Below are 288,358 nucleotides of genomic sequence, written 5' to 3' on the forward strand. Positions count from 1 at the left end.
AGTGAGGCAGCGGCCAGGAGGCAAACTTGACCTGGGAGGCTGGGCGATCACAGACCGATGGAAGGAGGGCGGTGGGTGGCCTCGAGCGGCCTCTAGCGGCCGAGCGTCGCGGTGCACGCAGGACTCGCGGGGAGAAGAGGCCCTTCCATTTCCCCCACGCAGCCTCCACCGCAGCCTCCACCGCAGCCTCCACCGCAGCCTCCACCGCAGCCGTAGCGGTGAGAACAGAAAACAAAGAAATCCGGAAGAAGACAATGTCACTCCATCTCTAGTATTCTGTCAGAGAAAAACCTCAGACACTAAACAGTTGTTCTGAAATAAAAATCACTGATTCTTTTGAGGATGTATTTATTAAGTTCTAAAACCTTCAATGATTTTTCTTTTAAACATTCAAACTGAAAGAAAACCCAGGAAAACTAGAACTTCAACATCTTTCACAGAGGGCCGCAGGCGCCCTTACTGTTACTACTACTGATCTTCTTTAAATTCGTATTATTTGCCTAAGGAAAGGCGAGCTGGTATCTCTGGCAGTGTCGTCAGCCGGCGAACTTCATCTTGGCCTCCACTTGATGTCTTTTACTCCGTGGAAATGTCTCTTCAAAGCGGTGTTATCTGCCCACGGAGAATTTAAACAGGAGTCGTCGTCATTTTCTTCCAATCTCTGGAAATAAATATGTTGTGCTGGAAGGCACTTCTGGGAAGTGTTTTGCCACATCAAGAGACACAGAAAAAACCTGTGTCCAAACTCCCGCTCCCCGCCTCCCCGGAAGGATGCAGGTGGGACAGCGGGCAGGGTCCCTGTGGCCCAGGAGAGGCAGGAGCTGCAGCAAGGCCCCCTCCCTGCATCCAGCAGAGCTCGCCGCCCCCCAAACTGCCCGGGGCACTCGGGTGGGGTAAGGGGGTGAATGCGGAAAACCTTCTGTCCACCGGGTACCTTGAGCTCCTCTTGTCTTCTGTGATAATACAGCATCAGCTGTTTCTGCTCCTCGCTGCTGATCACTGGCTCCCGGGCTGGCGCTCCCTGTCCCCTCTGAAGAGACGCGGGCAGAGCAGAATGGATGACAGCCTTCTTCCACGGGCAGTCCAGGAGGTGACACTCAATGTCGCCAACTGCCTTTGCCCATAGCTACTCAGGTGACCCATTCTGACCATCACGGGAAGGCCTGGACTCCAGCAGCCCCTCGCCCGGGGCCCTCACGGGGGCCGGAGACCAGAGGCCGGGCAGTGCCGTCTGTCATGGCCGTTCCCCCGTCAGCCACTGCAGGGCCAGGGCGGAAGGGAAGGAGACCATCACGGAGGGCACTGTTTCCCCGAGATCACAGAGAAAGGACTGTGACAGAACCTGCGACCAGAGCACCTGGCGGAGAAACAGCTTTTCGCTACCTCTGTCCGTAAAGGCTTCTGATACATCGTCCTTGTTTAGAGTATCAGTACCTTGAAAACTTGAAATCAGTGCTCTGGGCTATAGTTTTCATTTCAAGAAACATTTTTAGTTACTTGTAGCCCATTCCTAAAGTTGAAATTAACATGGCATTTCTACCCCCCTCCCCATTAAAACAAACTCCAGACAGTGTCAATCAAGCCATACATTCGTCCAGTGTTTTCAGGTGCATAAAGAGGATGGCTTTATTTTAAGCCTGGACTACTGGGATTTAAGTATTTGCAACAAGAAGGGTATATCAGATTTATTCTCAATTTTTATCGGTTGGAAAATAATAACAAAAAATCGTGGCATGTTAAAGCAAAACTACTTACTTGCTGAATCTTGACGATAATTTTGGTTTTTTCATTTTTGCCCACATAGTCTGAAAGCTTCTTTGTCCTTCTCAGCTCCTTGGCTGCCCACCACAGTTGGGCCTCTGATTCTTCAATGACACTCAGTCCTGCCTGGGGCCGCGGTTAAGAACCGGCTCTAAGGTTTATCAGGACACTGTCCCCAGTGTGTGATCCCCCGCCCCCGCCCCGCGCACGGAGCCTGGCAGTGCCCATCCCCCCCACCCAGTGTGGGGTAGGCGTTGCTACCTCCACCACTCCATCTCCTCTTCCCCCCATGGGAAGAACCAACCCCTCCACCGAGTTAAAGACCTTGCTCATTTTTTTTTTTTTTAAGAGAGAGAGAGAGAATGAGGGAGAGACAAGCCCAAGCAGGCTCCGCACTGAGCGGAGCCTGACACGGGGCTTGATCTCATGACCCTGAGGATCATGACCTGAGCCAAAATCAAGAGTCAAACACTTAACCACCGGGGCCACCCAGGCGCTCCGCCCTTGCTCGCTTCAGTGCCTTTCCTATTGTTTTCAACTCATGCCCCGACTCAGTTAACTTGGTCTGGGAGGTGGGGAGTATCTGATCTCATCTGGACCCTTCTCTATAGGGTCCTTCTCAGGTGGAATTTCAGGATCCTACCAGGAAAGAACACTGGAGTCCTGCTGGGTTTTAAATACACGCATCGGGAGGCTCTTTGCTTCTGCATACCCCACCTATTTCAGATGGCTCAGAGCCACAGTACTGCCCAAGAGGATGAGGAATAAATGAGAAAAACAAGGGAAAATGGAACATAAAGGCAGGAAAATAACAGGAAGCAAAAGGTAAAGCTAGAACACAAAATTCCATGCAAAGCCACCAATACATTTTGGGTAGAAACAGGCACAAATTAGGTTCCTGGCCTCCCAGCGGCCAAAGAAAATGGGAATGTTTTCAGTTCCTCCTGATGGGCAGCCTCACAACCTTCCTGCCTGCCCTTCTGTGGGCCCTCACCCAGAAGCGCTACCGCAGGGTCCTCCCCTAAGCTGAGTATGGGGCAAAGCGCTCCAGCCAGAGGTGGAGGCTCAAATCCCACGAGACCCACCTTACAGAATGCCTGAGAGCCGCATACCTGAGTTCCTGACAAATCTTCTTTATTTTCAAATTCCATCCGGATGGGGTCATAGGGCGGCAGCCCCATGGGATACACAATCATCACTGCACCTCGGAGCTGGTCCAAGGCGTCTTTCACCATCTCCATGGTAACACAGACTCCGGCTTCTGCTTGTTTCTGAAAGGACAAGGCCTGGCATCACTATTTAAGGTAGGGCTAATCCATTCCATACATATTCATCAAGTTCTTGAACAGGCCGCTTGCCAGGTACTGCCAGCAAAACAAAAGGGACTCCAAGAGTGCTCGCTACCAAAGCCACTCCGTCTACACCACGGCCTAGACCACGAGGCAGACTATAAGTGGGGCTGGGAGGACAATGGGCAGCACAGACCGAGGGGATCAGGCCACATCTGGGGGAAAGGTGGCCTTGGGGGGTAAGGGACAGGGTGGAGGCAGGAACAGTGTGCTCCAGGACCAGCAGAAGCAAAGAGCAGTGGGTAAGCGCAGTGGGTCGCTTTGCTGGGGTAGATGGGGGAGCTGGGCTCACGCTGGAAGGGCCACAGAGGCCAGGGACAGCTCCCCTGGGGAGGAGGGGCAGTGCCAGGAGTCTAACCTTGTAGCAGGAGAGGAACACCCCCCCACCAGGGGGAAGAGCAGGAGGCAGGCTCAGAGGAGCACAGAGGAAGGAGTGACACAGTGAGGAATACATCTGCTTTTTGTCCTGGTACTGGCACAGAGCTTTGAAATCCCCAGGAATTTCCTGAGTGGTAGGACTGTCTGTTGTTATTCATAATGAGCCCCTTTGGATCGCATCAGAGTTTATGCTAACGAGGTGACCCACGTGGGACCTCGTGTCAAGGGAGAGGCTGGCCACTCCAGGGAGACCAAGCTGGAATTAGAGGGTTGGAACTTCCAGACCTAACCCCCATCATCGCCCCAGGGGGAGGCAGGGGGCTGGAGAGGGGTTAAATCATGTGGCCAATAAGCTCACTCCCGCCCACGTACTGAAAGCCCGATAAAAATGCTGGGTAGTGAAGCTCAGTGGAGCTTCCTGGTTGGACACGCTGACATTCGGAGGTGGGGGCCTGGAATCCCAGGAGGAGAGCACATGGCACTCTGTGAGCTGCCCCCCACCCCAGGCTCCACCTGGCGGTTTCTGGGTTGTATCCTTTGTAACAAAACTATAATAGTAAGCACAGCACTTGCACTGTGTTCTACGAGTTGTTCTAGGAAACTGATGAACCTGGAGGGGGGTCGTGGGAACCTCCAAATTTAGAGCCAGGACAGAAGAAGCGTGGGTGGCCTGGTGTTTGAAGTAAGGGGAGGAGGTCCTTGCCAGGGCCTTGTCCTTTCACTTGCAGGGTCTGCGCCAATCCCAAGTAGTTGGTGTCAAACTTGAACTCAGCCTACCCTGTTGAAGTCTGAAAGGCCTGACATAAAGCAGTGGCTGAGGCCATGGAAGGAGGAGTGGGGTTGGAGAGGCATCGTCGGACAGATGGTACAGGACCCAAGCTGAGGCTCGGGGGTGGCAGCAGGGAGGGCTGCAGCCTGTGTAATTGAGGCACCGGGGGCTCAGCTGACACAAAGTCTACAAGAAGTGCTTCTTCTTGGGTCCGGAGCACAGGGAGAGGAGCAAGGAATCCGTGAGCTCTCGGGTCCAGGAAAGCTGGGACTGAAGTCCCGGCTGGCAGGCTTTCGGGTAAACCATCTAGGAACCAGGCGGAAACTCAGGTGCAAAGGCAGGTGTCAGGCCAGGAGGCAGATCTGAGTTACCTGCAGAGGTAAGTGTGCATCTGGCAGCAGAGGGAAACCACGGGCGGAAGAGCAGAAGGGAGAAAGCACTCTGATAAACAGCAAATGGGAGAGCAAGAGCAAGGGTGCTCAGGGAGCTGGGAGGGAACGGGAAGGCAGAAGGAGCCCCCATGGGCTCCAAGGCCAGAGTCAGACAGGAAAAGCCTCAGATCAGTGGATGAGGGGGTCACCGGTGGCCCCAAGACGGTGGTCACTGTTCGGGGAATGAAACAGAGACGGGGTCCTGAGAAAGCCGGGCAGATCGGAGCCGTGCACACACAGAGCACCGCAGCTTCGGGAAGCTTACTGGGAGGGAAAGGCGGGCGGCAGGGTGCAGTGAGGGTGAAGCTGTGAAGCACTGATTTCCGGGGAAGGAGAGAGGCCTGAGTGCATTAACAGGGTAGATGCAGCCCATGGGAGGGGAGAGACTGGGCATTACCCCCGTCTTGGGTTTCCAGAAGGGGGGCCCAGACAAGCTGCAGTGGGAGCAGCAGCAGAAACGGGAGACAGCCGGTGGGGGGCTGAGACATGTGGGTCATTCCAAGTCTCCAGGGAGAGAACAGGGCTCCTGCCACACAGCCCTGACCTCTCTGCCAAGCAGCGAGTGAAGCTGCCCACAGGGAGGGAGAGGGGGCAGGACACAGGCCATTCGGAGCCTCAGAGCCCAGGGCCTGTTGCCCCCGGAGAGCTGGCTGGGGCCCAGCTGGGCAAGGAGGTGGGTTAGAGAAGTGGGGTTAGAGGGGCCCCGTGGCAGGGCAGGATGGAAGGTCCTGCGCTAAGGGGGGCACGTCAGGGCTCACATCTGAGCTGGGGCCGTTCTGGGTAACAGCGTTATAATGTGGCCGAGTGGTAGATGAGTAAGACGCAAAGAGAAAATCCTTGCTTCTGAGAAAATGCAGGCGTCCTGTGGCGTGGACACCCAGGTCCCAGAGAGGGGTGAGGACAGGCGGGATCTGTGGCCTGAGGGAGGAAGGCAGACCGTCTACTCGACGCCCAGAGTGAAACTCTCGAAAGCTAGGCTGTCATCTGTGAAGTGGAGGAGATATTCCTACCTCACCTACTCCGGGGGGCTCATGAGATTGTTTCCTGACGCAAATCCCCACAAAACATATCAGGTTTTCCCATGAGAGACGTATGCTGAAGGAACGGGGAGCTGAGCTCTCAGATGCGGGCTCACGTGAGGGAAGGCTTCTGCTGGGAGGGTGTCACCGCGCCACCAGTAGTAATTGGTGGGTGCCAGAGTCATTTTCTGTAAAAGCTCCTCCAAAGGCCAAGGGCAGTGAACCCTGGCCAGGGAACATGGCCGGATGACAGAGCAACTTTGGTGTGGCCTCGGGACAACAGACACCCCAATGATCTCTCGCTCTCAGCAGAGGGGTGTCCCAGGGAAAGGGGCTGCGGAGACACAGTCGTCTCATTCCCTAGGAGCCACCTCGTCCGGACGTTCCACCATCTTTCACTCTCCCTGTAAGCAACCTCCTACCACGGGACTCGAACCTTCTCCTGCTTGCCCCATAGTGTTCCGACCCACAATGCCAACTGCCCCCACAGGGCAGGGTCTGGTGACAGGACAGTGACCCGCACTGCATGTCTGGGGGCGGCGTGGAACGGGCCCTGGGCGGGAAGTCGGGCCTGCCGCTCGGGGGCTCTGCAGCTTGGGCCAATCATGGCAGGAGAGGACGGGGACCCCTGCGCAACCGCTCTGTAAACCAGGAGAGAGTTACATAAACATACCCACAGGCAAAGGGAAGAGGGGGACAAGCAAGCAGAACACAGTGTGGGGAGTGAAGGGTGCAGAGCCGTGCCCAGGCTACTGTTTTCCTAACTCATCCTGACTGCTGCTAGTCTGACTAGGTGTTAATAGTTAGTATTATTATTAGCAAAACTTAAAAAAAAATGCTCTGGGGTCAAATGCATTTTGCCAACACTGGACTAAACCAAAACCTTCCTTGTAGGACTTCACAGAGCCTTTGCTGTATTAACAGGCACGGAAGGGCAGTCTTTCCTGAAGGACTTAAAAAGGATTAGTTAAGAGCCTGCAGAATTTGGGACACAGTGGTTTAGAAGTAGCAGTTTTGCCCAGGGAATCGGGAGAAGCAGAACCAACCTCCCCAGCCCGCCCACCCCTGCACACAGAGCTATCAACTGTGAAGGCCTTGGGGGGGGGGGGGGTAACAACCACCAGTGGCAACACATCAATAAAGCAACTGACTGAAAACCCAACTCTTCAAACAGCCTTAAATCCGTTTTCTCCAGATTCACGGTAGCTGCCGGTGGTAGGACTTAGGCTTCTCTGTCTATGAAATAGTTTTTGTATTATCACGACGATCACAAAAAAGTAACTCGTATCAGCACATACTAGGTCAATCAAATACCCACGGAGCTAATCGAGGGCCACAATGTTTACGTGTCACTTTGCTAAGCTCCTCCAACATGGCCCAGGTGCCGGCTCCCAGTCGCACCACACACAGTGTGACCTGCGGTCCGGCGCGAGCGGCACTCACACAGGCCGGACACAGTCTCCGTCTGACCCGCGCAAACTGGGAGGACGCGGTCTCCCTTACGGAAAGGAAAAGCAAGGGGCCGCCCCAAGCATGCTGCTCTCCTTGACTCTGGAAAGCTAAACAAAAAAGAAAAGGCCGGGAAGCCAGACATGGAGTTTGTATTTCAAAGGGCAGGCTTTAGAGCATCGTTTCAAAAGCTAACCTTTGATATTATTGCCTTGGCCTCTTCTATAGTCTTCTTTAAAACTTGCTTCAGTTTTTCATTTGGAGCTATGAAAATAAAACAGGGAAGAGGGAGAGACACGCCACGTTTAAAACTCTTCTTCAACGTCCTAACCCCTCTCCTGGCTGAGTCGGCAGATGAGAGAAGGACCCGCGTGGAACTCAGGCGAGGGACATGGGAGAGCTGACTGTGAGAAGTCAGGTAAGACTCTCTCAAAGCTTAACTTCTTCCTGAAGAAAAGTATGGCTTAGACACTGAAAATGCTAGAAACATAAAGCTGTGTTAGAACAGCAGTGGCTAATTTAAGACAATACCAGTTTAAAGATGAATCACGAACCATTAACTGGTTCTTATGAGATACTATTATTTTTCTCATTGATGCAGTTCCTTCTAAAAAGCAAAGAACCTCTCCAAATTGACAATGAGTCTATGTATGAAAAGATGTGGAAGACAGCCAGCCATTTTCCAGGCTAAAACTCAATGGAAATACTACTAAAAATTCCTATTACCTTCAAAAATATTTTTTAAGTCTGTGAAGTCCTTGTAAGGATACTTTTATATTTCTTTTGCTCTTAACAGCGTTTTAGGGGTACAGAAGATACTTAGGTGTTTGTTCAGTGATCAATTAAGAGTCTTTTAAATGGAGCTTTTTCTGCAGGTTAAAAGGGATAAGCTATCAGAATGCGTTACCATCTTTTCTTCTTGAAATCCCACCCGATCAAGCATACACTAAAGGGGGAACACTCAGAATGCTCTGACATGTACTGGGGGCACAAAGAGGCATGCCCTCCATTCAAGTGGCGACCCGTGGGCCGACATTAATCTCCTTCTTTCTCACGGAATCTCAACATAAACCCCAGCACCTGCACACCGTAACAGAACAGAACCTTCAACGCATTTGCAAAGAAGACACGCTTCCTCTACCCACCCAGTTCATTCTGGATTTGCACTGCACCCCAGGGAGTTAGTAACACAGTGCGGTATCGCACTGGTTCGCACAGAAAACTGAGGGCACTGTTTTCACGCAAGGGGCCTCTTGCGTACGTGCTGCTGTACCCAGGCGTGCACACAGAAGACGCAGGCTGGATTACCTTGCCCGTTCCTTCGGCCAATGTCATCCTTTTTAAATACTGAGCCCCCACTGGGTACACACTTTTCACCCCATTCGTCCCTCAATTTCAGTTCTTCAATCTGGTCATCAGTCAGTCCTTGCATATTAGGAGGGAGAAATACGCCATGTTCTGCTAATTCTTCCATTTCTTAAAAATAAGAGAAAGTTAGACAATATGCATCATGACCATCATCGCAACACTTTCTACCTCACTGAAACGTAAGCTCCCTAGAGCTCAGGGGTCTTGCCCATCGGCTTCCTGTTTTATTTACCAAACACTTAGATGCCCTTGCTTTGTGCCGGGTCTGTCCTTGACCTTTGACAAATGGTCCCGGACATGTCCTACGTTAACAGCAGCACCGAGAATTTAGGAGCTCACCGGGGTCCCAGGCAGCAGTGCTGTGATCCTTGCTCTGATCCTGTGCTGTGGTGTACTTCCTGGCCCTCAGGAAGCACAAATTAAAATTCACTGACATTCTGAATACATATCCACAAAGGGCGTTACAATTTCCAAGCGTGTTCACGCAGATGATTTAGGTTCACCTTGTGAGGTAGGTGAGAGGATCAACATCCTCGTCTTCCCTAACTTACAGCTCTATCATCTGAGGCTTGCTCAGCCTTGCTACTTTGAATACCTACTTTATAAATAATTTGGATAAATCTGATCAGTGGGGAGGACTTAAGGTAGTTCACGCCCTTCCAAAGTGGCAGAGATGGGACAAGACTTTGGTTTTCTAGTATCCTGTTCACTATTCAAAAGCATGGCTTTGTATTTTTCCTGTCCCACATATATGTACTCCAAAACGAATCCACATTTTAAACATGCAAAATTGTTTGCTCTTCCTTCCTTCCTCTGGAAGAGCATACAGGTCTAGGTCTTCCCACAGCACTGTAGGAAGACACCAGGTGGCCCGCAATGATAAAATACTACAAAACAAATGGCGTAACTTCATGGGGTCTTTATTGTCTCTCCCCCCACCAGACTCTAAGTATGTGGGGGAAGGGGCTGGTCTCAGTCATCCCTGTCTCTGGCAGGCATAGCACCGGGGCCTGCCTGAATCACAGTTCAACCGGGGCTACAGAACACATGAATAGTCACTAACATGACTATTAACATTTGGCACCACGTTTTCAATGGATAATTTTATAGAAAAAGAAATTGGAGGCCCCTTTCTCCCAGTGCTTTAATTTAAAAAAAAAAAAAAAAAGTAATACTGACCCTGTTTTGGAATCAGTAAATTTTACTAAGAAGCTGTATGTCTGCCTCATAAAAGTAGAAACCATAACCCTTAAGGAGTTGTCCATGGCACAAAAATCACATATTATAGTTATAGAAACACTCAATAACATTCTAGACCACATCTGGAGTATCCTCATGTCAACTACTGTGCTGTCTAATGTGTTAGCTACTAGCCACACTTGACTCTTTATATTAAAATGAAATACAATTAGGGGCACCTCCGCGGGTCGGTTGGTTGGGCATCTGCCTTCAGCTCAGGTCATGATCCCAGAGGCATGGGATGGAGCCCTCCCCCCCCCATCAGGCTCTCTGCTCAGCTGGGAGTCTGCTCCTCCCTTTCTCTTCCCCTCTACCCCTCCCCCTGCTCATGCTTTCTCTCTCTCTCAAATAAATAAAATCTTTAAAAAATACAAGTAAAAACGCAGTTCCTGGGTAGTGTTCAACTAGTGGGTGCCTTACTGGACACACAAATAGGGAACACCTCCCTCCCTGCGGAAAGTCGATGGACAGCGCTGCTCTAGATCGTTGACATAAGTGACCAAATGCTGTAATACGAGAAAAAGGCTTGTATTTCCTGGAGAAGGGCAAGGAACAAGAAGACACTCTGCGGGTCCTCCCACCCTCGGGGCACCGTTCTAAGTCAGGTGCTCCCCCCTAGAAGTGAATTCACCTTTTTTTTCTTTAATCCACGCCTAGCATGGAGCCCAGTGCGTGGCTTGAACTCACAACCCTCATATCAAGACCTGGGCTGAGATCGAGTGGGACGATTAACCAACGCAGACACCCAGGCGCCCCTGAATTCACCTTCTGAAAAGGGCCAGGGGCCGTCCCACCTCTCCCACCTGCGCAATGCCACTACACCTGCTCTGCGGCCCAGTGTTGCGGCGCCCACGGATTATTCCCTCTCCTGGGCTGTTTCACACCCGGTCCCGCAGCGCTGCGGCCGGCCCTTGGCCTCGCCCACCCGCCAGGTGCCGGCGTCTCCACGCGCTCCGCTGGCTCTTCGGAGGAACCCCAGTGTCCCCTTCCAAGCCCGCCAGCCGCAAGTCTTTGCAAATCTTAGAAAACCTGACCTTCCTCCCCCCTCCTCCCCGCCCAGCCGGCCCGAGAAAGTCTTGCGGCTCCTGCCCCACTTCGCCATCCCGGATGACCCGTTCCCACTCCTCTCCAAGGCCCGCCCCGGCTCGGACTCCATGGTCCCAGCCGTAGACTCGCCGAGCCGCACCTGAGCAGACGCGCTGCACCTTGAGCCGCGCGTTGTAGACCCGAGCCACCTGCACCGTGAGCTCCTCCAGCTCCGTGCTCCCCGGCGCCTGCAGCAGGAACTGGCTCTCGTCGCCCCGTTTCACGTGCAGCAGAACCATGGCGGCCCCGGAGACTCCGCCAAGGCGGCGAGGAGGCCCGGGAGGCGCGGCCCGCCGTAAGCCGAGGGCGAGCGGTGACCACGGACTAACCGCTGCTTAGAGTCGGAACTCCGCGCTCCGGCGCAAGAGATGCAGGGACGGGGGAGGCGGGCAATCGGCCCGGAAGTGGCTGTTGCCAGGAGCAACAAAGAAACACAGAGGCCACCAGCTCCACTCAGATGCCTAAGGTGGTTAAGCCACAGAGCGGGAGGCTCGGCAATGCGCTCCCGGAAGCAGGCGCTGCCGGGCAACTATCCACACGGTCCAAGAGGGCCGCTGTCCACGCCGGCAGCCCGCTCCCGGAAGTGCCTGTTGTCTGGGCGACCGCCCAACACAGCCCAAGCCGCCGGAGGGGAGCGCGGGACGCCCCGTCGACTCGCCTGGGCCCGAGGTTTCCCCCAGAGAGATTGGGGGGGAAGGGGAGAAGGCTGTTAGGTCGGGATTGGGCGGCGCGGTGGGCACCTCCGGGTCCCGAGCCCCGCAGCAGGTCCCCCACCGCCTCTCCGAGTGTCAGTGGCGTTTTCGCCGCCAGCACTCACCAGTTCCGGAAGTGCTTCCCGCTGTTTCCGGTCTGGAGAAGTTCGGGGAGTGCGCGCGGGTTGCTGGGTATTGGCGCCGAGGGGCCAGAGAAAGTGCCAGCAGCGCTCTTTGCCCGCTGATTCGGAAGCGGGTGCTGCCAGAGCGACCGTTCCCAAACTATGCAGCCCCCCCCCATTGTATTTTTTTTTTTTTTTTTAGGTTTTTTAAAAAAATTTATTTGACAGAGAGAGACAGCCAGCGAGAGAGGGAACACAAGCAGGGGGAGTGGGAGAGGAAGAAGCAGGCTCCCAGCAGAGGAGCCCGATGTGGGGCTCGATCCCTGTATGCTGGGATCACGCCCTGAGCCGAAGGCAGAAGCTCAACTGCACCACCCAGGCGCCCCCCCCCCCCATTCTTATTGAACAGGCGCTGTTTCTTCCAGGCGGTGACACCGCGGCATGGCCAGGGTCACTGCTGTCATGGAGCTTATATTCCAGTGGAAGTGACAAAGAGAAAAAATACGGGGACAAGGCAAATTCAAATAGAAATCTAAAGAAAACCAAGTAGGGCGATTGGCTTTTTAGACTGGATGGCCAAGGAGTGCCTTTTGGGGAGGATGACATTTGCACCGAGCCCTTGATAACAAGGTGCCGCCACCCTGATTATCTCCTTCGGCCATTGCCGAATACAAATTGATTTGAACGTTGCAAGCACCCGCTGCTTTGTATTCCTGAAACTGGCTCTAGCGGTGGAAACTTCATCCCTGGTGTTGGGCGGCAGAGCGGATAGTGTGTAACTGCGGGCCAGAAAATGCCCAAAGCCAATCCAGGGCCTCATATGAAGATGGTTAGACTGATCCTGGACAGACGGTATGGAGCCCAGGGAGCAGATGTGTTTCGTCTCTAGTCTTGGGGCAGGAAGCACCCAGACCCTGGAACGTGCAGTACTGGTCAGAATGGCAAATGTCTCTCTCCCCAGAGGGGGATAGGGGCCTCCTGTGTTCTCTGAACTCCTTACTGCTGGCCATAAGGTCATCCCCCTGTTTATCCTGAATACGATTCTGTATTCATTGAGCCAACTACCGCTTAAAACTTCGTTGATGGTGTCTATTGCCTTTTAGGCAGTGAGAACCATTTATCCACAAACTCATGTATTACAAGGTCTCTGGTATAATTTTTAATATTAATGAAAAGTGTGGAAAACTCATGTACTGGCCATCCACTTTTGTTTAAATATGTAGTTTACTAATCATTTGGTAGAAAATCTGCCAAAGCTCCACAGATCAAGCCCTTGCAGTAGTATCTTTGTCGGCACTGATTTTTGCCTTTGTAGTGCTGCTAAGTTTATTCTTTTATTACAATCCTTTCAGTATTCTCTTATGGTCTTTTTCTTCTCATACAGGCCAGGTCTCACTAATTTGTGTGTAGCTTTTTCTCAGGGTGGTTTCAGTGGTCATAAATCATGCCAAAGCCTCATCTTGCCACCACACAAGTGGGTTCTGGATTTTCAGACAGAAGGTGAGATCTGTGTGCTCTTGTGCAGTTTGGCAACTTTTCTCTGAATATTTTAGGTACTGTTGCCTTTGGTGAAGGGCATCTTCGACCATTTTATCTAATGAAGCAATACATTAGTGATGAAGGCTCTGGTCTAGATAATTAATAAGTCACTCATGATGGCTGCTAGATGTTAGGCCGCCAGGGAGGAAAAGAACAAATTTTTAGTCTATTGAAAAAAAGAATTTTTTTAAAAGCCCTAACACATTAAAGATACAGTTAAAGTTCCCACATGTCCCTCTCTGATTCCGTTCTCTTCTTCCCCTTCTCTAAAGGTAACTACTATCCTGAGTTTCTCATTCCCATTGGCTGTTTTTCTACCAACACATGGTATGTCTCCCTAAAGAAGAGGATATTGTTTCGCATGTTTTAAATTTTAAATAAATGTCATACTGTATTATTTTTTAACTCGTTTTCACTGCTGTATAGTATTCCACTGCATGAATAGGTCACTCCATTCCCCTGCTGATGGTTATTGTATTTCTAGTTTTTACCATTACAAACAATGCATGTCCTGCTCCACGTGCACTATAATTTCTCTACAAGTCAAATTTCTTGTGACAGAGTGTATGAATTTTTTTAAAAGATTTTATTTATTTATTTGACAGAGAGAGATAGCCAGTGAGAGAGAGAACACAAGCAGGGGGAGTGGGAGAGAAAGAAGCAGTCTCCTGGTGGAGAAGCCTGACGTGGGGCTCGATCCCAGAATGCTGGGATCACGCCCTGAGCTGAAGGCAGATGCTTAACGACTGTGCCACCCAGGCACCCCCAGAGTGTATGAATTTTACTGGACGTTGTTAAATTGCTGTCTAGAATTGATGTGCCAATCTACCCTTCTCAACAACAGCGTATGAGTTCCCATTCTTCCACATGTTCACTAAATGTGGTCAGACTTATGTTTCTAAAACTAATAAACAGGAATTTTTGATTTATACATCAGCTTTTTGTGGGTTTGGTTATCCTGTGTCAAGCACCATTACTATAGTTAGTTTGTGGACTTGCAGAGCTCAGGCTAGTGTGAAGGGGATGAAAAGATAAATTACAGACTGGGAGAAATATCTGCAAGCCACATATGTAACAAAGGGCGAGTATACAGAATAAACAAAGAACACTCAAGAACAACAGTAAAAAAACCCAGTCCATTTAGAAAATAGGCAAAAGAATATTTCACTGAAGAAGATATCAGATGGCAAATAAACACATGAAAAGATGTTCCCCATGATCAGCTATTAAGGAAACAAAGCCACAACAATATATCCTCTACTAAAATGGCTAAAATCAAAAACAGCAAACGCACGCAAGGATGCAGAGAAATTGAATCACTAATACACTGCTGATGGGAATGTAAAATGGTCCATTCCAGGAAACTGGTTGGCAGTTTTTTAAAGATACAAGCATGCAACTACACTACGATTGAGCAATTGTACTCCTGGGCATTATCCCAGAGAAACGAAAACTTACGTTCACACAAAAATCTGTACAAGTATGTTCATAGCAGCTTTATAATAGCCCTAAACTGGGAACAACCCAGATGTCCTTCAAGGGGTGGGTGAGTGGTTAAACCAGCCGTGGTACATCCATTCTACGAAATACCACTCGGCAATAAAAAGGAATGGGTGGCTCAATCGGTTAAGTGTTCAACTCTTGATTTCAGCTCAGGTCGTGATCTCAGGGTCCTGGGATCAAGTCCCACGTTGGGCTCTGCGGCTCAGCATGGAGTCGGCTTGGGATTCTCTCCCTCCCTCTCCCTCTGCCTCTCCTTCTGCTCATGCTCTCTCTATATAAAATAAATGCTCTCTAAAATAAATAAAATCTTGTTTTAAAAAAAGGAATTAACTATTGACACATGCAATTTAGATGAATCTCCAATTATGCAGAGTAAAAAAAGTCAATCCCAAAAGGTCACATACCATTCTTGAAGTGGCAAAATTATAAAAATGGAGAATAGATTAGTGGTTGCCAGGAGTTAAGGACAAGCAAGGGAAGATGGGATGGGAAGGCAGCCAGGAAAAGGGCAACACAAAGGATCTTCCCAGTAATGGGAATGTTTTGCATCAATGTTAAGGTCCTGGTTGTAGTATTACACTATGGTTTTATAAAATGTTACCACTGGGTGGGGGGGACTGCGTAAAGGGTACGTGGGATCTCTATGTATTATTTCTTACAACTGCGTATACATATCTCAGTCATCTTAAAATCAAAAGTTTCTTTAAAAGCCTATTATTCTCTATAACTTCTTAGAGGTTAATGAACATAATCAATGATTTAAGAATCAAGGTTAGGGGTGCCTGGTTGGCTCACTTGGTTAAGCATCCAATCATCTCTTGGTTTCGGCTCAGGTCATGATCTCAGAGTCCTGAGATCAAGTCCCATGATGGGCTCTCCGCACTCAGGAATCTGCTTGAGGTTCTCTCTCTCCCTCTGCTCCTCCCCCTGTGCTCACGCTCTAAAATAAATAAAATCTTGAAAAAAAAAAAAGAATCAAGTTTACTGTTCTGAATAGCAATCATACAGGACTGAAAAAAGTCAATACTCAGAGCAACTACTAGCCTTGGCCTTGCACTTTGGGTCGTCTTAGGTCAGTCTCATGTCTGGCTGTCCTTGGGCCTATTTCCCTCCTACCCCCACTTGTTTCTTTTGACGTGGGTTAGAAAATCATCATTCCTCCTTCAGTGTTATTTTCAAGCCAACAAGACTTTGAATGAGGGCCTCTCTTACAGAATAAGTGCATGGACTTCTTAATGATGATGTTACTCTCAGAATGTCTTCTTACTTCTAGAGTGTTATAAGGAGACGTGAAATGGATGAAATAGGGTCTTGAATTAAAATACCTATTTGACAATATGAGTTAATCCCCAAATGTCATTAAACTTGGATATGAAAAGTTCAGGGAAAATGGCTGAGAAAAATTCTTCCCTCTTAAGCAAAGCAGTCAACATGGTAAAGACAGGTATATTTATTTCATATGACAGCACATTTCACAGGATATGTACAGAATGTTGGTATACCACTGACTTTAATACTGTACTTCTATAAAGTATATAGTTATAAATATTGTATGCCACATAAGCAATAAAATTCTTACATATAAACAGCAATCTACTATAGAGAACAAAGAATTCACAAAGAGATCCTTAGTGTCTAATTTCTGCTCTGCTTTTAACAGAACTGGTAAATATTTTAATAACACAGAATAATGGTTAGTTATTGGCAGCATACCTTTAACTTTCATAACTCTGTGCCCTTCAGCAACTTGCCAAATATAGTTTTCCTGATAAAGGCTGAGCTGCTGCACAATATGTGTATTTTAGACAGTAGTTTAATATTCAATAGGAAACTGAAATTGCTCACAGAACTGCAGTCTGCACTAGTGAAGTTGATAATGAATTCTTCCGCTAATGGAGAGCAAATACCATATACACTAATCACATAGATGTTAAAGCCACAGTTTCAACAAGTTAATTCACATTCTGAAGCACACTGCTTGTAGTAATACTGCTGTTTAAAATATACTACTGCTGAAATGATTAGAACCCCCAAAAAGCACAATGTAAAACTCACAAGAGTTATTTCTAACAGCAAATCCAGGCTGTTAACAGAGAGAGGATTACTTCTATAAATATAGTATTCTGATAACATTTGAGCATTTAGAAAAGTGCTTTTTTCCTACTAGATTTGCTTTACGTATTTAAGTGCAATGCAGTTTGCTGTGCTTTTCCATTTTACGTAATCTTAGCCATGAACTCTATTTTCTGATATTCTCCCAATGCACATCTCTAAAGGTTAAATGTGGACAATGGAATTTAGGTGGACAAATACAACTCTTTATATAAAAAGAACATTAATATAAGTCTTAACAGGTAGAGATGATTTTAACTTAAACTGACAACAAAACAGCCATTGCCCAAGGAGTTTTCTGTTTGGGATTACTGAATGATATCAAAATACTACATTGTGTAAAAATTCTGTGAACTTCATAAAATTAATAAAAGCAGGATCAGTTGCATATTGGCAGTGCAGGAGACAAAATCCACAGCTGATTTGAGGGGTGGCCTCTAAAAATGTAAGCAGCATCACGGATGTATTGGGGAGCCTCTCAAGGGAACAGAGCATACACGCTGAGTAGATCCCCAATTCCAAGCATTCTGAGGATGGCAGCCTTCCTGCTAAAGAAGTTCCAGAGCGAAAGCAGCAAAGACAAAGTGTGGGAGGGAAATGGGCAACATACATCTTAGTGCAGAGAGAGGGGAGTATGCTTAGCTCTAATATTTCTCCTTGAACTTGGAGGTATGTGCCTTCCTGACAGATAAGGCCACAGTGCTTTTTTGTAAGGGCTGGAGTGTCCATCCACAAAATTGGCTGCTTCCAGCTCCAGAACCTCCTCCCAGAGAAAAGCATATGGAGGTGCTGGAGTGCAAAGTAACAGACATGTGTGTTACGGGTGTGTTTGGGGGAGGGGGATGGAATGGTAGGAAAATCTGGTTCTGTAGTGAGATTCTAGTTTTGGAAAGAAAATTAATGAAATGTCCAAACTTCATTTATAGCCATCCTTTGGGTAATGAGATATTGAAAAGCTAACTCTGTTAGAACTTTCAGGTAAAATTTGGTCTGAGTTATATCCTAGAATTTAAGTTATGTGTTTTGCAATTATTAAGTGTATATATATATATATATATGTATGTATATGTGTGTAGTGTGTACACACACTTTTTTTTTTTAAAGCCACGCCTTTCAAAATTGTTTCAGCATAACTTTGATAGCTCTTTGGTAAACACTTGGAAACGCCAATTGTTACCAAGTATGAAAGAGCTGGCAGTAATGTCAGCTAAAAGTTGTTCCGGCTTTTTGAGATTCTTCAGAGAAGACTGACAAAGAATTTCTGAATAAGGACTATTTTCTAAAGTGGTTTTGAGCACTGTTTATGGCTACTACTCTCTCTTACTTATCCAAACAGAAATACACCAAACTCCAGTTAATAATGAGAAGGATTTTTTTCCTTATTTCCAATATACACATATTCCAACTTTGTACACATTAAATAGTGGTATTTCATGACAACATCAGTGCACTTAACAATTACTTATTGCACATAATGAATAACTAATGCCCAATTCATTTGGCTCTAACCTGCCCAAACAAACAAACAAACAAACAAACAAAAACAATTGTTTTCTATTGCATAACCTTATCTTTCCGTAAAGTCTAGTGTGGGTGATGCCTTAGATGCCAAGGTTGTGAAAGGAGCTACAGAAGGGGCGGTGCCAGGTGGGAGCAGAGTGACAGGAGGTGGAGGTGGTCTTCTTGATGGCAACACACAGAGAGGAACATTTGTACCTTTATTCCAGTCATCATCAAAGGCCATACTGGAGCCAGAAAGTGAACTCGGCTGATGATCCAGTAAGCCTGGACAAGCTGACTTTGACTTCCCTTTCACACCAAAGTCCTCTTCTTCCTCGAAGGTTACCCATCCTTTTGGGTTGCTGATTTTTGCCGTCGACTGGCCCTGCAGATCAAAACTGTCCTTAAAACCATCAAATGAAGATGCAGGCTTGCTACTGTTATGACCAAGAGGCTTCAGAGAGGGGAAAGGACTGTCAGCAACAGGCTCTTCTTTGGAGAGCCATGAAGTTGCCTCTGATTCTTGAGACTCGGCTCTAAATGGGTTTCCAGGAGCAGCAGTCCTGTCCGTAAAAGGATTTGTGCTGGTCAAGCTAGTAACAAATGGGTTTGGAGAACATCGCATATTTTCCTGGGATTTACTCCGGGCTGGAATTGGAGGCATGCAACTTACAGAACTCAAAGTATTCACGTTACTTTGTGTTGCAGAAGGCAACTGAATCAACCCCTTTGGGTTTGGAGTTAGAACAGACGATGTTTGAACAGATAACTGAGCCTTTGATACAGCAAGCAGATTAAATGACAAATCTTCAAATGGGTCACTCTTTAATGGCGATTCCAGTCTGACAGCAGAGACTCCATTTGTTTTTACCTGAAAAAAAGGTAATATATATATTTAATAACCCCCCTTTCCTTCCTGTCTCAATTATTCTTCATTTTGGGGGGGCAAGTATACAAGTTTCAAAGTAAAAACAGCTTTATATAGTTTGGTTCCAGTGATTTAAGTAAGATAAAACATCTAAAACCTTATTCTTTAAAAACCCCCTACTAAATAAACCCTTTTGTTAGATACATTTTTTTAAAATCCCAAAGAACTTAAAAAGAACCCATTTCATTCATGCAATTTCTAATATGGTAAGATGGAAAATTGTACAGAATTATTAGCAAATGACTTTTGTTCATGCCCTGTTCTATCAAATGTTAGCATAAACTTAAGAAACCCATATTCAGAACTTATGCTAAATCTATATATTAGACTTCCAACACCTGTCTATGATGATGATGTGGTTTCATTGTTCTTTTAAATATATTTTTATTTAAAGTTAATGTTACTATGGAAATTCAACTTTATGAGTGAAAATTGATTTTATTAGTATATTTGTATTCATAAGCTAAAGACAATGCATCTTTTCTATTTGGAAAAATGAATTTTCAAAGCATTCTTTGCCTTTTAAGTTCTCCTTGGTAGACCGAACTCTGTGAATAATGTGACAATATTCCTTAGTTGACCTTCTTCATCTTTTAACAAATGTTCCAAAACAGACATGCTTATTAATAATCATATACAATGATTGTTTAAAAGCAGGGGGGGGAATCCCATTTTCTATTTGGTGTATTCTAAAACCAAGATGAGTGGTACACAGCCCTTTCTATGTGACAGAATTGGCTGTGAACTGGTAGGAGGAGTCTTCCAAATTACTTCGTGGTCATAACAAGTGTGCACTTTGTGCCTATCTCACGAAGAAGCCAGAGGAAGTGGAGCGTGGCTATGGGCCTAAGCAAAGCCAACCTTCTTATGGGAAGGAGAACCCTGGCCTTATTAGCAAATTAGCTCATCAGATACTTCATTTTAATTTAAAAAAAAATAGCAACTGTACACAATTATTGAAACTAAATAGATGACTGGGATATTGATGCCAAATTTAAAGAAAAGACAAACTTTTGGTTGGAAAGGGCAGGGGAGGGAGAATTTTAGCTCAAGACCTGCAATGTAACAAAACGAAGCACTACGCAAAATGAATTCAGGTAATTGTGAAATCAAAATAACTAAATGTTCATGAATTATGTTGAAAAAAAGAACAGCAGTCCCCCCCCCCGCCGACAAAAAAACCCATAACTGCATATTATGAAAGAGTAACTTGCTACTTTAGCAACAGGAAGGCTGTTCATTTGTACAAGGATATGGTAGATAATTTCATTACGTGAGTAACTTTCAAGTATCTGATTGTTTTATTCATTTGTCCTAGAACATACTTTATAATTGAATAAACAAGTATATTTTTCTTCAACTTGATATGACAATAAATTTGTACAAAAGTAAACATTTAGCAGATTCAAAACTGTATTCTAAGTGTATTAAAGGTAGGCAGATTTATATCTGGAAATCTGCTCAATAAATTATAGACATAAAAAATTACAATTAACTCTACATTACTAATAATCTCTGGATTATTTATGATTAATACAACAAAATGGGAGTAACTGATTGGGTCTGGGACCCAATTCTCCCATGGCAGATGGAACAGTCCACAACACAGACATTATAGGAAAGGAGAATTTTATGCTCTGCACAGCTTAGAATAGCAGGCCCTTGGCAAATGAATGCTCTATGTTTAAGTATCTTTACTTTCATATAAAAAAATTTGTTTTCAAAATACCTCAAAGGCAATTTGATAGAAGCAAGATCATTTTACCCAATTAGACTTGAAAACCCAATTAGACTTGAAATTACAATGAGAGCCACACCACCATTCACTGTATTAGAATTAATTTATAATCTAAGCAGGATTTGTGATGAATTAACATTTTAAAAATGGTGATATCTTTACAGAGAAAGGTGTTGGAAGGACCTTTAAATAATCCTGTTATAATATTAACTTTTATCTTTCTAAATCATCAGTTCTTCCTTACCAAAAATAATCTTGTTACTAAAATTCTTTGAAAAAAAATTTCCAAAAGAAACCTAAGAAAAAAAGTTGAATTTTCTATTTATGTAATTATGTCATCATTAAAACCAAGACCCAGATTGGTCTTGCCAAACAGATTTTCCAATACCTAAAGCTTACCTTCTTGAAGTTACACTTTTTAGTTTTGTTAATTTTCATAAAAAACAAAGCAAAAAAATGGTAAAGCATTAACAAGAACAACTAAAATGGTTCCTAAAAACTCGAAATACTAAGGAAAAAAAAGCAGGTTTATGGTATGATAATATAATTTATTAATGTGGACAGGTGGTTTTAAAAATGGGTGAAACTTTAGATGTATGAAGTGAAAGATTCATACATCTAATGTGCTAAGACAGATGAAAAGCACAGATAAGATTGAGAAAGATTCCGATACCTGTTACCCTGATGGTTGCTCCTGCTTTGAGAAAGGGAACACAGACATCAAAGGAAAGAGTTAGGAGGACAATCTGAGACCAACCAGCAACCCTAACAACTCAGTCTTCAAAATGCTTTTACTTCTATATTATACGCAGAACCCAAGGGCGGCGGCATGTGCAGCTCACAGCACGCTTCAAGAGACGACTCCAATTTCTTTCGTAATTTTGAATAAAAAATGTAATGTTAACTTAAGGCTCAAACTTTGATTTTGTCAGAGGCTGATGACTAGCTACTTCAAAGTTTTGTCACTACAATATAGTATTCCACATAGGTTTTGGGAGCTCTAAGATATTTCAAGCAGTCTGTTATGGACTGAATGTTTGTGTCCCCACCTCTGCCAAATTCAGATGGTGAAGCCCGAACTCTCAATGTGATGGTATTTGGAGGTAGGGCCTCTGGGGGGCACTGGGGTTAGGTGAGGCCAGGAGGGTGGGGCCTCGTGAGGGATTTGTGCTCTCAGGAAAGCCCACGTCAGAGAGCTTGCTCTCTCCCTGACCAGAAGCCCAGAGGAAAGGTCACGTGAGCACACACTGAGAAGGAAGCCGTCTGCAAGCCAGGAAAAGAACCCTCCCCAGAACTCAAAACTGTTGGCATCCTCATCTCAGACTTCAAGCCTCCAGAACTGTGAGAACACACATTTCCGTTGTTTAAGCCACCTGGTTTATGGTATTTTGTTACGGCGGCCCAAGAAGAGTAGGACAACAGCCACAAGATAGCCTGTGGGGTTATCACCATTAGAGAAAATGGCACTACTTTGCAAAGTTACTACCTGCAAATACCTGAAAATCAGAATTTATTTTAACAAAATGATCAGGATCCAGGCATACTCCATATTATGCAAATTTTCAGAAGGATGACACTATCATTAATTCACTTCAGAATTTACTAGTTGTAAGGTACAACAAAATAAGAAACTGGACCCTATTTTTGTTGTTTAAAAATGAAATCTTTCCGGGGCGCCTGGGTGGCACAGTCGTTAAGCATCTGCCTTCGGCTCAGGGCATGATCCTGGCGTTCTGGGATTGAGCCCCACATCAGGCTCCTCCGTTATGAGCCTGCTTCTTCCTCTCCCACTCCCCCTGCTTGTGTTCCCTCTCTCGCTGGCTGTCTCTATCTCTGTCAAATAAATAAATAAAATCTTTAAAAAAAAAAAAAAAAAGAAATCTTTCCATAACACAGCAGTATTTTTTTTTAATACAGTAGTCTCAAAAACAGTCCCGAGCAACTCTTCTCCAATATCTAAAGCTTACCTTATTTTAAAATACCAAAACTCATTTTTACAATTGAGGAAGTCACCACTCTGAAGTATATTAAGCATGAACAGAGTTTCCTGCCTACGAAACACGAGACTCCTGAATTTAAACAAATACTTTCTCGATGATGTCGGGGTTCCATGACTCAGCTCTGGCAGTGATAGAAGGTAGAAGCTATTGAATAGATCCAGAATGCTGAGATTTTCTATGTGGTCTCTTCCCTTCCTGTCAGCTCTCATGACAATGGTACAGCAGTGAGGCTGTTTCTTTATCTCCTGTTGAATTTCCTAACTTTGGGTCCTTAGATGACAATCATATGACTAAGATGCCAGATGTCAGGCAGAGAAGGGAGGCATTTCAACATTTTGTACATGTTATATAATCATTTGAATAGGATGAATGTTTTCCATAGAGAATTATAGAGTCAAAGACCATTTAAATAATAATAAAAAGTAAAGCTGGGCCATATATGCTTTTATGTTTTAAATACCTTGTAGATTTCAGGCAGAATTAATAATAGAGACTTGTAAAAATTACTAAGTGTTCAATTAAAAGACTATTTCATATACACCAAAATATCAAATATATCATATTTCAAATTCTTATCCTTTTCAACCTATAGCTCTGGGATATTTTCAAATTTTAGATATTTATTATTTTTTGAATAGGAATTATTTTAATGGTTCAAAATTCAAGAGGTACGAGAAGGTAAAATGCCTCCCTTCCTTCCATACCCCCAGCACTCTCCTCTCCCTGGAGGAAAAGGTCAACCACTCTGTGATCCTTTCCAAAGAGAGTCTGCACACAAATGACATGCCCGCTCCCCCAAGAAAGAAAAGTGTGTGTGTGTGTATGTGTGTGTGTGTGTGTTTGTGTGTGTGATGTTTGGAGGAATCTGATATCAATAACTGAGGTAAAAAGAATATTTAGAATTTAAAACAAACATCTTCGGTAGTTTCAATTAAGTGGATAATACAGATTCGAGAAGAACATTCTTCACCAGGCCACACATGAAGCACATGTCTGCCACCAAATCACCACACCCATTCCAATGAAAAACAGAAACAAAACCACGGAAAATGACCTAAGAAAATGATAATGTGGTAGTCATGGGAATATTTGTCCTATGGGACTTTTGTGTTATTATTTTCTACTGAAAACTTCAATCTTAATGGACAGTTTGCTCTTTCTCAAGTTTTTCAGAGTACTGTATCTATGTTCATACTGGTCTAAGAATACTTCACCATTACAGACTTAGGAATTAAGGTTCACTTTTACTATGAAATAGATGCTCACTTTCTCTCTTAAAACAGTGGTAGAAAGCTCTAAGATGGCTAGTTTGAAAGTTTTTTGACCTCCAATTACATTTAAAAATATTTTATTCAACATTCCTTTGGCCATTCCAATAAAGTTAAAAAAAATTTTTTTTAAAGATTTATTTGAAAGAGAAAGAGAGAGGGTGTGCGTGTGTGTGCACACGGGGGAAGGAGAGGGAGAGAACTTCAAGCAGCCTGCCTCCCCAGTGAGCACAGAGCCTGACATCATGACCCGAGATCATGATCCAAGCCAAAATCAAGAGTCAGGTGCCCAACTGACTGAGTCACCCAGGCAACCCACCCTCCAATGATGTAAAAAAACCCAAACCAAACAAAAACAAAAACAACAGTACACATTACAAGAAAACAAGAAGAAAAATTCAGGACTCACTAAAAGTGGATTGGCAGAGAGAAAAGAATAGTGGACATTTATTGTTTGAAGGATTTCTACAATTTTTTATATATTGCCGACATCCTCAATTTTCTGAACTAAAAAATGTAGAATACTTTATGAGAGTGATCAGCTTAAGAGAACATTTTATTTCTCTCAGTTATATATATTTCTTCGGTTTTTACAAATGTGACCAACTGTCTGAGAAAATGCTAAGTGCTAACAATATTCATTTTAGACTCATATTTACTTTAATATCTGTTTTTCACCATATAGAAGCATAAGAAGCTATTAACTTCTGCCTACTAGCTGGACATTCAGGATATCTATAAAAATAGATATAAACTATTATTTGTAAATGTGCCTAAGGGGCATTGCCAATGTGTAATATTTGTGTATTTTAGATCTTTACAAAGTTTAAAAACAGACTTATAAAACCTTACATATTTCTTTGGCCTTGATGGCATTTTCAAGTTAAAATTTTAGGATAAAATAAACTGTAACGCTGGACAAAAAAAATGTCCTTACTAAACATGAATTTTATTTTAACAATTTTACTGGAATGTATATAACAAAATGAAGTAAAACCACATCCAAATAAAATAAAACAATTTAACTTGCATGATTATTCCTGTATAAAAATAACTCTGTATATACACACCAGAAGTCTCTCCAATGTGAGGCCACACTGGCATAGCAAAAGTCCTTGTGATCCTATGATTTTCACCCACTAAGGTAATGGCACTGCTTTCTGTGCAACACTAATGAGGTGACCTTATTCTTTTGATGGTTTCTACTTGGTCAATAAGCACACTGCTGTACAGCTGAAACATCTAAACTGGACCCACGACTGACACGGAAATACCTGAGGACCCCAGGACCAGCTCCACCATAGAAGAGAACTACTGCTCGCAGCTGGAGGAACAAAAGGATTATTCTCTGTTTACTGGAAATTAACCATACTGCAAATGGTAAGGCATCTCTCTCCACAAAGTAAAAGCCAAAACTAATACATTAGTTGTGAACAAGAAAAATACATGACTGTTCATCTTAATATATTAACTATCCTAAAGTAAAACGTGCATTTAAAAAAATGAAAAAGTCATAAATGCTTTAAATGTTAACAAGATAAAACCGGCTGGGAGCCACTTGGAAATTCCCTCAAGAATCCGATTTTAAGCTTGCCCTCTGAGAAGCCCTGATCTCAGCAAAGGGTTGATTAAGGTCTGTCTGTTCAAAGGCTACACCGAAGGCATTGGAGTGCCATCTTGTTCATCAGCGGGACTTACTTGCGGTTGCGATGCAGGCTCTGAAGGCAAGCTGTGGGACGATCTGCTCCGAGGGGGTGGCTGAGGCGGGGTTTCCAAGTTCGGTGGGGGGGCGGACTGAAGCAAAGGTGCTGCCACAGGGACCAGAGGCTCCTGCATCTTCTGAGCGGGCGGCGGCAGAGAAGGCTGCACAGGGAGGGCGGCCTGAGGCTTCAGTGGTTCAGGAAGAAGAACTGACCCTAAACGATGAATTTTCAGGTGTTAGGTATTTTCTAGAAAACCACATTCTGTTCCTCCTTCAGTGAGGTCTTGGGAGATTCTAGTCCGCCCCCTCCCTGCGCCCCCACCAAGCAGCCTCATTTCTTGTGGCAAGAAGGAAGGCTGGCCCTACTTGAGCACGTTGTGGAAGGTGAGAGGAGGGGGAAAAGTACACATGAAAAAATTCAGAACAAAACTGGTATTTCTAATACAGGGTATACCTTTCACTACTTCTGATGGTCTGCTTTGGCTTTCAGGGGTCAGTCTTCCAGCAGATGCCCGAGCATGGCTCTGTGGGGCACTGATCACTCCAGCACGGGGCGGAATAGTCTAAAAATGGGAAACATAACATTTGAGACATTTACTTATTTTTGATAGATAAGATTTTGCAAAAATATTTGCTTTTGTATCTCATTTAGTCTCTTCTCTGGCCTTAGCCCCCATCTTGTCATTTCAATTGCTCTCTATTTGTAGTCATATAATCTTAAGTTTTAAAAACCTTCCTTTTGGGGGAGAAGAAAAGATGGCGGAGGTGTAGGGGACCCCTTTTTCAGCTGGTCCCCTGAGTCAAGCTGGATATCTACCAGACCATCCTGAAAACCCATGGAATCAGCCTGAGACGCAGGAAGACACATCTGGATCTCTAAAAATGAACATCTCCAGCACTGAGTATTGAGGTACAAAGCGGGGAGCCATGAATCACCACACAGATATCGGAAGATAAACAGAAGGGGGAGGGAGTCCATGCACTGGGGCACCAGGAAGCAGTAGCCACCTACACTGGGGAGCCGCCTGGACTCGCAGACCGGCACCCGTGTGAAAGCAGACTGAGACAGTGAGCCTGAGAATGCGCTTGCGACCAGACTGAAAACCAGAGCTCTGGAGCGCTCACTGGAACTGGACTAAAACAGGGAACTCAGGAGCACGTGCGTCCAAACTAACAACCGGAGCTCCGGAGCACACACTCGAATTAGACTGAAACCGACAGCTCGGGAGCGCGTGTGTGACCTGACTGGAAACCGGCACTCTGGAGCGCTCACTGGGACTGGATTGATACCAGGAGCTTGGGAGCGCACACGCGCAACCAGACTTGAAAACAGGCGCTCCAGAGAGTGTGCGAACCACACTGAAACAGGGAGGTTGGGAGTGCGCATGGGTACCGGGGGCGGCTGGCGGTGTTAGAAGCACAAAGGACAGAGACGCGCCGGCCCTGGAAGCAAGGGCTGGGACACCGGCTGCAAGGTTTTTAGCAGCACCGACAGAAACAGAGTTAAAGAGGGCAAGAGAGCTCAGTGGAGAGCTGACTGCAATCTCTCTGTTCTGAGACAGAGGTTGGGATTTGGCCACTGCTGCTCTGACTCTCAGAAGAGCCACAGAAAACTGCCAGGGAAAGCCGCCAGAGAACAAAAGCCTGGAAATACCGGCTCACATTGTGCTCATCCCCATCCCCCCTCGCAGGGGACAGGGCGACTCTACCCAAACAGGGTTGCCTGAGTATCGGCGCGGCAGGCCCCTCCCCCAGAAGGCAGGCTGAAAAATCAAGAAGCCCACATCCCTAAGGTCCCTATAAAACAAGTGCACACTGCCTGGGTCCTGGTTAATAATTTGGGCTCTGGGCATCCCCGCAACCACTCCTCATCAGAATGATGAGGAGGAGAAATACCCCCAGCAAAGAAAAGATAATGAGTCTGTGGCCTCTGCCACAAAACTGATGGATATGGATATAACCAAATTGTCAGAAATGGAGTTCAGAGTAACAATGGTCAAGATGATGTGTAGACTTGAAAAAAATATTAACGAAAATATTAATGAGAATATAGAATCTCTAAGGGCGTAAATGAGAGTGAATCCGGCAGAAATTAAAAATGCTATGAATCAAATGCAGTCTAAACTAGACGCTCTGATGGCCAGGGTAAATGAGGCAGAAGAACGAATTAGTGAACTAGAGGATGGTATGGTAGAAAAGAAAGTTAAAACAGATGGGGCACCTGGGTGGCACAGCGGTTAAGCGTCTGCCTTCGGCTTAGGGCGTGATCCCGGCGTTCTGGGATCGAGCCCCATATCGGGCTCCTCTGCTATGAGCCTGCTTCTTCCTCTCCCACTCCCCCTGCTTGTGTTCCCTCTCTCGCTGGCTGTCTCTATCTCTGTCGAATAAATAAATAAAATCTTTAAAAAAAAAAAAACAAAAACAGAAACGTGGCTCAAAAAAATCCATTCTCAAGAATGTACATTACAGGAGAGTACTGACTCAATGAAACGTTCCAATGTCAGAATCATCAGCATCCCCAAGGGGGTGGAGAAAGAGAGAGGTCTAGGAGAGATATTTGAACAAACCGTAGCTGAAAACTTCCCTAATCTGGCAAAGGAAATAAGCATTCGTGTCCAAGAGGCAGAGAGGACCCCTCCCAAGGTCAATCACAGCAAACCTACACCATGTCACGTCATAGTGCAATTCGCAAATATCAGATCCAAAGATACAGTATTGAAAGCTGCCAGGGTGAAGAAATTCCTTACGTACACCGGTAAAAATATCGGAATAACGTCAGACCTGTCTACAGAGACCTGGCAAGATAGGAAGGGTTGGCAGCGTATTTTCAAAGCTCTATCCTAGAAGAACATGCAGCCAAGGATCCTTTATCCAGCAAGGCTGTCATTCAGAATTGATGGAGAGATAAGGACCTTCCAGGATCGGCAGAAACGGACCGAATTCGTGACCACCAAACCAGCCCTACAGGAGATATCAAGGGGGGTTCTATAAAAGTAAAAAGGCCCCAAGAGTGATACAGAACAGAAATTTACAATCTATAGAAACAAAGACTTTACAGGCAACATGACATCATTAAAATCATATCTCTCAATAATCACTCTCAATGTGAATGGCCTAAATGCTCCCATAAAACATCACAGGGTTGCAGATTGGATAATAAGACATGACCCATCCATTTGCTGTCTACAAGAGACTCATCTTGAACCTAAAGATACATCCAGACTGAAAGTGAAGGGATGGAAAACCATTTTTCATGCCAATGGACCTCAAAAGAAAGCCGGGGTAGGAATTCTCATAACAGATTAGATTTTAAACTAAACACTGTAGTTAGAGATACAGAAGGACACTATATTATTCTTAAAGGATGTATCCAACAAATGGATAGACAATTATAAATATCTATGCCCCCAACAGCGGAGCAGCTAGATACACAAACTAACTCTTAACCAGAATAAAAAGACATATAGATAATAATATGTTAATAGTAGGCGACCTCAACACTCCACTATCAGCAATAGACAGATCACCTAAGCAGAAAATCAACAAAGAAACAAGAGCTTTGAATGACATACTAGACCAGCTGGACCTCATAGATACATACAGAATACTACACCCCAGAACAACAGAATACTCATTCTTTTCGAATGCACATGGAACTTTCTCCAGAATAGATCATATACCGGTTCACAAAACAGGTCTCAACTGATACCAAAAGACTGAAATTATTCCCTGCATATTCTCAGACCACAATGCTTTGAAATTGGAACTCAATCACAAGGAAAAATTTGGAAGAAACTCAAACACTTGGAAACTAAGAACCATCCTGCTCAAGAATAACTGGGTAAACCAGGAAACTAAAAATCAATTTAAACAACTTATGGAGACCAACGAGAATGAAAACACATCAGTCCAAAACCTATGGGACATTGCAAAGGTGGTCCTAAGGGCAAAATACATAGCCATCCAAGCCTCACTCAAAAGAACAGAAAAATCTAAAAATGCAGTTTTTATATTCTCATCTCAAGAAGCTGGAGCTGGAACAGAAGAACAGGCCTAACCCATGCATGAGAAAGCAGTTGATCAAGATTAGAGCAATTAGAAACCAGGAGCACAGTACAGCAGATCAACAGAACTAGAAGCTGGTTCTTTGAAAGAATAAATACGATCGATAAGCCACTGGTCAGACTTATTCAAAAGAATAGAGAAAGGACCCAAATTAATAAAATTATGAATGAAAGGGGAGAGATCACAACCAACACCAATGAAATAGGAAGGATCATTAGAAACTTTTATCAACAGCTTTATGCCAATAAATTAAACAACCTGGAAGAAATGGATGCCTTCCTGGAAACCTATAAACTACCAAGACAAACAGGAAGAAATTGATTAAACAGACCAATTAATTATGAAGAGACTGAAGCAGTGATCAAAAACCTCCCCAAAAACAAGACTCCAGGGCCTGATGGATTCCCTGGGGAATTCTACCAGACATTCAAAGAAGAAATAATACCTATTCTCCTGAAGCTGTTTCAAAAAATAGAAACAGAAGGAAAACTACCGAACTCATTCTATGAGGCCAGTATTACCTTGATCCCCAAACCAGGCAAAGACCCCATCAAAAAGGAAAATTACAGACTGATATCCCTGATGAATATGGACGCCAAAATTCTCAACAAGATCCCAGCTAATAGGATCCAACAGTACATTAAAAGGATTATCCATCATGACCAAGCGGGATTCATCCCTGAGATGCAAGGGTGGTTCAACATTTGCAAATTGATCAGTGTGATAAATTATATCAACGAGAAAAGAGTCAAGAACCACATGATCCTCTCAATTGATGCAGAAAAAGCATTTGACAAAATACAGCATCCTTTCCTGATTAAAACCCTTCAGAGTGTAGGGCTAGAGGGTACATTTCTCAATTTCATAAAAACCATCTATGAAAAGACTACAGGGAATATCATTCTCAATGGGGATAAGCTGAAAGCCTTTCCCTTAAGATCAGGAACACAAGGATGTCCACTCTTGCCATTATTATTCAACATAGTATTAGAAGTCCTTGCAACAGCAGTCAGACAACAAAAACGGATAAAAGGTATCCAAATCGGCAAAGAAGAAGTCAAACTGTCTCTCTTTGCAGATGACATGGTACTCTATTTGGAAAACCCAAAAGACTCCACCCCCAAACTACTAGAACTTATAGAGCAATTCAGTAATGTGGCGGGATACAAAATCAATGCTCAGAAATCAGTTGCATTTCTATACACAAACAACAAGACTGAAGAAAGAGAAATTAGGGAATCCATTCCATTTACAATAGCACCAAAAATCATACGTTATCTCGGAATTAACTTAACCAGAGACATAAAGGATCTATATTCTAGAAACTACAAATCACTCTTGAAAGACATTGAAGAAGACACAAAAAGATGGAAAAATATTCCATGCTCATGGATCGGAAGAATAAACATAGTTAAAATGTCTATGCTACCCAGAGCAATCTACACTTTCAATGCCATCCCAATCAAAATACCAATGACATTTTTCAAAGAGCTGGAACAAACAGCCCTTAAATTTGTGTGGTACCAGAAAAGGTCCCGAATCTCCAAGGAATTGTTGAAAAGGAAAAACAAAGCTGGGGGCATCACAAATCATTGCCGGATTTCAAGCTATACTACAAAGCTGTGATCAAAAAGACAGCATGGTACTGGCACAAAAACAGACACATTGACCAATGGAACAGAACAGAGAATCCAGAAATGGACCCTTGGCTCTTTGGGCAACTAATCTTTGACAAAGCAGGAAAAAACATCCAGTGGAAAAAAGACAGTCTCTTCAAAAAATGGTGCTGGGAAAATTGGACAGCTACATGCAAAAGAATGAAACTTGACCACTCTCTCACACGATACACAAAGATAAACTCCAAATAGATGAAAGACCTCGATGTGAGACAGGAATCCATCAAAATCATAGAGGAGAACATAGGCTGCAACCTCTTTGACATCGGCCACAGCAACTTTTTTCATGACACATCTCCAAAGGCAAGAGAAACAAAAGAAAAAATGAACTTGTGGGACTTCATCAAGATAAAAAGCTTCTGCACAGCCAAGGAAACAGTCAAAAAAACTAAGAGGCAGCCCACGGAATGGGAGAAGATATTTGCAAATGACACTCCAGATAAAAGATTAGTATCCAAGATCTACAAAGAACTACCCGAACTCAATACATGGAAACAAATAATCCAATCAAAAAATGGGCAGAAGATATGAACAGACACTTTTCCAAAGAAGACATACAAATGGCTAACAGACACATGAAAAAATGTTCAAAATCATTAGCTATCAGGGAAATTCAAATCAAAACCACATTGAGATACCACCTTACACCAGTTAGAATGGCAAAAATTGACAAGACAGGAAACAACAAATGTTGGAGAGGATGTGGACAAAGGGGATCCCTCTTGCACTGTTGGTGGGAATGCAAGTTGGTACAGCCACTCTGGAAAACAGCGTGGAGGTCCCTTAAACAGTTAAAAATTGAGCTACCCTATGATCCAGACATTGCACTACTGGGTATTTACCCCAAAGATACAGATGTAGTGAAGAGAAGGGCCATATGTACCCCAATGTTCATAGCAGCATCGTCCACAATAGCTAAATCGTGGAAGGAGCCGAGATGCCCTTCAACAGATGACTGGATTAAGAAGATGTGGTCCATATATACAATGGAATATTACTCAGCCATCAAAAAGAACAATTTCACAACATTTGCAGCAACATGGACGGGACTGGAGGAGATAATGCTAAGTGAAATAAGTCAAGCAGAGAAAGACAATTATCATATGGTTTCACTCATTTATGGAACATAAGAAATAGGAAGATCAGTAGGAGAAGAAACGGAAGAATGAAGGGGGGATAAACAGAAGGGGAAATGAACCACGAGAGACTATGGACTCTGGGAAACAAACTGAGGGCTTCAGAGGGGAGGCGGGTGGGGGATTGGGATAGGCTGGTGATGGGTATTAAGGAGGGCACGTATTGCATGGTGCACTGGGTGTTATATGCAAGTAACGAATCATGGAACATTACATCAAAAACTAGGGATGTACTGTACGGTGACTAACATAATAAAAAATTATTAAAAAAATAAAAACCTTCCTTTTTATTTTTGACTGTTTACTATGTGGCAGGCACGATGTTAATTAAGCACTGTATACGCATTTCTATTTCACCTTTGAAATACCCCTCAGAGGGAGGTATTGTTTAGCATCTCTATTTTAAATTAAGACAAAAAAATGTACAAAATTTTCTCAAGGCCATAAAGCTAGAAAGGAAACCAGGACCTGAGCTCAGGTGTAACGAGCAGCCCCCCCCCCCCCCCCCCGCCGGGCAATGTGGCCTCAGTCGCAGCCGGGGATGGTGTGGAACCTCATGAGGAGATGGAGGTACACATACACGGAACAACTGAGACATTTAAGCAAATCCACACCCTAAGATTGCTTTTTTTTTCAAACACAGAGGTAAAAACTCTTGGATGACTAACTCAATGTGCTAAATTGGATACATTCGGAGAGACACTGGTGAGACATCTATTGTCTATTTTCCTAAGTTTGCAATGGAGGCTCTAAGCCCCTGTAGTTCTTACTTTCAGCACAAGTTATTATTGCAATCACAAAATCCTGACTTACTTTCCCTATTCTGATGGCATTAAACAATACATAAAGTGCTTGTGGGAAGTGTGCTGGCAAAGTCAGTGAAGAGCAACTTCCCCTTTAGGAAAAAAGAATGGGTAACCTCTAGGTGTGTCTGTATATCTGTATCCTACAGACATTTTATTTATTTATTTGAGAGAGAGAGAGAGAGAGAGAGAATGCAAATGAGCAGAGGGGGAGAGGGAGAAGGAGAGCAGGAATCTAAGCAGACTCCTTGCTCAGCGTGGAGCCATGACCCTGAGACCACAACCTGAGCCGAAATCAAGAGTTGGACACTCAACCAACAGAGCCGCCCAGGTACCCCATCACAGACCCTTTAATGTGGAGTGTGATGTTACATGGAGTAAAGGACTTTTAGGGAGGATATTAACTACACAGCCCCAACAGGAGAGACAAAAATTTCTGTCTGAGTAATGCTCTGACCATTTCTTACTAGGAATTAGAAGCAGTTTCATCAGAAGCAGTCCCTGCACGTCTCCCGACGGTACTGGCTCCCGGTTCCCACTCCTCAGCGAGGGGCCCCCCCAAAGTCCCAGGCACCACTGGACAAGCCACTGGTTCTGGTTTCCATCTTCTTTTATTACTTACTTGCTAGATCCCAGAGCAAATTTTCATTTGGGTAAATATTAGAATAATTACATGTATAAGAGAACACAGGCTAAACACAGAAAACCACAGATTGACAAGGAAGGGAAAAGCCCTGGGGCGCCATCTGTGCCTACTTTTCCTACCTTCAGAACCAGTTTTAGTATACAGACTCTTACCATAAATGTTCTCCCTGCAATCCAGTTTTAAAATCCTTCTTCTTAAAGGATGACTTTCTATCCTCACTAATTACTCAGATAATACCTTAAAAAGCTGCCCAACACACTGCCCTCTCATAAACTTTGAGATTCTAAGTTATTTAATGACCATGATTACTGAAGTACATCACTTTTGTTCAAATAATAAAATATATTTTGTCATTTTTTAAAAATATGTTATTTATTTATGTGACAGCCAGCGCGAGAGAGAACACAGCAGGGGAGTGGGAGGGGAAGAAGCAGGCTCCCAGCGGAGGAGCCCGATGTGGGACTCGATCCCGGAACGCCGGGGTCACGCCCTGAGCCGAAGGCAGATGGTTAACGACTGCGCTACCCAGGCGCCCCATATTTCGTCATTTTTGAAGAGTATGCTAAATGTTATCGTTGAAAGGTACCCTGGAGGTCATCAAGAGCCATTCCCTCATTTTAGAGTTGAGGAAATTAGGCCCTGACACGTGATCCTCCAAGAAAACACACCTGACTGAGAGCACACTGGGATCTAGAACCCAAGCCTGCTGGCCCCCCGCTAGGTGTTGCCTACCGGTCTGGCTGCACTGTATCCCGCAGGTCCTGGGCCTGTGAGTCCTGCCTGAGGTGAAGGTTGACTGCGTCCTGAAACAAAGACAACATACCATGTATTTAGGTTTTTTGGGAGTTTTTTGTTTTTTGTTTTTTTTTTTTTAAGAAAGAAATAAGAAACCATGTACTCATATCCCGAGTGTCTACATGGTCCAGTTTTAAGGTTAAGCAGCTAAATTCGAGTGTTTTTACCTATGTTATCCTTCCGTGTTGTTCCAGGGCTTTTGGGTGCTTTGAAGCAGGAAGGGGAAAAAAATGAGTCATAAGTAAACAATCAAGCAACACTGCATAACATCAGCTGGCTGTACTGTTTCATTACCAGCACAAATGGGGGCATGAGATGGGAACCAAGAGTACATTGCTTTGGATAATGATGAAGGCTATTATCTGTCCTGAAGGAAATGCCCCAAAAGAGAGAAAAATTAGAATACTCAGAGTGACATGTATGAGAGACAACTTAGGCCTCAGTCTGGTATCTCACTCACAGGGTGATTTCTAAGGTGACCTTCCCAACAGAGTTCTCTCCTGTGAACCATGAAGACATTAGGTCAGCTTGTGTGAATGGTCACAAGACGTTACCCTACTGCCTCTCAGAGCTTGGCAGACAAACTGCTCCCCAGCAAACAGAGCATTTTCCAAGTTACACCAGGGACTCCTAACAACCTGTATTAGAGCTTCATGCTGTAGATATCACCATGGATAAAGTGAATCTTACAATCTTACAGTGAGGTATTTTAGATTTCTACAACAAAATCCTGTGAATAAAGTAGAAGCCAGGCACATCTTACAACTAAGTATTTGCCTTATGGAAGATAGTGTTAATGTGCGGTTCAAATTCACTACAAAGGTAATGGACAAATGAAATGAAATAAATCACTTTGGGGGTCAAAAGGAGCAGGGGGGACTATTATGGGTGGTATTTCAAATTTATTCTTTTTTAAAGGAAATTCAAGTGCAATTGTCATATTAAATACATCAGCCCTTTGATAACTATAATCTTAACGAATGGCTTTTAGTCTTAATGGTCTTTTAAGCAAATTAGTTCAGTATCATTATACATAAAAAATTTATGTTATTTGAAATCACCCACAAAATAGTTACTCTTGGACTTGAATTAACAGAGTTTAATGATAATTATTAATTTTTAAAACTTCAGAGTTGTTATGGTACATTTCTAAACATTTGACTTATTCTGAAAAGAATTTTGAGAGGCATTCTTCTTAAAATAACATTGTATAGTAATTCCACATCCTAAGAAATACATATAAAACAGTGCAATACAACAGAAGAATCGCAGGGAAATTACATGGGTAACCCGTTAGAAACGACCCACAACATAGAATGAAAAGAGAAAAAGTACAAGGTTACACGGTGTACATAGGAGGGGTGGGGAAGTTTACAGGCAGACTAAGGACAGATTTAGTGTGCCTTTAACACACTGGGGGAGCTGACATTTAGAAGTGATATGAGAGGTCCGTTTCTATGATGTAGAAGTCTTGTTACCTTCCATCTCTCGCCTAGCTGCCCCAGGACTGGGAGGGGCTCCAACACCTTTTCAGAGAAAGAACAGAAGCCGTATATTGTTCAGGGCCCACAGGACAGAATGAAAGGCAGGCACACAAAACAATTTCTGTGTTCAACTGACTTTTGCAAAAAGGTGCTGTTACTGCTTTACATTTCTTCAAAGATACCAATACAAACCAAAGTGACTTTAGATGCCTAGCCCAAACCCCAGTCCTCCCTTTCCTCAAACAGGACAGAAAGGGGATGACAATTTTCTTTTTACATCAGATTACGAGCTGTAGGGAATTTTAAAATATCTCAAAGAAAGCCTTGGCTTTATGATCAACTCATTATATACCCAGTTAAATCACTAATAAAAGCTGTAATATTTGACGGTCAAAAAGGAAAAAGAAATCATAGTTTCAATTTCATTTTAAATTTCTATGAGACTATATTAGTTTCTTAGAAGTTGGTTTTTGATGCATTATTTTAAGAAAACTCTAAAGGTACTGTAATGACTTTCTCTAAGTTACTGCCTTAAAGGAGCTATTGGTTTATAGGGTTCAAAAAATAAGGTGCAAACACCACCTACAAAAGAATTATGAAAAGAAGCAGTTTTTAAAAATTAAGTCAGATTTCTAAGTTTGATAGAACTTTTCATAAATTCATTTAAAAATGCGTTTTCTGCAGGTTGTTTTCCTAATTAAAGGAAGAGGATACATAGACATTATATAAAAATATAAATAAAAGCAGGAGTTTGAGATGGGAAAAATTAATGGTTTTTGTAAGTCAATGGAAAAATTATCATCCAGCAGCATTCTGCAGAAGCTGTCAGGCTGAAATACTTGAGCTATACTTTTTATACAAAGTCCTTAAAATCTACAAGCAGAGACAACCTGTGATAACATGTGAATCGGTCAGCAATGGCATTAGGCAGCCGGAGCAGAAACAGAACAGACACATGTGTAGTGAGTGAGCCTTCACAGTATTAACAGTGGATTTGTAAAGGCTCTTCTATAGAACTATGGTAACCTGCCTCATCCTCTCCTGAGAATTAGGTTAAATGAACTTGTCAAATACATACCCCCAACTGACTTTTGTAAGAAATTTTCAGGTAAACCAAAGTGCACTTTTTAAAAAAGTGACCCATTTGTTAATAAAAATTTCCTTATTGAAAAAAATAAAATCATTCTCATGTTTAAAAAAAAGTGAAGCATGAGTTTAATGACAAATTATGATAAAGCCATGTAAAATGAAACATATATTTCAGATAATTATAGCTTTAAGCTGCATTCCTAGGAAATTTTACTAATTACTAGATTTGCTAAGTTTCTAGAAAAGGAAAGTACTACAGCATCTCTAACCAAATACTTGGAAAATGTTCTATATTTACTCTACCTGAATTCCATTTGAAATTAAGGTGATTTGGGGGAATTAAATCTGTGTAACCAAACTAACTGTATTTATTAAGAAAAAGTGTATCAGTCCTTGATGAGTAATTCAACTATGTCTACCTGGAGAACGGAAGCCTTTATCAGTTCTACTCACTAATACAACTAAACTCTAATCTTTTACTTAACAGGAATATAATGGAAGTTTGGAGCTATTTTTAACATGGAGTATAAATATTATTCACTTTGGCTTTTATCAAACAAGTCTAAAATGTCTTTTCATTGCAGGAATCAAACTCTAAAACATGAATGAACCAAGATGCATATATTATAACAAATAAAAATGGTTACCTCCGAATTCTTTTCTAGCAGGTGCAGGACTCCTAGCCCCTTATAGTTCACAAGAAAATATGCAGTGGAAAGGAAAGGACATTAAATAAAGAACTGAAATGTCAAAGACTTACTATAGTATTCATGACGTTAAATATCACGTAGGAACTACACACTACTATCTTGGTACTATAAAAACCTATTATTTAGTGCAAATATTTCTAACAATTTAATGACACTACACTTAGAATATTTAAGCAAATATATAAAACTTTCACAAGTAAGTATATGTATGTTCTTCAGTTCTAATTATATATCTTACAGAAATTAGTACAACTACTTCAAATTAGCAAAAACAAAACAAACATTTCATGCACACCTGTAAGAAGGCAGCTAGAAAAACCTATTACAGAAATCTAGTTGGGAAACACTCTTTTTACCTGTTTTGTTGCTCCTACCATGCTCCTCAGAGAAAGGCTCAGGCAGTAGCACCAATGATAGAAAAACAATAAGATCTAGAAGCTTGAGGTTTGAAGACATGCAAAGCATTTTAAAATACAATGGAGGAAGATTTTCCATTTAGCAGAAATGGAAATCAAATGGTTTCTTACCTGAAGGTGGAGGTGGTCTCTGGGGGGGAGCAGGGCGAGCAGGAGGAGCAACTGGGCGGGGAGGAGGAGGCCTCTTGGGCTCTAGGGGCTGAGAATCTCTTTGCTGCAGCTGTGTTGCTGGTAGAGCATCAATAGGAGAACCTAAAAAAGTACATTAGATAAGATCAGGTTCCACGTAGGTGTGAGCACAAAGGTATGGTACTGCCCAATACGTCTGACGATTTTGCTCATTTTCTCCATTTGTACTGTAGTGTCCTGACACGCATTTTTCTTATCAATAACATAAGCAGTTCTGCCACTAAATTCCCCTTTGGTACCATGGAAGCAATAGTGCTGGCTCCAGGCAGACGCCTTACCTAGGCCCCAGGTGCTGAGAGCTGATTTACTGAGTGGCCCGATCAAGAGGGCACAAAGCACTGGCTAAATAAGGTCATTTGCAGTCTGTGGCCCACACAGAAGAAAAAAGGAGTCTCTCCTTTTCTCTATACTTTAACTTATCTTGAATTTATCTAATGAAGCCAGTCCTCTAAGTGTAGTAGTATGAGAGAACTGGAGAAATTTATGAAATGGAAGACACTTTCTAGAGGTTGGTAAGCACAGAACAGCGATTTAGTCATGCAATAGAACAACTTCCAGAGACAAATCTTCCAAATTTGGAGGAGTAATGACTCTTAAATTTGAATTCAAAAGAATTTTTTTTGTCTCTTTTTGCTTCTATCATAATAGAGGTTCTGTATAGACAGTTAAGCCCAGATGGTTATGAGTTCTTACTGTACTGATAGAAAAACATCAATTTAAAGACATGGATAAACCTGACCTCATAGGAAAAAAGGTTTAAGAAAAATTCTCATCTAATGAAAATGATGATGAGTTAGTTTCCTTTATACTTAGGGCTTATCACTAACAGGTTTCCTCGTTTGTATGCACAGAAAACACACTACAGATCCAAAGGCATCAGAGATTGGACCATCTAAAATCAAACAGATCAGCTAGGGAAAGTCACCTAAAACTTGAAATAAAATACATACTTTGTGAAGTTGGGTGCCCAGGAGTTCTTGACGGTGCTCGACTTGGTCTTACGGGAAGGGAAGGTACAGGGCCCTCTGATATGGTCGGTGACTGGCAGGGACTGGTCCGAGGTGAAGAGCTCGGGGAAGTGCCAAGGCCAGAACCTGAAGATGGCTGGAGGTGCTGAGGAAGAATTTCCTCAACTTCGGCACTGTAGTCATCAACATCACCTAAGGAAACAAGTTATTAAAATTACCACCATTTTCACTTTCTCAGAGATTGTTTTTACCAATCCAGGTTTCAAGGGGTTCAATACACAAAATAAACACGTTAACATTATGACACTGCGAACCTGCAGAGGTTAAGCATGTAGACATATATACAAAATTTGTATGTACAGAAGTAGGATCAGTGCAAACACCCTTAGCAGAAAATGTAATTAAAGATAACGTATTACCTCAGAGCATCAGGATGCCAGTGGTGACTAACACCTGGAGCTGGGTTGACACAAGGCTTTCCATATTCCACCGAGCAGCTATCTCAGGGCCGGCTGACTCAAAAGTTTACTGCTCTCCTTTTCTTCCAAACCTTCCTACTTGCTCCACGGAACTGCTCCCTCCCCACTCAGGGGAGTCCTCAACTCAGCTCCAACCCTTGCAGTAGACAGGCTCTCAGACAGCCATGTACCCTTCCCCAAAAGTCTCCTCACCACTCCTTCCCCTGTGCTCTCCTGAGGCCTCCCCATCTCCCTCCTTTCCTCAGGGTTGGAAAGTAGAGTCAGGGGCTCCTTACAACCTAATTCCAATTTCAAAACATTAATCTTCCAATCCTGAACAAAAAGGTCTACTTCTTTGAGGCTGTACCTGCAGGAATTTCTGTTAATGCCCTCCACACCCCCTTGCTGACATATCTCCAACCTCTATCCTTCCAGGGACTTAAACCCAGTCTTTGAGGACCAAGCAGAGAGCAGGATGATAGTCAGGTCCTATCATCTTTCTGGTTGACATCAAAATCTGTGTAGACAACACATCAACCATCGAAATACCTTGGTCTTATCCTTACACTCTCTTCCACTCAGACACACACAGCCCTCCCAACTGCAATAGCTCTGAAATAATCCTCAAAACACTTCATTCTGACCACTAGCTCCCAGCCTTTCAGTTCTCTCCCTCAGTGACTCCTCTCTTGGGCCTTTATTAAAATCCAGGCCTCTGATTCCTCTCCTTTTAGCCACTCTGCCATTCTGCTTCTCTGAATCTGTCCCTGGATTCAATGGCACTTCATCTCGCCGCCCTCCCCCCCCCCCCCCCCCCCCCCCCCCGCCCCTTCTGTCCCACCCGTATCAGTTCCATCACTGCCCCGGGGCTGCTGGGTGCTGCTGCTGGAGAGAATCCCATGGTGCTGACGATTACAGTTGCATTAAATTTGCAATCTTCAGCCTCCTCTGGGATCCCCAAGCTGCCTGGCAATTTCATAACTGGCTCTCCCACCCCTCGCCCCGACTCCTTCTCAGGAGCTTTATTTTGAAACTTCTCAACTCTCCTGACACTGCGGGTTGCCCTACTCCTGCAGATAACCTTAGCTTTTAACACTTCTCAGAGGAAAGAGAAGTCTTAAGGTGGGACCCCCGTCCCCCCTTCAACAACCTGCTGCCAAGCCAGAGTCTAATCCCATGGCTGCACTCAGGTCTTTGTGATTCTGCCCACCCCCCGTTTTCTCAGTGACCTGCTCTATCACCCCTTCTGCCCTGCTGGTGCCCAACATCGTCAGCCCTTTCCATGGCACGAAGCACTCTTGAGCCTCTCTTATTTCAAACAGCACTCCCTGGATCCCCAATCTCCCTGGAGCAACTGCCCCTCACATTCCCCAGCCCCATCTTAGCTTCTTTAAAAAGCTGTCTATAGACACTCTCTCCACTTCTTCACCTTCTATCCACACCTCAATTTACCACCATCTGGCTTCATCGCTGCACTGAAAGTACTCTCATGAGTGTCACCAACAGCCTCCTTCACTGTTATTAAATCCAAAGGGCAACTTGTGGTCCCCATTTCTCCTCATCCCTCTGTGACATAGGACTCCACTGCCTATGTCTTCCTTGTTACCATTTCTTTCCTTGATTTTTAGGTCCATCTCTTGGCACTTTGACATTGTCAGTTGTTTCTTTTCATTTTCCTTTTGTGAGCAGCTGCCTTCTGCCTGTCTTTAAAATCTGGGTTTCTCTGTTCATTCCCAGGACCAGTTTTCTCCCATCTCTATACAGTCCTTCTGGCCAAGCTAATGAAAACCCGTGACTTGAGCTGCCATTAGAGCTGCCCTGTGAGCCCAGAGCTCTCTGCGGAGCACCCGCTCACATCCCCACAGCCTGGGTGTGGGCCCAGCGGGCTAAAAAGACACCTCAGCTCAACATGATCCAAACCAAATTCATCTTCCACCCCACACCGCTCCCCTGCTTGATTTCTTTTCTCTCCCTTTACTCCCTCATGAGCGTACCTACGGAGGAACTTTGAGCCTTTTCCCTCCTTTGGTCCCTGCACATTCCTTCTTCCTGGCTCACCCTCTCCACCTTCCCTCATCTAATTCTCACCCAGTCTTCAGACTCTCAGCTCAAATTTCAATTTATCTGGGAAACCTTTCCCTACTTCCCAAATCGGAGGTGGTCAGCTGTCCCATGAACTACCGCAGGGTTGTTCATGACTGTATCTCTGTCACCTGACTCTCCCTGCCTGCTCGCTCGTAACACTGATAAGCTGGGAGTTCTGGAAGGACAAGGATGACATCTGTTGAATTTCCAGCACCTGGTACACACCTGGCACATACAAGGTAGGACATAAATGTATGGACTAAGTCAACGAATGGATAGAGAAACGTGAAAGCTGGAGCTGTCTTGCATGGTGTGCAACTCTTAAATGTGTTAGTATCTGGCTGTACACGGCCTCACGGTATGATATATTGTCATTTTATAAATTAAGGGATGTACTGTCATGGGAAACATGCTAGAATAACACAGCATATAGCATGAGAAAGCATCTGCATTTATTTATTTATTTATTTATTTATTTATTTATTTATTAAAGATTTTATTTATTCATTTGACAGAGAGACAGCCAGTGAGAGAGGGAACACAGCAGGGGGAGTGTGAGAGGGAGAAGCAGGCTCCTAGTGGAGGAGCCTGATGTGGGGCTCTCGAGCCCAAGGCAGACGCTTAATGACTACGCCACCCAGGTGCCCCTGCACCTGCATTTCTCGATTACATTTAAGGAAATTATTATCCAGGTAACTGGGTACTAAATGCTAAATCTGAAATGGCCATATTTATATGGGTCTGCTCAAATGCATGTGTTCCTAGCCTCCTTGAGTATCTTTTAAAAATTGCTTTGAAATGTATCTTCTTTTGTAGTAACTACTTTGAACTCATTTCTGTTGTCAGAACACCCACTTTGAACTTCTACTTTTCTACCTTAACTGCAACTAGTGGGACCAAACCACACACCAGAAATGCCAATTCGTGCTCTCAGCACAGAAGGACATAAAACTCACACTTTTAAAGATCTTAACCTTTAAATGGAAAAATGGCAAATACATTTGCAGTTTGAAGCCTGGGTACAGGCAAAATAGACAAATACAAGGCAAAACAAAATCTAATTAATACTGCTCTGTGTGTTACAAGAAGATAGAGATGGATAAACTTGGAGACTAAGACCTCACTGATGGGAAATGACGCTTATCTAGAAGTGAACGTGTTCCATAAACAAACCTTCCATATCGAAATCTGCTGTGACCTCCGCATCTTCACCAAGCAGGGTGGAGCTTGTCGATGATGGCAATGCAATGCTAATTTTCTCTAAACTCATTTCTTCCTCCAAATTTTTGATCCAGTCTGGACTTTTTAAAGTAATAGTTATAGTCCGACCCAGTAACTAGTTGATTAAAAGAAATGGAAAATAAAAATTCATTAGCATTAAAATTATCTTGGAATAAAGCGACTGCTTTAGTACACTATGCAATAGTCTAGGCTAAATTCAGCTAGATTCAATTCAACATATACTGAATTTTTAAGTAGCTTAAACACTCCCGGTTTTCCCTTTAAAAGCCTGTGTTGCTAAATCTAAGGTCTTCTCTTCCAGGATGCACACAGACTGAGGTTTCTTTTGCTGTAGCCAGTATCTTTCCCTGGCCAGATGTAAACTCACCACAACTTTGCTATATAATTTTATACTTCCTTTGATTCTGATCCACAGATTAAGTAATTGTTCCTACATGAAATAATTACAGAAGAGATGGACTGGCATTCCGCCTTTCCTATAAATGTGAGTGGCTTTTAGACAAAAGTTTAACCTATAACAGCCAAACACATTATAATTAAGTCACATTGTCCTGTTGACGTATTTAAAAAATAGTTTCAAAAAACCTGCAAACAGTCACAAGACTTCTTGGTCAAACAGAGACTGTGCACTAGAAAGACATTCTCGTTTAAAATCCATACCATGTGACAAAATTGCTTTCTAAAATGTAAGCTCTCTCCTACACAGTTTCAACTTCCTTCCTTTAAAGAGCTTCTGGAGTATATAAAATAAGTGAACTTTTCTGGTATTTCCAAAGGAGCTGTGTAGCTGTGACCAACATGCTGTGAAGACAGCCGGCATCTTTGTGGGTACAGATCTTCCTTGGCTCAAAGTGCTATCGACATTAGAATTCCCTGAAGGCACAGGATGGAGACACTGAAAGCTGCTGGCCTGAATGGTACAGTCGTTTTTAATAGTAATTTAGTATCCACACTGAGCTTTGAAGTCAGTGTCCTAAGAAACTAATAATCCTTTACTTGCTCATCAGACCAAATCAATTCCATTTTAGAACTTGGCAACAGATTTCATAGGTCTTTAAAGAACACACTCGAGAAGGTCATCCTTTAGGTTTACCCCACTTAAGCTATCTACTTTTCCCAGCTCCTTCTCTGGAATGGGAGAGCTCTTAAGGATCTACATCCTACAAGATGTGAGGCAGAAATAATGTTATTAACAAAGGCAACAGAATAGAGGTTTGGAAATATCTAACTTTGAAAAGGACGAATTAAACATTATTATATACTTTCCATAAATGTAATTTTTACAGAATTTTCAAAATATTTTTAGGGAGCTAAGAGTGGGTATTTTCTAAGAGCGTAACACTGATAACTAGACTTGAGGGTGAGGGACAGGGCTGAAAAGGCAGGGAAAAAACTAAACAAGGAAAATTATCAGAGAAAGACAAAAGAAGTACGCAGCAAGGGAGTAAGCTAACGTCAAATTGAGCGTTGCTCTTAAATATTTATATCCTCATGGGATGAAGTCATGCTTTAGAAAAACTAAGCTAGAATTAAATTTAAAAATCAGTAATTTCCATACAGTTAAGACACAACAAAGTTACAAGACCGGCAGGAAGGAATATCTGCAGCACAAATGGAAAGGGACTGAACTTTACACGAAGGCCGCTTCAGAAGATGAATAAATACCCCAGGGAAAAATAGGCTAAGGACATACGTTGCTCATTAGAAAGTACCAAGGGCCAATAAATGAAATAACCCACAATTAAAATCTTAACAGAAATGACATACCACTTCTGGTTTTTCAGGTTGTCAAAGTTAGAAATTACCCAATATCGATTAGGATGTAGGTATTAGGTAATCTGAGGCATAATATAATTAGATCCATACTTTCTGAAGAGCAATTAGGCAACAAGTATCAAATGGTAATATGCCTATATTTTCTAACCCAGAGGTCAGGAATAACAGGATAAGCACACAAAATTACAGTGGACACAGCACTCTCCTGGAATGTTGGTTTTAATAATTAAAAGTTGGAAACAATCTGGCTATTAGTAAGAGTTTGTTAAATAAATTTATGTATTTATCCACATAACGAAATTAATGCAGACATTAAAAACATATTTGCTCATATAGAAAAATGCCCATGAGACATTTCTCAAGTGCAGAGGTAGTGAGAAAACAGCATTTACAACACCATCTTATTTGTGTTTGTGCGCATATGTACGTATATGTGTACACGTATATCCCGCTTGTGTTACTACGTACACAAATGTATACATAATCCCATTGGTTTTAATATACATGCATCTATGAAGGTTAAGAGAAATTATTTTGTGATGTTTGGATTAGTGTTCTTCATTATTTCTTTCTTTATACTTTTCTGTATTTCACGATTTACTTTTGCTTGAGTGTATTACTATTACATTCAGGAAAAACCAGCATATAAAACCTATTTCAAAAGCAATACATGTGTGGAAACTGTCCTTTTACTCCAAGGAAACTGAAGTAATGTGACAGAAGAGCAAGCTCAGGGAGGACTTTCTGAGTTGCCCACTGTTAGAGAAATTAGGTCTGGATTTTAGTCCATCCTTCTAGTGACCACATATTTAGAAATTAAGGATCTGTCCAAAAGCATTTAGAAAAAATAGACACAGCACTTTATAGAAGTAAAACTATTCCAGGCCATTGATGTAAATTGCTTCCATCAATAATATTTTAAGTCAGAGGTTAGGAATACCTCCACTAATTAAAAATTTCTACAATATTTCAGTGGATGGATTTGTTATCTATGGGAATTATTTTACCTACACCTGAAAAAGGTATCTGGATACCACGATCCAAGCCAATAAAAGCAGTTCCTAGGAATAAAGAGTACCTTCCTCTCTTGCTTTCTTGTAAATAAAGCACATTTTCTTCATTTGATAGAAATCTTTCCTACTATGAATGAGACAGAATATCTATCCCAATTAATAAAGTTTCCATATAATAAAAATCCAGTTAGGTGATAAACATGTTTTCTTCTTTTTAAGATTTTATTTATTCATTCAACAGAGAGAGAGACAGCCAGCGAAAGAGGGAACACAAGCAGAGGGAGTGGGAGAGGAAGAAGCAGGCTCCCAGCGGAAGAGCCTGATGTGGGGCTCGATCGCAGAACGCCAGGATCACGCCCTGAGCCGAAGGCAGACGCTTAACGACTAAGCCACCCAGACGCCCCATAAACATGTTTTCTTTTTAGTCTGTTAACAATGGTAGTATCTTTAGGGAGGACCAAAATAATTCCAAGCTGGTCAGAAACAGTCTAAACAATAAATCTTAAAGCACACCATAAGGTCTTCTATAGTCCTGCACTGGAAATACATTTAGATAATTTTGCTGCCTGTCTATAAAAACATAATCTTCAGATACCTTATTTCAAATGGTTTAGAATCAACAAATGCTACCTTACCTCTTTACCATTTAGGTTCAAAACACTCAAGGCAGAGCTTCCCTCCAAAAATGTAACCCACATTTTATCTTCTACAAACCTTCAAGAAAGAGAAAAATAAACCATAAAAAAATAACCAATACCTTATATATAACTAGCCCTAAGACTAGCTCAATGACTATTGATCAACAAGGACCTATAGAGGCCAGGAAGTAAATAACAGGGAGAGCAGTAGGGCCACTGGTGACCTGGAGAGGGCACCCTTCCTCTAAAAGCTTTCAAATTCAAATTTCTTTCAAATAGTATGCTAATAAAGCAGTGGGACCTGTGGATCTCCATTTGTGATCCCTGCTAATGTAATCCTTCATTTCACTGACAAGGAAAAAAAGGGCCAGAGGTTTTAAGTGGCTTGTTCAAAGTGATCCTATAACGATAATGAGTTACAGGGCTAGAATCCAAGTCTCCTGGCTCCATAGTCCACAACCATGTATTTTCATGGTCTCAGTGACTTCCCTGAAGCAAATTTCCTTTGACCAAGAAATAAGATAGGGAGTTGTCATTAGAATATATATCTGACTGGCCCCAAGGTACCTCAGTTTATTATGGTCTTTGTCTTTATTCACTGACAGCCATTTACTCTCTTGGGACTTCGATGGACTTTGCTATGATTCTAAATTTGTAATTTTGAAATAAGAAACCCCCAAAAGGAAAAAAAATAAAAAGGACATTAGAACAAGTTATGAATAAGATGATCACTGACATGTAATAATGTTACTGTTTAAAAAAGAGGAAAACAAAAACATTATTAGTCTTATTTACAGAACAATTTTATACGTAGAACTACTTCCAATTATAATCAAGATCAGAAATCCTTGCAGATTTTTCAAAGGGGCAAATATGTACACGTGTACACACACACACACACACACACACACACACACACACACTTAACCTAGGATTCAAAAGTATGGCTTATGGAAATCAAGAGGAACAGGCTGTATTTTCTTCCTGTTTTCACCCATTAGGGTAAAAGCATCTAGATTTTTCCCCCAATTAATAGAAGTATCTACATTTGTCCCATTTACATTTCCAGGGAATCTCATATTTACAAATAAAGGGGTTTACAGATGTTGGTCATTCCTTAACAGTTGTTTTATTCTAGACCAAAAGGTAATGGTCAGTTTAGCTTTGCCGGTGATAGTAGTCCTATCCTCATTTACTTCCATTGTCTGCTTTTTCTATTCTAACTTGGTTGTCTGCAGGTGTAACAACCAGAATATTCCATGTGTGGAGACAACACATAGTTTTATAATGTTAGGGTAATATCTTATTTTGTTACCAATACTTTTTCTTTTTTTTCTTTTTTAAAGATTTTATTTATTTGAGAGAAAGAGGGTGAGATAGAGAGCACAAGAGTGGGGGTGAGGGGCAGAGGGAGAAGCATACTCCCCGCTGAGCAGGGAGCCTGATGTGGGACTTGGGGACTCCGGGATCATGACCTGAGCCGAAGGCGGACGCCTAACCGACTGAGCCACCCAGGGGCCCACCAATACTTTTTCAAATGATAACAAGCACTTTGGGGAAAGCTTCTGGCTCCCATTTAATACCAAGTTCCTTCGAGACTGGGTTATAAAGACAGGTTGTTTTCCTGTATCAGAGTCTTTCATTCCTAATGTACACTTTGGATTCTCTCTAACCCAGTGCCGTATTCTACACGCGCTCATGAGGACACTTGTCTGCTACTATGCTGCCCACATTTGTGCTCCTGGTAATCTGGCTTTCTGTACTTGGCAAGGCTTACTGTCATCTGTAAACTTGGAGACTTCACTATGTACTTCCTAGTGCCTTAGGATTTTAGAAATGTTTTATTTTAAAGCTTTGGGGTGGAACTTTGTTAAAAGATTTGAGGGATATATAAATGCAATTTCTTCTCTATTTGCTCATTTACTTTCTGAAAGGACTCTAGGTTTCCTGGGCATGCTTCTCACTCTACAGAAAGCACACCATTTTCAGTCTGTGGAGTACTCTATTTAGGATCTAGGGAAGCCATTACACAATTCTGGTCTTCCCAACTAGATCACGAGTAGGAATCGAGACTCCAATTTCTCCTCTGCTCTCCCGCAGCACCTAGTACAGAGATCCATCCATCAAATAGCTACAAAACATACCTAAACGAGTAGATGAAAAGCACAGAAAGGAATCAAACCTCTTCCCTATGAAAATTCAAACACATACATGTCATTCAATCTCTCAAAACTGCTGTACGCTTGGAAGAGAACATTTTTTTAAACAAGGGAAGAAGCATCTGGTTCTGCAAAAGGCAGATGGCTAAGTCAATGACAGAAATGAAGATGGTAATGGATGACTCCTGACTGTTCATCTGGTGGTGCTGCTTCTCCATTACTTGGAAATTAAGTGTGCTTAAAATTACTTAAAACATCAAATTTCTTAAAACAAGGAAGGAAAAGTCACTCTGCTGTACTCCTAACTCTCCTTACGAAAATAAAACAGTGATTGAAGCTTCATTTTTGCCATGGGCTTTGTTATACATTAGATGGTATGGGAATCTAAAATAGCACATCTAAATGTGCACATATTTTTGTCATCAATTGTTCACATAAACTTTTATTACTCAACTTCAAACTTTCTTTTTTTTTTTTTTTTAAGATTTTATTTATTTAACAGAGACAGCCAGCGAGAGAGGGAACACAAGCAGGGGGAGTGGGAGAGGAAGAAGCAGGCTCACAGCGGAGAAGCCTGATGTGGGGCTCGATTCCATAACGCCGGGATCACGCCCTGAGCTGAAGGCAGACGCTTAACGGTTGCGCCCCCCAGGCGCCCCTCAACTTCAAACTTTCTAACCAGAATTCAGTTTCGAAACCTATTAAGTCTTTGAATAGCATTTCTATAGTATGATTTTCCTGCAGTTTGGAAATAAAAATACAGTTGACCCTTGAACAACACAGATTTGAACTGCAGATTTCAGCTTATGTGGATTTTCCCCAATACAGTTCAGTACTGCAAATGTTTGTTCTCTTCCTTATGATTTTAATAACATTTTCTTTCCTCTAGCTTACTTTATGATAAGTATATAAGACATATAACATAAAAAATATGTGTGAATTGACTGTTTACATTATTGGTAAGGCTTCCAGTCAACAGTAGGCTATTAGTAGTTTTGGGGGAGTCAAAACTTTCTAAGTAGATTTTCAACTGCATGGGAGGATCAGTGCCCCTAACTCCCACATTATTCAAGGGTCTACTGTATTCATATGCTATTCAAACAACAAAAAGGTAATTTCTAATATAGAAAATATTTAGGAGTCATAAGCTGCTTTTAGACACTAAATATTTTACTCACCTTATGAGTATGACTTCACCAAAATTTGTAAATTGCTGCAGAAGCTCATCGATCAAAGCATCATCGAAAAAATTATTTTCCGGGACAGAACTTTTGATTGAGACCAATACTGTACCATCTGGTGGACCCTGAACTGCAATTACTTCTTTATAAATGTTTTGCCTCTCTTCAGCTTCAACTTCAAATATATCTATATCAATCAGGGCAACGACAGGCCTTAAGGCATAAAGGAAGATGGATGTGTTAGAAATGTTTAAGAAAGGATGTATTTCAAATAAATTTCAAGCACCATTAGAAATATCAAGATGGTTTAAACCTATGGTCAGAGGTCTTCAGCTCAGCTCGTCCATAGTGCAGCAAAGTGCCAGGAGTCCACGTGTAGAGGATTTTGCTTCCATCTTGAAAACTAGCATTTAGAAGATCTAAATCTTCAGCTGCAGTCAAAATAAAACAAACAAAAACAAACACACACACAAGAGAAGCCACATGAGCATGACAGATCACAGGGAGCCAGGAGCTAGCTTCTTCACTTTACTGGCTTCAGTTGCCCGAGGCTGGGATGCCTGATATGCTTGTTAAGCACCAGGAAGTCTAGATACCTTTAGAAAGGTGTTCTGATGAAATTATCATTTTATGCTTTACTTAGTAAAAATTAAGGCTTTACTTCTGAGATCACTGAAAGACCTGTGACCACATAGTGTTTCGTAAGTAACTCAACAGACAAGTAGCAGTTCATAATATTTACAAACCAGATTTAGTTATTCAAATTAAAAACCTTATTAGCACTCCATTGAAATTCTCATAAAAATTTCATAAAAACCTTTCATTGCTTCTATTTATATGAAATTATGTCACTGGAAGAAAATAGACTGAAACATTAAATTATTACGAGCAAGTCAGAATATTTTTTAAATTGTTTTATATTTTATTTCTTCAATTCTAGAAAACCTTGATTGAAGAAAGCAGCCCTCCTCCCTTGATATTTACATCATTCCCTTCTTCCTCATAAAATTTGCATTAGCTCATTTAAATGAGGAAGTCCATGTCCCAACCTGATCTATCAAAAGGCCACTTCCTTCTTCTCCAGAGGACACGGTCTGTCCAGGCAGGGGTGCGGCACTTTTCACTGGTGTCATAGTCGTCAGAAAACAAGTCATATTTGTATGTCGGAGCAAAGGTCACTTTTCCTTCTAAAAATCCTCTAAAAATCTAAAACAAACATATATAAAGTAAGTTATTCGGGAAAAAAAAAGTTCTGTTTTCATTCAGGCAAGCCATTCATTAAATGTCTATTATGTGCTGGAGAGTCACACAAAATTTGTGTCCATCAGATGAACACTTGTAACTGAATGGAACAAAGGTTAAGAAAAAATAACTTAGGACTTGTTCACGCCACTTGTTTGACATTTGATTAAACAAAGTAAGAAACATGAATAAGAGAATTCTACCAGAACTTTGAGCTGTAAGAGACAAAACTATAACGGATTTTAGAAATACTACAGTCTGACATCTAATTCTCAAATGAGGAAGTAAGACCTAGAAAGTTAAGTGGGCCCAAAGTGTTAGAATATCTAAGTCAGATGATCATGAAGGCACCATAAAGAGGCCTCAATCACCTCTTACCTAAAAAAAAAAAAAAAAAAAAATTATTTTAACCTTCCAAAATTTTGTGGTTGTGAGTTTTAAAAAAATAAGTTTTAGAAAGGCAGATAATATAAGAAACAAAAGAATAAATAAAGCAGACTACCACAGGGTCTTAAAGCCAAAAAACAGTGGCTCTGAAGACTAAGATTCTAAATTCACTACTACTGAAAAAGAAAGAACCAAAAATGTATACTCTTCCACTTAAGGTGAATCTTACAGAGACTTTAATATATTTTTTCTCCTGGGAATTATTACGAGTCTTTTTTTTTTTAAATTTTTTAAAGAAAAGGTAATTTTGTATATGTTAAACTAGAGACATGTATTTAAAAGCATAAAGAGACTCTAAGTGGACCGCCTGGGTGGCTTGGTCGGCTAAGCATCTGACTCTTGATTTCGGCTCAGGTCATGATCTCAGGGTCGTGACATCAAGCCCTACCGTAGGGCTCCACACTGGGTATGGAGGCTACTTGGGATTGTCTCTCTCCCTTTCCCTCTGCCCTCCCACTTTTTCTCCCCCTCTTAAAAAAAAAAAAAAAAAGAGAGAGAGAGAGAGAGAGAGAGAGACTGCAAGAGATTAAAAAAAAAAAAAAAGAACACTGTGATTAAGGAAAGCATGTCTCATAACAAAAGATCCCCTTCTTCTCCATGCAAGTATCTTCTTAAATATGTATATACCTGTCCAGCATTTTTTTGATTGATAAGCTGATCTCCTGCTATAAGAGAATCCCAATTTTGCTGTCTTATCAGCTCTTTAACTTCTTCATTAGGGAGATCAATGCGATAGTTGAAATCACCACACCAAAATACATAGTCATGGGAGAACAGCATCCTTCCCTGAATGCAAGGAGAAGAGATTTTAGATTCTAAACAGTCAATATGAAAAACGTTTTACAACTATTTCTTTGCCTCAGATACGCTTGCCTCCCCTGGCCAGGCCCTATTTATTTGACCCGAGACAAATAACACATGAAACATCAATTTAGGTGAACACTGAACAACTATCTTCAATTTTCAAAAACTGATAGAGAATTTGGAGTACATTAAAGTACATTTCAAAGCTTCATCTTCAAGAACAAGCAGTAAGAGCTTACCATTGGAAAACTCAATTTCCGTGCTATTTCTACAAAATCTTCATTTCTTTCTTTGACTTGTGATTGCCCTGCAGCAAAGTGGCTACAGACGAAGCAGAGGCTTGTTGTATGGAATAGCATTCGGATTGCAACCGCTCCCTTATTTCCAGTGGCACCTCCCATTCCAGTCTTCACAGTATCCACTGCAACGTCCCTTTAAAACGGAAGATTCTATATCAAAGATCGGAACTTCCAATAGTTCTGTGCATGTCAGAAATCAGGAATGTCTATGGCATAAATATAAGACTACAGTTTGAGGACAAGACTGTGCCACTGTATGGGAAAACTGTTAGTGACTCTTGAGTCAAAAACACATTTAAAACCAAGATTCATGAGTGTTTTCTCTGAAGCGACAAACATGACAGTTCTTTTGCTTGTTACGTGATGGTAGGAAGGAGCCTCCAGAGAGGGTGTCTACTGACCTGATGAAAGGAGCATGTTGTGGTCTGATAAAAACAAACAGGCAGACGCCCACCAACTGCTCAGAGGCCAAAAGCACATACTTGTTGTCTCTGGAGATGGTCTTCTGCAGTTCCACAGCCCAGAGCTTCTGATTTGTTGTGCTGGCAGAAAACATTAAAAAGGAATCTTTTAAAAGACATTGACGATACAGCCTATTTTATAAGGCAATTGTCAGCTCTACCTTTATGTACCTGAATTTCATAAGACTGCCAAACAGGCATGAAATCCACACCAACAGTGAAATCTTTATGTAGGCTGTTTTTTCATTTCCTTTAAAAAGAAAAACCTAAAATTTTGCCAAAAGAATACCATACTTCAAAGTTTATTATGCCTTTACAAAGAAAATCTGAGCATACTTATTAAATGAGTGCTCACCATTTGAGTAATCTTCAGTTATACTTTTTCTTTAGTAATCATTAGGATAAAAGAAGTACATGCTTCCAGACACATTTCCCCTTCTTTTCTTATTTTTCTGTACTATAATTAATATATTTTAAAAACTTATCATGGAAAATTTTAAACATGCATAAAAAAGAGATAATCATAAGATAAAGCACCATAAACCTATTACCTAGCTTCAACAATTATCAATATTTTGCCAATCTTTTTTCTTCCATCTCCCCTCACTTGTGTGTATGTGTATGTGTGAGAGAATATTTTAAACCAAATCTAAGACAAATGCCATTTCACCCATATATACTTTAGTATGCATTATCTAATACAATGGACATTTTTATTTTTACATAATCACAATGCCATTATCACACAATTCCTTAATATCACCTAATACTCAGTTCATATTTAAATTTCCCTAATTATCTAAAAAATGTCTTCTCACAGTTGGCTTCTTTATTTTTTTTTTTTAAAGATTTTATTTTTATTTATTTGACAGAGATAGAGACAGACAGCGAGAGAGGGAACACAAGCAGGGGGAATGGGAGAGGAAGAAGCAGGCTCATAGCAGAAGAGCCTGATGTGGGGCTCGATCCCAGATCGCCGGGATCACGCCCTGAGCCGAAGGCAGACGCTTAACCGCTGTGCCACCCAGGCGCCCCAACAGTTGGCTTCTTTAAAACAGGGTCCAGGTGCCTGGGTGGCTCAGTCAGTTAAGCAGACAACTCTTGGTTTCATGATCTCAGGGTCATGAGATAGAGTCCTGCATCCGGCTCTGTGCTCAGCGTGGAGTCTGCTTGAGATTCTCTCCCTCTCTCTCCCTCTGCCCCTTCCCCCACTCACTCATTACCCCCCCAAATAAATAAAATCTTAAAAAAATAAATCAATAAAACAGGGTCCAAATAGGGCCCACACACTGCATTTGCTTGCTGTATCTCTTGAATCTTTAATAGTCTCTCAACCCTCCCCACTCTATCCCCTTTCTGATGCTATTTATTTTTTAAGAAGTTGGGCCATTTGTCTGTAAGATGTTTGACAGGGTCAGGGGGTGGGGTGCCTGGGTGGATCTGACTGATGTGTCTTCACAGTATTTTAACTTGTCCCTCTAACTCTCATATTTGCTTTAAACTGGTTAAGTAGAAGCTTAAGAAGCCCATCCAAATTAATTTATTTGTTTTGGCAAAAATAACCTCATGGTTTGTGCAGTCCCCCTTGCACCAGAGCAGGAAGTATATAATCTCTGTGCTGTTACGCCTGATCCACTGTGCAGACTTTGACAATCTAACCAACTCTTTATAATGAAAAGTTCCCCCATTGATCCTGCTACAGTTTCACATCTATTGATCATTGCCATTACTTCACTAGGGGCTGCACAACGTTGATTTCATAACTGCAGCATTCCATAGGCATTTGTAGTAAGTTAGAATTCTTCTCTAAAGAACTTTTCTCAACTATTCCATTAGTCTGAAACACAGTTCATACAAAGGAGGTAGCATAAATGCCCGGGTCTTTACAGATCTTCAGAGTAGTAAGTTTGAACCTCCAAAGAACCCCCAAAAACCTTTAAAGGAGAGCGCAAAAAGGTGTTCTCATAGTTCCAGGCCACACACGTGATAAGTGCTAAGCCAGAATACGACCTCACACCCATTTATCTAATCTAACACCGCCATACCACCTCCAGAATACAGATCCAGCACATGGATTCTCCTCTACCACCTACTGTAATCCTACCACTACAACCTGGATTCTGAGAAGAGAATGATGGCTTTCATCTCTTTATCTAGCTCACTTCTCAAGTCCAGTGAACCCTACCCGATCATTCTATTTAAACTGCACCCCATCCCCCAACTCCACGTGTTCCATCCCCTTTATCTCTGTTTATTTTCCATTCCACTTACCAACTTCTACCAGACTACATACAAGCACACCTTGTCTTACTGTGATTTGCTTTACTGTGCTTCCCAGATATTGTGTTTTTTACAAATTGAAGGTCTGTGGCAACCCTATGTCAAGCAGGCTCATCAGTGCCATTTGTCCAACAGTATTTGCTTACTTCCTGTCTCTGTGTCACATTTTGATAATTCTCACAATATTTCAAACTTTTTTCATTTTTATTATATTTGTTATGGCGATCTGTGGTCAATGATTATGACTAGTGGAAAGCTCAGAAGATGATTAGCATTTTTAGCAATGAAGTATTTTTTAATTAAGGTGTGTACGTTGTTGGTTACACATGCCATTGCACACTTAGTAGACTACAGTATAATGTAAACTTAACTTTTATATGCATCAGGAAGCCAAAAAATTCTTTTGACTAAGTTTATTGAGATACTTGCTTTAGTACAGTGGTCGAGAATTGAACCTGCAGTATCTCTGAGATATGCCTGTAATTTACTGACTATAGTTATTGTTTATTGTCTGTCTCTTCCACTAGAATAGAAGATTCATGCAGGTAGGGACTTTTGTCTGTTTTATTCATTAATGTATCCTTAGCACCTAGAGTAGGTGCTCAATAGATACTGGTTAAATAAATGAATAATCACCACTTTACTAAAGAATAATTTGATTACACTCTACTTAGACCATCAATTGAATGATCTGGTACTAGGAACTATAAGAGTACATCCTATTTTAAGACCGGAATATGTATTTCCAGGAAAGAGAGTCAAAACGGCAAAATGAATAAAACTGGATTTCCTATCTACCTCCCTGTATGAGTGTTACTCACTTCAGCTAAGAAAAAAATTGCAATCATTTGCAATATATACCCATATTTTTATTATCAGCCCATATTTTTATTCTGAAAATCTTAAAAAAGGTCAGAAAAGATGGGCAACTGCCCAACTTTAAAAGTATACTTTCTTAAAATAAAACACTGAAACTTTAAGTTCCACAAGTAATTTGCATTTGTAATGAGGCTTCAGAACAGCAGTTCTCAAAGTGTGGTCTGGGAACATCCCTGGGGTTCCCCCAAACTCATGAGGTCAAAACCATCTTCATAATACTACTAAGATTTTTTTGTCTTTTTCACCGTGTTGACCAACACTGCATGATGATGCGAAAGCAACAATGAGTAAAAGTACTGATGTCTTCACATGAATCCAAGCACCAAACTGTACTAGAATTCATTAGTCCTCACTGCCATGCACTTGCAGTTAAAAAAAATGCCATTTCACCTAAGAATATCCTTGTTGAAGCAATAAACATTCATTATTCATGTGATCAAAGCTCAATCTTGAGTCCTATCTTTTTCATATTCTGTGATGAATAGGAAATACACACAAAGCACTTCTGCTGCACAGTGAAGTGTGATGGATGGAAAGGCATTGGAGCCCCATGTCTGGCTCTGTGCTCAGTGCAGAGTCTGCCTAAGATTCTCTCTTCCTTTCCCTCTGCCCCTCTCTGCCCCTCAAATAAATAAATAAATCTTAAAAAAAAAAAAAAGAAAGCACCTTTACATATATTCTCCCCATCTATCTTTGTAACAACTACTTAGTTATCTGCCTTCCACGTCCCTCAACTAGACAATTACTTTGTTGGCTTACCTTGCATTCACAATGTTTCCAGCATTCAACTCAACCATTTCTTCAAAACCAATTGCAAATATATCAGTTGGCTTACTTCTTTTATCTATAATTAAGCATCCAAGAAAAACTTCTAAAATGTTGCCTTAGTCAAATGGCATCCCCCCACCAACCCAGCACAACTAAGATCAACACCAGACATCATAAAATTCCATTTTTGTGTTTTATGTTTAGCCAAATTCAAAGTATAGGCAAAAACAACGAATGGGACAAAATTACTTTAAATTTAGCTTCTATTCAGGCCTCCTAAGTTTGCTTCTTTCAGACTGTTATTCTTAAAGATCCTCAAGTTCTTTCAGAAATCATTTTGAAAGAATTCTTGCTAAACTCTGCACCATGACACCCAGAGAAACAAGCCACTTCTCAAAGGCTGAAGTGAATAAAAATTGGGGAAGTAAAAGGATTCTTCAGAAAACGCCCCAAGTGGCTAAGAAATCATCTCAAATTAGAGATAACAGGAGGGATTTTTCACGTTCAAATTTGAAAACCAGAGGCTTGACCTTTTTACTACTTTCTTGGTAGAAGAATCCAAGAAAATTAATAGAGATCCAGGGGTTAAGGTGTACCCCTCTGTGTGAGCCATTAGCTCTCTCCTAACAGACAAGGAAGAAGAAAGAACAGAAGCTACTGGAGATAAGCAGCCCAGGGGCACTTGGGTGGCCCAAGTATTCAGAAATGAAGATAAGTAGCTAGAAAGGGCCTATAAATAGTATGAACTGAGAAACAAAAGTATTTATTGACTGCTCTTATGTACAAGGATTATACATGCCTCATCTCATTTACCACACACTTCATAAGACAGATTATTTTTGTCCTTTAGTTGCAGACAAGATCCTGAGGCTTTGGAGAACCTAAGCAACTTTCCCCCAAATTTACACGTAACTGCAGTGTGGCACAATGACGCCAGAACCAAGCTGCCTGAGTTCAAATCCTGATTTTGCCATTACAGGTCGCTTTCCCTGCTGCATCTTGGTTTCCTCATCTGTGAAATTAGAATAATAATTGCATCTTTGCAGTAGGTCTGTTATGGGGATTAAATGACTAGACCTACAGTACTAACAGAATTGTGGTGTTAGCTGTTCTTTTATTATTACTACTACGACAACAACTACAATTTCAAATTAGGTTCAATGTAAGTGAAAAGGGGCATTTCAGTAAAAGTCTGTTCTCTCCTCTTGTCTGTTAGGAGAGAGCTAATGGCTGAAACAGAGGGTACACCTTAACCCCTGGATCTCTATTAATTTTCTTGGCTTCTTCTACAAAGGAAGTAGTAAAAAAAAAAAAAAGTGATTACAGATAACTAAAAAAAAAAGAAAATCTGTATTTCACACTCTTCCTATGCATCTCACCTTTATACATATTACTTGCTAGATATGTACCATTTGAAAAAGGAATTTGAAGTGACTTTTAAAAAAAGAAGGCAGCCTCAAATTAATGATTCTAATCAAAATCTTAAAAGCATCCTCAGCTCAGTGTTTGGTTGAGGCTATTAATGACAACCAAGTTTTTCCAAGGATAAATCAGTACTGTTAAGTTATAAAGTGCCAACAAATGTCACAACCAGTTTTGTAAGATTTTTCATAATCTACCCCAAATACTTCTGACCTTAGTAACGAAACAGAGAACTAGATTTGAAAAACGGAACATACTAGGCTTAAAAAATTATCAATTACAAAATCAGCTTGCTTTCTGTCACTTTAAAAGTATAAGAACAGAACCAGTTTTTCTTATATGCATGGTTACCTTTAAAGGTTTGGCCTTCATACTTATAAATCCAAGTTTCTTTTATAAATTAATGCATCTTGTGACGTGTTACATTTGTTTTATAGATTAATAAATCAGAGTCAGGATTTAGTAAGTGAATCCATATTATAAAAAGCAGACCTTGAAACTCGTGGATGCCAGCTAACTTGGGTGCATCAAGAAGCCAGTCGGTGAGTGTCTGATTCTTAAAAGCTATACTGCGAAACTGCTTCCCACCATTCACGTTCCAGGTTCCAACACATACTCGAATTTTCTTGGGTTTTGAATACTTGTAGAAATTCTCACACATGCTCTTGAGTACTTTGGAAGATGCTAATAAAAACCAAAACACAACAGGATCTTAGCTGCATTAAATCACTTTTAGAAATTGGTTTTTATACCTGAGAAATGACGTATGGGAAGTTCAATTATCATCATAAGCACAAACAAGCATAAGATACATGCACAGCCCAGCACGATGCAAGTAACCAACACAATTTTTAAAAAAATTTGACATTTAATAATCACAGTAAAACTGCTATTTCAAAATTATTGCAACAACTTAACACATGCAGAACAGTTCTGTTTCAATGAAGTAGTACATTGTTTTATAGTGTACAAAACTAGAGACTCTACATTTTTAGGAATATAGCTATTGATTTTCATATATCTCTCATTTAAAGGCTCGTAAAAATATAAATCTTTTTTCTTATTTCCAAACAAAAACATTTAAGAACATTTACATTTAAGATTCTAGCTACTGACAGGTGGCTTGATGAAAAATGGCTCCTTGACAAAAACACAAATTATGTACGCTAATGAGACTTTCAAAGATTGAAGTCGCTAGAAAATTCTTCCCATCTCACTGGGAGTAGTAGCCAAAGTCCCTAACACTGGTCTACAAGGCAATCTGCATTGCCATCCTGCCCTCATCTGCTACCTCTTCCCGTTGGCTCACTGCTCGAGCCACTGACTCCCTGCTGTTTCAGTAAGAGGCCAGCCTGCTCCTACCACAAGGCCTCTGCGCTGTTTCCACTGCCTGCAACATTCTTCCCACGCCTCCTTCGGGTATTTCAGTTCCAGTGAGGCTTTTCCTGATCATCTTATTAAAATTTGCATGCTGTCCCTAACCTTCCATATCCCTTCCTTGTTTTATTTTTCTCTATAGCATTTATCACCATTTACACACTGTTTTATTTATTTATACTGTAACTGTCTGTCTCCCCTCTCAAGAGTGGAAGTTCCACGAGGGCAGAAATGTTGGTCTGTTTTATTTACTGCAGCATCTCTAGTCACTAGAAGAGTGCCTGGCGCATAGTAAGTGCTCAGTAAATCACTGTTAAATGAATGCTCAGAACGTTTGGATCCTCAATCTCTGCCCTGTGTATTTTTTGATTACCATCTTCCTTCTAAATCACACTTCATTTTGATTAAATTAAATTCTTGGCACTTAAAGTAGCTAGAACCTTAACAGGACATCAATCTAAAAACAGAGAATGAACACTTAATTGGCAATTAACTGTTAAGAGGAGAAGGAAATCACAATGATTCTCACCTTCTACCACATGATTTTATTTTATTAATTATTTTATGATACTAAGATACAGCAGACTCGTGAGAAAATGAGAGTGAAAAAGGCAAATAACATCTTAGTATTATAATAAAAATAGTTTGACCTGTGAATCTCCTGAGGGAACTGCTGTATATACAAGCCCACCGCCACTGTTCCCAGGGACAGACATGCAGATAGCTAGCCCTCTTGCTATTTGATTTGATTACTTGTAGAAGATGCTGGGTGGTAATGGAAGCAGATGATTTGTTCCGGTCTGTTGGTGTGGTTAACTAAAAGCTGGCCATACCTAGAGAATCATTCTCTATGACATGCTCTTTATCACTATATCACTTATTGTTATTATTATGAAAACTGCCTCTGTGATCCATTCTATATCAAAACACAAGTTCTGTAATGATTTAACAGCTTAAAATACTCAGCAAGACAAATAATGAATTGTGTGAAAACATGTTGCCATGTTGTGTGAACTAATAAAGTCAAATCACTTTATAAATGGAATAAAATGGTTTTAAAATTTTCTGGTTTATTCTTAACTGGTTGGCACTTTAATGTGCAGAAAGAAATGAGTCTGTGTTCAAACAGATGTCCATTACTAAATGCCATATCATTTCAGAAAATGGATTTCATTACGTAACTCAAAAATATACTCAAGTGCTCTCTTCTTCCATCCTTCTCACAAAAATAACCAATAGTTTCTCAAAACATTCTGAACAGTAACTAAGCAAAACAAATTTTAAGTGATACCAAATTTTAAGTGAAGGGAAGAAAAGATGTCTTTTTCTGCTAAGTTTCTGACAAAGTTTTAGCCTTTTTTGTTCCTTTTGCCACAGATTCATGTTCAAGGACAAGTTCATAAACCTTGTCCAGAAAAGGCAGGCATGAGATTCATAGGAACAGGAAACGTGAGAAAAATAATGACCTTTAGGTCCTAATCACTTAACGCCTCTAACTTTGTTAGCAGCCTTGATGCTTTTTGAAAGAATTCAGATCACATTTTGGTGCAGGTCTTATGGCTACAGAAAATATTTCCTCCACAGTATGAGAAAATAAGTCAGTGCTTTTTCAAATATTGTATGTGAGAAACGTTGCAAAGTAGTCATCAATATCACAGACAGTACTCTGAAATTAATCCAAAATAGTCTTGTCTGGGTTTTTCCCATCAGCCTATTAAGAGTACAAGGCAGAACACTAATAATGTTTGTTCAATGAAATATAAAAGTGAAATTAAAACTAGATGAGCTCTATTTAATTAGAATTAAGCATTTGCTATAGGAAGACAGACAGCATTACATATTTCCTTCTAAACAAGGTACTTAGTTTTCTCGACCTTAAAATTTTTTTCTCAGATTAAAACAAGATATCAATTTACCCTGTTAGAATCTGAGGGCAAAATAAGAGAAAGTTTCCATTTATATGGCTTTATTTATTTACAGTATCAACTTTAGAAAAATAAAGAAAAATTTGCTTTTATTTACAGATTGGTTTTCTATACTGTACCTGACTGTAATGTCTGTTCAGAAACTATGGATGCATCAAGAAGAAAACAAAGAATCATTAGTAAAACAACAAGTTACAAATAAAATCTAGAGTGTTATGACAATACATTCTAAGATGGCCTCCCTTTCTCTTTTAAGTCGATTTGATGACTTTATTTTTTCTGATGGCTATAGGACACTGAAGATTAAAAATAAATGACGATATCTGATGCAAACCCTCAGCATCTAAGAAAAATCCTACAGTGACTCAGTGATGTCCAGATTTTCAGAATCAGGAGGTCCTTGGCCTGCTTTTCAGGCTGCTCATGTGTGTGTGTGCGTGTGTGTGTGTGTGTGTGTGTGTGTGTGTGTGTGTGAGCATGCATGTGTGCGTGTGTACCTGCATGTGAGGGAGAATACCTAAGGAGCTAGAGAATATTGAACACATGAAAGATACTACCCTAATATATACCTTTTAGTATTCTTTCTGGGACTCAGTTGGTAAGTACAACCAGTTCAGTTATAACAAAGCATACACATTCCAAAAAAAATCAGCATGCAGGGTAAAATTATACAAATTCCTATAGCCACAGAGCTTAGCGGGAAAAAAAAGGGCTTAGGGCACAACACTCAAAACCTTCAACAGTGACACGCCAATAAAGATGGGAACCTAATAAAAATAGTAGTACAGTTTTACAATGTTAAACAGCTTGAGAGGTATGAATACTCCTTAAATATGGCACTTCGTGTTGAAAAAGACCTGAAGTTTGCTTGTAGAAGTGGGTGTCAGGAGGGTTGCCGCTTGTGAGTAAGCTGACCCTTAAACACACGGGTATGAACTGCACCAGTCCACTCAATATGTGAATTTTTTTCGTTAAATACAGTACTGTAAATGTATTTTCTCTTCCTTTTGATTTTCTTAACATTTTCTTTTTTCCAGTTTACTTTGTTGTAAGAATATAGTATATAATACATATAACATTCAAAATATGTGTTAGTCAACTGTTTATGTTATCAGTAAGGCTTACAATACACAGTAGGTAATTAGTAGTTAAGTTTTTGAGGAATCAAAAGTCATACATGGATTGTCGACTAGGGGGTGGGCACTCCAAGCCCCGTGTTGTTCAAGGGTCAACTGTAATTGTGAAAGATGGAAGAAGGGTTCTCTGAAATTGGGATGGAAACTGGGTAACACCAGATGTGAATAGGTATGTCTCATAACACACCTGGGGAACTGAGATAGAGAGAGGTTTGAAGTGTACGCATAAGTGTATGTTTTGTGTATTTCTTTCTACCCATCCAAGTTCTGCTGGGTGAAACCATGCATAAACTAATGGAGAACGGACATTATACCCAAAATGTTCCCTCATAGAGCATTCATGTTGGAACAAATTCCCATTCTCAGAACAAGCATTATCGCAGAACTGACAGTACTTCTTTTCAGGCTTATTTGACACATAGGAAAATGTGCAGGGAAATAAAAAAAAATAATGATCAAGTCTGGGAATTCTTAGCTTCCTCACTTCTTTCCTTCAATTGGTTACTTTCAACAGTTGCTTAGCAATGCCTCCATATCAAAGTAGGCAAAGGTGGAAAGAAGTGATAAGATGCAAATCAGCCAAGTCTCCACTGCTGGGAGCCAGGAAGAAAGCCTGAAGTTAAAAGTAGTAGTTAAGATCAGACTTTGTTTTCTGGAGCTTTAATAGGGTCTTAGTCCCCCAGCCTAGTAATAGATCTCTGAGGGGCTAACCGTAATCAACTACCCCCAGTGCCAACCAGAATTCTGAAAGAATCCATCATGATCTAAGAGTGCATTATTTGACAAGGAACAATTTCTCTTACATGCACAGGGAAAACTGAAAGGTTTGGTGTGGGGATAACAGAAGAAGCAAAATGTTCAGAGTGTTAAAAAGTTAAGATGAAAAAACATGGAATTAAGGAAGTTAATTCATTAAGTTCTACAATGAATCTTGAGTTTTCCCATGATACTAAATACATACTCAATGACATGAGCTCGAATTCTTTTGATTTTAATAAAAGACTCAGTGAAAGATAAAAAGCCACCCTGAAAACCATATATTTGTCAAATATTAGTGTCCAATAATAAGCAATATTTTAAATTATTAATATGATTTAATGCCTGTTCAAACAAGACCAAGTTATAGAAATCTGGGGTTAGTAGTTAGCAAAATAACCAATATAGGTACTGTTTTTCCCAGTAAACCTTTTGTTTTCTATATTATATAATTAGGTTATTGAATGTTCTATTAAAAGTACTAGCTGAATATTCTATGAAATCCTGCCTTATATAAAGTTAGCAATACTTAAACCATTTACCCCCTCAATCATATCAATAAAAGAAAACATGCATGGGCCTCATTTCAGAGCTTAGTAATACCACTGATGATAAAAACATTTCAAAAGAGATCAACTTCCTTTGGAGAATGCAATTTTTAAAAATTACATTGATAGAAATTTCTCCCAAAACTATTTTAATCAACTCAATCTAAAAAATATTTATGTAAGTAAGTTTACATTTATTTCTTGGACTTTAAGAAGGGATATAAATAACATAAAGTAATCAAAATATAAAGTAAGTACGCATACCACGCAAACTTCCTGTAGTTAAAAGTGCTCGAGCTTTGTCAGCTAAATCACTATTTAGAGTATTTCCCAGCAGTAAAACATCTATGGCCTCTTGCTTGGAGCTGTCAAAGAAGTTATTCTGAATCGTTCTAGTAACAGAACGAGCACCATCTTTTAACTTTCCAGCCTGTTGGGAAAAAAACAGCATGGATTTTTGTTCCAAAGAGTGTTGTTTTTACTTAGTAGTAACATTTTGAAGTTTTAAACCAGTTTTATATGACTTTACTGCAATAAAAAGGACCTAATCATTCAATTTTGAATATCAAATCATCATATTAAAATGGCTCAAGATGTCATTGTTTCTTTCCCTTTTGGATAAAAGCTCTCCACAAAAAGATGGGAAAAGCTCAATACCATAACCTCATCCACTAATGATATCGAGAGCTGTAAATGTTTAAAACTGTTTACTATAAAGGAAATAAAGTGAAGTATACTTATTTAAAACAAGAAAGCTACTTCTTACACTGTGACTTTTAGAACTGGGGATGGGATGGGTGGGGGGGAGCAGAGGAGATCAAGGATACGGTGCACTCACATGCTCTTAGAAAAACTTCAAAGCACTTTAACAGTAGAAAAATAAAATTGGAATTGCTCCCAAATAACTTTAATATTAGTTAAAACAGACTGAATATAAGAATGAAGGACTAGTCTAAAAAGGAATTTATAATTACAGTTCATAAATAAATATTAAATGCAAACTACAGTTCATATATCTTAAGTCATTTTATTGCCTATGTAAATATAAATAATAAAAATGATAAACTTAGGCCAATTCCTATAGTGAGAGAGCTGATTATAACTTTGTTGAGTACAGCTGAGACACAATGTTACATTAGTTTCAGGTGTACAACACAGTGATTAGATAACTCTCTCTGTTACCCTATGCACACCACCAGTGTAGCTACCATCTGTCACCATGAAACGTTGTTACTATACGGTTGACTATATTCCCTATGCTGTGCCTTTTATTCCAGTGATGCATTCATTCCATAACCGGAAGCCTGTATTTCCTGATTATAACTTTTAATGAACACATATTTCACTCAGACACGTTAGTTACCATAAAGATTTCTTTTGATCTTAACGGATTTTGATGACTGTTAAAAAAAAATGACAAAAAACCCAACTCTTGCCTTTTAGAAAAATGCTTCAGTTTGCAATATGTAATTTTCATTCCTTATTGAAATAACAGTAATTTGAGAATTAACACGTTATTTCCTCCCACATAACACATACAAATGACATTATTTGAAAAGACACTCACCATTCATATTATCAGGCAATTAATCAAAAGGAACCCAGAGAAAGGAAAAGAAAGAGCAGTTCAGATGTTAGAGTTTAGTTCAATTCAGACTAGTATATTTAATATGTGAAATTTTGTTTCTATTATGTTAGAGACAAAAGACCACTGAAAATATATGTAACCTCTATTTATAGATTGTCTTAGTCACTGCAGAAACAAAAAGTCAGAAGAACATAAAAGAATATTTTAAGCAACAGTTGTAGAGAATCGAGTTTTAACAGTAAGACTGATATTCTCTATTTTAAAGGAATAATAAATGAAGTTTAACAATTCCAGGTTTTCAAAAATAGGGCCCATTTAAAAAGTAAATATTTGTAAATGTCAATAAAATCATTTCTGTGAATTGAACAAAAGACGCTTTGCAGGTAAGGCTAATACCTCTGAACAGAGAGAGGCATATAACATTTTATGAGACAAAGAAGAGGAAGAAGATTTAGAAATTAAAAGAAGACTTAGAGATGATGAAGGGTCTTCAAAGAATTTTAGGTGCTGTATGGAGGGGGCTGCAGAACTATTAAAATGATAAATGTCTTTATTTCTATACTCCATGTAGTCTGAAGAATTGTAGAAATTAAAAATGTTAATAAAATCCAACTGAAAACAGGAGGCTTAAAAGGCAATATTTAAGCATATAAAATAAGTCCTTTAATAAGTGCCAAATACTAGAGGAGAAAGGGTCCGTAAATAAGGCCAGCAATTAGAAACTAATGATGAGGCACAGAATTATAAGTAAGTCCATCTCTCACACTTTTGTACATTTTGATAGCCTCCTTTTCAAGGTAAGGTAAATAAAAGAATAGAAACTTAATAATCAAGCCCTAAAGGTGTTGGGCTCATAGGAAGTGTTGCGTAAACTGTCCACTGATTTGTTCATCCATCCACTATTTGTCACGATTCTATTAAACAGTAGGCACTACAGGTGCTGGGAACACAAAGCCAAATGTGATAGGTCCCTTTATCAGGATGACTATGGTTAAAAAAAAAAAAAATCCTATTCATAATCAAAATAAACAATATAAAAAGTAAAACAGATATGTAAGGGAAAATCATGAAAAAAAATGTAAGCAATACATACATAGGCCTACTGGATTATATCACTAAACAACTAAATACACCATACTAATACCCCCAAATCTGGGAAATAACTCTCTTCCATCCAACCACTAGTATCTGCTACAGAAGGAAGTGTTAAAGAGGACATAAAGGCATAATAAAACAGAATCCTGAAACAGCTACCTAAGAAACCCCAACATTCATTCATTCATTCATGCATTCATTCATAAATGAGAGCAAGGGAAGGGGAGGGAGGGGCAGAGGGAGAGAATCCCAAGCAGACTCCCCATTGAGCGTGGAGCCTGCAAGGGGGCGGGGGTTGCTGCTCAATCTCAGGACCCATGAGATTATGACCTGAGCCAAAACCAAGAGTTGGTCACTTAACCGACTGAGCCACCCAGGTGCCCCCCAACTATTAATTTAAAACGAGATGATTTAAAAGCTTATTAAAAGGAAAATGAGGATCTTTTGTAATGTTATGATAAATCTAGATCTACCTTAGCCTTTCCTTCAAGAGCTCCAGTCCCTGCGTATATCTTACTGATTGAATCACCATTCACGGACCACATGGACCTAAAAACTTCTTGAAAGCGAGTCACCAACTGAGGCTTTTCAGCTAAGCCGAGAGCTTCCAGCTGTTTCGCTAGCATCTAAAACAGCAAAAGAGAAACTTTTATAAATATATTAATACATTAAGATGTGAGTTTTTAAGAACTACAAGAATCAAATAAAAATTTACAGTTTATAGGACTATGTGACTGGATTCTGAAAACCTACCAGTTTACTAGGCTGTCTTCTGTCCCACCATTTTTAAAGTAAATACCACAACAGTGAAGCTGACAAATAGCTTAATATTCCCACGTAGCAATATTCCCACATCAGTGAAGCTTACAAGTACCTTAATATTCCCATGTAGCAATATTCTTTCTGGTTAAATGATAAAATTAACCTTATTAAAATGTCTCTATAAATCAGACTGGTTTACCTTGTTCACTAAAAGAACTAATTATTCAACAGCATGCAATAGAGCACAAAAAATATCTGCCTAGGTTATTCAAATATATATAGAAATAACTAATTTTCTTTAATTTTTGGATTGGGTTCTACACATTTGGGTGATTAAAATCAGGAGATTATGAGAAAAGTAGAGCTGCTCTTGAAGTACCACAAAAATATATAAATTAGCCCTATTTCTGAATAAAGTCATGACAGTTTGATTTAATGCGTAAAACCTGTATTAGTAATGTATATAAAGGGGAGCTGGGGGGAATACATCATGCAAGAATGCAAGGTCTTCAGGCCGCCACAATTCCTTCATCACAGATAACAACAAATGTGTTTAGAAGAGTCATTGGTTTTTGAATGAACTTTGGCCTTTAACTCTGGCAGTTGAAGCAATGCATAATCCTTACCCAGTCTATTTGGCTTATTTGGAATCCAGTCATGTTTTATGCCTTGCATTTTTACTTAACTCCTTTCCATTTATGTTTTCTCTTATCTACAAGTATCATGATTATCCATATTTATAGAGATCAAAAACTAAAATAATATAAAAAACACTAAACTAGGTTCATTTGATTACCTACGGACTTATACCAGAGCTGTTCTTCGTTAGCACGAAGAATAAACAAAATTAGCCTCCAGGACTACCTCTATCATTTATACCTCCCTCTCTTCCAGGAATATGGCAAAACTAGTCTTTGCTTCTAGTTTGGCTTCACCTTCTCACACCTCTACCAACAGTGGATAGTCAGCTAAGTCAGATTCTGAGAACTAACACTTGTTATACTTTTAATGAAGACTTGCAACTATTTTGATAAGTTTACTCTCAGATCTACATAAATGTACTCAGCCACTTAAAAACACAACTCAAAACAAACCCAAGCCATGTGATAAATGCCGTTCAAATGACCAAATCCCTGCTTTCACTTTTGTCTCTGTCATATTTTCTACATAAATTATAAGACTCAATGACAGATTGTTTAAAAAGGCAGAGCAGTAAAATTTATTTAGCTACATGAAGAATACATTTCTGTAGCAGAGAATTCTACACACTGTGCTTTCATTTTTGAGATAGAAAGAACCTCAGCTGCAAAGTAACTAATTAACCAATGTCCTGGCCAAATTTAAGATCATTAACTGGAAGAAAAAATAACAGATTATTTCCTATTCCTGTTTTTATAGTATTTGAGAACTATGCTAAGTTCCTATGTAAACTAAATGAAGACCCACCACAGCCTTATGATCCCTACTGTTGCATAACAGGAAAGACACAAAGTTCAGCATTGCTAGTGTGTCATATAGTTGAGACTATGTCTATATTAGACTGAATTTATGGATAGGTGGTAAAGAAAAAAGCTTTTAAACAAAGACTTTGTTACAGAAACTTAATCTCATTCATTCTCATTGTCACTAACAATGGCATTTTCACCGATCCTGTTTTTTGTAGCTACTGATTTGAAAATACCATATAAATTGTACTGGGTTACAGACTGTCAAAAATATAATCCTATAGATGTGAAAAAAGATCCTTCCCAATTCTGAAGAAACTATACAAAAAACAAAGGCCAATATATATACATTACGTGTGTGTGTGTGTGTATGTGGGTGTGTGTATATGTGTGTGTGTATATATTATATATAATTATATATTATATAATATTATATTATATATGTATATATATACACATTATATATATTATATATATATACATATGTATGTATATATATATAATTTTTTCTCTTCCAAAAGACAAAAGAAGTAACTGCTGGAATAGTATAAACAGCAGTTTTTAAAGGGAAAGTTAAGGAACAATACAGGGAAATATCAGCTATCTAAAGAGAGTATTTGGAACAGGTAAAGGGAACATTTAAAGAAAAGGAATTTTTGGGGAGGAAAAACCCATAAGAGAAGAAATGCCTTTAATGAAGCATAATTTCATTTTACAAAAAGTAACTAATGGGAAACATAAATCTTACAAAAACATTGGAAGAGACATTTGATATAAGTCACATATATACATTTCAACTTCTTTTTTTACCTCTAAGCCAAGGAACGCCTGCACACTATTTGTTCTATCAAGACAATCCAAGCAATTTGTTCGAACTGTACCACTCTGGCACCTGCAAGAAATTCAGTGAAGTTTAACAGCTAGCTTGAAACACAAATAACGAAGCTAAAACAAAATGAGAACAATTAAGGTAATTAAAATATAGTACCCACTTTTTACCCCCAGCTTTTTATTACTACAATTTTCAAGCACAAAAAAAGATGAAAGAATTTTACAGCAAACATCCACATAGCCACCATCGAGATTCTACAAGTGTTAACATTCTGTCATATACTCTTTATCACATATCTATTTATCTACACCCACTTATTTTTAATTAGGCCAGTAGTCAAGAGTGAAATATGCATTCAGATTTATGACCCCATAGCTCTTGGCACATAAAAGATAATCAAATATTTATGGGAGAAATTTAAAAAACCCACGATGTTATCTCTACTGACCTATACAAATTTCTATGGCATTGATACTAAATATTGCACAAATTGAAAAAACCAGAAGTTTGAGCTTTGTTCACTAAAGTTTACCTCATCCTATACTCTGGCCTTAATTTTTTCAAAACTTACTTTCCTTCTCTATTTCATAATCAAAAACAGAAGATTTACATTATACTAAAGCAGATAATAAGCAATGTCATTTACTTCTATTTACATTTAATAGTCCTTACTAAGGTCAAGTATATTAAAATATAAGTTTTAAGAGAGAAGTGAAATAGCTTCACAGATAACAGCATGAGGTCTGGAGCCAGATAAATCCTAGTTCTAACACTTTTTAGCTTTGTGATTTGGGGCAAATTATAGCCTATGCCTCAATCTCCTCAAATGTTAATGGAAATAATAATAGAATCTATCTCTTCAACTGTTGTTACAAGTACATGTAAAGACTACGTACACTGCTTGGCTCATAACATGTGCCCAATAATATAAGCTATTGTTACTATTACTTGTTCAATTCTAAAGAAAGAAAAACAAGCCTAAAATCAAGTATAATAGGGGCGCCTGGGTGGCTCAGTCATTAAGTGTCTGCCTTTGGCTCAGGGAGTGATCCCAGCTTTCTGGGATCGAGCCCCGCATCAGGCTCCTCCGCTGGCAGTCTGCTTCTTCCTCTCCCACTCCCCCTGCCTGTGCTCCCTCTCTTGCTGGCTGTCTCTCTCTCTGTCAAATAAATAAATAAAATTTAAAAAAATAAAATAAAATCAAGTATAATAAAGATATTTTATTTTATGATAAACTTTGGTGTAAGGAAAGGAAATTTGAAAGTTCAATGTTAAGAATAATTTTTACAATATAGCAAAGTTCCAACTCAAAGAAAAGAGAAACAGAGCAGACAAACCTTTGAACTTCACTTCCATTGAAATAAAAAAATCCATAATCTACAAACTTCTGGACTTGAGGTTTAAGAACACTATGTAGTTTTTCTGCCTTTCCTCCTTTAACCATTTGATGATAGTCAAAATTCACCATCTGGATATCAGCAGCATGTTCAGAAGCTTTCAAATGACTCTGAAAGTAAAAAGGCAAATACTCATCTAAATGTTAAGTAAATATGACCTTATCAAGTAATGTTAAAATGGAACCTTACATTTTAAATTTAAACCTCAGCATGGTCCCTTGAAATCTCACTGATCTCACACAAGGCTTGCACTGATGGTGGCAGTAAAATGGAAAATTACTTGCTGGTATCTAATAACATCTTTTTTGTAAAACCTCACATATGGTCCCCAAGAGATTAGGTGACATAATTAACATCAGAGAACTTAAATAATATTCTCATCTGATTCAGAAAATTAAAAATTATTTCTAAGCAGCAGCACTTCATTTTTTACAAATACCTGTATCTGTTATAGAATCTCAAAATAAAGTAACTGATTTAAGACAAAACCTACCAAAGACTGGAAAATTCACTTTTTAATACTTTCATTCAAATGTTTTAAAAGTCATTCTCTAAAGTATAATCTGTTTATTAACAATATTTATTTCACAAGCTTAAAAACAAAATAGTCAAGTAATTAAGTTACTTCCAGACTTCTTGAAATTAAACTTCAGAAAATGTTCTCTAACCATTTTTTATTTTGGTTTTAGCTTATAATCGTAAGGAACACCATCATTTATGTTAATTCATTATTTATTCAGTGAGCGTTTATGAAAAATACTTTTTCTTTAAAAGTTGGACATTCTTTGGGTTCTTTTTTACTTGAAATTCTCAAGTTTTCACTCATCAATACAAGAAGGTATAGCCTTGCATATATACCAATGCATCATTCACCATCTCCTAGGTTTAAAACAGTGACTGTGGTTTCTAGGAAATAGGCAAGGCAATGAACAGATGAAGGAGGAAACTGCCTGTTATCTTTTTACCAGTGACAGATGAACATTTTTCAGAGGGGAGGATATTCTTCTGCTTCTTCACAGTCTAAATTAAGTACATTTCAGAAAACAGCATCAATTGCTTTGAAAGCTTTCTATAATCCCAATTTCAGCAACATTATGTGAAACTGTTTCTTAGTAGCCCAAAGAGTTAATGGTTCCAACAAGTACCCAACCTTTTTCTAGGAAATAATTTCTTTAGCGTATTATATTATTTTTTTATATCATTCTACATGTCCATGGTCCAGAACAAAAGAAAAAATGATCATGCCTACCTGGAAAGCCTTACTAAGCATATGTTCACCTTCCTTAGATCCAAGCAAATTTACTATTATTTGTTTACCATATAAATTCTTAAGTGTTCTAAAATGCCTATTAAAGAAAAAAAAAAGAAACAAGCATATGTCAAGTGATAAGCTAAATTTTTTTTCCAACAAACAAATCCATTAAATAGAACCTACAAGACTGTTTTCTAAACTCCTAGAACTGGCAATACTGGATACAAATTCATTCCACTAATTCATTCCTCTCAAAACTCTGAATTTATGAAAATTCAGATAATACCCATTTCCTCTCTGACTCATCAATGCTGAGACTCTCACTTGTGCTGGAGCTGCTGGACCCATCCAGCCCCTCTCCCCTCTGTGTGGCTCGTGCCACATAAGCACCGAGAACACAAGCTATCCAGCTTGGGATGGCAGCTACGGCAGAGGGCTGCACCATATACGTGAGGACATCACATACCCCATGGGTATTCAGGACCTCCTTAACAGTTCTAGTCTTATGAAAAATAGGTCCCAAATAGGAGTATTTTTTTCTCCCCAGCTTCTAACTATTCCAGGGGCTATAGAGCAATGCCGTCCCAAGGAAATATAACATGAGACACAGACATAATTTTAAAATTTCTAGAAGGTACATTAAGAAAAGCAAAAATAAACAATGAAATTAATTTATATATATTATTTAACCCAATACAGCTAAAATATAATTTCAACATGTAATATAAAACAAACATTAATAAAATATTTTGCATTTTGTTTGCACTATGTCTTTTTTAAATTTTTTATTTAAATTCAATTTAGTTAACATATAGTGTATTATTAGTTTCAGGGGTAGAATTTAGTGATTCATCAGTTACTTACAACACCCAGTGCTCATTATATCAAGTGCCCTTTTTTTTTTTTTTTAAAGATTTTATTTATTTATTCGACAGAGACAGAGACAGCCAGCGAGAGAGGGAACACAGGCAGGGGGAGTGGGAGAGGAAGAAGCAGCCTCATAGCGGAGGAGCCTGACGTGGGGCTCGATCCTAGAACGCCGGGATCACGCCCTGAGCCGAAGGCAGACGCTTAACGACTGCGCCACCCAGGCGCCCCTCAAGTGCCCTTCTTAATGCACATCACCCAATACCCTATCTCCCCACTCACCTCCCCTCCAGGAACCCTCAGTTTATTTCCTAGAGTTAAGAATCTCTTATGGTTTGCCTCCCTCTCTGTTTTCATCTTATTTTTTCTTCCCTTCCCCTATGTTTATCAGTTTTATTCCTTAAATTCCACATATGACTGAAATCATATGGTATTTGTCTTTCTCTGACTGACTTATTTTGCTTAGCATAATACACTTCAGTTCTTTTTTTTTTTTTTTTTAAGATTTTATTTATTTATTTGACAGCGAGAGACAGCCAGCGAGAGAGGGAACACAAGCAGGGGGAGTGGGAGAGGAAGAAGCAGGCTCCCAGCAGAGGAGTCTGATGTGGGGCTCGATCCCAGAATGCTGGGATCATGCCCTGAGCCAAAGGCAGACGCTTAACAACTGAGCCACCCAGGCGCCCCTACACTTTAGTTCTACCCACGTCATTGCAAATGGCGAGGTTTCATTCTTTCTGATGGTTAATATCCCACTGTATATATACCACCTCTTTATCCATTCATCTTTCGATGGACTTCTGGGCTCTTTCCATAGTTTGGCTATTGTGGACAATGCTGCTATAAACATTGGGGTGCATGTGCCCCCTTCGAATCACTATGTTTGCATCCTTTGGATAAATACCTAGTAGTCAATTGCTGGTCATAGGGTAGTTCTATTTTTAACTTTTTGAGAAACTTCCATACTGTTTTCCAGAGTGGCTGCACCAGTTTGCATTCCCACCAACAATGTAAGAGGGTTCCCCTTTCTCTGCATCCTCACCAACACCTGCTGTTTCCTGAGTTGTTCATTTTAGCCATTCTGACTGGTGGGACGTGGTATCTCATTGTGGTTTTGTTTTTGTTTTTGTTTTTAAGTTTCCTTTTTTTTTTTTAAGATTTTATTTATTTATTTGAGAGAGAGAGACAGCCACCGAGAGAGGGAACACAAGCAGGCAGAGTGGGAGAGGAAGAAGCAGGCTCCCAGCGGAAGAGCCTGACGTGGGGCTCGATCCCAGAACTCCGGGATCACGCCCTGAGCCGAAGGCAGATGCTTAACGACTGAGCCACCCAGGCGCCCCTCACTGTGGTTTTGATTCGTATGTCCCTGATAATGAGTGATGTTGAGCATTTTTTCATGTGTCTGTTAGCCATTTATATGTCTTTTTTGGAGAAATGTCTGTTCGTGTCTTCTGCCCATTTCTTAACTGGATTTTTTGTTTTTCAGGTGTTGAGTTTGATAAGTTCTTTACAGATTTTGGATACTAGATCTTTATCTGATATATCATTTACAAATATCTTCTCCCATTCCATAGGTTGCCTTTTAGTTTTGTTGACTGTTTCCTTTGCTGTGCAAAAGCTTTTTATTCTGATGAAGTGCCAATAGAGTTCATTTTGCTTTTGCTTCCCTTGCTTTTGGAGACATGTCTAGCAAGAAGCTGCTGTGACCAAGTCAAGGTTGCTGTGCACTAAGTCTTTGAAATCCAGTGTGTATTTTACACTTACGGTACATTTCAATTTGGACTAGTCATATTTCAAGTACTCAGTAGCTACATGTGGCTAGTGGCTACCCTATTAGACGGCAAATTCAAAGATGTGGTTTTGAGGCCAAGAGATCAAGACCCACAACCTAGTGCTACTACCCCCAGAAGTCATAATACTGGGTATCACTTTCTTCTGGTTAAATTAGGAGTTAGCAGAAATCTTACTTAGAGCCAAAACAAGCTGAAATGAATCAGTAAAATATAATAACTAGTTTTGTTGCTTAACAATATCAAAATTTATAGCATTATATAAAAATAATCAGTCTCACCTGTCAAAAGCAGGGGCATTGGCTTCAAATCCCCTTGACATCCGAACACGATGAGATCCCACCTATAACAAGAGAAACACATTTAATCATACCAAAAGCCAACATGTAGACAAAAGAAATATCATTGTTTACAATATGTAGTAATTCATTTGTTGAACACACAATAGTACATCGAATAATTGATTTTCATTCATATTATTGTTTAAAAAAAAACAAGTTCAAGGGGTTTCCTTTCCCTTTATTTTTAAAAACATGACCTCATAAAAAAAACTAGACGTTATGAAACATTAGTAAACTAACAAGAATTTTTACTTATGAAAGATATTTTTAAGATAATTTTAAATTTCCTTCAAACATTACCTTGTTTTAGCTCAAACTACATGCCCTATGTAAGTTAACATATTGCTACCATCTGGTAATAAAAAAACTGAAATGCAGACAAGTGAAATAACTTGTCCTCTTAGGTCAACAGAACTAATTCCAAAAAAACGATTCACATGAGAATTTAGGTCTCCTGAACTAAATTCCTACTCTTCCAAGCTGCCTACAAGGGCAATGTCTACATATTTTTCTTTGTTATGCTAAATGCCCTATCCACTTCTTCATCCAAAGATCCAACAAATTAAAAACACCCTTCCTGGAAAAACAGGCTTTTCCAAGTCAGTCTCATAGTCACACACACAGAATCAGACAATATGGGTTAAGAGAATTAAACAAGATGGAAAATATCTGCCTTTCTGTTTTCTTTTCTCACATAGGAGAGGAGCAGAAAGATGACACAAAATTAAGAAAGCTATAAGAGATGCCAAGAAGAAATATAAAAGTGACACCAGATTATCTCCCTGAACTTCACTTTTAAACATTTCCCTCTAAGGCTCTGGGATCAAAGTTCCCCAGAATTCATTCTCCCCAATTTGAACAAAGTGACTTTAAAGAGGCATGGGAAGACGGCTACCAAATCAATCATGCAGTTTGATGAATTAAAAAAAAAAAAAAAGCAAAGCTCTAACATGCTCATCCAATTCAAAAATTGAATTAACGGTATTATCCATTCATCAAACATCCTTCTCTCCTGATAAGCGAGACAATCTAGTAACTCTCCTGATAATCAGTTATTTTCTCTTTAATGTTTTTTCTTTTCAATAAGAAATTGATTTGCCTAATGTCACACCTATATTCAATTTTATTTTATGGTGCTTAATAGTCTTTATAAAATTTTAAAATTTGAAAGAGGTGTACCCCAGGACATTAAGCATTTTAGACTGAAGAAAACTCACCAGAAGTTGATACTTTTTCTTTGGAGTACTCTCAGGTAATTGCCTATAACTCTATAAAAGTCCAAGACTTAGCATTTTTCTACCGATTAATATTTATTTTAAGTAGTACTGCCAACTGTCAAGAAGGTAAAAAAATACAAGTTCTGTTTTTCAAGCAATGGCTGTGGTTGTTCCCCATCACCTTGGTCTTCGACACACAACTAGCTATACAGCATAACTCTTATAGTTAACATATTGGTTAAACTACACTGTTTTTTTTACTCAATGAGGTTTTAGGACAACTGCCTAAAACAGAATTCTATAATAAAAGAGCTCTTATATTAAATTCAATCAATGTAGTACTCTAGAAAGTTTTAAGGCTTTAAATAACCATAAATTTATCCAATTTTTTAAAAAGTTGTACCAAAGATATCTTTTAACAATAATTTAATAGGGTGGTATGGAACATCATTTTCCATCAATACAATTGCTTCATGTTTACATATTTCTAAAACTTTAATGCGACCAAAAATTGAGTGTGCAGCATTATACTAGTCATAGATCTGATGATGCTTACCATCTTTTAAGGTTAATATAAGCTGTAACATAATGTCAGAGTAATAGTATAAATTGTAAATGTTAAAAAAATAATTTCTGAGAAAGGAAGTCATAAGTAAAATGAATGAGTTGCCACCACTTAAAGTATCATCCTTACCTGTGTAGCACCTTATGACAACTCCTAGTAAGTCCTTAAATTAATTCATATTGACATTTACCTTTTCTGTAAAAGGCCTGACTCCCCAAACAGATGGTAAGCGTTCTCTGAAGCATCACTATAGTCTGAATCTCGCATAGTATACAACGCTATACACCCAGTATAGAGTAATACACATTGGAGGAACTTCAGTATTTAATGAAGAGATCAGTGTGGAGGAGGGACTGAATCCATTCAAGGAGATCTGAGTGGGCTATACTGAAGGAGGGCAAACATTAATTTGGGGAGCAGAGGATACTTGTTAGAAGACAGCAAGGCATGAAGTTGGATAGGCAGAAGAAAGCAGATCGTGAAGAAAAGGGCGCCTCATAGATCTGATGAGCATAGTATTTCAAAAGCGGGAAGAACTGCCAGAGAGCTGGGAGGCGACTGGTTAGAAAACTGTGAGTCTTCCAGGCAAGAAGAAATGAGGAAGACCCTAACTGGGATAACAGGAGTGGGAAGTGAAAGCAAGGCAGAGTCCCAGCGCCTAGGAGAACACTGGGCTAAGTGTCACAGAGCTACCTTTGCTGGCTCAGGACTGGCTGTAGGAGCAGATGGGGTTGGAGATGCTTCGAGGTCAATAGAATAGCATCAGGTACACAGAAGTTCTCAAATGTGAATGGTAGGGGACTTGGTTAAAAATACAGATTTCTGGTCCCATTCCAAGAGATTCTATTTCAGCTGATGTGAAGTTGAGGCCATGAATCTGTCTTTTAAAATCCCCTCAGAGGATTCCTTCAAAATCTTACAATTAAAAAAACCTCAGAGAAATTAACTGTGGAGGATAAGAGGCAAGTGAAGGGACAACTAAGGATTCTCTGTCTGTGCCTTCTGAAGTGGGACATCTCGCTATGTAACACTAGCGTCAAGGAACTCTAAAATCAATTCCAGTCCTGAGAATACATAGGATACCTAACAATCAATTTCAACCACCCCCTGTCAAAAGCCCTTCTTTGTCTTCTAAGGGGAAATTAATTTACGGACTTGGTATTTTGTATTTTTAAAAATGAATATTTTTCAGTTTTTAAAAATTGATGAAATATTTTCATTCCTCTATTACCTATTCTAAGAATGATGGGGAAAATGTTTTCCTGTAAAAGATCCTTATGAAACTAATCCATTCCTGTTCAAAGAAAAGCGGACTTTAAAAACTACTAAGCTAAATAATTGAGAACCACTTAGTCAATCCTTAACCAATGACAACAATAGGCCAGCTCCATGAAAATTTAGCAGAATTATTGGACTGTCTCAATGTCTTTATTAAGAAATGCATGATTTTAAAATCCATAGTTTTCAGCCCTTAAACAATATGACATTGGCGAGACAGACTATGTGGGCCAGCCACAGAACACAGCAGGAGGGAGGAGGGTGGCCTCACCCAAGGAGGATCCCTCAAGGTTAATACTTACGATCTAACTATATTGAATAATCAAACACTGTAATTCTGAACTTCTAATAAAATATCATAGAGAGCAGCTAACAGAGGGCCCATAAATAGGTTATTACCATTTCTTACACTCCCCTGTTTCTAAAGCAAAAGCATTCACCTTGCATCAAAACAAGGCTTTAGGAATGTTCTTAGCAAACATTCCAAACACCCTTCTCTGGATCACAAAGAAGTGGACTAGGGTTGGGATTCTCTTCCAAAAGAGACTTGGGGAGAGATATATCTACTTGTTACCCCTGCGTGCTAAAGAGAAAACTTGCATAAGTCAAAATTCTTGATAAGAACTCAGGAATTGTAACTGCTTTTAATCCTTGTTAATTCTTGGCCTGTCTTACATAAATTGCAGAATTGCAAAGGTTCAAGTGGTCTGCAATCTTTCCTCACAACAGGCGTCCTAAACTAAGAGATGCAGCTGGGAACTAAAAGGAGGCAAGATTTTATTCTGTCCATATTCTCAGTATTATAGGTTAAGGCATGAAACTTACTAGACAATACATACAAGAAGTCTAAAATGAAAGTAACGTATACTTTAGGGACTAAAGATTTTTGAATAAAAATAAAATGCAAAATCACGCTATTACAGGCAATCTAATATTATGAACTTACATGAAAAAAATCTATTATTTTAAAGATTAGATGTTTATATCAACAAAGTTAAAAAAAATCAGAAAGCAAGCCAGAGAACATATTAAAGATAAACATAGTAAAATCACTACAAATTATAAAGTAAAATTCTAGCAGCAGATGTATTATTGATAACAACAAAAGCTAGCCTTTACACAGAGCTGCCCGTGGGTACCAGGCATTGGTCTTAGTACTTTTTATTTTATCTTTACAACCCTATGAACAGGAACTACTAATATTATTATTCTCCTTTTACAGATAAGCAATTGCCCAAGGTCACATAGCCAGTAGTGGCAGAGTAAGGATCCAAACTGAAAAGTCTGGTTTCAGGAGCCATCCCCTGCCTTTTTTTTTTTTAACTACTACATTCTTCCACCTAAAGACTTACGTAGAAGTCATATATTAAGATACTGTTATATATTAAGATACTGAGATAGTAAATATGAAACAATGAATATCAAGTGCTATGGAAATATCAAAATTTTAATATTAAATACGGTAGTTCAATTTCTATGGACATTTGAAAGAACATTAAATGAAAAATATCTAAGACAATTCCACGAACTCTTGTATTTAGACCATCATTTGTGAATCTAGCTAATATTACTAAACTGAGTAACAGCACTATCCAATGAACTAATGAACTATCCTCAAAGTTTAGAAAATGTGGAAAATATTCAAGAGAAAACACAAGACAAAACAATGTTACACAGATACCTGCAACCCTGGTTGCTCCCAGAACAATGGAACAGATCCCCGGATTTGTATGAAAGAAGAAACAGAGTCATCTAAGTACACAACCTACAGAGAAAAATCACATATAAAATATTTCCGCAAAGTTATTACCTCTACATGACAAAGACAAATTTGCTAGCATCTGTTGCCTGCTAGTTTTATCTTATGAACCAGTCTCTCACATATAATTGTCTTAACAAAATATCCAGAAGAGGCGACTAAATAAGTTTGACTTTCTTTTAATTAGTAACAGTTTTTCTGTATATTAATCAAAAAAATAGTAAAAACATAAGCATACGAATCACAACTTTTAAAAAGGAATGCCTTCTGAATCTCAATATTTTACACACATACCTTATATTTAATATTTTCTCTAGTTTTTAAAATGCTTTTCAAAAACTAATTTGAAGAACTGAACTGAGCTGGGAATATAGCCTGAATTTCAATTCTATAGCATCAGAGCCAAAATGTCATAAATTTTTTTTAATTCAAGTATAATTAACATACAGTGGTAATTAGTTCCAGTTGTACAATATAATGATTCAACAATTCTATACATTTCTCAGTGCTCATCAAGATAAGTGTACTCTTAATTCCCTTTATCTATTTCATCCCCTTTATCTATTTCCCCCATCCACCTCCCCTCTGGTAACCATCTGTTTGTTCTCTGCATTTAAAAGTCTCTTCTTTGTCTCGCCTTTTTCTTTGTTCATTTTGTTTCTTAAATTCCGCATATGCATGAAATCATATGGTATTTGTCTTTCTCTGACTGCAAATGCCATAAGTTAATTTTAGATGGCATATATATCTACCTTTAAGAGCTGGGTTTGATTTAATTTCAGAAAACAAAAACACTTTTATTAAGTTGTCTAGCTCTACAATTGAAAATTTTTAAATTCAATACCAAAATGTATAGCATTGACAACATCATGCTAATTAGTAAAAATCTTGTTATTCATTTGAAGAGCCATACCTAAGTTTGTTTATAAATAAGTTTGTTTCAGGAAAGCCTTCCTTAAGGCCAGTAAGTAGCCAAGAACAACCACAAAATGACATTACAGATGTGAAAAGGAGCTCTGAATCAAATTGAAATCTGTGGCTCTATTATTTTCTGGGTCTCTCATCTAATACATGAATTAAGCAATATAAAACACTATATACCTGTTCTGTTTCTACAAAATTAGCGACGTGACCGTCATCATTTGTTCCCCGGACATTAAACCTGGTCCCAGCTCGTTCACAGCTGAGTCTGGAAATGAGGCAAGCCTTTGCCTGCTTATGAGCAGCATAAATTGTTCTGATTTCTACTCCCCCACACATGAGGCGTAATAACCAGTCATCACAATTCACACCATAGTGCTTGAGATGCAAGTGCAAAGACTGATTCCTAACAGAAAAAAAATAACTCATTAGCTTACTGAGTACCAGATAACATAGCATAAGTTTTAAAACAGTGTTCCTGAAACATTAATTTAACGCTATTCAATTAAAAGGCCCTACAAATAAGTCAATTCATTTACATTTACTATGCTAGGAATCAGAAGAGAAGGCTATTAAATTCAATCCTTTGGCATATGACCTATGGTCTATAGAAAAGAAGCATATCTTTTATGTTTTTAGTATCTGTGCCCCATTCTGCCATCTTTTTATATAATGTATATACATAACCTTATCCCCAAAAAAAGGATTTCATACACATATCCCCACCCCACTTTATAAAGCTCTACTCTTAACGCTCCACTTTAATAAGGCTCTATTTTAATTGATTTTAACTTAAAAAGCCAATTGAACTAGTAGCTACCATATTAATACATGTCTAGAGTTTTCCATTATTCCAAATAGTTTAGCATTCTAGGTAACAGAGGGGACCTGGTTTCCAAACTTTTCTGGAGCAAAAAGTTTTACTCAAATAAACACACAGAAGCCCAATGATTAGGAAACACATCACAGCAGAGTCACTATGGCTAAAGCAAGGATAGGGGCTGGAGTCCTGCTGGGTTGGCCACCTTCTCATCCCGCTGACTGCCTCTTCTGGGCTCTTGACTGGAACCTTAGTACTCCAAAGAAAGCATGTGGGATCTCCCAACCAACTGATCACCAAGGAAAATACACTGTGCAGAAAAACTTTCTGGCTGGTCTTTTCAGATAACAAAGTGTTATAAAAGTGAATTTTCTATAATACTGAAGCTTGGTTCTTTGAGGTTTCAAACTCTTCTGTTTTAGGCAGAAATTTTTTCTTAAGTACTCTGCATTATCTTGCTGTCTTAGTCATTAATACACAGCACTACTGCTAGACCAGCAGCTGCCCAGCCCTTCTCCACAGGGTATAGGCTGCAGTAGAGATAAAACAGATGGTGGTGGCGAGCAGTTCTGATAAACCATCCAGCAAGAAAGCGTAATGCAAATGAATGGTGAGATTACTACTGGACTACCACTGAATCCTATGGCCATTATGTATTTTCAAAATACGACTTGAGCTTCCATACTCTACTATTACCTACGTTGATCAGCGGCAAAATTCAAACTGGCTGTGACCCTGTATGTCCAGACACCACAGTGAGTCCCATGTCATGGCAGAGGTATAAGCAACCTACTTGTCCCCATTTAGATACAAGTGGGATCCTATGCATTTGTTCAGATAGAGTTTCTCCCTCTGCCATCAGTTTTCATTTTTCTGTGCTGTCAATGTGTTGCTGTTTTAATTCTATTTAAATTTATAAACAACTCTCAACTGGCAGCAGCTTCAAATCCCCAATGGAATAAAATGACTTGGGTTTTTGTGATAGGTGTTTGTGACTGGCAACAAAACTTACTTGGCTGTATCCTGGAAAATATTTCTACTAAGCTACAAGAGTATGCATAGTAAATTCATAAAGCTTTCATTTTTCTATGCAAAAGTGAAGCTCAAGAAGGCCAATCCCTAGCAAAATTGTACAAAGTATAAAAATACCGAAACTCATTTTTGGTGTTTTAGTCTCCTTTTGTTCAACCTGTCTCCTATTAGATAAACTCCCTCAATGATACCTAAACTTGTTGCCACCTCCACCCTTAGTTGAAATAAATAAATAAATAAATCCTACTGGATAAACGTAGCAAATGTGTTTACTTGCTGATCATTGAGCCAATGCATCTGCACCTGCTTAAACTTCTAATTATGGCAGGAAAACGTTTATCCCTTAATCTAAGGAATTTGGGCTAAGAATGACCAGGATGGGGGAGAAAAGAAAGTAAGGTCAGCTGCCTGGTCCAGCTGTACCACCTCAAATTTTCAGGGATTTCGATGTCTCTTCCATCAGAAAAAGTGTGGGGCTGACATGAGCAGCCGGGACTCTATGCCCACTCATCTGCCCTGTTAACCCTTCCTTCCCCACCCCTCCATCGTCTCCTGCTTTGTGAGGCTCCAAGTCTCTGACTACAGTGCACTGGAGTCTTTTTTCATTCTGCCCTTGTTTCTCCTCCATGCTACTCTGCTGGGCCAAAAAACTTCTGTGTTAGCTACAAAGTTTCCTCTAAAATTAGTTTCTTATCCTAACTGTTGTTGATTTTGAGCCCTCTGACACCCAGGGCAGATGGGTCGGACCGAATGTGCTACTCAAGGACCATAGGTAGATGGTGCAAGGGGGAGGGAAAAATATATACAGGAGGAACACCTTGAATCTGACCTACTAAGGGATACCCAAGAGCAGGGAGTCCTGAACTTTGGCCTTATAACATGGAAACATAAAGAAATATAATTGCTACATGACGTGAAGGAAAAAAGTCAACAGCAATGCCGGCTGTGGACAAGAGAAGCACTATACTAGAAATCTGGTCAGCTCCAATAAAGCAGTACTATTTATAGTCACATACACTTACCCTTCGTGCATACTTACAGTATAGCACATTTATGCATGATCATGAAATATATTAGTTACCTACTTAAGTCTTACTTTATTATAGTACTAAACTTTACCCTAGTATGACACTTCTTCATAGTCTATTGCTCTTGAATCAGGATTATCCACCTATAACCTTTAAATTAAAAATAATAAGGCAATGTGGTCTTAGAAAAGCAGTGCTGCCAGAGACAAGATCTCAAAACTAAGAACAGTAAATACGAGTAACGCAATTTGATTACAACTAATTCATTCTTAATTTTATTTTACTTTTTTTTTTTTTTTTGGACTTTGGGAATCTAACAACAACTATTACATGTAATTTATGAATAGTCAAATCCTTTATATATTAATTCTTAATTTTAAAATAAGTATCTTATATTTCAGAAATGAAAGGTCAGTCTAGATCAAGGAGAGCAAATGGGTTTCGTGTCACATGAGCACTTCAATAAGCTGACCCTGGATGCCTACTATGCTCTGCTGAGGATTCTGGAGCAGGACAGTGGTGTGCTCTATCAGCAATGCCCATCCCTGTTCTCTCTGCAAATAACCGATGAACATGCTATGCCCCATATCAAACTATTGCACGGCAAGCACATGATTACAAAAGGAAAAAAACGTACACAAACTCACCAGAAAAATCTATTATCAGTTGTGTGTTCTTGCATGCTACGATGTGCATTAAGACTCAGATCTAAACTGATTCCAGATGCAGACCATGCAAAATAAAAGTTCCCTGAATTCAAAACTTTTCGCACTTCTGAAATGCGATCCTCATCTGAAGAATCAATTCGTAGTGATATAAATTCAGTAGAAGTAACTCGGAAAACTTCAGATTCTTGAATTTTTCCAACAGACATACATCCGGTGACCAGGACCAGATAATGTAACATGGTATCACCTGCAAAAACCAAAGAATTAATTGGATGAAAAGTCCCAATATTTTTCAAATTATTCAAAGTTTCTTCCAACTTTCTTGTCATGTCTCCAACTTTTTAAATCTGACAGCATGGTTATTTTAAACTGACATGGACATGTTTATATTTACAATTGGATTTTTGGCAAAAGTTGAAAAAAAAATCCTTGCTTAAGCACATTTAGTATAATGAAGCATTTAAGCATTACCAGAATATCTCATATTGATGAAATCATTCCTCTACTCAATCTGAGGATATCAAGTAAAAAAAAATATGTGTGTTATCTTCCCCAGCTTTCTTTTATGATTGTCAGGAAATTCAGATAAGACAATAAATGTGGGAGTTCTTTGTAAATAGCACAGTTGAAAAAAAAAGGAAAAATATAAACGTGAGCTGCCGCTGCTGACACATGAACAGAAAGCCCCTGCTAACAATTTACAAAGCAATTTGGTTTACAAAAACTTTCATAGAGATTTTTCACTAACTTTGACAAAAATCCTATGAAATTAGCATGAAGGCCAAATTCAGCGGTGGTGTACTTTGACAATGGGCTCCGAACAGGCAGACACGGCCCTGAATCTTGGCTCCACCACTCATTATGTAGACCAACTTCAGTGTGTTAACATAACCAACCTCAGATATGCTCCTTCATAAACCAGGATGAAAATAAACCTCACTGGCCTGTGAGGGTTCCCTGAGACAGTCCTGGTTAAGCACCTAGGCGCAGTGCTTTACATGTGATAGATTCATAACAAATGACAAATCTCCACTTTACACACCAGTCCTCCTCAAAGTATGGCCCGTGAACTGTCACAGTGAGAAAGGTGCTTGTTCCAGAATGGAAATCAATTACCTCACTAAATTCACTGTTTAGTTTAGCTGCCTTTTTTTTTCATAGTAAGACTTTATCAACGATGGCAGCCATGTGTTGGTCTGCATGATGGTGCGAGCTCATCATCTCATTACTGACCAGTAACAAAATGAATCACGGACTGGTACCAGGCCTTGGGCCACGCTGTTACAGACAAACTGGTAATCACAAAGGTTTCTCTGCAGCCCATAGTGACATTAAGTGGCAGAGACAGACTGAATCTGAGACCTTTTAAATACAAAGCAGATGTCCTTTCCACTATAAACCAGAGCAAGGAGTGTGGCTCTTTTCCTAAAGCACTGAAACAAACAAACAAATGGAACCAAAAAAAAAAAAAAAAAAAAAACAGGGCAATACCCTCATTTCCTCTTTTGACAACTGATACCAATCTTAAAATGTTTTAAATAGGACAATGACTCTGGAACTTAATATCACAAGAGCCTGAGTATGTAGCCTGGCTTTTCAACCAACACTTTCCCAAGATGAGCATAATTAGGGTTTAAAAGATGTTACCATGCTTTTAGCTCAAATATGGAGTATGAAATGATAGATACGCAGTCTCTCTCTCAAATCCTTAGAATTAAAAAAATCGAAATGAAAAGACTAATTATACGGAACAATGAACTTACCAAGATTTAATCGTAAAACACCTAAGAGTCCATATGCATCCAGTACTTTGGAGTATGTCCCCTTGATTGCCTCTTTTTCCGCAGATGCTACAAAAAAATTTTTTTCAGCATAAGAAAAACGGCCTTAAATATCAGATTTTATTTAGCTATAAAGCCAGAGTCTCAAACAAAAGCTCCTAAATCTAAATCTGATATTCTTTCTTCTTCTCCTTTTTTTTTTTTTTAAGTAGGCTCCACACCCAGTTTGGAACCTAACACAGGGCTTGAATTCACAACCGGAGATCAAGACCTGAGCTGAGATCAAGAGTAGGATGCTCAACCAACTGAGCCACCCAGACACCCCTAAATCTGACATTAACATAAATGTATCCCATAAAATATTTTCTCAACTAGTAACTTAATTGTCCTTCTCAAAGAGTCAACAAATTGCTCCAGCACCATTGATGAATTAATCCAGCCTTTCCCAATGATCTGAAGAACTGCCCTGAATAATACTCATAATAATGTTTGGAGGTTGTTTTTTTTTTTTTTTTAAGATTTTATTTATTTATTTGACAGAGATAGAGACAGCCAGTGAGAGAGGGAACACAAGCAGGGGGAGTGGGAGAGGAAGAAGCAGGCTCATAGCAGAGGAGCCTGATGTGGGGCTCGATCCCCTAACGCCAGGATCACGCCCTGAGCCGAAGGCAGACGCTTAACGGCTGCGCCACCCAGGCGTCCCTGGAGGTTGTTTTTGAATGTTCTTCTCTGTCCCACTTATCTGTTTGCCCACGTCTACTACCAGCACTACCCTGGGTTATCATACCCCTAGTGGACAACATCCAACTCCTTTACCAGCAATCTTTCAGAATCTGGACTCAACCTCCTCTTTCTGCTTCATTTTTCATTACTCCCTTCTCTCTCCCACCCTCTGCGTTCTATACTCTCATCACATTAAACTGCCCCTAACTGCCCAAACACGGTCTTTACACCCCTGCACCTTTGCACGACAATCTAGCCTTCTGCCTGCAAGGCTCCACCTAACCTTCACCTTATATAAACATCGCACAAGGTCACTTTCTAGAAACCTTTCTTTACCTCTCAGGCACAGTTCTTTCACAGAGCTCCCTCTTCATGTTGCCAACACATTTTATATAGACCCATCACTTGTCTTTCCCATTAACCAGCCTGATCCTTGAAGGCAGGAACATTGTCCTATGCATCTTTTTATCCCTGATATTTAGAATAGTGCTTGTAAGAGAGAAGATGACAAATGTTGAAATGATAAAAGCCAATGGCAACACTTGACAACAGAGTTTAGCGTAGGAAAGGAAATCTTCAGTTTGGCCTTTGTCTCAATTTCATTTCTTCCGCTATAAAGTTAATGTTATCTTGTTGATGAATATAACCCACAGAATCATATTCCTAGGTCAGGCTGTTGTGGTTGCTTTATTGAAAAACAAAAACAATCCTGAAACTTTAAAGGAAAACTCTTTTTAATTCTTAGCAAATACACTTGTTAAAAATTTGACCCAAAAAACTCCAAAGAAATATAAGCCACAGCTAGTATCTCAATGGACAATTCCAAATAATTCTAAAGTCTACAAATCCAGAAAGGTATGATGCTCTTTCTCATTCTGTCCTTTCTCTTCTGTTTCTTTTCTTCTCTACTGTTCTCCCTTTCCACTCTCCATCCCACACCCCCCAATTCACCTCCTAGCTGAGTAGTTCACTCCTTATTTACCCTAATCTCTTGCCCCCGTCCCCTTTCTCCTTTCCTCCTTCATCTACTATATAGAATTACAGTATATTTTGGCAATAGTATATGTTCCACATGAGAAAAGCATGTTATGGGATCCCTGGGTGGCTCAGTAGGCTAAGCGTCTGCCTTTGGCTCAGGTCAGGATCTCAGGGTCCTGGGATCAAGCCCTGCCCCACTGAGCTTCCTGATCAGTGGGGAGTCTGCTTTTCCCTCTCCCTCTGCCCCTCCCCCCCCAGCTTGTGCTCTCTAATAAATACAGAGAATCTTAGAAAAAAAAAAAAGCGTATTATTAGATCCTTACAGCCTTCCCACTTCCTGTCAGTCTTTATGGCCAAGAAAAGGGCTATCTTCTCAGCATACTGGTTTGCTTAATACTCTTTAGTACTTTGTATTAGAGAACTTTTCCTACCCCCACCCCCACCCGAGCTCTTCTCCAGGGTTCTACAGACCATCTCATCTTCCCTGCCTGCTTCACCTCTTTTCAGACCATCTACTCATAAGCCTTCTTCCTAGTTAACCCACTTCTGCTTTGGAATGCGTTGTGCTCCGCTAGCTGGCAGAACAGGCTAAAGCTTATTACTCAATTAATCACTCAATTAGCTCATGCCATTAAAATTATAGGGTTTTGTATTTTATTCTGCATTCTTAGAGTTCTTCTTCTTATTACACCATATGCTTAAATAACAGTTACTCCTAACATTAAATGACAAGCGACACAAATATAAAATGTCACAACATTAATTTTAATTATATTTTGTAAAGTAAATCAGGATTGCCTGTCCTGAAATACTGCCTCATTAAGAGTACCACGTGTACATTAAAGCAAACGTTAGAGACTTGTTATATCTCTGATGACGAAAGTCATGGCTTCCAGCGCAAATTATTAGAGTTTTAGAGGTTACATGTTTTATGTATTTAAATACAATTGCTAATATGGTAATATAGATATTACTAGATGTATCAGTTTCAGCAGCAATCATTATTTAGGTTCAAATACCAGCAGCCAGTAAGATTAAAAAGAAAATGTATTTTTAATATTAAGCCATCACCTTCCCTTAAAAACAAAAAAAAAGTCATTTTATAACTTAAATTACCATGCAACAAAATGGTCTCTCTTCTGATAATATATAATAATTGTCTTTTCATTAACTGTGTTCAAATATATGAATAAGTCCTATCTCTCAGGCCCATCTATGAAACACCCATCTATGAAACTGTCATCTGATTCAAACATGACAATAAAGGTCATGCTGCTTATTTACACTTATATATTATATTCTAAGACTCAGGAAACACACACACACACACACACACACATACACACGAGCAAACAATTTCAACTAAAGGGCCTATTCTTAGATAAAAGTATGCTAAAGGAAAGGAAAAATAATTTGAGGAGTAGATATCATTTTACTTCCAAGGAATTTTTTGCTTTCTCCTCAAACTATTGAATGAAATTTTAAAATAAGTTTTAGAGTGATGAATGATGTTTCAGCTGAGGTATCTATAGATTGTTTCTGTGATGATTATGACAGTAACTAACACACATTATTCAATTTTCACAACAATCCCATGGGCAAAATTACAACTATTTCCATCTGACATGAGGAAATAGGCTTAGAAAGGTTATCAATTTGTTACTAACTTGTCTAAGCTTCAACAGCCTGAGTCAGAGAATACAGCTTCAGGAGGGAAGGGATTTTGCCTAGTTCACTGTTCTATCCCCAGTGGCCTAGCTCAGTGCCTGGCGCTCAGGAGTTCAAAGATTTTATGTTCAATGAATTTGTGAATGAAATTTCATGGCCATATGCAATTTTAATTCGACACTTTCAATTTCCTAAGAGAAAACAGTGTTTTCTTCCTAAACATTTTTTATGTAACGGACTGTAGATGTTTTCCCATTCTTCCATATATGCTTTACAGGTTTGGGGTGGAATTGAGGGAGGTCTTTTGGAGGCTGTCAGACACCAGGCAGAGTGAAAACAATGGCCCTGTGCATGGATTTGAAGCCAGACGCAGGGAGAGAGGGCATCCACTTGGGGAAAGGGTCAGCCTGAGATAAGAGAAGTCTGAGTAGGATGAGGAGGGTGGTGTCCACCTAGGGATGTTGGGAGTGGCCTGGTATGATAGGTTGAAGCTTGGGCAGGGTAGGGAGGGCAGGGTGCACTGGAAGGAAGCCCAGGGCAAGGTGTTGGAGCCCCTGTGGGCAGAGGAGGGCACCCATACAATAGAGGAGGCTGCAGTGGCAACGAGAGAGTGGTTGATCATAGAGGGGTAGGATCAGAATAATGGGAACCAGATTCCTCACTGTCAGAGAATGAGAATGCAAATATGGAAAGAGAGAAAATTAGAATGGGGACTGCAGCGTTGATTGAAATTGGAGTTACCAATGTGAACTCACAGTTTTCTAGATAGACAGAATGGAAGACATGGATATAAGTGGGTGTGTATAACCATATATACATATTCACACATAATTAACATATTCTCCTTAGCTCTATCCACCAACAGGGCCTGAGATCAGCAGTACTCCAATAGCAATGGCCACACCTAGCACCCAGATCTTGCTTTCTAATACCCTTCTCCAATGTTAAGAACTCCTTGGAGAAATGGCTGATTCCAGGGCAAGAGCAGGGACAAGATGAGCCTGAAACATATTCTTGTGCCAGAAAGGGAGTACTCAAAGAAAAATGGAGCCACGTCACAAAAACACAGAAGCCAGCTTCAAGGGGCTTCTACTAGAGAAATCTGGAACAATCTGAGCATCAAAACAAATTATAATAGGAACAGATTACAGTCCACCGAAGAAGCCCATAACCGGAAGGGTGATGAGTAATGTGGATGCTTACATGTTCTCGAAGTACCTGCCCTCAAAACACTTCTTCTTATAGGAGAAAAAGGAGTCTGCCAGAGACCACCTTAACCAAATAATCAGAGTGAACACCAACAGTAATGGGACAAGTCAAAGTAGTGTGCCCCTTGACAGGATACAAGGGAGAGGACACAGCACCACTACTGTAATATTCCTGCCGAGGTATATAACCTCAACCTGTGCACGAGGAGCCATGAGACAAACCCACAGTGAGGTACACTCTCCGAAACAACTGGCCTTCATCTTCAGAAGTTGTGAAGTCATGAACATCAAAGACTGAAGAACTTTTCCAGTTTTAAAGGGAATAAAGAGGCATGACAACTAATAAAATGACAAATCTGAACTGAATCTTTCTGCTATTATGAGTCATTGGGACAACTGGTGAACTTGAATGGAGTCTAAGGATTAGACAGATGTACAATGTTAACTTTTTTATGGTTATATTGTAGTTATGAAGGAGCAAATCTTTGTAGGAAATAAGTAACAGTATTTGTGGGTGATGGGACATCAGGTCAGCAACTTATTCTCAAATAATTCAGAGAAAAGTTCTTTGTACTGAACTTCAGCCTTTCTGTAACTTTGACACTGTTTCCAAATTTTTTTAAAAACTAAATGTAACCATCAAAAATAAAATTTAAAAATACACATTCATATTCCTAAATTAAGAAGCTTTTATCTCTACATAGCACTAAGATAAACTCTTATAGTACGTTATCCCCCCATACATTTTTTAATGGAGAAACGATTCTCTTATTTTATGAAACTCCATGAAATAAAGAGAAATACATGACGTAAGAGGGAGAGACTTAATTAAATTATTGTCCTATTTCTCCGGTAATTTTTAATTCTAGAAAATCATCTAGGAATCTACTACTATATAGAGATTATTTAAAATTAAAAAAAACCATACTACTTTAAAAAAATGTGTATAACCTTTAGATAAAACACAGAACGTACAGATCGTTCACTCACTCATCCCCATCTTTCCTTTTCCCTAATACCTACCCCTTGCATCCTACAATGCAGTCAAAATGAACAAAAAATGAATAACGAGTGGCTCCTTCTGTGTGCTCCACGTTGTTTTCCCTCTCCCTTTGTTCACAGTGTTCTTTCCATCTGGAACACCGTTTATAGTCATCTTTGTGTTTCCAAATATTACCCATCCTTCAATACCTAACTAAAATGCCTCTTCCTTCCTGAAGTTTTCCCTGATTGTGCTGGAAGTAAATCTTTCTTCTCATTATTTTATACCTCATTCACTTGTATACGAATAGCAACAGAAATTTTCTCATTTCTTTTCCTTTTTAAAGATTTATTTATTTATTTGAGAGAGAGCGAGCACATACGTGCATGTGTGCACACAAGTGGGGGTGGGGAGGAGCAGAGGGAAAGGGAAAAGGAGAGACAGAATCTCAAGCAGACCCCCCACTGAGGGGGGAGCCCGATATAGGGCTCCATCTCACAACCCTGAGACCATGACCTGAGCCAAAATCAAGAGTTGGACACTTAACTGACTGACCCACCCAGGCGCCCCTCATTTCTTTTTATCTCAACACAATACCAACCTAACCAGAGATGCTGAACACCGAGACTATTAAGTATTTATCTAATAGACAAAAAACATTTGAGAGGTTGTAGCACAAAAGGGAAGGTTTTGTGAGTTTTAAAATAATATATTAAAAGATAAACACTTCATCTTACCACCAGTAGCATCTGAATGCTCTGAAGCTTAACAACTCCTCACAGTGATGTCTGGAAATTTTCAAATGTGATGCTATCTACGGTGGACACCTCTGGTGGTGTGAGGGTGGGAGTGGGAAGGTGGGGATGGGGAAGACAGGCCTTGTTAAATGATTTCTAACCAGGGCTTAAACTAATGGAGTTTACACAATAGTAGGATGTATGGAGAGCCCCGAGGAAAACAGAGTGAAAGAATGAGAGGACATGAGAGTTCAGGGGATATGGTGATACGGAAGTTCAGGTTACTCCTCGCCGGGGCTGTCTTTCAAGGTATCTACTGGGCTTTCAATGAGGGGAACAGCCTGCTCTGTATTTTTTTTTTCTCCTGTTCATGTTGATGTTGTTAAGTAAACAAGATGCTAGGATAAACGGACTTTTCTTTTTTTACCAGTTACTGATTTCTAACCACCACCCAGACCTTTAGCAGCTCAGTTCAGGTAAGGAGGCCTGCACCTCTTTGGCTCACCTGTTCAACATAAGTAAGGCAGAGCCCAGCTCCCAGAGTTACTGCTGTTAACACCTCAGGGATCAAGAGTACCTAACTTCCTCAAGGGCTTATTTTAAAAAGAAAACCTCTTCTCTTATCACACCCAATGCTACCATTCACTTGTGCCTTCAATTTTTTCTTAATTTTCCATCTAATGCAAACATGCAGTTCCTGAGTACATACAGCTATCTTAAGCATAAAGCTATAATTACATTTTTAAACATAGCACACACCCGTAGAACTGATAATCTGAAGGTCCTCTGATTCTAATCCTAATGAATATGTGAATATGAATAAGGTCACAGAACAGAATTTAAAGCAAAATAAAATATGTGCAATAAACATTTATTCTTATAAAAATATTTATGGATGAAATTACATGATATCTGGAATTTACTTTAAAATAAATGGGGAGGGGGAACTAGTGGATACGGATGTAGATAAACACAAGTATCCATGAGTTGATAATCATTGAGGCTGGGTGACAGATACATGGAGTCAATGACACTACTCTCTCTTCTTTGATGAACATTTGCTATTTCCCAAAATCAAATGATAAAAAAAATTTATTCTGACAACATTCTGTGGCATGCTGGGTAAGTTCAGAAAGAAGAGAAGACAAGATAACTCTGGACAGTGAAAGCAGAGGCTACTGGAATTCTAAGTAATCTGAGAGGTACTTTCCTTCAATTACCCTAGACCAGAGGTATACTAGTCAAAAGGTTAATGGACATCGGGACTTTCATAACTTGAAAGGAAGCAGTAAGTCCTATTGCCTTTAGAATGACCCCATAGAGTGCGCCGGGGTGGCGGTTAAGCATCCGACTCTTGATTTCAGCTCAGGTCATGATCTCAGGGTTGTGGGATCGAGCCCCGTGTAGGACTCTGTGCTCAGTGTGGAGTCTGCTTGAGATTTTCTCTCCTTCGCCCTCTGCCCCTCCCCCTACTTGCGTGCACATGCGTGAGCATGCACGCTCTCTCTCACTCTCCCAAATAAATAAAATCTTAAAAAAAAAAAAAGAAAAAGAATGACCCCATAGCTCACTCTAAGGCCATCATATAATCATCAAATGATAAATACATAATAAATTGGGAAGGAAGACTCTGCGATTCCAGAAAGGAAACCCCAGGGAAAGTAAATATTGCTGTACCCTGTCATAAATGTTTTCCTTACATTCATCCTAAATAACTTAGCTTTAGTGTCCTCCTCTGTTGAAAACAGCCTTGGAGAATAACAAACTGGCCCTGGCTCATCGCAGAAGAGGTTGAGAAATACTGAAAGCTACACTAAGCCATGAGGTAGTGACATCCAACACCTTAATTCAGATGACTTAACTCACTCAAGTATTTTAGCTCTGTGCTGCTTTCAAAGTTTTTTTAACTGAATAAATTCATCACTGAAAGTAGACCTAACCTACGTTTCCTACTGAAGCAAGAGGAAAGTAATGAAAATAGAAGCTGTAGAGATGATCTGTTTACAGACTACAGAAAACACTCAAGAGTATAAATATACCAATTGGTCTTTATCAAAATTTAATATACTAATTGTCTTCCAGCATGTTACTCAGCACCCTCCTTTGCTGAAGTGACTTGCTTTTATAGCACTATATCATATGATGTAACTGGCATTATTCAGCATTATTGGTATCACACTTTCTCTTCTCAAATTAGAATTTCAGGCAAATAATGAGGCATAAGATCATCTCTACAAAGTCATATGAAAACATAATCATATACCTACTTCTTGGTTTTCATGATTGTGATTCTAAAACAGAGGCTTATTAAACAGAATAACTGGTGATTAGACTTGCATTGCTAACTCTACCATCTGAACAGAAAGAAACAAAATTAACTTACTACCTAAGATCACCAGATAATTACAAAGTCATTTGTTTTAAACTTAAATGGTATTGAGGATTACGTTTAAATGTAAATTTCTCTAACTTCTGATAATTACAATAATTCAAACTAAACAGGTGCCCCTGGGTGGCTCAGTCAGTTAAGCAGCTGCCTTCAGCTCAGGTCACGATCCCAGGGTCCTGGGATCCGTCCCGCATCAGGCTCCCTGGGAGCCTGCTTCTACCTCTCCCTTGCTTGTACTTTCTCCCTCTCTCTCTGAAATAAATAAATAAAATCCTAATAATAAAAATAATAATAATTCAAACTAAACAATTAAGCTACCTAATGAAGGTCCTGCTACCCAATGTCAACATTCTGCTGTGGCTCAAACCTTCCAGATGGGCAGCAAACTGTCTTTCTTCAGCTGATACAGAAGACCAAACTAAAGAAAGTCATTAAGAATGTGAAAACATTCTTACAAATTAGTATGCTCTTCCTAGAATCACAATTTGCCTGTGGTTGCATGCACTGCAGTTTGTGGTCGGCTTATTTGCATACAGGTAGCACTTTGGTGTAGTATGAGAGAGCCTCTAGCCAGAGGATCCTAGAGATTGTGCAAAACAAGCTACTCATTTTCAAAAGAAAAAAACTAAGAGTTTAAGTGATTCATCCAAGATCACCTAACTACCTGGCAGTAAAGCCACTTTCCATTTTATCCTACATAAAAAGAAAAATTATTTTAAATGGAAAAGGTTCTCTTTGTATAATTAAACAATTAAAATTCCAGCTGAAAGACATTAAACTATCCAAATTAATGTTCTGTATAAACTGCAAGTCCCAATCTTGGCAACATTTCAAAATAATAATAACCTTTCACTCATTCATGTAACAAGTATTTACTGAATGCTTACTATGTACCAGGACCCTGGCAAAGTTCTATGAATAAAAAAAGTCAGTGCCCTAATACCTTCTACTAGGAAGACAGTCATTATATAACCATGCAAATGCAAAATCATAAATGATAGTAAAACTATGAGGGGAGAGCAATGGTTAGGATAGGCCTGCCTGCAAAGGTGACCTTTAAGTTGAAACCTGAAGAATAAACAGGAAGTTAGCTAAATGAAGAGTGGAGGTAAAAACATTCCAGGCAACATACAAATACTCTATGACCCAGCAATTCCATTCCTAAAAATATATCCAACAGAAATGTGTACATACATGCACCAAAAGACATGTATAAGAATGTTCCTAACTACTGTCATTTATAACAGAAAGAATTAGAAATGTCAACAGAATACTGGAATATTCATACAATGGAATACCACATAACAATGAGAACTACTGCCACCTGCTACAACATGGATGATCTCCCATATAGAACATTGAGAGAAAGAAGCTAGACCCAATAGAATATGATTTCATCTATGTTAAGTTAAAAACCAGATAAAACCAATCTATGATGTAAGAAGTCTGGCAGTGATTATCTCTGCACATCATAGTAGAATAATCAGGGAGGAATGTGAGGGAATCTTCTGGAGAGCTAGTAATAACGTTTATTTCTCAACCTGGCAGTGGTAACATGGATATGTTCAATTTAATAATTCACCGCATTCTACATTTATGATTTATGTATTTTTCTACATGCATGAATAAATTTTTTAAAATAAATATTGAGCAGAAGAAACAGCATATGTGAAGGCTTTGAGATCAGAAATAATTTGGTGCATTCAGAACTAGAAGGCCAAAGTGTTTGGAACACAGAAAATTAGGAGGCAAAATAGTCTTAAGACGGAAGAGGGAGGCAGGGACTCAATGATTTAATGTAGATCATTTTAAAGTGGTTGGATTTCAAGTTCAGTGGTCAACCATGATAGGGTCTTAATCAGGGAAATAGTATGATCTAAATTGTGTTTTTAAAAAGACTGGAGAGTGGGTAAGGGGAGTGGAAACAGGAAGAACAGTTAAGGAGGCTATAGTAATGGTCCATGAAAGGGACTACAGTGGCTAGACAGTGGTAGAACCAGCTAAAACAGTGAATTGCATGGATTCTCAATGAAATTAGAAGGTTTAGTACACTGGGCATGATAATAGAGTGTATATCTGAAGCTGGAGAGAAGGAGGTGTAGAGGATGAGTCTTAACTTCTGGTTTAAACAACAAGGTGGATGGACTGCAATTCACTAAGATAAGGAAGACCGAAGGAAGAGCAGGTTTGAGGGAATGCAGAGATCGATGTGATTATCAACCCAGTATCTATTCCAACCTTTCCATACTGTGTAGTCACCATACAGGTTGGGGTATCATGGAAACCCAGACAATGATAGTAATTTCTACCTTATTTTGCTAGTCATCGGCCCAATCCAAATTGCCTATGATATCTCTACAGCCACAGCAGTTGAATCAGGAAAGCACACAAAACTCAATTTGATCCAGCACAAGAGGACGTGCATGTTCCTTTTGTAGGTTCCAATCCATTCTCTCAGCTGGAAAAAGCTGGATTTCAATTGTGTCAGCCAAAACAAGTAATTATTCTACCCAGCTCTGCATCAGTCCCACACAACTTTGCAACATCTACAAATCTGGTAACTATACTTTCCATCCATTCTCCAACAGAATGATGAAATCATTCAACAAGATAAGCCAAAGACATAGATCCAATGTTGACCAAGGACAGACCACTAATGAGCACTAATGTACAGTTAGCTAGGAATTTACTTAATTATAAGATTCATTCTGTTTTTAAGATTTCTCTCCAAATCACTGGTTTTAAGCAATTTGATAATGCAGTTTGGTGTAGTTTGCTTCATGTTTCTTCTGCTTGGGGTTCATTTAGCTTCTTGGATCTGTGGATTTATAGTTTCCATCAAATTTGGAAAACTGTCAGCTGTTATTTCTTCAAATATTTTTTTGCTTCATCCCCTCCTTCTAGGATTCCAATTACACATATATATTTGGCCATATGAAGTTGTTTCCCAGCCCACTGATGGCTCTGTTTATTGATTTTAGTCTTCTGTGTTTCATTTTGAGTAGTTTCTATTATTATGTCTTCAAATTCACCAATCATTTATTATGCACTGTCTAATCTATTAATCCCTATTAGTGCATTTTTTTTTCATTTAAGTTATTTTTATTTCCATTTGATTTAGGTCTTTCACATTTTTCCTATCTCTTTAAGATTTTATTTAAGATTTATTGTATTTATTTATGTATTTATTTGTTTATTTATTATTAGAGAAAGAACACAGAGGAAGAGGGAGAGGGAAAACCAGACTCCCTGCTCAGCAGAGAGCCTGACACGGGGCTCGATCCCAGGACCCCGAGATCACCACCCGAGCAGAAGGTAGATGCCCAACCGAGTCACCCAGGGGCCCCCATGTCTCTCCTTAACATGTTTACTCTTTCCTCTACTTCTTGGACATATGGAGTATATTTACAACAGCTGTTATAATGTCCTTGTTTATTAATGTTTTTTTGAAAGAGAACGTGCATGTGAGCTGGTGGGAGGGGCAGAGGGAGAGGGAATGAGAATTTTAAACAGATTCCACATTCAGGGCAGAGCCCAATGTGGGGCTCAATCTCATGACCCCAAGATCATGACCTGAGCTGAAATCAAGAGTCGGACGCTTAACTGACTGAGCCACCCAAGACCACCTCCTTGACTATTAATTTTAACATCTGTTTCTACAGATTGACTTTTCTCCTCATTATGGGGTGTGTTTTCCTGATTCTTTGCATGTATGGCAATTTTTAATTGAATGCCAGACATTGTGAATTTGCTACAGAGTTGAATGCTGGATATATGGTTATATATTTTGTATTTCCTGTATTCTTAAACTTTGTTCTAGGATATAGTGAAGTCTTTCAGAAATTAGGTTATTTGGAAACAGTCTGATCCCTTTGGGTCTTGCTTTTAAGCTTTGTCAGATAGGACCACAGAAGCCTTTAATCTAGGGCTACTCTGCCCCACTGCTAAAGCAATACATCCTTTTGAGTATTCAACCCAATTCCCGGAGTACTATAATATTTCTCCATTCTGGCTGCTGACAACTTAACTATTCCCAGCCCTGGAGGGAGGTCCAGGAATTTTTCTTCCTGTTCCCTTTTGGTGGTTCTTTCCCTGCATTTGGTAGTTTCTTTGCACACCAGCAGTGATCAGTACTCGGCTGAAATCTCACAAGAAACTCTCAGCACATCTCTGAAACCCTCTGTGAAGCTGCCTCCTCTTTGGTACTAGTCCTGAGAATTCTCATTGCATTGGCTTCCACGGATTCCCTACTCTGTCTCCTCAACTCAGGGAGATTGCCAGGCTTTCTTTGGGGGCATCTCCCTGCAGCCCAGAAGCACTCGAGGTAATCAGCAGAGTGATCAGCTAGGGCAACCCTAAGGCTCACTCCTTTGTTTCCCTTCCCTCAAGGATCAGTGTCTCATGCCACCTATTGTTCAATGTCTGAAAATTGTTTCTTTATTTGACTTGTTTCCTTGTTGTTACGTGCAGTGAGAGGGTTCCTAATATACCATCATGGTCGGAAGCAAAAAATCCTGTTATAGCCTTGTACTAGTTATATTTTATAACACAAGTTACAACATCTGGTAGACCTGAAATTATATAATAAAGTCACATAATGGGGTTTTATTGTTCAATAAGAGATACACTGTGCTTCACCTTTTATTTTCTCATAGCAAAGTTAAGTGGTAGAGAAAGGAAAGCACTTAGGAACTACTAGTTTGGCCCTACATTAACAAGCTAATCCTGCTACCTGGCCCAGGAGTGAAAAGTTAGGTTAATTATTTTTTTTTAAGCATAGATATTTAAGTTGCTGTTTACTTTCTCTTCTATCAGACAGAAGATTCCAAAAATTACTTACAAAAAGAAAATGAATTTTTGCAACCCTAACACAAAGTAATATGTAACAAGTTTAAATTTCATCATTCTGTGCAGAAAAAGTCAACTATAAAAAGTCACTTCTTCCCTCAACTTGAATTTTTTTCTTAAAAAGAGACAGGATACTGCAACTTATCTAAAGGGCAATCATGCTGACTGCCACCATTTGGCAATTAAAAAACAAAAAACAAAAAAACTATACACACTGCTTGTCATCACCACCTACTACACTTGTTATCCAAAATTTTAGAACCTGACATTTAACTTGGCTCAGCAAAGCAACTTTATGTTTTTAATGACCTAACTCTTAATCAAATCATGTTCCCTCTCTAATATATTAATAGTTTGTAGCCAAAAACAATAAAGTTTAATACGTCCCTCATTAGAAAATGCTACCAGTTTCACTCTTAACTTTAAAGTCTTCTACTGGCATTCCCTTGTTTTTGCTCTTCATTCCCTGACCCCCAAAGTAATAACCACCACCCTCACAGCAACACAAATAATCATTAAAGTAAAAAATAAAATGGTAAGATTAAGTCATTAGAGCAATTACTTTATCTCTCCCAGCCTCAGTTTGCACATCTGAGAAATGAGATGAAAGCACAACCCACAGAATTAAATGAAATAAAGGAAGTCTATGTGGATGAAGTGTCCAGGACACTTCAACAAACTCCCAAAGAGCTGCAGGAGATTATTATTTCAAGAAACACAGAGATACTCAACAGATGTTGCAATGCCCAAACTATTAGCTTCAGGTAGTTCAGAGTTTTCACATCAGACTGCAGTACATTCCTTTGATGATATCATCTTTGTAAAGCTGGGTTTTTGGTACTTGCTGTGATAAAAAGCAAGTACCACTCCAAAATTAATGTGGAACAGGAAATGAGGGTGGAGCTGTCCAGTCTGATTCTAAGGTGTGAAAAGCTATTCAATGCTCAACAGGTTCATACATATCCCATTAGTAAATAACTTATGAAGGAAATAAATTATTTCCCATTTACTTCCTTATTTTTTCAAATAGCTGCTAGAGTTTTAAGACGGACATATTTAACGTTTACACCTAATTATTTAATAAATGGAACCGTGGCCTAGGGGTGCTATGAAAAACTTAATGAGACGCCATGAAACAATAAAGTTTAGGAACTTCTGGCTTAATGTTGTGACTAGTAGAGGAAGCTTCCAGGAAATGGCAGCTATTATTTCATTTTTATTACTCCTTTACAGTATGAAGTTTCATAGAAAGTCAGTGTAATCCACATTCTGTGACAAAGATCTCCAGAATGTCGTCCTATAGTTTTATGGCTCATATTTCCCTAAAGAAAAAATCGGGTAAATGAAGACACTCAGAGGGACAACCTGGGGTAAAACCAGGTCCAGAGTATAGTGATATGGCCTTGCTGTCTAGTAAGTAGATGATTTGAGTCCTGACTGAGTTGGAAACCCTGAAAATAATCTTACCACTAGACAGATGGAAGCAATTAATTCCATACTAGCAATTACAATTAATTCCTTACTTCCATACTAGCATATACTGAAAAGAGCAAAAGCTCTTAAGAGTTAGGAATTTGTATCAGCACCTTCCAACCTATCTTTTAAACAGGTGATCCGTAACTTCTGTTTTTAGAATCATCCTTCATTTCCCATGTGTTGACCTTCTCTTCCCTTCACTTTCTACTTAGGATACAATTATGAAGTAAATCATTTACCTCTGCTGAAGCATGAGATGGGTTGAAAAATAATGGGACAGCTTGTGAGTTTAATGCATGTATCGGTCAGACTGGCTACTGGTCCTTTCCTTGTCGTCGTCTTTGTGTGTAACTACAGAAAGACAACGAAAACCGAACCTGACACAAAACGGGTAGACATCTTTTTTAATTTCCTATTAGTTTCCAAGAAAAAACCTGTGGTGTTGTAACTTGCTGACCAGCACACTTGCTCCTTACACTGCAGACACAGTATACTAGTTACAGAGAATCCACTTGCTACACCGAACCACTGCTCCACAGACATCAAAGTTCAGTTTAATTAAACAGTTTTCTGGACTGATCATTTTTATCCCTTTTATATCGGCAATTCAGTCAAATAGCAATTCTTTAAAAGATAAAAAAATAAATTTTATAGAAAAAGGTACTGTACTTTGAAACACGGAATACTATATTTTGTCTACTTTGTAAGCTAGTTTAGGTTAATCCCCACCCATGGCACTAATTTAGCCATTTATTCCCTAAATGTGAGTAAAACACTGTACTAAGCACTAGAAATACAAAGATTACTAAGATATGGGTCTTTTCCTCAAAGAGTACAGCGCCCAGACACAGAAGTTCCACATTACCCGAAAGCACTATATCAAAAGTGCTACGGGATCATTAGCATTTGGTTCAGGCTGAAGGTTTCAAGAAACTAGTTATTAGCCCAATAATAGTCAATAATAGCATTAAAATTCTGGAAACATGGTTACTTTGGATAAAATTTGCAAGCTAAGAAAGTTATCCCATAACCTATCCTAGAAAGGCTGATATAAATTATGCACAGAATGATCATCCCAACCTGCTTACATCAGAATCTCTAGGGAGCCGGAGCCCAGGCAGCAATATTTATAAACCCCCACCCAGTGATTACGATGTGCATCCAACACTGAAAACCACTGGTTCACTAATTGATTAAGTCATTGTATCATGACTGATTTAAGTTTAGAAGCCTAGCAACATACACAGATTCCTGAGGCTAGATTAGTAGACACTCAGGCTCTACAAAGATCCATGATCTGAAATTGTTTTTACTGTGTTTTCACTTGTACCTTATTTTTTGATATGTGCTAATAACACAAAATATAAGGTTTCATGTTGGTATCTCATGGCACTTTCAGCATAAGCCAAGAAAATTAAGTGATTATCAATCCTTAATAATACGTACTGCCTAAGACGTCTGATTTTTTAAACCTTAAAGCCGGGACAACTGGGGCCTGTAGAGATTTCTCTCATCTATGGAACATAAGAACTAGGAAGATCGGTAGGGGAAGAAAGGGATAAAGAAAGGGGGGGGCGTAATCAGAAGGGGGAATGAAGCATGAGAGACTATGGACTCTGAGAAACAAACTGAGGGCTTCAGAGGGGAGGGGGGTGGGGGAATGGGATAGGCTGGTGATGGGTAGTAAGGAGGGCACGTATTGCATGGTGCACTGGGTGTTACACGCAACTAATGAATCATCGAACTTTACATCAGAAACCAGGGATGTACTGTATGGTGACGAACATAATGTAATAAAAAAACATTAAAAAATAAAGAAATCATAAACTTTCAGTGCATGACTGAGTCCTGCAAGGGTCATTTTTACCATCTACTGTCAAAAAGAACATATGCACATAACCATGTAGAGAACCAAAAACCAGCAAATAAAATGGGTTTATCCTGTGATACAGACTGCATTCCAGACAAATGAAGAAAAAGAAGAGACAAGAGTGAGATGGAGTTGGTGGGTGGGGCAGATTCTCAGAAAGGAAGAAGACTCGAGCGAGAATGACAGGCCTGGATTGGAGAGAGAAAAGCATTCTAGTAGTCATGAAAGAAGAGGGTATAACATCTTATGATGAAGGAGAGAAAAAGCATGGTACTTTGGGAAAGGACTGAGGAAACACAAGAGTCTCCTTAAAGGAGACCAATATCCACACTGGACAAACAGGGTGGGGCCAAGTTAGGGAAGACCTTGATGGACAGGTTGAGGACTTAAAAATTTAATCTGACTGAAAAATGGGGTCACACTTTGGTTTAATATCAAACATGATTTGAGAAGATTCTTCTTGCAGATTAATAAGCAGAATGTCTTAAGATTCAAGGAGCTGGGATTGTTGAAGAAAAAAAGAATACCTCAGTATCTTCCAAACACAGCTCCCTGAATACAACAGGCATTTAAGAAATGTGAGATTTTAAAAATGAACACTCTATAGCACAATATGCACGTTGGTATTGCTCCCAAATAAATGTCAAATTAATTTTATAAGTCAAGGATTTATAAAAAGTCTGTTAGCTCTTAGTATTAATATTTTAAGTTATTACTGTAAAGGTTTAGGAAAGCTAACAACATATCCAAAAAATTATATATATCCATTTGTGCTTTTAGATATTCAACTTTTTTTTCCTGAAAGAATTGCTTATGTGTCTAAATCTAATGAAAATAAATACAATCAATAAATGTTAAGACAGTATTTTTCATATTTTTTCTTTAAAATAAATGTTAATGCCAAAATGGATGGTTTAGGGAGTTTGCTTTTTTAACCATTATTTGGCATAAAAGAGAGCTGTTGGAGGTTTGGAAGTATGCTTATCCTTAGATTTCCTAACTGAGAGTAAAATACGGCAATGATTCTAATAACTATGGGTAATGCATACTATGTATGCATGTGATCCCCTATTATTACCAGTAACCACAACTGAAGAAACATTTAAAATTTAGACAAATTAGAAAATCGGGTAATATCACGAAAAAAAACGCAAGCAGCTAAAAACTATTTCACAACTAAACCAAACCATTTCCCCCCAGATATTTTTAATTGAGAATTCATCAGTATAAGAACTATATTTATAGTATGAAAAAACAGACTATGCAAATTAATATTATAGCAAGATATATTTCAGTTTATTTAAATATAAAAAACAGTTTGCATTAAGTCCATACTGACTAAGTATAACCCACCTTATTAATACTTGTTTCTTAGAACACAAATAGCTCTTCTGCTCAAACCATGTTACTATATGTACCAAACATATATACATTTCTTATACATTACACTTTGCTCAAGCCTTTTCATTATGTCATTACCCTTTTTCCCAATCAGGATAAAATTTTACTATTTTAAAATATTAAGATCAAGTTAACATTTTAACAGGTTACTATTCTGTATGCAAAAGTTAGGGTCTTACGTATGCTCTTCACTTACTGAATCTGAAGAAAGATTAACAGTTTAAAATATCTAGGGGCTTATATTTGTAAGTATGACTTTTTAAAAAAGGTTTATTCATTTGAGAGAGAGAGAGAGAAAACGAGCCCGCACACAAACGGGAGGGGCAGAGGGAGAGGGAGAGAGAATCTCAAGCCGACTCCCCAATGACCGCTGAGTCCAACACATGGCTTGATCTCACAACCCTAAGACCATAACCTGAGCCAAAATCAAGAGATGAATGCTTAACCAACTGCGCCACCCAGGCACCCCTATAAGTATGTCTTTCAAACACTATTTTTAATTTATAAAATATGACCAGTAGCCAAACTGACGCTAGCAAAGCAAAAACATGACAAAAAAACAAGTACTTGTCACTAAAAAGCCCTTAAAAACACAATCACATTTCAAATAACTCCAAGCTGGAGTTACCTGCCAAAATCTTAGATTAAGAAAATTAATATTCAAATTAATATTTTTATTTTTAACTTCATCCATCTGCCCAGAAAATAACCTAAACCATTCTAAATCTACTATTTTGCTTGTGGTGCAGTCCTTTTCTTTAGATTACCAAGATAATTTTTTAAATAATATGAAATCAATCATATATGTCACATGAAATTTTAGATGTTTACAATTCTCTTAATTAAAACTGTAAGGGCCTCACCATAAGATACTCCAAAAATATCAGATAAATAAGTACTCTTGTAGTTCATTACTATAACTGAGATATAAGAAATCCTGTTCATTATAGAAAAACGTCAAGCAAGACTTTATGGGTTTATGTGACGTGATATAAACTGTAACAATAATTCTTTGGAAAGAAAGATTTTCTTTTAGGAACAGCCAAAGAACCTAAGAAAGCAAAAATCTGTAACCAAACTGGATTTTCCCCCAGACCCCCAGAAGAAACCTGCAGCAGGGGGCAGAAAAGAAAATGAAAGTTTAAAATAAGGTTTGATGAAAATAAAAACATAATTTGCTTCAGGAAATACAGTGAAGGGGTTGTCGGGGTCTTCTCTAAAGAATGCTTGAATCTGAACTGTTTCAAAGCAAAACAGAGACGCGATCACTTGGGCTATGACAGATGACTTACAAAGCACAGCTACAGCCCCAGACTCGAACATGAGACATTCCTCCTTATGCCTAGTTTCCACTATGAGACTGAAAGGTGGGGGATCCAATTTGTGATAGATCCGAAATCCTTTGCTGAACGCCATTCTCCTTTCTTCAGAGGCAGCCCTGTGAAAACCAAGCAAAGCAAATGAAGCTAACGTTTCCTTCTGCAGTAAGGACTGCAAGGCATCCAGAAGTCCCTCCCTGCCAGGTTTTGATGGGGGTGGGGTGGAAAAAAGGGAGCTCAGGGAGAGAATGGTTTATTCCAAAAGATAAGCCGTCACTTAATTTTACCAAAAAGCCAGAGGAAGAGCTACCAGTTCTCACCGCAAGGCAACATCAGGTTTAATTACTCTAAGTCCACGAACGGTTTGGTTAAGATGAGTTTCCCGTTTACTTTATGTGTACCAAAAAGGAAAGATTTTGAGCGTATTTCGTTCGGAGTTGTTTATCAGCTTCCTGCTTCAGGATTTGTCACTACGATGAAAGGGAACAGATTCGGAAACTTCAAGCCGTTCCTTGGCCGGGGACGGAGAGGAGGTGGGAGGGAAGGTTAACGAGGCTGCTTCAAAGCTCCTTAGGGGGCAGGAGGAGGGAAAGGATTATCCGACACGAATGGCTCTCCCGGGGGCGGCAGCGAAGGGCAAGGGAAGCGGCACAGGTTACCGCCGCCTCCCGCCCAGCCGCAGGCCACCGCCGGCTGGGGGAACGGCAGGCGGGAGCCCGTAAATATGAATGGCCACCCGGGAAGACTCACGACACACACCCGACCGGGGCTCCTCGGGGGTCCCGGACGGCCGACCGCCCGAGAAAGCGACTCCTTTCCAGGGAGACGAAGCCGCCCAGCCACCCAATCCCTCCATTATGCGCCAGAGGCGATGACCCGGCGCCCAGACCGACTAGGTTCCTCTCCCGCGGACAAGCTGACAGCCGCTGTCACCACAGCCCCCGGCCCCACGCAGCGCCCCGCACGACCCATAGTCTCCTCACAATCCCGCCCGCCCTCCAGAGCCAGGGCTGCCCGCGGTTGCCCCTCACCTTTCCCGCCCAGGCTGCGGCGGGGAAGGCTGCCCAGGAAGCGTCCGCCCGCGCGCCCGGCTGCCGGTCGGTCTGGCCGCGGCCGTTCCCCGCCCCCCGCCGGCTTGCTCACCTCTTCCTCCGGCTCCTCCTCCTCCTTCTCCCGCAGCCGCCGCCGCCACAGCCGCCGGCAGCGTCACTTCCGATCCAGCAGGCCCATCTCTTCCGCACTGCGCCGCGGCCGGGGGCGGAAGGCCCGCCCCCCGGGGGGAAAGGCGGGGCGTCAGGAGGCAGGCCCCGCCCACCCGAGCCCGCCTGCGGGTCCGAAATGGTAGGCTGCCTGCTGCCTCCCAGGGCAGCGACCTTCGCCTCAGAGGGCCTGTCGGCAAGGCCGCAGCTACAGGTCCGACCGCTGGGGAGGCGGGGACGAGGAGGATCGGCCTCCCGGGCCCCCTAGCGTGGGCTTTTCAGAGCTTACCAACCCTCCCCGTGGGCGCCAGGGAGGGGCTCTGGGGAAAAGCTTTGGGGACCGGGGACCGTACGTGCCCAAGATGGGTGTCAGGACCACCCCCTGCCGCCCCCAGCGGCCTGACGAGCGCGGGGAGGGCTCGGGACAGCCCGCACTCCCCACCAAACGGGCGGCGCCCGAAGAGCTGTCCATGGTGTCTCCCCGCGAACTGCGCCCAGTTCCTGTTCTGAGCATCTGGGTAGGTAGCGGAAGAAAAACTAATGCCCGCTTTGGAGCAACTCTTTTGGCTGCCTTTTCTTCTGGAGTGTTCCAGAGCTCTCAGGAACACTACAGGAAAGAGTGCTCCACTTTACACACGGTGGACAATCGGAAGTCGCGAACCGGGGCCTCAAGACTGAGCTGAAACATAGCTGTTTTGAGGCAGCTGTGGTTGGCACTGAATGGCGAATAGCTTTTGTCAACAGTGGAATTTAATAACTAATGGCGTCTAACCCTCTCATTTCCTCATTTTTCAACAAATCATGCTACGTGGCTAATATTAGTGTGTCCCACGGACTTTTCATTCTCTTTCCACTTAAGGGACCTAAATATGGGAATGAAGTCAAAGCCAAGAGGGCCAAAAGGAATTGAAATCCTGAAGAAACCGTTTCTGCTTGCCTTCGTTTTTTCTTTACCTCTTCCTCTTCTTGCTTTTATTTTAGCAGCGAAAGCAGAATTTAAATTTGTTATATTGCACAAAATCATTTCCCCCTCTGGGCCCTGTCATGTGGCTTCTTCATCCATTTTAGAGAAGCTGGACCCACCCTGGTTTCCGGATACCAAAGTAGCTATCATTCATTAGTAGAAGAGAAGCCTTTTCTTTTCTAGAAGGAGATATGCAAAGACACAGTTCTGAGAAGTGGAGAGGATTTCTCATTTAGCACTGTTTACTTAGAAAAAGGTGTTTTGTTCTTAGTGGTTACTGACAGCAGCCTCAGAATTAAATTTATATTAAGATTCTCTGGACTGTGGTTGCTTCCCACCCCCACCCCCCACAAGAATCCATTTCGATTAGAGATTGCATTTGACAGAGGAAGTAAATGGGAGTGGGTGGGAATGGAAATTTTCTTATTTGCCTATTCAGTTATAATGCCTCTCTAGCCCTGAAGGAATGCCAGATGTATGCACCAGAAAAACATATGGAAGGATATTGCTCTGTGAGAGATGTTGATGTTATTGAATGCTTTGCTTGGGAGTTGCTTTTTATGTGAGCTGAAACCCAGAAAAGATAAGTTGTTAACAATTACTCCGTTTCAAGTGGAATTGGAACCTGAAACCAAACTTGCCCACTCCTAACCTAAGATCACTTCCACCATGCCTGCCTGAGGCCACACAGGGAACCCCTCCTTCTCAGGGTGTCAGTTATGGGTGCTGGGCTCTTTAGAAGCAGGTGTTCTGCCTATTTCTGATTTCCTTTGATTTTGGACTGAGGAGATTAAGGTCAAAGTTTCTTGGTTCTGTGTTTGAATTGCTGTTTCTTCAGAATGAACTGGGGGGAGAGGGGCGGGAAGCAGGACTCATTCCTAGAGCTGCCTGAAGGCCAGGACTTTTCCAAATCCTTTCAAAATAGATCATTTTATTCATGAAATAAGCACATGCCCAGGGTTTAAAACACAAGGGCCATTTTACTAGTGACTTTTATAAAATGTTATTCCTTCTTTTTCTTGTCCCTCTTTACTACTTATACTTGTTACAGCACATAGAAATAGCTGGACAAACTTTCATCAGATTTGAAAAGTGTGGGGAGGGGTGGTGGCTGACTTAAAATACGTGTTAAGTGGCACACACAAACTTCTTACTGAGGTCTTAAGGGCCCAGAGAGATGTGCTGACATCTTCTTGACCCTTGAAGATGAAGAATGAGGCCTGTGGTTGGCTGAAAAAATAGCACATCCTAATCCCTAGAACATGGGAATGTTAATTTATGGGGAAAACCAGTCTTTGCTGATGAAATTCAGTTAAGGGTTTTGAGATTATTTTGCATTATCTGGGTAGGGCCTAAATGCAATCACAACTCTCCTTATAGGGTAGTAGAGAGAAATTAGAGAGAGAGAGAGAGAATGTGAAGACAGAAGTAGAGACTGAAGCAATGTGGCCACCAGCCAAGGAATGTCAGCAGTCACCTCTATAAGCCACCAGAGAGCAGGAAGGAGTCTTTCCTAGAGCTTTTGGAGGAACATGGCCTTGCTACCACCTTGATTTCGAACTTCTGGATTCCAGAACTGTGAGAGAATGTCTATTGTTTGAAATTACCCAGTTTGTGATAATTTGTTACAACAGCCACAATCAATACAAATCTTCTGTGTCTTCCCATCAGGAGAGAAACTGAGATCGGCAAAAACAGTCCCAGACAGATGATTCAGATATGAGCTTCAATAGCTTCAAGAAATTGAAGGCAAACACCCAGAGTTTTAAATGTTGATTTTTGACTAAATTATTTCTCCTATGGGCAATTCCCTGTATCAGGTTAAAATATGCACTATTTCTAGAAGTCAAAAATACTCATATAGGGACTATAAATGGCTCAATCTAATAGTACGTCCCCAGTACATTATAGCTAGGGTTTATTAATTTAGAAATGACTGATTGGCCCAAGAATATTTTTTAAAACTATACCATGTTACACAACTATGAATTTTGACAGATGTCTAAAATATGAATTAGTAGTAGGGTCTACTTTTCCTTATAGCCTGAATTTTATCAAAAATACTAGAAAATGTTTGGCAAACTTGGGGAATATTAACAGCCCGTTCCAGCTATCTTTAACAGGCTCTTGTTCAGGTTACATAGACTGAGCTGTATAAGGCTCTGCAGAGAGCTATTAGTATATAGAGAGGGATGGCTCCTGAGAATCAACACAACAGTAGGTTCCAAATAGCATTAGCTATGTGCTTTGAATAAGTCTGTGGTAATCAGTGAAGAGTAAGATTTTAAATTGGAAAAATGGAAACCTTGTGAGTAGAAACTATAGTTAGCTTGAGAGCAGAATCATTGTGAAAATAAAATAAAAAACTTCAAAGACTAAAAAACCGCTCACACATACCACAGGTAAGGGCATTACCCCTGTGATGAACAGGGAAATTTTGCATGCCAAAAAGTTTTCATTTGGAATAATAGACCAACCCAAGGGAGCTCGAGTGAAGGGGTTTGTTTTAATGACACACAGGATCCTCATGGAAACCAAAGGACCTGAGCAATAGCAGGGCTCAGCCTCATTGAGATGAGAGCTGGAGGGTGTTCACCGGCCAACCTAGCTCTTCGTCCCTAAGCAGCAGGTGTCTCTGGAATTTCAACACCTAAGGCTACATGTGAAAAAGGTAAGCTTTCATGGGCAAAGTGTTTTTGTAAAGTAGCTTAAAATGGCTTCTATAGGATTTGTCAAACCTTTCACCTTTCACCATGTGTTTTGAATCATCAAGCACAGGATACAGAGTATATGTTTCTGAAGATCTTTTTAAGTAAAGCCACAAAACTAAGGACTATTAGTTTTTTTTCCAAGTATATTTTCCAAGAAATGCTGTGCTAGGCTTTCTCATTGAGCTGGATGATTTTAACATCCAAGTCCCTGCTGCGGTTAGGGCTGCCAGGGCTAGAGGAAAGCCAGTATAAATTACTGGGGCCTGGAGGTCCAGAAGCAGGCCAGGGGCCAGTCAACGTTGCACATCAAAACCAATTCCACTGAACAATTTTTAGCCAGTCTGCCTTTGCCCGTAGTCTGAAGCCACTCTCAGCAACTGTGAACCCAGTATCCATACACTTTCCATTTTGGAGGACAGTCTCCAAAGCATTTTGGACAATAAACAGCCTTATCAAAGCATGCCCACAAACATGCAGACATACTACATCGTTCTCGCTACATGCAGAAGTTCTGGTGTTTTAATTGTTCTTATTTTCATTTACTTGAAACGACCGACCAAAATGTCATTTTAATTGGTGAATGGTGAGTCCCTTTACTATATGGACATTACCCTGCTAGAGATGAGTTCTTTAACCATACAGAACCACTACTTACACATTGCATTTTGCAGCTCTACAACATCTGACCATTTTTAGAAGGATTTCATGGTTTCAAGAGAAATTAGCATTTTTTTAAAACTTAAATTCAATTAATTAGCATATAGTATATTATTAGTTTCAGGGGTGGAGTTCAGTTATTCATCAGTTGTATATAACACCCAGTGCTCATTACATCACGTGCCCTTCGTAATGCCCATCACCCTGTTACCCCATCCCCCACCCAGAAATTAGCATTTAAAACAAAATGAGGCACTTGTCAAAAATCACGGAACTATATGTACTTAAATTTATGAGAGTAAACTTTACTGTTTATAAATTATACATCAATAGGGGTGCCTGGGTGGCACAGTGGTTAAGCATCTGCCTTCGGCTCAGGGCGTGATCTCGGCGTTATGGGATCGAGCCCCACATCAGGCTCCTCCGCTATGAGCCTGCTTCTTCCTCTCCTGCTCCCCCCTGCTTGTGTTCCCTCTCTCACTGGCTGTCTCTATCTCTGTCGAATAAAATAAATAAAATCTTTAAAAAAAATTATACATCAATAAACCTTGCTTTAAAGAAACTAGGGAACTTTCCATTTTAGGAATACTCTCATGAGGAAGGTGCTCACTGTAAGGCTGTGCAATCTGGGGCCAATTCTGGGTGATGAGGTTATCATCACCATAGGCAACCATGGCTCAAGTCAACTGAAGCCCTCTGGGAGATGACAAGGAACATACTGGAGAGATTATTCATTGGTATGGTAGATCGTGCCTCCCCATCTCCCACAAGGAGCCCCTGGCCACCAATGACTGAGTGCGGTGGGAAGACAAAGGCCAGCTCCTGGAGAACTAAACTCAGAACTGCAACTCTGGCTTGAGGAGTCCCTGTCAGCCTTGCTGAGACCTTCTTAGTCTTACATCTGAGACTTTAATTCCTCCCACCTCTGCTTCAGAGGTCATGCCCGCCTCATGATCCTGCAGTTCTCAGGCTCTCCTGGCCTCCTCCAGTTCCTTCTCCTTTTTCCATCAATAATCTGCTGTACTATCTAATGCTATCTCAGCGACTGCTCCCCAGAGGACTGGAACTACTGGGTATTTCTCTTCCTGCTCCCTTCTTTGGCTGAGGGCTGTTCTCTGGGACATTATCTGGTGGGCGCTCCAGCCTGTTGCACAGGCCAAGAGAAAGCCCTCAGGCAGAGCTGCGGGTGCCTGCAAGACACCAACGCATCCAAAGGGATAGGGGTGAGGCACCACCAGCATGTGCTATGACGGAGCCATCAGTCTTTATGACTGTGCTTTATATTGCCTCAATAAAATAGCTTTCCTTTTCAAAAGCCTTTCTCACCTATTTTGGAGTTAATTCAGAAGACTGATCCAAAAGGAAAAACTGAAGAAGCAAACCTTTAGCTTTATTAAAATGTCACCCTCTATTTATCTTTTGCTAATTCCCTTCATAAGAAAGGATGTACTCTAGCTATTTCAGGAACAAAACTTTTTCCAGTTCATCTATGCTGAAATCACCTTATATCAAGGTCCCTGTGTGGTATTCAAACCCATTCTTGAAACCAAAACCGCCTGAGGGATTGCACAGGATAAAGTTTCCAAGCTTACTACAGGAGTCCTTAAAAATAGACATAGGAAAAATCACCAGTCTAATGGGTTTGGAAACACAAATTTAAGGCACGCATGATGTGCATGTCCTATGTATACATGTTTATGTTTTATTCTCTTGAAGTTCTCATTTTAATTCTATTTAGTAGGCCTCTCCTGTGTAACAGAATGAATATGTAGGGATAAGCATGTTCCTACAATAGAGATAAAACTGACAGAGCACTTACGAGAGCTCATAACACTGTTATAAATATTATTTGACCTGACCAAGGGTATGCATGCTCCTAGTCTAACTATGTTAGAGTCATATGAAATGCTCTAAAATCAGTCACCAGCAAAATACAACAAAGGATCTATTTAAAAATTAATTTAATGCTTGGCTAAAGCTTAATTACATATATAATTATCAAACAATAGTCCTTAATTTCCAAAAAGTTCCTCTTTTGAAAATCACAGAATCAGAAAGCATAAACTTTAAAACAAGTTCTCTGAATATTTACAACATGGTATAAACATTATAGAAGACCAAGGATATTAAATTGCCTGGGTGTAGCTAATCAGCAAGGCGTATTCTTTATTGCATATATAACTCACATATGTGGGATTTTAATAAAATGACAGACTACTAAAATTCAAATGCATGTATTTTTGTAAGCTGGTCAGGGGGTAAAATCATGAATGAGAGAGGACAGTCAGCCCAAAACCATGCAGTGAGGTTTGTGGGGCTATTATTTCCAAAAGTTAAACTTCTATGTTCTTCTCAAAAACCTATGTTGCATATATTAGAGTTCATATTAAACCCACATTTGACTGTGATGCTGATTCAAGGAAGAAAGTTTCCATTCACCCAATGAGTAAGTCCACACTCAACTCTCAATTTTAAGGCAGCAAAGCTACAGTGATAGCAACTGCTAACCAAAAGGTGATGAACACTTAGTCACTTGCCAGCCCTTTTGTTGCAACAGTGTAGTAATTTCCCTAAGACAATTTGCTACTGAGTAATTTTCTGCTGTTAAAAGGCTTGCTCCGTAGAAAAACACCACAAATTTCCAGTGTGAAAGTAACTCCATGGTGGTATAAATATATATATGCATAATTACACAATTTACACTGCACACATCGTTTACAGAGAACAATTAACTGAGAGGGTTAATCTGAATGACCATATAAAATAGTTCTGTAAACAAAGTATGACAGGCAGTAAGGAAAACATTAATAGGCTTCCTAGAAATAATGTGAATTCCTTTCATTCCAAAGAAATTGCATTTAAGGACACAGTATTGAATATTAATAATGTTCTTTGTATTAAAACAAGAATCAATATTTTACAGTTTAAGAAACTTTACATATATACAAAATTTATACACTGGGAATGGTATTAAAGCAAACAGACTTTAGTCTCACAGGTCTATTTTCCTTCGATCAAAGACTTAAATTCTTTCACATTGTGGTCACTTGCAACAGACATAGCATGATCCAGAGCGCGAACGCTGGCAAGGAGTTTTACTATCTGTTTTATGTTTTCCCTAAAAAAGAAAAAATGTAGCAACATCTTATTAATACAAAAGCCTTCAAAGGAAAATTTGTTACTGACTTTATGGCCACTTTTGAGGTTTGCAATCATTTTTTTCAAGCATACATTTTTAAAGAAGACAGAGATAAGCAAGCTACAGCATGTAAAAAAATAAATTTTTCCATATAAAACAAAACTTGTGTATGTTTGAATGACTAGCCCAGAGACCAAGTATCCACTTCCAAAAACAAAAATACCCCAACATTTCATTCAGATCAATGATTTTCATTGATATCTAGAAAGGAAAGAAAACAATCTATTGTCAAACTACTTCAGAGCCCTGCCTCCCATTCCCTCCTGAATCAGAGTCCCGGGTCTTTCAGAACGTATCTGGAACCCAAATGCATTTGTGTGCATTCATCCCCAATCCATCCACCCCCCCACCATAATCTCCACGCTTCCTGAATTCACTAAGAAAGCATAAGCTGGCTTCCTCTATCACCCCTGCTAGCTGTCATTCTGGGTAGTCCTCAAATTTTAGCATACACCAAAATTACCTCGAGGGTTGCTGAAACACAGATCACCAGGCCCCATCCCCAGAATTCAAATTCAGTGGGTCTGGGTGGGGCCTGGGAATTTGCATTTCTAACAAAGCTCCCAGGTGATGCTGATGCTGCTGATCCAGGCACCACTTCAAGAGTGACTGTTTTAATAGCTAGTTTGAACCATGTGTGAGAAACAGCACACAATGTGACATTATTAGCTGTCTCTTCTCTGCAAAATTGTAGCAAGCACCTTTTAGGGAAGGATTATATTTGTAAAACTTTGTAACCCACATGGAACCTATTTTACAGGCTCTGCACACAGCAAATACTTGTAATAGGTGCTGAAGTTCTTTTCTGTAGAAAAGTAAATACCATTTGTTGATATTTAACTTCCTAACAAAACCAGTTAAGTATATACAAATCAAAATTTAAAAAGTGATTAGGACTTATCTAGTAAGAAACACCAAGAAAAAATATTAGTGCCAAGAAATAACAACCAACAACAAAATGCCCCACACTAAAGACGAAATTAAAATGTAAGTCAAAACGCCGGCCAAAGAATTTTACCACTAAAATCTCTACTATCTCCTTGGTTTTTAACTTTATTGTAAGAGACAGAGAATTTTCTCCAGAAAGTAAGGTTTTTTCCATGAAAGGGAAATGAGGGAAAAGAAAAACGTTTTGTTAGAGGAGTATGACTAATGGTGTATATTCTGAAAATGAAAACTCTGACATTAGGAAGAATATATGAAATGATATTTTTTTAAAAAAGGGATAATGGTTCATTTATTCATCCCTTCCTTGCAACGCCTGGTAAAAAGCATGTACAGGCTGCTCCCCAAAAATCATGAGTGATGACCTTTAGTCTATGATATGGATACAGGAAAACGCCAGAGCACACAAACGTCCCGAAACTGGCATACAACCTTTAATATTCTTAAGTTTCAGTGACCAGCTTCTTGAGGGTTTACATCTATATAATGAACCTCCAGAGATTAAGATCCATGACATTCTAAGAGCCTGAAATCTCCCCAATTCTTCAAGGGAGGAGACTGAGAAAACCATGATTCATTCATTCACCTTAGAGCTGGTGCTTACCAGAAGTCCTTCCTAATACCTTCATAAATAACATACTGGAAAAAAGATAAGGTCAAACTGCAAAAATAAAAAAACGATGTGTCTTTTCAGTAGGTTTACCAATACCAAATCAATGCACAATTTAAAGTAAAATATAAACATGACTCTAAAACACTTTAATAATACTAAAGGTGACAAAAACTAAAGACTCTAGATCACCATTTCATTGAACAATTACAAAAAATTACCTTGCATTTCTTTTTTCCACATCGGAACATCCAATACTGTTTCTGTAGATTGTATCTGCTAAGTGTACAAGGTATCGACAGAAGTTTTCTAACTGAGAAATAGTTCTTTCTCCTTTCAGGTTCATGAACCACTGCTTCGGGAAACAACTGATTACCTATGAAAAAGAAAGATGTAAAATAAAATAGTTAAAATAAAGTATCTAAAAGCTGAGCCTAGACAATGGGGATAATGTATGTAACTAGAAGACCCGCTATTGAACTACATATAGCCAATTGCTTTGAAGGGATATTCTTTTAAACCTGACTTTCCACATTAACTATACAAATATACCTGAATATATCTGTATTTTTAACTTCAACAGATAGGTACTCAAAACAAAAAAAAATGACCTTCAAGATTTAAGTAAATTAGGGACATAAAATTGATAACCAAATGCTTCATTTTCCTGTCTTCCAGGAAGCCCCAAATGAACTGAATTGTCCTTTTATCAGCAGCTTTTGATATAAAAACATGTGCAGCATAAATATCACATTGTAGCCCCTCCCCATGCTGAATAATTCAATGAGTAGGTATCCGCGCTGGCCCAGGGTGAGGTCAAGACAACACTGTACTGGGGGGGGGGGGCAGCTTAGGCCAAGAGCCTAAGCAAGGTGAGGCTGATTCCACATGGGAGAGGGCAGGGTACTAGCAGGATTCAGTTAAGTGGGCAGAGAAGGCTCCCCACTAAAGAACCCAGGGATGCTTGGAAAAATGACGGATTCTAGGTCTGGGGCCAAGCAAGTAGATGAGCCCAGAACATCATGTGCCGGAAAGCAAGAAAGTGCTCCCCCAAAATGAGATGACATGTTACAAGGTCACAGAGGTCAACTTGAAGGGACTCCAGTGAAATCTGGGACAGTTCCTGCCAAAGACGCAGAATCTGAAACCAACCATGAAAATATCCAACAAACCCAAATTGAGGGACATTCTGCAAAATATTTAGCTCATCATCTTCAGAACTGTCAAGGTTGTGTAAAGGTCAAGGAAAAACAAGAACTCTTCCAGATTAAAGGAGACTAAGAAAGATGTAAGACATGACAATTAAAAGAACGATCTGGGAATTTCTTTTGCCAAGGATGTGATATTATTGACATAACTAACAAAACCTGAAGGGTCTCAAAGCTTAGGTGACAATAATAGATAAATGATGTTGATGGTTATGTCATACTTATGTTTAAGAACATCCATGATTATAGAAAACACACAAAGTATTTGGGGCAGGGGAGTATCATGTTAGAGACTTACTCTGATATGGTTGAGGGAAAAATTTTTGTATTGTACTTGCAAATTTTCTTTAATTTTATAATCGTTTCAAAAAATATTTTTAAAAAAGAGAGACTGGGGGTGCCTGGCTGGCTCAGCTGGTAGAGTATATGACTCTTGATTTAAGGTTGGTAGGTTTGAGCCCCACATTGGATATAAGATTACTTAAGAATAAAATCTTAAAAAAAATACAATAAAAAAGATGAAATTGTAATTCCCATAAAGTAGAAAACAAAATAAAATTACTTAAATGAGAGACTATTGTTGTAATAACACTCAAAATAGCTTTCATCCAACTGTTAAAAATTTATAATTCTGAAATTACAACTTTTATTAATACCTGCCAAAATAATGATATAACAGATGGATAGAAAGATAAATACAAATGTTACAGTATACATTTTTATATAAAAAATGCTGAGGGGGTTCAGAAGTACCTAGGAGGCAAACTGATTGTCAACATTACACCAAAGTCAATGATCAAAGGAGTTTTCATAAAATTCTAAAATCTCTCTTCAAACAAAGGAAACTCAATTCATTCTAATTTACAAGCTTTAAAAACTACAATATGGTTCATTTAACTTACATTCTGGGCTTTTTTGATGCTGTCATCTCCATATTCTGAATTTTGAAAAGCCATGAGAATGTATCTATTTAATAAACCGTCTATTGACAACTCCTGAAGAGTTTTATTCGAGAAAATGCCATACCACTGAAGAAAATTCCCTAATAGCTAGAAAGAGAAAAGAAAATTATTTTCCCAATTATATAATTGACACATAACATTGTATAAAGTGTACAACATAATGATTTGATCTAAGTATATATTGTGAAATGATCACCACAAAGTCAGTATCCCTCACCTAACTAAATTTTTTCCCTTGTGATGAGAATTCTTAAGATCTACTCTCTAAGCAACTTTAAATATACAACATGGTATTATTACCTACAGTCATCATGCTGTACATTACACACACAGAATTATTTTATTTTGTAACTGGAAGTCTGTACTTTTTGACCCCTTTCACCTAATCCCCACTCCCCCACCCTGGACTCCCCATTTCTGGCAACCACACATCAAATCTCTGTTTCTAGAAGTCTGGCTTTTTTACAAAACAAAACAAACAAACAACAAAACTATTCCAAGGTATTGTTAAGCAATTAAATTAAGTCAAAGAAAATAGAGTAAAACACCTCATGAAATACAGTGCACCATGTCTTGCTAAAGTACTAACAGTTTTAAAGGGTCCAAATGTTGCCTCAAATGAATGAGGATTTGAATTTTAAGGTGTAATTAATTAAAATTAACTAAGTAAGACATAAACAGCCACATGGGGCTAGTGGCTACTTTATGGGCCACTGCAAAAACAGAACATCTTCCATCATAACAGAAAGTACTACCGGGCAAGCGCTCATCCTTCAATAAATGTCCTTTGTTCAAAATCATGCTTAAGTGAGTCCTACAACCATCCACAAAAAGATAAACTCTCTTTTTGACTACAACACTGCATGTTTACCAGATCTCACAAAACTGAACTGAGCTACGTCACCTTAACAGCTCAACCTACTTAAAGCTCAATACATGCAAAATAGAAGGCATTAGTTTAAAATGGGAGTTCCCAGCCCATCCCATCACAAAAAATTCCCAAGTTTCTCAGTATTTCTCAGCTCAGTAAATGTTAACATTTAACTGATTAGGCCAGAAGCTTGGATGTCGTTCTTCACCTCTCCCTCCAGTTGTTTGACCCCCTGCCATCCACTGTGTCCACTTCTCTTGGTTCCTGTTGCCACCCCCCTAATCTAAGCTGCCATCATCTCTTTCTGGACTTCACAGCTCCTCAAGTGATTATGAGCAAAAGCTCTGGAGTAGTCTTTTTCAAGCAGGGTTCTATGAGAGAAATAAAACCACAGAAAATGATCTGACTCTTTACTTAATTTTCCCAAAGATGGTACATAGCAAGTACCGATCTAGACGCAAGGAAAGGGGAATGCATTATGCTTAGGGCATTAGATATTGATTATTTCACAGACCCCAGCTAAGAAGAGCTACTCATCAGTCAGACTGGCCTCAATTAGACTTCCATTTCTACACTGAATGACTCTGGGCAGGCTATTCTGTACCTAACTGTCCCAGGAGTAGAGTGAGAATAACAGTGTCGAGTTATAGGCTACTGTGACAACTCAACAAGATAAGCAATAAAGGGTGTGGCACAGTGCTTGCCACATAGTACGTCCATAATAAATTTTCATTATTACTATCCTTACCTGCTTTGATCCATTATCCACACAACAGCCAGAATAATCTTAAAAACAGCAATTTGTGCATGTCCCTTCCATGACCAATATTAATTTTCAACAAAGGTACACAAGCAATTCAATAAAGACAGCCTTAGCATTATTTAGCCAAATTACGGAAACAGCCCAAGTGTCTATCAATTGATGAGTAAAGAAGATGTGATGTGTATACACACACACACACACACACACACACACACACACACACACTGGAACAGTATTCAGCCATCATAAAGAATGAAATCTTGCCATTTGCAATGTGGATGGAGCTAGAGAGTATAATGCTAAGTGAAATAAGTCAAAGACAGATACCACATGATTTTACTCATATGTGGAATTCAAGAAACAAACAAGCAAAGAAAAAAAGAGAGACAAACCAAGAAACAGACTCAACTATAGAGAAAAACTGATGGTCCCCAGAGGGGAGGCTGGGGAGAGGGGGTGGTGAGTCAATAGGTGATGGGAATGAAGGAGTGCGTGTATCATGAGCACTGAGTGATGCATGGAATGGGTGAACCACTACACTGTCCACCTGAAACTAATATAACACTGTATGTTAACTATACTGGAATTAAAAATTTTTAAAGTTAAAGAAGAAGAAGAGCCTTTTCAATAAACAGTTCTAGAACAAAGTTCAATCCAGGCCCCACACCTTATATAAAAATGAACTCAAAATGGATCATGGACTTATACGTAAAACCCGAAACAATGAACTATCTAGACAAAAGGACAGGAGAAAAACTTTGTGGTCTTGCGTTAGGCAAAGATTTCTTAGCTATGACACCCAAAGCACAACCCATGACAGGAAAAAGTGATAAACTGGACTTGATCAAAATGAAGAACTTCTGTACTTGGAAAGACTGTTACAGGAATGAAGACAAGCCACACAGTAGGAAAGAAAGACTCGCTACAAATCATACACCTGATAAAGAATCTGTATCCAGAATACAGAACTCAAAGCTCAGTAAAGCAATTTTTAAAAATGCAAAAGATCTGGGCACCTAGGTGGCTCAGTTAGTTAAGCATCTGCCTTCGGCTCATGATCCCAGGGTCCTAGCATCCAGTCCCAGTCCTTGTGTCGTTGGGCTCCCTGCTCAGCGGGGAGCCTGCTTCTCCCTCTCCCTCTGCCCCTAACCTGACTCGTGCGCTCTCTCAAATAAATAAAATCTTTTTAAAAAAATGCAAAAGATTTCAACAGATACTTCACGAGATAATATATACAATTAGCAAACACACGAAAACATGCTCAACATCATCAGTCATTAGAGAAATACAAATTAAGACTGTAACAGGACACCATTACACACCTAGTACAGCACTCCAAAACTGACAATGCCAAGCGTGATTTGTGGTGAAAATGAGGGATAACTGAATAACATTAATATATTGTTGATTTGAAAACCAGTTCTGTGTAGGTATTTACCCAAGTGAAATGTAAACTTACATACCCAGAAAAGGCCTGTATGCAAATGCTTAAAGCAGCTTTAATTCATAATCACTCCAAACTGGAAACAATCCAATATTCCTCAATTGGGGAATGGATTAAAAAAAAATACAGCAACTTGCGGCATCATCCACCTTACAAAGGAATACTACTTAGCAATAAAAGAAATTAACTACCAGTAACACATGACAACACTGATAAATCTCAAATGCATTACATTAAGTGAATGAAGCCAGACCATAAATGATTCCATTCATAAGGCATCCTTACAAAGAAAACTACAGGACAAGAAAAAGGGGTGGCCATGGTGCAGGAGTGTGCTTGACTACAGAAGGACATGGGGAATTGGGGGAGATGGTAGAAGTGTTATGCACCTTGATCTGGGTAGTGAACACATGTTTGTATGTAAATTACAGCTCCTATATCATCTGGGAAGCTCATCTCTTCCCTAACTTCAGCCATCCTGGACTTCTCGGTTTTTGTAATGTATGCTGCTCTTCCTCACCTCAGTGCCAGCTCCTACTTATTCTTCTGGTCTAATGATATAAATATCACTTCCTCGGGGCAGTTGGGGATCTTCTGTGACTCACCAGTCAAGGTGCCTTTGTCATATGCTCCCATACTACCGTGAATTTCTCCTTTCAGGATTCATCACAACTGAGATAATAATACTTGTTTGCTATCAACTGTGCTGGATTATAAACTCCATGAAGGCTCCACTTGTATCATATTCAGTGCTATATTCCCCAACTTAGAAAAGTAACTGGTACTCTACTTGCTGAATAAGCAAGGCATTCTGCTGGCTAGCTTAAACCTTGCTTTGGAACTCAGAATACATTTTCTCGTGTGGAAACATCAAACCTGAATAACTTTTGGAATAAAAATAGTTTGTAAGATGGAGTTTGTATACAGATATCAATCTAAGCCTAAAGATTTACTTAATCAAATAGTAAAATACCTTCCAAAATATATGAGCCAAACAAAATCTGAAGTCTTTTAAAAAGCCTAGACACATACCTTAACTGAAGACCAAAACTGTCGTTGAAAAAACAAATAAGGCCCAGAATTTTTATTTTCCAAGACACTAAGAAAAAAAGAGAAACATGAGCGAACATTTTATATGTTAAGCGCCATCTGATTCCTGGAAAAGATTTCTACAAATAAAATAGGTGAACAAAAGAATTAAGTAATTTTTCAAATTGTCAAATAATTATATTCCAGAAGACAGGTTTTAAAAGAAAATGGAAATGTACTGTGAGATACAAAGGAAGTACAAAAAGCATTATTTGCTTTATTCTGCTTAAGGGAACCACTTTCCCACTGAGCTAGTCTCTACGGGCTACAGGTTTACACTAAATAGGTAAAGTTTGTATTTTGAGCTACCTTTAGTTTTCTAGAACTTAAGAAGCTTCTCTGGAAGATAATGGATAATATTATCATCTTTAACATTCTGAAGAGTTACTTACTTTTTGGGATATAAGGGCATGAAAACATCATCATCTAAAGTTCTCCGCATTCTTAATAAGAGTGCTTTTAGGTATACCTAAAGAATTAAAAACAGATCACACATTTTAGTAAGGGTTATGATAAAAGTTAAATTTTAAGAAAGAAAAACAAGCCATATTCTAAATCACTTGAGTATTCAACTTCAAGTCAACAGTCTTCTCCAATTTTTTACATTCCTTGCTGAAGGCATTTAAGGTCTTTAATACTCACTACTCTTAGTTCAGCCCTCAACTACCAGGCAATGAAGCCACTTAGAAATCTGTAAACCCTTCAGGCTACTACATAGTACTAAGACTTAAAATCAGATACATATTCTGGTTCTTCTCAAAATGAGGTCAGTGAAAATGATGATGGAGAGCACCTTTTCCGGGATGCCTGGGTGGCTCAGTCAGTGAAGCCTCTGCCTTCCGTTCAGGTCATGATCTCAGAGTCCTGGAATTGAGTCCCCCATCAGGCTCCTCACTCTGTGGGGAGCCTGCTTCTCCCTCCCTCTACATCCTCCACTCATGCTCTGTTTCTTTCGCTCAAATATATAAATAAAATCTTAAAAAAAAAAAAAAAAAAAAAAGAGCACCTTTTCTGTGTCTAAATTGTCTACTTAAGAATGCCCAGAGGGATGCCTGGGTGGCACAGCGGTTAAGCGTCTGCCTTCGGCTCAGGCCGTGATCCCGGCGTTATGGGATCGAGCCCCACATCAGGCTCCTCTGCTATGAGCCTGCTTCTTCCTCTCCCACTCCCACTGCTTGTGTTCCCTCTCTCGCTGGCTGTCTCTATCTCTGTCAAATAAATAAATAAAATCTTTAAAAAAAAAAAAGAATGCCCAGAGGGATGACAACAATCTGAAGTTTGAAAATTAGTTGTTTTATATGATGTTCAAATGCTTTAGCATTTAAATCATAATGGTTACCCATTCTAGTAGTTTTACATTTTTCTTTTTCCAAAAAAACCCAGTTCTTAAAAGGGATGTTTGATTAGTGGGAAGTGGGGAGGTGAGAAGGATGAGAGGCTACCTGGAGTAATGACACCACCTTGCCAGAGAGATCTTAACATTAAAAACATGATGATCTCAAATCTTATATATTTCAGGCTATAAAGGACCAGATGGCCTGAGGGAATCAGATTTTCTGGCAACCTTTAGAACATAACCACTCACTCCTTCAACTCTCGCTCATTTTTTTTTTTTAAGATTTTATTTATTTGCGAGACAGAGGGAGTGCGTGTATGTGCGCGCGAGCAGTGGGGAGAGGCAGAGGGAGAGGGAGAAGCCTACTCCCCACCAAGCAGGGAACTGGACGCAGGGCTCAATCCCAGGACCAAGAGATCATGACCTGAGCTGAAGGCAGTCACTTAACCAACTGAGCCACCCAGGTGTCCCAACTCTTGTTCATTTTTGAAAGGAGAGGGGAGAAAAAAACCTTTCACAGATAATAAATAATTAAATTACCTGGGTATTTTTGTTTTCTGCATTCACAACTGAAGGATATCCATTTATTAATTTTAGTGTAATTCCAACCATTCTTGAAGTCTGTGTTGTAGAAAAAGGGTCCCACATATTTTCAGCTATTACTAGTAAGAGAAAAGTAGGATGTGCTGAGATACAGAAGTAAATTGCAGCTGGCTTAAATCTGCATCAAGCAGCCCTCAACTTATAAATGCCAATCCTGATTTACTTTTTCTCTCTCTAGAGTATAAGCTCCACTCTTCTTTGTCCTCTTAACTCTGGAAACGTTGAGGATGAGGCAAATGTGGGGAGGGCATAGATTCATTCTATTTTCTGCTGCTGGGTGATAATAAAGATTGGCGGGGAAGGGAGGATTTCTATATCCTAGGAGATGTCCCACCATCTTGTCCCAGCAAGTTTTCCTAACTAAACTTGAAACGTTTGTAATATTTTAAATAGGTTCCCATACCAATGATCCCTAATCTTTTTTGAGAAATTGATGGAAGTAATGAAATTGCTCCCCAGCAAAACGCATATCCCCCTGCCAAGGCTATGTATTCAGTTTTCCTTCAGGTAGTATCTAAGAGTCTCTAAAATTCATCTATGGATTAATTACTGCCTCCAACTCCAGGCCCACCCCAAGGTGGTCTTCAAGTCTTAGGCTAAGAGATGTCCATCCTTTAACCATCTCTGGACCTGGTGGTTACTTTATCATCTGTAATATAACTTCTATGAGGAAATACGCGCTCTGGGTAAAAACTCGTAGAAGTAGATTTGAAAACCGATGTGTCTAATTAAATGTTCAAATTCAGAAATCTCTACCTGTTAGTTTAGGAAGAATCACCTTTTCCACAATGGTAGGCAATAGTGCAACATCTACATCATCTTTCTCTTGCTCTCGCTCTTCACAACCATAAAATAGCAAAGATTCAAACCACAGCATATTCTCAAAGTCACGACATTTTGCCTAGAAAAAAGAAATATTAAAAGTGAAACATCTAAAATACTTGCTATTTCTGCCTCCAGCCATGGTTAAGAGTGACAGGAACAGGATTTAACCTTCAGTGGTAAACAACTAAAGACTGGACAAGATATATGAAACATCCATTTCCAGACACTGGACACAGGTAGGACAGGACTATGGCCCCCAAAAGGCAGAGAATCAAATGAAGTGAGCCTTGGTGGGAGCGCAGAGCAGGTGGGGGATCGCAGGCAGAGCAGTCTCGCTCAGGTGTGGAGACAAGCACTGGAGTTCAGGGAGGCTGAGACAGCTGGAAGCCGTGGGGCAGAGGAGGGAGTGACCCAGAAAAAGAACTCCAAAATGCACACAAGTCCCCCTGACCTCTGCTGTGTACATGCACAGGGTGAAACTCCACAAGGTCTGGCAAAGAACAACTGGCAGTTGGGGGCCAAATGGTTCCGTTTTTTCAGTTGTTTCCAGGGCTCCGACCTCAGCCCCTCTTCTCCTTACAGTTTACACATTCAACCCAGCCAATCTCACTCGTGCCCATGGCTCCATCCATGTGTAGGTAACCTCCAAAACTCTTGAACATGACCACTGAACATATATAGGACCCTTATAAACCAGGCCATCAGGTCCTATTAATTCCACCTCCTAAAGTTATCAATTTGTCTTATTCTCCCAATTTCCATTACCCTCGACTCAGTTCAGGTCCTCATTTCATATCTGCCTCACTGAGCTAAGTGAAGTTCTAAGTTTTTCTAGGATCAAAGGACCAAGGTCTTATTATTCATTCACATTCATACCCCAGTGTCACTACATGCAATTTTAGTTGACTGAGAAAAGCACTGTAGATACCTTGAAAGTAACAAACGGCTTTCTTGAGAAGGAAGGGAGTGTAAAAGATCATGACCTCATACAGTTTCTATTGTAGCCCTGTGCCCTACCTCCCTTGAAAAATATTTTGCTTAAGCTAACACCTCTAGCTTTGAGATTAAAATTACCCAGGCACCATGTTATACTGCTCTGTACTAGTGACACAAGCCACTCACCTCAAGAGGAGTCCAAGTGAGAAGCTGCAGCCGTATAAGGGGGTTGAACAGCTTTGGCAAACAAAGGCCAATGTAAGCATCCTTGTAGGACAGATAGTATTTTGAACGCCATGCCTCAAACTGGGATTTAATACAGTCGATTGAATAGAAACTTTCAAGGACATCTTCAAAAACCTTGCTGGACTCCTTTGAAATGCGATCTAAAGACAACAATAAAAACAACAAAAACCCCACAGAGAACCGTAATTTAGTATGTAGTAGAAAAAACACAATTCAGTATTTTCAGCGTAGCTTCAGTATCAATCAGATAGGCTCATTAACAGAAAAATCATTGTTAATTACAACTTAAAGCACAAACAGAGGTTAAGTTTAAGTTTCAAATGTCTATTATGCAAAGCAGAGTGTAGGCAGTGTTCATCTGCACGGCTCCAACACATAGCATTTCTGGTTCCCAGAGTTTAGTTAAATTCCACCTGTCCCCCAACAAGTCAGCTCAAATTTCAGTTACTATGGTATATTAACCATGAGTAATTGCATGAAGTAACTGCTCTTCAGTCCACAATCACTGTATAAATATCAGATGTGCATCATGATCAATGAACAATCGTATCACTTCTTTCAAAGTCTGCTGGTGACGGCAAGAACGGACATAGACAAGTATCGCCAATGGATTCTAGGATCTTTAAGTGGAAGGTTATTTGATGCCACCGATGACCTGGGAAACGGGAATCTTTATAATGGAGAGACCTAGTTGTGACAACTTACTTCTCAAGATCAATCTTAGCATCACTAGTAGTGGCGACAATCTAACACTCACCATCTGACATTATGCAATAAGCAGCAGCATCTTATATGAAGTATTCTTGCCAAAACAAAAGCTTAACCTGAATCTAATCAAGTCTTCAGACCTAAATCCCACCTTACATGGAAATACAGTGAATAGAAAAACAAATTAATACTATGAGGAAACAGACAAATTTAAAATGTAGGAAGTTCCGCAAGGTAAGTGGCCTGGTCTCTTCAAAAACTTGTCTTAAACAAACAATGGGGGTGTGTATATGTGTAAGGTACCCTTGGACATTCATTAATTCTAGGGGGAAAATGTAACAACCAAAAGCGGGGCAGGAAATCTCGTGTGGATCCTAGGTTGGAAAATACAGAATAATCCACAAAAACAGTCCCAAGAGTTTTATTTTGGGGGAACTGCTACTAAACAGACACAATATAAAGAACTTATAGTTAACATGCTCAAGTGTTTAAAGTACCATGGTGTCTACAGGCTCCTTTCAAATGGTTCAACAACACACACACACACTCACACATCCCTCAAAAAATTAAGGCAAACTTGGTTAAATGACAATAACAACCGCTGAATCTGGGTGACAAGTACATGGGTGATCACTGTGCTATTCTTTGAATTTCTGTTTAAAAACATTCACTATAAAAAGGTGGGAGAAAAACAGACTTCTCCGACTAAGTTCCAAATGGCTTGCAGCTGATATAATTCCAAAGAACCACAACCATTGGTGGGAAATGAAGACTTCTGAAGACTCTTCTAGAAATGCCTGGCACATAGCGGTATTAACTGTTCCTCTTGGCTGACATTATTCAGGACTCCGCAAATCAGGAGTTTACTTCAGGGCTGAGTGTCCCATGGCCAAGTTCTTACCTTCCTAGGACAGGCTGCATTAGGGCTATCGTTGGGATCTGACACATTTTTTTTTGTCACTTAAAATTCTAATTCTGAAGAGTAATATCATTGATTATGCAAGTACTAAATAAAGCCCATGATGAGGTGTCACCACTATTTTTGAGAATTCATCATTATATTCAGTTAATAAAAATGCGTGCAAGTTTTTACAATTAAGAAAAAAGTGGCTGATTCTAATTCATATGCCACAAAACTTCATACCATCTCATGGTAAAAACCACATCCAATAAACCAAAGCGTCAATGAATCTCATTTCCAAATAAATGTCTAACCTTTTTCCAGATTGAAATTAGTAATATCTGTAGAAGTTTCTTCATCATCACTGGAAAGGCCTTCAAGGTGATCTGCCATCTTACCGGTTTGCTCTCTGGCTTGTCTCCGACGAGTCCTAAATAACAAACATCATGTTCCCAAACCAGATAAAAGAGATTCCTCCCTTTGCAAACAAAGCAACAGCAAGCATTTTTAGAATTACCTTCTGGCCTCCCGTTCTGCAATCCTACGTTTTGCATGCTCTTGATACAGTGCCCGATCTCGCCCAAAGGAATCGAGATTTGGTGCCATCAGAGCTTTATCTGCAAAACAACGATGGTTAAAATTAAAAGCCTTCCTTCAACAATCTTGAGGAAAGAGTTTGCACAGAATAAGCCATAATGATAGACTGTTTGCTAATCTCAACGACAGGATTCTGCGGTAACTGGTAAACCAGATAGTTTTCTAGTTTAGAGCAAATCTCAGTATTATTCTGTGTTCCCATGAAAAGGAGTAGAAAAATAAATGGAGAGTTCAATAACCCTACACAAAAACAACTGGGATTAATCACTGTTTTTATATCTACTTGTGAAAGAACTAACTAGTTGACGCTATCATGATGACCAAATAAATTAAAAATCAAAATTACCTGTGCAAAGGGAAAAATAACAGATTACTTTTTAAGGAAGAAGTTAAGCATCACACGTTGAATGATACGAAAGAAAAGAAACATGTAGGAAGGATGAGAAAACAGCTTTGTTTCGGGAGTTTAATAATTTATTCTATTTATTCTAATTTTGCTGTGTAGAAATTTAATCTCTATTTCTAAAACAAGGACAGAATCAACATATAGAATGAAAACCAGATCTAAGAGGACCAACCTATGCTTTCTCAAACTCTTTCAAAGCACAATTCCCTTCTTTTTTTGCTTCCTATTTCCCGTCTCTCTCTCCTTTTAACTTTCTAGGGCAATTTTCTAGCCTTAGCTTCCAACCTTCCTATTTAAATTTATATTTCAGTTACCGTATTTTTAAATTCTAAGAGATGGCTCTTATTCTGAGAATATTCCCTTTCTATAGCATCCTCTACTTCTGTCACATGTAGGGCACCTCCTATTACCTTCTGAAGGGTATCAAGTCTATTTTGTGTATCCTTCTGCTGCCTGCATTGTCTTTGTTTCCTCAGTCCCTTTGGTTCTACTGCGTGTGCTGCTCTAGGATCAGTAACCACCTCATATAAAAGAACGAGACTGGCAGTTCTGTGGACAAAGGTGGGAGATGTCTAACAGAGGCCTCTCCATACAATCTCTGGGACGAAGTCTTCTGTTGGGGGATCCCAGATGTTCGCATCTAAGGGTCTTTTCTCTGGACCCATTCTCTTTCTCCAGAGAATAGTCCTCTGATCTCTTGTCTAGGGGAGGAGGAGGAGCAGGGGTTAACATCTGTCTGCAATACTTCCCTCATTTCTATACTTTATGAAGATATTCTGTAAGACAGGGATCATAACAGAAGCAAACGACCTGAGGGACAGGATGCGAGAAAATCATACATAAAATGAAAGACATCAACTTAGGCTTTCACATATTTCTTCGCCTGATATCAGAGAGGTGCCGCCAATAGCAGCAACAGGAAAAAACAAACCCCAAAATCAGCCCTCTATTTCGTGTATCCTAACTATCGTAGGCCCAACTATTTTTAAAAGCTGACCTTGAGTTGTTCATTCATACTTCAAAATCACTCTGACATCAGGAAGGATGTTCCAGAGTTCAGCAATTATAAAGAAAGATGAGCAAGGTAAACAAGAAAGATGCCCCTGTTGTACCTCAACTGAGTTCACACACCACCGGTGAATCAGCTGAAGTCCCAAGTTATAGAAATGATTCCTGTCTCTTTAAGAGGTATCCTTCATTAAAGAAATGTTTTAAAGAATATTCACTGCTATAACAAATACTTAAAATGTCACTATGTTCACAAGATTCTGTAGTATATTAAGGGACATAGGAGAGAGTAGAAGACTCAAGGGATAGCCGCCTTCACTTCGCTAAGAACTACATGCAGTAATCCTGTTAAGTGTTCACAAATCTCAACAGATGAATCTCAAGGTTTTTTGTTTCTTTAAAAAAAGATCAGAAATGGAAGTGATACTTTAATGTCCCATGTAATTTTCCTCAAACCTTTGACAATGAAGAGTCCTCTCCAAGGCAGTATTTTTTACTTTCTCATTACTTTTCAGTTTTTTTCCAAATCTCAATCTAATTAACATACATCATTCAACCTTTACTTCTAATATCAAGTAAGTAAATAGCTTCAAATTATAAAGAACTGCTAATAGGCAGGAAACGCTATCTGATGAGATGCACAGCTCATACAAACCATTTAACTGAAAAAGGAATGACTTCCCATCAAAGGTTACCTGTAATCTGCCCCAGAAATCTGGTTCTGCCTGAATCGAAAGTGATCTGGAAGGCCTGCATTAGTCACCTAGGTGCCCAATACGGCAATAAACCAATTTAAGTTTGTGTGGCAAAAATAGGTCAAAGCCATTCATATGGCTCACATCTGAGTCTCACTCAGCTCTGAGGGCCATATTACCACCTTTTACAATGGTCCAAAACCCACCCCTCAGGGTTTGGGACACAGGATGCCCTCTCAGGGATCCAACATCTAATTTAGGGGACACCCTGTATGACAAAGCACTGTTTTCAGAAAGAATAACATTAGGGCCCTTTGCACTTGGATCACCTGGGGTGGTTGTTTAACAAGAAGATACTGGTCATTATCCAAGACCTAGCAAAAATCTCTGAGGACAGGACCAGGAAACCTGCCTTTTAAATTAGTATCACAGGTAATTCTCATGCACACTTCATTTAGACCTGCTGACACAGGGAACAAAGAGATGACAAAAGAAGCCACAAGAAATCCATGCTGGGAAAATTCCCAGCAGAGCACCCAAGAATATGGAGCACAATGGAAAAATGGAATTAAAAGGTTTAAAACTTCTGGTTACAGAATCTCAGCTGCACTATTTAATGAGAGGTTTCCAATTAATTTCGGTTTTCCAAAATACATCTCATAATTAAAGGAATATAAACTGAATTTCTAAACTTTTACATTAAAATTTCAAGAACTGGAGGCAACTGACTTATTTAAAAAACCCAGTATAAAAGGCAAACTAGAGAATTAAAAAACTATGCTTTTCTCTGAGATGTGAAGCTCAAAAATGCCCTAATCTTGGAGTTGTATTATTTGTTATGTCATTAAAACCCCTTTCAGTATTTTCCAGTCCCCAAATTCAGAATCTTTCACTGTGATCAACAAGAGCATTTGTATTGGTGTTATGAACAGGATGAAAATGGGGTAGAAAGATCAACTGGGGCCCAATGATAGTGGTTTTAAGATAAAATACTAATAATATCTTCTCTATACTCTAAAGAATGAAAAAATATGTCCGAAGAAGAATAAGATTGATAGAGTATCAGTGCATATTTTTGAGCTCCTTGCGAAGCTATGTTTTCTTAAACACAATCCAAGGTCATGCTGTTGAAAGTTTTAGAACTACCTGACACAAGAGCAAGGAAATGTGTTTCTTTAAAAAAAAAAAAAAAAAAAAAAGCTAAGCTCTCTAATTTTCAATTAGGCTGCACTAAGTAAACAAGGTTGTTTAATGAATAATAAAAACCTTCAAGATGGACTGACTTGAATGGCTTGAAAACTCCGAAGATTCATCTTTAATATCATCTTGTCGTCTTTGGACAAGGCGGGAAGCTCGCTGTTTGTACAGCTGATGTATTGCTGATTCAAGTTCATTAATCAGTGGCACCTGTAAAAATACAACACACTCCGTAACACCAAACTCCTCAGTTGCTTACTTAGTTGAGGGTTCCATACTATTTCCGGATTTCTGAAAAAGTACCCTCTAAGGACAGAATCATCATGAACTCCCAATGGGACACAAATAGCAATTCAGTTTTACGATGTTTAGGAAACATCTCTTCTTTTAATCCATATAGAGGGCTATAATGTCCAGTGCCTAGTTATTGGAGTAAAAGTTTGGTTAGGAAACTTAACGCTTCAATATTAGTAAAGAGAGCAAGTAAAGAAATGTCAAAAGCTGTAGTGCTTTTCTCTCAGAATAAAGTACTTGCAAGTCTTTTAAAGTCCATTTTTAGTTTTCCAGCTGCATGATCTACCTCAGATTTTTTGTAGCTTAAAATAAACCATTCTTGCTGTGCAGTACCCAAAAAAGGCAAGGGCTCCATGAGCAGGTAAGAACGGGAGTCTGCTAACAGCCCAATTCCGGACACTTAAGCTGCTCTGCCACTCGTAGGTACCAAGCATCTTGCGGTAACGCAGTAAGGTCACACTACACGCAGCTATATTTCACATTCGTAGATGTGAACTGCATTCACTTACATTAGTAAGGCAAATACAATTTCTAGCTTTCACTAATCTAATATCAGTATCTCAACCTCAGAAAGCTAGCAAATGTTTAAATTTTTCCATATTGTGTAATAAAGTAATAAAATTCATCACATGAATTATCACTTTACAAAGCCAAGGAATTTTTCCAGGTTAATATCCACAGCTAAGCATTCACTCGGTTCATATAGAGTACAAAAGCTTATAGAATAAAACCTAACTTAAAAAGAAAAAAAAAAAAAACAGAAAACTTTCTCTTTATCAATATCTTATATTATAACCAAATGCTATGAAACTTTCACAAAACACTAACACAACCACTACACATACCTGAGGAAACCAGAAATTCTAGTTTCCTGATGGTTAGTGCAAATGGAAAACACAATATTTAGAGTTTGGGAACACTGGCACCAAGTGTTATAGCAGCTTCCTGAACTGAACAGACTGCAAATGGAAAATAAAAAAAGGCAGGTGGAATTCAAAGATGTCTGTAATAAAAGCAATTTTATACATTGCATGATTCCGTTGAAAAAGTAGCAAATGTTCACAGAAAGATCAAACTGATGGAGTTATTTTAATCTCTAATATGCCACACCATGGGCAACAATGTCCCCAAATCTGCACTGATTATCTTAGACAGCTGAGTCCACAGGCTCTATCTTTAAAATTTACAATGAGTGACTTTTTTTTTTTTAAAGCATTTAGTGCTGAATTACTGTGACTTACACTTCCCCACCCCCTTATTTTTTTTTCCACACCACACAGGATGAAAGACGAATGTACTATGTACCTAAGGTGCATTCTGTCACTCCTGGAGACTGTTAACATTCCTCTACTGTACAAGCTACATACCGAAGGCTGCATCAGACAGAATTTAATTATTCAATTTATAGTTAAAATTCTGATAATGTAATTTTTCTGTTCAGGTAATCGGAATGCCTTTCAACAAAGCTGAGAAAATTCTGAGAATAAAAACCTTCAAACACATTTTTCAGCTCTCTTTCATGTTTAACAATACTGATTTGTCTCAAGAGTATGCACCATGACAATTTCTTGACCCTCTCCAAACTCAAAACTGTTCTTGACTATTTTTATTTCAAGACCAAATTTAAGGCGAAGAACACAAGAAGGAAGATGACTATAGGGAAACAACACAATGGAAAGTTAAAATGATCTTTAAATAATTAAAAAATCTAAATTCAACACTACTTAAACTTTCGTAACAAAAGAGAAAAAAAAAACCAAAGAAATGTTTATCTTTCTATGGCCTTACCCTGAAACAAATTTTTATAGTATAAAATGAATATTCAAATGTATCCAATTATTCCGAAGTATTTTCAAGGCGACAATATATGACAATATTAACTTAGAAGCAGTCTCTTAATAAAACTCAATGCATATGAAAATGTCAAAATGAAATAAAGTACTCATCCTTAAAAGAAAGGATTATCTACCTCTGTACGTGACTCTGTGAAACCACATTAGCACATTTGAAGTGATTTCTCTAGGAACATGGTAATTGAGATCAATAAAGTATACTACTTGTTTTTAAAACAGCGATTGAAAACCATATGAACTAGACGTCTTAGTAGTCTCTTTAATTCAAGAATGATATAATCTATTCGATCAAATTACTGTCAATTTTTAAAAGTTAAGCTTATAGTTACAAGTATGTAAGTTTACTAAGTTCTAAAGCAAAGGCTCAGATACTTCAAGGAAAAAACTGGACAGGGACACACCTCACTCACAAAGTAGGGTTTAAGACAAAGATCCTTTCTCCAGTCACAAAGGTTATTGGACCAGCTCCCACCATGTCCACTGGGCTCAAAAAGGCTTTATTAATAGGACGGACACAACCACCAGCTCTGACACCTATGTCTACTTCCCACCTTGACTTTAGCCCCCTGCAGAGTCAAACCTAGGTCTCTTTCCCACCCTTGTACTTGTCACCCTAAGCCAGTGATCTGCCACAAGGGATATCATAGCTCAAAGTACAGTTGCTTCTCCAGAATCAGGTGATAAGACAAGAATGTGATAAACCCTACAGATAAGACCTGGTGAATGCTGTCTCAGCCTGCACCTGACCACAGACTGGCTAGAACCATTAAGACCCAGGAGGAAGACAGTCTAGCAGTGTTCTTTCGTGAGTCTTTGGCTTTAGGGTATTGAAGTAATCAGCAGAGATGATAAAATATTCCTTCAAACATACTATGCTTAGAGATTCTATGCTAATCCACACAGCCAAGAAAAAGGGAAAAATGTTGCCTTCTAATTTGTATCACTTGGAAGTTTAGAGACAGGAGATTCAAAGATTTTAATTTTTTTTTTAAAACATAAGGCCAAAAAGTCCACAAATGCTTATAAACCAATGCACCAAATACATTTATCTTAAAAGAGAAAAATCAATTAAGAGGTCATTTGAGAAGGGGATCCTATGTGCAGCTAATTTAAAAAATGCAAATAAACAGTACAATAGAATGCAAAGAACCATTCCAAGTGCCTAGCATACAAAAAAACAAAAAAAGGAACTTGGAAGAATTGAGGCCTTCAAAGAAATGACCAATATTACAGTTCCTGAAATGGCTGAAGCATAGGCTTATTTAGATGAAGACTATCAGCAGCAATGGTGTGACCAACTTTATCTAGAGATGAAAAAAAAAAAAAAAACTAATAAAATTTTGCAACTTTATGCCTATTTGGAATTATCTATAGAAACAGTTTAAAGATAAGTTTAGACCTAGACCATAAAAAAGAATATTCCACCAGATGAGTCCCTTATATTCTAATATTTCAGGACAGGCCAATAATCTACCACTATATTAAGCACAACTTGCCAAAGTCTTATTTAAATACGCTTTATCTTATTTGTTTGCAAAAAGGCACTATGCCGCCCCCAAGACAGAATGTCGCTAATGAAGTGAAGAAAATGAAGCGTGGTTTTTCATCACTTCTAGAGCTGAATTCAGTGGATATTTTCTGAGAAATACAGAATTGATCTACACAAGGCCGTCTAGACCTCCCTAATTTTGCCTTAGTCAAAGAGATTAATATTTTTGCATTCTTACCTTTTCACTGAAACACTCAAGCAAGTCTTGGACATACCCTCGCATTTCTTGCAAAAATTTATACCGTTCACCAATACCCCCAGAAGACCCTTCTAATCTTTCAATAGCCCTGGTAGAGTCCACTCGGCTTTGCAGATGTTTCTCATGCTGCTGTCGATTTGTTTTGTGCAGTTCTTTCATGGAGTCCAACCTTAAGAACACAAAAGGATAAATATAACACATTTACATCCAAAAGTCTATGCTGTCAGGACTCTTGCAATATTATAATAATGCAATTTAGTTCCACTATTAGAATATAAAAATACTTGGAGTGGCATCTTTTCATCTGTACTGCTTTTTTTTCTCAAAAAAAAAAAAGGAAAAAAGAAAAGAAAAAGAAAAAAAAAAGGCAGTTTACAGACTTCATATAAAGTTATTTGGTGGGCTAATCAAAATCTTTTGCTTTTCCCCCCATATCTTGACTATGCTTTTTCAGAGTCCAAGAGGTACAAACTCAGAACTGTCTTCAACAAGATCATGGAGTGGCATTTTTTATAACTTTTCGAGGCTTCCAGAGAAGTAATCCAAGAAGGTAGCAGAACAAAGTATGAAGTCATCTTCTGTTTAGCTTTTGAAGATGGGCCAGTGAATCTTCTTTGCCGATGTTCTGCATCTGCTACCCCAGACTACATGTTGCCTGAGGGAACAGAAAGCTAGAGGACAGGTCTTTAAGAAGTTGATCTGCCCTACCTGTCTTTAAGCTGTTTCTTTACCAAATCAATAGTAACGGGAGTCATCTCATTACTGGGAGTTTTGAAAGGGACTGTATTATCTGTTTTTTGAGATTTGGCATCAGATGATCCATAGGCAGTATAACTATAAGGAATGCCATAGGATGAACCATAAGGCATCGTCTGGTAAGTGTTCTGGTAGTACATATTCACTTCAGTGGGCTGACTTGCTTGAACCTAGAAAAGAAATGGGATATATATGAAAACTAAAAGTTAAAACTATAAATATCATGCCTTTAGGGTTAAAAAAGAAAAAACAAACAGCAAAAATTATACCATTTTCCAAATACTATGTCAATTAAAAAAAATAATTGCAGAGTTCTTCAGAATCAAGTAAAGGTAGGGCTGGATGAACATTCTAACTCTTATGGGATTACTAGATTCATTTCTATTAATTCCCAGGAAAACATAACATCAAAGAAGTTTAGAGCTGGAAGGGACATAAAAAATAATCCAAGGCCACCATGTTATCAATGGAGGAGAACAAATGACTTGTTGTAAGTAGAGAATAAATAGATGAGCGGAGACTAGAGACTGCCATCTAAATACCCTATTTTCTTAACATAACCCAAATGTGTGCAAAATTCTCTGTCAAAACACCAGGAACAAAAATAGTTTACATTTATGCAACACTTCCACTGTTCTACTTAATTCTATAAAGCAAATTGTTGTAACTATTGAGGAATAGACTTTTCATCTACAGTAAGTTTTCATATCACAGAGAAATCCATCTTCCACAAAATAATTTCTAAAGTCAGAAACAATAAGCTCTACAGGAAAGAAAAATTTTATTTTATTTTTTTTAACAGTGGTTCTCAAGTTCAGTGTGCATCAGGATGACTTGGGAGTGGTGGCTGCCCCCCCCCCCCGGTTTTTCATTCACTAGATCTCAAGAGGGTGAGAATTTGCACTTCTAACAAACTCCCAGAAGCTGCTGCTGTTGCTGCTGCTGCTGGTTTGAAGAACTACTCTGAGAAACACTGACCTAGGAAACGAGTAATTTCCCCATCATTCTGACTGTAAAAACCAGAAGAAAATACAGGTTCTTTTAAAAGCTTATTGGATATGTAACTTTATGTATTTTCTTAATTACGTTAAATGAATGACAAAGATTCAATTCAATGTTCAATACGTTTTTAACTCAACAAAATAGGCAAAAAAGGTTTTCATTTACTTTTCCATTTTTGAAGTGAAATCCATCAGTTCTTACCTGAGGGATATTAATTCCTTTTCTTATCTGCTCCTGTTCCCATCGGCTGAGCTCTTCATCTTGTTCTCCAGTTACTAAAGCATCATCATCACTCCCCTCGATGCCTGCAGTCATAGCAGCAAAGAAAATTAAAGACAAGAAAAGCAGGGAAGGAAGAGATGCTATTCTGACACTTCACAAAAATTAAGGAAAACTACTGGTATTAATTCAGTCTTACTAAAAATGTCAATCATGATCTCCTCTCTTTTGATACTCCTGACCTTGTTTGTCTTGGCCGCGGTCTCCCTTGAAGCAAAAGGCAGTATTACGTAATCGTTAAAACCTTAGGAAGGTTTCCTAATCTGTGAGCTTGACATCAAATCAACAAAGGAAAGAACAAAACCTAAAGGCCTCTGAAGACTGTTAAGCGGATTATATAAATTTATGCATGTAAAGTGCTTAACACAATACTGTCTACTTAGGAAGTGCTCAGTAAACATTAGCCATCACAGTCATGCTATAGATCTAAAAACATTCCAGTAAGACAGTTGTACCCAAGCAAAAACAGTCCTCAAACATTAAACATAGTTAAGTAAAGGTGGGTCCTTTTCATTTGTCTACATTTAATAGCAAATCATATTTAATAGCAATACAACAGGCTTACTATCCTATTAAATCAAGTTACCTATTTCCTCAGCAATTTTTTGTCTTTGTGACTTTTCTTTCACAGAAAAAACTATGCGGCGTTTCTCATCATCATCTTCATCATCGCTGGCATCATTCTCATCTTCTCTAACAAGGCGGCCTTTACCAGGCTCACTATCATGAGGAGTGAAATCTCCTAATTCTCGGGCCATTTGACGCTTTTTCCTTGCAGCATGTATAAAAGCAGCATCTGGAATTTCTCCTGGAAACATATGGTAAGGATTATAAAAGATGGAGATATTAGGGTATAAAATTTCTAGTTTCTTGAAAATATGAAGGGTAAAATATTCTCACCAAGAGAGCCTTGTTGTAGTGATGGTCTAATGTTAGCTGCTGGTGCCCCCTTCCCAAACTGTGCCTGTAGTCCAACTGATTTATTTTTAATTTAGCTTAAATGGAAACTAAAAGTAGCTACGGAGGCTAAAAATATATATGTAATGGCACTACATATGAGAAAGGAGGGAAAATCCACCATAGCAACTTTAACTGTAATTTTTTTTCATTTTTAAGAAATAAACAAAAGTAATCAAGTCATATTACCGAACTAGAAAGGAAACAATAAAAAAGGTGCCCACAAACACACCTTAAAAAACCATTATAGCATGTTTCTGTTGCAAACAGCTTTCAGTTCACCTGTAAGCACACTGAATATATCATTCTGTACCTAATTTTGTCTTAAAGCACAGTAAATTTTTTCCATGTTGTTGTCTGGCATAAATACAATTTTTAATGGCTTAACAATATTCACTGAACAGATAAAGCATAACCTACTACATAATCGAATTGACCTTTCACCTACAGTAAAAATTAATGCCTTTCTACTTGTCTATGTTATTTTAATACCTTTGGAACATCCCATCATGTAAATGTACCTTAATTTACTAAACTGTTCCTCCCCTGCTAGACACGTTTTCTAAGCATTTATTTACTGGAAAACTGATTAGCCAGTGAATAGATTTGCAAACTATTTCCTATAGAAAAGTAAAAAGGAAGACAGTGTGGGGCATAAAACTAATAACTACTTTTGTTTTTAGTAGCATTTCTAAAAATGTTAAAGTCTTAATCTGAAATACATTAAAAAAAAAAAAAGACTAGTACCATTTACCCATTTACTTGAAGTCTCACATTTGCTCTGATAACAAAAGTGCCTCTTTGAGAATGATCTTGGAAAATTGGGAAGTTTCTAGTTCTCTCACTTTAATTGCACAAGGAAACACCTTGGCTTCAAGCAGGGATGTCATAAGAAACACCACTTAGCTAACTCCTTCCTTCACCATCTTTCCACACGGCCCTTCTCCTTGAGGGCTTCCTTCATTTCTGAGGCGTATTTGCAAGTACACACCTGGACGGAGAACGTTCAAAGAAGATAAAGCATTTGAAAAGGCTCCACCAGCTTTTGGCTTTTCTTCCTCCTTCTCACTTTCCATATCCATTTCATCTTCACCATGTTCACTGATGATAACCCCATCTTCTTGACTAGTGTCCTTAACATGTCCTGCTTTGTCCAAAGGTGGTTCGTCTACATTTTTGAAAAAAGTTATTAAAATATGTTTAAAATAGAATGCACAAATTAGGTAGGCACCTTTTTATTCGTTTATAGGCTCAATTTGTTCAAGTTTGAACTATTTTAATTGTTTGTAAGAAACTCAAACCACGAACATATGAAAATGAAATACAATAGGCATTAATTGGGAAGTAAGAGTAATATAGGAGTCACAGGGGTGCACTGGAGGCTCTGCTCAATTCCACTTTGAGTTCATTTTATCAAAATTTTACTAAATTTATCAAAATTAACTGCTTCTTCCTCTAAACGCCCACTGGTAACTGTTCATACTTCTTTGAAGCATTATTTCATTTTATATCAGCATTTCATTAAACTCTTGGCCCCTGTGAGGCAGTTTTCTATCAAGATCAGTGTTTATGGACCACATAAATCTCTCCGTAATGAATGTTTCAGGATTACCTTCTTGGTTCATAACCATTTGTCATCCGTCACCTAAAGGGGTAAGACCCAAAAGTCACATTTATACAACGCAACTGTAACCCCAATGCCATGACTGAATGTTCAAGAGTGGATTTGTTTTTTGTTTTGTTTTTTAAAGATTTTATTTATTTATTTATTTGACAGAGAGAGAGAGAGACAGCCAGCGAGAGAGGGAACACAAGCAGGGGAAGTGGGAGAGGATGAAGCAGGCTCCCAGCAGAAGAGCCTGATGCGGGGCTCGATCCCAGAAAACCGGGATCATGCCCTGAGCCGAAGGCAGAAGCTTAATGACTGAGCCACCCAGGCGCCTCTCAAGAGTGGACTTGTGACGAAAGCAGAGACAACCTGATTCTCTTCCCGGAAATCTGGAACTGAGACAGCAAGACAAGTCAGAGACCAGGTGGCACTAAACACCACCACATGTAAACGTGGAAGGAAGCTGTAGAGTGCCATATTCTGCCATATGGACAGAAAGAGAGCTCCCTTCTGAGGCCATTTGTAAGACCAGTTAGTTGCAACACCGCTTTCCTGCCACCGCGTTCCAGGGGCACCACTGTATCTTTACAGAGCTTTCCACTCCTTCTAACTAAATAATCCTACGGCACCATTAGTCCCAGGCAAAAAATGAGAAAATCAAAGTGTTTTTCACCTTGAGCACTGAACCTGGCATACAACAGGCACAATGAATATACTGAAATAGTTAAAGTTTATTCTAAATATGATATTCTTCAGTTTCCCCAGCATGTTGCCCTCCCGAAAAGTGTTTCAAAGATTATTCTTCTCAAACCATATTCCATTACCCTCAATAGGAATCCCAGGGATAATACCACCCCCCACACATGCACTTTTAACTTTACTAAGATTTAGGTCATTTTATCTTAGGCTCTTTTGTTTTCTCATCTACCATCCTACCTCATTAGCCACAACCTTCCTTCTGAAGTGCATTCTGATGCTATTGAGATTTAAAAATTCACCTCATCAGATGGATACAGTTAGATGGGAGTCAAAAACTACCCATTTCCTTCTACTCTAAACCCACGCTAAATCAATGGCTTTTAAGAGAACTTTGAAAGGTCAGATATGTTCAGATAATGATTTCTGCAGATTTTAAAAGACTGAGCAAATACATTTTATGACTGAACACATACAAGCGCACAACATGGTAACAGCTGAAGTTTTGTTAGTGGACATATATTATCCTTCCAGATGTCTTTGTAAAAAGAGATACTAAATAACCTTTCTCTAGGCTCCTTTTGTACCCTCAATTTCTTCTACCACCACATCAGGAAACTTGTTCTCCTGAACATTCTCTTTAACTTGAACTTGATCAGGCTCTCCCTTGGCTTTCTTCTGTTTACAAACACAGGTTTCTCCTTATTGGAAAAACTTCTTGATCCCAACGGTCCCTCTAGTTACTGTTCTCTACTTCTCTGACAAACTTCTGGAAAGCAGTGTGGACCTGCTGCCTTCTACTTCATCACCAACTTGTGCCTCAACCTGGGCAAATGGACTTTTGATTTCTCTTAGTCCAAGCTCCCATACCAACTAACCCAATGGCTGCAGCTACAATGAAATCATACAGTATCAGTGAGCAATTTAGCAAAAGATGTTCCTTCATCCAAACAGTCAGAGCTTGGCTAGTGGACTTGTCTCTTCTTCCAGACATCCTCCTCCAGAAAGAAAACAACAGCAACCCTGCCAACGGCCTCTCCTTGATCCTTTCTTTTCCTGACCTTTCTGGTACTTTATCATACAAATGAGCACTGTCATCTTAAAATTTTTCCTCTCTCATCTTTGGCCTTTACAATTTTATTTAGTAAATCCTCTTCTCTATGTGTACACTTAGTAAAGGTAGAAGTCTTTGGTCCTCAGGAACTTTAGGTCCTTCTTGCTGCTCCCTCATCAATTCCATTTACTTCTGGTTTTAATAAACACCTCGATAAGCACCATACCTAAATCTACATCTCCAACTGTTCACTGGCTATTTCCACTCACATTCAAGTTTAAAAGCAAACTCATTATTTTAGGAATACCACAAAAAATGGGCTTTCTAACTCAAAAGTACCTTAATTTTCAGATTAATGCACCTCTGCTTATCTAAGGAGGCGGGAAGAGTTCGGGATTGTCAGCTGATTAATGAAAAAGCTCCACAGCGCCATCATTTCAGGGGTAAAGATGACAATCTATAATACAGAGGCCCTACCTTTAGGGAGAACAGTCACTAAATTACCTGGCAAGTGCAATATCAGTTATGTGAAAGCAGGAAGACAGGTCACAGAAGAAGACCTCATAAATCCCAGACTTGCTTCAATTTCTAAATGGTCCTTTCTCACTTCTCCTGAGCTTTCTTGCACTCTCACATTGCACACAGTTGTTCTCAAAAGATTTGGGGAAAAAAGCAGTTTCCTAGACTCCAAAATAACTGGTTCCCCTAAAAATACTCCTCCTCCCACCTGCCTTCCCTATTTCTGTATATAATACAGAATTGTTCTCTCAGTCACCAAGTCACAAAAGTTCAAATCTGACTGTTTCTTTTAAATCCAATAGCTAAAGCATATATCAAGCCTACCAATTTTTCCCTTGGAATGTTTTTCAAATAATCCTTTCTTTCTATTTCTTCTCCCACACCCACAGCAAACATTTTTAACTTATCCACAATTTCCCACTGACTCGGGAAAAGCCTCAGTCTCACTCAACTAAGACCGTTTTAAACTCACTATTAATGGATCAAAGCTGGCCCTTGATTTTAAACTGTCTTAGGCCTCCAACCTCTCCTTGTGCCAATCCATTCTGCATGCTAATACCAGGTTAAGGTTTCAAAAGGCATTTATCATGTCACCATCTTGGCAAGCCACCCAACACAGCAACTCTAAACCCCTTAGTGGATACTAAACATCCTTCACAATCTGTCAACAATGTACCTTTCACCCTAAACCTCTACTTCCTCTATAAATCATCCACTGTGACCTGACAGATGTACTTGCTCTTGCCTTAGTCACTTTAATCTTTGATAATACATCCCTATCTTCTCTCTCCCATCTTTTGGAATTTAAATTATCAAAAATCCAGCTTCATATTCCACTTTATATATGAAGCATTCCTTCTGCCTCTAAAAAAAAAATGTGGCTCCCCCTTAAACTACTCATTGGACATTTTGCCAAACACCGGGTCCAATTATACATTTAAGTCATGCTGTCTCCAAAATTAGACTGTAAATTTGAGATATAATGACATACTTTTTCACATTAAGCCTGTGGCTGAGAACCCGTGAAATAACAATTTTATCCTTAAATCCATAGAACAAAAAGATTTCCCTAAGGCATTTGCATGAGAATAACTCAGACCACAGCATATTATAATGGATCCACTTTCCTCCAAGACAAGTAACTTCTTAAAATTGTTAAGATTCAGTTATGAAAGGGTGTTGAGAGCTGTCTGTACAACGTAGGCAGGGGCCTCACATTGAGGAGTCTTCACCCATGTATCTGATAGGACTGCCGAATAAGAATGTATTATTAACAAACATTAAAACCAGGTGTTCCTAAAAGTTCTGCAAGAAGTAAATCAACTGTGGAAATACCTCCAAAGAAACTGAACACCTGTCTCTATAAAATACAAGTACAGGAATTTACACAGTGCTATCTCAAACAGGAATAAACCCATGTCTCGGGCTTAAGTGGGAAACTTCCTCTGTCTGATTAACAGCAGTCTGAACACTAGCAGGAAAATTGGGGGAGGATTCAGGTGCTACAGCAGAAACATTCCAGTGGCAAGGATTCTGTCTTTTTAAAAAATGCATTTACTGGGATGCCTGGGTGGCTCAGTCGGTTAAGCGTCTGCCTTCAGCTCAGGTGGGATCAAGTCCTCCATTGGGCTCCCTGCCTCTCCCTCTGCCTGCTGCTTCCCCTGCTGTGCTCACCCTCTCTCTCTCTGACAAATTAAAAAAAAAAAAAAAAAAAAACGCATTTACTGTGCAACTGTTAGAATTAAATAACAGAACTGTATCAATATTCAGTTTGGACCTTTGACAACAACAGAGTCAACTGAACAAGTTCATTATATATACGGCAAATCCATTCAATCAATCCCTGTGAGAAAGAGCTTTCATTTTGTTTCTAAAGAATCCTATTAGTTTGCTACTTACTGTCTGCTGATGAGTTGAGTTCTGTTTTAATCTTCGATTTTTCAAGATCTTCTTTATATTCTTTCTTAAGTAATTTTACTATCTTTTTGCTGTAACTTGATTTCTTCACTTTGAAAACTTCTTCATTTTCTTAGAAAAGAAATTAAATGAAGTCTGTAGCAACCATTTCAGACAATATCTTCCCTTCTAACTTTCACATGGTCTTAGGTGCTTTTTGCATTCATCCAAATAGATACTCATACACCCCAAGCATTACATAATTTGAAGTTATTCCAAATCTGTCATAGACTCTGCAAGCTGAAGTCAACGTCATAAATTAACCTCGCATAATGCAAATTTGAGACTTTTTAAAAGGTTTAACACTTGCGACTACACAAAATTTTCATATGTCCTATTGTCTTCCTCAGGAGGAAAACAAAATCACCGAAAAAGCACTTAATTAAATTACTTTATTATCAGAAAAAAAATATCCAAAGTCAAAAGATGCTGGGTAAGAGAGCTGTCAAGTCTGAGTAAATCTACAACCATCACGAACTGACATATATTATTTCAAGACCAACCTAAGAACAAAGCACTTTTCAAAAATAAGTTTTGGTATGTATCCATGGTCTTTGATTCGAAAATTTTAAAGTCAAATGCAAACACTTTATCAAATAGTTTCTGCATCATCATTAAAAAAAAAAATCTGGCTGTGGTCGTCTCAAACAAAATAAAGAAATAACAGAAAGGCCAAAAAAAACCTGCCCACCTTCCTGGAAGGATGAGAGCATCTTGCATCAATATGCAAGTGAGATACCCAAAAGTCTCTTTTTTCATAACTTGCACTTAACTGGGTTACATAAGCACACACGCAACTGGTCGGGAACTTAGATTTAAGGCTCATAAATGATCAGAAATCTAAATCCCCTGCTGCTTGGCCTCTCACACCGGATTGGATAAAATGCCTTCAATTATTATTACACCGTCTCTCTCCATTGTCCAAAAATCAATGCGAGAAAAGCCTCGCAGGGTATATCTGTACCCCTACTTATTTACTTATTTTCATGGGGAAACTGAGCTTCGGCGTTCGCTGGGGACTGGCCCAAGGTCACTCAGAACCAGAGCTTCAACTCCCGGGATTCTGTTTCCAGATTTAGGATTCCTCTTTACAAACCCAGCCTTCCTGGTCAAGGATGTCTGGACAGATCCCCCAAGAGGCGTGGGCACGGTGACCTGCAGCGGACTGAGAGACCGTGCCAAGAGCAGAGAGGGGACCCAATCCAAGTTCACCCTGAAACACACCCGGCAGGAAAAAAGCAGGACAAGGGACACTGAACTTCCACTTGATAAACTCAGAATGACGGATCTGAGCTCCTTCCCCTCAGAGCAGGAAATGCACAGGAGGACGGTGAGGAGGAGGCGGTTGTTAAGAAAAGGCTGGTGGCGGCGCGGGAACGCGTTCTCCGCCGGGAGCAGAAGGCCGGAGGCGGGGAAAGATGTGCAGCAGGTCGGGCGCGAAGGGGCTCCGTTCCGGGCTGCGGGGGCTGGGCGTCCAGGGAATGCGGGGACTAAAAGTGGGGGCCCAGGGTAGGGATGCTGGGGTCTGAGGTCCAAAGCGCGGCAGTTACCTTCCTCCTCGTCCTGGAAGCTGAGCAGGCTGGCCCGGGGCACCTCTTTGTTCTCTCGCGGCCTCTTGCGCGGCTTCAGCCCATTGCCGGGCTCCGCGCCGCCCGGGAAGCAGCCCCCGGCCTCAGCCCCGGAGCCCGAGGTCAGCGCGGAAGGCGGCGGAAGCCCCGGGCCCTGCAGCGACTCCCCCCCAGGGGCCCTGTCGCCGCCGCCGCCAGAGCCCGGTTCTTCGCCGGTGCCCGGCGGCGGCAGCAACGGTGGCGGCTCCTGCTCCTCATCGCGCTCTCGCTCCTCCTCCTCCGAGTCATTCCGCTTGCGCACGTTCACTCGCCGGGCCTTTCGGAACATTCCCGCGGCTCGCACGGCAGTCTCACACCCGCTCCCACACGGCGGCCCCGGCAGCGGCAAGCTCGCGATAGCGCACGCGCACACTCCGGGGTTCCAGCCGGGTCCCGTCTTCCCTCCGTCTACCGCGCACCACCGAGCGCGCATGCGCTCGCACCTTCACTACGTGGAGAGATCTCCGCGCTTCTCGCGAGAACGTCAGCTTTTTGCGCTGTCCTCTGTCGGCGTGGAGGACTGTTGGCACGGAACTCTGGGACTCTGGTGCTATCCGACGGGTCACAAATGGGATCATAGAGACGAGAGGACAGAGTAAGCTCGGTCGTCCCGCAGCCTACGGTGCTGCAGTGCGTCTTCCGCACTTACGCAGAGTAGTCAGTCACGCGAGGAAACCTCCCGCCAAGCTCCGGGAGGGGCAAAGGGAGGAGGAGGAGGAGGAGAGGGAAGGGGAGGGGAGGAGCCAGAAAAAGAAACCAAGTTTCGTGAGGCAAAAGTAGGGTCCCAGGGTGGATAGTCTCCCCAAACTGTAAGTTGAGTTGTGATATGGTAATTATTACTAACTCTGTTGAGTCACACTTCGTATTTCTACAGCTTTGTAGCTACAAAGTACTTTCGAAAGCATTGGATTTCGTTTATCATAAATTGTTACCTGGCCTGGTATTTTAGCCCCTTTCTCTGTTACCCCGAAAGCAAAAGTGTTTTAGCGTTTTAGAAAGAATGCCAAGTTTGCGAGCAGTTCTGAAACATACCTAATTTCAGAAACGGAAGGAAAATCGGCTTGCACGAGTGGGGATGGTTGTGACACATTTCAGCCTTGCCTCACAGAGGCGGTCTTAACTGGCAAAGCCCCATTGGGGTACTGGGCTGTGAGGTTGAACTCACAGGCTTGTCCATCGTATCACCAGACTTGAGGCCTTTTCCTTCACGTGTGCGTGTATATGTGAATTCGTTTGCATGTCTCAAAATTCAAAAGGTTACAAAGGGCATTCTTACAATGAAAAGAGCGCACCCATCACCGGAAGCTTTCCATTTCGGCAGCAGTTAAAATTCTCATGATCCCCCTGAGATACTCTGAACATGAAAGCACGTAAGTGTATCTTTATGAATTATCTTTTTTACACAGTATGTAAACTGTGTTTTTAGTTTAACATAAATTGGAGTTTGGTTTGTGACCGTACATAAAGTGTTGGCTTTCCTTTTACCCAGATGCATACCGATCTATTGTTGGAATGTACTATAATTATCAAACCAGCCCCATAAAAACTGATATTAAGGTTATTTCCTATCTTGCTATAATATTCAATGCCACAATGAAAACCTTTGGTCACATCTGGAGAATGAAACAGAATTGGAACCACTAGATCCCAATCAATGTGTGCGTTTGTAATTTTGCTAATTCTAAATCGCTCCTTATAGAATCTGTGCTAATGTGTACTCTTATCAGCAAGTATAAGAGTGCCTTTTTGACTACACTGCCCTGTCAAAATTGCACTTAAGAATTAAGTTCCAAGTTGAAACAGAAAATCCCAAGCCCACCAAGAATTTCTATGTCATACACATCCGCCTTATTTTCTCTGGATTTCTTTATTTGGATTTGAGATCTGCCCAGCCAGGACCCACGTCTGGAAAGTGAAAAGATGGTCTAGGCAAAGAACATCCTCTGTAACATTTTCTTCCAGTTAATAGGAAAAATTAGTAATATCTCACTCCCATTCTGCTCTCATTACACTAAGTTCTTATATTTTGGCTGCTCAGCATCCATTTAAGTTCTGATTCCAACAGACTGTTTCATTGGTGAAATTGAACTCCAGTTCCCATCACAGAAGATTCAAATTGTGCCTGATCAGCCTCCAGACACCTGAGCCAAGAGACAGATTTTGCAGTAATATGATTAGGGTTAGAGGTAACAAACATAGGTCCCAGAACAGAATATGTTAATATCTTGGCTTAAAATTTCAAAAAGATCTTCCACTGTAAAAATGGTGGCTGTATATGGATAGAAGGGAGGACAATTGTCATTTTAACATGAGCCAAGATAGTAATAGACAACGAATGTCTTTATAACTTTGACAGTGTACCTATTCAGATAATTAAAGGGCAAAGTTAAACACTTGAAAGTTATTTTTGCTGCACAAGCAAGCCAAAGGTCTTTTTATTAGAGGTTATAGATCTTGTGAAATTAAATCCCCAAACATGAGTAGCTGCTTTGGTTGCCTGTCAGCCAGTATATTATCCAAACTGATGATTTTATAAATGCTTCTGTGCTTTGAGTATTAAACAGACTAATTTGTGTATTGCATATAGTATGTGATCACCATTTCATATTGGAAGATCGTTAGTATTCAGGGAAAACAGAGACAGCTTACATAAAACTGTTAATATCAGTCATTTTGTTTGAATCAATAAGTTAGTTCAGTTCTTCTTAAAAAGTCGTTTTTCCAGGCAGTAATTCTGATTGGTTTTTTTTTCCCCACCGAATTGTGACTTTGCATGGATTAATTGATCCATAAATTCAGATAAAATAGGCAAACCAGTTTGGTTTTGTTTGCTGACTCAGTATTAGACTCCATAGTTTAGAACAATGGTTACGAAATGCAAGTCTATGGACCTGTGAAAAGTTTTCCCTAGTCAGCTGCCAAATGAGAAGAGTGAGAACAGTCTGTCTGCGTAGAGTAGCCAGATGTCCTTTCTTGGGGAAAAAAATGTTCCTTTATTCTGAGATTGTCTTTCTCTTTCCATGTTAAGGTACTAAAATCTCCTTCTATGAAACAGTGATGATGGCATAGGATAGTGTGTTTTGTTTTTGCATAATTATTTGGCAAAATAAAAAGTAAATGCCATGAATCCTCCGAAATTTTTTATTTTATCTAAAAATTTTATTTTATTTTATTTTTTTAAGCAGGGTTTATTGAGCTATAGCAAAGTGATAGTACAAAACTCCCAAGGAGGGAGAAGACCCGAAGGGGTTGTCCTAAAAATTTTATTTGGCAGGTGGAATCTCATAGTCTAGGAATCCCTGATCTAGGAATTTTTCTTTTCTTTCTAAAACTGTAACTCTATAATTCTATTCTGGAAAAATAATTTAATTATTTAAATATCTTTAGAGCTTGCCTTGCTGAATGCTGTTCTGCATTAACTTATAGTAAAATGTAAGCTTCACGGGAGAAGAGATTTTGTGTTTTGTTCACCACTATCTTTGCAGCAGCTATAATAGCACCTCATACACAATAGGTAATAAATATTTGTTGACTGAATGGTACTGCACATTATCTGTTTATTTAATTAGTGATAAGTATTTCATCCTATGTTAATATAAATTACATTTTCTACAGCTTACATTCCTTTATTCTCAAAACAAGATTGCAATACATTTGTTATAATTTCCTGGGTAGATGAGTTCTTAAAGCAGTAATAGATAGTTCCCCCTTGACCTTTGGGAACTGCCTCCAATAGGGAGAAAGGCACTCCTCACCCAATGATGGCTGGAAGCCTGGTTACACAGTCCCGACTAGGCAAAGATGGGCACCTGATCCAACGTGAGCCAATCAGATTCTCCCAAGATTTTGCACTTGAAACTAAGACAATGAGTCCCTGCTCATGGCTGGAATTGCAATGAACTCAAAAGCCCAAGGGAAGCCATAAATTACCATGTCAATTCAAAAGCTGAGAAAACTAGTCTGTGTAGCAGAAGAGAAGAATGAAGCAGATGTGCTAAAAAGCAGAAGGCAAAATAGCATGTGGGCTTCTTGTGCCTTTCCTGGGTCTTGTTCTCAATGCTTCTTGAAGCAGGACTTCACTCCTGTCTGTGGGCTCCCTGAAATGCCCCCAGAATCCTTAGAGTAAATTTCTTTTTGGTTTTGTTGCTGTTGAGGATGTTTATTGTTTGCGTGTGTTTGCTTAAAATACTTAACGTTTGTTTCCATTAGTTAGAAGAAAAGAACATTAGGACCAAAAAATTCTAACAAAATAACCAATACTTATTTTAATTTTGTAGTAATGTTAATTTTATCTGTGCAATTTATACAATTTTGGTTTTTTTTCTTTCAAGATTATTTAAATTCAATTCGGGTCACATATAGTGTAGTATTAGTTTCAAGGGTAGAATTTAGTGATTCATCAGTTGCATATAATACCCAGTGCTCGTTATATCAAGTGCCTTCCTTAGTGCCCATCACCCAGTTATCCCCCCACCCACCTCCCCTCCAGCAACCCTCAGTTTTGTTTCCTATAGTTAAGAGTCTCTTAGACTAAGGTTTGCCTCCCTCTCTGTTTTCTTCTTATTTTATTTTTCCTTCCCTTCCCCTATGTTCATCAGTTTCGTTTCTTAAATTCCACGTATGAATGAAATCATATGGTATTTGTCTTTGACTGACTTATTTTGCTTAGCATAATACCCTGTAGTTCCATTCACACTTTTGCAAATGGCAACATTTCATTCTTTCTGATGGCTGAGTAATATTCCATTGTATACATATACCATACCTTCTTATCCATTCATCAGTTGATGGACATCGGGGCTCTTTCCATAGTTTGACTATTGTGCACATTGCTGCTGTAAACACTGGGGTACATGTGTCCCCGTCGAATCACTATGTTTGTATCTTTGGGGTAAATACCCAGTAGCGCAATTGCTGGGTCGTAGGGTAGCTCTATTTTTAACTTTCTGAGGAACCTCCGTACTGTTTTCTAGAGTGGCTACACCAGCTTGCATTCCTACCAACAGTGTAAGAGGGTTCCCCTTTCTCTGCATCCTCACCAACATCTGTCATTTCCTGAGTTGTTCATTTTAGTCATTTTGACTGGTGTGAGGTGGTATCTCATTGTGGTTTTCATTTGTATTTCCCTGATGGTGAGTGATATTGAACATTTTTTCATGTCTGTTAGCCATTTGTATGTCTTCTTTAGAGAAATGTCTATTCATGTCTTCTGCCCATTTCTTGATTGGATTTTTTGTTTTTTCATTGTTGAGTTTGATAAGTTTTTTTATAGATTTTAGATACTAGCCCTTTATCCATTATGTCATTTGCAAATATCTTCTCCCATTCTGTACGTTCCCTTTTAGTTTTGTTGATTGTTTCCTTTGCTGTGCAGAACCTTTTTGTCTTGATGAAGTCCCAATAGTTCATTTTTGCTTTTATTTCCCTTGCCTCCGAAGACATGTCCAGTAAGAAGTTGCTATGGCTGAGGTCAGAGGTTGCTGCCTGTGTTCTCCTCTAGGATTTTGATGGATTCACATTTAGGTCTTTCATACATTTTGAATTTATTTTTGTGTATGGTGTAAGAAAGTGGTCCAGTTTCATTCTTCTGCATGTGGCTGTCTAATTTTCCCAGCACCATTTGTTGAAGAGACTGTCTTCATTATTACATTGGATATTCCTCCCTGCTTTGTCAAAGATTAGTTGACTATAGAGTTGAGGGTCCATTTCTGGGTTCTCTGTTCTTTTCCATTGATCTATGTGTCTGTTTTTGTGCCAGTACCATACTGTCTTGATGATTACAGCTTTGTAATACAGCTTGAAGTCCAGAATTGTGATGCCTCCAGCTTTGCTTTTCTTTTTCAATGTTACTTCGCCTACTCAGGGTCTCTTCTGGTTTCATACAAATTTTAGAATTGTTTGTTCTAACACTGTGAAAAATGCTGATGGTATTTTGATAGGGATTGTGCTTTTTTAAAAAAAAGTTTAACAGCTTAATAACTCTTCAGCTTTACTATAGTTTTTTAGAGATGAGTTTTCTTTCTTTCTTTTTTACTATTGTTAAGATATCCATACAGATATGTTCATTGGCATTTAAGTCACAAGCAAAAGTGAGGAAAGCTCTTTATCTTGCAAGTCTGTAGTTATTACAAGTACAGAGAAACAAGTACCTCCATCTAGAGCATGTGAACAATCCTATTAAAAATGTTAGAAAATTTCTAAATTCTTTCTCAAACTCTATTGAAATATAGTTTAGTCTTTTCTATCAAATCATTATTATTGATGGACTCCAGTTTTAAAAGATTCAGTCTTTTAATAGTTAATTTTTTTTTTTTACCACATTAGAATTTTTGGTAGAGAGACACTCAACTTTTAAGAATGTTTTGGCAGTTCCACTGTAATAGCTATTCTTTCATTTTCTGAAATGACAGTTTCTTCAACAAAAAGAAAGTGAAATTTCTTTTCATCCAAATTTAGAGTGTCATGATAAAAGTAAATGATGTCTTATTTCCTTGCATGGAAATATTGGGCTTATTTGGTATTTTAAAAATGCATCTGCTATTTAGACCAGGTAATTCTATTATTATCCATTTATTCAGCAAAACTTATTGAGCATCTGCTATGTTCTAGGCATTGTGTGAGGCAATAGGAAACCAGAAAGAATAAGGCAGATGTGTTCTTTCTCCTTCCAGACCTGTAGTCAGGTGCTGGAGACATAATAACAAATACATAAAAATTAATTACTAATTGCAGTTAATATTATGAAGAAATCAATAGGGTACTACATCTTAAGAAGCACAAATATAAAATGATAGAAATTTTAATTTGATTCGTTTCTTCCCCAGTGCCAATGACCATTTAAATATCTTTATCATCAGTAAATATGTAGGAATTCTAGGATTGAGGCAGAACATTTTCCTTCAAGATGATTGCAATTACTAGCTCCAGGATGACTCCTTAAGTAAACTCTTCTTAAAATATTTCATGTAAAATGAAAAGCAGTTGAAATAATTTTATCCAGTACAGTATTTTACATTTACTTTTTTAAAGTAATCTCTACACCTAATATGGGGCATGAACTCACCGCCCCAAGATCAAGAATCCCATGCTCCTCTGACTGAGCCAACCAGGCACCCCCATATTTTATTTGCATTTTTAGTGTTACTCTGTGAAAGAGTGTAATTTACAGTCATAGTACAGATATGATATTTATATTACATTCATAGTGGACACTTTATGAATGCATCTAAGAACTATATTACCAATACAAAAGCAAAAAATAGCAATGCAGCCTCTCTGAAAGAACTCATTTGTGTTAACTCAATACCATTCATACATTATTGCCTGTCCTACTCGAGGAAAAAATGAAAAGATACATTATTAAAAACAACAGAGGTATAAGTATCTCTTCTAGGTATAAAAGACAATGTTTCCTTCTTCTGTGGTATTGAGCGTTACTAGAGGGCAGCAAGGTATGTAAGAAACACACTAATCTTGTAGTACAGTTACATTAGAGAAGAACCAAGTCAAGCTTCCAATTCCTTGAAAATTAAGTGGACTTTTGTTTTATTTTATTTTATTTTAAAGATTTATTTATTTATTTATTTATTTAGAAAGAGAGCTGTGGGGAGGGGCAGAGGGGGAGGGAGAGAAAGTCCCAAGCAGACTCCGTACTGAGCACAGAGCCTGACACTGGGCTGGATCTTAAGACCCTGAGATCATGACCCAAACTGAAACCAGGAGTCAGATGCCTAACCAACTGTGCCACTCAGGCACCTCAATTAAGTGGTCTTTTACAAATAACCGTTCTCTGATTATAAAAGTACTACCTGTCTATTTAGAAATATAGGAAATGCAGAATAAAATAAAGAAAATAAGTATTTATAGTCATAATACTTAATTTTTGATGCATTTCCTTCCAGAAAATTTTTGATGCATTTCCTTCCAGAATTGTTTTATGAACATTCATTCATTCATTCATTCTTAGTGGCTTCATCATTCCAGTGCATAATCTACTCAGAATTAGTTCTCTACTCCTCTCACCTTTAATAATCATATCTACCACTCTACTTTGGCTTGCTACCATGATTGCACCTTGGACTTTCTCCAAGTCACTGGGGAGTTACTGTGTGTCTTCCAAGAACTGTATCCCTTCTGTCCTTCCAGTCTGCCTACTCTACCTCCAATCCAATGAACCTATCACTGTTCGCTGCCCATTCTCTTCCTCCTGCCTTTGTTTCCCTTCTTTTCCAAGTTGAATTTTTTAGGGCAAGATTATAGTCACCCCCTTGCCACAACTTCAACTCTTTCCCCCCCTCTTCCTTTGTTATACTCACCCAGCAAAACTCGAGCCATAGTTGAGGCAGACATTTCTGTATCTGTTCCTGACTAGCTAACATTCCTGGTTCTGTCTTAAAAGCAGTGCAGACTTCAAATGGACACAAAGAAAGATTTTTCTTTGTAATACATTGTTGTAATATGCCTTTCTGTCTGAGTCAGACAACGAAGTAGCCAAGTCATATGTAAAGGTATATGAGATTTTAATAATGTAATCCGTGAACTCAAGTGTATAGATAAACTGGTAGAATTATGTACTCTGCAGAGACTAATCATCTGTTTCATCTATAAAACATTTATAAATAGCAATCATTAACCTGGCTACAATTAAAAAAAAAAAGACAACCTGAACAAATTCTTCAGGATAGTGATTTTACAGGGCACGTTCTCCAACCAGAGAAAAAGTTACATGACAAACCAAATTCAAAAGGCAAGCAACCCTTCCTAATTTAAATTCTTTAAAAAAGCCTTGACTACATGGGAATTAATGAGCAGCCACCTGAATCTCTGAATCAAAGAAGAGCTAAAATATGATATGTTATCTAAAAACTCTAAAAATTAATAAAAATTCTGATAGTTGCATATAAAAATATATGGTACACTGTTGTAAAGGTGTACTCAGAGAATAGTGTATAACTTCAAACCATTTGTAATTACAAAAGTTGTGATAGGAATAAATTATCCAACCTCAGAAATGATTAAACAAAACAAAACCCTAGCAAAACAAAGAATGTGGGGAGTAGGAATATTCAAAGAGAAAACTGTAATCAATAAATTAGAAAACTATAAAAACCAAAATGTAGGAATTATAAAGAAATTATAAAGAAAAGCCCAAGCCTGATTTTAAAAAGCAATACTAAATACACACACCCTACAACTTTAGATATAACCAGAGATAAGGAAGAGCCAAATTAATTATGAGAAGATGTTATATGGAACCCAGCAATAATACATACGAAATTCTACAGAAAATGTACTTTCTAGCTGACTTAAGAAGAGCCTCATGGCTCTTGACAAACCAGTAAGCAAAAAGAAGCCAGAAAGATATTAAAGAGGTAAGTAGAATTTTCATTAAAGATGTGAGAATGACCACAAAGTTATCAGTCTTTTCTCCCATTACCCAATGAAACCATGACAAAGGAAATGAAAGAGCCTTCAGCGTGTGAGGGATATCAATACATTTATCCAGTATCTTTAATCTGTGTCCTTGGTAAGTTTCCTCTCCCATACCATGAGACTGGTGTGTCATCTCTTCTCAAAGCCCTCATGTGTCCCCAACTAATAACTATATAACTCTTTGCTGAAAAGTTCAGCTCTTCACTCATGCTCATGTAAATCAAAAAAGAATCCTTCTTCCTATCTAAGATTAATCTAACAAGATGTAGACTGTATTCTCTTTCTTTAAGGACTTCACTCTATTGGCTATCCCCTCCGTCTCCTGGTTCCCATCAGCACACACACCTACTTTAGTAAGTTCCAACCTAGAACTTGCTTGGACATCTGGCTCCAGCTCCTTTTCTCTAGTCTCCTTCACAGCCGAACTTCATACATGTGTCTCTACTCGCTGCCAGCACGTCCTCATCTTCCATTCATTCCTCAGACCTCTTCAGTCTGACTTCTGTCTCCATGACTCTGCTAACACTCCTCTTTCAAGGCCATCAGATGACTTATTTCTTGCAAATCCAGAGGATGCTTCTGTGTTCATCTCATTTGACCTATCAACAGCCTTCAAACCAACTGACTCCACTCTCCTGCTTGAAACACTGTCCTCTCAGTGGTGTGCTGGAGCCGACTCATGTGGGCCTACAAGGGCTGATTATACAATCTCTTCTCAACTTCATGTCCGGTGATGTCACACTGTAGCTTGAAATTGGCCAAGGTAGGAGTATTTTACACCATGGAAATCAGCAAATGCCTCAGATCAGATCTCTTTTTCCTGTAGAGCTAGTTATTAAACATTTAACAGAATACCACTGCTTCAAAAACACCCCAGGCTCGTGTTATTTCCTTTTTCACTAACCTTGCCAGCCCTTTAGGGAATCTCCTGTAAGTAATCACTAAGTATTCAAGTGCTTTGTTGTTGTTGTTTTTTTAACTCTCTTGTTAGATGATTAAATTAAATCCTATGGCTTTAATTATTATCATGATAAGGATGTACAATTATCATGATAAGGATGCCAATATGGACCAGGCAGTTGAATTGAATGAAGTGAATTGAAGTTGAATTCAGCTAAATGGCAAAGAAGTAGTCTCCTTTGAGAAATTACTCCTGGCTTGCCCTAAAGCCCAAATAGACACTTGAATGCCTAACCATGGGATACCAAGTGACCATGTGGTCTAGCTGCCCTGATGAACTAAAGTTGTCTGATCTACTAAAATATAAAGTTGGGCATTCAAAACAGCCATCTAAAATTTAATGGAAGTAGTACATAAGTGATCGGATGCTAGCAGGCCTTGAAGACACCTGTGCTTTGCCTCTTGTACTCTTGATGCATTGCTACCTGTCCTTTGAAGCATACTTATGGTCTCTTGAGGTAGTCCCAAAGACCAATTGATTAAGGAAGAAAAAATTCAAGCCTGTTTACATATGGTTCTGCAGGATGTGCTGGCACCGCCTACAGTGGGCTTTGTAGCATTATAGCCCCAGTCAGGAGTGAACATGAAGGAAGCCAGGAAGGGAAATCCTTCCAGTTCATCTGGGTGCCTGCTTTGCCGGGGAAAAGCTTTCCCGGAAAAACAGATCTCTTCTGACTCATTATATAGTCACTAAGGGTTTGGCTTGATTTCCACTTTCAGGTGGGGTTCCTCAAGAAAATTAGCCTTGATGTCCTAAAGGCATCCATTTTATGTAATAAGTTAGCTTATCTTTTATGCATCTAGAATTAACTTATCTTGTATGCATCTAGGTATGGTCCATCTTAGGAGAATTAAGAAAATAGTCACTCAGATCACTTTCTATATTGTTTAATTCTCTTGAAAAGGCCAAAGTAAGAAAGGCTGGGGTGAACGGTCAGGAACTCGGAAGGAATTAGACAAGGTGATATGGGGCTGAGTGATATGAATAGACTCAGAATAAGCACAAGTAGAGAGATTCTTGTGTTTATGTAAATACTACAAAGTCTCCCCATCAAAAAGGATGCTCTCAATATTCCGGTGGATCAGATGACTCATTCTATGGATACCAGTCTACCTCTTTCTCTAGCTACTCCAGTGCTTACACAGTGGCCTTTTGAACAGAGTAGCCATGGGGTCAAGGATGAAGGTTTTGTATGGATTCATCAACATGTACTGCCTCTCACCAGAACTTATCTGTTTAGTGCCCAACCTGTCAACAGCAGAGACCAGTGTTGATCCCCCAATATGAAACATTCCCTGGGAGGACCAACCCTTTTCATTATACTAGACCTTTCCCATCATTAAGGGGAAGAAATTTGTCTTCACTGGATAAACGAGGTGTTTATTCTATACATTTTTTCTTCTCTGTCTGTGATGGTTAATTTTATGTGTCAGTTTGACTAGGCTAAGGGATGCCCAGATTGCTGGTAAAACATTATTTCTGGGTGTGTCTGTGAGGGTGTCTCCCATAGAGATAAGATCACCCTTCCCAGTGTGAGTGGGCGTCATCAAATCCGTGGAGGGCCCGATTGGAACAAAAAGAAGGGGAAAACGTGATGCACTCTCTCTGCTTGAGCTGGGACATCCATTTTCTCCTGCCTTTTATAGCTGTTGTTTTTCCCCATTCCGGGATCCAGTAAATATTGTACGTTACGTTCAGTTGTCATAGCTAGTTAGTCTCCTTTATTCTAGAACAGCACCATCACTCTCTTGCTTGCTTTTTTTTTAATCCAGTTTTCATGACATTGATATTTTTAAAGTTCATTCCAGCTTTTTGAGGCTTTTTTCCCATTTTTATTTTTGCAGAACGTGCCTTAATTTGGATTTGAATTAGATGTAGGCTTAACATATTTAACAAGAATACTACATAGGTGATGTTGTGCCTTCTCACTGTATTCTTTCTTGTGATAGTACAGACTCATGGAATCTTTTCAAATCAATATGCTGTAAACCATTCCTGTAATTGACCATGCTGATGCTCAGATGGTCCCTCTTAGGGCCGGTGGAATCCTATAATCTGGCTCCTGTATTTTTTTGGATATGTTCCCATCAACTTATTGAACTTTTCTTACTTTCTGTCACAATAAGATATTCCAGGCTCATCTTATACTTTTGCTGTCCTGATCCTCTGGAATCAGCCATTTCATCAAGGACCTATTTTGTTGTTGTTCTTGTCGCTTGTTTGTTTGTCTTAATGGGGAATGGTTTTGAGAAACCAAAATTTAGGTATTGGTGTGTTCTTTGCCACACAAGGGTGTCACTGCTTCTTGGGCCTCTCAGTGGATAAAGCTAAGTAATGTGAGTCTTAAAAATCATGAGTTTGTGATACCTTTAGTTCCAAACCCAGGATGCTGCTTTTCCTCCCCTTAGTTCATATTTCCTACTGTTAGAACTCTGGGTCCCCCAAAACCTTCGATATATTGACTCTTTTGCATAACCCTATAATACACACAAAACGGGCACCTGAGTGGCTCAGTCGGTTAAGTGTCTGCCTTCAGCTCAGGTCATGATCTCCAGGTCCTGGGATCAAGTTCCCTGCTCAGCGGGGAGTCTGCTTCTCCCTCTCCCTCAGCCCCTCCCCCCTGCTCAGGTGTGCCATCTCTCTCTTTCTCTTTCTCTCAAAAAAATAAAATCTTAAAAAAAAATACACACAAAATAGTTTCAGAATTGTGCCAGTACTACTAACAACAACAAGCCTACTAAGTAAAATTCATAATTTATTTGCAGTTCTTAAAACTAATATTGGTTTATATCTTTTGCTTAAAAAAGTTTAAAATAAACATGTGCTTAAAAATTTGTTAAATAAACGTGACAAAATGTTTCCATTCATCAATTCTGGATGACAATCCCATGATTATTAGTTATATTATTCATTCTTTTCTTTTTAAAACTCTTTATTGAAGTATAATGTGATTTGTAAAAAGTGCATTTTTTCTAGGTGAATGGCTAGATGAATTTCTACTAGTTGGCATATGTGCATTTGTGGGGGAAGGTGCTTATGGTAGATCCAAAGTAGAATTGGCTTCTAGCTTGTATGTGTTTTAAGACACATTCCTAAATTGTACTTAAAAGTGGCTGTGCCAGTTTATTATCCCACCAACATTATATGAGAATATCTATTTACCTATAAGTGAGACAAAACTTGGTATTAAGTAGCTTTTTTTGCTAGTTGAATAGATGAAAAATCAGTGTCCCATTGCATTGTTATTAGTTCTCTTAGTAGAGGTAATTTTTAATTCAGTTATTGGCTATTTGAGTGTCATCTCATGTGAATTGCCTGTTTATTTACTTCCCTGTTTTTAAATAGGTTGTTAATCTTTTTCTTTCCCATATTTTAGAGTTGTTTGTAGTTTCATTTTAGTATTTTCCAACGTAACATTACAATGTTGGTTAGGAGGTCAGGCTGTAGCTTTAAGTCCTAAGCACTTGTTCCAGCATTTGTTTATATAAAAATACTGTTACTGGGTTTTCCCTATTACAAAAGCGATTGTATGTTTATTCAAAAAAGTTTAGGAAATCAAGATACTCAGGAAGGAGAAAATGAAGATCAGTTTTAATATCATCACCCAGATACAGCACCATTAATATTTTAGTGTGTATCCTTTTAATCTTTTTTTCCCTCTGCATACCATTTATTAAATTTCTTTTCCCATGGACTTGTGATTTTATTCTTAACATGTGCTGATTTTTTTAAATGGGGGATCTGTTTTTGAGCTGTTCTTACCACTTTATTTATTCGTGCGTGTGGTGATGTGCCTGTATCATTTAAATTGGTGAGGCTTTGTGATACACTGTGCTCTCTGCAGAGCCAGCCCCCCCCCTCCCCCGGGCTTTCCTGGAGGCTACATCAGGTAGCCTGATGACACTTGTGTGTCATTCTGAGTCGTGAGTTGTGACTACGGACTCTGCTAAATTTAAAATGCATTAAAAATGTGAACAGAGGGGCGCCTGGGTGGCACAGCGGTTAAGCATCTGCCTTCGGCTCAGGGCGTGATCCCGGCGTTATGGGATTGAGCCCCACATCAGGCTCCTCTGCTATGAGCCTGCTTCTTCCTCTCCCACTCCCCATGCTTGTGTTCCCTCTCTCGCTGGCTGTCTCTATCTCTGTCAAATAAATAAATAAAATCTTAAAAAAAAATGTGAACAGAAAAAGGGCTCAGCATAAAACAACTTTTTGTTTTCATGTCATTTTTCATGTAACAAATCAGATTAGATTTACAAATGTCCTCCTGTAGATTCTGGAGAAAAAGAGCCTGAAGTTATTAGTGAGCAACTCTGGGAAATGGAAATTGATTGCCCAACTCCCATTTTTAATTTAAGGTGTGTAAAATGCTGTTAATATCTGGGAAACAAACTGAGGGTTGTAGAAAGGGAGGTGGGATGGGGGGATGGGGTAACTGGGTGATGGGCATTAAGGAGGGCATGTGATGTGATGAGCACTGGGTGTTATGCGCAACTGATGAATCATTGAACATAATATCAAAACTAATGATGTACTGTGTGTTGTCTAATGGAATTTAAATTTTTAAAAATGCCGTTAATAGCTTTTCTGGATTCTTTTGTTCTTCCTTCCTTTCAGGAGCCCTTCATAGGTTCACTCAAGAGTTTTAATCCCTAACTTTTTTTTCTCATAAGGACTTAGATTCCTCACTCCCCCACCCCCAATCTCCCATCTAAGGGCTTTTAGGATCCTGACTCTAGATGTTGAAGAGCGAGCTACAGCATGGGAGTGGAAGGCACATTTCCTAAAAATCCCACCTGTAGCTCTGAAAAATGAGGCAATGAGGCAACATCAGTATTGCAAGTGGGGGCGTCTGGGTGGCTCAGTCCGTTGGGAGTCCAACTCTTGATTTCAGCTCAGGTCATGATCCCAGGGTCCTGAGATCAAGCCCAGTTGTGGGCTCCATGCCCAGCAGGGAGTCTGCTTAAGATTCTCTCTCTGCCTCTCCCTCTGCCCCTTCCCCCCACCCCCTGGTGAGAGCATATTAAAAAAAACAAAGATAATCCTCAAAACTCACCACTTCTTCATTATTCTACTGTATTTTACTATTATTTATGCTCTTGAGATTATTTGTGCCTGTTGCATCTATGGGTAGAAATGCTATCTAATCTAATCACATCCTACTGTGCATCTTTGCTCAACTCCGTTTAGTGGCTTCTCTTGGTAGCTTGAAATTGGTTATGATGTCAGTATTTACACCACTAACATTGGAAAACACTACATACCAGGGTTTGATTTGTTGTTTTCTTGAGTGTGCTGGAGAAAGTGTTAACAATGCAGATTAAACTTAAGTGTATCATTTCAATAGCCTTAACATTCTGAATAGTCCTCCAAGTTAAGGAAACATTCCTCCAGTATTTGAAAAATATTATTTGATTCAGCAAAGAATTTGCTTACATCATTGACTAGCAAATGACATTCCCACAAAAATCTTTGTTACTTTTCCTCTTACTCCTGATGTAAATAAAAATATCAGCCAATATTCATGCCAGAACTACATTCACACATCGATCACAACCCTAGGTTAGCTTTGGATATAAGAATTTGCCAAAAATCACCTAAAGCATTCTTTGGGAATTAATTATGTACATAGAATTTATAATAAAGAATAGAGTGTATTTTATTATCATTTTGTAAATTGTGTGATATACATCCTTAATATCAGCAAAATTTATAATGAACATATATATGTACTTTTTTTTTGTTTTTTTTGGAGAGCTGGTGGTTAAACTTTTACCAGCACATCACTGTTCAGAGGTGACAAATGGCTAGCCCCAAGCTTAAGGGGACCACTGACATTTGACCACACAGTGTTACTGAAGGCAACAAACAAAAAGGCAAAATAGTGTGCCAACATTTATAAATTGTGAGTTTTCACCCAAAAACCTGGAATTCCTAATTTTCTCGAAGGATGGGATCTGGCCCCATTGTACTCTCCCACAGTGACACTCAGCTAGTGCTGAGCTGCTGTGGACCCTTCAGGTGGGGCATATACTCTCAGTTTTCCACTATCCCCACTCGTCCCTGCTGTCCCCCCAACCCTCACCATCCACTGAACACCAAGTGCCATTTCTCCCCATGTATGTGCTGTGGATTTTTCTCTGTTCCTTATTTATCCTCTGTCAGTGCAACCTGAACCACATTTTCAGGCCAGAAATAAATCAGGCAAGCTTGATTTATTACTGAATTAACTTTCCTCTTCTATTGATTTAAGTCCCATTGATCTACAATTATATCTTACAAGAATCACTTACAACATCTGTGAAAGGGCTTTGAAACTAGTCAAAGCCACCAAATGGAAGATAATGCATATTAAGATGCTCATAATTTCTGAATCATTTAATTTTATACTTTATTAATAAAAATCCATTAAAATTCAGTTTTTTACATTTTCAGTAACTAATGACAGTAAATGTATTTATTATTCGTCCTTTCACTTATATGTTTCTTGCCTTCCCTTTTCCAAATCCTTTTTTTTCCTTGTCTTTTTCTCTCACTTTAAACTTACCTCTCAAATACAATGTCAGTAATGAGGTCATTGCATTATTCTATTAAAATTCATACTTTGGTCTTAGTTTTGGCCTAATTTAAACACTGACATTATGGACTCATGCTAATTAGCCTGAACGACCAAATCCCCCACCAATTAAGCAAATGTCGATAATTTCAGGTTATTTCAGTTACCCTATGTTAAGGATAAGAGAAAAATGTGGTGAATGTGATCTGAAATCATCAACCCTAAGACATCCTGTTACTTTATAATAAAACTCTTTCTTACCATTATGACATTATAAATGCAATTATGTTTCTATTTCCTTGCACTCTCAGTTTGGTCATTTGTATCATAATTGCCATGGATTCTTTACATCATTGTATCTCAGTGGTAAATTGAGTCTGTGAGGAAGATTTTTCTTTGTACACTGAGGTCTGTTTCCTTTTTTTTTTTTTTTAATATGTTGCCTTGGTTCCTTTTGTCATCACACCTAAGACCATTTTGTGTCAACCATGTCATACAAAGTGTCTTAACTTTCCAGAATTAAACATCTGAGTGGACTGAGCCCTGAAAGTTCCTTTGTTAATTATCTTTTAGTCATTTGAGCATTTTTGTCCATAACATTATAAATGAGTCTTATATTCCCAGGCTAGCCCCTGGTGGCGTTAAATGCAGTTCTAATGGTATTAATCCAAATTCTTATTTCTGGAGCAGAAGGAGGAAGGGGAGGGAGAGGATGAGGAAAATGGGAGGAGAAAGGTGAAGTGGTATGGTGGGGACAAAGAAGAAATCAAAGAAAGAAACAATGAAAGAGAAGGGATACAAGAGAGAAACTCCCTGGGTTTAGGCCTTGCTCTAAGCAAAAATTTTGAGATATATGCCATTGATTTTTATGTCCTCTGGTTTTCATTCCTGTATCACACGACTTGAACCCCAGTGCTCTCATTTGGTCCTAGGGTCCCACCCTAACCCGACCTCTTCCACTCTTGAAACTCCCCTTTCTCAGCACATATATTCTTAGCAAGTATCAGTCTAAGAGATATTTGGAAACTATATTGGAAAATATCAGTCTAAGAGAACCTAATCATTGTGTGGAACTCACGGTCCCGAAGCCTCTGAAATCTAGCCATCTCTTCTTAGGGGAATTCCAGTCAATGTAACAAAATGAAACAGAAAAAAAAAAATGCAGGCAGTATTTGGAAGGAAGATGCCTTTCCTGGGGGTCGTCTCCTGTGCTGAGTTCCGCTCAGCAGTCCATGGTGTGCCCTGCTTTCTCCATTTCTGATCTGACATTTCTCCACAGACTCCCAGGAGCACAGACCCGGCCTCTGGCTGCTCTCAAGACCTTCTGGACTCAGGTCATTTTGTTTGGTTGGTTGGTTTTGGTTTTTTTGAGTTTTTGTTTCTTTCTTTTTCTTTTGTTTTTGGAAACAGCTCCCATGGTTGGACAGAGAGCAGAGCAGAGAGGGCTGGTGTATGTGTGTGGCTCTGTGGCGAATGGGGGCTGGGCGGACAGGTGAAGTTGTAGGTAAGGATCCCCCTGGCCTCATTCCCAGATTCCCTGTTCAAGCTATCCATAGTTTGCCAAAGTTCCCATGGCTGGCATCCGTTACAATGTTAGTAAATGAACGTGACGACGTAGCTTTTGTTGCTTAAAATTGGGAAGGTTTCAAAGTAAGAGAAGTAAGGAAAATTGTTGGCAATGCTGGCAACGTTTTCAATACTGTATGCTTTTAAGGATGATTTCCTGTTGAAAAGTGCCATATCTAAGAATGAGACGTACATACATCTGGGGAACCACACGGGCTGCTCTCTGGGTTCACTTTCCCCGCCACTGTAGATGAGTAAGCTCTGCTCTGGGGACGGGCGCCTGGCCTCCGTGTTGACGCGAAGCCTCTTCAGACCGCAGATGGCCAGGTACTCCGTGGGGAGAGTGCTGGTACCACACAGAGAAAGCTTCAGGTCCCGCACCAGCGTGAAGTTCAACAGGAGGCCCAGCGCCCATGCATCCGTGAACCAGATGGTCAGATGGTCACTGTAGCTGGTTTGCTCGAGTGCCAAAGGCAGGACGGTTTGGCAGCTGCACAGCAAGTTGGCCAAACTGTAGTCACAGTCCTGGACGTCTGCAGAGCAGCTGCAGTTCCGAATGGTGTTTTCCTTCATGAAAATCAGTGTGCTGTTCTTCTGCCCCCTTGAGAAGCAGTGGAGCGCAAGGATGCCCAGCGCGCTGGCCAGGAGGAGCCTGTGCCCAGAGGGTGGTACCATTCTGGTCTCAGCACGTGCCGCCAAGTGAGTGTGGCCCCGTCGTGAGCCCGTTCATCGGAACTCACCTGGAAGAGAAAGATGCAACTTGCTTATCACAGGCTCTCATTAAAAATCCACAGCTTGTGGGGCACCTGGCCGGCTCAGTCGGTAGAGCCCTTGACCCTTGATCTCGGGCTCCTGAGGTTGAGCCCCACGTTGGGTGTCGAGATTACTCAAGAAATACGCAGCTGATAGAAAAGGAGCCCCCGAAAGAACCCATGGTAACCTTTTCTTCCTCGTGGTTCTACCAAAGGCAGGCAATGTGTAGGAGCCCAAGTGCAGAAATGATCTTTTCTCAGAGCCTCGTGAGAGGCAGCAGCCCACCTGCTCCTCTGAGGTGTAAGACTCCCTGGGACGTCTGCTGACAGACTAACACACCAACAGCGAGCACGACGGGGAGCCTGACGTGAGACCCGGCGCACCCGGCTGTCTGTGGGCCGGGATCTGTGGGGCTTTGAGTGTGCACATTCTCCAAACACCGTCTTCCTTGTACTGAGTACCTGGCAGCCCCTGAAACACGCGCATTCCCTCCTCCCTCTCAGTGTCTGACTTTCTGGAATTCAGGAGACAAACAGTTCCATGTTGGATTCAGCTCCCCAGGCACTACCTGTTAAACAACATAGCATGAATACCAGCAAAACATTTAGTTAATGAGAAACTTGAATTTCTAACTAGACAAACACCCCCCATCATATTAATCTGTTTGTAGGTCCGTTGATACATTCCTGCCCTCCTACAAATGTATTAGAGTAGCTTGTAAGTGTGTTCACAGTGAAAATGCTAATCACACACCAGTTCATCCCCGTGAACTTGCGGATCTGCTCCTTCCCCAGAACAAATGTTCTAAATAGATTTTATCAAATAGCTTAGTATAGGGCTCCAAAACTAAGCAATATATCAGCAGTGATCAATGATCTTAATAAGGTAGGAGTGTATGCATAGTTTAAGGAGCAATGCCAATGTCCAATCTGGAGGAAAATGCCCCAGGTACCTGGCATATAGTAGATGCATGGTTTCCTTTTATGATGAGCTTGGGCTGAGACACAGCTTATGAAGTAGGGTGCCAGGTTTCAGTCTTGCAAAAATAATTACATTTCCCTCGAGTTAGCTGATGACGGACCAGAAGATGCAGGGTACCATTCAGTTCATCTGAATTGACCAAAGAGACAGTTCAGTTCATCTGCATGTACAGAGCACCATGGGTATGGCAAAATACTTGTAATAAGACCTCTGACTTGGAGAGTGCAGGGCTAGTGACAGGACCCCCACAGGAAGTGCTGGGCAGGGATAGATGCGTTAGTCTGAGGAGGTGAACATGTGTCCAAAGAGGACGGTGACCACAGGAAAGAAGCGAGGCTGACATGCACCACTTAGGGTTCAAGGTGAGGCCACGAGGTGGCAAAGCAAGGCAAAGAGAAGACCAAGGAAGGCAAAGGTAAAAATGCTGGGGTCAGGTGGACAGGCAGAGAGCCCAAGTTCATCAGTGGGTGACTGGAGTGCAGGGAGACTAACCTGAAGCTCAACCAAGTCAACTTGAACAGAAGGTGAGACAGCCATCATAGCTTCATTCATTCAGCAAATGTTTACTGGGCATTCACTAGGTGGCAGGCACTTCGCTAGCCCTGAGGGCATAGCCCAAAGACAATGAGCTTCTGGAACTTGGGTTTTAAGGGACTTGATTCTGCTTCCAGGCCTACATGTAAGGACCAAGGGGCTGCAGCTGGGGGAGGGGGGCAGGAGCAAAGGCAGGAATCGGGTAGGGTTCAGCATGGGCCATGTGCCAAGGCCAAGCAGAAGAAACAAAGATGAACAAGATGTGTACCCTTGCCTTCCAAGGGCTTATAAGCAGAAGAGGAGGACAAATAAAGCTGAACTGAGGAAGGCCCTATTGAACATACCAATGGTTATAGAAACATAGCAGAGAGATAAAGTCCATTTGGGGGACTGAATAAGGTGTTTTATAGTGTTTTGTGTTTGTTTTGAAGTTGGCACAGCATTTTCTGAAGGGATGTATTCGTTGGTTCATTTTGTAATAAAAGAAAGAGCTTTGAGAAATGCATAGAGCCAGAATTCTTCCTGAACACGAGATTTAACAGTTTTAAATGGTTTTAAAATGTGGTGACTACCCCACTTAGTAAGGAGCAGTGACTAAGTTATTAATTGCAAGCTAATATTAGACGATCAGTTGTCCTAGATTCCACTGGAGGTTTCTAGGTCTTCATGCCCCAGTAACCCTTTCATCCCAGGACTAAGAAAGCTGTCATCAATGCCACTGGCTTGCTCTGATCCCAGCCTGGAGGGGAAAAGGGAGGCAGAAAAGGATCTATCCATCAGCTTGGAACCTGGTGAGAAAAGTGTCTTCTTCATTCTTCCAGATGCTGGTACCATTCAGAGGCATGCACGGAAGAAGAAAAGAGGTAGGAAGGGAAACGGACATTGATTTCCCGAAAGGAGTGGGGCTGGAGATCATAAAAGGGATTTGTGAGCCACCTCCCTGCCGCCTGCAGTCAAGGCCCTGTCTGGACCTCAGGGTGTCCCCTCCCTGCCTTCTGGATGTCAGGGAGCTTGAAGGCTGCAACAAGGAGGCCAGATGCATGAAGTCTCATGATGGGGTACAGGGTGGGACAAATATCCCTGGTAACAAGCTTATGGGGTTTCCAAAAAGATGCTAGTTGGACATTTTTCTCCTTCGGTTTTACCCTGGACTTCTTTCTTTAGATTTGTTGAACGTGGATTGCAAATCACCTTCATTTCACTGTGTATTTATTCGTCCGTGGGCAGATTCCAGCCTGTCCTAAGGAGAATGGGCACAGATACATCACACTGTCCCTGCCCCTAGCTTTGCCCCTGACCGACGTGGGGAAGGAAACTGTTTTTCCTCTGGGGGGTTGCTCATCTTGTTAGAAGGGAAATCATGATCCACTGGTGACCATCTTGTCTCCAGAAGGGGTGAGCTTGCCTGACAATGAAGCCAACACAGAGAAGAACAGACACGAAATGGAGAGATATTCCTAATAACCTTTTTTTGAGCACTGGGATCAAGCCATGCCTGACATCCTTCCTTGATTTTTGAAATATGTGAACCAGGTTTGTTTTTGTTTTTCCTACTCAAGCCAGTCTGAATTGGATTTCTATAACAAGCAGTGAAAAGAGTACACTGACATTTGGTAAACTGTCTTATTTTCATTCATTCAATAAACCTTTGTTGAATCCTTGCTATGTGCTAGGCACTTTCCCAGAAACTGAGAATAAAGTCAATAAGAGCTCCCTCAAGGGGTTCTACCCCAGTGAAAGAGACACTTGAATCAATAATCACAGTATGATGTGATAATCACTATAATAACATTTTGTATAGGGTATTAAGTCTACACCTAACTTTGCCTGGAAATGGAAGATATCAGGATAAGCTTCATGGAAGAGGTAGTATCTGAGGAAGGCAGTAGTTCTTGAGTGAGAAAAAGAAGAGAAAAAGTTATCTATGTAATTAACATAGGGTGCTCAGAATTCGAAAAACCCAAAAGTAGGATGGAGAGATTGATGGGCTGTGGGGATGGTAGTGGGACAGGGTAGGGTGGAATGTTCTGACTTGCCCTGACACATCATTTTCTCAGCATCCCAGCTTTTTGTCTGCTCTATCATTAGGATTTGCCTCCTATGTCCTAAGATGAGCCCCCTCCCCACCCTCACGATGGGCAGGGGCCTAGCAAGGGGCAGGGGCAATGTGACGGATGTGCTATTCTGCTTATGTTGTGCTGGTATCTGCCCACAAATGAAATATTACATAGTGAAGCTAGGGCAAAGTTTGGTTCCTCCCTTACATTGCAACATAGTGCCTTTAAGGAGCCATGGGGGTGGGGACGGTGTGCTCTGCTCCACGTGGTCATACAGGACCTCCCTTGCTCTATTATCTCCCGGGCCTTTGGATCCTCTGCATAATTTTCTGTTCACATTTCATCGGCCAGAACTCAGGCACGTGGCACCCCCTCCCAGCAAGCTGCTTGGAAATGAAGTCCAACACCGTGACAAGGGGGGAGAGGACGGCATGGGTATTAGTAGGCACTAGAGATTTCTGACATGCCTAGGTTGGAAGACATAATAAATGGCTTTATGCAATCATGACAGTCAGGTGGTGTCAATCCACCCAAATTTCTCTGGAAAGATGCAAGAAAACCATGTATGATCATTAAATCTTGGAGCCTTTAAAGCACCGAACATGTTGATAAACCAGAGCAACCATTTAGAATCAGTTCCACTGTTAGTTTTTTATTGCCACCAAAGGAATCTTGACAGCAATTAGCTGCATGAAAGCAAAGATTTCTGAATTGAGCAGAGAAAGACACCAGTGACTTCAAAACAAATTCCACACAGATTCCTTCTCAATCTAGGATTACACCCAACGTTTAGATAATGTTTATACTTGGCTCCAAAAGGAATGTTTCAAACTGCCCCAGTTCTGTTTATAAGAAGATATTACTAGTAAGGAGATAGTGTGTCTGTTGGTGGGAGGATACCATTTGGACCATTTGCCCAAAACAGATTTGAAGTGTCTTCACTATGATGTTTTGAACTCTGTAGTCTCCACACAAAAGAGAAAAAATATAACTGTGTAACAATATAGTGGAATTCCCCAAATTCTAACAGCAATTACAAACTAAGTGATTTCAAATTTTTAATTCAGAAGTGAGTTTAATTTGAAATTAGAAGGGATTTTTTTTTTTTTAATTTTAAAGGTGGAAAGGCACTTAGGGAAAAGACTCAGTTGAAGAAGCTGGGGAAATAAGACCAGAAACGAAGGAGATGCTCTGGCAAGAAGCAGATGGTCTGAAAGACAAATCTGAATGCAGACACGGGAGGAAAGGCAGAAGACAGCCAGTGTCTGGGCGCCCCAAGAAACCCACTTTGAAGCCAGGACTTGGGGAGCTGGGCTGGGCTGTCTCTCACAAATTCAGTTCTCAAAGTGTGTTTCTGCCAAACTCCTTGAAGATTCTGAGGGGGCGAAAATGAGAGAAATTCCAGAAAAGGAGACAATTTGGAATTTGGGGTGTATCCCATAAAGTGAGAGCCATGCCTCACTCTGAAGGTCCCAAGTGTTGCTAACCCTGAGAGCAGTAGGATGGCCTTGCTCACCCCAGGGGTCTAAAGGGTTGCCCCAGGAACTCAGCATGCACTCTGGGAACAAACAAGTAGGCAACTAATTATAGGGCCAGGTGATTGGTGAGTGCTTATTAAAGACACAGAGCAAGTGTTGGGTGGAAGGATCAGGAACGACTCCCAAAGGGGGTGCTGTTAGGGCCAGGCATGGGAAGAGGGAAGGGAAGGGGCTGCAGATAGAAGGTCACTTGAAAACTAATAATGTACTGTTTGGTGACTAACATAATAAAAAAAAAAAAAAAGAAGAAGGAAGAAGGTCACTTGAGCAAAATCTCAGAGACTAGAGTGCTTGGCGCATCGGGAGGCCCATGAGGCTGGAGTGTGGGCAGGGCAGGGGTAGACAGGACCTTGCCAGACAAGCTCAGGGGTTTAGTCTCCAAACCCTTCTGATCCTCATCCCATCAATAAAAACTGTAAAAAAAAAAAAAAAAAAAAAAAAAAAAAAAAAAAAAAAAAGAACAAAACCCTCCCTAATAGATGTAAACTTTTCTTTATAAAAAAAATTATAGGGGCGCCTGGGTGGCACAGTGGTTAAGCATCTGCCTTCAGCTCAGGGCGTGATCCCGGCGTTCTGGGATCGAGCCCCACATCAGGCTCCTCCGCTAGGAGCCTGCTTCTTCCTCTCCCACTCCCCCTGCTTGTGTTCCCTCTCTCGCTGGCTGTCTCTATCTCTGTCGAATAAATAAATAAAATCTTTAAAAAAAATTATAAATTCCATATTTATATATTATCTTCATTGTATGCAACACACTAGAATTTTTAAAATTTGAGATGGATGAAAGTTGGAGGACCTTAAGCACTTGCCCACTGGCCTGGCTTGTGCACACTCTTGGATGCAAACACTCCTTAGGAGACCCCTGAAAAAGGCAAAAAGGAGGCACTGAAGGTTTGTAAGCCGGGCAGACCTGTTTAGTTCTGGGTATAAGGAAGGCCATTTAGGCACCGGGCAGATATGAAATTGAAGTAGAGACAGAGAGAGCACCATGAGTTCTAGTAAGAGGAAATTTTTCTTTTGTATTTTCTTTGAAGGTTTACCTCTCTCCATTTGCTGACTCCTCCATGCTCCAGGCTCTCCAGATAAAGCTGTTTCAGTATCTGGAATCTGGGGGTGGGTGGAGTGGACCAAGAGAGGAGGATCTGGGAGGTAGGGATGAGGACACCTGCCTGAACTCCTGGGGAGGAACAGGTGGTGTAGGAAGCAAGAGATCCCGAGTGGGCAGCACTGGAAAAGCATTTGGTTTTGTTCTTAGCATCCCACCATGGCTTGCCTGGGACTCCACTCCTGAAGACGCCCACTCTGTCCCTGACTGCCCTCAGAAAGGCAGAGATCATTGTCCAAGTCAAGAGCGCCTTGGTGGTTTCATTAGGCTGGTGGCGAGACCAGCTGCTTTCAAGACAAGTGATAGGCAAGATTATGAAGTAGGTACAGTAGCTTTCCCGTCCCCAGGGTTCCCTTGCTGTGCTTCCTCTTAATTCCTTGGTCAGGGCTCATCCAGATGCCTGGTGCTAAAAGCCCACTCTCATATAGGGCTCTAATGGCACTTGGGTGAGCCTTCAAATGGATTTAAATAAACCCCCCTTCTTGCCCAAGGGTATTTGTACTTAAGCCTTATCCCTACGTGGCCCTTGTTAGGGGGAAGGCGAGGATTAAATAAGAAGTAGGGGAGAAGTGTGGGATGGGGACTCCTCTCGAGGACCCCAGAACCGAGAGATCTCCTGTTCGCAGGTCCAGTGCCCACTCGTCGGCTGTGCCATCACCCTTCCCAGGCAGGCCAAGGAGGAAGTGCCAGCTACCCTGCATTATGTGGATGAGATGCTCACGGGGACCCTTTAGGCAAAGGAACTTGAGAAGCTCTTTGAGAAGAAGGATCTTGGGCATTTTTCTTTTCTTTGGCTCTGTCCCACAAACACACCGCGGGAGTCAGGTTACAGATAAAACACTACGAAAGATGATATTTAAAAGAGGAGGGATAGCTTTGTTGTTTAATATTTCAAAGCTTACAATGTTGAAAGTTACGTTGATTTGGGTCTCTCCTCAATGTTTACTTAACTGTGATAAGTGTTGTCTTTTCTCTCTTCTTCACATTCCTCAATGGCACACCCCCATCCCTGGTATGAGCCACAGAATTTTCACATGCCCTCCCGAGTGTCTGCCTCTGGAGACACCGCCTTGTGCACTCTCTGTTGATGACTCAATGACTTCCCTGTCATTGAGCTTGACACGGTGCACTGTGAGAGGCTCAAAGTGGAATTTGCTGTGATTCTGAGGCGATCAGGATCTTGCTGGATTTATATAGTAGGAGCTAAGCTGTTTGCTATCATCTGATTTATTTCCTCATCCAGAAAACGAAGAAACCAAAGTTCATGTCTCCATGAGATGGCATTTAGGCAAAATTAGCATCAAGCCTCCAATTTGGGTCTCAAGAGGACATTTAGAAATTTAAAGTATTTCTACGATGGTTAATGTTCAACTCACTGTACATTGTGGGCTACTCAGAAATGACTTTCTGAGCCATTTCTCTCAATATGGCACGGGGATGACAATTCCTACCACACTAGGATATAAAACTGAGTACAGCAGGATGCTTGTGGACATATATATAATCTATTGTGCTATTCATGAGTACTTTACTACTAGTAAGTATACTGTGATGTACATAGTATTATAGTACTATTTGTTAGCTGTGATATTTTGGAATGTCAGAATTTGAAACAAAGATGCCTCTTTACACCATTTTTCCCGTAACAAACAACTCTGATTTGCAAATGTTCTTCTGTAATTCTGGGGAACGGGAAGCCTTGACATCATTAGTGAGCAAATCTGGTAAATGGAAATAAGTGTCCAGTTCCCATTTCTACTAATTCTACACATTCTAATTGAAATGTGTGTAAAATGTTTAAAGGAGCATCAGGGTATGGACTATCATCAAAACTCTTTCTGGTCTCTTCTTTTCCCTGCTAGATGCCTGGAGGTGCATGTCCTAATCCCTAGAACCTATAAATGTTGTCTTACAGACCAAGAGGGTTTCTGCAGATGCGATGATGTTAAGGATCTTGAGAAGGGGAGATCCCGGCTTATCTGGGTGAGCCCCGTGTAATCGCAAGGGTCTTTCTAAGAGGAAAGCGGGAGGAGACAGAGAAGAAAAAGGCAACGTGGCAACAGAAGCAAGGATCAGAGCGATAGGGCTACAGGCTGAGGAATGCCAGCCGCCTCTAGGCGCTGGAAGAGACAAGGAACGGATCATCCCCTGGAGCCTCCAGAAGGAGCGAGCTGTGTCAACACCTTGACCTCAGCACAGTCAGCCTGCCCTTGGACTCTGACCTCCAGAAGTGGAAGAGAATGGATTTCTTTTGTTCTAAGTCACCACGTTTATAGAAATGTGTTGTGTAGCGATAGGAAACTAAGACAGAGGTTAGAAGGAAACAGCAGAACACCCACATCCAACCACCGTTTGGACCAGACGCACTAGCAACTCTGTTTACAGCCCTACAGTATTTGCTGGCTGTGTCTTACTCCCCTTACTAGCCTGGGTCATAAATAAACTCTTGGGGTAACTAGATCCTCCACTCCATTACTCGTTTTCTGAACTACCAAGCTCAAAACTGTCCAGAGTAGTCATGCTGTATTGGACCCAGCCCAGCCTAAACAGATGGATCTAGACACATCTCATGAATTCAGAGGGGGCCCTGTAACCAGTGGTTATTTGCATGTGTGGAACTGTCAAGGAAAAAAGAAGGAAGCGTGAAGATGTGTGAAAGCCTGGGGCAGGGATGAGTGGAGGGACAGGATGGCACCCGTCTCTTCTCAGCCCGGACTAATTAATGCCTTGGGAGCCGTAGGCAGAGGCTGCTTGGACTGCTCTCAAGAACTCTGAGAGGTGGGGCACAAGTGGCCCCTCTCTGGCTGACAAAGTGTGACACTGAGCTGGGGACAGAGTCATTCTCCCCACTTCTGCACTAAGCGCAGGACAGCTCTGGCACAATGAGAAGGAGGGGCAGGGAGCCCCATCTGGCCCTTCCAGGAGGACAGACTGGTGATGCCTCTGGTCACTGCTCTCCAGGCAGTGAATCAATGGGGAGCCCCATGGCTAAGGCAAGGGACAGCCAACATTCAGTGCTGGTTGGAGACAGAATCTAGTGAAAGGATAATTTCCGAGCACAGGTAAGACATTCCTGGGGACTCTATTATGTAGAAACTGTGGTAGGAAAGAGGCAAAGGCCTGTATCAGGTAGGTGGAAGCACAAACCAGCAAAATACAAGACGTTAATGTTCACTTAACCTTATTTGTGCCCACTGGCTGGTGAAGCCAGGATTTCTTCAAGGACAAATGGATGACTGCTTTGAGAGTAAATGTATTTAAGAATGGAAATGAGCTAATGTGCTCGGAAGCTTCTAGACTAAGATGACAAAGGACCAACTTGAACCAAATGAAAAGCAGACATTTTTGTGTTTTGAAAGCATTGAGCTCCACTGGGTACTAATTTCACCCACGAATTTGCTAACTGGATGCTGGACCCCTTGCTGGTGGTACACTGGGTAAGTCAGGTTTCTGATGCGACAAAACCCTGGTCTTTTTGTTGACTGTGTTTCCCCCAGTCCTTAGCACAGGGCTTGAGGCATTCCATAAATATTGATATTATCCAGGTGAATCTCTACATTAGCTAAGTCAAAGATGCATATTCCTGATCCTTCTCTTCCTCTTTTACCTCTCACCTCCCAGAATTGTGGAGTGTATCATGTCACCAAATCGGCAAGCAAAATTCATCTTCTTTAGAAGGAATTTTGGCGTTTGGCCCAGCCACGACAAAGGAAACGTATTGAGACTTTGTGTATGGGTGAGAGGATGGGAAATATGAACTCGACATCCTAAGCCCTGCCTGTGGGTTCCCGTGGAAGCCATTGAGTGACATCTGGCAAAAATCCCATTAGGCATCCCCCAACCTCTGTGGCTTTGCCAATGAGCGCCATTTAGGTCTGCAGTTGCCTTGGAACTTCCCTGTAACTCTCGTGGGGACACAAAGCGAAACATGCTCACCTGGAATGGGGACCAGGAGCCCCAAGTCAGGACCCCAGATCCCCGTCCTTCCACCTCTCTGCACACACCCACCCAGGCCTTCCAGGAAGAGTGAGCAGAGTTAGAAAATATTGATCTCACAGATATTTGAGAGCATTAGAAGCCATTGCCCTAATTGCTCTCGGTTGAGGGATTATAACAGCCCCCACTGCAGACTTCCCTACAACCGAACATTTAAGTGTCCAATTTTGTAAAACTAGCCCAGAACAGATTTGCTCAAATTACTGGGCCTGTATTACATGAGTGTGAGGTTGCCAAGGAAAATGAGTCAGAGTAATCCCTTTGCTAAGAGATGAAAGAGAGAGAGAAAAAAAAAAAGCTCGCAAACCTTTAATATTTTAATTACCTGCTTCCAGAACAATAAAAAGGAGTAAGATCTTCCGCTTAGTGTTGTACGTTATTACACTCCCATAAAGTACCTTGAACTATTTCCCTGCGATGTAAGCCTTAAGCTTTTTCCTTTCATCTGTATTCAACTATTCCAATGTTTCTATGTTAGAAAAGTAAGCATTCAATTTTCCTTTAGTGGTTTTAGTTACAAATATTGGGCCCAAAAACAATTTAAACCTTGATGCTTTCTTTTCTTTTCTTTTCTTTTTTTTAAGACTTATTTATTTTAGTGGAGAGAGAATCCCAAGCAGACTCTGAGCCAAGTGCGGAGCCGGACTCGAGGCTTGATCCCACAATCCTGACATCACGACTAGAGCAGAAACCAAGAGTCGTCCACTCAACTGACTGAGCCACACAGGTGCCCCAAACCTTAATGTCTTCTTGAAAGATTTGTAAGGGTCTTTAAATGCCTCCTGGGAACAAGGACTAAGGGTAATGTGGGATCCTGGAACAGAAATGGGACATTCTAAGGAAATCCAAATAAAATGTGGACATTAATAATAATAATGTCCTGATATTAGTTCATTAATTGTAACAAGTATATTTGGCATACTAACGTGAGACGTAACAATTAGGGAGACAGGGTGTGGGGCACGTGGAAGTCTCTGTGCTATCTGCACAATTTTTCTAAGACTAAAACTATCCTGAAATAAGTGTTGTTGTTGTTTAAACCATGCCTCCTGATCTCATTGACTCCTTGAAGATTATTTTTGTGGCAACAGCAGAGCTCCAGCAGATCATCTGGGCATCACAATTTGGGCCAAACTGCGTACCCATGATATGGTGTCTAGACGTGACTCCAAATGAATTCTTTAGCCCTTCTGGCCACAAGAAGATTCTGGCTTTCTTAATGGCCTTGGAGGGAAGGCAACTTGGAGATGCAAACAGAAAGTGATACTTTTATGGAAAATGAATTAAAACTGGAAGGGAGAGGCATCAGGAAGTATTGTTAGGAGAAGTCCTGAAAAGGCTTGTGGGTGTGTGTGTGTGAGAGAGAGAGAGAGAGAGAGACCTCCCCTACGTGGCTTACGTTGCTCCCTATGTCTAGGAGTGTTTTCTATTTCTCAGCTGCTGAGAAACCGGCCTCATCTCTTAAACCATCTTTAGATCCCACCTCTTTCATGAAACTTTCATAGCGAGGGGATGGATGGTCGTTTCTGCCTGCCTCAAACCTGTTTCTCTTACCGGGCTACACCAGTCTACTGTAAAAGAAATGAAAAGCAAGCAATTCTAAGCAGAGAGCCCATACATGTCTGTGTTAGATCTGTAAGCCATCCCAGTCAGGCTTCTGTTAGGATCACCCCATGAAAACCATTCTCATCAGCTTTCCAGTGACTCCCACCCTCCAACACGCCCAAATCCAGTGGTTAATGTGCTGGTCTCATTTTGCTTGACTTCTCACCAGCCCGCGACTTGGTGGCCTACGCTCTCCTTCTTGAGCAAAGAACTTTCTGTTCTTCCCTGACACCACATTCTCCAGTTTTTCCTTGCGACCTCAGTGGCCACTCTTTCTCTGTCTCTTTGGCTGGTGTCCCCTCTTCTTCCTTGTCATCGTTGGCAGCCCCTGGCTCAGTGCCTGGCTCTCTTCTCTGTGGACATCCACTCCTTTGCTGATTGGCATGCCAACCTACGAACTTCAAAGTTGTCTATATGCTGATGACAAACCAGCTCCCAAACTCTTCCCTGAGCTTCATGCTCGTATATCCAGCATCTTACATGATAGCTCAACTTGATAGAATATCCAAGACACCTCAAACCTAACTTGCCAAATACACAACTCTTGATTCTCAGGAGAGTTCAGACTGCTGGGTAGAGAAGACATGTTATTGTATCAACATTTTATTGCATCGACACTTACTGCTCCTCGGCCCTGTGTTCCCAGATGTAAACTAGCTAAATATAGAAACAGTGATAACAGACAATGTACTTCCAAATAAGAAGTGTGGGAGATACATGGTGTTGAAAGTTGACTGATGTTAGGAACTATGGCTATGTTTTATTGATTAATTTTGTGCCAGGTACTCTTCAAAGTATTTTAACATGTTCTATATCATTTAACCTTTGCAATCATAGTAAAGGTAGATATTATGACCCCATTTTTAATATCAGAAGATGGAGACACACAGAGGTTAAATAGCTTGCCCAAGGCCACAGAGCCTATAAGACACAGCTAAGATTTGAACTCGGGCAGCCAAATATCTAGGGAGTCATGGTGGGAATTACAGTATTATTTTCCAGTCCAGGCTCATGTTTCTACTCAAATGCCTCATATTCTATCACTAGACCCTGTGTTCTTTAACATAAAGGGTGTATAGGAACCTCATGCTAGAGAAATAGGAAACAAAATGAATGAAACGAGTTCCAGGAGACACACATATTTCAGAAACACTTTTTAAAATGAACATTTAGGGGCTTCTGGGTGGCTTGGTCGGTTAAGCGTCTGCATTTGGCTCAGGTCATGATCTCAGGGTCCTAAGATCAAGCCCCATGTCGGGCTCCCTGCTCTGCTGGGGGGGAGGGGCTGCTCTCCCTCTGCCATCCCCCCTTTCTCTCTGTCTCTCATGAATAAATAAATAAAATTTTTAAAAAATGAGCATTTAGGGGCGGCTGGGTGGTTCAGTCAGTTAAGTGCCTTCAGCTCAGGTCATGATCCCAGAGCCGCCTGTCGGTCTTCCTACTCAGTGGGGAGTCTGCTTCTCCCTGTCCCACTGCTGAGGTCCCTGGTTGTGCACTCATACATGCTCCCTGTGTGTCAAATAAATAAAATCCTTTTTTTTAAAGATTTTTTTATTTATTTATGTGACAGAGAGACAGCCAGCGAGAGAGGGAACATAGCAGGGGAGTGGGAGAGGAAGAAGCAGGCTCCCAGCAGAGGAGCCCGACGTGGGACTCGATCTCAGAACGCCGGGATCACGCCCTGAGCCGAAGGCAGACGCTTAACGACTGCGCCACCCAGGCGCCCCAAAAATAAATAAAATCTTAAAAAAAAAGAAAAAAGAACATTTAGAAATTAGATTTAAAAATAAGGACATCAGTTGAAAGCGGCTTCTGCATGTGGGACACAAACTATCTCAGAGAGCGGGCCAATGGGAAGACTTAACTGAAATACGTGCTACTGCACCTCTCTCCTTGACAGACGGCCTCGCGAGAATTAGTTAACCAATGACTGCAAGCCCCGCAAGCTTTCCCTTGCATGACTTGGTCTGTGCTCAGCTAACCAGATCATTGGTGTTCACACCGCCCGGTGTGGCACATTCACCCATGTCTGTGCCCTTGATCGTACACCCATGGAGCCATGTGGCTTGTCTGTTCCTCCCACGGACACAGAGAAACGACCTACTGGATACTGGATTTTAAAAGTTGATTGTATACCAGCTTTAAGCAACACAAATATTAGTAGGGAAGAGAAAATTGGGAAATCCAAGTCAGCTGTGGAAAAGCACTCTTTTCCATAAATACTTTATTGACATGGTTATTTTCAGAAAATGCCCAATTTCTGTAAAAAAATTCTAATGAGAATATTTTTTTTCTGTCAAACATATTGCATTATTTGGACCAAAAACAAGTTAAAAACTTCCCAAAGATCACTGTTTTCATTAAAAATTTTTTCGAACAAATGAAGCTGGATATTTTTGGTAGTTTTTAAAGACAGAATATTATGCACGACTCTTCTGAAACATTTCCTCTCCTCAGTTCACACCAATGCACTTACTGCTTAAAAAAAAAAACTGTCCAAAAACATGCTTATTAAACAATAAAATTAATGCAGAACTGTGTAAGGACTACCGGTTTTAACTAAGAAATCCCCATCCTCTTGCCCTTGACTACAGTATTTATCAGATTTTTTTCACTTTTAAATAAAAGGACACATTTTTTAAGAAGTTAACCAAGCCACGTGTTAACGCTCATCTAAACATACTTTCTTCTTATCGTTCCATGTTTTCCACTGAGCAGTGTGTAAAAAAGCAATAAATGTAATGCTGTTAGAGCAGAGGAACAGTATCAGCTGATGTTTTGAGAGTTCCCAGTTTTCTCTGTTTGGGATCACGATAAGGCAAAGAGGTCATCTCTTGTATGTAATTATGACTTCGCATTGACAACAGACAGGGAAGTAGAGCCAAATATTTCAAATAGAAATGAGAAGCCCAGGTTCCACAGAGATGTGTGTTATATAATATTAGCCTACGTGAGTTTATCTGCTTAGAGACTAAATGAGAAGACCATTTCATTCTTTGCTGAAGGCACTGAAAACATTTCCTTTTAAAGGCAGAATCTCAGTACAGAGCAATTCATGTGCCTGAAAGCCTTAAAAATTATATATATATACGTATATATATATATAGTTTCATGGTGAACGTTACCCGTTAAGTGTACATTATGTTCAGGAAATGTAAATTCTGCAAGAAGAAAAAGCACCCACCGCAGCTCTTCACATGGTCACCGAACTCGCCTGCCAGCCAGCAGAAATTCTGAAGCTAAGAAAAACTGTCCTGCTAGACATGCTTTTCAAAAAAGAACCGAGAAAGTACTTACGTCTCAGAGTTCCACCGTGAGGCTCTCTTTTCCACGCCGCAGACCTCTGTCTGATTCTTCACTCTGGCTTGACAGCTGGTTTAATCTGCAAGGCAGGATGGAATGCGTGGTCTTGCACTTGGCTGTTCTTTTCCATTTTCAGAGGGCCAGTGGCTCCGGTCATTCCCATGGCAACCAGGAGGAAGCTGCCGGCCCACCGGCTTCATTAACCACACAGCAGGACAGAACCTGCCTGGGTGAGCGCTGGCCACTCTTCAGGGGTTCAACAGTGGAAAGTTTCCAGAAGAAACCAGGCAGGGTGCTGCTGTATGCTGACCCTGAAGGGCCGACAGTAAGGGAAGAAGTTCTACTTTAGTGGGATATCAAATGGGCTAAGGGTAGAGCATGGAGATTCCTAGATGCTTTTGCTTTTGTGATTTCTTCCATTCTTTTGGGCCTGATGGATTGTTATGTATGCAAATGCCTGAGCTAGGGTAAAAACTGGCCTCTTGTGGTTGAGAAAATGAACTCATTTCAACTCCAAAGATGTCTGTTCTCTCTCTCTCTCTCTCTCTTTTTTTCCTGTTCACTTTTTAAAATGTCTAGAGCCACAAAGCAAATACATATGTAAAAAACATTCTGTATACTTTAACTGATGAGGGGCCAGTAAATACTGGAGAAATCAGATGGTTGGTGGTGATGGAGGAACATATCACTAATTAAAAACACAAGGGAAACTAAAGCAATTGATTTCTAATTACCTGGATCTAGATTATCCAATATTTTAAAGAAGAGAGTCCCTCGTTGGAAAATTCATTTATTAATTATTCATCTAGTGAACGTTTACCACATGCATGAGCTATGCCAAGAGCTTTAAGGGACAACGGGCATAAATGTCATAGTTCTAGTCTTCAAGGAAGTTATAGTATGGAAGGGGTGGATATATCAGTTGATCATGAGAAATGTTTGAAGGGAAGTAAAAGAAAATACAAGGGAGTTACAGGGAAGGTGGAGCTACATGTTGGCAGAGAGATGGGAGATGTCTTTGTAGAGGGTAGCATTTGATCTGGGCCTTCAAGGATGGCTAGGATTTGAGTGGTCAGATAAAAGGGAAAAGGGCAATAATCCCTCATGGACGGAGTCTTTGGCCAACGGAGGATGTGAGCTGATGGATGAAGCCTTCCTCCTTTCTCACCCCATTCAGTCCTGACACCCAGGTCATCCGGTGTCTTAGATGGTCCACGGGACCAAGCAACTCAAGCAACTAAGAATGTTGCTAGAGCAAAGGTTTGGAGATGGGAGAGTACGAAGCCTATTCAGCTCTTTGAAAGCCAGTGACTCATAGTCAGAAGCAAGGGAATTGCGAATGCAGAGAGTCCACTATTCCCAGCATTTAGGTTTAGCAAAGCAAACATATACATTCTACCATATAAGAATAGCAGAACATGGACTTTGGTTCAAATCTTGATTCCACTACCTTCTTGAATGTTATTGTTCAAAATTCATGTGCCTCGGTTTCCTAACCTATAAATGGGATAGCGATACTTTATTGAAAGGTTGAAGTAGGGATTCAGTGAGATGATATATGTGGACAGGACCCTGAGGATGGAGGAAGTAAAGCCGACCAAGCATACACCAGCTGTCCCAGCTTTCCAGAGCAACTGTGGCTCATACAGGAGTTACACACACTGAACTTTCTATTCCAGTGCCTTTCTCTCTTGCCTGCCTCTGCTAAAATACTCAACTTCCAGAGTCTTCAACTACCATGGCAGCTATGGCTCCAGACAGGATTTGAGTTCGACTGATCACTTCTCCTTGATCTGGAACTAAGTCACATGGGGAAGAGGACCGTGGGACTTTGCTTAGGAATTGAGTTTGGTGGGGAATGAGAAGAGAGTTCTGGGCTTCTCTCTTGCTGGCACTGGCCTTAGCAGAACTGGCCTCATCTCAGAGCTAGAGCTGTGGGGGCGGCTTTCTGAGTGACTTGCTCTCTGGTCCTGGTAGATGTGTCATGGCTTGGAGCTGAGGTCTGTGGGCCTGGCTTCCAGTTGGAGAAGGTGGCCTCTTACTTCAGCAACTTCCTGACTGTGGAAGAGGCAGCAGCTCTCTCCATCGCCCAGTTCCCTGGGGGACTTTCTGAGTTCAGCCTAGAGTCTGTTCAGCCCTCCCCATGACTCAAGAACTGTCTGTATGTCTTCAGAAACTCCTTGCCAGAGTGGCCTCTGGCGTCTGTAGCCAACCTGAACTCTGAACGACACACCAGGGACAAGTTCTGGCCAATACCAGGTGAGGGGCGGTTTGCTGATACTGCCTCCCCTGCTGCTTCTTCCTGCATGAGCACAGAGATCACAGGAACGTGGAGCAGCCTGGTGCCTTGAGGACATTGCTGAATCCCCACGGCAGCTCTGAACTGCCCCGTCTGTAGGAGAAAGATGCCATCACCTGCTCACGGGTATTTTATGACTAAGAGAAACTACATGAAGCATTGAGCATCAGCTGTGCACAAAGGAGCCATGGGTAATGGTGACTGTGGTCAGTATCACTCTTTGTGAGGACACCAATGCCTTCCAGGATCTCTTGTTGAGTGGGGGACACCGGGACAAAGACACAGAGTGCGGGGAGGTGGGTTCCTCCCTGGAAACCTGAAGGTCAAACAAACAGCTGCTGATGAATATGATTGGGTCTGTGTGTGGATCATGTTAAACATTTACCACAGGGTTTATATCTGTCTTTCTAAAACCTTCACTTCTAAAACATTTGCTCATGGTGTTACCTGGGTCACACCATTTAAGGGGAATTAGCAAAAATGAGTGTTGGGAAGACTAACCAAACCCCACCTTAGGCTCCCTGCTTTGTCCAGCCATGGAGTCAAGGGTCACGGACAAGTGTTTGTTCACTGTGGGCTTGAATTCTAGTTTTGCCCTTGGCTAATTTTGTCCTGTCCTCCCCCACCTTCCCTCCCTCCCTTCCTTCCTTGCTTCCTTCTTTCCTTCCCTTCTTCCTCTCTTCCTCTTTCTCTCTCTTCCTCCCTCCCTCTCTTTCTCCCTTTCTTTCTTCCCTCCCTCCCATCCTTCCTTCCTTCTTTCTTTCCTTTCTCTCTCTCCCTCTTTTCCACCCTTCCTTCCTTCCCTCCTTCCTCCCTCCCTTTCTTTCTTCCTTCCTTTCTTTCTTTCTTTCTTCCTTCCTTCCTTCCTTCCTTCCTTCCTTCCTTCCTTCCTTCCTTCCTTCCTTCCTTTCTTTCTTTCTTTCTTTCTTTCTTTCTTTCTTTCTTTCTTTCTTTCTTTCCCACAAGAGCAATGCAGGCTCCAAATAGCACATTCAAATAATATTCACTGCATTAAGAATGAAATTCTACACACCTTTCCAACTTATCCTGCAGAAATAATGCCAGTTATAAGTCTGCATTGAGGCAGATCTTGTTTTGTCTTCAAACTTTAGCAACTGCTTAGATTGTTAATTAACATGTTGGTTCCCTAAACTCTTTTAAAGCAAAGCCTCAAACTCCACTCTTTCCAACAGCCTTTCTCCCAGTATCATCTTCTGAAGTCTCTATTACCACTTGCAAACCGCCTCCAAATCATTACCAGTATCTTCTATTAGCATTTACATCATCCTGGACAACTTCAAGATGCATCTCGGGTCTTCTCTTTCCATACCAGCTCCTTCTGAGACGACCCGAACATTCCTCAGTTCACTGCAGAATACCAAGGCTCTTGTCCTCAGCTGGTAGCTCTGATTGTGCTCCAGCCCTTATCATCAGCATGTGACTCTGTTCCACCTTCAAGTTGCCACTGTTTCCTTTGTGTTCTTTCTCTCCCCCTCCTGCTCTGCTTCACCCGCCTGGAAATGTCTGTGTGGGCAGTGCCTGGGCTTCACTTCATCTGTTCCACCAACTCTTGACTCTGGGATCAACTGCTTCCGTACTGCTCTCCCCACTACGCTGATGACTCCCCACCCAGCCCTTGCCGTATGCGCCATACCAGCCCAGCCCTGGATTGCCCCCACAGTCTGCCTTCTCAGCTCCTGCTCGTAGGGTGCAAGCACTTGTGGAGAAAATGCAAAGAGCCAGAAGTTCATAATGCTCACTTCGAATGGACCCCTGCCACGATTTGGCCATTCCTTCCCCTCTGCTCTTGCCCAATGGCTTTCTTTGATGACTCTCCTCTACTTATACCGAATACCCATTCCGACCTCAGCACCCTCGTTCTTGTAAGGGGTCCTTGCATCTTATTTTCTTGAGAGGAGACAGGCACCTGGTCTGCATTTTCTCATCACCCTGCTCACAGAAACACACGTCTTCTTCAACTGCAAACGTCTTGGAGCAGGCACCTGTTATGGACCACTTTACGTTCTTTCAGCCATACTTGTTTTCTGCTCCGGTCACCACGATAGTAAGCAGTGCTGTCATGTGTCCAACCAGCTGCACATGAAGGCGACCTGCAAAGCACCTCTTGCCTTCTAGGCTAAGGCTTCTCTGCTTACATTATGGCTTGGGACAAGGCAGACAACCTTTGGCATCCTCATACACGCAACCTGGAAGTGCTGGGGAGTGAACGGCTCATAGAGTATTCTCTGACCAAGGGAGGACGCAAGCCGATAGAACACCCTGCCTGCTTTCTCACAGTGTGGTGTGAGACGTGTGTCCCGTGGCCTCTCAGGTGCCTTGTGGGGTCAAGCAATGCAGTAAGAGAACTTCCCAGTGCTTCACTCTCCTTCACTGCTGCTTCTTGGGATCCTCATTCCCCAGCAAAATATTTGCAGATACGTATTTTTCTCATGTTCTTCTCTCTGGGGAAATCAGGCTAAGAGGCATCCTTTGTTCTTCTTTCCAGATCCTAAAATATTCTTCCTCCTCTGAGCTAAAGACCAGCCATTGCCCTTTCCTGAGAGGGTTTCTTCTATAATGATATCCTCACCTCCTCCAGTAAGTAAAATCTTGATAGTTTTAAGGGATGTATCCTGAGAGTCTCAAAAAACCCACTGTTTTGAGGATCTGTCTTGTATATAATTGTCTCCATAAAATAGAATACCTGAAACACCAAAGCGAGGTCTTGAGACCCTTAAATGGTTTTATAAAGTACCTTTCTAGGCCTTAATCTACTTAAACTCTGCATGGTTCTTGTCTATTGGCCAACCCTTCCTTGGTGCTCTGTCGTCATCCGTGATTCTGCGATTTTTCTCTTGTGTTTACTTATTAATTACACCCTCTCTTTCTCTCCCTATGGCTCTTCTTTCTCTTTCCTTTCAGCAGTACCTAAAGCTCATTCCTTGTTTCTGATCTTCTTTTACATTTCTTTATGAGTTCCAATCCCTTGTTTCAATTATCCTAAGGTTACCCCCACTTGGAGAACAAACTCAACACAGTATAACTCAACTCAGCACAGGAGGGCCATTTTCTTAATACTTGGCGATCCATCCTCAGCCAGAATGCCTCCAGAAATGAAGGTCTTACCTTTCTTTACACAGCAGCTTTTTCCATTTCTGGAGAGCTCTTTTGTGTAAGGTGGTTTGTGATATATGGCTAAATCTGTCTCCTGGTAAATTTGAGACGTTGACTGTTTTTCTGTCCTCCAAAGCAGCACTGAAAAAAAAAATCTTTCCTCTTCTTTTTTATAGTCTTTAGCAGTACTCTGTTGTCTCATACTAATCCCTTCTTAGTCCCTCAGACCCCAAACCCCAGAAGCATTTTTGATTCTCCCTCCCCTTTGGTCCATACAACAACGGCCATACCACCCTGAACGCGCCCGATCTCGTCTGGTCCATACAACAAACAAGTCACCAAGTCCTGCAAGTCTTGAAATTTCTTCTGCAGAAATAGCATATTTCAAGGTAAAAGAATGAAATATTCTAAAAATAATAACTCATGTCAAATTAATTTATAAAGATAATGCAACAATGATAAAAATCCCCAATGTATTTTTTTCAAAAGAGTCAGTGCAAGTATTCTGAAGATTCAACTGAGATAATAAAAAATATTCCAAAAATGAAAAGCGATAAGGAGAGATTAGCCTTATGAGTTATTAAAACAAATTTAGAGTTCTAAAAATGGTGTGGTACTAACTTGGACATATACAGATAGATCAATGGGACATCATAAACAATGCAGAATTATAGCTTATTAAATATAAAAATGTGACATATAAAAGAAGACAGTAAGTATCCATGAGGAAATTAAAGATTACATAGCAATGATTCTGGAATTCCTGGCTGAGAATTTTTTTTTTTTTTTTTTTTTAAAGAGAGCTTGCCACATGGCAAGGGTTCACTAAACCATTGTGGGGTTTTTTGTTTGTTTTTTGGGTTTTTTTTTTTTAAGATTTTTATTTATTTATTTGACAGAGACAGGCAGCGAGAGAGGGAACACAAGCAGGGGGAGTGGGAGAGGAAGAAGCAGGCTCCCAGCGGAGGAGCCCGATATGGGGCTCGATCCCAGGACTCTGGGATCACGCCCTGAGCCGAAGGCAGACGCTTAACGACTGCGCCACCCAGGCGCCCCTCCTGGCTGAGAATTTAGAGGAAAATCCAAATTCAGTTGTCACTATGAACTGGGTGAAGTCCGTATGGGATTAATGGATTTAAAAAATTAAGCCATAGAAAAATAGGACAATTACTTGAATAGTGATTAAATCTCTGAACACTGAGAAACTTTTGAGATAAGTATTGATGATGCAGCCACTTTGGAAAAGAGTCTGGCAGTTCCTTGAAATGTTAAATGCAGAGCTGACCTATGACATAGCAAATCCACTGCTAGATATATGTCTGAGAGAAATGAAAACGTGTTCACACGAAATCTTGTACACGAGTGTTCATAGCAGCATTATTCATAAGACGCAAGAAGGAAAGACAACCTATGGCCATCAGTAGATGAATGGAGAAGTGAAATGTGGCATATTCATGCAGCAGAATATTATTTGGCAATAAAAAGGAATGAGGTACCAATACAAGCTGCAACATGGATAAACGTTGAAAACATGTCAGGGGAAGAAGTCAGTCTGAAAGTACTGCATATGGTATGATTCCCTTGATATGAACTATCCAGAACAGGCAAATCCATTCAGATGGAAAGTAGATTAGTGATTGCATAGGGCTGGGGCTTGAGTGAAATTCGGGGTGATTGCTATGGATGTGGGTTCCTTTTGGGAGTGATAAAAAAGTTCTAAAATTGATAGTGGGGCTGGTTGTACAGCCCCATGGATGTACTAAAAACATTGAATTTCTCACTTTAAATGGGTTTCTTGAAAGTATATGAGTTATATCAATAAAACTGTTAAAAAAAGAATTGAAGTCAGCAAGGAAAGTATCAACCTTCTACATTCCAAAAATACGAATCTTATCCTAAATCCTTTCTTGAATGAGCTATGAGTATACACTATTCACACAGGGCAGGGAGATCAAATAAAGTAAAAATTCTGTCTGGATTTCTTTCTTTCCTTTTTTCCCCCTTATCACTGATGGTAACCCTCATTAAAATGTTCTGTAATCGTATTTCACAGAAGCTTACTTCAATTCAGTGAATCAAGTCTTTACATTTCCTTATGGAGTCTTTACCTCAGTGTCCTCCGTAACACGCCTTGTCCCGAAACCAGTGTACCAGCAACCCCCTGGTGAGTTCCCAAGATGAGCCTCCTCATTTCCAAGGGAACCCATTAGATGTTAATACTGTAGGTAAGGAATAATGATCCCAACTCAAACTTGTTGGAGAAGAAATGAAATTTCTGCAAAGGGCACTTTAAGTGTGCATTTTGCTGATGGAAACAAACCAGCATGTCTTCTAAGAATAACACAGAGCATTTGGCAATTAAGCACAGGATTTGGAGTGAAGAATTCAGTTGTTACCACTTTGCTGGCCTGGGCTGTTTATATCATGTGGGTTCTTCCCATGGGTCCCCTCCATTAGGAATCACAAAGCTTCATCTGTGGTACAGAGATGCTATACTCCTTCCCTTTAGTTGTGAAGTTTGTTCTGTCAGTCTGCAGGTTGATTTTTGGGGGCTTGAGAGATTTGATAGCTATCCAGTTGTGTTCGAGGGATGAGACGAGTCTAGGGTCTCCCTACTATGCTACCATCTTAGCTCCTCCTGAAGCGAGATGCCATACTCCCAATACAGGGCAATCTTCTTCCTCATTCTCCTGGCAAATCAATTCAACATTCATTAGTTTTTCAAGTAGAACTCCTTTGCTTTTCCAACTTGTCAGTGGTTTCAATACACTGACCTGTTGCATTGATGTGGCTACTTTGTTGTTTCCATTAGGTAAGCCAAGATTCTTTCCCTCCAAGCCAGAACCTGTATTAAGAGCTCCATGATTCTAAATGGACCCCTGAGGAGCTGCATGGTTGGTTTATTCAGAACTGTAGCAACAAGGGAAGGTGCTTCTGCCATACCTTGACCTTGCCTAGCAAACATAGTAGGGTCACGATCTTTGCCATTACACTTTGCATCAAAAATTTTGTGAGCCACTGGGCAAATTTGAGAAGACTTGAGACTTTCCTTTCAATGATTCATCCACAAAAATTATTTTGTCAACCTTCATTCTCTTAAAGCCTACTTGTCATGTTTTAAAATTCTGGGTATATTCATGTTCCAGCTTATCTTGGAAATTAATTTCTTCTAAGCAATATAACTAGGGAAGAGCATATTCACAAATAGACGATAAGCAGCCTCCAAGCACAATTGTCCAGTCTTTGTCAGGGCCAACTGTAGAGGCTCATTCATCCAAACCAGTATCACCTCCTCTTACTGGAAGCAGACTCAGAATTGGAATATAAAAATGGAATGGCATCTTTTATGCTGTGGCTATAGAGACATAATTTAGAGATGCCACAGAAGTGGGTAACTGGCCATTTAGAAGGTCATCATCATTCAGGATCTAATCTAACACTGAGGCACCAGAAACTCAATTTTTTTTTCAGTGAACTTGGACCTGATCATGTTGTGAAGAACGAGCTCATGCTACCCAAAGTCTTAGGGGACTGGTATATAAAGCTGGTGGGGTGGGGTACAACTAACGTGTGGCAGCAGGAAGAAGAGAGAAGGAAATGCACAGCTTGTTAACTTTTGTGCAAAGAGCCCAGCTGGCAAAACACATGTCCAAGAGGGAGGGGCCTCTTAGGATATTTGGGAGACAAACTGACCCAGGTATTTAAACAACCAATGTTGGGGTGCCTGGGTGGCTCAGTTATTAAGCGTCTGCCTTCGGCTCAGGGCGTGATCCCAGAGTTCTGGAATCGAGCCCCGCATCGGGCTCCTCCACTGGGAGCCTGCTTCTTCCTCTCCCACTCCCCCTGCTTGTGCTCCCTCTTTCACTGACTGGCTGTCTCTCTCTCTCAAATAAATAAATAAATAAATAATCTTTAAAAAAATTAAAAAATGAACAACCAGTGTAACAGAATGCATAGGTTTATGTACCAGATGGAGAACCAGTGATTAGAGGACTCACTGATCTCCACTTCCTGAATCCCCACCAAACCTGTGTGTTCAGTTGAGCTGGGCCTCTGCTGGCTACCCGCTGCAGGGCAGGTGGCTGGAATCCAGAGTTCCACACCATGGTGTGTTCTGGGGTGTCAGCCAGCCAGATGGAGAGGGCCCTGGCCCAGAAGGCTCTGAGGGTGTGCGATAAAGATGGGAGCTCCATTGCCTAAGAGAGGGTGCCTATGGAACTCCCTGTGGAGGGCTGCCCCAGCTTAGTGGGGCATCCTTCACTATGTCCCACATTTCCAGTTAGTTTTGTGTCTCATCTGGTTGAATACCCACTTTCCTGATATCTGCTAAACTATCTGGACCATGAGCATCCCGTGACCTGCTTGGACCACTTAATAGCTAAGCTGGCAACCTTCTCCGTCTCCAACCTCCCCCTCCCCCCACCTACGCCACCGCCGCCCCTCCCCACCCTGAATTTCTGGCCAAGTACTCCACCTACTGGTGACACTTGATTCTCATAAACTGAGACCTTAAACCCAGCAGTCCAGGTACTTGACTAACACTTACCTTGACTTGAAAGACTCTGCTTGTTATTTTAGAGGGTGGCTCACACTTCTTTCTCCTATTACTACTGGAAGTTTCAAACTATTGACAAAAAAATTAATGTCTGTTAGAGGCACTATCCATGAAGCCATAAGAGATTAATTCATTTATAAACCAGACATTGATACGGGGAAAGCAGAAACAAGACCCAACTTCTCATCTTGGTAGGAGGCAAGCCCAACTAGTCAAGAGAGTGGCAAGAAAGCCTATCTGCACTCCTTCTTCAACCTTGTCCTAATTCTGACTGATTGCCCTAACTTGTAGCTTTCCAATCTGTGATTTGGTTGCCTGTTACAAATCCTTAAAGTTTATCGGGGAGGAAATAGCAAACCCAGAACATTGCAGGTCATTAAACTCCCACTTGTATAAAAAAAATTTAAAAAGAAAATTAAACTCCCACTTGGGTGACTTGTCCAAAAGAATGGTTTTACAAACTCCTGGAATCCTACTAATTTTAGATGACAAGGCAGGGTTGCTGGTTGGACAGTCAGAAATGAAATTTAGGGTCAGGAGTCACAGGATTTTTTAAAAAATCCATTCTTCGGTATTTTAAATACCACCTTGCGAAAGCAGGCAATGCTCCCAATGTCTTCAACTGGCTGATACAGTTAGAATGAAAAGGGTGATATAATAGTAAAGTTGGCACAGAAAACCACACCCTTACTGTATCAAAAACGTAAAATGTTGTATCTACATAATGTTACTGGTTTTAGCAAGGGAACGGTAATCCTGTGCATTGCAGTTTGTCAATGCTCGGAAAATGTAAATGATGTTAAAGTACTATGGAATTAAAGAACTACTTCTTAAAATCTAAGAAGTCATAAATACTTGTAAAAGATGAGCATAAAAGAAAGTCTTACTGCAAAGTCTGATGGACCTTTGAGGAATCTTTGTTTCACTGTTTCTGATTTCTGTGGCATTTTACCAGAAAATATGCCTCCAAATAGAGAAAGAACACATCATCTGGGCCATATTTGCAGCTTCAAGGTTGCAGATTCTGTCTCTTGATCAACTGATTTTTATTGGTCACCCATGATGCACGCGCATTTCAGAATGTGGAAGCGTAGCAGAGGGAAAGAAGGCAAAACACAACCCAGGCAGCTTACGTTTGGTGGAGGCAGTTTGGTGATGGGTGGGGGGGACATACACAGAACAAATGATTAAATGAAATGGTTGATAAAGCAATTCAACTCATTTACATTTGTTTGTTTTTTGATGAGTAGATCATGAACTCTTGTCCTTTCCTTGTTATGTTTTTCTGTTATTTTTTTCTTCTTTGTTACCCTCCAAGATTGAATAGCTTTGTCCTTCCCTTTAGTTACCAAAATTTCTGGACTTTGTTAGGCATAGATTTGCCAAATTGAGAGCACTTGTCTCTGGTAACCAGGTGTAGCTACTTCAACAACAGCAACCAATAACAACAACAAAAACCTATAAAGCACTTAATAAGTGCCAGGTGTTTTTAAACACTTTATGCATATTACACATTAATCCTTCCAACCCTTTGAGGTAGGTTCTGTTATTACTCTTTTAAAAAATGCTGTGTTTGTACACAGATGATCTAAACTTCCTACTCCTATTCTCTACTTTCTCTTTTAGAGAGGATTGCCAAAAATAGTTAAATCTCTGTGGCAGCTTGGTTCACAGAATTCTATGGCCACCCGCCTCCTCAATCCTATTCAGGACTTGCCTTCTTTAGAGAGAAAACTCCAAGTGGCCTCCCAAGCCAAGAATGTCAGCATCAGTGAGGATCTATGAAAACACACTTAGATTAGAAACATATTTATTTTGAACTGAACTTCATATGACTTAAATTCTATTGGCTATATTTGGCAAGATGGTGACTGCTAAGGTTACAGCCCCCTTTGCTGCTGCTGTCTTTTGAACTCAGGATCAGTCCTGGTGGCTGATGTGCATGGTGGAACACTCCGCATTAGATCAGTTTTTGACTTTTTTAACTTTCAGGGGAGGAGTTGCGACACATGGGATTATAATCAAATGTGGAAAAGTTCTCCATCTTGTCCACTGGATTGATTTGGATTCCTTCTTTGCTGGTAAAGAAACCCACAAACAAAATGGGGGAGAGTTCCGAAAGAGATTTCATCAAATTCTTCTATTATTATTCTGATTTTTCAGATGTGGAAACTAGAGAACAGCAAGTGACTTGTCCAGGTTCTTCGCCGCTGGTGAAGTTTTGCTTTCCACATTTGAGTTTTTAATATATCTATCATTAATTTTCAGTGTGATATAATATAAATATCCGTTTTTTTAAATTGATGTATAATAGACATATAATGTTATATTAGTTTCAGGTGCACAACATAATGATTCAATACTTGTATATATTGCAAAATGATCTCCACAATAAGTGTAGTTAATATCCGTGACCATACAAAATTTTTTTTCTTATGATGAGAATTTTTAAGATTTACTCTTACAAACTTTAAAATGTGCAAAACAGTATTATGAACTATAGTCACATGGTGTGCATTACATCCCTGTGACTTATTTATTTTATAACTTGAAGTTTGTACCTTTTGATCCCCCTTACCACTTTCACCCATCTGCACTCCCCACCTCAGTCAACTACCAATTTGTTCTATCTATGAGCTCAGTTCTGTTTTTGCTTTTTAAGATCTCACATTTAAGTGGGAGATCATATGATATTTGTCTTTCTCTGTCTGATTTATTTCACTTAGCATAATGTCTTCAAGGTCCATCCATGTCATTGCAAGTAGCAAGATTTTATTCTTTTCTCTGGCTGAATGGTGTTCCATTGGACGTACATATCATGACCTCTCTATCCATTCATCCATCAGTGGACACTTAGGTTGTTTCCGTATCTTGGCTATTGTGAATAATGCTGAAATGAATACGGGGGTGCAGATATCTTCTCATGCTGTGTTTTCATTTTCTTTGGATAAATCCCTAAGAAGTGGAATTACTGGATCGTAAGGTAGTTCTATTTTTAATTTTTTGAGGAACTTCCGTTCTATTTCCTTAGTGGCTGCACCAATTTACATTCCCAGCAACAATGCACAATGGTTCCCTTTTCCCCACAACTTCGCCAAGATTTGTTATTTCTTGGCTCTTTGATAATAGTCATTCTGACAGGTGTGAGGTGATATCTCATTGTGATTTTGATTTGCATTCCACTGATGATTAGTGATGTTGAGCACATTTTCATATATCTGTTGGCCTTCTGTGTGTCTTCTTTGGAAAAATATCTACTTAGAGCTTCTGCCCATTAAAAAATTGGATTGTTTGGTTTTTAGCTACCGAGTTGTATGAGTTCTTTATATATTTTGGAGATTAACTTATCAGATACATAATTTGCAAATATTTTCTCCCACCGAGTAGCTGGCCTTTTCATTTTGTTTTGATTACCATAGCTTTGTAATATAGTTTGAAATCAGGGAGGGTGAGGTCTCTAGCTCTGTTCTTCTTTGTCTAGGTACCCATTTTTACAGGCATACCTCGTTTCAGTGTGCTTTGCTTTATTGTGCTTTGCAGATAATTGCATTTTTTACAAATTGACTGTGGCAACCCTGTGTTTAGTGAGTCTATTGGCACCATTTTTCCAGGAGCGTTTGCTCACTTCGTATCTCTGTGTCGCATTTTGGTAACTCTCAGTATTTCAAATTTTTTCCTTACTGTTATATCTGTTATGGTGATCTTTGATCAGTAACCTTTGGTGTTACCGTTGTCATTGTTTTGAGGTGTCACAACCTGTACTCATTCAAGACCAGCGAACTGAGTTGTATAACTGTTGTGTGTTCTGACTGCTCCACCTACCAGCGCTTTCCTGTCCTCCTCCCTTTCCTTGGGCCTATTCACTGAGAAACGATGTTGTTGAAATTAGGCCAGTTAATAACTCTACCATGGCCTCTAGGTATTCAAGCAAAAGGAAGAGTCACACATCTCTCACTTCAAATCAAAAGCTAGAATGATTAAAGTTAGTGAGGAAGGCATTTCAAAAGCCAAGACAGACGGAAAGTTAGGCCTTTGGTGCCAGTTAGCCAAGTGGCAAATACAAAGGAAAAGTCCTTGAAGGAAATTGAGTGCTACTTTAGTGAAGACGCAAATGATAAAAAAGCAAAACAGTCCTATTGCTGATAAGGAGAAAGTTGAATGGTCTGGATAGAAGATAGAGCCAGCCACAACGTTCCCTTCAACCAAAGCCTGATCCAGAACAAGGCTCTGACTCTCTTCAATTCTGTGAAGGGCGAGGGAGGTGAGGAAGCAGCAGAAGGAAAGTCTGAAGCTAGCAGAGGTTGGTTCATGAGGTTTAAGGAAGGAAGTTGTCTCCGTACTGTCAAAGTGCAGGTAAAGCAGCAAGTGCTGGTGGAGAAGCTGCAGCAAGTTCTCCAGAAGGTCTGGCTAAGATCATTCACGAAGGGGGCTACACTAAACAGATTGCCAACGTAAACAAAACAGTCTTAACATTGGAAGAAGACTCAATTTAGGACTTTCATAGCTGGAGAGACATCAATGCCTGGCTTCCAAGCTGCAAATGACAGGCTGCCTCTTTTTTTAGGGGCCGATGCAGCTAGTGACTTTACGTTGAAGTCAATGCTCATTTACATTCTGAAAATCCTAGAGCCCTTAAGGATTATGCTGTATATACTCTCTCTGTGCTCTACGAAAGGGACAACAAAGCCTGGATGACAGCTCATCTGTCTAGAACACGGTTTACTGACCATTCTAAGCCCACTGTTCAGACCTACCGGTCAGGAAGAAAAGATTCCTTTCAAAATATCACTTGCTTATTGACAATGCACCTGATGGAGACAGCCAAGGAGATGAATGTCATTTTCGTGCCTGCTGACACAACATCCATTCTCCAGACCATGGATCAGGGTGTCATTTCGACTTTTTCTAGGAAAGCTTACATGTGATTCAGCTTAAAAGTGAGATGACATGGGGCACCTAGGTGCCGCAGTTGGTTAAGCCTCTGACGTCTGGTTTTGGCTCAGGTCTGCTTCAGGCTCCAAGCTCAGTGCAGAGTCAGCTTGGAATTTCTCTCTCCCTCTCCCTCTGCCCACCCCTGCTTTCTCTCTCTCTTTCCCTCCCTCCCTCCCTCTCTCAAATAAATAAATCTAAAAAAAAAAAAGTGAGATTGCACTATAAACATTCAATCCACAGTCACACCCATAGCTCAAGAAAAGAAATGGGAACGCTGTTTTTTCTTGCACTAGATGGCAATGTTTCTCTGCAAACCAAACCAGATTTCCAGGTTCTCGGACAAGCTAGCCGACTCCCCTAGGGGGTGCCCGAGGGCTCCCAGTAGCGTTCCTGACTCCAGGAGATGAAGTGGTACAGGTTCCATGCACCTAGGAAGGAGTGCTGCATGGTCCCTGTGGTGGTGACTAAGTAAGAAGTAGGGAAGGGAAGACAGTGAGTGGGGGAAGAGAAGAGAGGACATGCTCCATCACAGCGAACATCCCGATGAACACACAATGGGAAGCAGGTGCTTTTCTGAGCAAGTATCTATGGACCTAACTTTGGATCTGAGATTGGAGCTTAATTTCCTTCTCTTTGATGTACCACATTCACGGACTTTCTTTCCCGGATTGTGTTAGAAAGAATCCGAATGAGAAGCAGGGCTGTGTTAGAGCTTAGAATAGCTAGGGGTCAGTGTACCCTACAAGATGCTTACCTTCTCATGTCACTGTGCCTCCTAATCAAAAATTTTTTTCTAGCACATTTCTTTTAGTATTGCCACTTATATCAATAGGTATTACAGAAATAAGTCCACATTCAAAAAATTGTGCTAACACTTTGGTAGGTACAAAGAATTACTTGGTATGTACTAAAGAAGTATTATTATTTTACTGTAAATGTATTGGGTCATCAGAAATAATCCAGTCGGGCCCCTTTGTATGAAGGGGCTGTATTTTCAAATTTTTTGCAACTCAAAGTACATTTTCTAATTAACATTTTACATGGTGGTTAGTTTTCCAAGTTAACTATTAATATCACAACATTTTATCATTTCCCTCTATCATTAGGGTAATCTGTGGTTATTATCAAAAATATAAACACAAAGAAAAATATTGTAATCTCCCCAAATTCCATCTCCCAGGATAATCACTGCTAACATTTTAGTGTCAATATTTTTCTCTGTGCATTCAAAAAAAATCGTCATAATTTTTAATTATCAGAAGCATTTCCCTTCATCAATAGAAATTCTTCAAACCTGTGAACTCATTTGATTTCTGACCTCGGTTTCTTTATCTACAAAGTAGAAGTAATAAAAATCCCTATGACACAGGATTAATCATAAAGGAGGTAACACAGATAACGTGCTTGCCATAGGGACAGGCACATAGGAAATTACCAATAAATATTAGTTTTAATGTTGTTACCATTTTTATGTAAACCTTTCTCCTATTACAAAATGAATATGGAAAGTTTGAAACAATCAAAGAAATAAAATAAATAACATAAAAATCCTGTGTAATCTACATGGAGATAATCATTGCTAACCTTTCACATTTGTTTTTAGAGATTTTAATTTTTTTTTTAGAAAGAGAGAGGACATGAGCAGGGGGAGGGGCAGAATTTGGAAAGAGAGAGAGAGAATCTTAAGTAGGCTCCACGCCCAGCCTGGAGCCTGACAAGGGCTCCATCTCACGACCCTGAGATCATGACCTGAGCTGAAATCAAGAGTTGTATGCTTAACCACTGAAACACCCAGGTTCCCCCAAGGATTTTTATTTTTTTAAGTAATATGTACACACAACGTGGGGCTCAAACTTAGAACCCCAAGATCAAGAGTCACATGTTCCACTGACTGAGTCAGCCAGGCACCCCAAAGCATTCACATTTTTAAAGCTTATTTTTTTAACGCAAATGGGGATCATACTCCATGGTTTTGTTTGCTGCTTTTAGACTTACAATTGCACAAAAAAATCCTGATTTTATTGGCTGCGAAATACTTTCTTGTAGGAATGTATTATAATTACCTCTTTCCTTATTACTGGATGTTTGAGTGCCTTCTAATTTTTTGCTGTTATAAGCATGATGTGATGAATATCCTAGATAACAAAAATTCATCTGCATTTGGCTTATTTCTCTAGACCAGTGTCATAGAAACGAAACTATTGAGTTGACATATATGAACTATTTTTAAATTCTTGATATACATTGGCCAGATTCTCTTTAGAGTGTTTAAGCTGATTTATGTTTCCACCAGCCTCAGTGACCCTGCCTGTCACTTTAAGTAGCCCCTAATCTTTAAATTTTGGCTAATTTGGAAAGTAAAACATACAATCTCATTTCACTTGGCATTTCTTTGATGGATGATAGGGTAAGACTTCCTTTTTTATTGTTCCTTTTGTCATCTATCTGCCCTGTGAAATATCTTTTTCCTTTGTCCATTTCTTATTGTCCTTTTTAAAAAAAGGTTTATTTATTTATTTTAGAAAGAGAGAGAGCATGAGTGGGAGGGGTAAAGGGAGAGGAAGAGAGAATCTCAAGCGGACTCTGCACTGAGCACAGAGCCCAATGTGGGGCTTGATCTCATGATCCTGAAATCATGACCAAGAAAGAGTCTGGCGCTCAACTGACTGAGCCACCCAGACGCCTCTGCTCTGTTTTTTAACAAGTCAATTTGTATTAGGTTTTTATATAATGCATATGCTGACTTGCTGTACTGGTCATGGTAGTTACTTTTCAAAATTTGCAATTTACCTTTTATTGGGCTTACAGTGAAATTTTCTTGTGTAAAGAAAATCTGAATTTGTGTGCAGAGGGACCTGTTCTGTGTGTGTGTGTAGTGTAGATGGTTTTCGTTTGTTTGTTTTATTTCGCTTTTATGCTTGGATGCATTCTTTCTCACCCAGAGATCAGTTTACATTTTCTTCTGCAATTAAAAAGCAGTGTGTGGGGTGATGCTTTGAGACTGTGTAATGCTCCCGTTCCCCCAAAATCTTTTACCCATTGGCTTTAGTATCCATTGAGAATTCTTGTCTGAATCAATTATTTCATTAGTGATTGAAATATGTACTTAGTGCTTTAAAATTGAACAATGTTAATCCATCAGGAATTTGGTTTGAATATAGTATGAGATGAAAAGTCCAGGGGCACCTGGGTGGCTCAGTTGGTTACGCATCCAACTCTTTTTTTTTTTAAAGATTTATTTTTTATTTATTTGACAGAGATAGAGACAGCCAGCGAGAGAGGGAACACAAGCAGGGGGAGTGGGAGAGGAAGGAGCAGGCTCATAGCGGAGGAGCCTGACGTGGGGCTCGATCCCATAACGCCGGGATCACGCCCTGAGCCAAAGGCAGACGCTTAACCGCTGTGCCACCCAGGCGCCCCACGCATCCAACTCTTGATCTCAGTTCAGGTCTTGATCTCAGGGTTATGAGTTCAAGCCCCGAGTTGAGCTCCACACTGTGTGTGGTGCCTACTTAGAGAAAGGAATAAAGAAAGAAAGAAGAAAGAAAGAAAGAAAGAAAGAAAGAAAGAAAGAAAGAAAGAAAAGAAAAATGTTCAATAGACTTGATTCCTTCCAAGTATGAATATTTGCCTTTTATTAATTAGTTTGTTTTCATTAAAAAAGTAATACATGTGATAAAAGTGCAAATAGTAAAAAAGAAAATACAATAAAAGAAAGTTCTCTTCTTATCCCAGTCTTTCCTTTCCCTTGTGTTCAGACAGTCAATGCTTCCTGTTTATTGTGTGACTTCCCAGAATTATTCTAGTATACAAGTGCACATGTGGGCATTTGTGTGTGTATCCATTCTTATAGTACAGACATACTATACAAATGGTTACATACCTTATTCCTTTCTTAATTTTTCAGAAGTCAATTTCTTATCATCCAGGTACCTCAGGGCTTTGTTTTGTTTTTGTTTTTGTGTTTTTGTGTTTGTGTGTTTTTTTTATGACGGCAGAGTTATGTTGTATAAAGGATGTATGTTTATTTGACCCATTTCTAACTTAAAATAGACTTTTTGCAAGTTGGACTGGGGATGTGCCATGCGTTCTCTTTACTTTTCTGTGGGAATAGATGTGTTGTCCTTGGGGGCCCCTGGAGCACTTCCAACCCCCCACTAGTCGGTAAGCTTGCTGAGGGCATTGTTTTTCTTCTCTGCTGTATTCCCAAGTGTCCATCACTGGGATATAAATTAGCCTCTTGTGCCCCCTAAACTTCTCTTTTTCAGCCCTCGTCCTCAACTTGTAGCCCTGAATAGATGAGCTCTTTGGCAAATCTCCTTTCCCTTGCCCAGCTGGAGGCTTCTATGTACTGGGTCGTGAGTGTGGTAACTTGGAGGTGCCCGGACAAGTGGAATAATTAGAGAATTGTTAGCAGCTCCCTCGGAGGGACAGATCGTACACGCCATTTAGTAAGTGCTGGTTGGCGAGCGCACTACTGGTCATGATGCCGTGTCAGTCGTGGCCAGCACCTGCAGCTCCTTGCTCATCCCCATCGTCGGCTGCCACCTCCGATTTTTGGAACTCTCAGCTCCCATGATGTCTGACCCGACCTGGACCTATGTGCCAATTTGTCACCGCTGCTCATCTGTGTCATGTGGTCCCTTCCCTCCTGGCTCAGCTCACATGGCTCCATCATGACACCCAGAGCAAAGGGGAACAAGATGGGCAAGGGTAGTCAGAGAATGTAGGACTCAAACCAAGCCCCCCCCCCCCAGTGAATGAATGGGTGATCTGGTGGTTTAGTTTGCACGGTACCACAGGCGGGGGGCTTAACAGAAATTATTTTCTCACTGTTCTGGAGACTAGATGTCCAAGATCAAGGTGCCGGCAGAATTGATTTCTTCTGAGGCCTCCCTCCTTGGCTTGTAGGTGGCCGCCTTCTCCCTGCGTCCTCACCTGGTTGTCCCTGTGTGTGTCTGTGTCCTAATCTCTTCTTATCAGGACACCAGCCATATTAGATTGGAGCCCACATTAATGATCTTATTTTAACTTAATTACTCTTTAAAGACACTGTCCAAATACAGGTATACTTGGAGGTTCTGGAGGTTAGACTTCAACCTATGATTTTCATGGAGACACAGTTAAGACTGTAACACTTAAAAAGGTGTGGGGAAGGGGAAAGATTTACCAGGGAGAGAAACATGCCAGTGAAGGCTGGGCAGAGTGAGCAGAGTGCGGCGTGGTGAGCTCAGGGACCGAGGCGAGGTTGGCTGGAGTTCTGGGGGAAAAGGTGGGCAGATAACCTGTTCTCACTCCTGCAGCTCAGATGGGTACCGAGCTCCACGAAATCTCTTTTTCGCCCACTCTATTGCACAAAGCAGACTGGGGTTTAGTTTTAGAGGGTAGTAAGAAGCACGGGTGAGCAGGGGAGGGGGGCCAGCACAGTGGGGAAGGGGGTAGCAGAGCAGTGGCTGGATGCAATGACATTTTAGGCTGGTTAAGCTGGTCTCCTATCAATGCTCCGAAGAGCGGACCTGGGGTGAGGGGGAGATAGAAGGTGTGTGGAGGAACGGTAACTGGAAGGAGGAGCTAAAGACTCGAGAAAGAGTTTGAAATAATAACGCTTGGAGACAAAGGGCGTAAGGGCTGGGGAGGAAAAAAGGCAGACATTTTCTAGCTGAGAGATGAGTGTGGGCGGCGCCAGGGGGACAGGAAGCCAGATGGCCTTCTCTATCTGAACACGATCTTTACGCAAATGATTAAGATCTTGCTGGTCAAAACCACAGAATTGGAGCATTGAGAGGCCCTGAGAGGCCATTTAATCCACTCTCCGTTCTGTCCACACGGGCCAACAAGTCTGGGGAAGAGACCACTGGTTAGCTCGCTGCAGGGAGGAGCTCACTGCACCAGGAGGTGCAGCCTGGGGCCTGATGCTTCCCCAGTGCTACCCCTGGGCAAACATAGGCCATCACCAGGCCTGCGCGCCTTGCCTGCCTCAAGGCCGAGAGCTGAAGGCCAAACCAGGAGACCCCGGGAGGCCCCCACGGCTTTGAGATCTGGGACTGGAGCAGGCCTGGTCGCCGGTGTGGGGGGCTCTACTTCCCAATCAGCATTGTCATGCTTTCGTGGGTGACGATGTCTTAGCCCCCCTCCCATCTATTTAGGAGACAGAGGTTTTAGATTTTTTTTTTAAGATTGTATTTATTTATTTGACAGAGAGAGAGACCACAAACAGGGAGCGGCAGGCAGAGGGAGAGGGAGAAGCAGGCTCCCCAAGGAGCAGGGAGGCCAACGTGGGTCTCAATTCCAGGACCTTGGGATCATGACCTGAGCTGAAGGCAGACGCTTAACAGACTGAGCCATCCAGGCTCCCCGGGGTTTTAGATTTAAATAGACAAGCGTACCGGGTGGCTCAGTCAGCTAAGTGTCTGCCTTCAGCTCAGGTCATGATCCCGAAGTCCTGGGATCGGGCTCCCTGATCCACGGGGAGCCTGCTTCTCCCTCTCCCTCTGCTGCTCCCCCTGCGCACTCTCTCTCTCTCAAATAAATAAATAAATAAATAATCTTTTAAAAAAAGAGATTTAAATAGAAGAGGTAACCTGACTACTTAAAATACAGGAAGGTATCAGATCTTTCACCAAGAGCTAGGAAGAAGAAAGGGTGCCAAGAAAGAGAAAAGAGGAAGCCACGAGCATTCAAGACAAACAAGTGCATTTCCCACCGGAGCCCGAGGCTGGCGTGAACCTTGGTGCCAACCTTGTCCACCTGCCACCCGCGGACTTCCAGCCCCTCTCTTCCCAACTTGCTAGCCAAACTAGGAAAGGTGGGCAAAGACAAGTCACCCCTTGGCAGGTGGGCGGAAGGGGCCCTAAGCCACTGTGTCCTAATGAATCTTGGCCAGAGCCGGGCAGAGCCCGGCAAGGAGTGATGGTCCATCCCCAGGCTCTGATTTGTCCCCCAAAGGCTTCCACAGCATTTCCGGATTTTATTTTTGTCACCGGTATTATGCTCCAGTGCTGTCAGTACGGTTCCAGGGAGCAAAGGATCACAGATAGACCCCTTTCTACATTTTCCTTCAGAACCTTAGTCATCAGTCTGAGATTCCCACTCTAACCTGAGCCCAGCCAGCCAAAAATGACCATACATTTGAAAAAAAAAATGTGTGTCTCTAAAACCACACTTCTTTGCCAAATGCGGCTATTATTTTCTGTGTAATTTGATCACTGTTGAAATATGGTGGAAAAGTTTCTGAAACTCAAGAAATCAACTGTTTCAATTATTTGAAAATTCCTGTGCTCGTTCGATGGACTTGCGAGACCACTAAATCAAACTTACAAAGGGTCGCCCTTTGCAGTTCCAGAGGCCAGAGGCCTAGTCTCTGTGGTCCTTTCCTGCCTGCAGCTGCAAATGCAGGAAAACTGTGTTAGAATTGTGCCACAGTGTCTTTTTCTCAGGGCAGACTCATTCTGCAGCCCGTTCAACGGATGTCAATCATCCACAGATCAAGATTGAAATGTGTTTTGTAACTTGCTCTATTAATGAAGCAATTAAAGAAACAAATTGTTGTTTTGGTTTATTTTAAAATCATCTCTCTCTCTCTTTTTTTTAAGATTTTTATTTACTTGTTTGACAGAGCACAAGCAGAGGGAGAAGCAGGCAGAGGGAGAGGGAGAAGCAGGCTCCTCAAGGAGCAGGGACCTGGATGTGGGGCTCAACCCCAGGACCCTGGGATCATGACCTGAGCCGAAGGCAGATGCTTAACTGACTGAGCCACCCAGGTGCCCCTTATCTCTGGTTTTAACATACATTTATTTATTTATCTATCTATCTATTTATTTTTGAATAAGATTCAAGTAATAACAGACATGGAGAAATAGCACAATTTTAAAAAGCCACCAAATTGCAAATATGATAATATTTGCAAAAACCTGATAATATAAATATATTTCACATTAATTTGGTATAATACGATATTAATCTAGTATACCTTCTATTTCCTCTTATAACTACAAATCACATTTTAATGGCATCTATTAGGATTTGGGAGAGGAGCAGTTTAATGGTAATTTTTTAATAAAGAAACCTTATAAAAAGATTCTGCGTTTTTAAAATGTTATATGTTTACCCAGAGTCACTTGCAATTATCATTAACTCAAATGTGGCCTTTCTAAAATTGTACTGGGTGCTAAGGAATGAAACAAAAATCAGTAAGAAAGCATGTTATATTTCATTCAGATGATTAATTCAATCATAATGTTGCTGGCCTCCCAAGAAAGGAAGAGATGCAAATTAATATGGAATTGTGTGAGAAGACAAAATCATTCTCAAGAAACCGTCCAGTTTTAAAAGCAGAACCCTAAACCTGAAGAATAAAATTTCTGTATTTAAAGAAGGTGAGAACATTTTCATTTTTACCTGAAAACTTCTTAGTGGGTTAATCGTTTCTTTACATTTTAGGCTTCTACAAAATACACCACAGTCAGAGGGCAAACCGCAAAGAAACAGAAACTTGCATTAAATCTATTTAGCAACAAACAGATACATGATCGTGCAGTGTGTGTGTGTGTGTTGTGTTGTGTTAAGGTTTAGAAAACGAAGTAGATTCGTTACCTTGAGCAAAGCATCTAGTGTCATTGATTAGCTCAAATGGCAAAGGCTTTTTAGGTCATGATTCATCTTTATTGCCTGACCCAAACAAAATGAGAAGTAGCAGGAGTTTGGCTTCTTTCTCATCGATGAGCAGTGTAGCTGGGGACACACATTTCTGCACCGAACCATTGCTGGGATTGAACTATAGCTGAGCGCTGTTGGCCGCTGTGGTCTCCGGCCCCCTCCTTCTGCAGGGAGCCGGAGAGCGCCTCGCTCAGGTGGGTCCGGCAGCCTCCTGACTCTCCCCGAGCGGGTGGCACAGACAGGCATCATGCATCTAAGACGAGGACCTCTCATCTCCCACGGAGGCTGCTTGTGTTGGGAAGTGAGCACAGGCTTTGGAGTCAGACAGCTCTTCCTGCTCTGCCATCAACTCTCTGGCGGATCATCTCTCCCTGAACCCCGGTGTTGGGGTCCACAAACCAGGGCTGAGCGGACTGACCTCTCCTCTGGAGAGGCTGGAGGGTTGCATGAGGTAACATAAGAAACACGGCTGGCACCATGCTTCGCACATACTTAGGAGATACCAAATAAAATACCATTTTACATAGACTTGTAGGCTTCGGGTGGGTTTAACCTGGCTCCCATGACCTTAGGCAAGTCATATGACCTCCTGGAACCTCAGTGTTTTAATCTGTAAAATGAGTCCATAAAGCTCAGTCAAGACGGGGGCAGTGAAGTGCTTCGCAAACGGTAACACATTAAGTAAATGTTGCAAACGTATCTTAAGATGCACTTTTTCTAACTTCAGCCTGGTGAGCAAGGAAATCCTACACTCCCACGAAAGAAGACGCAGGCTCAAAGTCGTTACTGTGAAGTCAGACAGCTAGGAGGAAGCCCAAATCTTATCATTATAATGCTATCCTTAAATATCCTTATACTCAGATACTCATGCTCAAATGTTATAATAGCAATACCATACTCAAAGAGTTTATGATAGTACCAATATTCACATATTACAATGCATATTCAAATATTATACTGTAGCACCCACATGCACATATTGTAATTATAATGCCATATTCAAATACTATGAAAAATACGAATACTCAGCTATTGTGATCTTAACACCATACTCAAATATTATAGCATCGAACTACTACTCACATATTATAATCATAATATAGACTTCAGAGCTTTGTCAGGGTTATCGCTTTGTTTTCTGATTCGCATCTATTTCCAAATCCTGTCTCTGTCGCCCTCCATGTCCTGCCCTCTGGGCTGAATTCCCCACGGACAGGGGCAGCTGAGCACGTGGCCAGGCACGACCAGCTCCTCACGTCTGCTCTGCTGTCATGGCTCTAAGGCAGGGCGATGTTTGCCTCCTCTCTGAAGACTTGCTGCTCGTTGCATGCTGCATGGGCTCCCCATTTCCTGATCTCCAGGGGTGCAGAGAGGAAACACCACTGGATTTCCAAGTATGTTCTGTGTTCCACGATGGTTTCCTGCCATTGTTTGGGCTTACTGTTTTCCTTTGAGAGTAGCAACCGTGTTTGAACGAGTGCTTAAAAACACTTAATAAATCCGTGTTGATTGGGGCGCCTGGATGGCTCAGTCGTTAAGCGTCTGCCTTCGGGTCAGGGCGTGACCTCAGGGTCCCAGAATCGAGCCCCGCATTGGGCTCTTCTGCTAGGAGCCTGCTTCTTCCTCTCCCACTCTCCCTGCTTGTGTTCCCTCTCTCACTGGCTGTCTCTCTCTCTGTCAAATAAATAAATAAAATCTTAAAAATAAATAAATAAATAAATAAATAAATAAATCCATGTCGATTAATCTGTTCGCTGACGTGCAGCACCCCCTGACCCCGGGGCCTCAGTTTCTCACAGGTAAGATGTCAGGCCCTAGATTTGTCATTGGCCTTCTTCAAAAGTAAACCCTACACTACAGAAAAGGACCAGAGACGGAGGGTCGGCCACCACCTCTGGGTAAACCATTGCGGAGGGGTGCACCTCAGGAAAGAAGCTGAAGGTTGAATCTTGGTTTTGAGAGCTCACTGGCGGCAGAACCTTGCAAACATTTTTATTCGTAATTGACATTTTAAAGCTGGATTTCTCTACATGATATAGTCTCTTTCTCACTGCCCTGGGGAGTTTACATTCTTTTAAAAATGGCCTTAATCTTGTATAAAAGCTCACTTATTAACAAATGGCTAAGCAATCACACGCCGGAGGAATACTTTTTCATACGGGGACTCACGAAAAATTCAGACTTCACTAGTAGTCACAGCAGACACGCAGCAACTTATATGATTAGCCAACATGTTTTACTCTGTTGTTTTTTTTTAAGATTTATTTATTTATTTGAGAGAGAGAGAGAGCATGAGAGGGAGGGGCAGAGGGAGAAGGAGAGAGAATCTCAAGCAGACTCTGTGCTGAGCAGGGAGCCCGATTCGGGGTTCGACCCCATGACCCCGAGACCACAACTGGAGCCAAAATTGCCCAACCGACTGTGCCACCCGGATGCCCCACCAGCATGTTTTAAAATGAAAATTTGCAGGGTGTCTGGGTCATGCAGTCAGTTGAGTGTGTGACCTACTCTTGGTTCTGGTTCAAGTCATGATCTCAGGATTGTGAGATTGAGCCCCTCCTAGGGCTCTATGCTGAGATCCTTTCCCTTCCCTCTCCCTTCCTCTGCTTGGGTGTACTCTGTCTCTAAAATCAATCAATCAATCAATCTTTAACATGGAAATTTGCTGTGCAGGCCAATCCTTGGCAAGACACTGCATCCGTATATACCCGGTACGGTAAAAATTGGCTCAATTCTTTTGAATATCAGGTAGCAATTCGGAGCTGAGCTCTCACATCACAGAAATGTTCATAATGTTTGATCCAGTCATCAGACTTCCTGGACTCTCTCCTAGGCAAAGAATTGAAAAGAAGTTGCACACTCTGTTTGAAAATGTTCACCGTGGTCTTTATGGTTAGCGTGAAACATTTGGAAAGCAGCAAGCAGTAACTACCACTCCTAGGGGCTCTGCACTTCAGAAGCAACTCTCAACTTCTCATCTCTGATTTTACGGTGGGCCTGGGAGGTAGGTGCTGTTCTTCCCCTCACTTCATAGATGAAGAGACTCTCGTTCAAAGTGGTTAAGGTACCCAGATCCCACTGTTGGAAAAAGGCAGACCAAGGCTGAGGCCGCCTCACCCGTGTTATGATGTCCCTTTCTGTATTTGTCCAGCAGGAGGGTAAAGGTGAACTATATGAACTCGATAAAACACATGTCTAGCCATTAAAATCATCATTATGGAAGCAACATGACAATATTTTAAAAATGCTTGGCTAAAACCCCCGCATAGAGCCAAAATCAACGTATTTGCTGTGATTATTATGTAGAATTAGATAGGCACAGTAGTTAAGGGACTGGAAGGCAAGGGAAGAAATTTAAGTCATTGAAAGATTCCCTTGGATTTTAGTGCCACTTTGTTTATAATTTCATAACCCTATGAGCCAGCTGGCACTCTTTTGGTCCTTAGTGGAATCAGAATTTTCAGGGAAAAGAACATATAGAGAAAATGGTCCCCCTGGGCTGCACTCTCCAGGAGAACTCCCTACCTGTGAAAATGCCTGGAAATTAAATCACAGCTTTCCTGGAATGATGGATCCACAGAGTGACAAAGGTTGTGACGGATGGGCCAGGGCTGGTGGCAGAGGCTGGGCCGGGCCATCCCCAAGCCCCACGTACTGACTGTTTCATCTCAGTGACACTTGTGAAGCGAATCTTGTGTGGAGCATGGGGAGGTGGGGCCTCCTTGTGAGGCCGACAAAAGAGGGCTGGGCTTGCCAAATGGAATCAGGCTCTGGGAGGCTGGAGGAGCCTTCATTGTCCTCGGCTCCAGTGATTACATGCCGGATTAAAGAGGAAACATCCCTTCCCCCTCCCTGCCCCCCAGCCTCGGTGCATCAGGCCCATTCACAAGGCTCCTTCCAAAAAATATTGACAGGGGTGCCTTCTATTCATCGCCCTCCCAGCTGACACCGCCACCCAGACAAAGGGGCTTCAGGAGGTTAATTAAAACCAGGTAATAGAAGGAATCGATGACCAACACTTCAAAAATGCCATGGGGGCTCTGAGGCAGGGGAGAGACATATGGTACGAGGGCCACCTCCCAGACACTGCCCTGCTCACCTTCTGCCTCGAGCTGGCACTTGGCGATTTTCTTTCTTTCTTTTTTTTCCAAATATTTAATTTATTTATTTGACAGAGAGAGAGACTGCCAGTGAGAGAGGGAACACAAACAAGGGGAGAGGGAGAGGAAGAAGTAGGCTTCCCAGCAGAGCAGGGAGCCTGATGCGGGGCTTGATCCTAGGACCCTGGAATCACACCCTGTGTCGAAGGCAGACACTTAATGACTGAGCCACCCAGGGGCCCCACTTGGCGACTTTCTTGCCGGACGTGAAGCAGCCCTCTGTCCCCGTGTTTTGCCTTTCTCCTGATCAAGCAGTTATGTCTTTCTGCACATCTCAGGCTAGTTCTAGCTTTTCCAGACAAGACGTGCATCACATGCAGCCTCGCCATCAGACAGACGTGGATATTTCATTCTCCTTCATTTCTGAGGGCATGCTTTCCAGGGACCCACACACAGGATCTGCCAGAGACCATCAGACTAAGCTAGTCTCTCGGGCTAAAATTAATATTCCCTCGGTCTGACATGGGGTCAGAGAGGACAGAAGTGTTGAAAGGTTGGGGAGAAAGAGTTTTGGAAATACTGCCTGGATGAAAGGGATACAAACATTAGACCCATTGCTTAGACCTAACTATCCATCCCAACATTCGCTTGCTTCTTTAAAGGCAAATGTATTGCGTAGTGCCTTTGAAATAGGAGTCACTCAGTAAATACACGTTGCAGGTTGAATGAGTGAGTGACTTGGGGAATCAAAGCATAGGCTGTCGTGCCAAATTGCCTGTCCTTTGTCACTTGCTACCTGGGTGACCTTGAATAAGTTCCTCAAGCTCCGTTTCCTCATGTCAAAAGCAGAGATGGTGACCATGACAATGAGGACAATGGTGTTTTCCTCCCAGGGCTGCTCTGCGGTTGGAAAACATTAAAATATGCACTGCTGTTAGACCAGCATCTGTCACAGAACACATGCTATCTAAGTGTGAGCTACAATTATTATTACTATTACTTACTTTCAACAAAGAAATTCTAAATTCTAAAGGTATTACTAGCATTCCCCCTTTCTACAGGGCCAAGGAGAATAGAAACATCAGTATGGGGGGGGGGATGATACTATTTCTTTATATTGTATATCCTTAGGTACAATTCTGAAGGAAAATATTAGCATACAGAATTCAGGAGCTTATTAAAGTGCAAAAATCACAGGAATGCAAGGATAGTTTGATATTAAAAAATCTGACGTCCAAACTCACTACATTCATAAGGTATAGGACAACAATCCCATGATTATATTCTTGGTGGCCAAAAGAGCTTTTTATCAAAATTTAATAGCCATTTATTATTTAAAAACTTTTAATTAGGAATAGATCTTGAACACAATAATTCACATGTAAACACACATATCAATTGAAAAACTGTCACCATGCTTCATGGTAAAATGTTAAAAGCATTTTCCTATCATCAAAGTTAAGAGAATATTGATCACCATGGAAACTATTATTTAATATTATTCTGGAAGTACTAGCCAATGCCACTCAATAAGAGAAACAAACAGAAAAAACTCTGCAGATACGGGGAAGGAATTGTTTGCAGATAATATTATTATAAATATTTCTAAAATTCATGACGACATTCATTAAAAAGCTGCTAGAGGGACACCTGGGTGGCTCAGTCGGTTAAGTATCTGCCTTTAGTTCAGGTCATGATCCCGGGGTCCTGGAATTGAGTCCTGCATCGGGCTCCTCGATCAGCAGGGAACCTGCTTCTCCCTCTGCCTGCAGCTCCCCCTGCTTGTGTTCTCTCTCTCCCTCTCTCTTTCCCTAACAAATAAATAAAATCCTAATATATATATATATACATATACATATATATGTATATGTATATATATATATACATATACATATATATGTATATGTATATATATATATATATATATATACATATACATATATATGTATATGTATATATATATATATATATATATATTTTTTTTTTTAAGAAACAGCAAGGTAACTAAGTAATGTGCCTGGTCACAAAGTTAGGTACACACGAATCCGTAGGTGTTCTATAACTAAATACAGTGGGATGAAATTGATCACTTTCAAAAAAGTTCGGTGATAGGCTGGATTGATTTCTTTCCCACTGCAAACTGGGCTTCCTTCTGCCTCTGGGTGGTGGGCTGTGACAGGGTGGGTTTCTGTTGGAGAAACTGAATGGGGGGGCTTGGAGAACAAGGCAACTCTTCATGAAAACACACCTTTCTGTTGCTTCTGATTACCTGCTGGCAGGAATGAAGTTTGTCTGTTATGTGGGGGCCATGTGTGTCAAATCAGAGTCTTTGAAGTTGTTCAAATAAAGAGGATTAGTCATAGTTCCAGGGAGACATAAAGACTAAGCCCAAAGATGCAGAGTTCATATGGTTTCATGCATCCGTTAACCTGGCTTAGATACATTTCCTTGTTGTAGTATGGGTATTTTATGCACTGTTTGCCTTGAAAAAGTCACAGATTTAATCAATTCTATATGGTACTAGACCTCTCGTGTCCACGAAGAAAGAAGATGTTCCATCATTATCTTAATAGCACATCTCACACAGAGTGGTAATCCAATCCAATGAGAAAGTTATTTCTCAGACCATTACATTTATACATAAACTCCAAACATCATAGATTACTTTTAATCCTACTTTCTGATCTCCTGCCATCAAACCTGACATGTTGCTTTCTTACGATGAACTCTCTATAATAGTTTACTTTTTAAAAAATCTTCAATGTGTTTTAAGGGTTGAGGCAATTTTCCCCACATTTTTGAAGCTCTGCTAATTTATTCTTCTTTATCTTCCACTGTCAAATACACATTTTTCAGAGATGTGTTGCCATTTTCAAGTGCTCAGAGTTAGGGAACATAGAACTTGGTATGTGGTAGAAAGCTTTACTCATACATCCCAGACCCTTAAAGCTGCATACCCATGTCATCTGTAGTATCAAAGGAATCCTGAATAGACCATGTATGCTAAGAAAGCAGGGGTACTTACCTATGTTTGCAGAAATTTTTAATTAAAATAATGTTAATCATTTAGAAGAGAACTGCAGGTTTATTTCAAAAACCAGCTTGGAGAATGCTGATTACTTAATATTGTTGTGATCACAGATACTTGATAAATATGTAAGAGGCAAGAATAATGATAAAATATAACACCATTCAGTTTTGTGCTCCTTATACGTATTTGTGTCACCACATAAACAAAGGCAAGTCAGACTGAACTTAACCATAAAAGAGTCCTTCACTGGAAACAAATCCAACACAAACGCTGAAGTTTTTTAGAAAATTAATTTACGGTCATTATTCCCTTTCTGAAAAGATTCTTTGTTTCATTACAGGAGACACACACACACACACACACACATGCACACACACAAAATGCTTCCTTTAAATAGCAAGCTCCTTTCGTATAACTAAGAGTATTTAATTTACAAAAATTAAAGACACATACATCTATTTAAGATCCCATTCAATACTTTTTTGGTTAAAACTTTTCTGGCAGATACATTTTTACTTCCCCAATTTCAACCTCCTCCCTATTGGGTTTGTGATCAACTTTGAAGTACACTATAAAATAAAAATATATAATAAAATTACTTAACATTCTTATGTTGCTCTTTAAATTTCTTTCATTCATTCATTCATTCTTTCATTCAACCCATATGTACCAAAACCCCACTATGTGCGAGGCATGTGTGCCCTGGGGTTATAGCAGTGAACAACATTGCCATCCTCATGAAGTTAAGATTCTGATTCTGATGGAGATAAAGAAACTGGTGACTTTAACATTTTAAAAAGTCTATAAAAAACTCAGATGCTGAGTTTGTCACAAAGAAGAAAAGGGAAAGAAAGTTCAGGTCAATACATGTATCCTGCTAAAATAAATCCTTCTTGGGAAGTAGGCAGTACTTAGTAAGCAGTCGTTTGGGCACCTCCCTAACTGCATCGCGAAAATAGAAAGTAATACTTTGCCAACTGCCATTCCTGTCTGGTGAATCATTTGTTGGAAGTTGCCCACAGGTTGGAACCAGTGCTCCATTCTGGGAGGAACATTAGCCTTGATGTCAGAGGAACTTGCCTTCTGATCTCACTTCTTACTGGGACATTAGGTGAGTTACTTGATTTCTCTGAACCCGTGTTTCACCTGTTAAACAGGCATATTAATCCTCCCTCAAAGGACTGTCATTCAGGTTAGTGAACTAGTCAGTGGAAGGTGGTTTGCAGGGGGGAGTTACCCTACCTGAGGTTCCTGTTTAGTGTCAGAGCCAAGATTGGAACCCCTGTCACCTCACTCCGTGACCAGTCTTTGTCTGTTACCATGTTTGCACTTAGTAATCTCTGTTGGTTTTACCCATATGACAAGACAGTAGATATATTTATTCATCATTTATCAAGAAGACCCAAGCCCTATGCTGTGCTGCCTCACGGACCCCTCTGGGCCTCAGTGTCCTCTTATGTAAGATGAGGAGTTGGGTGAGATGGTCTTTAGCGTCTCCCTCAACCATGCACAACTGTGACTTCAGGTAGAATGACCAAGCATCCTGGTCTGCCTGGGACCGAAGGGTTCCCCTGGACATCCGACTTCCAGTGCCAAAACCATCAGAGTTCACGCAAACCGGGTAAGTCCACCCCCACCAACCCCGGGCTTGCTCTCTGCTTGGTTTCCACCATCACCTTTCCCGATATACCACTCAACACCTAAAACTGAACACAACCCTGCAGCAGAATTCAAGCATAAAGTGAGCAAACAAAATGGCAGCCACGCGGCCTTCCCCTCTTCATCCTTTCTTCTCGATTAGCGGTTTCCTATCCGAAAGCTGTTTTGCAAACCTGTTTTGAAACAGCCGCTGCCGTGGTTTTAGCTTTGGTAGCAAGCCACTAAGGCAGCCGACCAGCCACCTCAGCAGACTAAGGAACAGTCACAGACTTTCTTGACATCTCTGTTCACCCCAGTGGGAAGAAACCAGGATGTCTGTAGTCCCACCACCCAGCCCTGTCAGAAACATTCCCTACTGAGGGTAAGTGCGAGTTTCTGCTCCCGCTCCTCCTCCTCTCTTTATTTTTATCCTCCTTCTCATTATTACTTTCATCCCGACCAAAGGCAGTCACCTCTATGGGAACAACAACAAAAAGGGGGCTCTCAGAGCGTGATGTTTTGACTCTGAATGGAGGCTGCACACCTTTTGGCTGTTCCCTGGTGGGGACACTGGCTCTGCCAGCCCCAGCTGAGATATCACTTAACAGCACGGGGCCTTCAGGGGCAGGACCAGTCCAACATGTTTACAAGATGTGTCGCCATTAGCAACATCGTACAGCTCACGCTAATTAATGGGGAGAGCGGCTGATGAAGGCCAGCTCGAAAGACGGCCAAATTGCATCAGTGTTTGGGCTTTGAATTGATACCAAAAAAATAACTCGTCACAGGGGTGTTTTGAGTAGCACCTTCCCCCAGCAGGTTGGTTGTTTGCTACGCTCCAGCTCCAGCAGATCCCAAAGTGGCCAGGACACCAGGGTTACGAGTTTATTAAGGTCACTTAAATTGGTTAAGCATATCCATTATTATAGCGGAGTGACAAAGACTGTATGTACACAGGGACCAGCTCCCGTGAATCCCACACCAGGAGCAGCGTGCTCGTGAGGTCCTGCCCCTGCCATCGGTGGGGGCATAAATTTGTGTTGTGTCCTAAACCTGGGGCCGGAGGGCGCACTCTCCACTGTAAGATGCATGTGCCCCCTGCCCTGTTATCCCAGTAGAAGTGCAAGGTTTCCCTCCTGTTTATAATGAAATCACTCCACTGAATTATTTTAATAAATCAGTAGATGGTGTCTTTTTTTTTTTAATAAAAGAACTCTTTTACTTTATTAATAGCTTCTTTGGCAGATAACAACCTTACCTCTTGTTTTTCGACTTCTGCTTATTTCAAGTTCTAAAGGTTCCAATCGTCCAATGAAAATAACTTAGAATTTTGAGGTCACCAAAATTGCCACTCTCCTGGATTTTATTGTCCTGGATACCTAGCTATTTAGTGCTTTTTTTTGCCCTGTGGTAGGAAGGTGGCGATTTTTATCATGCCCATTTTATGATGGGTAAGAGAGTACCGATATGATACTGTATAATCCTCCCAGGGTTAAACATAAATAAATTAATAAATCAGGACAAAACCCAAACCTCTGAATTCCAAGGTCAAGGGCTATGTTATGTGTGAGATATCCCTGCCAGGGTGAGGTTGCAGAGGTATTCTGGCTCATTCTCAGCATCGTAGAGGAGATTCTAGTATCTACCAGGATGTTGATGAGCACCACCCAGGACCGCTTTCAGAATACGTGACACACCAGTAACAGCAGATGCCCTTGGACAGAGGGAGAAGGACGGTCAGTGGGTAACACTTTCACTTTTCATTTTCTCCTCTTCTGTATATTTTGAAAATTTTTATTTATTTATTTTTAAAGATTTATTTATTTTGAGAAGAGAGAGAGAGCATGTGAGCAGAGGAAGGGGCAGAGAGAGGGAGAGAGAATCTCAAGCAGACTCCCCACTGAGCGTGGAGCCCAGTGCGGGGACTCGATCCCACAACCCTGAGATCATGACCTGAGCCGAAACCAAGAGTCAGCTGCTTCAACTGCTGAGCCACCCAGGTGCCCCTATTTTGAAAAATGTAAAAAACAACTGTGTCTTGTTTTTCAATAATACAAAAACAATTTTTTTTTTCAGGCTGTGATTCAAAGATGCCCTCTGTGCTTGGTTGTGTTTGTCTCTGAGCGGACACAGAAGGGGCTGTGGGCTTTGGGCTGCCCCCTAGGGCTGGTGGCAGCTGTGCAGCGAGATGCTACCAAGGGCTACCTACAAACCAGGAGGTAGGAGGTCCCACATGGTCATCTTTTATCTTCCCCGGTTTTGTTGGGGTATAACTGACATACAGCTCAGTGAAGTTTAAGGTGTATGGCGGAATGATTTGACATACCCTATGGCAATCTTGATGGAACCCCTGCACCCGGGTTGGCCCAGCTCTCTTACTTTGGGGGTGCTGTGAGGGGAGGGTGGCAGGAAGAGTTGCAGTTGGGGGAGAGGAAGGTGGCTAACTGCCTTTGACACCATTCCACACCGAGTTGCAGGGCGCTGTGAGGATTGCTGTTTGCTAATTACACTTTGGTGAGAGCTGGTGCTCCTTGGAGAAAAGACCAGCCACATAAACGCAAAATAACAACCAAACATTGCTGCTAATATTGCCTAATGACTTTTCTCTTGAAATTCAGGCCTGGGCTGGTCTCACCTTTCAGGGGCCCATAAATTACCTCTCACGTGAACCACGAGGGTTCTCCCCAAGCCGCCCCCCGGCTGGTCCTTTCCTCCACAAAACACCATCCTCTGTGTGTCTCCTGATCCTTAGAGAAAAACTTTCTCCCTTTCAGCCAGTCTTTTAACCACAGGTGGTTATTTCTGTCTTGATTCTAAAACTAAACCCAGTCTGCTTTGTGCAATAGAGTGGGTGAAAAAGAGATTTCGTGGAGCTCGGTACCCAGCTGAGCTGCAGAAGTGAGAACAGGTTATCTGCCCACCTTTTCCCCCAGAACAAGACAGACAGTTGAGCTCCCCTCCTAACGTGATTCCGCTACTCCTTCGAGTCTCTCGTGTCTTGGCCGTGCTTCCCGACAACAGCAAGCCTGCAATTAGAAGTGACCACTTTTATGAGACATTGTTTTGCCAAAGCAAATACCCTCAATGTGTTGATGGAGGAGATTCAGGGGAGCCAGGATGAGGCCGCTAGTGCAATGCCAGGCTAACTACTTTTGAAAGAGGACCATATGTTGCCTTTACAACATCCCTTTGGTGTTTAATTTGATGAAACAATGTGCCATAATCAGCCGTGAGGACAGCGGTCGTGACTGATGGAGAGGGACTCACGTGGTACAACTCTGATGTCAAGATCACCACGCTAATCCCATTATTCGCTTGAGTTGGCTTGTTTTGGGCTACCTTCAAAAAAGTTATTTCTTTAATTGCCGTGAGGTCTAGAAGATTTAATGTATCATAAAACTCGTTAAATAACCGGCCGGATGACCCCCACTGCTGGGTAGTGTTCTGGCAAACTGGGGGGATCCTCGCCAAAGACTCTTCCATTCAATCCTACACCAACCCCCTCAAGCCTCAAGGGGTGAGTTTAGAGTGTAGAAAGTAGCGTGCACTCAGTAGTCAGCATTCCTCAAAATTCCATGTACATATGAATCATTGGAGTATCTTATTGAACCAGATTCTGATGCAGCAGGTCCAGGGTGGGGCCTGGGATTGCTCGTTGCTGGCAACGTGATGTCGATACTGCTGGTGCGTGGACCGCGCTCGAAGAGCAAGACGCTGGAGGATCTTGGGAACATGCAATAATAGCTGTTACCATGTATTTATTTTTTAAAGACTTTTTAAAATTTATTGATTTTGAGAGAGAGAGAGCACAGAGGGAGAGGGAGAAGCAGACTTCCTGCTGAGCAGAGAGCTGGATGGGGGAACTCGATCCCAGGACCCTGAGATCATGACCTGAGCAGACACTTAACTGACTGAGCCACCCAGGCATCCTGCAGTTAACATTTATTAACCACAGAGTCTGTCTTATAATATAAGTGCCTTATTTGTGTGTTATGTATGTTCCTTTAATCCTTACTTTCAGCCTCCTGGTAGATAGTATCACCCCCGCCGGATCCAGGAAGAAACCAAAGCACAAGCTAGCTGAATAACTTAACCTAGTGAAATCGCACAGCTTATCCGTGGCCGCGCTAAGATTCAAAGCTATGTCCTCGGCACTGTTTATTTGATTTTGTTTCTGTTTTCCCTTTCAACCCCTACATTATATTCCTTTTGACTTGGGATTTAACTCTCCGGCCCCATCTTTAGTGGAACGGTGGCGTCTGTGACCGAGATCTTACGGGGCTGGTACGAGGTCCATTATGAAATTTGTCTTGGGGGCTTTAGCTTTCTCTTTCTCTATCCCTTTCCCTAAAAGATGACCTCTGTCAATCTGCGATGCTCGTCATACTTGCATTTTAGAAGAAATCTGCGACAGCAAGGAAAACGTAGCCCAAGCAGGGAGCTGCTGGCGTCCTAACCCGAGCCCTGAGTGGTAGCTGTTTTAGCCTCTGTCCCTTCACGTTGAATTGGTGCTCGCAGTGAAGCTGGTCTGGCAGCCTTCCCAGAAGGGGAATGTCAAAGAGGAGAACAAAAACCTTTATAGGTTTCTGGGGGGAACTTAGGATCTTGGAAAACCTGTGTAAGGGAAAGCAAGGACATTTCTCTGACAACCTGTCTTAATTGGCATTTTTGCTCACCATTCATTCTACCCTGGGGCCATGATTAGGGACTGTTTTCTCAAGTCAATATATTTTGTGTGTGCGAGAAATGTATTTTTGATGTTACATTTTCAAAAGATTTTAAAAGGCAAGTAGATTTGTTTACATGGCTTCAGAGACACTGTAATTAATTTCTAAAAATAGCTCTTACAGATCCATAAACACACCTAGAAGGCAAAAAGAAGCCAAACAGTGTCAATTCAGAAAACTCATAGAACTCACTCAAGTGTTCCACTTTATGCAAACGAAGTAGGGATCATGTGTCAAAAAGATAAATCGAGTTATAGCATTTGCAGCATTTTTTTTATTTATTTATTTATTTATTTATTTATTTATTTATTTATAGATTTTATTTATTTATTAGAGAGAGAGCACAAGTAGGCAGAGCAGCAGGCAGAAGGAGAGGGAGAAGCAGACTCTCTGCTGAGCAGGGAGCCTGATGGGGACTTGATTTCAGGGCCCTGGGATCAAGACCTGAGCCAAAGGCAGACGCTTTACCAACTGAGCCACCCAGCCCCCCCCCCCCCAGCGTTTCCGTTTAAATGAATGTGCCTGAAGAACATTATCAGATTGGGGGTCGGGAGGCCTGCCTTTTGTGAATTTGAACCTTGGTTTCTGATAAGGGAACAGAAGGCCAGCTGAGGACAAAGCAGAAACTGACACCCCACAACCCTCCCCCCATGGGATGTACGTGACATTCCTCAGGCGCTCCTGGCTGCCCTAAAGGACAAAGAAATAGTTAACCTGTAGAGACCACAATCCTGCAGGACTTGAGTCTCCCTCAGTTTACAAATGTTTTAGCGATCTACAAGACAAAGCATTTCTATCAGTAACCTAGCTTCCAGAAGGGAATGTAGATACAATTATGTCCTTATAATCTGCAGCCTCCAGGAAGTTCCCAACCATCTCAATGCTAATGCCTTGCTAGAGGGAAAAACCACCTTCACTTGACAATGGCAAGGCCTCCGGTATCCTGTGAGTCTTCTTTAACATATGAAAGTATTTTCTCAACCTCCCTCTTTCCTTACTTCCCCCAACCCCATAGTATATAATCAGTCCCCCTCACAACCCGGGGCAGCAGCTCTTCCTGCCCGCGGGTCCTGTCCCCGTGCTTCCATAAACCACCATTTTGCACCAAAGACGTCTCAAGAATTCTTTCTTGGTCATCAGCTCCGGATTCCACCCCACTGAACCTCACCTAGATTCCACAACCACACCAGTTTCCTCCTCTGTGAAATGAGGGAGGTAGACATCCAGAAGTGACAATTGATGAGGTAAGTCTCCCCGGGTGAGGCAGCCACGGAGTGAGCTTTACCGGTCAGGTGAGTTTGCGGAGTGAGATTTACCAATCAGATTAGTTTGAGGAGTGAGCTTTACCAATCAGGTGAGCTTGCGGAGTGAGATTTACCAATCAGATTAGTTTGAGGAGTGAGCTTTACCAATCAGGTGAGCTTGCAGAGTGAGATTTACCAATCAGATTAGTTTGAGGGGTGAGATTTACCAATCAGGTGAGCTTGCGGAGTGAGATTTACCAATCAGATTAGTTTGAGGAGTGAGCTTTACCAATCAGGTGAGCTTGCAGAGTGAGATTTACCAATCAGATTAGTTTGAGGGGTGAGATTTACCAATCAGGTGAGTTTGCGGAGTGAGATTTACCAATCAGATTAGTTTGAGGGGTGAGATTTACCAATCAGGTGAGCTTGCGGAGTGAGATTTACCAATCAGATTAGTTTGAGGAGTGAGCTTTACCAATCAGGTGAGCTTGCGGAGTGAGATTTACCAATCAGATTAGTTTGAGGGGTGAGCTTTACCAATCAGGTGAGCTTGCAGAGTGAGATTTACCAATCAGATTAGTTTGAGGGGTGAGATTTACCAATCAGGTGAGCTTGCGGAGTGAGATTTACCAATCAGATTAGTTTGAGGAGTGAGCTTTACCAATCAGGTGAGCTTGCGGAGTGAGATTTACCAATCAGATTAGTTTGAGGGGTGAGATTTACCAATCAGGTGAGTTTGCGGAGTGAGATTTACCAATCAGATTAGTTTGAGGGGTGAGATTTACCAATCAGGTGAGCTTGCGGAGTGAGATTTACCAATCAGATTAGTTTGAGGAGTGAGCTTTACCAATCAGGTGAGCTTGCGGAGTGAGATTTACCAATCAGATTAGTTTGAGGGGTGAGATTTACCAATCAGGTGAGCTTGCGGAGTGAGATTTACCAATCAGATTAGTTTGAGGGGTGAGATTTACCAATCAGGTGAGCTTGCGGAGTGAGATTTACCAATCAGATTAGTTTGAGAAGTGAGATTTACCGGTCAGGTGAGCTTATGAAGCTACAGCCATAACTCTCTGCTTTCCATTGGGTCTCTTGGGTGCTTCGTAAGACACTAGTATTTCTCTGCTTCAGCCAAATGAGATTTCTCAGAAACCTCAAGTATATACAGATAGGTAATACATATTTTATTTCTATTCTTTGATTGCTGAACCAGGCGACCAAGACTGTGCCACACATAAATTATGCAACTCGACAACAGTATGAGATATTATTCTTCCCACTTTACAAGGGGTCAGGGAAGCTCTTGGAAGAGTGGCTTTACTATCATAGAAGACTGCGCGCATAGGTCAACGGTCAACGGCATTTGCTTCAGCAGAGACCCACACACGACACACATCCCTCCCGTCTAACTACGCGGCTTTCTGTTGTTAGCATTGCATCTCCTTTCTAGAGAAGAAAGGCTTTGTGTTTTAGCCTATCGTTAGCTATTTAAAAATATTTCTGCTGCAGCTTCTGTTTCTAAGACCATTAGCAGCCCTAAGTACTTACTCCTGTTTCTTCAATCTGGCATGGAACTTGGGTCAACTTTGGTCTCACTCATCCATGGGTTCTTTTCCATCTTAGTGAATTGTTAAGGAGAAGCCTGCCCCAAGCAGGTGACTGGAGACTGAAAGTCCTGCATGTGCTGATCGCTTTCCATCCTAACGTAGTTGCTGCATTACAAAATGCATGGGGAAATGTGCCATCTCTCTAAAAATATTTTACTTAACGTATGCATTTCCTTAGCCCAAAGTTCTTCACGAGTCATGGCCTCTGTCTTTGAAATGTCCTAAAACATCACGACAGTGCGAAAAAAAAATCTTAGATGGGACGGAAAAGGGATGGATGTTACCAGGAAATGTGTGCAAAGCTCTGGGAGTGGGAGGGAGGGTTGGAAATTGGGAAGAGGTCTGTTCCACGTGCAGCCCTGGGGTAGAGTTTCTTGTCGCTGAGCTGTTTGTAACTTTCTCTGCCACTTGTGTCACCAGATTTAAATGACCGGTTTGGGCTTAAGGGCTCACATGTGCAGGATATTCTGAAGGCTTGGATGAATTCATTCAAAACGACTGCACCATGTCTGGGATGGAGGCTGACCCACTGTTCTCTCTAATGCTTTTACTTTATTCGGGTTCCCAATAGCCAACTGTCGCTGACTTTGCACATTTATGAGGTATGATTATACTTGCTGGTTGGAAACTCTTAATGCTTCCAAACATCAGTACAAGGTTTAGGGGCAGAAAAGGGAAAAGGCTTAAAGGAATGTTTGAATTAACTCATAACCACTGCTTGCAAAGTGGCTAAAAAGTCTGATTTTTAAAAGTGGCCTTTACAGTAAACGGAAACATGTGATAATGAACTTACTGAAATAAGAAAGAACCCACTTAGTGTTGCAAGGTTGGTGATCCTGCGGCTGTAGCCAATCAAGGGGAGAGTTTTCAATTCAAAGGTGTTAGATCAAGCTTAAATCTGAAAAAAATTCTTAGTCTGTTACCTTTCTTTGTTTCTCCTAGAAAGTGATGGAAATATATATTACTCTCATCTACTATTCTGCTGTAGTTATAATGAACCAACGAGTTTTTTAACCCATCCAGACTGAAAATGATCACCTAACGGATGATAAATGACATGATAGAAATATTCACCTGACTTCCTATACAGAATTCTCTCTCAAAGATTTGGCAGGAATTTAACCTACTCACTGAACAATTCAAACTGCCATAGAAAAATAAAATGGGTGTTAGCTAATTTACACATAATTGCCTATGAAAAGATTCAGAAATGTAAATGACCCATTTTGAAAGATCAGTGCGGTTCAAAGGAGGGGAGGTATTATAACCAGTTTTAAGCAACAGGTAGTAAAATGAATAGAGACGAAAGTGTTTGATCTCCCCCTCCACGCTCTCTGCTCTATCTTTTAAAATCACACGTCTTAAATTAATTCCATTAGATTTTCAGCTGCTTTCCAAGAAGCAGGGTGCCCGAGCAGAACAAAATGTTTCCTGCAAGACAATGGTCCTGCTTAATTTGATGCCTTCAGCAAAAACCCAACAATATCCCGTGAAACCACTACACCCTATTTTATCCTTTCCTTTCCTTTCTTTTCTTTTTTCTCTTTCTTTCTTTCTTTCTTTCTTTCTTTCTTTCTTTCTTTCTTTCTTCTTCGTCTTCTTTTTTAAATGTTTCACTTGCAGGAGCGGGGAGGGGAGGGGAAAAGGCTAAAACAAACTAATTTTTGGTCATTTTATTCCTTTCGCAAACAGTGTGAAGACTAACCAATTTGTACTTACAAATCTGGTGCATTAGCAGGCGGGGACCCTAAATCCACACGCACACAACCAGTAACTGTTTGTATGCCAAGCTGTTTGTAAGCCTGATTTGACAGGAGAGAGCTATTCATTCTTTTGTCAACTGTCAGTCTCAAACCTTAACCTGCCCGGGTCCCGGGGTATGGGAGCGCTAAATCTTCCGTCCTACGACTGTATAATGAACAGACCGTTTCATTAGTGGGACAATTCACTCGACAAATCCAGCCCAAACAACTTATTTCACAATTTGTGAGCAGAATTAAATTTCGGGGGCGCCTCAGGAGGAGGGAGGGAGGGGAGGCGGGGGAGTAGGTGAGCCTCGCACAATATACTGAGGGATCAATGTGTTGGGACAAGTGTTCCAGGCAATTTTGCTGGCAGTTGTGGGCTGAGGCTCGCGAGGCCGCGGCATGCAGATCAGCGGATTAGGGGGGGCCCCGCAGCATTAGGTCAAGTGTCTCGAGGGGGGCTGATAAACACCCCAAACCTGACAACAGATTTTCCTTTCTCCCTGCACCACTTGTTAAGTGTCAGAGCAAATCTTTTGAATGGCAGTCGAGTTTACTTAGAGGCCCTTTCTTCAAGAAGACACTCTATCCATTTTCTGAAGCCCATTCCAGGCTGCCTGGGGAATAAATTTGCCCCACATCTCGCACACAAAAAAACGTCTTTTTCCTCCACATCTTGACTATGAGCCTTTGTCTCAAGGTGTGTGAACCAGAACAAAAATCCACATCGAGAGCCCCTAAGGTTTCAGAGCCTCTGGATTTAGCTTTAATACAAATTAAACACTTTGAAGATTACACAAATACTTTTTTTTTTTTTTTTTAGTCACAAAAAACCCTCTCATTTTTAACATTAGCAATGTATAGATTCTGCTGAATGGGAAAATTTCAAGCGGCAAATGGTCACAGAATTACTTGATCGTAATAACATCCCATATGGACATCGCTATTAATTCAAACCAAGTAAATAGCCCGCATGCTACATTTCTTATGTTGTAAGAATCCCAAGCGGGAGAAGCCATGCTTATTGTATTAAGTTGTATCTCTGTGTTAACGCAAAGTGCATGATAGAAAATCTGTGTTGCTAACATCAAACATTTTCTAGCTAGGTTTGAGCAGAGATGCTTGCTTTTGACTTTGAGATGTTCTAGAATGTTTAAATGGAATCAGTGTTTGAAGAGCCTTTGTTCCAGCGTGGCTTTGCTTTATGGTTTTACTTCTTGTTTCTTTTGGCAGTTAAATTTTGAAATGATCAAGTAGGAGAGCCCTCTGGAAATTAGAATGTCGCTTCCCTAGACATTTAAATCGGAACTCTTTGGGGTAATAATTTTGCGGATATTTTCCTTTTAATACGTATTTTGGTTATATTTTTAGAATATTTGTTTCTTTTTTAACTTAGCTAATGGAAACTGTGTTATTGGAGTATTGAAAAATTCTTTAGGGGCGCCTGGGTGGCACAGCGGTTAAGGGTCTGCCTTCGGCTCAGGGCGTGATCCCGGCGTTATGGGATTGAGCCCCACATCAGGCTCCTCTGCTATGAGCCTGCTTCTTCCTTTCCCACTCCCCCTGCTTGTGTTCCCTCTCTTGCTGGCTGTCTCTATCTCTGTCAAATAAATAAATAAAATCTTAAAAAAAAAAAAAAAGAAAATTCTTTAAAAAGGGAATGCCTTTCATTTCTGTTGCTAGCTCCAGCTACTGTATAAAGAACATTCAATCAGGCACATTCGTCATTAGTCCCCCCCCCCAAATTTTATACTATTCTCCCCGCCCAGAAATTTTTCTACTGTTAAGTTAGTCTACTTTCTAACAGATAACTACTCACATCTCTGCTTGATGAGGACTTCAAAGCCAAGTGTAATCGTTACAGGGATAGTCAACCTCTTTTTTAGGAAAGAGAAACGTACTATATCTCATAGTGCTGAACACACTGCATTCGAGAGAATTTTCAGCCCACGGTGGACCTTGATGAGTTAGTTTGTTGCATGGACCACTTTCTGTCCTGCCTCCAAAGATGGTGGTGTTTCTTGAGAGAGCTAACTTCAGTATTTCCTTTCCCTGAACAGGCCCCAAGCTAACTGAAAAAAATCCCGGTTAGCCTGGCTGTTTCATTGGTGCCCTGAGTTCTATGATGGCAGGAATTCTATGAATAATAATGGGACACGCCATCCTGTGCAGCCTCCCAGAGAATTCAGTCTAATCACCCGGAAATTCTGCTTGGTCAGAGTTCTTTCTCTTTCCATAAACTGCTTTGGCTCCCTCTTTGCTTCCACATCATTGAAGCCTTTCTGCCACCCTCCAATCCATCCACGGGGCCTCTACTGATCCTCATCCTGGGGTTTCCCAGGACTTCCCAGCAGCTCTGGCCCAGAGGCCTCCTTCCAGGACCACACCTACTCTTCTAGAATGCCCAGGCTACACGGGACAGAATCAGGAACAAAGAAGACATGTTCCTAAATTCTCCGCGTAGAGACATCCACCGCCAATAGACTGGAGACCATTCTTCCAGATGTCTCCCTGGCATTTGTACATTATATTACATGAAAATGATGCCAGACCACACACGCCATATATTATGGAGATTTTTTTTGCGTATCCCTGACTCTAGGTCTGTACATTCCCTTTTAAAGGTAGCATAAGAGTCCGTCATCCAGGTACTCAATTCTCCAGCTAAGCCCTTTTTCTGTGGGCCAGTTAGTGTGTGTCCATTTTGTTCATATTATAACGAACACTGAAACGAGCATCTCCGTGCAAACATTTTTGTGTACTTCTCTGGTTAAAGAGGAGTGATTGGGTCAAAGGATATATACGGGTATTTACACTCATAGTCAAGCCATCCTCTGGGAATTGATTACATCATACAAACCCTGTCAGCTGACGTTTTATGGGCTGGATGCTCAGTGGCTGGGAAGCTATATTGACCTGTATTAATTCAGCCTCTTGCCACCTGCAGCACGTATGCCTGGGGACTGTGCTTGTCTTGCGGTCTCTCTAGGTTCGTCTGGCCATTTACAAAATAACTCTGCTGCCTTCTCCTTCTTTTTCTTACCTAAACAGCATATGACATTTTGGGGACCAACTTGCTCATGCTTACAAGAGTCTCTTGAATTATTTGAACAGGTTGGCTGCACAAGACAGAAACTTGAATCCTTATATTTCATATGTCCTGGGATTTACTTGGCCCATGGATAGTCTCTCCACTGCTTTCTCCAGCTTCGTCCTCTTCCTTTGTCATTTTATGTGAAAGCATGTCCCTTGGCACATGCCACACCCTCTAGCTGTGTAGAGATTCCCTTTATTTTATTTTTAGTAGACGTTAATTGAAATTATAAAACCAGCATGGTCTAATTCCATAAAGATACAAAAACAGAAAAAAAACCCCACTCTTTCTCCAAGTTGTGACCTAATCTTCATTGATCTCCATGTCTATAGTTTTGTGTCAGTACCATACTGCTTTGAGTGACATAATCTTCAAACTGTCCTCCAGAAGGTTACGCAAATGTTTGCCCCCTTCGTGAAGCCACCGCTCTCTTGTGGTTGGAATGTCATATTTCATCTTAAACAAAGAGCTACAGCTATGGGGATTTATGAACTTTCAGAACATTGGCTTCTCAAGGTAAACAATGTTTTCTCTTTATAAAATAAGGTTAATTTGAGGGTTAAAAAATTACTATTTCTACTGGTGCTGTAAATAGGAGATTTGGTTAAAAAAGAGGGTACCTGGGTGTTTCAGTTGGTTAAGTGTCTGACTCTTGACTTCTGCTCGGGTCATGATCTCAGGGTTGTGAGATCCAGCCCCACATGGGGCTCCACATTGGGCATGGAGCCTGCTTAAGATTCTCTCTCTCCTTCTACACCTCCCTACCAGTCTCTCTCTCTCAAAAAAAAAAAAAAAAAAAAAAAAAGATAAAAAGAAAAAAGAAAGGAAGAAAAGAAAAGAAAAGAAAAACAGAAAAAGAGGAAAGGGACCCGACTTGAGTTTTCATGACTTGATCATGGAGTAAATGACACATTTTCAGAATGAAGTAACAGCAACAAGCTTTGGGTCCTAGTAAACGAATTTCTGAACGTCTGGGACAACTTTCCATGGTGGTGCAGGAGGGATGAACACAGCTGAAGTTGTAGATGTGATCTCAAGATTGGTCCGTCTTCTGTGTTGTCCTGTGCCTCCCCTTCCTGCCTCTCCTCTGGTGAGCCAGCAATCATCCACTTCGACGCTGGGTGTCCCCCAGAGCTTTGCCTCTTTGATGTATGTGCATGGATTCTTGCTTTTGGGTGTTTTGACATTCTTCATTTCCAACAGCTGTGGGCTAAACACTTGCAGGCAGTGCGTGGTTCCATTCTGCCAGGATGCTTGCCAACAGTTTCATGTCCTCTTCTCTTGGATGTAAAGCTTTAAAAATGCTTAGTTTGCTCTTATTTCCAACAGTCTAGCCCCGTGTTTTAGATGTGGCTGCTGAATCTGGATGACATGTTGGAGGACTGGGTTTTCATGGGGTTTAATTATTTCTCCCTAAGAAACGTGTATGTACATTGCTTCCTCTTTGTAATCAAGAGTTGACTCCTATTTGTAATTCCTACACTTAACCAGGTTGTGTCACTAGAGAATTTGTGCAGCATCTTTGATTCCAATTAGGTGGTTCCTGAACATTGTTAAAATAGCAACCTCTGAATGGAAAATAGAATCAGGAATTTAAGTCATATTGAATCCCTGGAACGTGAAGTCCATGAACGTGTGGAGTGTTTTGTCTGTTTGTTCACTGCCCTATCCCCGGCAGTGCCCAGAACACACGAGGTACGGAGTAAATATTTGTGGCATGAATGAAGGAGAAAATCCAATGAAAAAGAATGATATACTCTGAATAATTCAATGTAGTGGTGATTCAAATCCCCCTTTTCAACCTCTCATCGATTTTTAAGTAAATAAAAGCTCTGTGACTTTGTCAAGTGTCTTGAACTCTCTGAATCCCAGTTTCCTCATCTATAAGATAAACACTTGATAACTTCTAAAGTCCCTTCCAGGCTTAAACCTGATGTGTGATACACATGCATCAGTGATGGTCTAGCCTGTGCACCTGCTGCCAGGCAGGACTGCTCAGGAAAAAAAAAAAAAGTGCCAAATAGACATTTCCTCCAAATATTTGGGAACGGAGGTACTGAAGAATGAATGTTTAACACAATCAAAGGATAATAATTGGGATGCATAGGTTCCTTTTCTGCCCCTCTCCCTCCTTCCCTTCTCTCTCCCTACCTGTCTTTGGTCTCATTGCCACCCCAGGTGATTCACTGGTGAGTCACCACTCTAAGTAAAATGAATTTAAAAATGACTCAAACCAACCAACCAAACAACAACAACAACAACAACAACAACAACAAGTGAGGCATTTTCCAGCTTTTCCATACTTACAGCACAATACTTTGTACTTTAAAACCTGGGGAAACAATATATGGCTTAAGTGGCACAACTAGAATTTTCTTGGTCAATACCGTCTTAGTTATAATAATGCAATACTCTGAAAAATAAATTTTAGAATAATATATTGAGTATAATCATATTTCATAGGTAGCCAGATTTGTTCTGGAATGAATTTATTTTGTCTATTTTCAAATCTATTAAAATACTAGAAATTCTATTGCTGTTCACAGATTATTCTGTTTTAGTGGCTCTCATCTTTAAATGTTTTCATGTCATTATATTTTTCTCACTAGTTATTTCTTAATTCATTAAAGGAAAATATCTGAGTAGTAAATCTCTTGACCCCATGATATAATTTGATATAAACTTATAATTTCGTAGCCATTTAATTCTATAAATAAAAAATCCATCCATTTGTCCAGTCACTTTTCTCAAAGTTATATGCCTAGTTCCAATATATTAGTTTGGTTGGGAGTATTGCCCTGAAATACAGAGGGGATCGTAAGGACTCATCCACTTAATATAACCTGATAGATCTTTGAGAAGGGAAAGAGAATGAAAGAGGGAAAAGCCCCGCGGCTCTCTGGAAAACAATGGTAAAATACCCTGTGGGCCAAACACAGATGCTTCACTTTAAAATTTAACGATGATTCCATTTTAAATGCTGGTCATTTACTTTTGTTTTAAGGACATTTTTTAAAAAGGGAAAACAGGGGACGCCTGGGTGGCTCCGTTGGTTAAGTGGCCGGCTCTTGATTTCTGCTCAGGTCATGATCTCAGGGTCCTGAGATCGAGCCCATGTTGGGCTCCACACTAGGCATGGAGCCTGCTGGAGATTCTCTCTTCCTCTGCCCCTCCCCTGCTCACGCTGGCTTGATCACTCTCTCTCTGTCTCTCTCTAAAAGAAATGAATCTTTAAAAAAAAAAGAAATAAAAAGGGAAAACAAGTATAGAAAGAGAGAGGGGGGAGGAAGGGAGGAAGCAGAAAGGAAGGAAGCAGGGAGGGAGGGAGGAAGGAAGGAAACAAACAAGCTATTGCTGAGGCCTTGACCCTTGCTTATCTGGGGAGAGAGTGTTACCACGATAAAAGCTTTCAAATGCTTGGCAACCCCTGGAGCTGACCCTTCCCTTCCTTCCTGCCAGTAGTCTCTGAATTTCACCTCCCTTCCTTACAGTTTTTTCTTGGCCTCTCCACCTCCTTTCTCCCTCCTGTCCCTGAGTATTTCCCCACTCTTGCTGTGATGTGCCCGTCACTCGGCATCCAGTGGGGACAACAGGGGTGTGGTAGTGCCCACGTGGAACTGACCCTTTCCTTGGGGAGGACAGAGACAAAGCAGAAAATCACACGGACTAATGCAATTACAAAAGCTGAGAAATGCGACAAAGGTGACAGGGAGAGAATAACCATGGGACACATTAGACCACTGGGTCAGCAGAGAACTCTCTAGGGAAGTAAAATATTTCAACTGAGACTTGAAGAATGAGCGAAAGTTCTCCAGGAGGCAGGGGTCTCTGTGTGTGTGTGTGTCTGTCTGCCTGTTGGGTTGGAAGGTGTGGAGCTCAGGCAGAATGAATAGCAGGTACAAAAGAAGGCTGAATGTGTTAAAGATGCTGACTGGTGGCCAGAGTGGCCGGGGGAAGGTCACAGGTCGAGCCTTGAGGGCTGAGTCAGCACTTTGGATGCTATCTAGAGCATTCGTGGGAATCCGCCGAAGAGCACTGCATTGAGGTTAACGTGATCTGAGTTTTAAGGAAATTTTAATAGTGTTAAGGTTTTTCTGACCCCCCTATAGGGAATCGGTTGTGGTGATCTGAACTGAGGAAAGCCAACAACGCACCTAAGCGAAGCGTCACTGCAGAGCATAATGATAGGAGCCAATTCTTCAGGTTTCGAATCCCAGCCCCACATGTTATTACCTGTGTGGCCTTGGGCAAGTGAATGGAGCTCTCTGTGCCTCTGTGTCTTTAGCTGTGAAAGTGGGGTGAGAATAGAATCAATCTGAGGATTAACTGAGCATAGCGTCTGGCACATAAATGCTCCATGACCATCGGCCATTACGAGGACAGACCCATTCCTGAAGTTTGCTCTAGTTGGACACAGGTCTGTCAGAAGGTGAAATGAAATGAAACTTTGTAAATGGAATGACATTTTAAATGTTTTCTAGGAAAAGTAGCCCATGGAGAATCGGTGAATAAACCAAGTAAGTGGGCAAACAAAAAAACAACACCCTGTTATCGTTCTAGCTGGAAAAACCATTTCACACATGAGGTTGCCTACCATGAGGACAGTTGTCACACGGCCTGAGGAGTCCCCTGAGGGCAGTGAACCAGCCCAGTCTTCCCACTTTAGTTTAATCCGTCAAATATCAGAATATCTCCTGCTTCTCCTACCTGCAGGGTACTGCTATCGGTTAAATTTGTTTTGGCTGCGAGAGACAAAAACTCTTCAATCCGCTCAAACCAGGAAGCGCTCTGACTTGGACCTGGCGAGAGGTCCCAAGATAGGCTGCCTCTGCCTTTCTGGAAACCTTTGCCTCTGCTACCTTCTGGTGCTGGCCTAATCAGGCTGCGGTCAAGATGGTCAACATAGTTCCTCATGTCCCATCCACACAGACAACATCCCTCGTAAACAGAGGGACAACCTCTTCCTGTATCTCCTTTTAAAAAGCAAAGAAACCTGGGGTGCCTGGGTGGCACAGCGGTTAAGCGTCTGCCTTCAGCTCAGGGCGTGATCCCGGCATTCTGGGATCGAGCCCCACATCAGGCTCCTCCGCCATGAGCCTGCTTCTTCTTCTCCCACTCCCCCTGCTTGTGTTCCCTCTCTCGCTGGCTGTCTCTATCTCTGTCAAATAAATAAATAAAATCTTTAAAAAAAAAAAAAAAGCAAAGAAACCTTTCCCTGAAGCCTTTCCACAGAACTGCCTCATACCTCACCGACCACAAAATTGACCCACAACTAGGCTGGAATCAGTCATCGGCAAGGGGAATGGAGTCATCATGACTGATTTCAACTCCTCATGGTCGCTGTCCTGGGGCCATGGCCTCCTCTAAAGCAAATAGACAAAGTTGAGAAGAGGAGACACCTGGACAAAGTCAGATTGTGTCAGGATGGGGGAGAGAAGTGTCTGAAGGTTAGGCAACCAACAACACCCGCTATATCCCTGTAGGGCAAACCACCACCCTTCAAAACCTCACACCCTGCGGAGGGAAGTGGAGACACAGAATTCGAACATTCATCGGAATGCAGAAATTGATGGACTAGAGTTTTGATCAAAGGACATAGGAGTGTGGAAGAAAAATTGATTGATTCTTCCCTGGCTGGTTTCCAGGCTGGTGAAATCTGACCAGCTCATTGAAGAACTGAGTATGAATCCGCAGAAATATCCTGGTAGAAGTAAACCTTCTTCACAATGTCCCTAAAACCAAGAATGATTTTTTCCAATATATTAAAAAACCTTTAAGTGGTGGCAAAATACACATAACGTACAATTTACCCTCTCGACCATTGTTAAGTGCCTAGTTTGTCGTATTAAGTACGGTCACATAGTTGTGCAACCAACCTCCAGAACTTTCTCATTTTGCAAAATCGAAATTCTATGTGCATTCAACAATTTCCCGTTTCCTCCTCCCTCTAACATTTTACTTCGGTTTCTATGGATTCGACTACTCTAGATACTTCCTAGAAGTCGAATCATACAGAATTTATTCTTTCGTGTCGGGCTTATTTCGCTTAACACAATGTCCTCAAGGTTCATCCATGGTGTAGCATGTGTCAGAACTTCCTTTTTTTTTAAGGCTGAATAACTTTCCATTGTATGTCAGAACCACATTTTGTTTATCCGTTCATCCATGGATGGACACTTGGGCTGCCTCCCCGTCTTGGCTATTGAGAATAGCCCCGCCATAAACACTGGGGCATAAATAGCTGCTCGAGTCCCTGCTTTCAGTTCTTTTGCAGAGATACCCAGAAGTGGAACTGCCAAGCTTGATTTTGAAATCTCTGATGGAAAACGGTGTTCTTCACGTAAAGTTTGTCATTGAAGGCGGATGCACTAGGTCTGTGTCTGAGCCTGGCCGCCCAGCGTGGTACCTTGTCAGGCAGCAGCTTTAGCAGCACCTGGGAGGTGGTTAGACGCGCCCAATCTCAGCCCCAGCCTCCTTAGCCAGCCAGCATCTCCGAGTCGCAGGGAACCCCCACGTGATTCAAATGCACGTTAAAGTTTGTGAAGCCCTGCTCCCCAGGACCCCTTCTTGTTCTTGCAGAAGTTTACGATCAGATGTCTCTTGCTCTCTGAGGTTTTACCCACATGCCAACATTTGCTCTTCTTTCTTTCCCTTTAGGCGCTATGGACAGATCGTTTGCTTTCGGGGATTTCATGTTTAACGCTGCAGCTGCGTTCTTCCCATTTACGGTTTCATCTGCCGCTAAACGAGGGAGAAATTAGACCAGCAGGAATCAAGAAAGAAGGCCCACATCGAGGTGACTGCTAATGAAGTCCCATCTTGAAGATTATTAGTTTAATACAGCGACAGCGCAAACAAACAAAAAAAGAGCATATTTTAGTTGGGGTTGAGAAGGGGAGGACAGGGGGAAACAGGAGTATGTGAAAAGAATTGCTAAGTGGCTGGTAAATAGGCTTAAGTTATTTAAACTGGCAGCGAGCGCAACTTAAACAGTATGTTTTGCATCATCTAAATTTCCAAATACCTGGAGTATATTTGTAAACATGGCAATCTAACATGTTACTGAACAGCACATTCGTATTCAAATGAGCATAAATGAGGATTTAACAGCTGATTGCACAGTGTGAATGATAGTAACTAATTGTCAAGTCGGAAAGTTGCAGAGATAATGGTACTAATGCGACCGGCGCGCAGCCGCGGCGATATGACTTACAGTAGCAAACTCGTGAATTTTAAGCGTGCTGCCCGAGTCCCGCACATAAAAGATCGGTTCTGGATTAGGGCGACGTAGGCAAAATGGGCAGTCAGAAGGGAAAAGGAGGGCGAGGAGGAAGAATTGGAGCTAGGTTGGAGGGGCGGTGTGAAACTTTTCTTTCCCTTCACCTCTTTTATAGCGGCCGTCAATGGGGCTCCCTGGCCATTCACGCTGTCCCTCTTCTAGGAAGCAATTGTTCAGAGGTGTGGCTCATTTCAGGCATTAATCTCCACTGAATGGCGGCTGTGTTACCCATTTTGTCTTTGCCCGGAGCCTGCAGGCAGCTGGTCAGTGGAAAGTAACAATGACCACGGGAGGAGAATGGGGCAGAGGCTTTGCTGCAGATGCTGCGGCCCCAACATTGACCTTGGTCATTTCCCTCTCGGGGTGGCTCGGCCCCTCGCAGCGGGAGCCCGGCTCGCCTAGGCTGCCATTGTGGGCGAGGTGGCCGCTACCTGCGGGATCTGTCCCCTCCTCAGATCATCCGGACCCACACGGCAGTCGCAGGGAGGGCTGGACCCCGAGGCCGGTGAGGATGAGGCTGCTGAAGGCAAAACAAAACCAGACCCCCTCACTTCCGGGCAGGGGCCTTTTCAGCCGTGATCAGCCGCTACACGCTCAGCAGGTCCGCTCGGGGCGGTCTTCTGATCTGAAGCCTGGTGGTGGGCGTTTGATGGGGGGAAGCGGCTGTTTCAGCCCCGTGCTTGCTTCCCGTGTCCTCCGGGCCACCCCGGGGGCCGCCACCAGCCACCAGCCGCCAGCCTGGCCCCAGCTGCGCCAGCCAGGAGCAGAGGACTCTGCCCTGAGGCCGTTGCAGGAGGAGAAATGTAACAAGCAATTCTGCTTCTGCCCACCCTTGCCCTTCTATACCTCCAACGCCCCAGGGGAAAGGAGATATGCCCCTTATCCCTGTCGCTGTCCCCACGCCACATCCCTGCCATCCCCGTCTCCTTCTCCATCTCTCCCCACCTCCACCCCCCAACTATCTATGTATCTAGCTCTATCACCTCTATTTATCTAACACGGACACACAGATTTGGTCAAATACCACCTACCACCTCCCTGATTAAACCATTAATGACTCCTGTTGACAACAGAGAGCCCCAACTTTTTACTAGAACACTGTCTTTTATAACCAGTCCCAACTTGGTTTTTTTACCTGTCCCCCCCTCCTCTGAGGTGACAGGCACGGCGCTAGCCACAGGACATCCTGTCACTCCCTTCCCCCCACTTCCCACTCCCTTCATCTCCCCCTCACTGCCCCTCCCCCACCCCCACCACAAAGGACTGGTCTCAGAGCCACGCCAGACCTCCTGTCTCCCCCCCAACCCCCACCCCCATGCCCCGGTTCTTTCCCCTCTCTCAGCCTCTGTCTTTGAGGTGTCCTGTCTGGAATGCTTGTCCTTGCGAACCCACACCGTGTGGCATGCCCGGGTCCTTCTTGAGAGCTCCTACTGGTCAAGACCAAACATGGCCACACCTCTCACTGGACTGAGGGTTCCTTTCTCATTGTATCCCAGTGCCTAGAAGGGTCCCAGCTGAGTAATTTGGGCACATGAGGAGGCGGGGAAATAAGACTCCGTTGCCAATTCCACCCAGACGGAAGTCAAGGCCTCGGGCCCCGGAACAAGGCTGCCTGCTTGGTCCTCCCTCACCACTTGCCAGCTGTGCACCCTCGGGCCATGTTCCTCCTGTCTCTGAGCCTTGTTGCAACCACGGCGCGGTGCAGCTCAGGGCAGTGCCTGCCTCCTAGGGCCGCTCTGAGCATCGAATGACTGATGCAGTGAAGAGCTTCGCAGCTCATAGATGCCCAGTGAATACAGTGTGAACTCCCTGAGGGCAGGGACGCTGGTCCTTTCACTGATGAGTCTTCTGAGCCTTCTCTGCCTGGAGGGCGAAGGAGTGGGGGGAGCTCTAGCCACAGCCAGAGCTGAAAAGGGGAGCAGCTGGTGGGTCCATGGGCTGGAAGAAGCCTGGACTAACCAGTAAACCTCTTTTCACTCTGCATTTGGAAAGCCTGTGCCTAGGGCTTCGCTCTTTGGTTCCCGTTGTCCCAACACATCTGCAAACACATATCTCTTCGTGCTGTCCTTCCGGGGGCCCTGGGGCCCCACACTTCCCAGCCTGGTGTCCTCCCCCAGCTCTCCACTCTGAAGATGTTTCCCTGCTCCTGCACAACTGACTGGGTCAGCTTGTTGGGGGTCTTGGCTCACCATCCCGTGTTTACCTTGGTAGCTCCTCCCACAGGCTTCATGCAGGACACAGCCAACACTTCCGTCCCCCCCTTTTATACGTCTTGGTATCCTCTGACCAAGGTTATTTTGGTTTCGAGTGCCCCGAATGAACTCAAGTGAGCGTAAGGAAGACCGAGGGGTTGTGTGTGGTGGGTGCTTGATTGGGAGGAATCAGGAGTAGCGTGCAGAACCAATGGTCAAGAAAGGCTGTGGGAACCAGCAGTGGGAGCTTGGTCAGGCACAGAGGCTACCTTCTCCAGTGCACAGAGGCTGCAGGCGGGCATGCCAGAGGGCTTGGCAGGACGGATGTGGGGCATTAGGCTCTGGGCCTGGGTTACCTGAGAGCAGGTGCCACCCCAAGGCAGGCTGGAAGAGCTTTGGCTGTGGAACCAAGACTTCATGATTCATGGTGGGAGGCGTGGTTTCCTCTGACAGTGTAGGAAGAGTTAGTTTCCTGACGAGGGTTACTCTGAGGCTCTGCAAAAAGGAATCTTTACCCAGTTTCCTTCTGGGGCAAACCTAGGGGAAGGGCATGCTGGGAACAGAGGCTCTAGGGAGATGGTTGTTAGGGCCTGGTGCAGCTGGGGTCCCCCGACATGGGACATGGGACCCCACTTGAGCTCAGGAAGATGACCTGGGCTGAATCCGCCCTCACACATAGCAGATCCCTGGGTTAACTCAGAGGCAAAGGACTTGGGTGGGGCTGGAATTGGGACAGGAAGTGGGGCCGGCGAGATGCTGGTGACATGAGACAGGGTTTCTCACGGTGCCTTCCTCTGTTCCTCAAACTCAGGTTACTCATTTCATAGATAATTTTGGTTTTCAGGTTATAAAAGGACGATTCTTAACCCCAGGATAAAAATGTGCATTTTAGGATTTTTGTGTTAATAGTAAGTTGTTAAGAACCACAATTTTTGTGGGGAAGAGAGAGCCAGGTTCCTCCACTTTCACCCAGTTACAGCGATTATAGGATTTGCTTTGGGTCTCACTCCTCTATTTCAAGTAGAATTGGTTTTCTCTTTGTTTGCCTTTGACATTCCTCTTCTCTTAAAAGTTCAGAAGCTTTATTTTTAAGAGAAGCTTTAGGTTCACAGAAATAGAATTGGTTTTGTTGATGATTCTTTTTCACACAAAATGTTCACAGTCTGCACGTCTTTATTTGTGCCACAGTAAATTCCGCTCAGTTTTACTTTTATAATTTTCACACAAAAGAAGGAAACAGAGAGAAAAGTCAAGCTACAGATTGGGAGGAAACATTCAAGGAATGTATATCTGAAAAGGACTTTCTCTGGAATAAAGAATTCTTATAAATCAATAATTTTTTAAAAATTCATGAAAACGGGACAAAACTCTTTAATAAGCCCTTGGCAAAGGAAGAAACCTGAACAGCCAAGAAATGCATGAAGAGGTGTTCGACATCATCCGCAACAGGGAATGCAAATTAAAACCACAACGAGACACTAGAGTACATTCATCAGAATGTCCAAAATCGTGAGACTGACAATATCACGTGTTGGCAAACCGTACATTGTTGGTGGCAGATATAAAATAATATAATCTTAGTTAAACATGTATTTACCTTATGACCCAGAAAATTCACTTCTGGATACATATACCCAACAGAAAGGAACACATGGGCGCCTGGGTGGCTCAGTCAGTTAAGCGTCTGACTCTTGATTTCTGCTTAGGGCATGATCTCAGGGTTGTGAGATCAAGCCCCAGGTCAGGCTCCATACTGGGTGTGGAGCCTGCTTAAGATTCTCTCTCTCTCCCCCTGCCCCTCCCCCCTCTAAAAAAAAAAAAAAGAGAAATGAACACATATTCAACCAAAAGATATGTTCAAAAATGTTCATGGTGGCTCTATTTATAGTAACTGGAATCACCAACAAGAAAACGGATAGACAAAATCTGATACATTTTTACAATGGAATTCGCCTCCTCAGTCAAAAGGAGGAAACTACTGACACAGGCAATCATGGATGGATCTGAAAATCGTTATGTTGAGCACAAGAAGCGAACACAAAGGAATACATATCTTACAATTGTATTAGTGCAAAGTTCAAGAACAGGCAAAACTGATCTATGGGAATAGAGAGGAGAATAGTGCTGGTTGGCAGAAAAAAGAGCACAGGGGAATATCCTGGGATGATGGAAATGTTCTATATCTTACACTGGATGATAGTTCTACGGGTTCACAGGTGTCAAAATTCAAAGAGCAACGGACTTAAGATGTGGGCATTTTACACTGCAAAGCAGTACTGTCGGCATGGAAGAGAGAGAAAGACAGAGGGAAAGAGAGAGAATTGTATTCCAGGAGGACTGGCTCTTGCATTCATCAAGTGACAGAAAATGAAAATAGCTCTTTCCCCCCTCAGATTATAAGCATAAGCAGTATACCTGCTAAGTCTCTATCCTTCGGGCTCCTGGAGGACTTCAACTTTCTTTTCAAAAGTAAACTAGGGGATAATGATTCTCATCGGGGTAAAAACTCGTTGAACTTGATTCTAAATTCAAGTCTGTGCCAGAGTTTGTGGCGTTTGGGACCGCCTCCCCAAGCTCCAGTTGGGACCGCCTCCCCAAGCTCCAGGTCCCGGGGCGGAGCTCTAATAAGTTGGCGGTTCTGTAAAGGAGTCACTTGCTACCATCGGCTTCCTTAACTTGAAAGCCCAAATGGCTGGAAGATAATTGTGTCTGCACCCCGTCAGCCTCCACCTTTGATGGGTTTCTCTTCTGTTCCAGCTCTGCCACAAGAGGCATTTTACCAGCAAGGAACAAAATTGCAAACATATTGGATATATCCTTTTGTTTTGTTTCATTTTCAAGGAAGGACTGCTTACGGCTGAACCCTGCGATAACCACGATTATTAAATTGTAGCTGCTGCGGCTGTGACCGCAAGGGGAAGCAGACCGGCTGGGTAACCTCTTCAGAGAAATTGACATCAGATTCCGGTAAAACAATGTTGGGTGACTCTAGGTGATCTGTCAATCAAGAGTTATTATTAATCCTGGAAGCCTGGTATTTCTTTAAAAAGAAGGAAAAAAAACCTGCAGTTCTCAGCTGTTCTCTGTGCCCACGAGGGTAGAGACAAAGTCCGTTTTAATCTATGCAAACAAAATCAATGATTGTGAAAAATTCATGGGTCGGGGAGAAGGCACACACATTCCTACAGGGCATCAGGCATCTTGCAACCCGAGGATGAAGGCCACGCTAAGGATGTTCGGTCAGGACGACAGAAGAGCTGATCTCCTTGATGACCGTTGTCCATCTGCCTGTCCCCCGGTCTTGTTCATGAGAACATTTTACTCATTGAAGCCACAGTCAAGATTTCTGTCACCCATTGCCAAACCCATTCCTTACTGAAAAAGATTCTTAGATAAATCAGAAGGTAGATATATTATTTATTTTTTTAAAAAAGCTTCAGAGATGGAAGATGGTAATTTTATTTGTAATCCCCCCTCCCCCTGCATGTGTCCTCACCCTTTGCCATGCTGCTTGGCCAAGTATATTCCTGACTCATTGATACAGGGTTTGCCTATGATCTTGCTCTGGCCCGTGGTATCCGGTGGGTGGAAATGAACAGAGGCTTTAAATGTGGTTGTGGGGTGAGGTTGTTTCGCTCTGGAACATGGCCCTGGGAGCTGCTGTTCCTGCACTGATCAAGACAAAGGGACCTCACCTGCAGCTTAGAGCTCACCCAGCTGCCCCCAGCAGGAAGGACAGCCTCCCCAGCAGAGCCCGACCTAGATCAGCCAGACTTCAGACGACCCACACACCATGAACATGACAGTAACTGTTTTGGGTAAGCCATGGAGTTTGGGGATATTTTGTTTTGCAGTAATATTGCCGCTGATCAAGCTAGTATTAAACCTACACCTAATCTTTTAGTTAGCCATAGATCGCAAACATTAATATGCTTCTACAACTTGAGTTTAAAGTCCGCATAGAATGCCACAGGATAGAATATTCTAATTCTTTTAATGAGTTCCCTAGAATCAGCCAGTCAGGTGTTTCTAGTGTTTCGCTGATAGAAATAAACCTGCCACGAACATCCCTGTATGAGTCTCTGTGCCTATTCTTATGCTCCCTAGAACGAATCTTTATCATCTTTTTTTTTAAAGATTTTTTTATTTACTTATTTGAGAAAGAGAACAAGCGGAGGGGAGAGGCAGAGGGAGAAGTAGGCTCCCTGCTGAGCAGAGAGTCTGATGAGGGGCTCGATCCCAGGACCCTGAGATCATGACCTGAGCCGAAGGCAGACACTTAACCCACTGAGCCACCCAGGCGCCTCCTCCCAGAACAAATCTTTGAAGAAGGAATTCCTAGAAGTGGTGCTGCGAAGCCAGAGCGCATGCACACGTTAAGACTTTTCGTACGAATTACCAAATGGCCCTTCTTCGCAAATGTTGGAACGATTCACACTTCTACCAGCAAGGAATGAAAGAACTCATTCTCCCAAATCTTTCCAGGATTGGGTATTTATCATGCTGCTTATTTTGTGTCAAATCTTGATAGTTGGATGATAGTAACTCTTCTTTTGGACTGTTTTTTTTTTTTTTATTATAAAGAAAATGCAGGTTAAATATGGAAATATAGGTATGTGAATAGAATAAAATACAAATCATCTCTCAGGCCATTTCCAAATGCTCTCTAAGGCTAACATTTTATATAAATCCTCTAGTAGTTTATATATTCATACTTATGTATAAGATACCTACACTTACGATAGTTCCATGTTATTGCCAGGCTCAAATTTTACACACAGATGTGAATAGAGACATTTAGTTTATTTGTCATAATGGAAGTAAACTTGATCTTAGCCCTTAATTTGACTTGGTAGAAGAAGACACTTAAATTTGCTGCCTGTTATGGACTGAATGCTTGTATTCCCCCAAATTCAAATATCAAAGCCCTAACCCCCAGTGTGGCTGTATTTGGAATAAGGAGATAATAAGGTTAAATGAGGTCATAAGGGGAGGACCTTATGATTGACTGATGTCTGACTCACTTATCTGATTATCTGATTGACTGATATCCTTATAAGAAGGGACACCAGAGAGGTTTTTCTCTCTCCCACGTATGCAAGAGGTCACGTGAGCGAACAGAGAGATGGTGGCCTTCTGCACGCCAGGAAGTCTCAGGATGAAATCTACTTTCTTGGCACCCTGACCTTGGGTTCCCAGCCTCCAGTTTAAGCCAGACGGGGTGTGCTCGTTCTTAGAGCAGCCTGTGCTAACTAATATGCTACTTACCTTGCCATCCGATTATTTCAGGCTTTAGAGAAAACCTCGTGTTCAAAGCCTCAGCAGATCTGTGTAGGAGAGCTTATCTTTCACACCTTCCTGACATTCAGTTCAGCCTCCACCCCCACCTTCCTGAGGCTCCCAGTGCCCCGAGGTTAGCTCTTGGGGATCCTAGGGCCCTTGTGGCAATGCACCCTCCGATGTGCCCTCTGTTTGCACCAACCCCTCCTCTGGATCTTCTAGGCCTTCCCTCTCAGATGCATTTCCCACTCCTTTATTTATTTTTTAAGATTTATTCATGTATTTGAGAGAGAGACGGTGGGGAGGGAGAGAGAATTTCAAGCAGACCCCTCACTGAGTGCAGAGCCCCACACGGGGCTCAATCTCACGACCCTGAGATCACGACCAAGAGTCGGACACTCAACCGACTGAGCCACCCAGGTGCCCCTCCATCCCTTTAAAATGCTGTTCTTCCCCAGGTGATAAGCGCGAAGGCACTAATAATTCCTTCTTAGTTGAAGTGTGGGTGTCTTAGTCTCCTAGGGCTGATGTAACAAAGTACCACACGTTGGGTGACGTAAACAGCAGCAATTTATTGTCTCGGTTCTGGAGGCTGGAAGTCTGAGATCCAGGTGTGGGCAGGATTGGTTGCTTCCAGCGGCTATGAGGGAGAAGCTGCTCTCTTAGACTTGGTGGTTTGCCATCAATTTTTGGCATTCCTTGGCTTGTGGATCCATCACCACAATCTCCACTTCCACATGGCGTCCCGCCATGACTCTTCACGTCATCTTCCCTCTGAGCATGTGTCTCCGCGTCCACGTTCTCCTTTTTTCATCAGGACACTGGTCCCTTTGGATTAGGGCCCACCTCATGACCCCATTTTCACTTCTTTACCCCTGTAAAGACCATGTTTCTAAATAAGGTCACATGCTGAGGTATGTGGTATGAGGTAACCCCCACACCCCAAATGGGCTTCAAGCATTTGAACGGAGAAGTAGTGAAAGAACTACAGTTGACCCTTGAACAATGCAGGGGTGAGGAGCACCGACCTCCCCACCCCACACACACAGTTGAAAATCCATGTATAACTTTTGACTCCTCCCCCAAACCCCCAGGTCTTCAGCATATATTTTGGGGGGGGCCATTTCAACCCATTAACAGTTGGTCAGCCACGTGGCACAGTTTCATTTTAACACAGCCTTCTGGATATCTGGATATCCACTGTGACTCCCGCAGGAGAATTTGAATGTGGGAGGGAGCCCGTCCTCCCCTTCCCTCCCCCGGCCCAGGTCACCTGACCCTTAGTCACCTCTCATGGGGGCTGTGTTCTCCGTGTATCACAGAGTGAGGCCAGACCTCAAAGCTTTATTGAAATTTCCATCTCTGCAGAAACCTCATGGAAACAGTGCCACATGATGACATTGAAAGAAATATAGCATATTTAAAGAAATATAGCATATAGGTCGAGTGTGTCTATGGAAAGGCTCTGGATCTGAAACTAATGGCCAGGGACTATTTTTTTTCAACCAGAGAAGAAGCTGATGATAAGTATTAACAACAGAAAATGTTCTGGAAATCAGGCCAGCAAAACTTAAGCAGGAGTGTCATGTATAGCTTCTTATAAATGCTTCTTGTCATTAATCCTGGTTTTAATTTCTAGCCTTATTAAAGACTTAATGCTTTATCTCCATTCCTTCCCCTGGAAAACCAGATGCAGGTAATGATCTTGATTTCTGTCATTTTCTCAGTGGTCACAGTGTCTGTGCTGTTTAATCTTTTTTATTTCCACGTGGATTAATGAGGGCTGGGTGGCTCTGTCTTTGTCCCCCTGATGAGTCCCAGAGACAAGCATCTGTGGGATTCAGCATCATTTCTGAAAGCTAGATTTTCGCCATGTAGACAAATGCCACAGAGGAGGGGGCAAGTCCTGAGCCCCAGCTTTGCTGAAGTGGGTTGGAACAGAATCTGGCTTCACCAGCTTTACGTCTCCCCATGATTGTGCTTATGTTCCACCCATGTATGCCTATTCCAAGTGCGAGCCCCCCCCCATAACACAGAATAACAGGGAAATAACAATCACAGGAGTAGAGTCTTAGAGCCAAAAATGACCTCGAAGAGGATTTAGTCCAGCCTGCCTTAAACAGAACAGAACAGAGCAAAACACCAGAGAGGTTGTGTGATTTTCTGAAGGACATACAACGAGCCAGGAAGAGAAGATCCAGTCTTAATGTAGTGTTCCACTGACTGTAACCTAGTTACCCCCTTTGCAACCAAGGGTAGATATTTGGTTTTCACTTGCTTTGAGAACACGCGTCAAGTTACAGGATGGAAATTTCAGATATCCACCGTGGGCATGTCCTTCTTCCATGAAGAACAGCAATCTTGATGAATACATACACTAATTTGGGGGGGAAGGTAGGGCTTAATACCAATATTATTTTTCTTCTTCATAAAAAAAAATCATCTGAGGACGTTTCAAGGCATAAATTCCAAGAGCGTATATGATAAATGTGTTTTAGAACGGGCTTCAAGCGTGTGAACAGAGAAGTGGCAAAAGAACAATGCAGGGGCGAGAAGCACCGACCCCCCCACGTAATTGAAAATCCACGTATAACTTTTGACTCCCCCGAAAACATAACTACTCATAGCCTACCACGGACAGGAAGCCTTACTGATAACACAGTCGATTAACATATTTTTGTGTTACATGCATTATGTACAAGAAAGTAAGCTAGAGAAAAGAAAATGTTATTAAGAAAATCATAGGGAAGAGAAAACACATTTATAATACTATCTAACCGACTAAGCCACCCAGGTGCCCCGACTTCTCCTCTTCTACTAAGGACAACAGATACCAAGATCCTTGATCGATTATACACACGAAGACTCCAATTCCAAAGAAGGTCACGTTCTGAGGTTCTGGGTGGACACGAATTTTGGGAGGACACTACTCAACCCTATTCCACTCTCCATTTTGTATTATTTCCCTTCCCCTTTGGTCAGAACTGCCTGAGGCTGCCATTTCTTTCCTGGCAATTTGTCAGGAACATTCTGCCAAATATGAACAGCCTCGTCTACTTTAAAGATTCCTTTTGAATTTGAATCCGATCTCCAGAGACATGAGAAGCCTGCAGGTTTCGGTCTTTCTTGAGCTCACCTGAGGAAGAGATGGAACCGTAGGAGGGTCGGATGGAGCTCTTCGTGACAGGCCAGATTGGTGTAGTGCCTGGGCGTCTCCCCTGAGCGCGTGCTAGACAGGACCTGGCGGGGCCTGCTTCTTCCAAATGGTGGGACCCAGGACGTGCGACAGCAATGTCGCTGTTTTTCTTCATCAGTGGGAGTGGAAATGCATTTATTTCAGAGGAAATGCGTTTATTCATTCATTTTATACATTCAAATAACTGAGGATTTCTTATGTGTTTAGAGGCTGAAAATGGTTTCTTTGTGTTCCCTTTCTCTTCTTTATTCTAAAGGATAATAGTTGCATCTAAAACCCCAAGTATAGAGCTGCTAGGGTTTCTGCAGCAAGGACTACCATCTAAAAAACATTTTCCTCCAGTTTTATTGAGATCTAACTGACATGTAACGTTGTACTCATTCAGGTAGACATCGTAATGATTTGGTACACGTACCCAGTGATCACCACAGTATGCCCAGTTAACCTCCTCCTTCTCACATGGTTAAACTTCATTTCTTATGATGAGAACTTTTAAGACTACTCTCTTAGCAACTTTCAAATATATAATCCAGTCTTATTAACTAGAGTCACCATGCTATACATCACATCCCCCGAACATCTATTTTATAATTAGAAGTTTGTGCCTTTTGGTTTTTTTTAAAGATTTTATTTATTTGAGGGGCGCCTGGGTGGCTCAGTCGTTAAGTGTCTGCCTTCGGCTCAGGGCGTGATCCCGGCGTTCTGGGATTGAGCCCCACATCAGGCTCCTCTGCTGGGAGCCTGCTTCTTCCTCTCCCACTCCCCCTGCTTGTGTTCCCTCTCTCGCTGGCTGTTTTTCTCTCTCTCAAATAAATAAATAAAATCTTTAAGATTTTATTTATTTGAGAGAGAGAGAGAAGAGAGTGCACGAGCATGGGGGGAGGGTCAGAGGGAGAAGCAGACTCCCCACTGAGTGGGGAGCCTGATGCAGGGCTTGATCCCAGGACCCAGGCAGACACTGAACTGATTGAGCCACCCAGGTGCCCCAGAAGTTTGTACCTTTTCACCACCTTCACCCACTTTCCTCATCCTACCACCTCCCTCCTCTGGCAACCACCAGTTCTCTGTATCTCTGAGTTCAGTGTTTAATAATTTTTTCATTATTTTTATTTTTGAGAGAGAGAGAGAGAGGTGGGGGGAGGAGCAAAGGGAGAGGGAGAAAGAATCTTAAGCAGGCTCCATGCCCAGGGAGGAGCCTGACTCAGCGCTCCTTCTCAGGACCCTGAGATCATCACCTGAGCTGAAATCAAGTCAGACGCTTAACCGACTGAGCCACCCAGGCTGCCCTGAGTTCGGTGTTCTTACATTCCACATATAAGGGAGTGAGATCATGCCCTGTTTGTCTTTCTCTGTCTGACTTACTTCACTTCACATAATATCTCTAGCTCCCTCTGCATTGTCTCAAACGGCAGTATTTCCTTCTTTTTTTTATAGCTGAAAAAATGCTATGATGTGATTTTGTGTGTGTGTGTGACATTTTCTTTATCCATTCACCTGTCAATGGGCTTTTGGGTTGATTGCATGAGCTATTGCAACTAACGCTGCGGTGAACACGGGGCGTGTGTGCAGCTACTTCTTGGAGACCCTCATCTCATCCTTCAGATGTACACCAGAAGTGCAACGACTGCATTACATGGTAGTTCTATTTTTAGTTTTTTGAAGAAGCTCCATACTGTTTTCCCTAGTGGCTGCACCATGAGTAACATTTTAAAAAGTTGATCTAATTTCATGGCTTCTTAAAAGACATTTCATTGTTTCTGACTTTAGCGTAGGTCCTTTTTTTCTGTAAAGAACCAAATAGTAACTATCTTATGGTTTGGGGGCTCTGGCACAAGTGCTCAGCTCTGCCAGTGTAGCACAAAGGCGGCCACAGCAAGTGAGGGTGGGTCAATCCCAATGAAGCCCGATCTGGATTTCACATAATTTTCACAAAATACTTTATATGCGACCATTTAACAAATGTAAATTCTTAGCTTGCAGCCCATACAAAAATAGGCAGTGGACCCTGGGAGGGCTCACATACTCTAAGGAATTGTTGCCCAGCTGAGAGGCAGGAAGGAAGGACAGACTTGGCTTCAGGAACAACTTTCTCCAGGGATCTCACAGGTTCCAAGAATCTCTCTGCCTCTTCTCTGTGTGTCTTCCTTCTCTCTGGCCACAAGCTGTAGTTTTCTTCATGGAGATAACTTGATCCCTGATGGCATGGAGCCTCATGACCCATTGCCATGGCCATGAAGACTTGCAGAGCTCACTCTGCCTCCCAGTTCTGCACCCCTTGGGGCCAGGAAGCACTGGTCCACTTGGGTCAGGATCTGACCCAGGAACAGACATCTGAGGCTGACAGAGGGGGGGAGGTAGGAACATGGCGGATCCCTTGCGACTTCTAGAGTATGAAGGGCAATCCCAGACACGTAGGAGTTTGGGGTGGACCAAGCAATAGCTGTGTCCCTCCAGAGCTTATAAAACAATGTGTGTGTGTGTGTGTGTGTGTGTGTGTGTGTGTGTGGTGGGTAAGACAAGACATCCAGACATTACAAATCTCCAAAGGATCTTTAAAACATGTGCTGGCCCAATAATTGCACACATCCCCTTTTAAGGACCCCTAGGAGTGATTAACAACATTATCAAGAAAAAACCAAACAGCTGTTTGAGGCAAGCCAACGAGGAAGACATGTTAACACATAATATTTTTTCATTTGCAAATTTTAACATTCCTCAGGGTTTGATAAGCATCTTTCACAGGAGAACTTTTTCTATCTCTGTACCCAATTTTGCTCTCATTGCAGAGAGAAAGTTTTAACGACTCCTGTTCTTCTCACAGGGAAGTTGCTGCTCTTTTCATGGCTTAACTAATGGCTTCTCAGCAAGATCAGAGCAGACGGGTCACCACAAACTCCCAAAGGTCTCGCTCTCAGATGAAGCCGAAGGGATGATAATACAGAAGAGGCTGGGCCGGGGCAGGCGGCCAGCCGGCCGTGTACCTGTTTTCAGCCTGTTTGCTTGTTAGTCTCTGGAAAAGCATGGGACCCCGCAGTCTAAGCAGAGGAACAAACCCACATGGACCAAACGCTCTGCAACAAAAAGGCTGATGGTAGGAGTCTGTGCTCATCAGCCTTTCTAAACCTGCAGGTTTCCTCTTCCTCCTTTGCAGTGAATGGAATGCTGCCTGGATTCCTCAGTTGACCAGCAGGCCAGAAACAGGAACGCAAGGTGCTCACGGACCTGTCACAGTGTGGTCTGTCTCTACAAAAATCATCCGCAGCCACTGTGGGGAAAAACTAGAATATTACCCAGACCAACCCATTCCAAAGCTAGCGGGTGCTGAAGGAAGCGGGTCAAACCCCATGTGAGGAGGGAGCAAATTGCCTTTGTGCCTACGGGGTAAGGAGGCACGTGCCACACACATCTGGGAAATCGCAACATTTGTCTTCTGCGTTCCCTTCATTCTCCTCTTGGCATCTCCTCTCACTGTTGACATCCTCATTCATTCACCAAACATTACCTGAGGACCACGCATGTCAGAGACCCTCTTGGAGGGCCTGGGCTGGGTAAGAAGGATAAGATGACTAAGAGGAGCTTACAGTCTAGGGAGATAATCACACATGTGGGCCAATAACTAGAGTTAAGTATTAAAGTATTAAAAGAAAGGAAGCCAATCAGGGTAGGCTTTAGAGAGGAGGTGACATTTGATAGAGGCCCTGAGGTATCCCTGAGCTTTGCCAGGTGCAGAAAAAGAAAGGCTATTTTAGGCAGAGGGAGTGGCAGGAGGTGAGAAAGATGGCAAGTTCTGGTGGGTAGAGAATTGGCAAGTAATTCAGGGATGAGACTCAGGGCACCCAGCAGGTGGTGACCCGAGAAAAGTCTGGAGGCAGGCTATACGGGGTCCTTGGCATGTATTAGGTGCTCGATTAATATGTATTCAAAGAAGAATAGCACCCGCACAGGAGTAAAAACAATAATGACAGTGAAAGTAACGGCTATTTACTGATGACCTACCTATTATTTCAGATTTATGAGGAATTGAGAGAGGAATAAAGAATGACACCAATTCAGCTATTACAGTGCACTACATACTATCCACCTATCTATCCACCGTCTACCATCATAGCGATCCCGGATCGATCATCTATCATCTATCTATGAAACAGACAGTAAAGATTAAGAGCTAGTAAAAGGGAACTTCGGGCTTCTCAGCTCTTGAGTCCTTCTGTGATGCGATGACCATGGGGAAGAGGAGCGACGTCAAGCCATCTGTCCTTCCCATTCCAGCATCTGTTCTGGGGAGTGGTCACTCTGAAGATGGGACCAGGCTCCTGTGAGATGCTGAGGGCAGCATCTCAGGGCCAACTTTCCTCCCAGGGGTCCAGATAATGCCCATTCATGGACGTCCTCCTGCACAGTAAGGGCATGACCTCAGACAGAGTTCACCGAGCTGGCCTGGTCTGAGCCTTGACCCTTGTGTGAAGAGGGCATCGAGTTACCTGGCAAAGCATAGTGACTTTTTCAGAACAAGGGCTGAGTTAAGAGTACATATGTTAACACGGAGACCCTTAAAGATTTTGGGGGATGAACAGCAGCGGGAGATGTCTATATGGATTTTCTAAGATGATCTTTTCACCTGTACTGAGGGTCAGGTCACTGCCCAGGGCACCATCATCTGGCAGGTCAGTGGGAGGGAGCTGCTTTCAACAATGCAGAGAAAGTGGGTAACAGACCCCTCTATGTTGCAGAAACTCTGTCTCTGCAGTAACGGGAGAGAAGACAGGAGGACTGAGCAGTAAGGAAGGAGGTGCCTGCTCGCATGCTTCAGGTAGGAGGGGGTTAGCACACAGAACAAACAGCATGCTCACCCTGCTCAGCAAACTTTCTGGTCTGCGGTCACCCAGGGAAGCTCCGCACACACTTCTCCACTGCATTGCCACAGTGTAGACATTTTTGGCACTCCCCAAACTACCTTCAGAGCCCTTTTATGAGTCATAAAAGCAAATGTGTCTCATTATAGTCATGTCTTATTTAGGACCCCAAATAATATAGCTCAGATTGGTCCCTACCTTATTCTCCAGACAAGGTTCAACCACAACACTTGTAATAGCTAACTTTTATTAATCTCTTCCATGTGCCAGGCTCTGTGCTGAGCACTTTGCCTCATTTAGTGCTCTCGGGAACACTAGGAAGAGTAAGCGATTGTTAGCTCCATTTTTTGGTGGGGAATCCGAAGCACAGATTTACCACTCCTGATTATAATCAAGAGAATGTGCCTTTGGCTCCACAGAGAATTTAGAAATAGGAGCCCCACACTGCTTTAAGTCAATTCGATGCCAGCCCACTGAAATAAACACACACAAAGCCTCTCAAGCCTACCACCTGGAAGGGACAGCACCAACACGGAGCTTTGATCTGCACGCGGTAGGTGCACATATGTGGCTTTGGGAGTAAGGCAGCACGAGGAAATGGGCATCACGGCAAATCCTGGCTCTGGTGAGGGCGATGGTGGAGGCATCTGGCTTTGGGGTGGCAGCAGTGACAGAAATCCCAACTCCAGTGTCCACCATGGTGAGTGCCATGTCTGTGTGTGCCCAGTGCGGCAGTCGTGAGATCCTTGTTCCGCAGTGTGACTGGGTTTCCTGGCCCCCAATCTTCTGGCCCTCCTAAAGACGGAACTCCCTATGGAACCCTTTGATGAGAAGCTTTTCTCCGTAACTAGCTGAAGTAGGTTCTGCTGTTGTTGAGAACCCCACTTAGGGGGGCCTGGGCAGCTCATTGGTTAAGTGTCCGACTCCTGATCTCAGCTCAGGTCTTGATCTCAGGGTTGTAAGTTCAAGCCCCGCATTGGGCTCCGCATTGGGTGTGGAGCCTACTTTACTTAAAAAAAAAAAAAAAAAAAAAAGAGGGGCACCTGGGTGGCGCAGTCGTTAAGCGTCTGCCTTCAGCTCAGGGCGTGATCCCAGCATTCTGGGATCGAGCCCCATGTCAGGCTTCTCCGCTGGGAGCCTGCTTCTTCCTCTCCCACTCCCCCTGCTTCTGTTCCCTCTCTCACTGGCTGTCTCTGTCATGTCAAATAAATAAAATCTTAAAAAAAAAAAAAAGAAAAAAGAACCCCGCCTGCATCTCCTGGATCCTATTCTCTGCCTATGTTAATTTCCTCATGTGCAAAATGGGAATTGAAGTAACACTCACCTCACAATTTTTTCACAAGGACTTTACGCGATTCTTTAAGGAAAGATCACTTTGCAGACTTCAAGTGACTGTATAAACATCAGTTATTTGGACTTAAGTTAATGGAAGCAATATGATGCTTCCACTGTGGGAAACAGTCTAGCAGTTCCTCAAAAAATTAAACATAGAATTATCATATGACCCAGCAATTCTACTTCAGAAGAACTAAAGCAGAGACTTGGGTGGATATTTCACAATGTTTATAGCGGCACTATTCACAATAACCAAAAGGTGTTTGCGGACAACCCAAGTGTCCATTGACAGATGAGTGGATAAACCAAATGTGGTCTCTCCATACAATGGAGTAGTACTCAGCCTTAATAAGGAATGCAGTTCTGATGCGTGCTCCGACACTCCTGAGCCTCGAAAACATGCTAAGTGAAAGAGACCAGACATGAACGGACAAATACCGTATGACTCTACTTACTTGAAGTACCTAGAATAGGCAAATTCATAGAGACAGAAAGTAGAATAGAGGTTACAAGGGGTAGAGGGGGAGGGGATGGGGAGTTAGTGTTTACCGGCTAACGTTTCAGTTTGGGATGATGAGATAGTTCCGGAGGCGGGTGGCGGTGATGGGTGTACTACAGTGTGAATGCACTTAATGCCACTGAATTCACACTTAAAAATAATGAAAACAGTAACTTTTATATTATGTGTATTTTATCACAGTAAAAAAAAAAATCCCCCCAAAAAAAGAGAAGAAGAAATATCCTGATGATACACTAGATTTTCAGAAACTTTGGTATCAGCTATTTTTCGTTTAGCAGATTGCAAAAAAAAAAAAAATCCATCAGTTTGGTAGCACATTCTGCTTGGCAGGCTGGGAGGAAACAAGGCATCCTTACCTACGGCTGGTGGGAATGAAAAAGGGCATAACCCCCAGAGGGCAGTTGGGTGGTAGTTATTACACTAGCAAGTGTATCTACCCTTTGACCCAGCAGCTTGCATAATTGAACCTAACTAATACACCTGTTACGTCCCCACCTGTTCATATCTGGTCCCTCCATCCTCAATGCCACCCGTGGATATTGGTGGGAAAGAGATCTCAAAGAGGGGAATGAGTGCGTATGTGAACGTTGACATTTCTTCTTTCTCTATAGCTAAACATTGGCAAGATCATGTTTGTTTAGAAAGGTTTGCACAAGTCCTTTGTCATGAAGATTTCTGGGAAAGGTGATGGTGAACCTTGTTAAGGTGACTTTTTAGACACCAATTAAATGTCCTGATTCAAGGACTGCAGGGCGTGAAGAGAACTTGCAACAGCCTTGGGTGTATTGATCTGAGCAACTCATCAGGGATAGCTCCTTTGCTACGTGTGGTTACAAATGACCAAGCTTATGCTTTTGTACCCTGTCTAGCCTAGATTTGCTTTCCCTGAGGAAATATGAAAGTTTCACTGGCCATTGCCTCTCCATCCCATATTTTATGTTCTGGAGGGGGGAAAACTCACAGTCAGAGAGAAAAGCAATTTTTCCTGTTGCTAATAAGCTATGTATGTGCAAAAGATTGGTTTCTAAATTTCTCCCAAAGATTCTGTGATTCAAAGTAAGGGATTTGGTAAACTGTAATGGATAATTGTACGAAATGAGAAATTAAAGGGGTTTGGAGTCTTTTATATATTTCAAGTTTAAAAACAATGTGGTCTCTGCATCATTAAAACTAAACTTTCACCTGCTACAAATTTCCTTCTTTGTTCCACAGGCTATTGTTTGTTTGGACAGAGAAGGAGGGAGGCTGTCAGGGGCGCTTCACATGGCACAAATGAGAGAAAAAACCAGCGGGGCCACAAGAGTTAATGAGAGAGTAGCTGCCGATCAGACGGTGGACTTGGACACACACAGTTTATCTTGAATTTAAAAAGTTTTCCAGTTGGTCATTGGTGGTCACAGCAAAAGGAATTACTTTTAGAAAATAAATATTGAATGACTCAAAATGTTTTACATAATTAGAGTCACACTTGTGTCATGACTTAAACTTCACATTTAAGTGAACAACCTGTACTTAGGATGTCTAGATCTTGATATGAGTTCCTGTACATATATTCTGAAAAATACATACAGAGATATGGCATTTATATCGATACACCTAAAAAATCAATTTCTTTCAAATAATAGGCAAGTATCACAGTTTCTCCCCCCCACACACGGAAATAAGACTTAATCCATTTGTTGCGGATCTAATATGCCATGAGCCAATCTGTCAGATGGTTTTCCCACCCAATATTGTCTCATTTTATCTTTGGAACAACCCTGCAGGTCAGGAATTATTCTTCCCATTTTATAGATACGGTAACTAAGGCTCAGAAGACAATACTGACTAACTACTGAGACAAATGTTTGAACCAGGGAGATGCATGGGAAGATGATGAGTCTCTGAGAAAGGCAAATAAAGTAAAAGGCTGAATTATTGAGAATACAGTGAACTGGTTTAGAAAGATGAGAAACGTTACTCTCCCCCTGGAGTGGGGGCCAGTATCAGTGTAAGACATCGAAACACAGAAAGGTATTTAATATAGGGAATTGTGCTTCCATTAGTATAGAAGGGCTAGAGAAGGGGAAGGCAGAAGGCATTCACTAGGCATCAAGGTCACATCACAGCAGCTGAATCCAGAGGGGAGGAAATCGCCATCACCATCAGAACATGCTGGTCTGCAAAGCCAATGCCAGAGTGGAACAGGAAATCTGGCTGGCTCAATGCTTGCGTCTGGTGGACCCTACCCATTACACACCTTCTCCATAGCAAGAACATCTGTGCCTCACCTCTGACTTGCAAATCGTGTGCAAATGCATCTGATTGGCAGGACCCACTTGCATCTAGCTCCCTTGTGGGACAGAGTCTGGGAAGTGCAGCTTAAGACTTCTAGTTTCTGGGGGCACCTGGGTGGCACAGCGGTTAAGCGTCTGCCTTCGGCTCAGGGCGTGATCCCGGCGTTATAGGATCGAGCCCCACATCAGGCTTCTCCACTATGAGCCTGCTTCTTCCTCTCCCACTCCCCCTGCTTGTGTTCCCTCTCCCGCTGGCTGTCTCTATCTCTGTCGAATAAATAAATAAAATCTTGAAAAAAAAAAAGACTTCTAGTTTCTGAATATGTGGGAGCATCAAAAGAGGATGGGAGGAGGGTAATCTGAACTATGGTAACAAATGGACCCCCCCACATTCAATGCCTTTAAGAATAAAAAGTTTTGAGGCACCTAGGTGGCTCAGTCAGTTGAGCATCTGACTCTTAATTTTGGCTTGGGTCATGGTCTCAGGGTCGTGCGATTGAGCTCTGCGTCAGATTCTGCACTGGGCGCAGAGTCTCCTTGTCTCTCTTTCTCTCTCAAATAAATAAATAAAATCTTAAAAAAAATAAAAAATTTATTATTCAGGGGGTTGTCCGGGGCAGGGATCAGGTCAATGGCCCTGCTCCATACAGTCATGCAGGGACTCGGGCTGTTGATGGCTTTGCTGTCTTTAACATGGGGTTTCCAAGGCTGTCCTGGTGTTCATCGCCACGGTCAGCTTGAGGAAGGACACAGCATGGAGGAACATGTATGAGAAGTTTTTGTGGGGGTGCCTGGAAGCGGCAGCATCGTTTCTGTGTGCGTCCTGTTAGAAAGAACATAGTCTGGAGAAGTTGTAAGCTGGGCAGATATGTGCCTGGTGCCTCTTCTAAACTGGAACAATAAAATATGGATGTTAGGACAGCTGGCTGTCTCTTTTCATGGATGGAAAGGATGCCAATTTCCAACAGGTGATATCCAGCAAGGGGATAGTCTCTCTTGCCAATTTTTATTTCCATTATTGGCAGGTGCGATTTGGAGCGACATTAGCCCAGAAGGAGCCGCACGTCTCGTTATACAGGGAACTGTGCATTTCCTCCCTTGCTCCTCACAAAGTTAAAAAGCACTTTCTGTGGTTGAGAATTAATGCATTCCGCTCTAGCTGTGTTTCCGCTCATGGGCAGTTGGGATGGTATTGCAAATTTAATTTCTCTTGTCAAAATAAAAAATCCCCTGTGCGAATCTGTTGTTATATTGTGTGTTTTGGTTTGTAAATTCACTATTGGAGTATTTCTCCTCACCCTTCACATACCCTCCAACACCACACACACACACACACACACACACACACACACACACACACACACACACACAGTATTTTGCCTGCAATTAGAGGTGCTGCCAACAGGTGGTAGTAGTGTACTGCTTAGACTAATGTTCTGCACTGAGGGCATGGTCTTAGAAATGAAACATAAATTTTAAACTGATTTTTAGAAAATAATGTAATTTTTACTAAAAAGACCCGTCCTTACAGACTATTACTAAACCCTATATTTTAAAAACTACCCTCCCCAGACCTACATGTACACATTCTTGGAAGTCAGATTAAATTTACTAACGCACAAGTGAAATCATGTCATATCTCCTAGGACTCTATTAAATTCAGGTTCTCTTCTCTAGTTTGATCCTTAGTTATTCTTGCTCACAGTGTGACACTTACTGTGTCCTCTGGTCAAACTCCTAAAAATAGACTCAACTTCCTTTCTCCCACACTTTGGTCAAGACATGAGAATCTTCCAGCCTGAGAATCTTCCTCCTTCTCACATTTCAAGGACCAGTTCAAACACTGACTCCTCCACCATGCTTCCCATGACACTGTGGTATAAGGGAGCTCCCTTTCTATAAACTTTCTACCTCTCTTATGTATCAAGATCATTACTCTTCCCCTTGTGGTCAAGTTGTTTGTCAAGGTCTCATATTTTCCAATAGATTGCAAGTCCCTGGAGGAAGGACCATATCTTCCTTATCTTTGTACCACTGGACAGCCCATATCTCTTTTCTGTGTTTCTAACAACTAAAATTAGTGTCATCAACAAATGAAGAAATAAGTGCATGGGTGAATTAAAACAATGCTTAGGGTACAAATTTGATACACTTATCTTTGGAACTCAATTTTTATCAGCCATGGCTTAATCTAACCCAGTTCCCAGAACCAGTTTGCAATAATCCCAATTGCTGCTATTAGCAACTGACTTTGGGTAGAGAAATATTGGCAATTTTAATTTTTCGCTTGTCTTATTTCTACATTTTTTTTTATTGCAGTAAGCTGTATATAACAAAAATTTACCACTTAACCATTTTTAAATGTGCAGTTAAGGGGCGCCTGGGTGGCACAGCGGTTAAGCGTCTGCCTTCGGCTCAGGGCGTGATCCCGGCATTGTGGGATCGAGCCCCACGTCAGGCTCCTCCGCTATGAGCCTGCTTCTTCCTCTCCCACTCCCCCTGCTTGTGTTCCCTCTCTCGCTGGCTGTCTCTATCTCTGTCTAATAAATAAATAAAATCTTTAAAAAAAAAATAAAAATAAATGTGCAGTTAAGTAGCAGTAAGAATATTCTCATTGTTGTGCAACCAACACCACCTCCATCTCCAGAATTTTCCTCTTCTTAGATTGAAACTCTGTACCCATTAAATAATAACTCTCCATTCCCCCTCTCTCAATCCTCTGATAATCTCTATTCTATGTCTTTGTCTCTATGAATTTGACTTTCTAGGTACCTCATATAAGTGGAACAATACAGTACTTGTCCTTTTGTGTTGAACACAATTTATTTAACACAACGTCTTCAAGGTACATCCATGTTGTAGCATCTGCCAGATTTTCCTTCCTTTTAAGGCTGTATAATGTTTCACTATAAGTATATACCAGATCCTGTTTATCCTTTTATCCACTGATGGGCATTGGGCTGTTTTAATCTTTTTGCTATCATGAATACTACTGCTATGAATGTTGGTGTATCGGTATTTGTTTGAGTCTCTGCTTTCAATTCTTTTGGGTATATATCTAGAAATAGAATTACTGGATCATATGGTAATTCTATGTTTAATTTTTTTGAGATCCACCAGGTTGTTTTCCACCATTTTACATTCCTGCCAACAACGCACAAGGCTTCCAATCTCTCCACATTCTCGCCAATACTGGTCATTTTCTGTTTTTTAATAATAGCTATCTTAACGGGCATGAGGTTGTATCTCATTGTGGTTGTTTCTGCATTTTAAGTAATGAAAACACACTAATTTAATTTGTAAAGATTGAAGGGTAGACTGTTTCTATTTCTCTCTCCTCACTGATTCATTTGCAGGCGGACACTTCTCAGGGCCGTGCAAAGGCTCTGTGGTCATGCTGAGCAGACAGCGGCTGACCTGACTCTCCTCAGGTCCCCATCCTTACTCTTCTGTGAAATGAGATGGTGTGATGAATGGGGGGAGTTTCACCTCAAACTGTTGGATCCATCAAGGGACATGAAAGCATGAGCAGGGATGGCTTTAAGTCAGCCTTCCTGGGGGCCCCATGGGCTATGAAAATCAATAATGCTGACTGTGTTTGAAAAATTGACTTAGGAGCTGTGATTGTGTGTACGTGTCTTTTTTTTTTTTTTTTAAGATTTTGTTTATTTATTTGACAGAGAGACAGCCAGCAAGAGAGGGAACACAAGCAGGGGCAGTGGGAGAGGAAGAAGCAGGCTTCCCTCTGAGCGGGGAGCCCAATGTGGGCCTCGATTCCAGTCCCTGGGATCATGCCCTGAGCCGAAGGCAGACGCTTAACGACTGAACCACCCAGGTGCCCCAGTGTACGTGCCTTTTAAACAGCTTTATTGAGGGGCTCCTCTGCTGGGAGCCTGCTTCTTCCTCTTCCACTCCCCCTGCTTGTGTTCCCTCTCTTGATGGCTGTCTCTCTCTCTGCCAAAAAAAATAAATAAAATCTTTTAAATAAATAAATAAACAGCTTTATTGAGATATAATTCACGTGCCATACAATACATGCATTTGAAGTATACACTACACTGGACGATACAGGCTTCCAGTTACAGAATGAACAAGTCATGGCAATAAAAGGCGCAGCCTAAGGAATATAGTCAATGCTATCGTACTCGCGTTATATGGTGACGATGGGAGCTACACTTGTGAGCCAACATAACATACGGCCAAGATGAATCGCTGTGTTGTATACCTGCAACTAACGTAACGCCGTGTGTTGACTAGAGTCAAATTTTTTAAAAATGTAAAAAAAAAATAAAGCGTATACTGCAATAGTTTTGGTATATCACATTATTGATTTTAAAATTTGTCTATATAGCAAACTGATGCCATGGTCGCCCAACAAGACGCGCTGGGGAGGACACCCATCACTTATGTCGTGCTTGTGCCAAAAATGCAGAGCCTGACCGTATTCAGCTCAAACCCAAGTTGTAGCGTAGCCTACCGAGCAACTGGCTTGCACTCTTCAAATATGTCCATGTCATGAAAGCTACAGAAAGACTGAGGAATTTTCCAGATTAACAGACACGAAGGACACATGGCAGCCGAATGCAATACATGATTAAGATTGGAGTTTGGGTCGGGGTAATTTCCATAAAGAACATTTTTTGGTTGGCTGGCAAAATTTAAATATGGACTATGTATTAGATAATGGTGTTATATCAATGTGATTTTTTTTTTTTTAATTTGACAACTACTGTGTTTATGTCAGAGAATCTCCATGTTCTTGGGAAATACACAGTGAAGTGTTTGTGGGGGAAGGGGTAATGTCTGCAGCTAACTCAAAATGTTTAGGAAAAAAATGTGGGGAAGGTGAATTTCAGGTGATAGAAGCGGGGAGAGGGAGAAGGGGAGGGAGAGATCGAGGGAGAGAGAGAAGAGAGAACAGATGATTAAGGAAATGCACAAAATGTTAACAATTGGTCAGTCTTGCCAAAAAGTATTTCTACCCTGGAATTTTTTTGTACTATTGCAACGTTTCAGTAAATTTGGAATTATTTCAAAGCAAATAATACACAAAAATAAAGAATCAGGTGAAAAACAAAGCAGCTCCAGCCTCTAAGACATTTGTGATCCCCTATGGCCTCCTCGCTCCCACGCAGCTCCCACTCTGGACACAACAGAAGCAAGGAGGCAGCGATGGGAGGCATAAAAGCCTAAGAGGGAGAAAAAGAAAAGAAATGAAGCCAGTTCACCTGCCGGCTGTGGCTTCCAGCCCGAAGCAGGTCTGAGCTGAAGTGGAGGGGAAGGGTTAACATCATGGCTTCTCTGACATGGAGGCTGTGATACCAGAAGTGCGACAGCGTTTGTTCCCTGAAGTGACTGTCCAGCTCCTGGGGCCTGCAGGAACCGTTATCCAAGGGCCAGGGGAGACGATCACTGCTAAATATTCAAAAGAATGGCGAGAGGCCAGAGGTCATGGTGTCCCCTCGTGAGTTTCCCACGGTTGGCCCAGGAGGAGGAGGTGGTTCTGGCTGGGGAAACTGCTGCTTCTTCACGCTCGCACCACGTAATGACTTCTGGAAGCCCACACTGAAGAGAGTTCTCTCACCTGTTGCAAACTGCTTGGATAGTGCACTAGAAAAATCCATTAACTCCTCACTTACCAGGTGACTCTGACCAGAGATCCCTAAGAATGAGGCACTTGAGTGGTGGCTGGTGGGGACAGAGGAAGGAGGGGACAAAAAGACAGACTGAGGAGGGGACAGGCGGTAGACAAGCTTCACCCCTCACACTCTGGGCGGGGCCCCAAAAGCCGCCTCACGCTGACATGGGTTGCTGACTTTTGCTTATACAATGTTATTCCCCGTGTGGTTTGAAGGTACCTGGAAAGCCAACATCTCCACCCCCCCCCCGGCCTTTCAAAGGTCACTTCCTTCACCTCAGAAGCACTTACAAAGGGCTCCTTACACCCAGGTTAGCCCAAAGGTCACTCACCGACACAGCGGCCAAAGGAAGGAGGGGCCAGAAGATCAGGATGGGCCTCTGTTTGGCCAAATGACCTGGGATTTATCATTTCACCCCTAGCGGCCTCAGTTTGTCTCGTCTGTGAAGGGAGTGTGGTCTCGGTCCTTCCCAGTCTGCCAGTCTTTGAGAGTCTTTGGGGAAATCCTCGGAGAACCTACAGTAGCCCCGTATGATTCACAGTTGGAGCAAGAAACAGCGCCCGCACATCGTGGTATCTGGGGGAAGTTCAGTCGAGGCCCGCCGACAAGGTGTGGTGTGGGCTGGGGGAAGGGCACCGCAAGGACAAGCGCAGCTCCCGGGCTGGCCGGAGTGCTGGGTGCTGTCACCACCCTCGGGCCTGAGGGCACGGAATGGAGACAGAGCTGCGAGGAGGTGACATCTGACTGCGGCAAGTCTGGAGGGACTCGGCCAGCCTGCGGCGATCCCCAGAGAGGGGCCGGGAGAACACAGGGTCTGACCTCTCACCTAGCTCCCTCTCACCTCTGGCGCCATTGCCTGAGGACCCCGGGGAAGTCAGAGAACATGGGAGTCCCCCCCGCCCCCCGCCAATGCAATCTTCCCAGGTCAGCATCCTGGGCACAGAGCAGGGAGATGGGTGTGGGGGGCAGAGCTGGGGGTGCAGACGGAAGATATCAGGCACAGGCCACCCTTCTGACCTCTAGTTTTTACTCTTGTCCTTTGTCCAGTTGAAAAGTGTGCGTCCCCAATGTAGGACCACATAAAGTCCCATCAGTTACTGTACCGCTGTGGGGTGATATCAATTCAGCCAAACTCCCACCCGAAACCTAAGCTATTAGCTACCGCCAGTGCTGTTCATATTAGGTAATGACGAAAAGAAAGGCAGGGAATGGTTCATTTATTTAACTGACATGGTTCCTGGTTGTAGCAGGTCACAAATCCAAGGTGGTAACCACAGCTGCCTTCTGCCCTCATCTTTCTGTGCTCCCCCTTGTCCTATGCCAACTTCAGCGAGGTCGAGTTCTTTACTTAGAAGGATCACCTAAGCCTTCATTCTGGAAGGATCTGAGTCCTTGGTGATTCTCTTTCTATTGTCTGGGGCTAACGGACAAGGAAGTCATGAGAAGTATCCTAGTGAATGTCCTGGGACCCCCACATGAATCCGCATCCCCCATTAGGTGATTTGCCCCATGCTCATTGGAATCGATCACCCAGGTCAACACAGTGATCCTCTTCACCGGTGATTAGGTGGCATGCGGATCCCTGAAACAGCCATGCCTTGGCTCCCCGGGTGCATCGTTTCCCCTTTGGATGCCCTATGAGTCAGAATCTCACCAGAAAAAACAGAGCAAGTCGGTCGTAACCTGAAGAGATTTATTGCAGGGAATGGGCTGCCTGAGTGTGGAGGCGACTAGGTGAGTGTGAGCCCCACAGGGCAGGCTGGCAGGACGGGCAGCCTGGAATTCTTGGACAGGAGCTGAAGCGGCAGTTCCCAGGGGAGTCTCTTCTCCTGCACGGAAACCTCGGCTGGGCCCTTAAGGCCTTTCAACTGATTAGATCGGGCCCACCCAGATTACTGAAGATCATCTCCTTTCCTTGCAGTGAACTGACTAGAGATGTTCATCACATCCTCAGCACACACAGCCACACGTAGGTTGGTGTTTGATTAAATAATGGGCTACAGCCTGGCCAAGCCGACACAACAAAGTGACCATGACAGGCACTGACAAATTCCAAACCCTCCAATTCCTAGACGGGAAGAATGGGAGGCAAACACCCCTTCGGAGGGTTACATTGTATAACGATGGGAGGGAGTCTCATCTCCACCCTCTCGCTTCCCAGCCCAATGCCTTCCGGCTAAGGGGAAGACAGCCCCCTATAGTGGCTCCCTTTGCAGGTGTGTGGGACAGGTGCGGACTGTTCTGTGACCTCAGTGTGTCATCTCTCAGCTAGCACTCTCCCCGAACCTTCAGCAGGCCATCCCACTCTTCTCTTAAGCCAGAAACTTGGAGCGATGTGGTATTTGTGCATTGGTTCATTGCCATGCTACTTTCCCACCCCCAAATATAGGCACACAGAAGGGGAAATTTTTGATAAGAGATATATTGGTCTCTTATGGGGTAGAGCTGATTTTTTTTTCATCTCTTACCAACAGTCATGCTTTCTACAGAAAGCCAAATGTTTCAGTAAATCGTAGCAAACCAAAAATGTTTTCCCTGGCTCTCAGGTACTCAAAAATCAAAAAACGGAGTTTCAGATCATCTTCTTGAATTCCATGAAGCATTTTATGAAACTGCAGAAAATATAGATCGTTAGTCCTTTGTCCAAGTAACACTGGACTTTGTTAACCCAGCAGCACATTCGGCCAAAGGTGCAAATGTACGTTTCGGCAAGAGTTCCTTTAGGTCTGCAACCTTCTTATCAAGGAAAATGCAAAGATCTTCCCTGCTAATTGTTCTGAATTTAGGGGATGTGATTTTCCTATTGGGGTTATTGATGCTTTTGTAATGAAAGTTCATGGTCAACTTTCAGTTTCCTCAAAACATGGAGAAACACTTCTTGAGATTTGCCACTTGATAGGAGACAGCCCCCTGGGCCCTGGGCCTGCAATGCAGATGTTATTATTGCCCACCACGGAAAAGAGGCTGGCCTGCTGCAAAATCCTATATTCAAAGTTTGGGACAAGAAGAATGTGCTTCTTTAATTTGGAAAGACATTAAGGATGAGCACGGAGGAAAGGCTGAGAGCAAAACCATGAATATGCTGCCCAACAAAAACAGTCTGATGGTCTTTGAAGGGGCCATGAGGAGCCCAGCAAAGGACAAGCTGACTGCCCTGGAGTTGTTCAAGCTTATGTGGGTGTTGTGACAAAAGCTCATATTTTTAAAAAACTTGGTTTTGTAATAAGACATTTGAAAACTTTTTTAAAAAACACTAGAAAAGGGGCAAATGGGTGGCTCAGTTGGTTAAGCATCTGCCTTTGGCTCAGATCATGATCTCAGGGTCCTGGGATCGAGCCTCACATCAGGCTCCCTGCTCAGCGGGAAGCCTGCTTCTCCCTCTCCCTCCGCCCACCCCACTTGTGCTCTCTCTCGCTCTCACTCTCTCTTTCAAATCATTACAATCTTTAAAAAAAAAACTCTTTAAAAAATAAGTAAAATAAAAATCACTGAAAAGGGCAACAGGATTTTCTCTTTCTTTTTTTGTTTTTTAATTAAATCTGTAACTTACACTCTATATCTGTAACTTGTACTCTAATTTAAAATTTCCTAAGTTAGGGGCGCCTGGGTAGCGCAGTCGTTAAGCGTCTGCCTTCGACTCAGGGCGTGATCCCGGCGTTCCAGGATCGAGTTCCACATCAGGCTCCTCTGCTGGGAGCCTGCTTCTTCCTCTCCCACTCCCCTGCTGTGTTCCCTCTCTTGCTGGCTGGCTCTCTGTCAAATAAATAAAGTCTTTAAAAAAAAATAAAATAAAATTTCCTAAGTTAAAACTATTTCTGTGCTTTAAAACCGTTATCCCTGAGAAAGAGAGGTGTAACTTGTGCTATCTAATATGCTTCAGGGTACATACAATGATGGGCATCTCAGACGTGAACACCCACATAATGAGTTTATAGATGCAAAGGTCCTGAGTGAGAAATAACTGGCCTACTGAAGCAAGCCTGTGGATACAAAGTGGATGAGCAGTTTTGGAGAGCTGGAAGCAAATTCTTGCAAATCTAAACCCTTGCTCTTGATAGTTTATTAACCAGGGCTCTCTGTAGAAACAGAGGAGAGACAGAGAAATACAGAGAGACAGAGACAAGATTTTAAGGAATTGATTCACATGATTGTGGCAAGTCTGAAATTTGTAGGACGGTCTGGCAGTCTGGAAACTCAGATAAGAATGATGTTGCAGTCTTGAGTCCAAAATTCATGAGGCAGGCCTGTAGTCTGAAAGCTCAGGCCGGGTTTCCATGTTGAGGAGGGTTCCTTCTTCCTCAGGAAACCTCAGCTTTGCTCTTAGGACCTTCAACTGATTGGATGAGGCCCACCTACATTTTGGAGGTCATCTGCTTCACTCAAAGCTGGCGGATGAGAAGGGTTAATCACATCTAAAATGTAGCTTCAGAGCAACATCTAGACTGCTGTTTGACCTGACAACTGGGCCCCACAGCCCAGCCAAGACACATATAAAATCAACCTCCACAGCCAGTAAGGATGCTTTCCAAATGCTTTTGTTGAGAAGATAGTCAGTTCAACGTTATCACCTTGGACTGATGACAGGCATCATTGTAATGTGGGCTTCATAAGAGAAGAGCTGTAACAGGGCAGCTGGGTGGTTCAGTCGGTTAAGCATTTCCCTTCAGCTTGGGTCATGATCTCAGGGTCCTGGGATGGAGTCCCATGCCGGGCTCCCTGCTCAGCGAGGAGTGTGCTTCTCTCTCCCTCTGCCCCTCCCCCACACTTGTGCGCTCTCTCTGTCTTAAATAAATAAATAAAATCTTTAAAAAAGAGAGAAGAGTTGTAAGTTAAAAGTGAATTTTCTTTTGACAATGTTCAGCTTTATCACCACATACAAGAGAAAGAAGGCTGTGCCGGAGGCTGCAGGCAGTCTAGAGAAGTATTAGCAGAGGAGGAAACAAAGAGTAAAAATATGCCTACTGTATCACTGGATAGAAAGAAACGTATCATTGCCACATTTTACTAAATAAAAATACTGAAGGAGCCCTATTGTGTTTATCTTTTCCTTCCAAAGGTCTTACAGTCAAGTATCTTGATATAACCTATAAAATTCAAATATCCAATAAGGAGTTAAAATAACTTGGGGCGCCTTGGTGGCACAGCGGTTAAGCGTCTGCCTTCGGCTCAGGGCGTGATCCCGGCGTTGTGGGATCGAGCCCCACATCGGGCTCCTCCGCTGGGAGCCTGCTTCTTCCTCTCCCACTCCCCCTGCTTGTGTTCCCTCTCTTGCTGGCTGTCTCTATCTCTGTTGAATAACTAAATAAAATCTTTTAAAAAAAAATAACTTGCTGTATTATATACAGACAGAAAGAAACATGATCAAAGTATTGTTGTTATTTCTCACATGTCCTCTTTCTTTAATTAGTCCTGCTACTAATTACTACTAATTCCCTAGTCCTACTGCTGTTTTGTTTAAATAATAGCATTTGTGTAACAGGAAAGTGAGTAATATAGAATAATATATAATTTCAGGTATTTATTTTTCACATTTCCCCCCTTTTCTCTCTTTTTATCGAAGTACAGTTGGCACATAATGTTACATTCGTTTCAGGTGTACAACATAGTGATTCGACGAGTCTATGGTTAGGCTGTGCTCACAGCAAATAGCTAACGTCTGTCACCCACCATACAACGCTGCTGTAATATCGTCGATTACATTCCCTTTGACGTACCTTTTTATTTTTCATATTTTCTTTTTTTTAAGATTTATTTATTTATTTATTTATTTATTTATTTATTTGAGAGAGAGAGCATTCACAGGGTAGGGGGCAGAGGGAGAGAGGGAGACAGAGAATCCTCAAGCAGACTCCCTGCTGAGCATGGAGCCCAATGCAGGGCTCAATCTTATGACCCTGAGATCACGACCTGAGTCTGCTGCTCAACCAGCTGAGCCACCCAGGTGCCCCTGTTTTTCCTATTTTCACGTTAAAGGAATAACACACACATATCTGAGTATTTGTTGTATGTTATTTTGCTATGGGTGGTGATTATTGTTTCATCTTATTTGACTGTGTCCCAGGTTGACTTTCTCAAAGGCTGGTCACCCTGCCTATTGGCCAAACCAGCCAGGAACCGGAGGGGAGGGGAGCCTGTGGATGGAAGCCGTGCGGATGCGGGGCCCAGAGCAGAGTACAGGTGACATGAAGTGGATATGGAGGAGGAAGCAGACACCCTCTCAGTTTCCCAGCATGAAAGATGGAATACATACCCAGGTGCAATCTCAGGTGTCCAGGACCACCACGGGCAGAGCCACGTTGACAAATCTGAGAAATGGGGAGTACCACTTTCCAGGGAGAAACCAGGGTTTTCTGAGAGCTGCTTCCTAATCTGTTTCCCAAGAAATGGTGGTATTGCTAGTGCCCCCGAGGGTGTCAGCTGAGTGTGACTTTTCATTCATGTGCCTCTTGATAGTCAAAAGTGTGCAGTAATTAAAAAAAAAAAAAGTGTGCCCTAATCCTGTGGTTAATTTTTTTGGCTATACAATTGGAAAAACAAAGCACAGATTTTTTGTGGGACTATGGATAACAGATACGAAAGCACCTTAAAAAATTTAGCAGTTAGGGGCGCCTGGGTGGCACAGCGGTTAAGCGTCTGCCTTTGGCTCAGGGCGTGATCCCGGCGTTACAGGATCGAGCCCCATGTCAGGCTCCTCCACTATGAGCCTGCTTCTTCCTCTCCCACTCCCCCTGCCTGTGTTCCCTCTCTCGCTGGCTGTCTCTATCTCTGTTGAATAAATAAATAAAATCTTTAAAAAAAAAATTTAGCAGTTAAAACATTTCTTGGCATTTCCCTCTTCTGCCTTTTGGGCCACTGGAACCTTTTGAAAAATAATAATTCTCTGAAGTTGGATATTTGATTCAAACCAAGCAGTAATAACCGCCATAATAACAGCAGACATTGACTGAGGGCTGACCACATGCCAGAATCTGTGGGAAGTGCTTTTGCTTGGATTACTCTATTTAATCCTCATAACAACCTTAAAACGTTGTACTACTGATACATTTCACGATGAGGGAAATAAGGCTTAAAACCTTAGACAACTTGGCCCAAGTTTCCAGAACTGGTAAGTGGTAGATCTGGGATTTGAACCCAAGCAGGCTGACTCAGCCCACACTTTGAAGCATTTTGTAAGCTAAGATCACAAGCAGGCAACTCTTCCTGTAGGGAGATTTTCGATATGATATTGTAAAATGGTGATAAGATGCGTATACAGCAGGGGATGTTCAACTGCATCATGATTCCTGCTTTGAGCCTTGCATTGGCACCAACACAGAGTCATGATAGATTTTTTTTTTTAATTGCTATGTTCAAAAGAGATAACATCTCCATGATCCAGGAACACAAAACAGAAAACAAGACTGAAGCTACGAGCTTGCTGGAAGCAGTTGGAGGAGGCAGGGAGCTTAGTGGTTGAAACTCCAAATCATGCAAAGCAGGGATGGAGCCAGGGATGGGGTGCAGCTTCCCCTTACAGAGAGGATGAAACATGCTTCTATCCACCACTGCCTAGATTGCAGATGCACACCTATTAAAATGAGGAAGAGCAACACTTTGCAGCCAGGATCTGGGCATTTTACCTAATGGCTCCGTGACTACAACTGCAATATCCCCAGTTATCTCTGTAGGATGAACACTCTGAAAACCCACCAGAGGATGTGGTTCTGAACAGGAGATCACAGGGGGCAGGTGAAAACAACAACCCACTCCTCCACCCCCAAAAGGGAACAGTGAGTAAAGAGCCACTGGAGTGATGACAAAATGAAACAAAACAAAAATAAATGAATTCTTGACAAGCTCACACCAAATCAACATAATCAAGCCAGGAAGCAAAATCACTTAAAAGAAAATAAAAATCATAGTGCAATCTGAAAAAGATTCTTTAAATGACTATGCTGAATATCTTCCAAGACTTAAAGGAAGAGATAACAAAGATGAAAAAGATAAAAAATGAAGGACTTGAGCCAGGCAGAAATAGAAAATGAATAGATAGGTATGAAAAAGAACCATTCAGAAATCTTGGAGATAAGGCAGCTTATTGCTGAAATCTAGAAAGCTTAATAGTGCAGGAGAAACTCTAATCGGATGGCTAAAGAGAGAATTGATGAACTGGAAGATCACTATGGAGGAATTCACCCAGAAAGTAGCGCAGAGAGATAAGTTGTCTGAAGAGGTGACATTATGAGATATTTGACATCATTAGTCTCAGATCGCATTTTTTAAGAAAAACAGCTAGGCACGGATTACGAGTCAGTCCTACAACAAAATGAAACTATGAGATATAAAAAGTGACCATGTCTAAAAGCTAGCCAAAATGCTGTATTAGTCAGAGTTCTCCAGAGACACAGAACCAACAGGATGTACGTGTACATAGGTATGTGAGTATGTATATGTATATAAAGAGATTTGCTATAAGGAATTAGCTCATGTGATTATGGATCAAGATCTGCAGGGCAAGCTGGAGGCCCAGGGGAGCTGACAGTATACTTCTGGTCTGAAGGCCAGCAGGCTTGAGACCCTGGGGAGAGCTGATGTTTCAGTTCAAGTCCAAAGGCTGGAAAAAGCCAATGTCCCAGTTCAAATGGCATCAGGCAGGAGGAATTCTCTCTTTTTTGGAGGGGGTTCAGCATTTTGTTCTATTGAGACCCTCAACTGATTGGATGTGGCCCACCCTCATTAGAAACAGCAGTCTGCTTTGCTGAATCTACTGATTCAGATGTTAAGCTCATCCAGAACTACCCTCACAGACATACCGAGAATAACAACAACAACAAAAAAATTAAGATGTATTTGTTGGAGAAAAAGAGAGGGAGAGAGAGTGCACGTGTATGAGTGGGGGGAGGGCCAGAGGGAGAGAGAATTTCAAGTAGACTCTGCATGCCGAGCCTGATGTGGGGCTGGATCTCACGACCCTGGGATCATGACCCGAGCCGAAATCGAGTCAGACGCTTAACTGACTGCACCACCCAAGCGGCCAAGACCAAGAATAGTTTTGATCAAATATCTAGTCACCCCAGGCCGGTCAAGGTAACACATAAAATGAACCATCACACATATCTCTGGGGAAACATGCCAGGCACAGCGCCCTGGTCAGTCAGGGAAATAGAGGGAGGAAATGCCCCTTCTTTTGGCAAGATAGGAGAATGGACGGTAAGGATGGGGTCCCTGGGTGCAACTGGCTGAAGATTCTGGTTGCTACAGCAGAAAACACATGTTCTTTGAAGCCAGGAGGATCTGGAGGAGACTCTCGACCCTGCTGGCTATGTGACCTTGACCTTGGACTTGTTACTTTAATTTCTCTGAGTCTCAGTTTCCTCATCTTTTAAAACAGAAGAATTACAGTACTTGCCTCCAAAGGATACGGAGAAGATTTTAAAAGATAACGTGTGAAATCCGTGGCAAAATACCTCACCTGTACCAGCGCTGCAATGGTCAGGTGTGGGTGCAGTCAGCTGACCCATCTCTGGTCACAACTATATCCCCCTCATCATGCCCAGGGGGACTGTGCAAAGGAGGGGCCCGGGATATGAGATCCGACCGACTTGGGTCTGGACCCTGCTCTTCCTCCTGCATAGTAGCTGTGAGTGAGTCCCCCTTTTACACTCTGAGTGTTTGCTTCCCGTCGACCAACTGAGGGCAATATACCCGCCTCTAGAGCAGTGTTTCTGAACTGGGGGCAACTCCCCACCCCCGACATTTGGCAATGTCTAGAGACATTTTTTTAAAATTTAAATTCAATTTCGTTAACATATAGTGTATGTTTAGTTTCAGGGGTAGAATTTAGTGATTCATCAGTTGCCCATAAGACCCAGGGCTCATTCCATCAAGTGCCCTCCTTAATGCCCATCCCCCAGTTACCCCAACCCCCACCCACCTCCCCTCTAGCAACCCTCAGCTTGTTCCCTAGAGTTAAGGGTCTCTTACGGTTTGCCTCCCTCTCTGTTTTTCTCTTACTTTATTTTTCCTTCCCTTTCTCTATGTTCATCTGTCTGGAGACATTGTTGATGGGGGTTGGGGTTCGCTACTGGCATCTAGCGGGTGGCATTTAGGGAGGCACCCCAACCTTCTGCAATGCACAGGACAGTCCCCCACAGCAAAGAATGATCTGGCTTAAGGCATCAATGGTGCAGACGTTATGAAACTCCCGGATAGAAAACTTAAACAAAATCATATTTATAAAAGGCTCGGCTTAAAAAATAAAAATTAAGGCTATCCTCCTCCTCCTCACAGGAAAGTGAACAGGTAGAGAGTATGTGGGTTTCTGCTCTTCTTCCCCTCCCTCCTCCTTCCCCTGCTCCCTCTTCCTTCTCTTCCTCCTCCCTGCATAGTGGGTACTAGCAAGGAGAGGAAATGTGACCGCTCCACTGGCAGCATTCCCGCGCTCAGAGCCCAGGAGGCGGGGGACCACTCATGACCTCCCATAAAGAAGGTCTGAAGGCTGCAGGTTCAACGTGCCAAGTTCTGGAATGCCGCTTTCAGGCAGCCACACCCAGAGCGCTCTCTGGCTCGCACTGCAGAGCCGGCTTCTCTATAGCTCCTCTGCTGACTTGGCTGGAACCTTGGGCCTGGGGGTCACAGCGGCCAAGCCCAGCCCCTAGACCAGGGAGGGGGCGGGGGGGGGGGAGCTGCTGTGGCAGAAAAGCCACACCCAGCCCCTGGGGGAGTGCTGTCTCGTTCTCTGGACTCACTCCCCTGAAATTTCCCAGCACAGCCGGTCTTCCTCCCATCTCTGCAAGGAAGGCCAGGGGGAAAGAGGCGAGCACACAGAAGTAAAACAGAAACAGGACAAGTGTCCTCCGCTAGCACGTCTACGCAAGCTCCGGCCACCTCTTCGAGGTCTTCTCCCCCCAGCCCCCGCCGGTGTCCCCGGTGCTGTCCTCAGCTGCCTTTAAAAGGCAGGACAGCAGACCCCACTCACGCCGCTCAGACGAAGCATCGAAGCATCGCTGCTTTTCATGGGCTCAGCCCCAGCAGAGAAGCGTCTAGGCACAAAACTTTCCCCGGGGGGTGCAGATCCCCCTTTGAAGTAGTTCCTGACAATAACACTGTACCCTCAACGAAGCCTGCTCTTCTCAGGCGGAGCGAGCGTATTTTCTCTCGGGGAGCCACAACGGGGGCTGGCCTTCCTCCCCAGCACATGCTTTCCTGGCCGGCCGTGGGTTGGACTTTTTTTTTTTTTTCCACAAGAGAGCCATAAACACAGAGATACCAAAGAGTTAATTTGCGTTTTTTAAACCTCCTTCCCAATGCCCACTCTCATTCCTGCATAAAATCCTCATGTCCAGACATCAAATCAGTAAGCCCTGTTGCCTGTCAGAGAATACAATGTCAGGCCATTAGTATGTTAATAAGTCCGGAGGGCGACAGGTGGCCTACTAGACAGCTCAATTAAGCTGCTCATTAAACACACGCTAACGAACAGCCCAGGCAGGGCCTGAACAGCACCATTCTGTAATGACATGATGTCAGAGTGAACAAATGAGGAAAAATAACAAAAACATTACAGCAGGGACAGACGCCACTAATAAGGCCCCCTCGTACTACATCAGCCCGCAAATCAATGAGCCACAGGGATCAAAAAACTCGACCCAACATTCTCAGGAGACTGAATGCAGCAAGATTTTTTTGGTCAGTACTTCACAAAAAAAAAAAAAAAAAAAATCCAACCCCCAAACCTAAAAATGATCGTAGAATATCACAAATTAAGTGTTAAAAAAAATTAAGAGCAAAAGTTGGACACAGGGCTGATCCCAAAGTCTGAGAAATGTGTTTTGTTGAGTTTGAATGAAAATCATTATTTAATGGGCTCATCATTTACATTTGATTGGCATCTTTTTTTTTTTTTTTTTTAAGCCCACAGGTTCGAATCATTTGCCTGCTCTGCGGCTCAGCCAGCTTAAGGGCACAGCGAAATTGTCAAGGAGCAGGGAGCCAAGTTTCCTAGGTGAAGGTTCTTCTTATTGTTTTAAAAGAAGGGATTTCCAGCAGTTGCTAGAGTCTTCTCTCATTTTCAAGTAAGGGGCTTCCTGAATAAGAAAAAAGTCACATCTCCACCAGGCCTGGCTCTGACATTGGAGACACATAATGCTAAACTAATAGGCTGGTTTGTCATTTGAAGGTCATGACCTTGGCTCTTATCTCTTGTCAGTTAGCAGCTGACACCTCCTCCTTCTCCAAACCTCACAGAGGTGCTGTTCCTCACTAGCCTGGCAAGCTGAGGGCAGGCAGGGAACATAATCACGGTGTTCCGGGCCGCTTTTAGGGGGCTGGAGCAGAGACCCTTGGAAGCATAGTTCTTCCCACATTTGTTGAGCTACTTCTGTCCAGATCCAGGGTCCCAATGTATGACCGGGGCAGGCTTTGCCCTGGGGGTCCCTGAGCAGGTCGCTTTGCTCCCCGACTCCGTTCCCTTGTATATGACATGTGATCGGACTGGGTATTCTCTCGGCCCTTCCATTCTAAGAGGGTCTCCAGTACAAAACAAGTGTAAGATGCTCGTGCAATTTGCCGTTTGGTTAGCAAGACAGAGCTAGTTCCTGAAAACAATCCGAAGAATCCAAGACCAAGTGCGGTGTGCTACCGGAAGTACAATAAGAATTCAAAAACGGAAGACATCAGGGGCTGGTAGGGGCGCTATGTCAGTTCCCCGAAAACCTGCTGCCCCAGAGTAGACCAGGGCGTGCAGGGAGGAGTGGGCTCCTGCTGGTCCTTGCAGTGCAAGACCAGGAGGTGGAAGGGCACGAGGTAGGCTACGGCAGATGTCTTTTGTCCCGCACACTCCTATCGATAAAAATGTTAGCTCGTACTCCAAATATATGTATTTATTGTATTAAAAAGCATAATGACTACACGAATATATTATTGACATATTAAAATAGATGGAAGAATAAGGCAATTTTAAATAGTGAGATTTTTAAAAAATCCCAGAAGTCCAAACATTCTTTTCTCCACTCCAGAGGGTCATAGGGGACGCACACGCCGCAGTCTGGAGACCACGCTTCCAGGTGTGAGGTGGGAGGAGAAAGGATGTCGAAGGCCAAGTAGAGAGTGCACACGCGTTTGCACAGGTGCGTGTGTGCGTACGGGGGTCGGGCAGTGCGTGATCAGACCTCCCCCTTGGAGGCAAGGTTGGGGCTACAAAGCAGAGAGACATGGGGTGGGATGGAGCAAGGCCACAGGAGATAATAATGTGCAAGGACAGAGGTGAGGGGAGCTTGGTGAGTTTGGGGGCTTGGGGGACACAGCGATCCGGCTTTTTGTCTCAGTGGCACTAAAGTACATGCCAAGGCTGGCAGGTGCCGCAGCGCGCGGCCGTCCAACGGACGTTCATGAGGTCCCCTCTTTGCTCAAGGAACCACGGGGAATACAGACCTGAGAACATTTCATTCCCTCCCTGAGGGAGTTTACGATTCAGTCATTCATTCGGCTCACATTTATTCAGGAACTTCTGCTTGCTGGTCCCTGCCCTAGGTGCTGGGAATAATGGCAAATGACACAAGCTTGGTTCCAGCCCTCATGAGCTTATGGTCAAGTGGGAGAGACAGGCCTATTATCTAACTAAGTGCATTTCAAGCCAGACTGTGTTAAAGGGGGTGGCAGGGGAGGGAACAAAGACGTGTAGGAACATAGATGAGGCTGTGATTAATTCTGTCTGCAAGAATCAAAGAAAGTTCCTGACACTTATTAAGAGCTCTAGACCAGTGCTAACCAATAGAACTCTCTGCAGTGATAAAAATGTTCTCTATCTATGCTGTCCGAGATGATAGCCACATGGGGCTGTTAAGCACTTGAAATGTGGCTAGAGTGACTGAAAAACTAAATTTTTAATCAACTGAAATTTGAACAGTCCCATGTGGCTAGCAGCTACCATATTGGGATGGCACAGCTGTAGAAGGTCATGGGTGAAATGACTGACGGTGACTTTCATGTGGAATGACATGTCTTGTTTCTTAAAACCTGAGCTTTCCCTCTGCACAGGGTGATGACATTCTAGAAGCTGGGGGAAATAGCCGTTGCCTCAGTAATGCTAATGCCCAGTGATAGTTATGAGGCCACACATGGCGTACTGATCGATGCTGGCATGGACATACTGATTGGTAGGACCTGAAAAAGAACTTTAAACTTAGAACATCTTCCCACTTCTTTTCCTTTGGTCTGAGTTCAAATCTTACCTCTGGCAATGGTAACTGGACTTCCCTTCAGACGTCACCATCTTGGAAAGCTTGAGGAACCCTAAAAGCAGTACCAGCTCACCCACCAGGGGGCAGTGCATGTGCCTCAAGATCCCTCCCACACATCAGGAGCTCTTGGACCACCCTGGCTACTGTTGTTTTCCAGGGAATGGGGAGAACCACTTAAGTCCTACCTCATAGTTCTCCCCCTCTCTTCTTTCCTTTTGCTGCGTTAGAAGATCTAAAACAAGTGGAGAAGCGAATTTTTCTTTAGATGTTAAAGCAAAGTTATGAAAACGACAAATGGACACTGGAATGGGCTTCGGTGTTGTTTTTATTTGCATATTTGATTGTTACTGTGATGAGGACAGGAAGAGAAAAGTTCTAAAGCCAAGACCACTGAGTGGAGATGGGGGGAAGGGGAAACTTCTATTCAAAGATGGCAAGTTGAACACAGGGGTTAGTTTCCTGTCCCCCTGAAGATTTCCTAAAACAACAGCAGAGCAGGTATTTTGGAGAAGACACAAACCTACAGGATGAAGAGAACAGGAGCGATGATAGTAACAAAAAGATTGGAAGCTGGAAGGCAAATGCATGCTTGGTAACTGATGTGACAGAGCTGAGAAAGCAGAATCATCTCCCAATGGAGACAGTGAAAAGCAGCCCACTTGCTCAAGAACTGATGACATTCAGGACCTACGGAAGTAGCAATAAAGGTGGGTCTACTAGCAGAATGACTGACTAGAAGTCTTTTTAAGAAGCAGCTGGATCTCCAGTCTTTTTCTGTTCTGTAAAGTCAAGTCAGACAAATGTTCACATTCTGAATGTTGAGATCTCTGGCTATTTTCCTGATCTCATTTCCAGAACAATGGTAGCAAGGACGATGGCTTCCACATGAGAGACTGTGAGAGGCTTCACTGCAGCTCTTCCAACAATGCAAGAGAAAAGACTTCAAGACACTGAGATCCAAAGTTCCCCAGGAGAATGGCCCAGGAAGATCACTGAACCGAAGCCCAGATTTGCCAAGCCCTACAAACGTGCACGGAGCTTACCATCGGCTTTTAGTGCCCCACTTGTGAATATGAAGAGGCATTTAAGGGCCAGTTGATATTTGAGAACAGCCTCTAACAGAAAAGGCAGAACCAGAGAGCAAGGGGAAGTAACTTGGAAGCAACAGAAGCTATAGAAATTATAGAGGGAGAAGAAAACGTTTAAGAATGTTTATCAATATTCTCAGAGAGTAAGGGAAAAATAGTGCATCCATGAAATAAGATAGGAGTCTACTATGTCATACACCTTAAACTTACACAGCAATGCTTGTGAATTATATCTCAGTAAAACTGGAAAAAATGAATAGGATTCTGATTTAAAAAAAAAATTCACGGGTGCCTGGGTGGCTCAGTCGGCTGAACATCTGACTCTTGATTTCAGCTCAGGTCATGATCTTGGGGTCATAGGAACAAGCCTGTGTCAGGCTCTGCATTCAGTGGGGAGTCTGCTTGGGATTCTCTCTCTCTCCTGCTGCTGCTCTCCCCCAAGTATGTGCTCTCTCTCTCTCTCAGGGATGCCTGGGTGGTTCAGCTGGTTAAGCATCCAACTCTTGATTTTGGCTCAGGTCGTGATCTCATGGGTTGTAAGATCGAGCCCCAATCGGGCTTAGCATGTTTCTCTCTCCCTCTCCATCAGCCCCTCTCCCCACTCATGTTCTCTATAGATAGATGATAGATAGATAGATAAAATCTTTAAAATAAATAAATAAATCTTAAGAAAACATTCAGAGAACAGACAAAAGTGCTTGGGAAGAGCAGAAATAAAAAAAGTTAAGGACATCGCTGAGAATGTATAGCAGAAACACAAAGAGAAAATAAGAGAGAAGAAGTGATGAAATGATAGGACCACACCAGAACATTGAAGTACAAATATGGAAAACAGATCCAGACAAAATGGGAGGAAATGTCCCAAATAAAAAATGCATGAAAACTTCCCAGATATTAAGGTCCTGAATTTCACAATTATATCTAGCATCATGGATGGAAATTGATTTGCCAAGACACATCATTGTGCAATTTCATCACACTGGGGATAAACAGAGGCTATTAGGGGCGCCTGGGTGACTCAGTCGGTTAAGCATCTGCCTTTGGCTCAGGTCATGATCCTGGCTGGGGTCCTGGGATCAAGTCTCAAGACCCAAGTCGGGCTTCCCGCTCAGCAAGGAGCCTACTTCTCCCACTGCCTCCTTCTCCTCCTGCTTGTGGGCTCTCTCTCTCTGTCAAATAAATAAATAAAATCTTAATAAAAAAATAAGACATCAAATGTTTCCAAGGAGGAAAAAAGAAAAAAAAGCTTTATATGAACGATCAAGAATCAGAATGGCATTGGACCTTTTTTTTTTTTTAAGATTTACTTATTCATCCTGGGGGGGAGGGGCAGAGGAAGAGGGAGAGGGACAGAATCCTAAGCAGACTCCCCACTGAGCACAGAGCCCAACACAGGGCTCAATCCCAAGACATCCGTGAAATCATGACCTGAGCCAAAATCAAGAGTCGGACGCCCAGCTGACTGTGCACCCAGGCGCCCCAGCGTTGGACTTCTTAAAAACAATATGAGAGAAGAAAATGGGAAATGTTTCAAAATCCTAAAGAAAAAAATATTCCCAGAGGTAGAATTCTATACCTAACAAAACTATTAATCAAATATGAGGGTGTGATAAGCATGTTTTCAGATAAGCAAGGGCCTTATAAGGAGGCTGCTGGAGATATTTTTTATCAAAAAGGAGTAGGATTTTCAAAAGAGGAAGATGTAGGGTCTGGGAAACAGGGGTTCCAGCACAAAAGAGAGGTGAGGTTACCTCTAACACAACAGCTGCATAGTAGTCATAGAGGGTAACCTGTCAGAAGGTTCTGGAAGTACTTCTTCAGAAAGATGAAAGTATTGTGTGAACACATTGAGAAGAGGGCAGAGTTGAGGGATAAATTATTCAAACAAGAAAAGGTGAAGCCGTTGTGAACTTTAGCAAGAGCATAGGTTGTTCAGGGGCGGAAAAATAAACACAGCATTCAGGAGTCAGCTACTCACAGCACTTACAGGATTTTAATAATGTAACAACTTTAATATTAACCTCCAAAATTTCTTTCTTTTTTGAGTATCGTTGGCACACAATGTCACATTAGTTTCAGGTGTGCAACATAGTGATTCCACATCTCTCTACATTAGGCTGTGTGCTCTGTGTTATTACAGTATATTGACTCTACTCCCTATGCTGTATCTTTTATTCCTGTGACTTATTCATTCCCTCACTGGAAGCCTATACTTCCCATTTCACTTAATCTCCAACATTCCAATGAAACCATAGAGGGAGAATGGAGGAAGCACATCCGTGTGTGTGTGTGTGTGTGTGTGTACGCACATGTGTGCGTGAGCGTGTGTGTATGAGTGCGTTATATGAAAGAGTAAAATCCTTTCTTCTGTAGAGGAAGTCGGTAGTCAATGCCAAAAACCAAACATCAAGAAATAGCAATAAATGGCACCTGGGTGGCTCAGTCAATTAAGCCTCCAATTTCGGCTCAGGTCACGATCTCAGGGTCCTGGGATTGAGCCCTGTGTCGGGCTCTGCGCTCAGTGCGGAGCCTGCTTCTCCCTCTCCCTCTGCTGCTCCCCCTGCTCAACTCTCTATCTCTCTCTCCCAAATAAATAAATAAAATCTTTAAAAAAAAAAGAAATAGCAATAAGATCACGTTCGTACAGATACATAGATGTAAATATCAAGAGAATCTGTTAAAATGCAAGTGATTGCCTTGGTCTTAGGACGTGGCAGAGGGCAGTGGACAGTTGAGGAATTGCTGTTCATGGTGAGCTTTCCAAACCTATCCGACTCTCTAAGTTCTGTGGAGTTATGACTTTGATCTAAAAAACTAAATTAAAACCGTTTTGAACTAAACGGAAGAGATAAATGGCTCGGAGTTACAGGGTGGGTATAGGAGAAGGAGACTCGCTTGAAAACCTGCAGGGACCAGCAGGCAACTGCTTGGCAAAGAGCCGGTTCAAAGACTGGGCCACCCTCAATGCTACCGTCTGCCTCCATCCCAGATCCGTCCTTAACAGGGGATGCTTTGCTTCGTTAACTACATGAAAATCGTTCGGATTCATCCCGTAACACTAGCTCCATGGCCCCACCCTCTGCCAGTGTTTATTCAACACGTATTGAATGCTTGCTTCTCAATGAGCCTCTCCAACTTTGCGTCTCCCTCTCCTATGCCTTCTCCCCCCAAGCGACACACATGACATCTCAGAGCAGCATGCAGATTTCAGAACAAGTGTGACAAGTAGAAGAGGGAGAGATGAATCCCACCTCTAGCTGATGCAGATCTCCAAGCCTCACAGAAATCGGCTCGTGAAATCAAATGAGTTGAGGATTTCCCTTTGCTTTTCCCTACAGGGCTTCATGCATGCTCCTAAATTCAAGCCCCAGGTTATGCCTCACCTTCTCCAGGAAGTCCTTCTGAACAAAGACCGGCTTCCCAAAGATATCGTCAATGTTCGTCTCACCCTCTTCTTGCAAGATGTCCAGAGCTCTTCCTCGAAATGTGCTGAGCGACTGCTGCTCTGAATTGGTGCTTTCATTTTTCCAGGTGCCATCCGAGGACAAGGGACCAGAGCAGATCTTGCCTCTAGCCCCAGACGGCGTAGGAAAAGCTCAGTTGGAACTTGTCGATTTGGTTCCTGGAACCCCACAAAATAAAGGAAATCCTGAAGACACCTACACAAATACACACACAGTCCGTTCCACCGACTGGTTACATTTGATGAAATTGAACTTGTTCTTCGTGTTTTTCAGACGTGATAATCATCTTTAAATAGAGAGTCCTTATCTTCTGGGCGCCTGGCTGGCTGGCTGGTGGAGCGTGAGACTCTTGATCTCGGGGTCATCGGTTCAAGCCGCGTGTTGGGCATAGAGATTACTTTAAAAAAAAAAAGTCTTTATCTTTTACAGATTTACACTAAATATTTACATAGGAAAGGGTATGATGTTTGGGATTTGCTTCAAATTGACCTGGTTCCCGAAGAGAACTAGGTGGTGATATAAATGAAACCAAAGTCCAGGAATGGTTGCTTTTGACAGCTGGATGATGAGTAAACAGAGGTCACTGTGTCATTTCCTCTGCTTTTAGATTGTTTGCATTTTTTGGAATAAAATTTAAATAAATAGATATTATACATATACGCATGATTTTTATGAATTGTAATGGAGGATTGTTGGACATGGGTGATTTGTTTCCCAGCTCAACCTCCTTAACCTTACAGAGAAGAGCTGGAGGAGTTAATGACTTGCCCAAGGTCACAGCATGGCTGATTAGTGACAGTGCTGGGCGTGGACCTCAGATCTAATAGCTCCCCGTGTAGGGGACTCTGGGACAGCGCAGCAGAGGGGAGGGAGGGAGAGGAATGCTGGCTGCTTTATCCTTTCATCTGAAAGTGGTAAGTCTTCTTAAAAATATAAATTGCCTAGTTAGGTAATAGTTTCAGCTGTTATTATGCAATTACACCTCAGTGTGAATGAGTGTGACACCCTTTTCTGAGAAAGAACCAGCTAAGACACTCCAGAGGAAGAGGACTAGAGGCTGAGGCCAAGTGCGGGACTTCAAGGACAAGGGCGCTGACCATGAAAGGTATCTATCTACTCACCATGTTTGAGGCCACAAGATATCAGCAGTGGCTTCTCTAGGTGTTCGGATTAAAGTTAGGTTTTTTAAAAAATACTTTTTCATCGGAGGCGCCTGGGTGGCTCAGTCATTAAGTGGCTGCCTTCGGCTCAGGGTGTGATCCCAGAGTCCTGGGATCGAGCCCCACATTAGGCTCCTCCACTGGGAGCCTGTTTCTTCCTCTCCCACTCCCCCTGCTTGTGTTCCCTCTCTCTCTGGCTGTCTCTCTCTCTGTCAAATAAATAAATTTAAAAAAAATACTTTTCATGGAGTGCCTGGGTGGCTCAGTTGGTTAAACGTCCGGCTCTTGATTTCAGCCTAGATTACGATCTTGGGGTCCTGGGATCGAGCCCCCCACATCATGCTCCCTGCTCAGCTCCTCTCCCTCTCCCTCTGCCCCTCCCCCAGCTCACCCTCTCTCCCTCTCTCTCTCAAATAAATAAATAAATAAATCTTTTAAAAATACTTTTTTATATTTTCCAAGTTTTCTGCAAAGAATACATATTACTTTTATTATCCATTCACTCAGTTATTTAACAAATATTTATTGAGTGTCTTCTGTGAGTCAGACTCTGCAATGGCAAATAACAAAGCTGGTCCTCCCTTTTGGAGACTTGTGGTAAAGGTGGCCTTGGGAATACACCAGGTTCTTCTGGAGACCCCTGAATCTGGGTAAACAGATTGGTGCTGGAGTGGAGGGGATAAGGGAACACCTCTGGTTCTGAACTAAGTTTAAATCTATCGAATCAAACAGCATAGCAGGGGTCCCAAGGGTCGGTCCGGGCTATTCCCCTGAGTGAGTCGAGACAACTCATGGATATTCACGATTCTGGACAAAGTTAAGGTTCTTCAAGCTTGATTTCCTGGGACAACATGTTGCTTTCTGTCTCTGTCTCTCTCCTTTCAAAAGTGAATGTTACCTTCCACACCCAGTGCATGACTGCTAACTGGGCTGAACCAGAGGGTCACGTCTCGTTAGTCTGGGTGGAGATGGAATCATGGAACCATAACATATGAGAGCTGAGAAAGAGTGCGTATCGAGGTAACGGATCCAACCGGATGAAGGACTGGAGGCCCGGAGATGGAGGGCTTCTCGCCCACCTCTCCAAACTCACGTCCACGTTCTGCCCCACCTACCCATCCTATGAAAGGAGACTCCAGGCCCCAAAGCAGGGGGTGTGGACAAGAGGGTGCTGTTCGTTCCACCTGAGGCAACGGGGCCGCCCTGGAGACGGTTCAGTTTTGTGGTTGTATGCTTCACACCGGCCTGCTTTGGAGGCTCCAAGAATCCCCCCTTTCTTCCACGCTCATCAGTAATGAGGAAGTAAAGGGACCCGCCCTTCAGCCAACCTTCGCAACCGTGGGCACTGGGAAGCCTAGGTTCCCTCACAGTGTGGGGTGGTGACTTTACTGAGCAGTGGCCTCTCAGAGCGGGCGGCACCCAAGGGGCAGGAATTGGGCCCACGGCGGGGCACTCCCGCAGGCTCTGTGGAGCCCTGGCCTCTCTTCTTTGCCCCGTCAGGTGGTCCCAGGTGTGGGGTTGCTGGCCTTGCCTCGGGTCCCCGGCCGGGCGGGGAGGTGGGTGAGGATGAGCATGAAACTCTACCAGAGCCCTCTGCAAACCCACAGTGGGGACTTTGTGGCCGCATTAAAGCGCCTCCCCTTCCTCTGAGAAAGGATTAAGGGCAACAAGTGTTTGAGCCTCCAGCTCTTTTGAAAAGAAACTCAGTCGTAAGTGCTAAGCTCAGATTCCGGGAACCGGGCTTTACCACTGCAGCTGCTCGGATTTCAGGGCCACCATTTCATGGCCGGTGGATTTGCACCGGCTCTCGGGGTGGGGGTGGGGCAGACCAGATGTTTTAAGGGGATTATCGCCTAAAAGACAAGTCCCGTTTTCCTGTGTGTCGTTCACGTCTTAAAAGGCGATTTTCCCACATAGTGCCAGCAAAATTGGGGGGAACGGAAAATAAGAGTTTGCATCTTCTGATTTGCCTACAAACCCCCACCCCCACCCCCAGGCTTCAAGTGGCTGATCTTATGTAATCCTCACAATGAGCACATTACAAGGGCTGAACTGTGTCCCTTCCAAAATTCTTATGTTGAAGTTCGAACCCCCAGTACCTCAGGATGTGACTCTATTTGGCAATAAGGTCTTGAAAGGGGTAATTAAGTTATAAAGAGGTCATTAGGGTGGGTACCAATCCAATATGACTAGTGTCCTTACAAGAAGAGGAGATTAGGACACAGACGTGCACAGAGGGAAGACGAGGGGAGGACACAGGAAGAAGGAGGCCGTCCACAAGCCAAGGAGCGAGGCCTCGGAAGAAACCAACCCTGCCAACACCTTCACCCTGAACTTCTGTCCTCCAGGACTGTGAGAAAGGAAATCGACATGGTTTAAACCACCCAGTTGTGATATTTCATCATGGCAGCCCTAGCAAACTAATACAACCCCTGTTTTACAGAATGGGAAACCAAGGCTTAGCCAGGTTAGAGAAGATGCCCAAAGGTAGACAGCTCAAGTAGCTCATGTCGGGCCCAGGTTGGTTCTCAAACCTGTCTGCAAGTGAAAATCATGGGAGCAGTTTAGAAAAACAAGAACCATCTTTGGGGACCTAGCTAAGAGCAACTTGAGATGGTCTCCGAAAGCTGCATTTTGGACAGATTCCCAGAATAATTCAAATGCCTAGTCAATTTTGAAACCAAGTCAGTAGCTCACTGATGGGGGATATATTTTCACACATGAAGGACCATTTATTTAAAAGACAAAGTCACGGTCAAGCCTCTGTTTCTGTCCCCCACGTGGCTGGTACGATCTATAGTGTGTGGAGGGACATCAAGAACTCAAGACAGCCCCCATTGGACGTTAACCAAATCTCCCTACCAGCTTCAAGTCCACCCCACCCCAGAGGCAGATCCGCCAGGCCCGTGATGGGCCAGGTAGCAAACGAGTCTTCCCCAGAAGGTCTGCTGCAGTTGACTACTGTCCTCCCTTGAAGAACTTCAGTGGAGACATCACACGCATTTGTCACAAACCTTGCCATATGCCTCTGAATTCATTAATGTAATGTGGGGTCACAGCTCCCTCTAGAAGAGCTCACGTACAGCTTCTTTAGCTGAGAGGTCGCAGTTGGCCAATTCCATGGTAGAATTTGGAGAACTGGCTTGTTGCTTCAGGCACTGACAAACGAAACCTCACAGCCCAGTGGAGAAGGGATTCTGCTGGGCTGAAGTCCTCAGGTGGAAAGGGATACGTCAGGTTCCAATTACAGCCATGAGGGGTATTTCCTCCCTTGTGAACGCTGTCCTTCCTGCTCTACGGGGCTGTGTGGAAGACGTGTCATATTAGCTACCCATTGCCATGTAACACTTGGCAGCTTAAAACAACACAAACATTTTTTATCTCACAGTTCCAGTGGGTCAGGAGTTCCGGGGCAGCGGGGGTGGGTGGTTCCATCTGGCTCAGGGTCTTTCACATGGTCGCAGTTAAGATGTCAAGGGAAGCGGCCGCCATCTGAAGACGTGACTGGGGTGGGATCTGCTTCCCAGGTGGCTCCCTCATGCACCTGGCAAGTTGGTGCTGCTTGTTGGTGGGAGGCCTCAGTTTCTCCCCCCGGGGCTGTCCATGGCTGATTGAGTGCCCTCATGGCATGGTGGCTGCTGCTCCCAGAGGTGGTGACCCAAGAGGAGGCAAAGCCAGAACTTGCATGACCTAGCCTCAGAAATCACACACCGTCATTCCTGAAATATCCGCTGGTTACACAGGTCAGCCCGAATTATACGGGAGGGCGTCACAGAGTGTGTGAAAACTGAGGCGAGCATTGCTGGGAGCCATCTTGGAGGCTGGCTGCCCCACCACTGAGGTAAGGTGGGTGAAAGGTTTTGCCATTAGGCAGTACAAACAGTGGCGTGATGATGGTGGGCGCAGCTGCTGAAGACCGCCAAAGGTGTGCCGTGTGGTGGACTGTCCATACCCAGCTGTGAGGAGCCTTCCTCCATTTTGCAATCACCATTTGTGACTGGGTCCTGCTTGTATCTCCTCAGATGCTTGAGAATCCAGGAGCTCGTCTGTGACAGAAGCAACCAGATGTTGCAGGAGAGGCACAACGTGTCTATCTCGTATCCAGTCCCCCCCCCCAAAAAAAACCATAAAAATATGCCGGGATTTATTCCCAAGCTGATCAGATCTCTCCGACTGGGACACCTGGGTGGCTTAGTTGGTTAAGCTTCTGCCTTCCGCTCAGGTCAGGATCCCAGGGTCCTGGGATTGAGCCCCGTGTTGGGATCCCTGTTCAGTGGGGAGTCTGTGTCTCCTTCTCCCTCTGCCTCTCCCCTTGCTTGTGCTCATTCTCTCTCTCTCAAATAAATAAATAAATAAATCTTTTTTAAAAATTCCCCAGATTCGTAAGCACAAGAAAGAGTATCGTGGGACTCCTCCATCTCACCTGCTTTCTTGTAACATTTATGCCAGTTTTCTCACCAACCAGACCTGTCTCCCCATCCTGCTCCCCCAGAGACAAGGAGCAAGAGATGTTTCTGTTCATTTCCCCTTGTTTCCCTCTTGAGTGTTCCTAGGACTAGGCCAGTTTCAGCGGTATCCCAACTCCTAGGCATCATCCTGAAACAGCACCAAATACTGCATAAACCTCAGTCATAATCTGGCAGATTTAGGGGTGAGCCTTGGTATGACCTGCCACGGGTGAATTACGTCCCTGTCCCTTCCCCCTCAAAAGACATACTGAAGTCCTACCCTCCAGGACCTCAGAATGTGATCTTATTTGGAAACAGAGTCATTGCTGATGTAGTTAGTTAGGATGAGCTCATTCTGGGGTGGGGAGGGCCCTCCATCCTCCACAACTGGTGTCTTTCTGAGAAGACACACAGACACAGCGAGAAGCCGCGTGGAGAGAGAGGCAGAGATCGGAGCAGCGCAGCCGCAAGCAAAGAGTGCGGGCGCCTCCAGGAGCTGGACGGGGCGGGAAGGACCCTCCTGCAGAGACGTGGAAGGGAGCCTGGCCCTGCCAGCAGCTTGGGTTCAGACTCCTGGCCTCTAGAGCTCGGGCGGAATCCATGCGTGTTGTTCGAAGTCCCCCGCTGGTGGCACTTTGGTATGGCAGCGTAGGAATCTAACACTAGGCCACTGCAGTGACATGGCTTCTCTCTCCGTCCCAAGCATTTTCAGTGAAATGAACAAGAGTCCCCCGACTATGACTATTCATTTTCCCGGGATTATTGCTGCTGCTCCTGTGATTCCTACTATCATTACCACAATGCAACGCTTAGCATTCAGGGAAATAAAATTATTTTGGCCCCCAAACTGGGTTTTCACACTAAGGATACCAGATGATGGCTTAAGAGAAACCATGCAAAATCTATGTAAAGACTAATTATATGATATTTTGAGGGACGAAAGCAAATATGGAAATTGAGGCTTTTCAAACGATGCGTGGCTATTGGCGAGGGAACTGGGTGTCTGCATCTGCCCGTTGGAGAAGCAGAGAAGCAGAGCCCCCGATCCCGGGGAGGAGAGCTGGGGAGCCCGTGTGCGGGTGTGGGGTGGGGAGGCCAGGTTTCCTGCCCACCAGCCAGTCAGTGGCCTGGGGAGGGAGGTAGCACCTCCTGAGCTGTGAACATTGATAATGATTCCTGCCCCAGGACACTGCAGAAGGGACAACGGGACATGGGGCTTAGCGCTGTGCCTGCTCCAGAGGAAGCCCTCAAATAATGTCGGCTGCTACTTCTACTTACCAATGCCATTAATCATTATTTTTACTTTTTTTTTAAAGATTTTATTTATTTATTCGACAGAGATAGAGACAGCCAGTGAGAGAGGGAACACAAGCAGGGGGAGTGGGAGAGGAAGAGGCAGGCTCCTAGCGGAGGAGCCTGATGTGGGGCTCGATCCCATAACGCCGGGATCACGCCCTGAGCCGAAGGCAGATGCTTAACCGCTGTGCCACCCAGGCGCCCCTATTTTTACATTTTTAATTTTAATTCCAGTAAAGTTAACCTATGGTGTTATATTAGTTTCAGGTGTACAATACAGTGATTCAACAATTCTATACGTTACTCAGTGCTCCTCAAGAGAAGTACCCTCTTAATCCCTGTCACCTATTTTACCCTCCCTCCACCCCCTTCCTTCTGGTGACCGTGGGTTTGCTCTCTAGAGTTGCAAGTCTGTCTCTTGGTTTGTCTCTCTCTCTCCTTTCCCCCTTGGCTCGTTTGTTTTGTTTCTTAAATTCCACATACGAGTGAAATCATATGGTATTTGTCTTTCTCTGACTGACTCATTTCACTTGACATTATACTCTTCAGCTCCATCCATGTCATTGCAAATGGCAAGATTTCCTTCTTTTTTATAGCTGCATAATATTCCATTCTATATACATATGACCTCTTCTTTATCCATTCGTCTGTCAATGGACACTTGGGCTGCAATACCACTAATTATTGATTATAATCATCTTCATGGTATCCCAGACCATCCCAGCATCTCAGTGGAAGACAACAGGCCACACGGCTGTTTGCCAAGGTCAGGGGGGCAGCTGGTGAAGCGTCACAAACATGGCTTTGAATGGCGGAAACAGACTCCGTCATCAGCAGGGTCTTCCCATGGTGTGACTTCAATCAAGTGATTTAGTCCCTCTAAACTTGAAATCGGAACAAATATAAACCCAGCCTACAGGCCTACTCTGAGAATTTAAGAAAACATATGAAAGAGGATTCTGGAACAAAGTAAAGGCCCTGCAAATAATTTTTTAATATAAATAGTGATTTTGTAGCATTAAATATGTATATATTAAATAATATAAAATATTCATAAAATTTTATGTATATTACATATTTATATTATAAATAATATGATATGTATATTAAATATATGCATCTATGTGTTTGCCATATATCTTGGACGTTTATATTCCAACCATAGATTGGAATATTCAGTTCTGTTCATTGGGCCAGTGGTATCACAATAAGTACCAGATTAACCGAAAATATAAAAATAGGTTAGGTATGACATCCAAAAATCAAGGACAACTTTATGAACGGTGGCTCCATTTTCACGGAGGGAAAGAGACTCCTTGTTTGTTTGTTTTTGGCTTAAGGAGCACGAGCTCAGCCTAGGGGAATTTGATGATACCTGGAAACATCTTTGACTGTCACAGTTGGGAAGGAAGTGCTGCTGGACTTGAGCAGCTGGAGGCCAAGAATGTTACTCAACATCCCATAAGACACAGGACAGACACACACACACACACACACTCACACTCACATTCACACACACACTCACACACACAGGATGATCACGCCCAAATGTCAACCAGACCAAGGTTGAGAAGCAGCTTTAGTGACTGTCCTAACTCTCTAGATAGGCCCAGAGGAGTGGGATGGGATTTTCATTCCTCTTCCTCGGCCTGGGTTGGTGGGAGGTACAGACACAATTGGAGGACCTTGGACAGATGACATTCACACCATAGTAAAATCTGTGGTGGAAAAGAGCCCTGGGAGCTGTAAGGAGGTGATCTAAACCCTGAGCTCCGAATTGCTACCTCTGCTGTCCTTGGACCAAGCTTCTTACCTACTACACACAGCCAGTGAGTTATCCCCAAGATCTCCTGCTTTCTAAATGAAGAAAGGGCTCCTTACTTGGGGCACCTTTCTGGCCCTAGAATGAACTGCTGTTGTCATTACTTGCGAACACTAGAGGGCACTCAAGAGAGGAGGACGCCGCCAGGTGACGCCAAGGTGCCCTGTGTCTTCTGATGGTGCATCCCAGGGGCTGGAGGGGAGAAGCTGGAGAGTCAACCTTTCCCTTTCCTCTCAGCCCCTCTTGAACCAACATGGGTTCCTCCCTTTCTTCTGCTCAAAGTGGCTCAGCAAAACTTGCTGACGTCCTAGCTACACGAACTTTGCCGCAGGGAGCCCTGCTGGCACAGGGGCTAATCTTGGGCACCCTCATATTCTCAGCCCCTTGGTGCTAGCTTGACAAGGAGATTTTGATTTCGAAACAAGCCGCTAGAGGCACCTGGGTGGTACAGTTGGTTAGGGGTGTGACTCTTGGTTTCAGCTTGGGGCATGATCTCAGGGTCGTGGGATCGAGCCCCATGTTAGGCTCCACACTCAGCCTGGCGTCTGCTTGGGTTTCTCTCTCCCTCTCTCCTGCTCTCTCCTCTCTCTTGCTCTCAAATAAATGAATAAATCTTTAAAAACAAGCCTCTATTAGAGAGTGATGCTATCTGAACCTCTCGAGGTGAAGTCTACAATCATTTCCTTTGGCAGTAAGATTAGTAGAGTAACACAGAGATGGTGGGCCATAGGGCAGGTTCTCAGAAGACTCAGGTGTCCCTGAACTGCCTAGTTAGATGGCTCTCTTGGGACTCAGAGGCTCACCTGTAGACTTGGGTGGAGTGGATGGTGTGTTAATTTCCTAGGACTACGTAACACAGTGCCACGGACTGGGCGCTTACCCGACACAAACTCATTATCTCACACTCCTGGAGGCTGAATGTGTAGGAGCCCAGCATCGGAGAGCTGGTTCCCTCCGAGGGCTGTGAGGGAGAATCCGCCCCATGCCTCCCCTCGATGCTGGTGGTTGCCGGCAATCTTCGGCATCCCTTGGCTCGTAGACCCATCACCCCAATCCCTGCCTTCATCTTCACGAGGGGGTCCCCCTGTGTGCCTGTCTTCTGTAGACAAATCTCACCTTTTTACAAAACCATCCACGTACTGAGTCAGAGTCTAACCCCATCTTAACTTGGTCCCCTGCAAAGACTCCTTTTCCCAATAAGGCCACGTTCGCAGGTACTGGGATTAGGACTTCGGCATCTTTCGGAAGGATCCAGTTCAACCAGTAACAGGCTCCTAAAGTCTCCTCTGGGCTGTTGACATCATGGCTACAGAGTTTCGAGAACAGGACTGACTCGATGCAGTGCTAACTGTGCTTGCAGCAAATGCTTCCCCGGAGGGAGGGGTGTATTTTCTCAGCCAGGGAAAACCGATTCCAGCTAGGTGGCTGGAATGTTAAAGTTCATTGGTGACGATTCTTCCCAAGGGGCTGTTAGTCCTGCTTATCGCCACCCTTTGTGCTTCAGACTCACTTTGGTGCCAGTTGGAATAAATGGAAAACGTGTTTAACTTAAAAAGCGAAACATACAATGCTATCATATTGCACAAGCGAGCGTGCAGCGGGGCAGGGGGCGACTACTGTTTCAAGATGATTTAAGAATCTGATCGAATGTCTGGCTGCCCCCCTGCACGCTTTGAAAGGCACCTCACAGATGGGTTTCATAATTGAGAAATGCATTTGTTCTTTGTTGGTGTATAAAAATAACATGATTTAAAGCTTCGGGTCGGATGTCTTTCTGAAAGTCATTTCCCTCCATCATGCACACATACACTAATATGTTTTTACAGAAATGACATGTGGGGGGGGGAAGGTGGGATTATTACTGTACTCTTTTGGAAAGAAAGCCTCCATGGGAGG

The 288,358-nt window shown here is 41.8% G+C and overlaps 4 protein-coding genes and 2 long non-coding RNA genes across 19 annotated transcripts; 2 read left to right on the forward strand and 4 right to left on the reverse strand.

The window, feature by feature from the left end:
* Window positions 1-334: 334 nt before the first annotated feature.
* CFAP298 (cilia and flagella associated protein 298) lies at window positions 335-11,679 on the reverse strand. Its single transcript, XM_026513118.4, has 7 exons — window positions 10,950-11,679; window positions 8,465-8,632; window positions 7,353-7,420; window positions 2,874-3,032; window positions 1,756-1,887; window positions 935-1,030; window positions 335-661 (listed from the first exon to the last, which is right to left on the reverse strand). Exons 1-7 carry the CDS (start codon window positions 11,086-11,088, stop codon window positions 551-553), a joined length of 873 nt encoding a protein of 290 aa, XP_026368903.1. The 5' UTR covers window positions 11,089-11,679; the 3' UTR covers window positions 335-550.
* A 4,460-nt stretch (window positions 11,680-16,139) lies between these two features.
* Window positions 16,140-108,086, reverse strand: SYNJ1 (synaptojanin 1). 7 transcript variants are annotated; one of them, XM_026512854.4, is made up of 31 exons: window positions 107,895-107,983; window positions 106,837-106,982; window positions 87,247-87,333; window positions 85,463-85,730; window positions 82,116-82,341; window positions 80,937-81,020; window positions 76,136-76,197; window positions 73,195-73,291; window positions 71,886-72,055; window positions 70,527-70,608; window positions 67,983-68,135; window positions 65,091-65,256; window positions 59,577-59,768; window positions 57,654-57,738; window positions 53,676-53,816; window positions 53,215-53,407; window positions 52,799-52,957; window positions 51,532-51,688; window positions 50,796-50,913; window positions 50,480-50,695; window positions 47,140-47,218; window positions 43,647-43,809; window positions 39,913-40,122; window positions 38,885-39,025; window positions 38,295-38,333; window positions 36,553-36,600; window positions 35,242-35,280; window positions 35,012-35,082; window positions 26,408-26,516; window positions 25,950-26,167; window positions 16,140-19,188 (listed from the first exon to the last, which is right to left on the reverse strand). In XM_026512854.4, the coding sequence occupies exons 2-31, from the start codon at window positions 106,958-106,960 to the stop codon at window positions 18,385-18,387; spliced, it is 4,701 nt and encodes a 1,566-aa protein (XP_026368639.2). In that variant the 5' UTR covers window positions 106,961-106,982; window positions 107,895-107,983; the 3' UTR covers window positions 16,140-18,384. The 7 variants fall into 7 exon arrangements, with proteins under 7 accessions (XP_026368639.2, XP_057162605.1, XP_057162604.1 ...); XM_057306622.1 differs by lacking the exons at window positions 35,242-35,280; window positions 36,553-36,600; window positions 107,895-107,983 and adding an exon at window positions 108,007-108,086; XM_057306621.1 differs by lacking the exons at window positions 35,242-35,280; window positions 36,553-36,600.
* A 6,252-nt stretch (window positions 108,087-114,338) lies between these two features.
* On the reverse strand, window positions 114,339-147,752 carry PAXBP1 (PAX3 and PAX7 binding protein 1). The gene is made up of 18 exons (XM_026512515.4): window positions 147,217-147,752; window positions 145,610-145,738; window positions 140,824-141,000; window positions 139,462-139,683; window positions 138,798-138,901; window positions 137,547-137,764; window positions 136,818-137,007; window positions 133,030-133,153; window positions 129,558-129,657; window positions 129,355-129,470; window positions 127,372-127,571; window positions 126,181-126,325; window positions 125,362-125,483; window positions 123,878-123,954; window positions 123,429-123,495; window positions 119,259-119,405; window positions 117,370-117,524; window positions 114,339-115,512 (listed from the first exon to the last, which is right to left on the reverse strand). Exons 1-18 carry the CDS (start codon window positions 147,704-147,706, stop codon window positions 115,395-115,397), a joined length of 2,901 nt encoding a protein of 966 aa, XP_026368300.1. The 5' UTR covers window positions 147,707-147,752; the 3' UTR covers window positions 114,339-115,394.
* A 150-nt stretch (window positions 147,753-147,902) lies between these two features.
* On the forward strand, window positions 147,903-209,330 carry LOC123001112 (uncharacterized). 5 transcript variants are annotated; one of them, XR_006409678.2, is made up of 8 exons: window positions 148,093-148,643; window positions 165,502-165,556; window positions 168,878-176,190; window positions 177,334-177,476; window positions 204,150-204,317; window positions 204,775-204,932; window positions 206,429-206,606; window positions 208,046-209,330. It is a non-coding gene; the product is annotated as an uncharacterized LOC123001112 (long non-coding RNA). The 5 variants fall into 5 exon arrangements; XR_008957268.1 differs by lacking the exons at window positions 204,150-204,317; window positions 204,775-204,932; window positions 206,429-206,606; window positions 208,046-209,330 and adding exons at window positions 147,925-148,082; window positions 179,925-180,735 and having other exon boundaries at window positions 148,530-148,643; XR_008957265.1 differs by lacking the exons at window positions 148,093-148,643; window positions 204,150-204,317; window positions 204,775-204,932; window positions 206,429-206,606; window positions 208,046-209,330 and adding exons at window positions 147,903-148,082; window positions 179,925-180,735.
* CUNH21orf62 (chromosome unknown C21orf62 homolog) lies at window positions 155,772-181,884 on the reverse strand. Of its 4 annotated transcripts, XM_057306581.1 has the most exons (4): window positions 181,652-181,884; window positions 167,494-167,651; window positions 166,827-167,109; window positions 155,772-166,528 (listed from the first exon to the last, which is right to left on the reverse strand). In XM_057306581.1, exon 4 carries the CDS (start codon window positions 166,461-166,463, stop codon window positions 165,816-165,818), a length of 648 nt encoding a protein of 215 aa, XP_057162564.1. In that variant the 5' UTR covers window positions 166,464-166,528; window positions 166,827-167,109; window positions 167,494-167,651; window positions 181,652-181,884; the 3' UTR covers window positions 155,772-165,815. The 4 variants fall into 4 exon arrangements, with proteins under 4 accessions (XP_057162564.1, XP_057162563.1, XP_057162562.1 ...); XM_057306580.1 differs by having other exon boundaries at window positions 155,772-167,109; XM_057306579.1 differs by lacking the exons at window positions 166,827-167,109; window positions 167,494-167,651 and having other exon boundaries at window positions 181,652-181,883.
* Window positions 209,331-216,057: 6,727 nt separating the features above from the next.
* On the forward strand, window positions 216,058-233,496 carry LOC130542602 (uncharacterized). The gene is made up of 2 exons (XR_008957269.1): window positions 216,058-216,200; window positions 233,053-233,496. It is a non-coding gene; the product is annotated as an uncharacterized LOC130542602 (long non-coding RNA).
* Window positions 233,497-288,358: the final 54,862 nt, after the last annotated feature.

This window comes from Ursus arctos, unplaced genomic scaffold (assembly GCF_023065955.2).
Source record: "Ursus arctos isolate Adak ecotype North America unplaced genomic scaffold, UrsArc2.0 scaffold_4, whole genome shotgun sequence".
Classification (NCBI taxonomy): domain Eukaryota; kingdom Metazoa; phylum Chordata; class Mammalia; order Carnivora; family Ursidae; genus Ursus; species Ursus arctos.

What these genes read in the sequence shown, in the direction of transcription:
- CFAP298 (XM_026513118.4), bottom strand. Translation starts at nt 11,088, where the DNA reads ATGGTTCTGCTGCACGTGAAACGGGGCGACGAGAGCCAGTTCCTGCTG. An exon ending in GGTGCAGCGCGTCTGCTCAG is followed by an intron (nt 8,633 to 10,949) that starts GTGCGGCTCGGC and finishes CTTATTTTTAAG; the next exon opens with AAATGGAAGAATTAGCAGAA. An exon ending in CCAAGGCAATAATATCAAAG is followed by an intron (nt 3,033 to 7,352) that starts GTTAGCTTTTGA and finishes TTGTCCTTTCAG; the next exon opens with AAACAAGCAGAAGCCGGAGT.
- SYNJ1 (XM_026512854.4), bottom strand. Translation starts at nt 106,960, where the DNA reads ATGGCGTTCAGCAAAGGATTTCGGATCTATCACAAATTGGATCCCCCA. An exon ending in ATTTTGTAGAAACAGAACAG is followed by an intron (nt 81,021 to 82,115) that starts GTATATAGTGTT and finishes TTTTCTCTGTAG; the next exon opens with GTTGTGTACTTAGATGACTC. An exon ending in AATGGAAGTGAAGTTCAAAG is followed by an intron (nt 70,609 to 71,885) that starts GTTTGTCTGCTC and finishes AATTTCTTGCAG; the next exon opens with GTGCCAGAGTGGTACAGTTC.
- PAXBP1 (XM_026512515.4), bottom strand. Translation starts at nt 147,706, where the DNA reads ATGCGCGCTCGGTGGTGCGCGGTAGACGGAGGGAAGACGGGACCCGGC. An exon ending in AAAAATTGCTGAGGAAATAG is followed by an intron (nt 138,902 to 139,461) that starts GTAACTTGATTT and finishes CTATGACTGCAG; the next exon opens with GCATCGAGGGGAGTGATGAT. An exon ending in GTGGAAAAAAGAAATGCAAG is followed by an intron (nt 115,513 to 117,369) that starts GTAATTTTTTGT and finishes TTTCTTTTTTAG; the next exon opens with GGAAAACATAAAACAGATAG.
- CUNH21orf62 (XM_057306581.1), bottom strand. Translation starts at nt 166,463, where the DNA reads ATGGTACCACCCTCTGGGCACAGGCTCCTCCTGGCCAGCGCGCTGGGC.